The sequence below is a fragment of the Heteronotia binoei genome, chromosome 21 (genome assembly GCF_032191835.1).
Source record: "Heteronotia binoei isolate CCM8104 ecotype False Entrance Well chromosome 21, APGP_CSIRO_Hbin_v1, whole genome shotgun sequence".
Classification (NCBI taxonomy): domain Eukaryota; kingdom Metazoa; phylum Chordata; class Lepidosauria; order Squamata; family Gekkonidae; genus Heteronotia; species Heteronotia binoei.
In genome coordinates, this window is record NC_083243.1 from 298,753 (window position 1) to 520,667 (window position 221,915).

Below are 221,915 nucleotides of genomic sequence, written 5' to 3' on the forward strand. Positions count from 1 at the left end.
AGATTATTCTTGTTCTAGGTGGTGGGAGGGTCATCAAGAATAAAAAAGGTTAGTTACAAACCAAGTACAAGGCCAACAAATATGTATAACCTAAATAATATCAAAACTATATGTATTTATTGTTCAAGGGTTAAAAGCATCTAGAAGAAGAAGAATTGCAGATTTATACCCCATCCTTCTCCTGAATCAGAGACTCAGAGCGGCTTACAATGTCCTTTATCTTCTCCCCAACAACAGACACCCTGTGAGGTGGGTGGGGCTGAGAGGGCTCCCCCAGGAAGCTGTCCTTTCAAGGACAACTTCTGTGAGAGCTAAGGCTGACACAAGGCCATTCCAGCAGCTGCAAATGGAGGACCCGGCTGAAAATAGAGCGCCCTGGAGCTTCTGGATATCGCTTGGGAAAGGAGCAGGCTGTGGGTACCTGGGGAGCATCAGGAAAGCTTGTGCATCCCATCTGCAAGCTCCCGGGGTGCTCTCTAGGCGCTTTCCCAGCTTTCCAGATGGCCGCAAAGTGGGAGGGCTTCTAGTGTCCTGGCCCCACTGGTGAACCTCCTGATGGCATCTGGAGGTTTTTTTGGCCACTGTGTGACACAGAATGTTGGACTGGATGGGCCACTGGCCTGATCAAAATGGCTTCTCTTATGTCTGGGGCAGTGATGCTCTGTATTCTTGGTGCTGGGGGAGGGGCAACAGTGGGAGGGCTCTAGTGTCCGTGTCCCACTGGTGAACCTCCTGATGGCACCTGGGTTTTTTGCCACTGTGTGACACAGAGAGTTGGACTGGAGGGGCCACTGGCCTGATCCAGCATGGCTTCTCTTCTGTTCTTATGGCTATCCTTGGGCAGCAGCACCTGGCCTCGGTCAGCATGAGCCTCCCCTCCCTGCTGCTGGGGATGGACCAAAGGAGGGGCTCCCTGGCCACTGGCAACATAGCAGCAGAAGCAGCAGCAGAGAAGCACCCCTGGCTCCGCTCCCTCTGGCACCTCCTCCTCCTCTTCTCCTCTCTTCCTTTTCCTCCTTTTCCTCCTCTTCTTCTCCTTCTCCTCCTCTTCTTCTGCTTCTCCTCCTCCTCTTCTCCTCCTCCTCTTCTTCTCCTCCTTCTCCTCCTCTTCTGCTTCTCCTCCTCCTCTTCTTCTCCTCTTCCCCCACTTCTCCCTCCTCCTCCCCCTCTTCTTCTTCTGCTTCTCCTCCCCCTCCCCCCTTCTTCCCTCTTCCTTCTCCTTCTCCTCCTCTTCTTCTCCTCCTTCCCCTGTCCTCCTCCTCCTCTTCTTCTGCTTCTTCTCCTCCTCCCCCACTTTCTCCTCCTCCCTCTCCTTCTCCTCTTCCTATTCTTCTCCTCCTCATCATCCTTCTCTCCTCCTCTTCTCCTCCTTCTTCTTCTCCCCTTCCCTCCTCTTCTTCTTCTGCTTCTCCTCCTCTTCTTCTCCTCCTCCCCCTCTCCTCCTCTCCTCTTTTTCTTCTCCTTCTCCTCCTCTCCTTCTCCTTCTCTTTTTTCTCCTCCTCCTCCTCAGCAAACAAAGGAGGGGGGCAGGCGGGCTCCCCCTTGCAAGGCTTTCTCTCATCCACCCCAGGTGGCCCTGTGGTGGGACGGGATGGGAGGGGCTTTCTGACCAAGGGAGGGTGGCAACAGGCACACCTGCCGGAGGAGAATGGGAGAGGGTGCTCGTGTCTGCCGGCAGAGGCACTGGGCTCCACCAGCTTGGCCCAGGGAGAGTCGCCCAGCCCCCACTCCTCCTTTGCCCTGCTCCTTGGCCCCATCAAGCCCCTAGGCATGAGGGCACCAGCAGGTGACCCCAAAGAGCCCCTCAGGCAAAGGGCAGGAAGGCAGCCCTCCCTTGCCTCCCCCTTGAACCACCAACTCCCTGCCTGCCTGGGTGCTTCTCCACAGCTCTGCCAACCAGCCCTGCCCCAAAGGGGTCACATGACCGCCCCATCACCAAACACAGCCCCAGCACTAACATTACACGTACTTAGACACCTATTCATGCCCCCTTCCCCCCCCGCCCCCCCCCTTGTTCTTTTTGCCGGCTGCTGAGTGGTGGGTGTGAGCTGGGATGTTGCTTTGGATCCACAACTCTCATACATAAAAGGATTACTGAAGGAGGACAGGGAAATGGCTGAGAAGCTGAATGCATTTTTTGCCTCCGTCTTCACTGTGGAAGACAAGAAGTGTTTGCACATTGGGGACAAGAATCCCAGCTACAAATACAAGTTGATGGGGTGTGAACTGGCAGAGACTGGTTAGGCTAAATGCAAGGTTATGAATGGTTATTTGTTTTTAGATGCATTTAAATGGTCTATGTATATGTCCTTTTGTGGGTGTTGATGCGTTGGTATGTTTGTGGAAGAGCACCTCATTTCGTTGCTCTCATTTTCTTTTTTGAGAACAATGACAATAAATTTATCTATCTATCTATCTATCTATCTATCTATCTATCTATCTATCTATCTATCTATCTATCTATCTATCTATCTATCTATCTATCATCTATCTATCATCTATCTATCTATCATCTATCTATCATCTATCTATCTATCTGACCAAAAGAGAGATCTTGGGGTGGTGGCAGGTAACTCACTGAAAATATCAAGACAGTGTGCGATTGCAATAAAAAACTTGTGGGCATTCGATGAAATTGCTGAGCAGTCGGGTTAGAACGGATAAAAGGAAGTACTTCTTTACCCAAAGGGTGATTAACATGTGGAATTCACTGCCACAGGAAGTGGTGGTGGCTTCAAGCATAGACAGTTTCAAGAGGGGGATGGGTAAGCATATGGAGCAGAGATTCACCAGTGGCTATTAGCCACAGCTTATTGTTGGAACTCTCTGGGGCAGTGATGCTCTGTATTCTGGTGCTTGGGGGGGGGGCACAGTGGTAGGGCTTCTAGCCCCACTGGTGGACCTCTTGATGGCACTGGGGTTTGGGGGGTTTTTTTGGCCACTGTGTGACACAGAGTGTTGGACTGGATGGGCCATTGGCCTGATCCAACAGGGCTTCTCTTATGTTCTTATGTGACACAGAGTGTTGGACTGGAGGGGCCATTGGCCTGATCCAACATGGCTTCTCTTATGTTCTTATGTGACGCAGAGTGTTGGACTGGAGGGGCCACTGGCCTGATCCAACAGGGCTTCTCTTATGTTCTTATGTGACACAGAGTGTTGGACTGGATGGGCCATTGGCCTGATCCAACAGGGCTTCTCTTATGTGACACAGAGTGTTGGACTGGAGGGGCCATTGGCCTGATCCAACATGGCTTCTCTTATGTTCTTATGTGACGCAGAGTGTTGGACTGGATAGGCCATTGGCCTGATCCAACTTGGCTTCTCTTATGTTCTTATATTCTTACCTGCATTCAGGGTTCCCCATCAAGTGGCCTGGAAGGACCTCAAAGTAGCTGTTTGATTGCAAAGGAACTTTAGAAACAGACTGGAGTGGGAGGTTGGCTGAGTTACAAGTTATTACAATGGAACCTCCAGGGCTTAACAGAGACATTGGCTTCTTATCTCACTATATAAGCTAGCCTCATTCAGTTCTTGCATCTGTTTGTAAACTCTTTTATCATGCTGTGTGCTAATCTGCTGCATCTCGACTCTATTTAACCCTTCCTGTCAACACCCTCCTCACCTGCTCTCTCCATGTACTGGTGGGTGACTTTTGTCCCCAGGTGGCTGAGGAAGTGGGCTTCCACATGGAAGCTCATGCCCAGAAGAAAAGCTTGCTTGGGTGGTCTTACAGGAGCCACTGGGCTCTCCTTTGTTCTGCTGCTTCAGACCAGCACAGCTGCCCACCTGCATCCGTCTTGTAGGAGAGAAGCAGCAGTTGGGCTGAGCCCCTAAACGGCCGTGCGAGGGCAGAGAGCCAGATGCTCAGAGCGTCCAGCTGGAGATGCTCTTTGGCTTTCTCCAGTGGCAGCGATTCCTACCCTGTTCATTTGCCCCACCTGCCCTGGGGTGAGAGGAGGGGCAGCTGCCCTGGGCTGAGGCTTCAGATGTCTCCACCTTCCCACCAGTGTTCCCTCTGAGCTGAGCCAGTGTGAGCTAGCTCATGCTTTTTTAGCCTCCAGCTCACACATTTTTGTCTCAGCTCAGGAAGGAGAACCCCAGAGCACACTAATGGATGCAGGAGCTCACCACTTTCATGCCAGGAGCTCACAAAGCAGACTTTTTGCTCACAGGACACCTCAGCTTAGAGGGAGTCTTGCTTCCCACCATCCTTTGTGTTCTTCCCGCCCCCCAGTCCACTGGAAGGGGCTTTGCTTCCCACTGAACGAAAGGAAGCTGCCTGCCATGCCTGGCTCCCTTCCGGAGCAGTCAGGATTCCCATTGGTGGCAGAGCCATGTGGATGCTTCCATTTCCCATCCGTCTCCTTCCCACTCATAGGGCAAACGTCTGCTCCCTGCAGACACACTCGAAGGAGCAACAGCACGTCTCCTCCCCTGTGTGTGTACGTGTGGGGGCGGGGGGAGGGCGGCGTGTATCGTTCTGCACACCAGGCTTCCCAAACTACTCTTTGGCCAGAGTTTTCATCCCAGGCAGGAGCTGCTGCAACCAAGAAGTTTTCATGTGTGTGTGCCTGCAGAGCACCACAGCCCCCCCCCAGAAGAAGACCAAGAAAGGCAGCCCCCCCACTGCCCCACCCCCATTCCAAACCACCTCTGCACTGAGCAGGATCCGACCAACGGGAATCTCCTCTGCCTGCATGGCCTGTTTTTACGCTGGGCGAGGTGATCCTATTTATATGTTGGATTGAGCACGTTTTAATCAGCTCTTGCTCCAAGGAGGTGAGGACACAGCACCTCAGCCTCTCTTTTCACATCCTCCCCCCCAATAGGCCTGAGAGGAAGTGACGGTTCTCAGGGCACACGGTGTGTGTGTGGGGGGGGTCATGCCAGAGGGGGACTTGTGCCCTTCCTTGTTAGCTCAGGCAGGAGGGCCCCAGGGCTCAGCCATTTATGCAGTAGCCCAATTGCTCAAGCTCAGCTTTAATGCCAGGAGCTCACAAAGTAGACTAAGCTAAGAAAAAAATGTGTGAGCCTGTGGCTAAAAACCGGTGTGCTAGTTCACATTCACTCAGTGTAGAGGGAGCATTGCTGGGGAGTAGCCCCCCCCGCCCCCGGCAGAAAGTTTCCATCCCCTTCCCGTTCCCCACCCATTCATCGCAGCAAGAAAACACCAAGGAAGGTGTGAGAGGAGAGCATCTGGGCTTGTATAGAAGTCCACCCCCCCCCCCAGCCTGAACCGGCAGCTGCAGTGAAGAGAGTGGCACGAGACAGCTTGTTTGCCCAAAGTGAGCAGGAACAGAGGGAAAACACACAGCAAAGGTCACCCCAAACACTTGCGCAGGGGATGTGGAAGCGGCGTCTTGTGCCTCAGAAAACCCATCTTGTGTGGTGGTTTTAAAACGTCTGAACGCAGCCCTCTGCTGCAAGGAAGCTAAAATAGGATATCACTTCCAGTCTTGAATTCACACATGTGTTCGGCTCCCTCTCAGAATCTCACTTCTGCCTCCTGACCTTCCAAACCTAGCTTCTGCCTCACTTGAGCCCCCCTCCCATCGTAAGGAGGGGGGTGCATTTTCCCCCTCTCAGTGTTTTTGGGGTTGGGTCTATTGGATCTGAAAAAAATTTAGGAACGCCCCCCCCCCAGCCTGGATCCCAATACCACTGAAGTATTCAGATCTGGGTTTTCCCAGAAATCCCAATTTTTAAGGGATCCAAATAGATCCAAACTGGAAAAAAAGCTGCTAAAAATGGTTGTCAGGTGGGGCTCTTTGGGGTGGTCTCTTCCAACTGGACTGCCCTGCAGAGCCCCCCCCCCCCAGGAGCTGATCCTTCAGGGAGAACTCCCCCCCCCCCCAGGCTTCACTGGGGCTCTGCTGGGCAGCTTCCCTTGGCTGGCAAGGGCTTTGGGGGGATTTTTTTTCTTCTCCTGACATATGAACATATGAAGCTGCCTTATACTGAATCAGACCCTCTTTGGTCCCTAAAAGTCAGTCTTGTCTCCTCAGACTGGCAGCAGCTCTCCAGGGTCTCCAGCTGAGGTTTTTCACACCTACTTGCCTGGGCCCTTTTGAGTTGGAGATGCCAGGGATTGAACCTGGGACCTTCTGCTTCCCAAGCAGATGCTCTACCACTCAGCCACCATCCCTCCCCTGAGCATATGAACATATGAAGCTGCTTTCTACTGAATCAACCCCCCCTGGGTCCCTCAGAGTCAGTATTGTCTTCTCAGACTGGCAGCGGCTCTCCAGGGTCTCCAGCTGAGGTTTTTCATGCCTATTTGCCTGGACCCTTTTTAGTTGGAGATGCTGGGGATTGAACATGGGACCTTCTGCTTACCAAGCAGATGCTCTGCCACTGAGCCACTGTCCCTCACCCAAAACCCAGATATATTTGTGGAGCTGAAATATACCCGGAGACTACAGAGAAGGTGGAGTTTTGTGTGTGTGCATTTTTGCCAGCCCTTATTGGCTGATTCAGAGTCCTGCTCTGCTTGGCCCCTGTGTCTCTGGGACCATTTTTGTGCTCATCCAGGCTGCCACTGTGACCTTCCCAGTGAAGACCCTGTGGGTGGGTGGGCATATCTAATGGGGGGGATGTGATAAGAGCCAAGGCTCCCCCCCAGCCAGCAGCAGTACTGCCTGACCTCCCCCCCCCCCGCAACACACACACACCTGGTGGGCAAGAGGCTGGCCTCGGAGGGTGGCGGAGCAGCCAGGTGATGAGGCGATGCAGCAGCCCACCTGCCTTCAAAGATGCTGTTTCCATCCATTTCTCTGGGAAAGAAGTTAGTCTAATGGACCTTAACTTTTCTGGGTTGCTTTTTCAAAATGAGTGTTAGATGAGCTTCCTTTGAATCTACTGGGAGGGAGGGAGGGAGGGAGGGAGGGAAGGAAGGAGGCCAGCTTGACCCAACAGCTGAATGCTTCTGTTGGACAATTTCACTGGCGATCCCTTTGAGAACTCTCAGGGACTCAGCACCCTTCTAAGCTCTCAGGCAAAGAGAGATCTCGCCCAGATCCTGACGCTTGAGATGCTGTTGGCTGGAGGTGGGAGGGAATCGACTGGGGACCAGCTGCTGGGGAAGGGATTTCCTGGGCCTGCCTCCTGCCTGGCGTCTCTCCCTGGAATCCCTCCTCCTTCACATCTGCTTCCCGGGGCTTGTTGCCAGAGAGGGTGCGGGTGGAGGGCTCCTCTCCCCAGGAGGCAATCAAGAGCACAAGTCAAGTGCTGTTGCTGCCTCCATCAACTGAGAAGTGCCTGGAAACAATTATATCTCGGCAAAGCAGCATTTGAGGCCCTAGAAGTGTTCCACCCCTGCTTCCAGTTTAAAAAGGCTCGTTTGGAGTTTCCCTTGGGCAGTTTGGATCCATGCAATTGGATCCCCCTTGCTCACGCTCTCCCTTCCCATTCAGAAGCATCCCCCCCCCCCCCCCCGCATCTAGGGGTGAGTGAATTGGGAAGAGCTCCTTGTGGCTCAGATGCCCTCCTGGCTAACCCCCGAAGGTTCTTGAGGAGGTGCTCTCTCCTCTCACCCCTCTTCTAAGCCAAGACAGCAGCTGCTGGAGGCGATTCTCTGGCACAGGGAGGGAAAGGACGTGCTCCAACTCACAGCACAAGCCCCTTTCCTAATCAGTGTGGGACGCTAAAGTTTTCCTGCTTCAGTGGAAATGGAAGAGCTTGGCAATAATAAATCTTTAAAAAATATCGTCCCTGTTACAAGGCAAGCAGAGAGCAGCGTTCTAATGTAATTACTGCTGAGTCTCATTGGGGAGAGGAAACCTTCCACTGGAACAAAACAAAGTTTTCAGTGCTCAGGGCCTCCCTCCACATCTGACCAGCATTTCTATCACCACGGATGAGTAGTGGAGAAGGGGGGGGGGCGGGGAAGCTGAGGCCTCCTCACCTGCCTCCATGCTCCTCCACAGAGGTGTGCGGTTGAGGGGAAGCTTCATTGATAAGCAGAAAACAGAACAGATCTTGGAATTTAAATGTGGAATTTGCTACCAGAGGATGTGGTGATGGCCACAAGCATAAACAGCTTTAAAAAGGGATCAGACAGATTCATGGAGGAAAGTCTGTCAGTGGCTACGAGCCCTGGTGACTGAGGGGAAATTCCACACTAAACCTCTGAATGCTGGAGCCAGGATGCAAAATTATGGGAAGGCTTCGGCCTATCTGCTCTGTTGTTGGCCCTCCAGAGGAACTGGTATCACTGTGTGAGGCAGGAGGCTGGACTAGATGGGCCCTCCCTGGTCTGATCCAGCAGGGCTCTTCTGAGGTTCCTCTCAGGGGAAGGCCTCGGTCTCTCTGCCCTGTTGTTGGCCCTCCAGAGGAACTGGTATCACTGTGTGAGGCAGGAGGCTGGACTAGATGGACCCTCCCTGGTCTGATCCAGCAGGGCTCTTCTGAGGTTCCTCTCAGGGGAAGGCCTCGGTCTCTCTGCCCTGTTGTTGGCCCTCCAGAGGAACTAGTATCACTGTGTGAGGCAGGAGGTTGGACTAGATGGGCCCTCCCTGGTCTGATCCAGCAGGGCTCTTCTGAGGTTCCTCCCAGGGGAAGGCCTCAGCCTCTCTGCCCTGTTCTTGGCCCTCCAAAGGAGCTGGCTGGCTACTGTGTGAGACAGGAGGCTGGACTAGATGGACCCTCCCTGGTCTGACCCAGCAGGGCTCTTCTGTTGTTCTTCTCAGAGGAAGGCCTAGGCCTCTCTGCCCTGTTGTTGGCCCTCCAAAGGAACTGGCTGGCCACTGTGTACGGCAGGAGACTGGACTAGATGGACCCTCGCTGGACTAAAACAGCATGGCTCTTCTGATGTTCTTCTCAGGGGAAGGCCTTCGCTTCCATGCCCTGTTGTTGGCCTTCCAGAGGAGCTGGCTGGCCACTGTGTGAGACAGGAGGCTGGACTAGGTGGACCCTCCCTGGACTGACCCAGCAAGGCTCTTCTGATGTTCTTGTCAGGGGAAGGCCTCGGCCTCTCTGCCCTTTTGTTGGCCCTCCAGAGGAACTGGCTTGCCACTATGTGAGGCAGGATGCCGGACTAGATGGACCCTCACTGTTCTGACCCAGCAGGGCACTTCTGATGTTCTTCTCAGAGGAAGGCCTCAGTCTCTCTGCCCTGTTGTTGGCCCTCCAGAGGAACTGGTTGGCCACTGTGTGAGACAGGAGGCTGGACTAGATGGACCCTCCCTGGTCTGACCCAGCAGGGCTCTTCTGATGTTCTTGTGTCCCTAATTGTTTTCAGAAGTTTTGGATCAGGATTTAAGCCCATAACATCCAATGTAGCTGCACAGTCCTGTTTGGAAATGGTGGCATAGCTGCGTGATTGCAACTGTCGCTCCCAAATGATGCAAGTTTCTGCAGACAGGAGAACCCCACCTGAAAGCTCCAGTATGTTGGAAGGTTTCCTTGCTCCTGTGGAGCGAGCTGGGAGTGTTATCAGTGAGGTGTAGGTGGGGTAGTTCTGGGAGGCTCTGGTTCGAATCTGCCTTCTGCCCTAGAAGCCTTCAGGGGAAGCCTCACAGCCTCCTTGAGTTCACGGAGGAGAGGAGAGGAGAGGAGAGGAGAGGAGAGGAGAGGAGAGGAGAGGAGAGGGAGAGAAGCGGCTTTTTGACTCCTCCTTGGTGGCGGGGGGAGGGGGAGGGAGTCTCTGTGCAGACAGACAAGCCTGACAGCACTCGCTTGCTATGCGGCAATGAAGAGCTACCTGGTGAAAGCAGCATTCATTTTTTATTCCATCTTCAGTTTTAATGGGCTAGAACTGGCAGGAGGGCAATTTTCAAACTAGCTGCAGAGAAAATGGGACTCCCAAGAGGTGGCTCTGAGCTCTCCGTGGCCCCTGGCAGTCCTGGGATTGGGGCCCTGAGCACCGACTGGGTGTGCTGCTGTCAGCCATGAGGCCAAGGCCAGAGCGCTTCCCCTCCCTCTGCACTGCCTGCCACTTCCCTGCCTTACGAGGTGGCAAGAGGCCTTTCTGCTTAAAAGACAATACTTTACATGCTAAACTAGCCAGAAAAAGAAGTCCCGGATATCCTTGAGAAGCCACAACCACTCTGTATGCAAATGCTCCTGGCGTTCTGACTTTCACTCCCTTCTGCTGCCCAAAGCTGTGATCTACATTATAAACTAATAGTCTGTACAGTTTTATCTTCCAAATGAAAGGGTGTTTTGAGTTATGAAGGCATAAAAACACTGGAAAGCAGGGAAGAGGCTGCTCATCAGGGCCAGGCAGACAGCTGGAATGGGCTGGTGGAGGCTCTGCTCGCCTGAATTAGCACTCTCCTTTCAAGGCAGCTCTGCCCCCCTTCCTGCCCCCGCCCTTTTCTCCTGGTTTGGGAGGTGGCTGGCAAGAGAAAGCCTGCATGACAGAACACTGGAGCTCCATTCAGCTGCTCAGGGTGTGGATTCTGTTTCCAACAAGAGCAACATCTGCCAGAGAGTCCCCGGCTTCTTGCACCTTCTCTTGGAGCTGTCCGTCTCCAGGGTGCTGAAGATGTCTGTATGGGTTTTGCCCTTGCCACGGAAATGCGATTGGATGTCAACAGATGCACCCTACGGCTTCCCTTTTCTGCACTGGTACATTTGAAAGAACCAAGAAGTACAAATCAGCCTTTCAAAGCCTGCTTGCCTTGAACACATTCTCACTCCTCAGATGAGCTACCAGCTTCAGTTCAAGGCTCTGGTCATCGCCTACAAAGCCCGTCATGGCCTCTGACCCTCCTACCAGGAGAGCCAGCTCTCCTCCAGGGCCTGCCATGACAGTCGCTTCTCTGAACGGGGCCTTCAACTGATGAAGAAGACCTTGGAAATGGGCAAGGCCCACAAGTATCCTGGCAGGCACATTCTTGGCCCCCATCCAAGGGAACGGTCTGCTTAAGGAGGTCAGGAAGGCTCCCACACATCTGGGCATCACTCCCACCAAGAGGGCATCTCTGTAAAGGAACGGGTTGCTTTTTCACAGGATGCGTCAGCAAGACATTTCAGCAGACCTGTGGATTAGACTACTCATACATGTTGCTATATGTTTTTATCTTGCTGTCGCTGCTATTTCTTACACTGTTCAACGCATTATGTTTAATTCTTATGCCTTGTGTCAGATTTCTACAATCCTTGTCCTGTTACATTGTTTATTAGACATCTCTTCATCCTACTGACTCTGTTGGCTTCCATTGTGTCATCTGCCTTGGATCGCAGTAGGAAAGGTGCCCTCTGTACAACATAAATACATGAACGAATGAATGAATGAATGAATGAATACAAATTCCTCCAGATTACCCCCCCGCCCCCCGTTTACACCCCCATCTTGTTTCCATCCTCCTGCCTTTGAGAGCCAGTTTGGTGTAGTGGTGAAGTGCACGGACTCTTATCTGGGAGAACCAGATTTGATTCCCCACTCCTCCCCTTGCAGCAGCTGTAAGCTGTTGTAAGCCGCCCTGAGACACTTAGGTGAGAAGGGCGGGGTATAAATCTTAATATAAATAAATAAATAAATAAATAAATAAATAAATAAATAGCAGCTGAAATGGCCTTGAGTCAGTCAAAGCTCTCGCAAAGCTGTCCTTGAAAGGGCAGCTGCTGTGAGAGCCCTCTCAGGCCCACCCACCTCCCAGGATGTCTGTTGTGGGGGAGGAAGATAAAAGAGATTGTGAGCTGATCTGAGACTCTGATTCAGAGAGAAGGGCAGGGTATAAATCTGCAATTCTTCTTCTTCTTCTGCCTCCCCCAGCCCAGCGTTCGGTGATGCAGCCTGAAGATCTGTGTCCTGAGCACAGCCAGAGACGTCGCTGAGCAGACTGACACGAGCTCCCAGGGGCAGCTAATCTTGACTCTGATTCAGAGGCCTTGTGCATAATTGAAAATCTTTAATTAAAATCCACTTTTTAATTTTAGGCTTTTTTGGCAAGAAGCCATTAATTCAGCAGCCTTGAACTACTGCTGGGGAAGCCTCATCAAAGCACGAGGGGCTTCCCGTGGTGTTCAGCTCCAGCGCTCAGCTCTTCCAAATTCTGCCCTCCCCTCCCACCTGCCAACTGGTCCGGAGGAAAGGGCCACGAGGGATTCTTTCCAAGAGAAAAGGCTGCCATTTGTTCAGGCCACCAAAGCATTTATGGAGAAACCCAGCAGCCGGCTAAATGTCACCAAAGAGCGCTGCTCCTATTTGTGCAACTGTGTAAATATTCAGGAGGGCAGCCTGTGCTTTCTTCCTTGAGGTAGATACAAAGAAGGTCAGGCCGGTGTCCTCTGCTACTTTCCCAAAGAAACTCTGTTCCGCAGCATCCCTGAACCAATCTGAAGGTGGCAGGGAAGTGAATCCCTGCAAGTGAGCTCCACCCCCGCCCCCTGCAGGGAAGGCAGAAACAAACGCAACAGCAGCATAGAAAGGAAGCATTTTGGGATGGCGGCCATGGGCAGTTTGGTCTGCGATGAAACACACACACATGCAAGAGCTCTCGGAGGGGCGGGGCTGGCGTGTGGCTTGCTGGAGCCTGACTCCTGAGAAGCACGTCTAGTCTAAGAATGCTCAGAAGCAAAGGACTCATCTGTGGTGACAGGCCCAAAATCTAGGCTTGTGGGACCCCTGCAGCTCACTCCCCTCCACTGCCAGGTCATGTGAGATTAAGGAATATCTTAATTGATGCTGTGCCTCGTATTTGCCCTGCCTCCCCCCAGCCTCCCAAAATTCACTCTGCACCCTCGTATCCTGCAAAGAACTTAATAGTTGCCTTGCTGGGCAAGGAGATCTGTATGGAATCAGCTTCCTTCTGTAGCTTAGCACCTTATCTTGATATAATTGACCTCTGCTTGTCTTATTTAACAGATGGAATTATAGAATCAGAGTTGGAAGGGACCCCCCAGTGCCATCTAGTCCAACCCCATGCACGATGCAAGGATTCACAAGTACTTCCCCTAAGTTCACAGGATCCACATTGCTGTCAGAGGGCCATCTAGCCTCTGTTGAAAAACCTCCAAGGAAGGAGAGCCCACCACCTCCCATGAGGAAGCCTGTTCCACTGAAGAACCGCTCTAATAGTCAGGAAGTTCTTCCTAATGTTGAGCCGGAAACTCTTTTGAAATTAAATCAAAAGAGTTTCCAGCTCAACATTAGGAAGCACTTCCTGACCATCATCAGAGCGTCTGCTGGGATTTTAAAGCATAGCAATTAAGATGCTGGGAATTTAAAGGCTCAGAAGTCAAGTGATGCTGAAATACTTCAGATGGCTGAGCCGGGCATGAAGGAGCCAATGCAATGTTGGCCGGGAAGTAAGATTTCTTTTCTGCCTTCACCACCACTTCATAGGTCTTCTCATGAGTTCCATAGCAGTGCACGTTTTCTGCCAACAACTGCCAACCCTCCTCCTTCAGCTCCACAGTCAGCCAAAGCTAGCCTGAGCAATGTGTCATGGGCATGGATGCTGGCATCACCCACAGCAGTCACTCTGGGTGCCTCCAGCCACCACTGGGGCCAAAATGATCTCTGCCATTTCCTGTCCAGCAAGGGGCCAGGGGGCCTGGGAATGAGCAGAAAGCCCAATTTCTCTCTTGAGTCCACCATAAGAACCAATTTTTGGAGCCACCACAAGAACCAGACAATGAATGCCAGCTGTATCTTGAACGGGGAATCTGTGAAAGGAGAAGATCTCAAACAGGAAGGTCACTGCCCCTCCCCCAGCTTCCAGGGCAGGGTTGATTGTCAAAACCGCATACCCAGGCAGCATTAGCGAAGACGGAGACATCCCCCATCAGGTTCTTTGAAGCAGGTCTCCAGCATAAGGACATAAAAAGGGCCCTGCTGGGTCAGGACAGCGCTCCATCAAGCTGAGCATCCTCTTTTCCACAGGGGCCAACCGGTCGCCCTTGAGGACCAGCCATGCAGGACACAGAGGCTGAGGCTTCCCCTGCTGCCATTCCCCAGCACCAGGATCAGGAGATCTGCTGCCTCTGCAGATGGAGGCTCCCGTAAGTCTCCATGGCTAGTAGCCGCCGATGGGCCACTCCTTCATGAACATGTCTGAGCCCCTTCTTAAGCCATCTATGCCTGTGGCCATTGCTGCAGCCTCTAGCACCAAATTTCACATCTTAATAACTCACTGAATTAAGAAGTGTTTCCTTTTCACCATCATAAACCTCCTGCCCATCAGCCTTCTTTGGTGCCTCTGAGCTCTAGCATTTGGGGGGAGGGAGGGAGGGAGGGAGGGAAAGTTCTCTCTGTCCACTTAAGAACATAAGAGAAGCCATGTTGGATCAGGCCACTGGCCCATCCAGTCCAACACTCTGGGTCACACAGTGGCCAAGAAACCCAGGTGTCACCAGGAGGTCCATCAGTGGGGCCAGGACACTAGAAGCCCTCCCACTGTCCCCCCCCCCACCCCTGCCAAGCACCAAAAATACAGACATAAGAACATAAAAGAAGTCATGTTGGATCATACCAATGGCCCATCCAGTCCAACACTCTGCGTCACACAGTGGCCAAAAAAACCAGGTGCCATCAGGAGGTCCAGAATTCCAGAAGCCCTCCCACTGTTGCCCCCCAAGCACCAAGAAGACAGAGTATCACTGCCTCAGACATAAGAGAAGCCATGTTGGATCAGGATGATGGCCCATCCAGTCCAACACTCTGTGTCACACAGTGGCCAAAAAACCCAGGTACCATCAGGAGGTCCACCAGTGGGGCCAGGACACTAGAAGCCCTCCCACTGTGCCCCCCAAGCACCCAGAATACAGAACATTACTGCCTCAGACAGAGAGTTCCACCATTATGCTGTGGCTAATAGCCCATGATGGGCCTCTGCTCCATATGCTTATCTAGTCTCCTCTTGAAGCTGGCTATGCTTGCAGCTGCCACCACCTCCTGGGGCAGTGAATTCCACGTGTTAATCACCCTTTTGGTGAAGAAGGACTTCTGTTCTTCCACTCTTCTTCCACTCTCACCTCTTTGTGCAGCAGCAGCAGCATTAGAGTCCCTCCTCCCGGGAGCCCAGTTTCCACATCAGCCTCTCCCCATTCCCCCTTCCGCCCCCCGCTCTTCATCTGCTCCACACAGTGCCTCTGTCCACAGTGCTGCACACAACTGCCTGCCTGCCCTCAGCGCCTCTGTCGGGCCATACGAGGCTCCTTGCGATTCACTCCTCATTTGCCAGGTCACTGGATCCTCCTGCAAAGCATTCGACTCCACCGGGGGTGCCAAAGCTGGGGGGCGGGGTGGGAAGGGGATGCTGAGACAGGAGGGAGGATTGTGGAGTGGAAGCTCCAGTCCGGAATGCAGTGAGGAGGAGGCCTCCGACCGCAGGGCAGCATCTGCTCCTTCCCAGGAGAGAATATTCTGCATTTGGGATGGGAATGGATGGGGGAAGGGGGGGGAGGAATACTTTCTCTGGCAGGCAAGTGGGGTGGGGATGCCCTGGCAAGCAATCTGCTGGGGAGGCGGAAAGGCTTTCTTCCCCTGTATCAGCAGGGCCGAGGCCTCCTTGCGCTGGCGAGGCACTCTCTACAATCAGCAGTGGCTGCTCACACTGAGCTCATTAAAGGCCTGCCCCCCCCCCCCAACACACTCTCTAGATGATGGAACAAGTGTTGGTGGAGAGGAATTGATTTCCCATCCGCTGCTCCTGGTGTCGGGATGAGGCACTGCAGACGACACAACTCTCTTCACTGCGCCCAAGTCAAGGGCAACCTTTTCCCTGCAATGAGGCTCACTTTTTCATTCCCAGCCAGTTCTGCGAAAGGCTTGTGGGGGGGAGTCTTTGCTGCTGTCTGCAGTGTCCCTTCAGCTTCCTCCCTGCCCTGCAGCAGAGAGGGGGGGCCCAACCATGTGGGGGACCAGCACAGCTACTCAGGGCACCAGGTCTGGCAGGCTTAGTGGCAGAGCACCTGCTTGGTAAGCAGAAGGTCCCAGGTTCAATCCCCACTGGCATCTCCAACTAAAAAGGGTCCAGGCAAGAAGGTGTGAAAAACCTCAGCTTGAGACCCTGGAGAAAGAGCCGCTGCCAGTCTGAGTAGACAAGACTGACTTTGGTGTAGTGGTTAATTGTGCAGACTCTTATCTGGGAGAACCAGGTTTGATTCCCCACTCCTCCTCCACACACAGCTGACCTTGGGTCAGCCACAAGTTCTTGGAGAATTTTCTAAGTCCCACCTACCTCACAGTGTGTTGTCAAGTTCTGTGCAGCAGTCTTTAAGTCCACCTCTTTGATGCAAATCAAATTAGGTTTTATTCAAATGATCAGCATGTCAACAGCAAAGACAAGTCTTGCTACAACTGACCTGTGCTGAACAGGTCACACTTTTATAGATTACAAAAGACTGTTAATTACACAGGCCTCAGGCATCTAAATTCTGGTGGGCTTAATATTCAATGACAGACACCTTCAGTCTACCCCCCCCCACCCCCCCACACCCTGGCCTGAACAAATGGCAGCCTTTTCTCTTGAAAAGAATCCCTCATGGTCCTTTCCTCCGGACCAATTTGCAGGTGGGAGGGGAGGGGAGAGTGGAGGGCAGAATCCAAGCAAAGCATAAAAATACTCCAGACATGATAACATGGCAGAATCAGAGGAGAATTATATGAGTACAGAAGGGATGCAATCATGGCAAGACACAATTCTTGACATATGGAGAGGGGAAGGGAAAGAAGATTGTAAACCACTAGGAGACTCTGAGCAAAGGGTGGGGTATAAATCTAATCTCCTCCTCCTCCACCACCACCTCTTCCTGTTCTTCTTCTTCTTCTTCTTCCCATCTCCCATTTCACTCATACTAGCTAGCCCAGGGCTGATCAATGGCACATTCGCACTTCCAAGTGATTGCAGTCAAGGAATGAAAGATTCCACTGCTGCCCCTTCCCTTGACTATCCTTTTAGTAGCATGGCCAAATAGATGTGGGGCGTTTACAGAGCTCAAGCTTCAAGCATTCAAAATATAAGAAAATTTAATAAACAAAAATAAAATGAGGGCTTGTGGTCTGTACAAGGATTGGGCTGAGCAAGGATATAAAGAAAAAAGTGAAAATGTGCAATCCTCTAAACTGTATATTTATACTAAATGAAGTTTAATTCAGATAGGCTACTAATTCTTGAAGTTGCAGCATTTACAATTTCTTCGTTCCCTTCCTTCTGAGAGTTGGGACTTCTCCTTGTCTTGTTTTTTCCAGACATGGTCAAGATGGAGTCCCTTTGTTCATCACTATGGGCTGCCTGGCTAAGAGCCCCCCAAATTCTGATGTCCTGTGAATTTAAGAAACTTCCCTTTCAAGTCTGTCCCTCTCGGTTCTGATCTTGTCCTGAGAGGAAGGAAGGAATGACTCTCTAGCCCTTGGACTGCCCTAGCCTGTCCCCAGAGGCAGGACATTCCAAACAGGTGTGATATCATGTGACGTCTTTTGTTCTTCTGTTGGTCAGGGCCAGGTAATGGTGGCCCCTGAATGGAGTGTGGAGGCCCTCAGAGTTCAGCTGCCTTTTAGTTTTCTATTGGAGAAAGTAAGTCCCTTTGGGCATCCAGCTCTCCTCAGTGACCATGATCATAAATGGCTGTTTTTGAAACATATAGACTGTTTGACAGACCCTCTCATCTCTTGTTCTTCATCAGGCTCCAAGTGGTCAGGAAGGGGCTCCTGGAGCGTGTGGCCAAGGCAGGTGAACAGGGCACGCTAACGGGAGAGTCTGGCATCATGGAACTGGTGCAAGAAGTGAAGAGGAAGCCAGTGCGTTTGGGTCAGGCAGCAGCTCCCTCCGCATGCAAAGAAAAGGGCCTCCAGACAGGAGAGTTTCTTGTGAGAATTTAGGGGAAGTCTGAGGTAAAGCAAGACACAACTGTCAAAGAAGATGCAATTAAGCTCCTGTGTAAGTGCACTTTCATAGAATCATAAAGTTGGAAGGGACCTCCAGGGTCATCGAGTCCAACCCCCTGGCACAATGCAGGAAACTCACAAACACCTCCCCCTCAATTAACAGGATCTTCATTGCTGTCTCATTCTTCCCGACCATCATCTTCTGAGGTTCTTCTCACGGGAAGGCCTTGTCCTCTGCCCTGTTGTTGGCTCTCCAGTGGGACTGGTTGGCCACTGTGTGAGTCAGAAGGCTGGACTAGATGGACCCTCACTGGTCTGATCCAGCAGGGCTCTTGCGATGTTCTTCTCAGGGGAAGGCCTCAGCCTCTCTGCCCTGCTGCTGGCTCTACAGAGGACCTGTTTGGCCATGTGTGAGACAGGAGGCTGGACTAGATGGACCCTCACTGGCCTGATCCGGCAGGGCTCTTCTTGGAAGCATAACATTCCAGTTCCCCCAATAAGTGCCTCCTTTTGAGTGGGCAACCCCATGGAAGATGGGCTGACTTCTCTGTCCCCAGTGGGCATTGCCACTGACCAGCAATGCTGCAGCTCTGTCTTGATTCAGCTTCAGGGAGGAAGGATGTTGAGGAAGGTTTTTCTTCTGGCGTGGATTCTGCTCATGTGATCAGCACCACTTCCAAGGCATTGCCGGGGCTGAAAGGCTCTTCCCTGCATGTGAAGAACTGGAAGGCCACACAAGACAAGGCTCTTTCCTCCCTCCCTCGGCCCCAGGCTCCCAGATCGCTTGCCGTTCCAGATCTAACAGAGAATGGAGGGCCTTTCCCAAGGAGCAAGTGGCTGAGTTGTGCTTTGGGAGATTCTTCTTCTGGACTCAGCTGAGGCCCCTTGCCCCCCCCCTCGCCCGCCCTGGCCTTTGCCCAACATGGCCGACAATTAAGGCCCTGTCCTTGCAGCGGTCAGTCTATCACGCCTAACGAGAGAGGCAGCAACAGCCAGCCATTTATTATTCATAAAATCCAGGGCCTTGAAGTTGGAATAAAATTTAGCGTCTCCAGGATCAAATAATGTTGCTTTAATTACTCGTCAATTATGCATTGCTCACACTCGATGCCATGCTGGTGTCTCTCCAACGAGTTCTGTGACACGTGAGCCTGGAGGCTGGCAGGTCTTTGCTGGCTAGCAGTGGGGGCGGGGAGGGGAGCCTGGAGTTCAGGAGGGAGGGGGGGGGAAGCAGAGAAGTCAAGATGATGCTCCTGGAAAGAAGGGGAGGAGATAGGCTTGCAGCAACCCTCTCTGCCCCATGCCATTAGCTGTCTTTTGAAGGCCCTGTGTGCACACACACACACACACACAGACACACACACACAGAGAAGAACCCTCCACACATCCACTCCCATGCACTGAGGGTCAGGGCATGCCCTGGTGAGCATCTGGTACAGAGACAGGGCTGGGTGGGGCAAACATGTCCACCAGAGCCTTCTCCTGGCTCTGACTATGGAGGGAAGGGGTTAATAGCACCCTCGGTTTCCCTTCTGCCACAGGGAACAGCCAAGGGAAGACCCGTTTCCCCAGTGGGCAGATGGCAGCTTCAAGGGAGAGGGAATGGCCTGGAAGGAAAGGGTTACACTCCCCGCCCCCCCCCCGCCTCTGCCAGGGCTGCGAATTGCCAGTGGGAAGTGTCTTGGAGAGCCTACCGTGGCCCCCCCACCCGCTTGCTGGGTTTGGCCCCAATTCAGCAACACAATTCCAGCCATCAAAGCAGCCCATCATCGGGACAGCCCACACGGTGCCAACATCAGTTTGGCAACTCTTATTTCTGGATGATCAAAATTAGTTGTCAGAGTAATAACCTGAAACAATTATAACTATCAAAATTATTATAATCAGGATAATCGCTAAATGTGCCAACACTGTTATTTCTGGATATGAAAAGCTCCGTCACGGCGCTCAAAATAAGAATATCAACACAAGAATATCCACAGGAATATATATATATATCCAGAACCCTGGTGGAGAATATCAGCATCAGTTTGGCCATTTCCACTTGTAGATTATCCAAAAGAGCGTCAGAAAGAATGAGGAGGAAAATGTATTTCTGGGTGCAGGATATGGCCACGGCTGGGACACATTCAGAGGACAGGTGGAATGCCATGCAGAACCACCATAAGAACTAAGTAAGAATATAAGACGAGCCCTGCAGGATTTGACCAGTGGTTCATCTAGTCCAGCATTCTGTTTCACTAAGTTTGGTGTAGTGGTTAAGTGTCAGTCAGTCAGTCAGTTTATTGCGGCTCGACAGCAACAACACAACTCATCAATAACAGTACAACACAACACCAAGTTGAAATATAACATAACAATATAAAACTTGTACATCCATCAAAGTGGTAATAAAATTAGCTGACGTAGGCAACACTTAACTAAAAGCATCTTCTTTCAAATACAGACAGCATTAAATTTCTTCCTGTCAAGGTCGGTAACATATAGAAACTTAGCAAGATCCAAAGAAAGTTGATCACTCCCATCCCCTAAGAGGAAGTAAATGGTTTGGGCCTGATTTAAAGATTCAGCTAGCATTAGATGGTTCCGCAAAAGTCTGTACCTTGCCTCTGTATGGAAAAGACAGTTCAGAATAAGGTGGTTAAATGCACAGACTCTTATCTGGGAGAACCAGGTTTGATTCCCCACTCCTCCACTTGTAGCTGCTGGAATGGCCTTGGGTCACCCATAGCTCTCACAGAGCTGTCATAATAGGTGATTTGTGTCCTAATAGGTGATTTTAACTACCTGCAGATTGATTGTGTCAATATGTGTTCAGGTTGAGAGAAAGAGATTGAGTTTCTAGATGCCCTCAATGACTGTGCTACGGAGCAGTTTGTCACAGAACCTACCAGGGGTGGGGCGATCCTGGATTTGGTCTTAAGTAATGCCCAAGACCTGGTGAGAGATGTAACAAGTGATTCCACCACTTGGGAGCAGTGACCATAATGTTATTAATTTCACCATTTGTATAAATAGGGAGTTTCCCAAAAGTCAAGCACAGCCACATTTAACTTTAAAAGAGGCAAATTCTCTGAGATGAGGAGGCATATGAAGAGGAAAGTGAAAGGAAAGGTAAATGCAGTCAAAACCTTTGGGGAAGCTTGGAGGCTATTTAAAACTACAGTCCTAGAAGCTCAGATAAAATATATACCACAAGTTAGAAAAGGCACAAACAGGTATAAGAAAAGGCCTGCATGGTTAACAAACAAAGTAATGGAAGCTGTAAAAGGTAAGAAGGATTCCTTTAAGCAGTGGAAAGTTAGTCCAAGAGATTAATAAAAGGGAACACAGGCTGTGGCAAATCAAATGCAAGACTGTGATCAGGCAGGCAAAAAGGGACTATGAAGAGCATATTGAAAAAAACATAAAGACCAACAATAAAAATTTCTTCAAATATATTAGAAGTAGGAAACCAGCCAGGGAGGCAGTGGGGCCCTTGGATGACCAAGTGGTAAAAGGATTACTGAAGGAGGACAGGAAAATGGCTGAGAAGCTGAATACATTTTTTGCCTCTGTCTTCACTGTGGAAGATGAGAAGTGTTTGCCCGCTCCAGAACCACTAATTTTTGAAGGGGTGTTGAAAGACCTGAGTCAAATTGAGGTGACAAGAGAGGAGGTCCTACAACTGATTGTACCATCTTTCCATCATATTATAATCATCCTCCCCACATGTTCCCCAGAGAGTGCTGAGATCGGGGTCCCAAAACCTCCTTACAATCCCTGGGCCAAAGGAGGCCCGTCTGAAAGTGACCAGAGACAGGGCCTTCTCGATTGCAGCTCCCTGTTGGTGGAATCAGCTCCCGGAAGAGGTGAGGGCCCTGCGGAGCCTTGAACAGTTCCGCAGGGCCTGCAAAACAGTCCTCTTCCGGCTGGCATATAATTAATTGCTATCAGAATGCCTGAACACTCCAATCTATAACACCAGATTATTTAATACTGGAATATTGAAGAATTGATTTAAGGAAGGTTAGCATAGTACATATTGTAGTAAGTTTTATGTGATTTTATGTATTCTATATGTATTTTATATATTTTATTGTATAATTATAATTATTAATCTATCATGAATGTATTTAAATGGATTCTGTTGGTTTTTATGTTGTAAGCCGCCCTGAGCCCACCTCGGTGGGGTAGGGCGGGATATAAATTGAATAAAATAAATAAATAAATAAATAAATCCTCTGGTGTAGCTCTGGAGAGCCAGTTTGGTGTAGTGGTTAAGTGTGCAGACTCTTATCTGGGAGAACCGGGTTTGATTCCCCACTCCTCCACTTGCATCTGCTGGAATGGCCTTGGGCCAGTCATAGCTCTGGCAGAGGTTGTCCTTGAAAGGGCAGCTGCTGTGAGAGCCCTCTCCAGCCCCCCCCCCCACCTCACAGGGTGTCTGTTGTGGGGGAGGAAGGTAAAGGAGATTGTGAGAAGAAGAAGAAGATATTGGATTTATATCCCACCCTCCACTCTGAAGAGTCTCAGAGCGGCTCACAATCTCCTTTACCTTCCTCCCCCACAACAGATACCCTGTGAGGTGGGTGGGGCTGGAGAGGGCTCTCACAGCAGCTGCCCTTTCAAGGACAACCTCTGCCAGAGCTATGGCTGACCCAAGGCCATTCCAGCAGGTGCAAGTGGAGGAGTGGGGAATCAAACCCGGTTCTCCCAGATAAGAGTCCGCACACTTAACCACTACACCAAACTGGCTCTCACCAAACCGAGCCGCTCTGAGACTCTTCGGAGTGGGGGGCGGGATATAAATCCAATATCTTCTTCTTCTCTATCTTTTGATTTGGTGGGAGATAACAAAATCCCATAGTTAAATTTCTTTTTGGGCCCTCTATTTCGACCCAAAGCATTTCTAGAAGGGAATCTAATTCTTTGACCTCAGTCTTACTGGACTGTATACCCTCTCTGACACAGAGCCACCCCACCTCCAACCCTTCCTTCCCTATCCTTCCGATATAACTTATATCCAGGAATCACCGTATCCCACTGACTCTCCTCATTCCACCAAGTTTCTGAAATTCCCACAATGTCTATGTTTTCCCCCAACACTAAACATTCCAACTCACCAATTTTACTTTGAACACTTCTAGCATTTGTTTTAAAACATCTATAATTTCCCAGGCAAGTTAGACTCACAACCTTCCACCTGCTGCCTCGAGACTTTGGCAGACGCTCCATACTGTTTGTCACCATCTCAGTGGACAACTCTGATCCATTACCTGGTAGAAAAGTAATGGCTAACCCTTCATCTCTTTGAGATGAGTCCTCCCAAACCAGAGACATTTCATCTCCTGTCGGCTTTCCCCCAAGATTTAGTTTAAAAACTGCTCTGCCACCTTTTTGATTTTAAGCGCCAGCAGCTTGGTTCCATCTGGGGACAAGTGGAGACCGTCTCTTTTGTACAGCTCCCGCTTGTTCCAGAAAGCATCCCAGTGCCTAACAAACTTAAACCCTTCCTCCCTACACCATCGTTTCATCCACACATTGAGACTTCTAATTTATGCCTGTCTCTCCAGCCCTGCACGTGGAACAGGTAGCACTTCTGAGAAGGCTACCTTGGAGGTCCTGGCCTTAAGTGTCCTGCCTAGAAGCCTAAATTTTTCCTCCAGGACCTCATGACTGCATTTCCCCACATCGTTGGTGCCAACATGCACCACGACCACTGGCTCCTCCCCAGCACTGTCTATCAGCCTATCTACAACACGCGTAATGTCCGCTACCTTCGCACCAGGCAGGAAAGTCACCATACGGTCAGTACACGGTTTTGCCACCTACCTGCCTACTTGCCTAATGATTGAATCACCAATTACCAAGACTCTCCCTCTCCCCCTGCCCAGGGATGGTTCCTTGGTGCGAAAGGATTCCTGCTCATCAACTGAAGAAGAGGTTGCTTCTGAGGGTGCATTCCCCTTATCCCCAGAACGGTGCCCTGTTCCCTCTCGACCCTCATGCTCCCTGGCAGCAACAAGGCTGCCATGTTCAGAGTGGGACTCATCTAATATGTCCCCAGGAGTCTTCTCTGAGTGCCTAACTGACTGTCTCTGCTTCTCCAGGTCAGTCACCTTGGCCTCAAGAGTATGAACTTGTTCCCTGAGGACCAGGAGCTCCTTGCATCGAGCACACACCCAAGAGTTCTGTCCTTTGGGCAGATATTCATACATGTGACACTCAGTGCAAAACACTGGAAAGCCCCCATGCCCCTGCTGGCATTCTACCTTCATGATAGCTTTTTAAAACTATAAAGTCCCCTTTTAAATCCTGTTTGTTTATGTGGCTGTCTTTCTGGAGGGTCTACTTACCTTATTGGGAACACAAGGAAAATAGGGATCTGGGTTCCTGCTCCTTACACAGCCACCAGGCTAAGAGCCACAGGCCACGAGCCCTTCAGCTCTCACCCTTCAGCTCGTGCCAAAGGCTCACGCCTCTGGCAAGGCGCACCTTGATAATGCAAAGAGGGTGGGGCCTCATTCTGCTCCAGGAACACAGCCACTCCTAATCAATCAGCAACAATCACCTTCAGCCCACTCAAACCAAACAAACAGCCATTCCCCAGGTCCTATATTTGATTGACAAATTAAAAACTAATAAGTCACCAAGTCCAGATGGCATACATCCAAGAGTTCTGAAAGAACTCAAAGGTGAACTTCTGGATCTCCTGACAAAAATATTTAATCTTTCATTGAAATCTGCCTCCGTTCCTGAGGACTGGAAGGTAGCAAATGTCACCCCCATCTTTAAAAAGGGTTCCAGACGAGATCCGTGAAACTACAGGCCAGTCAGTCTGACTTCAATACTGGGAAAGTTGGTAGAAACCATTATCAAGGACAGAATGAGTAGGCACAGTGATGAACACGGGTTATTGAGGAAGACTCAGCATGGGTTCTGTAAGGGAAGATCTTGCCTCACTAAGCTGTTACAGTTCTTTGAGGGGGTTAACAAACATGTGGACATAGGGGACCCAATAGATGTTGTTTACCTTGACTTCCAGAAAGCTTTTGATAAAGTTCCCCATCAAGGCTCCTTAGTAAGCTCGAGAGTCATGGAGTAAAAGGACAGGTCCTCTTATGGATAAAAAATTGGCTAATTAATAGAAAGCAGAGAGTGAGTATAAATGGGCAGTCTTCGCAGTGGAGGATGGTAAGCAGTGGGGTGCCGCAGGGCTCAGTACTGGGTCCCAACCATTGAGCATTCTGGGTAAAACCAAAGTATAACCAAATGCTGCTAGCAAACTTCCTCCTAACCCCCTCCCTACCAGTAGAGAGTATTCCTGCTTTGAAATGGAAATGTGTGAAAAGTCTTATCTGGGCCTTCTCAGCTCAGGCTCAAAGAAGGGAGGAAGGAGCCTCGAATCATCAAGGTCATTTGGGCCTCTAATCAACATGAGAATGTATTTGTAACATCTATGTGTGAATGTTCCCTGCACAATCCCCCACCCCACCCAGGAATCCTTTTGAAGTATCCCTTATATGCAATGTATCTACTGTATGGTCTTTAGTCTTTTCAAGCCTTGGCTTAGGCCGCAAGTATCAGTATCAATAAAATAGTTTCTTTGTACCTACATCAACTCATCATTGAATCTGCAGACTTGACATGGATGGGCCATTGGCCTGATCCAACATGGCTTCTCTTATGTTCTTATGTGACACAGTGTTGGACTGGATGGGCCATTGGCCTGATCCAACATGGCTTCTCTTATGTTATTATGTGACACAGTGTTGGACTGGATGGGCCATTGGCCTGATCCAACATGGCTTCTCTTATGTTCTTATGTGACACAGTGTTGGACTGGATGGGCCATTGGCCTGATCCAACATGGCTTCTCTTATGTTCTTATTTCCTTTTGTCCATTCTGAGTCGATTGCCCATCAACTTCACCAGGTGCCCCTGAATTCTAGTATTATGGGAGGGGGGGGGGAGTTCACTTTGTCAACTATAATCCTATGCATAATTCCATAAGCCTCTATCTTGTTCCTCCCCTTAGTTGTCTCTTTTTTAAACTGAAAAGTCTCAGATTCTTCGTCTTTCCTCATGATGAAGGTGGTCCAGCTTCCTCATCATTTAGCTTGCCCTCCCTCCTCTGTAGTTATCCCAGCTTTGCAATGTCCTTTTCCAAGATATGGTGGCCAGAACTGTGCACACTTTTCCAAATGAGGCCACATGCTATTTGCTTCAAAGCACCATTTTCTCTAAAATACCATATGCTTTAGATGGGTTTAAATAATTCTGTATGGATTAGACTTCGAGGGCTCCTGTCGGGGGCCAATTATCAACACGGTGGGACTCATTCCACGAGGCTGTACCAGGCTCAGTTTTATTCACCCACATTATTTAATCTTTAAGAAAACCTTCGAGGGAGATAATTAGGGATGGGCATGCAACTGACTCACAAACTAAAGTTCATGATGAATTTGGGGTGGTTTGTGGTTCGTGTACGGAAGTTCACCACAAGTCAACCACAAACTTTCCATGAACTTTCAAGTGCTTAGTGGTGGTTTATGAACGGATACATTTCCAGACAGACTCTTTCCACTCTGCCAAACTTCAAAGCAAAGTTAAAAGAAACGGGAACGATTGTAGAGGAACAGGTGGCAGGGTGAGGTCCCCTGTGCACTTAGTATGGGTAGCTCACACTTTTGAACCTGTCCCCAAAAGCACTTTCCTAGGGGCATCTTCTTTGGGGGGGCATAACTTGGACCCCCAAGTCCAACCTGCACATAGCTTGGTGGGGATGTAGAGGAGCATCAGGAGGAGATCTGTTGTGAGTTTGTGAATTTGATGTCTCCAGCTTGCACAGGATCGTTCTATACACTCCTGAACTTCTTGAACCTGCACCTGTCATTTCCATGGGGCACCTTCTTCGGGGGCCCTGTAACTGGGACCCTGTAAATCTAATCCTCACCAAACTTGGAGGGCAGGTAGAGAAGAGTCATCTGGAGATCCTCGGTGAGTTTGGTGTCTCTGGAATGCTGGGAAATAATTATGTCACATCATGAACCTCATGAACAGAACCAGTTCCTTTGACTGTTTGTGGTTCATGAACCAGGCATGCCACAAACGATGAACTGGACCAAACCACATATTCCCAGTTCAAGCTCCTCCGTAGAGGGAATCTGTGTGCCATGACTTCCTCTTCAGCATTTGGCCATTTACAGCTAATCAGCATATATTTAAATGGATTAACTGTGAAGGGGGGGAGGATTTCTGTGCCCCCTGAATGTGATTCCCTGACCAGAGGCAGGACAGGGTGTTGCGTCATTGGATTAAAGAATCATCCCACTCTATACAGCAGGGAGTATCCAGAAAAGACCATGGAGTCATAGAATCCTAGAGTTGGAAGGGAACTCATCTAGCCCAACCCCTGCACAATGCAGAGAACTCACAAACGCCTCCCCCTAAATTAACAAGATCCTCATTGCTGTCCCATGGCCATCTAGCCTCTGTTGAAAAACCTCCAAGGAAGGAGAGCTCACCACCTTCCAAGGAGGAAGCCTGTTCCACTGAGGAACCGCTCTAACGATCAGGCAGTTCATAGAATCACAGAGTCGGAAGGGACCTCCAGGGACATTTAGTCCAACCCCCTGCACAATGCAGGAAACCCACAAACACCTCTCCCTAAATTAACAGGATCCTCATTGCTGTCCCATGGCTATCTAGCCTCTGTTGAAAAACCTCCAAGGAAGGAGAGCCCACCACCTCCCAAGGAGGAAGCCTGTTCCACTGAGGAATCGCTCTAATGGTCAGGAAGTTCTTCCTAATGTTGAGCCGGAAACTCTTTTGATTTAATTTCAACCCATTGGTTCTGGTCCTACCTTCCGGAGCCACAGAAAACAATTCCACACCATCCTCAATAGGACAGCCCTTCAAGTACTTGAAGATGGTGATCCTATCACCTCTCAACCGCCTCCTCTCCAGGCTGAATATCCCCAGCTCCTTTAACCTTTCCTCATAGGACTTGGTCTCCAGACCCCTCACTATCTTCATCACCCTCCTCTGGATCCGTTCTAGCTTGTCTATATCCTTCTTAAAATGTGGTGCCCAAAACTGAACACAATACTCCAGGTGAGGTCTTACCAGAGCAGAGTAAAGCGATACCATCACATCACGTGATCTGGACACTATACTTCTGTTGATACAGCCCAAAATGGCATTTGCCCTTTTAGCCACATACTACTACTAAGACAAGTCTCCCCCATCCTATAACGATGCATTGGATTTTTTCTACCTAAATGTAGAACTTGACATTTATCCCTGTTAAAATTCATTTTATTGGTTTTAGCCCAGTTTTCCAGCCTGTCAAGATCATTCTGTATCCTGTTTCTGTCTTCTTCTGTGTTTGCAACCCCTCCCAATTTAGTATCAACCCCTCCAAATTTAATAAGCATTCCCTCTATTCCTTCATCCAAATCATTGATAAAGATGTCGAACAAAACAGGTCCCAGGACAGATCCTTGAGGCACTCCACTTGTCACTCCTCTCCAAGAGGATGAGGAACCATTCACAAGCACTCTTTGGGTGTGATCCGGCAACCAGTTACAGATCCACCTAATGGTAACAGGATCCAAACCACATTTTACTAACTTGTCAACAAGGATAGTCTGTGGAACCTTCTCAAAAGCCTTACTGAAATCAAGTTAAACAACGTCTACAGCATTCCCCTGATCCAGCAGGGTAGTCACTTTCTCAAAAAAAGAGATCAGGTTAGTCTGACATGACTTATTCTTGAGAAACCCATGCTGGCGCTTAGTAATCACATCTATTCTTTCTAAATGTTCCAGGACTGACTGTTTGATGATTTGTTCTAAAACTTTTCCAGGTATAGATGTCAAGCTGACAGGTTGGTAGTTACCCAGAACATCTTTTTTCCTCTTCTTGAAGATGGGGACATTTGCCCGCCTCTAATCTTCCGTCACCTCTCCAAAACCAAAACAAGCAAAAGCAGTTATGCCTGGAATGAAACACAAAAAAGCACAGTGAAGTTAATGAGTGACGCACCGGAGCGGCCTTTGCCCCCAGAGAAGGCAGATAGTGACAGAGCCAAGCACGTCCCAAAGGAGAGAAGGGGGGGGGAGCTGGGGGGACAGGCACATCAGGTGAGGAGGAGGCTGGCCAGGAAAGGTTTCAGCACCAGGGGCTTGAGGCAACATGAACAGAGATTCCTTTGCATGGGCAGGGCGCACAGGCATCCCTGTGAAAGGGGAGTCTTGGAATCCCCCAAGCTCCCTGAGGCAGCCTGTGGCTATAACTCAAATGGCCCCAGAGGCAGTGTGGAAGCCCTATAAAGCAGAAATGGGGAGTAGAGAGGTGGGTAGACAAGAATCCTGGGAGACCTGGGCTCAAAGCCCCACTTCCGCCATGGAACCCCACCGGGTGACCTCCAGCCCATTGCAAACTCCCACTGTGTCCAGCCTCACAGGGCTGTTGTTCTGGGAACAGGGTGGAGGAGAGAAAGATGATGGGGGCGGGGCTGCTGCGGGACCCAGCAGGGGAGGAAAGCAGGCCGCAAAGCAATAAATGCAGGTGAGTCATTTGCATTCAGAAGCAGGACAGCTTTCAACTATCACCTTCCCTGGTGGCATTTAGGACTTCTGTAAATAGTCCCCATTCATTTCTTCCAAGGTAGACATCAAGAGTCCAAGGGCATCTTCTCAGTACACCTCTCCCAAATGCATACGGTGTTAGTTATGAGAACCTGATGGGTTTAAAATCCCCCCACTTGATGCAGTAGTTGGTGGGGCTGAGCCCCAAAGGCTTTCCCCCCAGAGCCCCCTGCTCCAGCTTCAACCCAGCTCCCATCCTGCCAAATGAAACCCTTCTGTCTGTTAACTCCACAGCCAAACTTCCAAACGAAAAAGAAACCCCTGGAAAGAATGACTGCTTCCCAAAAGGACTGGACTTATTGGATTTATATCCCACCCTGTACTCTGAATCTCAGAGCGGTCACAATTTCCCCCCGCCCCACAGACACCCTGTGAGGTGGGTGGGGCTGAGAGAGCTATTACAGCAGCTGCCCTTTCAAGGACAGAGTCTCAGAGTGGCCTACAATCTCCTTTCCCTTCCTCCCCCACAACAGACACCCTGTGAGGTGGGTGGGGCTGAGAGAGCTCTTACAGCAGTTGCCCTTTCAAGGACAGAGTCTCAGAGTGGCCTACAATCTCCTTTCCCTTCCTCCCCCACAACAGACACCCTGTGAGGTGGGTGGGGCTGAGAGAGCTCTTACAGCAGTTGCCCTTTCAAGGACAACCTCTGCCAGAGCGATGGCTGCCCCAAGGCCTTGGGTCAGCCACAGCTCTCTTATCTGGGAGAACCGGATTTGATTCCCCCCTCCTCCACTTGCAGCTGCTGGAATGGCCTTGGGTCAGCCAGACCTCTGTTATCTGGGAGAACTGGGTTTGATTCCCCACTCCTCCACTTGCACGGCTGGAAAGGCCTTGGGTCAGCCAGAGCTCTCTTATCTGGGAGAACCGGGTTTGATTCCCCACTCCTCCACTTGCACGGCTGGAAAGGCCTTGGGTCAGCCAGAGCTCTCTTATCTGGGAGAACCGGGTTTGATTCCCCACTCCTCCACTTGCAGCTGCTGGAATGGCCTTGGGTCAACCATAGCTCTGGTAGGAGTTGTCCTTGAAAGGGCAGTTTCTTTCACAGCCCTCTCAGCCCCGCGATAAAGGAGATTGTGACTACTCTGAGACTCTGATTCAGAGAGAAGGGTGGGATATAAATCTGGTCTTCTCCTCCTCTGTAATTTGCCCTGGTGGCTCTGAGAACACACAAAGTTATTCCACTTCTCCTGCTAGCATCTCCTAAAACTCTCAGTCTGGACTTCCAGGTAATCTCTATACACCATGAGAATTACCGCAGCTTTGTCTGACCTGTGAGACTGTCCTTGTCTCTCCCCAGGATCTTTGGCTGGCTGCCTTTCCAGACTCCCAGTCTTTTCTCCGCTGGGTAAAAGCTTCCTCGGAGGTGTGTGTGTGGCTCTTTGGACGCCAAGGAGCTTCCTGTTGGAGACTCCTTTTATTTGACTGCCGCTCCCCGCCCTGGTCTCTAGCAACAGTTTCCCCTCCAACTGGCTGCTTCTTTGCAGATATGCTTTGACCCACCCTCTCAACTCCCTCTCTCTCTGCTTCTCCACCCCCCTCCCAATTCCTCCGAATTCTCAGCAGTCCGATGTCCCAGCTCTTAGTCACGTGACTTAGCAGCTCTCTTGATTCCTGGTGCTTAGCTAAAAGCCTTGCTGTCCCTCACAAAAGCATTTAATGACACTTGTATCCCATGTCTCTGTCACTAATGGAAAACAACTTGAATGGCCATATTTCCATCACATTTTACTTTTATGGTTAGAAAACAGGCAACTTCTGAATTTGTCCTGAATTTGCAAGAACAGCAGAAGAAACATAACATTTTGAGGCAAACAGGAGTTGTCATGAAATTTGGTTGCACCCCTCGACATCTTCAACTTCGACCACCATTTTTCACACTCACCCCCAAGCCCTGAGCATCCCGCCCCCTTCTTCTTTGGAGAAAGGAGAGGAGTGGTTGGTTGAGGGGGCTTTATATATAGTCTGCCTTTCTTTCAGACACTCAGGGCTGGTTAAAAAATTTAGCAATGCAACAGGAACAGTGTTCAACTGGATGCCAAAGTTAGAAAGGTAAAAGCATCTTCCGGAAGAATTCCATTTTACTGCTGTTACCCAAATTGTTCTCCATGTCTGGCCTGATGTGTGAACAGTGTCCTCTTCAGGTGCAGGATTAGAACTCTCTTCCCACTCTGCTGTTCTGTGGCCACCGAAAGTGTCACTCCACAAACGTGGCCACCAGAAATGCCACTTGGCATTCAGGCTGCCTGGCCTTTGGAAAGCAATTCAGGAAACCTCTCCCTGCACTGAGAGACCCCTCCGGGACCTCCCGCTGGGGGGGATTCCATCTCTGCTTCTGTCTTCTTTTGCACCCCTCCAGCCACGGTGGGGTGGGCAGGGCAGCCGGGATGGGGGTGGGGACCCACTATCAACCATGTGCACGGGATGCCTCTCGCCCTGCTGGGTTGCCTCTGTGGGAGGGCGGCTGCAGCCTCTTGGGAGCCTTCCTTCGTGTCCCTCCAGGGCTGGTGGTCAGGGTGCCCGAGTTGCCTTGACCTCAGCCAGGGAGATAAGGTCTCTGTTTGGCCATCAGGAACAGTGGGCGTTGCTGGCCAGAGACATGAGGAACACACTGTCCAGCTGGACACAGAGGCTGGAGTGGCCGGAGACCATGCCTCCCCGCAAAGGCCTCATGTTCTGCCTTCTCCTCAGCCTCTCAGGGGCTTTGGAGCACCCAGCAAAGGCCAGGAGGCTCCTAAAGGAGAAGCAGGGGATCAGTGTTTCTAATGGAGGCCCTCGGGGGGTCTGGGGAAGGCCAGAGTTCTGCCCAGAAGGCACCTGTGCCAATGGTTTCAAGCTGCAGGTAGGTGTGGGGGGGCTCAGATGGCAGCAAAGAGGGGGGGCAAGGAGAAGAAGAAGATATTGGATTTATATCCCGCCCTCCACTCCAAAGAGTCTCAGAGTGGCTCACAATCTCCTTTCCCATCCTCCCCCACAACAGACACCCTGTGAGGTGGGTGGGATTGAGAGGGCTCTCACAGCAGCTGCCCTTTCAAGGACAACCTCTGCCAGACCCAAGGCCATTCCAGCAGGTGCAAGTGGAGGAGGGGGGAATCAAACCCGGTTCTCCCAGATAAGAGAGCTCTGGCTGACCCAAGGCCATTCCAGCAGGTGCAAGTGGAGGGGTGGGGAATCAAACCCGGCTCTCCCAGATAAGAGTCCGCACACTTCACCACTACACCAAACTGGCTCTCCGGAGTGGGGGGGCACCTCCTGACTCCTGGGCCATGTCCTGAAGGCTCAGCGGGGCTCCTTAGGGAAAGCCCCCTTCAGGCCAGCAGGGCTGACCTCTGACCCTGGGCTGCAACTTCAGGGTTCCTGGGAGGTGAAGAAGAGGCGCTGAGGGGAAAGAGGCCTGAGAAAAGAAGGGAGTGAAAACCGGCCTTTGCTTCATGAGGGGAGGGGGGGTGAGGAGAGGAGAAAAGGCAGCAGGGGCAGGCTAGTCTGCTGGACGGTAGAAAGAAGCTTTTAACAACTCAGTGGTGGGACTGGTTGGCCAGAGGTCTTGAAGGCTCTTCCTCCTCCCTTGGAGGTTGCTTTAGGTTGTGTGTGTGGCGGAGGGGGCTCGAACAGGATGGTCTCTAGACCCCTGCCAGCTTTCTTAATCCAGCTGCCCCTCTCCATGTCAGGACACAGAGCTGGGGATGGGGGAGGAGAAGGGGCGTGAAGAGTGGCACACAGAGCTTCCCACCAGGAAGGGAAGCCCACCCCTCACCTTGGTGGTCTTGGCAGAGCAGCACCACCTGCCCAGTGGCCTTCGGACCAGCGGCTGAAGTGGCCTTGCGATGGCCTGAGGGGCTTGTGCCGTCCGCACTCTGTCCACCTCCCCCCCACCTGGTCTCTCATTTCTCCCTTAAAGGTCCATTCACCAGCCAACGGCACAGACAAGACAGGAGTGAATGGGATCAAGCTGCGCTGCTCAGATATGTCCAGCATCACATCGACTGTTGGGCCGTGAGTAGCTCCTTCTTCCCTTTGCAGAGTCAGCGGGGCTCCTTCTCTCTCCAAGGGGGGCGACCCAGGCGATGTGCACAGAGGCAAGAGAGGGTGTCCCAGCGCTGGGCTCCGTCGCCTGCACTGATCTGCTCCGGCTTCTTCTGCAGCGTCAGTCACGGGGCTTCATTTCCTGCCTGATCATAGAATCACAGAATCCTAGAGTTGGAAGGGACCTCCAGGGTCATCTAGTCCAACCCCCTGCACAATGCAGGAAACTCACAAACACCTCCCCCTAAATTCACAGGATCCTCACTGCTGTCAGATGGCCATTTAGCCTCCTTTCAAAAACCTCCAAGGAAGGAGACTCCACCACCTCCCAAAGAATCAGAGTTGGCAGGGACCTCCAGGGTCATCTAGTCCAACCCCCTGCACAATGCAGGAAACTCACAAATACCTCTCCCTAAATTCACAGGATCTTCATCACTGTCAGATGGCCATCTAGCCTCTGTTGAAAAACCTCCAAGGAAGGAGAGTCCACCACCTTCCGAGGAGGAAGACTGTTCCACTGAGGAATCGCTCTAACAGTCATAGAATCATCAAATCCTAGAGTTGGAAGGGACCTCCTGGGTCATCTAGTCCAACCCCCTGCGCAATGCAGGAAACTCACAAACACCTCCCCCTAAACTCACAGGATCTTCATTGCTGTCAGATGGCCATCTAGCCTGTTTAAAGACCTCCAAGGAAGGAGAGCCCACCACCTCCCAAGGAAGCCTGTTCCACTGAGGAACCGCTCTAACAGTCATAGAATCCTAGAGTTGGAAGGGACCTCTAGGGACATCTAGTCCAACCCCCTGCACAATGCAGGAAACTCACAAACTCCTCCCCCTAAATTCACAGGATCTTCATTGCCATCAGATGGCCATCTAGCCTCTGTTTAAAGACCTCCAAGGAAGGAGAGCCCACCACCTCCCAAGGAAGCCTGTTCCACTGAGGAACCGCTCTAACAGTCATAGAATCCTAGAGTTGGAAGGGACCTCTAGGGACATCTAGTTCAACCCCCTGCACAACGCATGAAACCCACAAACACCTCCCCCTAAATTCACAGGATCTTCATTGCCATCAGATGGCCATCTAGCCTCTGTTTAGAAACCTCCAAGGAAGGAGAGCCCACCACCTCCTAAAGAATCCTAGAGTTGGAAGGGACCTCCAGGGTCATCTAATCCAACCCCCTGCACAATGCAGGAAACTCACAAACGCCTTCCCCTAAATTCACAGGATCCTCATTGCTGTCAGATGGCCATCTAGCCTCTGTTGAAAAACCTCCAAGGAAGGAGAGCCCACCACCTCCCGAGGAAGCCTGTTCCACTGAGAAACTGCTCTAACAGTCATAGAATCCTAGAATCCTAGAGTTGGAAGGGGCCTCTAGGGATATCTAGTCCAACCCCCTGCACACTGCAGGAAACTCACAAATGCCTGCCCCTAAATTAACAGGATCTTCTTTTGATTTAATTTCAACCCATTGGTTCTGGTCGTACCTTCCGGGGCCACAGAAAACAATTCCACCCCATCCTCTACATGACAGCCCTTCAAGGACTTGAAGATGGTGATCCTGTCACCTAATGTTGAGTCGGAAACTCTTTTGATTTAATTTCAACCCACTGGTTCTGGTCCGACCTTCAGGGGCCACAGAAAACAATCCCACACCATCCCCTGTATGACAGCCCTTCAAGGACTTGAAGATGGTGATCCTATCACCTCTCAGCCGCTTCCTCTCCAGGCTAAACCTCCCCAGCTCCTTCAGCCTTTCCTCATAGGACCTGGTGTCCAGACCCCTCCCCATCTGATGGAGAAGCAGGCGGTGGAGTGGAAGGAGGGAAACGTTCCTTTGCTGCGGGACCCTTTCTCTGCTGTGGTCAGGAAGCTGAGTGGGGGAACTCGACTTCAGTCTTTGACCCTTCTGAGTAGGACCCCTCCCAACCCCCAACATGGCAGCAGTGGGAGGAATGGCTGTTTCAAGATGGCTCAAAGGGCACGCGTCGCAGGCTCCATGCATGTCTGGAGCCATCTTGGAAGCGACAATAGCACACCTGCAGGCCTGGCACTAGCACCCCAGGCTGAAACCTGCACCTCTCTCCCCCTCCAAGTTTCTGCGTGCGGCCTGATGATGTCACCGGAAGTGACATCATCAGGCCCCATGTGCTTGGCCCAGCCCTGTGCTCGGCCCTCTCCCGCTTCAAAGGGAGCTGGAAAGACCTCTTCCCAGCCCCTCTGAAATAGGAGAGGGCTGGGCAGCCCCCACCCCAAGCCTCGGTCAGGGCGAAAAGACAGCGGGCAAGCTCAAAGGCGGCTCTGAGCACACACGCCGTCTTCCCAACTTCACCAAGGTCAGGAAGCGGCTATGGTGGGCGAGGGGGCGCCATCCCTGCACACAGGAAATAACGCACTTCCAATCCACTTTCAGTGCACTTTGCAACTGGATTTTCCTGTGTGAAACAGCAAAATCCACTTGCGAATGTTCCCTAAAGAGGACTGAAAGGAGAGTGTTATTCAGCACTTGTGAGAGCAGCACCCGGAGAGTCTCATTTTGGAAGGAATTCAAAAAGCTGCCAATGGTGGCAGGTGGCGTGTCGCTGGCAGATTCTGAGGGGAGCGCCTGGAATGTTTGCATTCAGCTTGTTTTGCTCCTTTCAACTTTAGATTCCTCCGTCTCATCATTAGATCAGGTGTTTCGAGCTGTTAATATATCTGCATGACATTTGCCCTGGTCTCAATGACAAACACGTTCCCAGATGTATTTTTGGTTTGTCTCCCAAGCAACCGGAATGAAATTGGCAGATGCTGTTGCCCAAACCCTCAGGGTCCCACCTTCCAAACTTCAGGCAACCAGGAGAAAGCCTCCCAGTCAACTGGAGAGTCCATTACAGGCACAACACAATTCGAGGACTAATTCCTTTCTCTCATCCAGCTAAGAGGAAACCTTCTGCAGGAACTGTCACCCTCACACGAGGAAACCTAGCTGGCTGCCAGGGGTGGAGAGGAAACACAGACCACGGGGGACCTCGCCTGGCCAAATGGTCTTGCAGAGTTTGAGCCGGCCACCTGTCTTCACAAGATCAGGCAAGGGCTGGAAGGGCCAGGGCTCTGCTCTGGAGCCTCTGCTTGGCATTAAGGTGGTGCCGGGTTCAGTCTCCAGCTATAAGGGCCAGGCAGGAGGGGATGAGGGAGACCCTTTTCTGTTTGAGCCCCTGCAGGGAGAGCTGCTGCCAGTCTGACTGGAAGGACCCCGGAAAGGTGTGAGTCAGTAGAAGGCAGCTTCATGAATTGAGGGGGAGGTGTTTGTGAGTTTCCTGCATTGTGCAGGAGGTTGGACTTGATGACCCTGGAGGTCCCTTCCCACTCTAGGATTCGACATGTATGGAAACTGCGGCCTCGCTCCTTCTCCTGTCCTGCCATTTCCCAGCCGGGTGTATGAGCTAAGCCCAGTCCACCATGCAAGAGCTTAGATGGCTCTAGAAAGGAGCTTCACCACTTACATTGGAAGAGTCCCTTCCCCCAACCCCGGGGAAAGGCTGTGTAAAAACACTGAGCTACTTTCTGCTGAGCCTTGCCTGGGCAGCCACACTCAGAGGGCTGTGGCCTCCAGGGTTTCCTTTCCCATGGACTGTCTGGCCCTTCTTTAACAGGGGCTGCTGCCGCCAGCCACTGGGCTGGGGTTCCGGCCCAACCTTCCTGTGCCCGGGGAATGCCAGCATTTTCTCACAAGCTCTCTGCCCTCTGGTGTCAGAACGGGTCGAAGAGGAAATGCTGCAAGCACTGCTGGGCTCAGGCACTGCAAGGGACCCGATTCAGAGAGATCTCCTGACTCTCAAGTGGTTTGGCCGAGGAATCAAATCTCTCTTTGCCCTCTGCCCCCTGCCCTGTTTCAGCTTCACCTGTCTTGCTGGGCTCTTTTCTAGCCCTTTCTAATCAGTCTGCTCTGCATGACAGTCAGTATTGTGTTCAGTTTTGGGCACCACATTTTAAGAAGAACATAGACAAGCTGGAACGGGTCCAGAGGAGGGCTACGAAGATGGTGAGGGGTCTGGAGACCAAGTCCTATGAGGAAAGGCTGAAGGAGCTGGGGATGTTTAGCCTGGAGAGGAGGCGGCTGAGAGGTGATAGGATCACCATCTTCAAGTCCTTGAAGGGCTGTCCTATAGCGGATGGGGTGGAATTGTCTTCTGTGGCCCCAGAAGGCAGGACCAGAACCAATGGGTTGAAATTAAATCAAAAAAGTTTCCGGCTCAACATTAGGAAGAACTTCCTGACCGTTAGAGCAGTTCCTCAGTGGAACAGGCTTCCTCCTTGGGAGGTGGTGGGCTCTCCTTCCTTGGAGGTTTATCAACAGAGCCACGATGGCCACCTGACAGCAATGAAGATCCTGTGACTTTAGGGGGAGGTGTTTGTGAGTTTCCTGCATTGTGCAGGGGCTTGGACTAGATGACCCTGGATGTCCCTTCCAACTCTAGGATTCTATGATTCTATGACCTCCCCCAGCACTGGCATAAAAGGCAAAGTCTGTGCTTGGGTTTATGGGGATGCCCCCCCCCCACCCCAGGCCCTTCTGCAGGCGGGTGGAGTCCTCCTCTGCCTTGGAGGGTCCCCTTCTTCCATCGCCTTCAGGGGCTTCATTCAAGAGCTGCCACTCAGGACAGGAGGCCATTCCTGAACCCCCCTCTTCCCCCCCTTCCTTTCCCCACGGCCTGGCCTCAAGGGTAGCAAGAGAGGCATTCCTGGCAACCAGGCTGCAAGTTCACCTCCTCCTGCTCTGCCTCCTTTCTGCTTGTCCTTCAGGTGGGGAGCCTGGACCACCACTCGCCTCTGCCCCACCGGCTACCTGGACTCCTTTGCCCTGCGGGCCCAGCAAGAAGCAGCCTCCCCTGACAAGATGGCCGTCACCAACGTCCTCTTCACCTGCTCCTCCTCTAGCCACCCCCTGGTGGGAGACGGGCTGGCCGAGGGCCTCCTCGGGGGCTGGAGCAACAAGTGCCTCCACGGCCACGTGATCTGCGGCATCCGCACCAAGGTGCAGAATCCTCAGGAGCAGGCCGATGAGACGGCCCTCAACGACGCCCTGTTCTACTGCTGCCCCTGCCACTCTCCTCCCAAGCCCACCCCACCGTAGTGCCCCCCCCCGGTTCCTATCAGCCCTCCTGGGGCCCCCCAGACAATAAACCTTCATGACGGCAGGAAGCCTGGAGCCTCTGAGTGTGTGTGTGTGTGTGGGGGGGGGGTTAACAGCTGCAGCAAGCAGAGGAGCGGGGGGGGGGGGTCATGTGGGGCACTGAGGAGCCCCCTAGGGTTGCCAATCCCCAGGTGGGGGCAGGGGATCCCCCGGTTTGGAGGCCCTCCCCCCGCTTCAGGGTCGTCAGAAAGCGGGGGGAGGGGAGGGAAATGCCTGCTGGGAACTCTGTTATTCCCTATGGAGATTTATTCCTATAGAAAATCATGGGGAATTGATCCACGCGTATCTGGGGCTCTGGGGGGGGGGCTGTTTTCTGAGGTAGAGGCACCAAATTTTCAGTACAGCATCTAGTGCCTCTCCTCAAAATATCCCCCAAGTTTCAAAACGATTGGACCAGGGGGTCCAATTCTATGTGCCCCAAAAGAAGGTGCCCCTATGCTTCATTATTTCCTATGGAAGGAAGGCATTGAAAAGGCGTGCCGTCCCTTTAAATGTGATGGCCAGAACTCTCTTTGGAGTTCAACGATGCTTGTCACAGCCTTGATCTTGGCTCCACCCCAATGTCTCCTGGCTCCACCCCCAAAGTCTCCTGTCTCCACCCCCAAAGTCCCCAGATATTTCTTAAATTGGACTTGGCAACCCTAGAGCCCCCCCTTGCTGCTAACGAGGCTCAGGGCAAAGAGCTCAGCTGCAGGGGGAGGGGCAGCCCAGCCCAGATTTCTGCCTCCCCCCCTCCCCCAACAGACCCGCCTGGGCAGGCCCTCTGCAGCCTTCTGCTGGGGCCTTCAGCCGCCTGTAGCCCAAGTGTGTGTGTGTGGGGTGTTCCTGGAGGGGAGGGTGGGGCTGGAGGGGCCTCTGAGGCCCAGGGGATGGAGTGGGGCTGGGCATATCCCTACCCCCCCTCCCTTCTGCCAGGACTGAGGCCTGTAAGGGGGTTCTTGCAGGGATGGGGGGCACGCAGGGACATCCGGAATCCATCTGTGGGGAGCCATGGGCCATGAGATGGGGGGAGACCAGGAGCAAAGGCAAGAGCAGCGGGGTGGGAAGGGGAGGGGAGTCCTGCCCTGCCAGTTGCTGGGGCTTGCCCCCTGCCCCTCTCATGTCCTTTAGTGCTGGCTCTGCTGGTCTCCTCTGTTGTCTGTGAGGGGGAAATTCTGCTTCATGGGAGCGACAGGAAAGCCATGGGGGAGGGGGGAAGCAGCCCCATCCTCAAGGAGCTCCCACTTTAGAGGACAGACACACAAACTGGGAGGGGGGATTCCTCAAACAGGCCGCCTGGGATTCAGTTTCCCTGCAGAAGAAGGAGCGGTTCATGCTTGCTGGGGAGGGGAGGAGTGTTCAAGGGCAGGACACCGGCTCAGCGTGGCACACGAACCCCATGGGTGCTGGGAGGGAGGGAGGGAGGGGGCAGCTCCCTCCCAGGCTGTGTAATGGAGAGCTCTGGCGTGGATCCGGCCCAGAAGCTGTCAGATGAGACATCCTCTTCCCAACAGGGGCCAGCCCCCTCCCCCCATCTCCCAGGAGGGAGTCCGAGGGGGGGGGGCTCTTGCTCTGCAGGCGAGCAGCTAGAGTGGAGACCAGGACGCCAAGGAAGCTCCCAAAGAGAGCTTGGGGGGGGGTACCCCTCCCTCCTGGACCACAGTGAATTCCATTCCCAGAACCTCTTCTCTGCCTCCAGGAATGAGTCCTCCCCCCTTCTGAAAGCCCCCCCTGAAGGCCAGTGGTGGGATGCCCCCCACCCTCTCAATTAACGGAGTAAATGAAGCAGGATGCCAGAAGGAGGTGGTTCAGCCCTCTCAGTCGTGGCAGTCTGACTACCTCACAGGAGAAAAGTGGGAGGGGGGAGGCTTCCTGTGTCCTCCTCCTCCTCATAGAATTATAGAGTTGGAAGGAACCTCTAGGGTCATTTAGTCCAACCCCCTGCACAATGCAGGAAACTCACAAACACCTCCCCCTCAATTCACAGGATTCTCATTGCTGTCGGAGGGCCATCCAGCCTCTGTTTCAAAACCCCCAAGGAAGGAGAGCCCACCACCTCCCAAGGAGGAAGCCTGTTCCACTGAGGAACCCTCTAACGGTCAGGAAGTTCTTCCTGATGTTGAGTCGGAAACTCTGTTGATCTAATTTCAACCCGTTGGTTCTGGTCCCACCTTCCAGGGCCACAGAAGACAATTCCACACCATCCACTATGTGAGAGCACTTCAAGTACTTGAAGATGGTGATCAGATCACCACTCAGCCGCCTCCTCTCCAGCTTGGTCTCCAGACCCCTCACCATCTGAGTCGCCCTCCTCTGGACCCGTTCCAGCTTGTCTATATCCTTCTTAAAATGTGGTGCCCAAAACTGAACACAATACTCCAGGTGAGGTCTTACCAGAGCAGAGTAAAGCGATACCATCACATCACGTGATCTGGACACTATACTTCTGTTGATACAGCCCCAAATTGCATTTGCCTTTTTAGCCACCGCATCACACTGTTGACTCATGTTCAGCGTATGATCCACTAAGACCCCTAGATCCTTTTCGCACATACTACTGCTTAGACAAGTGTCCCCCATCCTATAACCATGCATTGGTTATATGCAGAACTTTACATTTATCCCTGTTAAAAATTCATTTTATTGGTTTTAGCTCAGTTTCCAGCCTGTCAAGTTCATCCTGTATTTTGTTTCTGTCTTCTTCTGTGTTTGCAACCCCTCCCAATTTAGTATCATCTGCAAATTTAATAAACATTCCCTCTATTCCTTCATCCAAATAAATGATAAAGATGTTGAATAAAACAGGTCCCAGGACAGATCCTTGAGGCACTCCACTTGTCACTCCTCTCCAAGAGGATGAGGAACCATTCACAAACTCTTTGGATGCGATCTGTCAATCAGTTACATAAGAACATAAGAGAAGCCATGTTGGATCAGGCCAACGGCCCATCAAGTCCAACACTCTGTGTCACACAGTGGCAAAAAAATTTATATACACACATACACTGTGGCTAATAGCCACTGATGGACCTGTGCTCCATATTTTTATCTAAACCCTTCTTGAAGGTGGCTATACTTGTGGCCGCCACCACCTCCTGTGGCAGTGAATTCCACATGTTAATCACCCTTTGGGTGAAGAAGTACTTCCTTTTATCCGTTTTAACCTGTCTGCTCAGCAATTTCATCGAATGCCCACGAGTTCTTGTATTGTGAGAAAGGGAGAAAAGTACTTCTTTCTCTACTTTCTCCATCCCATGCATTATCTTGTAAACCTCTATCATGTCACCCCGCAGTCGACATTTCTCCAAGCTAAAGAGTCCCAAGCGTTTCAACCTTTCTTCATAGGGAAAGTGCTCCAGCCCTTTAATCATTCTAGTTGCCCTTCTCTGGACTTTCTCCAATGCTATAATATCCTTTTTGAGGTGCGGCGACCAGAACTGCACACAGTACTCCAAATGAGACCGCACCATCGATTTATACAGGGGCATTATGATACTGGCTGATTTGTTTTCAATTCCCTTCCTAGCATGGCGTTGGCTTTTTTATTGCAAACACAATAAAATTGCATAATTCCCAGCATGGCGTTGGCTTTTTTATTGCAAACGCACACTGTCTTGACATTTTCAGTGAGTTATCTACCACGACCCCAAGATCTCTCTCTTGGTCAGTCTCTGCCAGTTCACACCCCATCAACTTGTATTTGTAGCTGGGATTCTTGGCCTCAATGTGCATTACTTTGCACTTGGCCACACTGAACCGCATCTGCCACGTTGACGCCCACTCACCCAGCCTCAACAGATCCCTTTGGAGTTCCTCACAATCCTCTCTGGTTCTCACCACCCTGAACAATTTAGTGTCATCCGCAAACTTGGCCACTTCACTGCTCACTCCCAACTCTAAATTATTTATGAACAAGTTAAAGAGCATAGGACCCAGTACCGAGTCCTGCGGCACCCCACTGCTTACCGTCCTCCACTGCGAAGACTGCCCATTTATACTCACTCTCTGCTTCCTATTACTCAGCCAGTTTTTGATCCACAAGAGGACCTGTCCTTTAACTCCATGACTCTCAAGCTTTCTAAGGAGCCTTTGATGAGGAACTTTATCAAAAGCTTTCTGGAAATCAAGGTAAACAATATCTATTGGGTCTCGTTTGTCCACATGTTTGTTCACCCCCTCAAAGAAATGTAACAGGTTAGTGAGGCAAGATCTTCCCTTGCAGAACCCATGCTGAGTCTTCCTCAATAACCCGTGTTCATCAATGCGCCTACTCATTCTGTCCTTGATAATGGTTTCTACCAACTTTCCCGGTATTGAAGTCAGACTGACTGGCCTGTAATTTCCCGGGTCTCCTCTGGAACCTTTTTTAAAGATGGGAGTGACATTTGCTACCTTCCAGTCCTCAGGAACATATCCACCTAATGGTAACAGAATCCAAACCACATTTTACCAACTTGTCTACAAGGATAGTATGGGGAACCTTACCAAAAGCCTTACTGAAATCAAGATAAACGATGTCTACAGCATTTCCCTGATCCAGCAAGGTAGTTACTTTCTCAAAAAAAGAGATCAGGTTAGTCTGATATGACTTGTTCTTGAGAAAATGATGCTGACTCTTCGTAATCACCTCCATTCTTTCTAAATGTTCCAGGATCGACTGTTTGATGATTTGTTCTAAAACTTTTCCAGGTATAGATGTCAAGCTGATGGGTCGGTAGTTACCTGGATCATCTTTTTTCCCCTTCTTGAAGATGGGGACAACATTCGCCCACCTCCAATCTTCTGTCACTTCTCCTGTTCTCCAAGAATTCTCAAAAATAATAGCCAGAGGTTCAGAAATTACATCCACAAGCTCTTTTAGGACCCTTGGATACAATTCATCTGGCCCTGAGGACTTAGTTTCATTTAAAGAAACTAGGTGTTTATGTACTACCCCTATGCTGATCCTAGGTTGGAACTTCATACCCTCCTTATATGTTCTGTTTTTGCGATATTGAGCACTGTTTCCCTCAGAAGAGAAGACTGAGAAAAAGTAGGAATTGAGCAGTTCTGCCCTCTCTTCATTACCCGTTATAATTTCACTTTCTTGCCCTACCAGTGGGCCTACCATGTCCTTGCTCTTTTTCTTACTCTGAACATAAGAAAAGAACCCTTTTTTGTTGTTTTTAGCATCTTTGGCCAGCCTAAGCTCATACTGAGGTTCAGCTTTCCTAACTTTTTCTGTACAAACACTGGTGATTTGTTTATATTCATCCTTGGTTATAAGGCCCTCCTTCCAATTCCTAAAGAAGTCTTTTTTATTTCTCAAGTCTTTAGAGAGCTGTTTATGGAGCCACTTCAGCTTCTTTAGGCTTTTTCCATTTTTTCTTCTCATAGGAATCGTCTGTGATTGCACTTTCAGTTTTTCACTTTTAAGAAACTCCCACCCCTCCTGAACCCCCTTCCTCCTAAGTATTTCTGACCATGGGATTTTACCCAGCATAGTTCTAAGTTTATCAAAGTTTGCTGTTCTGAAGTTCAGCCTATACGTCTGACTATGTATAGCTTTCCCCTTTCCTAAGACTGTAAATTCCAAAATCACATGGTCACAACTGCCCAGGGTGCCCACTATTTCCACTTCTTCAATCAATTCTTCCTTGTTGGTGAGAATCAAATCCAAGATAGCATATCCCCTTGTTTCCTTCTTCACTTTCTGGAAAAGGAAGTTGTCAGCAAGACAAGTCAGGAATCTATTTGACTTTTCATTTTTAGCAGAGTTGGACTTCCAACAGATGTCTGGGTAATTGAACTCTCCCATGATCGCTGTATCCCTTCTCTTGGAGAACTTTGCAGTCTGCTGTAGACGTATCTCATCCAAGTCCTCTGCCTGACTTGGTGGTCTATAGCAGACCCCCACAATAATATCACTGTTATTTCTTACTCCTTTTATTTTTACCCAGAAACTCTCAGCTGAGCTGCCATGCTCCGATTCACATATTTCCTCACAAGTATATACCTCCTTCACATATACTGCTATGCCTCCGCCCTTTCTCATTTACCTGTCCCTTTAAAATAAGTTGTACCCCTGAATCCTAATATTCCAGTTGTGAGTGTCAGCCCACCAAGTTTCAGTAAGGCCTATTATGTCATATGAACATATGAAGCTGCCTTCTACTGAATCAGACCCACGATCCATCAAAGTCAGTATTGTCTTCTCAGACTGGCAGCGGCTCCCCAGGGTCTCAAGCTGAGGTTTTTCATGCCTACTTGCCTGGACCCTTTTTCGTTGGAGATGCCGGGGATTGAACCTGGGACCTTCTGCTTCCCAAGCAGATGCTCTACCACTGAGCCACCGTCCCTCCCCTTCATAGTCATAGTCTCCTTCTTTTATTTGGATTTCCAGTTCTTCTTGTTTGTTTCCCATACTCTGTGCATTAGTGTAGAGACATCGGAATCCACGTTTTATGCATCCCGAGGGTTTAGTTTCCGTACAAGTCTGCAAGTTAACATTACCTAGTATATGTGCCATTCTTTGGAAATCTTTAATGTCCTTACCCCCAGTTTCTGGCATCATACGAGGCTTTGAATTATTGTCTCATAAGAACATAAGAACATAAGAGAAGCCATGTTGGATCAGGCCAACGGCCCATCAAGTCCAACACTCTGTATCACACAGTGGCAAAAAATGTTATATACACACATACACTGTGGCTAATAGCCACTGATGGACCTGTGCTCCATACACTGTGGCTAATAGCCACTGATGGACCTGTGCTCCATACACTGTGGCTAATAGCCACTGATGGACCTGTGCTCCATATTTTTATCTAAACCCCTCTTGAAGGTGGCTATACTTGTGGCCGCCACCACCTCCTGTGGCAGTGAATTCCACATGTTAATCACCCTTTGGGTGAAGAAGTACTTCCTTTTATCCGTCTTAACCTGTCTGCTCAGCAATTTCATCGAATGCCCACGAGTTCTTGTATTGTGAGAAATTCCCCCATACAATTCATTCCCCCATACAATCTCATTCCCCCATACAATTTAGTTCAAAGCCCTCCTTATTAGGTTAGCAAGGCTGTTACCAAACACACTTTTCCCTACCACTGTAAGGTGCAAACCATCTCCCGAAAGAAGACCACCATCTCGAATGCGTAAGCCACGGTCCAAAAATCCGAATCTTTCCTGACGACACCATTGACGTAGCCAGTCGTTTATTTGAAGTATTCTTCTTTCTCATCCTAAGCCATGGCCTTCAACAGGAAGCACTGATGAGAACACAACCTGTGCAACCCGCTCCTTCACCTTCTGACCCAGAGCCACATAGTCTTGTCTAATACGTTCAGGGCTATGACGGGCAGTATCATTCGTTCCCACGTGGATCATCAAGAAAGGATAGTAATCCATGGGCTTAATAAGTCTTCCAGTCCTTTCTGTCACGTGCTGGATGTGTGCACCCGGCAGACAGCAGACCTCTTGGGATGATAATCCGATATGCACACTTTGGGCTCCACCCCTCTGAGGAAGGAGTCTCCAATCACCACCACCTTCCTCTTTCTATATTGGGGAACAGAAGCTCCAGGCTTCTTATCCACAGGATCCTGATAAACTTTCTTCAAGCTTCGTGGAGGTTGGGGAAGTAGGCCTTGTTCCAATGGTTCCGAATCAGTTACTGTGGGGAGATCCTGGAACCTATTGCTGAGCAGCAGGGGCACAGAACATCTCCTGATTTTCTTTCTCCTTCAGGTTGCATTTTTCCAGGAACCCTCCTCCTGTGTTGGATTCTTTTCTAATTGCTGAGATACCTTTTCCTCTCCCTCGTCTTGTCCTTTTAAGAGCATCTCATGCATTTTGTCATGAAAATCCTCACCTTCCTTTATACACTGCAGTGTGGACAATCGTGCCTCTAGTCCCTGTATCTTCTCCTCCAGCAGGGCCACTAACTTACACTTGCTGCAAGTGTAATTCGTGCTACTCTCAGGTAGAAATACAAACATCCCACAATCTTTACACATCACTGCCTCTGCTCCCTCACCAGCCATACTGCTGCAATCCATTTCAAAATTTTCTTTATCTTGACTTCTCTTTAAATCCCACTACCAACTGCCACTTGAAACTACTTGTGAGTAACTACTCACCTTTCTACAGAACCGCCATGCTGAGCCACAGGCCAAGTGAGCCTTGCAAATTAAAGGCTCAAGCCCCCACCCACCTCTGACTCAACAGCCAGAGCAACTGCAGAGGGTGGGGCCAGCAATTACCCCCAGGCAAACAAGGTCTCCTCACTCAGCAACAGCTACACAAAAGCAATCAGCAACCCCTCTCCAGCAGGCACCAAGCACTCCACAGTGACCTCCCACAGCAGCCCTAGGTAATGCTCCCCAGCCGTTTTAGAAAAGCAAAGCAAGGCTGATTCCACACTCACCTTTCTCCGGGGCAGGCTTCTGTTTCTGGGCAGAGCAAACTGGCGATTTTGCACCAGTTGCTCCGTGCTGGCATTTTGTGCGGGGCAAACCTGCGATTTGCCCCGCCGAAGTGCAAACCTGTTTTTTCAGGTTTACACTGCGGTGGGGCAAATCGCGGGTTTGCCCCGCGCAAGATGCCGGCACGGAGCAACTGATGCAAAATCGCCAGTTTGCTCTGCCCAGAAACGGAAGCCTGCCCCGGAGAAAGGTGAGTGCGGAATCAGCTCAAGTCTCACTCACCTTACCAGCAGCTCTGTTCTAGATCCAAACACCTTCTACTGCAGCTGATCCACTTCCTCCTCCTCCTTCTCCTTCTTCCCTCACCTGCAGCTGCCACCACAAAGCGTTGCTGGGCTTTCCCTGCAGAGTTTCCTCGGAGAAATGCCACAGGCGGTCCAGTTTGCATGGCCTGGCATTTGGACCCACTGGTTTGATCCCTCCCTGCCTGTTGACCGGCATCATCCAGAAGAGGACACCCTCCACACCTCTGAGGCTCTGGTGGAGCAGGAAGGCCTCTGGTGGCTTCTTGATGACCCCTGGAGGAGCTCTCAGGGTGGGGCGGGCTCCTCCCTCCCAGGACTTCCTTGTGAGCTGGGGGTGCTGGGTCAGGGAAGGGCCCGGAGTGTCCTTGAACAAGAGCCCCACTCAGAACACAGCAGCCCTGCCAGCGGTTCAAATCCCTCCCAGGAAGAGCAAGTGACAGCCAGAATTAGTTACATATTCAGTGAAGAGGGGAAAGGAGAGAGAAGAAGCAATCAGGAATGACAGAAGAGCCTCGTGCAAAGGTTAAAGAATGTATTAATAATGCAAATTCCAATTGCCTCTGAACAAATGATGTGATATTTAAAGGGAACTTCCCCCTCCCTGCCGTTTTGGAGCTCCCCACAGGGGTGGAGGTGGAGGAGGGAGAGACAGGCCCTTTGCTCCAGCAGGCTGCTGTGGGATGGATGGATGGACCTCCCCGCCCACCCCAGTGGGGCTTGGCTTCTTTCCTGACCCGGCTCTGGGGGAATGTGGACCTGGGGGGACTCTGACCTGACTTGATCCAGGTGCAATGCGGAGCCTTCCTGCAGGTGGCACCAACTTCTGGGCCCCCGTCTGTCCTCCCCCCCGCCCAAGCTGCCTGTATTCCCAGAGCCGGCTGTGACCTTTTGCTTTGCTGCTCTGTGCTGCCCAGGCCCCTAGACACCTCTCCCAAGGAGGCAGCCATGCCCCTTCTGCAGCTGGAGGAGGAAACCCAGCTCCAGACACTGCTGGGGTGGGCCTGGTGGTCATGGCTGGCACAGGCAGGTGATGGTAGTGCCCAAGTCGCTCCAGCTCAGGTCACATCCCCCCACTGGACATCCCCCCAGGGGTCGGGCAGGGGCAGGCCAAAGTCCCCACGGGTTGCAGCCCCGGCCTCTGTGCTGGGGGGAAGTGCCCAGTGTTGGTGGGGGGGGGGGAGAAAGGGAACTTCACTGACTGACAGCATTTCTGTGCTGCCTCACCTGATGGAGACAGCTGAATGATACAGGAAATCTTTCTCGTGCCTTCTGGACACAGCTGATTTCTGCTGCTTTTAAGCCTTTTCCAGGACTGCCCTGTTGCCCTTTCAGTGCCAAAACAACACCTGAGCATCAGTCGCCCCAACAGGAAGGAAGGAAGGAAGGAAGGAAGGAAGGAAGGAAGGAAGGAAGGAAGGAAGGAAGGAAGGAAGGAAGGAAGGAAGGAAGGAAGGCATATTTCTTGCTCAGCCTTTTCTCCGCATTGATTTGGGGCCCCCTCTGGTGCCATGTGATGCAGAGTGTTAAAGCTGCAGGGCTGCAGTCTGAGCTCTCACGACCTGAGTTCGATCCCTGGCGGAAGCCAGTTTTCAGGTAGCCGGCTCGAGGTTGACTAAGCCTTCCATCCTTCCAAGGTGGGTAAAATGAGTAATTTAATTTAAAAAAACCAAAATGTGACAGAAAGAAACTTAACTTTTAACCCATCCCCCCAAAAAAATGTTTTAATGATTGACACTGAGTAAAGTGATAATAATATTTGACAAGCTGTGATTTTAAGGAAATATTTCAGTACAGGCTAAACTACATTGATACTGATGTTTATATCTAATTTTCTATCTCCCTTTTTCCCTGCTCCCTTTACTTTTCTGGAAAACTTATAAAAATTTAAAACTAAAAAAAGCAGGAACAAATGGGGCAGTGAATTCCACATGTTAATCACCCTTTGGGTGAAGAAGTACTTCCTTTTATCCGTTTTAACTTGTCTGCTCAGCAATTTCATCGAATGCCCATGAGTTCTTGTATTGTGAGAAAGGGAGAAAAGGGCTTCTTTCTCTACTTTCTCCATCCCATGCATTATCTTGTAAACCTCTATCATGTCACCCCGCAGTTGACGTTTCTCCAAGCTAAAGAGGTATTGTGAGTTTCCTGCATTGTGCAGGGGGTTGGACTAGATGACCGGGGAGGTCCCTTCCAACTCTCTGATTCTATGATCCATCGATGTTCTGCTCTTGTTAACTGCAATGTTTCTTGGCCTGGGCCCTGCCTGGGAGCCCTTATGGAAGCTGCTAATTGCCCTCATAATTAAAGATCATCGATGCACACCGGGAACAGCAGAAGCACACCATTAATTGAGCCTGAAATCATACCCAGAAACTTCAATTAAACATGAAATCCGAGTGGGTTTTTTTAAAAATTGTCATTCATGGGATAAATGTTGTTAGTGAAAGAGAACACACATTTTTGGGTGGGGCAGGGTGGGCTGTTCGGCTTGTTTGTACAGGCATGCCACCCCCCCCCCATAAGATGTGCAGAGCTACAACAGCTGAGTAGCTGACAGAAACAGGAACCTGAGAGAGGTCAGGAAAAACAGTGTCCTTGTCTCAGGCGGGAGAGGGTGAGGGTGGCCTTCAAGGCGTGTGCTTCTTGGGGAAACAGCTGTTGTGGTGTGGGAGTCTATTGTCTAGTGGCTTCTGTGCATGGAGGAGTTGCAGGATGAGTGATAACAAGCTCTTTAACAGAAGTAGCATTTATGAGGCTACATTACAAGACTAAGAGCGGGGCCAATGGGGCCAGACCTCTATACCTCCCTGGGTTCCCACGCAAGCATGTTATTGGGTCATTCAAACTGGTGGGGGCTTGTGATTGGTTCAGGGCGGCAGAGATCTGGATCCCGCAGCTCTTTTTTCCCAAGTCCCGAAGGAAGCCCAGTCCGTATGGCTGAGCCAAGCAGGAACACCCAGAGTCTTCCCTTGAGTCCACCCACATAACAGAGTCCTTTGTTGGAGGCAAAGGAGAACACCAGGCAGGGCCAGCTGACTTCCAAGCTACAACAACCAGTTCCTCCAGGTAGCTCTCCCTCTCCACGTTCACCCCTCCACTGGCAGGCAGGACGTCAGGCTCCGCTCCCAGATCTTCATCTTCCTGCCAGTTGTTACCAGAATTGGGGGAAGGAAAGGAAAGGTCCCCTGTGCAAGCACCAGTCGGTTCCGTCTCTGGGGCTCTTAGAATTGGGGGGGGGGGTCCTAATATTGGAGGGGGGAATATTTGCTCTTAAAGGAGACTTTAAGCTTCGCAAGAGGCAGTAACAGGGGATCTTTACACCAGTTGTCTACCAGGATTGTTCCTTAGAGAACTCTCAGAATTAACCAGACTGTTGCTTAACCAAGGGAGGTTGTTTTATTAATAGGAAATAATAAGGTAATCTACACATACAGAAAATAGATTCACACTGGAAACAAGCGCCCAAACTTAAAGAAAATATGGGGGATTTGCTACGGCAGGGATTTGGGGGAAATATCATTACCATTCAGAGGTCCAGGAATCCATGGTGCAGACAGGGGTCGCTTGGTAGAAAAAGAGGTGGTGGAGCTCATCCAGGGATTGTTATGAAGCTGCACCTACTATTCAATGGACAAGGTGGGAAGGAGGAGGGGAACTCTCAGAAAGGTTCAGGAGCTGCGCTTTATAGTCTAAGGGAAGGGAAAAGCTATACGTAGCCAGACTTATAGGTTGGACTTCAGAAAGGCAAACTTTGATAAACTTAGAACTATGATTGGCCTCATCCCTCCAGCCTGCCTTTTGTGGTGGTGTGTGTGTGTGTCATCTGGACTTCAGCAAAACTCCAGAAGTGCTCTGAGGCCATGTGGTTTGGGATCCCCCTGGGAGTTTCATTTACTTATTTAAAGCTGGTTGTTCTTGCTGAAGACTGCAAAAATTAGAGACAAGGCAAAACTATCAAACCTGACATGTGCAAAAGAAAAAGGGAAAAAAGGACAACAGAATTGCAGCATTAGAGGGCAACTCAGTAGCAGCAAGATTCTAGTGTAATAATCCCAGTTGGAGAGCAGGATAAAAAGACAATAAGCCACAATGGTGCCTCCTTTATAAAAGCACCCTTCCTTCTGCTCTACTGCAGCCGTATTCAGTTTAGCCAAATGCCCCCCTGAGCAGTTCTATTTGGCACAATTTGCACAACGGCAGCAGTGCGAGAGGCTCCTGACCTCCTCAGAGGAGCCATCCCCCAGATGGAAAGACACAGCAGACGGCATGATCCAGGCGGGCAGCGGGACAAAGTCGCAGTTCAGCCGCACCTTGAGGACCAACAACGTGTTGTGGCTGGTTGTGCCTCCTGGGGCAGCTCTTTCTGGACAGCCATTTGGTGGGTGTGTCCGTGATGGACAGTCCATCCCACTGTGCCAGGATTCCCAAGGCGCCTGCAGTCTCCCAAAACGTCTGGGGACCTGCCCTGCTCTAGGATCTCAGGCTGAGGTCTTTCCAGTTTGGTGTAGTGCTTAAGTGAGTGGACTCCTATCTGGGAGAACCGGCTTGGATTCCCCACTCCTCCACTTGCACCTGCTGGAATGGCCTTGGGTCAGACATAGCTCTGGCAGAGGTTGTCCTTGAAAGGGGCAGCTTCTGCGAGAGCTCTCTCAGCCCCACCCACCTTACAGGGTGTCTGTTGTGGGGAAGAACAGGAAAGGAGATTGTAGGCTGCTCTGAGACTCTGTTCTTGAAAGGGCAGCTTCTGTCAGAGCTCTCTCAGCCCCACCCACCTCACAGGGTGTCTGTTGTGGGGAGGGGGAAGGTAAAGGAGATTGTAAGCTGCTCTAAGACTCTAATTCAGAGAGAAGGGTGGGGTATAAATCTGCAGTCTTCTTCTTCTTCTCCCCTCCCCAATGGATAAAAATAAATGTAATAAATTCTGCATCCCCTGCTGCTTATCTAGAGATGCTGTCTGGGATCAACCTGGGACTTTCTGTGTTCAAATCAGATGCAGTAGCAGGAAACCACAGCCCCTTCCCTCCATGAAGCTGCTTGCTGCTGAGCTGGCCTCTTGGTAGAAACTCCTGTAGCCCCCCCTCCCCCTCCCGCCTCTGAAGGGAAAAGGCCTGGGGGGGGGGCCTGCATGAGGTGGGACCTTCCCCCTCACCCTGCACTGCTGAGCCACGGATCCTCAGACCACCAAAGGAGGACTCCCTTGCTCAAGTTCTTGGGACACTTCTGCTCGTGGCAGCCCCGGTCTGGCTAGACTTTGACTCACAAACACTTCAGTCTAGCCGGGTGTGTGTGTGTGTGCAGAACATCTTTTGCATCACAAGCAGTGCTAAGGAAAGCAGGGCTGTGAGCCCCCTGGCTGTGACTCCTGATGCCCGTGTGGCTTCGGAAGCACTGAGAAGAGAAGAGCTACTGACTGGCTCCTGCGGGCACAGCTTGCCCACCACGGGCTTCTCAAATGTCGGGTTGCCAGCCTGATGCAGCCAACGTCTTGCCACAGCCTCCACCATGCTCCCCGGGTGCCTGAGCTGACTGGAGCTTTGGGGGCGGGAAGGGGTTGCAGAGGGCTCTGTGGGCCATGGGGAGAACAGCTCTGGGAAGGGGACAACAGAGGACCAGATTAGTTGAATGGCTGAAGACACAGATCTGACTCTTATATGACACATACTTGTAATTCCTCAGTTTTGATATGTTAGTGTTGATATTAGCAAATTATTATTTATAATCTAAAGATTGTAAATCTTTGTAGACTATGAGAAACGTTTGTAAACTAATGATGCAGAGTTTATGTCGAAATAACATTTCCCTTTCCCCTTTGTATTTCCTTATCCTGTTTCTTAAAATTCCAATAAAATTTATATAACCAGAGGACCAGATTAGTGACCCCTGCAGGCTCCGTGCCCAGAGAAAAGCAAAAAAACTTCTGGGATCCCAGGTCCAAGGAAGGAGAGCCCACCACCTCCCGAGAAAGCCTGTTCCACTGTGGAATCGCTGTAACGGTCAGGAAGTTCTTCCTAATGCTGAGCCAGAAACTCTTTTGATTTAATTTCAACCCATTGGTTCTGATCCTACCTTCTGGGGCCACAGAAAACAATTCCACCCCATCCTGTAGATCAGGGTTTCCCAAACTTTACCCCTCCGTGGCCCGGTTCCTTTCCTGTGTTTCAGGCGGTGGATGCTCAGGGAGCAATACAGAGACTGCACGTTGGCCAGGAGCTTTCCCCGCCCTCTCATGTTTCTGAACATCAGAGAGGGATGGGGGAGGGCTTCTGGCCAGCACACACTCACAGTATTGCTCCCTGATCATCCTCTGGGTGGAGGACGATCAGGGAGGGATACAGACACTGCATGCCGGCCAGGGGCTTTCCCCGCCCTCTCTGATGTTTCCGAACATCGGAGAGGGACAAGGGAGGGCTTCTGGCCAGTGTGCAGTGTCTGTAGTGCTCTCTGAGTGCTACAAGTGGGGGGCAGGGGCTGGAGCGCAGCACGGCATGCAGGACTGAAGATAGAGAGGGGAGCGGGGAGGGGGCTGCCAGGCTGCTCCTGGCAACCCAGTATTGAGGCTTCCATGGCCTGGTACCAGGTTGCGACCCTGCAAATGGGAAACACTGCTCTAAATGACAGCCCTTCAAGTACTTGAAGATGGGGATCATATCACCTCTCAGCCGCCTTTTGTGGGAGGTGTTTGTGAGTTTCCTGCATTGTTCAGGGGGTTGGACTAGATGACCCTGGAGGTCCCTTCCAACTCTAGGATTCTATGACTGTTAGAGTGATTCCTTAGTGGAACAGGCTTCCTCCTTGGAAGGTGGTGGGCTCTCCTTCTTTGGAGGTTTTTCAACAGAGGCTATATGGCCATCTGACAGCAATGAGGATCCTATGAATTTAGGGGGAGGTGTTTGTGAGTTTCCTGCATTGTTCAGAGGGTTGGACTAGATGACCCTGGAGGTTCCTTCCAACTCTAGGATTCTATGATTCCTCGCCAGGCTAAACATGTCCAGCTCCTTCAACCTTTCTTCATAGGTCTTGGTCTCCAGACCCCTCACCATCTCCGTTGCCCTCTTCTGAACCCGTTCCAGCTTGTCTATATCTTTCTTAAAATGTGGTGCCCAAAACTGAACACAAGACTCCAGGTGAGGTCTAACCAGAGCAGAGTAAAGTGATGCCATTGCTTCACATTACTTGGACACTAGACTTCTGTTGATGTAGCCCAAAATTGCATTAGCCTTTTTAGCTACCGCATCACACTGTTGACTCATGTTCCATGTATGGTCCAATAAGATCCCTAGGTCCTCTCCTTATGCACTACTGTCAAGACAAGCCTTTCCCATCCTAGAATTGTGCATCTGATTTTTCAGACATGAATGCAAAACTTGACATTTATCTCTGTTGAAATTCATTTTGTTCGTTTTAGCCCAGTTTTCCATCTTGTCAAGATCATCTTTTATCTTGATTCTGTCTTCCGCTGTACTTGGGACCCCTCCCAATTCCCTGTCATCTGCAGATTTAATGAGCATCCCCTCTATCCCTCCATCCAAATCATTTAAAGAGATACTGAACAACGTGGGGCCAGGACCAGCTCCTGAGGCCCTCCACTTGCCACGCCTCTCCAAGGAGACGAGGAAGCGTTCACAAAGCGCTCCTTGGGTGCCATCTGTCAACCGGTTAAAAATCCACTTAACAGTAATAAGATCCATACCACATTTTACCAACTTGTCAACAAGCATATTATGCAGAACCTTCTCAAAAGCCTTCCTGAAATCAAGATAAACGATGCCCACAGCATTCCTTTGATCCAGAAAGGCAGTAATTGATATTTCCCCCTCTTCTTTCCAATGCAATGGTTAGCTTATTGATCTCCTTGTGAGATTTAAAACTTGTGGTCTCACTCCAAACTGTTTTGAGAAGGATCTTATTTCCCAGTTTATCTTCACGTTTCTTGGGGGTGGGTATAAAGTTAGAATCCCCCCCGAACCCCAGATATTGTTCCAGCTGCAGGATCCCCTCTCCATTCTGGGCTTCAGCACGGGGCTCCGTGTGGGATGGAGCAGTGGGGTCCCTGGGGGGAATGCGTGTGGGGCTCAGCACAGGCCCAGCTTCCTGCTCAGCTCCTCCCCCCCAGCTTTCTCCTTCCTCTGGGGAGCTCCACAGGATTTCCCTCCCCAGGACAGGCTGGTATGTCATAGAATCCTAGAGCTGGAAGGGACCTCCAGGGTCATCTAGTCCAACCCCCTGCGCAATGCAGGAAACTCACAAACGCCTCCCCCTAAATTCACAGGATCTTCACTGCTCTCAGAGGGCCATCTAGCCTCTGTTGAAAAACCTCCAAGGAAGGGGAGCCCACCACCTCCCAAGGAAGAAGCCTGTTCCACTGAGGAATCGCTCTAACGGTCAGGAAGTTCTTCCAGATGTTGAGCCGGAAACTCTTTTGATTTAATTTCAGTCCATTGGTTCTGCTCCCACCTTCCGAGGCCACAGAAAACAATTCCACCCTATCCTCTATATGACAGCCCTTCAAGTCCTTGAAGATGGTGATCCTATCACCTCTCAGCTGCCTCCTCTCCAGGCTAAACATCCCCAGCTCCTTCAGCCTTTCCTCATAGGACTTGGTCTCCAGACCCCTCACCATCTTCGTCGCCCTCCTCTGGACCCCTTCCAGCTTGTCTATATCCTTCTTAAAATGTGGTGCCCAAAACTGAACACAAGACTCCAGGTGAGTTCTCACCAGAGCAGAGTAAAGCTCTGACAGATGGCACCCGAAGAGTGCTTCATTCTCCCTCCTCCTCCTCCTTCTCCCCCCCACCCCCACCCCATTCCTCTTTAATATCCTTCTAAACGAGGGCTGTTTGCTTTGGTGAGGATTTTGCGGTTTGCTTAGGTTTAGGGTTCTGTGGCAGTGTGTGGATGATGGGTCTGGGCACAACATTATATGAGGCATGGCATCAGATCAGCTGCCTAGGAAGGTGGGGAGCTCCCCTTCATTGGAGCAGGGGGTTGGACTAGATGATCTCTATGGCCCCTTCCAACTCTATGATTCTATAAATCCTTGGCGTACAGGAGGAGGACAGTCCTGAGTACATGCTCTCATTGCCGAAAAGAGCCAGAGTAACAAAATTTGTGCATCACTGTAGTCACTTCTTCACTATTTATTTTATTGATCATATGGCAGAATTGCTCACAGGAAACATAATAATATAAAATAGGGAACCAAGTTGATACAACAATTAGGCAGACAGCTTGAGCAATATCCCCCTAAATATGAATATCTAGATTTTCAACCTACTCAATTGCAGCTGGGAAGAGGGTTTTTTTTTTGTTTGAAATAATCTTTATTTTTAACATACACCAAACCGATATGACCTTACCTTCAAGCAAAGACAAAGACATATTTGCTACTGACAGGATACAAATAAGGAGTGACCTGTATTAGAACAATAGCAAGTCCAAATAATAAGCCTTATTTGGAACCACATTTTGCTAAGTTAAATATGATACTACTGGAAATCATACTGCTGTAAATTTATCTTGGTAATTTTGTAAGTTAGGCACGAGATGACAACTAGTAATTTTGCAATGGGCAAAAACATCCCCACACCTCATTTTAGCAGGATGGTAAAGAAGGTGGGCTTTTATCTCCCCACATTGAAGCAATTTCAATCTTAGCGATGGCTAGCAGAGTTGTCATCAAAATATTTCCACTTTCCCCCCCAAAGCCCACTGGTAGCAGAGATAACAAAAGGATTCCTGCAAGAGGTGAAAACTAGTTTGGCAGGCCATGCCCCAGTCACCTGCCGGCGCTGGTCTTTCACGCCACTTAAACAGCAGGCCAGTGCTGCCCACTGCTTTCTTCTTCTGCAGAGAGGAGCCCTTTGGCCCGAGTCTGCACCCCTCTGGGCCATTTGCACCACACTCCTGCCTTGGCAACTCCAAGCTGCAAACGGCTTCAGCAGGATCTCCACAAGGCACACAGGAAGGATATGGAAGGATAAGATGAGCTGGAAGGGGTCCAGAGGAGGGCGACAAAGGCGGTGAGGGGTCTGGAGAACAAGTCCTATGAGGAGAGTTGGGGATGTTTAGCCTGGAGAGGAGGCAGCTGAGAGGTGATAGGATCACCATCTTCAGGCACTGAAGGGCTGTCATCTAGAGCAGTGGTCCCCAACCTTTTTGGCACCAGGGCCGGTTTTGTGGAAGACAATTTTTCAGCAGACCGGGGCAATGATTTTGGGATGATCCAATTGTACACTTTATTTTGGTGTGGTGGTTAAGTGTGCAGACTCTTATCTGGGAGAACCGGGTTTGATTCCCCCCTCCTCCACTTGCAGCTGCTGGAATGGCCTTGGGTCAGCCATAGCTCTGGCAGAGGTTGTCCTTGAAAGGGCAGCTGCTGTGAGAGCCCTCTCCAGCCCCACCCACCTCACAGGGTGTCTGTTGTGGGGGAGGAAGGGAAAGGAGATTTTGAGCCGCTCTGAGACTCTGTCCTTGAAAGGGCAGCTGCTGTGAGAGCCCTCTCCAGCCCCACCCACCTCACAGGGTGTCTGTTGTGGGGGAGGAAGGGAAAGGAGATTTTGAGCCGCTCTGAGACTCTGTCCTTGAAAGGGCAGCTGCTGTGAGAGCCCTCTCCAGCCCCACCCACCTCACAGGGTGTCTGTTGTGGGGGAGGAGGATAAAGGAGATCATGAGTGACTCTGAGATTCGGAGTGGAGAGCAGGCTATAAATCCAATGTCTTCTTCTTCTTATTATTATTATTACTACTACTACATTGTAATATATAATAAAATAATTATACAACTCACAGCCCAGTTGCTAACAGGACATGGACCAGGAGTTGAAGACCCCTGATATAGAGGATGGTTCAGAATTGTTTTCTGTGGCCCAAGAAGGCAGGACCAGAACCAATGGGTTGAAATTAAATCAAGAGTTTCCAGCTCAACATTAGGAAGAACTTCCTGACTGTAGGGTTGCGAAGTCCAATTCAAGAAATATCTGGGGACTTTGGGGGTGGAGCCAAGAAACATTAGGGGTGGAGCCAGGACCAAAGGTGTGACAAGCATCAATGAGCTCCAAAGGGAGTTCTGGCAATCACATTTAAAGGAACCGCACACCTTTTCCTTGACCTCCCTGTATTGGAAATAATGAAGGATAGGGGCACCTTCTTTTGGGGCTCACAAAATTGGATCTCCTGGTCCAATATTTTTGAAACTTGGAGGGTGTTTTGAGGACAGGCATTGGATGTCATGCTGCAAATTTGGTGCCTCTACCCAAAAAACAGCCCTCCCAGAGCCCCAGATAACCACAGATCGATTCTCCATTATACTCTATGGGAATCTGCCTCCTTAGGGAATTATGGAGTGCCCAGCAGACATTCCCCTCTCCCACCCGCACTTTCCAATGACCTGAAGTGGGGGAAGGGCCTCCAATCTGGGGGATCCCCTGCCCCCACCTGGGGATTGGCAACCCTACGCTAGGGTTGCCAAGTCCAATTCAAGAAATATCTGGGGACTTTGGGGTGGAGCCAGGAGCAAGGTTGTGACAAGCACAATTGAACTCTGAAGGGAATTCTGGCCATCATATTTAAAGGGACTGCGCACCTTTGAAATGCCTTCCTTCCATAGGAAATCATGACGGATGGGGGCTCATAGAATTGGACCCCCTAGCCCAATCTTTTTGAAACTTGGAGGGTACTTTGGGGAGAGGCACTAGATGCTATACTGAAAATCTGGTGCCTCTACCTAAAAAAAAAGCCCCCCCCCAGAGCCTCAGATATCCGCGGATCAATTCTCCATTATTCTCTATGGGAATAAATCTCCATAGGGAATAATGAGGTTCCCAGCAGACATTTCCCTTCCCTTACCCCCCTCTTTCTGATGACCCTGAAGCGGGGGGAGGGCCTCCAAATCAGGGGATCCCCTGCCCCCACCTAGGGGTTGGCAACCCTACCCTACCCCCAAGCGACTCTGTGGTCAAGGCTGGCCCAGTCCTGGGGGGTGGTCCAGTATCCTAGGCAAGCTCTGGTCACTCCCCAGGAACTCCCAGGAAAATGAAGCCGCACAGCTGTATTGAAGATGTTCAGAAAGAGAGACGGCCTGAGTAACGCACCTACCTGGACGGCGGGTCTGGAAATAGCTACAGACTGTCTCTGCCTGGCAGGAGAAAGACCAGTGGGCAGCTGGAGGGCAGGGGGTGAAGGACTAGTGTTGGTGAGGGGAGAGAGCACCCACCCACCCAGCCACCCACCCCTTCTCCAGTAAGGGCATAATGGCTGTATCTCCCTTCCCCACTCTTCTCGTGCTGCTGCTAAGAGTTAACATTCTGGCCTCATACACTGTTGTTTACCTTAATGTTGATTTTGATTATTTGCTACTTTTTTCATGTGATGGCATAATTGCAGACGCTGAAATCAACAATTTCCATGCAGTCATTCAAGTGGAATTTATAGGAAATAGTAAATGTTTGCTTCTTGGCAAACAAAACTATCTCAATCTAAATTACAGGAAGAGGGTTTTATATGAGAAAGAGAGAGAGAGCATTAGAAGAGCCCTGTTGGACCAGACCAGGAAGGGTCCATCTAGCCCAGCCTCCTGTCTCACACAGTGGCCACCCAGTTCCTCTGGAGGGACAACAACAGGGCAGAAAGGCTGAGGCCTTCATAAGAACATAAGAAGAGCTCTGCTGGATCAGACCAAGGAGGGTCCATCTAGTCCAGCCTCCTGTCTCACATAGCAGCCACCCAGTTCCTCTGGAGGCCCAACAACAAGGCATAGAGGCCAAGGCCTTCCCCTGAGAAGAACATCAGAAGAGCCCTGCTGGGTCAGACCAGGGAGGGTCCATCAAGTCCAGCCTCCTGTCTCACACACTGGCCAACCAGTTCCTCTGGAGGGAAAACAACAGAGCAGAGAGGCTGAGGCCTTCCCCTGAGAAGAACATCAGAAGAGCCCTGCTGGGTCAGACCAGGGAGGGTCCATCTAGTCCAGCCTCCTGTCTCACACAGTGGCCAGCCAGTTCCTCTGGAGAGCCAACAGCAAGGCAGAGAGGCTGAGGCCTTCCCCTGAGAAGAACATCAGAAAAGTCCTGCTGGATCAGACCAGTGAGGGTTCATCTAGTCCATCCTCCTGTCTCACACAGTGGCCACCCAGTTCCTCTGGAGGGACAACAACAGAGCAGAGAGGCTGAGACCTTCCCCTGAGAAGAACATCAGAAGAACCCTGCTGGGTCAGACCAGTGAGGGTCCACCTAGTCCAGCCTCCTGTCTCACACAGTGGCCAGCCAGTTCCTCTGGAGAGCCAACAACAAGGCAGAGAGGCTGAGGCCTTCCCCTGAGAACAACATCAGAAAAGTCCTGCTGGATAAGACCAGTGAGGGTTCATCTAGTCCATCCTCCTGTCTCACACAGAGGCCACCCAGTTCCTCTGGAGGGACAACAACAGAGCAGAGAGGCTGAGGCCTTTCCCTGAGGAGAACATCAGAAGAACCCTGCTGGGTCAGACCAGTGAGGGTCCATCTAGTCCAGCCTTTTGTCTCACACAGCCTTTTGGCCACACAGCCTTTTGGCCACCCAGTTCCACAATTCACATTTAACATAATTTGACAGTAACAGTGATGTTCCTGGCGCTATTTCTGTCAGTTTATGTGATAGTGAAGATCCCTGAGGCAAAATCATTTTGGCGGATCCATTTGTTTAGCGATCATTAATCAGCAATCTGTAAAAGCCAGCCTAAAAAGGAAGGTCTTGCAGGCCCTGCGGAATTGGTCAAGACTCCGCAGGGCCCGCACCTCTTCTGGGAGCTGGTTCCACAGGCATGGAGCTGCAACGGAGAAGGCCCGTACGCGGGTGTTCTGCAGTTTGGCCTCTTTTGGCCCAGGGATAGTCAGTTTGTTCTTCCCTGCTGACCTCAGTGCTCTCTGGGGCTCGTATGGGGAAAGACGGTCCCTCAGGTAGGCAGGTCCTCAGCCATATAGGGCTTTAAAGGTCATAACCAGCACTTTGTAGTGAACCCGGTATGTAACTGGCAGCCAGTGCAGTTCGCGCAGCCCCGGCCATATATGCTCCCATTTCGGGAGTCCTAATAACAGCCTAGCCGCCGCATTCTGCACCCGCTGCAGCTTCCAGGTTCGACACAAAGGCAGCCCCATGTAGAGGGCATTACAGTAGTCCAGTCTTGAGGTGACCGTCGCGTGAATCACTGCTGCGAGGTCCCGACGCTCTAGGAAAGGGGCCAACTGCCTTGCCCGCTTCAGGTGAAAAAACGCTGACTTGGCAGTGGCTGCTATCTGGGCCATTAATAATGAAGGCTCCAGTAGAACTCCCAGGCTCTTGACTTGGGGTGCCACTTTCAGCGGTGCACCGTCGAAAACCGGGAGAGGTATTTCCCTCCCCAGAGCACCGTGGCCCACGCGAAGGACCTCTGTCTTCATCGGGTTCAGCTTCAGCCCACTCAGCCTAAGCCACGTTGCCACAGCCTGCAATGCCTGATCCAGATTCCCTGGGGCGCAGCCAGGCCGGACGTCCATTAGCAGATAGAGCTGGGTGTCATCTGCATATTGATGGCAACCCAGCCCAAACCTCTGGGCAATCTGGGCAAGGGGGCGCATATAGATGTTAAATAACATCGGGAAGAGAACTGCTCCCTGGGGCACCCCACAGTCTAGTGTGCGCCTCTGGGACCGCTCGCTCCCGATTGCCACCCTTTGTCCCCGACCCTTTAGGAAGGAGGAAAGCCATTGTAGGGCCAACCCCCTAACCCCTATGTCGGCGAGGCGGCGGGTCAGTAGCTGATCGTCAACTGTATCGAACGCCGCCGACAGATCTAACAGCATCACCACCGTGACGCCACCTCGATCCTGTTGCCGCTGGAGGTCATCTACCAAGGCGACCAGCACTGTCTCCGTCCCATGGCCCGGACGGAAGCCAGACTGGCACGGGTCTAGGATGGAAGCGTCATCCAGAAATCTCTGCAGCTGCGACGCCACTGCCCTCTCAATAATTTTACCTAAAACCGGTAAATTAGACACCGGTCGGTAGTTTGCCAATTCGGCCGGGTCTGCTGTACATTTTTTCAGGAGGGGGTGGACCAAAGCCTCTTTCAGAGGTGTTGGAAAGCGCCCCTCCAGGAGGGATCTATTTATGATGTCCCAAGTTATGCCAAGTTGAGCATCGTTTCCCTCAGAAGAGAAGACTGAGGAAAAGTAGGAACTGAGCAGTTCTGCCCTCTCTTCATCACCTGTCACAATTTCACTTTCCTGTCTCCACAAGGGGTCTATCATGTCCTTGCTCTTTTTCTTTCTTTCTATATAAGAACTCTTTTTGTTGTTCTTGCTAGCCTAAGGTCATACTGAGCTTTCCTAACTCTTTCTCAGCAAGCCCTGGTGATTTGTTTATGTTCGTCCTTGGCTTTAAGGCCCTCTTTCCATTTCCTAAATGAGTCTTCTGTATTTCTCAGGTCCTTAGAGAGCTGTTTATGGAGCCACCTTGGCTCTTTAGGCTCCTCCCAGTTTTCCTCCTCTTAGGAATGGTTTGTGATTGGGCCTTCAACATTTCGCTTTTAGGAAACTCCCACCCTTCCTGAATCCCCTTCTCCTTAAGTATTTCTGGCCATGGGATTATACCCAGTGTAACTTTAAGTCTGTCAAAATTTGCTTCCCTGAAGTCCAACTTATACATCTGACTACATACAGCTTTTCCCTTCCCCAAGACTGAAAGTCCCAGATTTACATCCTGAGGCTTCACTGCCCTCTGAAGGCTGGGGGGGGAAGGGAGGAATCAGAAGAGGCAACTTGCAGAGCCCCCACCCCTCCACCCTGAGCTGCTTCACTCAGCGGCTTCATAAACACTTCAGTCCTGGGGGGGGGGCGGGGGGGGAGGAAAGCCCATTTGTGTGAGAAGGGCGTAAACACAGGGCTTTGTCAAACTGTCTGCATTCGAAATGCAATCAAGAAATTGCTTCTGCCTGTGAAAACTGGCTCTGCTAATCTGCACCACGCAGGACCTGCTCCCCCCTCCCATTAATGGCACTGATCCAGCTGACCCCCAGCAAAGAAGTGATGCAGAATGCCCCAAACCCAAACTGAGGTCAGAGTTATGCTGTTGAACAAAGCAGGAGTCAAGTGCCACCTTTAAGACCAACCAAATTTTTATTTAGAACGTCAGCTTTCCGTGGGACTAACCGTGGACTAGCCAGTAGGACTAAATCATCTGGGGAGCCGCTGAGATGGGGACGTCCCTTCCAGCAGGATGTCCAGGCCTTTCCCACTGATCTGCGACTCCTGCTGCTGCCCTGGCTGGAAGGGTCAGCCTGCTGCCTGACTGGCACGGTGCTCGGATGGGAGAGCACCCAGGAAGTCCAGGCGTTCTCTGCAGAAGCCAGCAGGGGACACCCCTCTTCTGGCTGTGTCTTGCCTGGAAATCCATACGGGGGCGCAATACCTGAAACTTGAGCGCATTTTCCACCCCACCCGCCTCCCATAATGCCCTTTGCTAGTTCAGCTTGGTTAACCTGGTCTGCTGCTGCTGGGAATAGAGAGCCCTCTGGTGGAACCATCTGGCAAGGAACTCCAGGCGGAGAATGCCTCCTGTTTCACTCAAGGATATCATGGGCGCAAGTCTGACATCAGAAACCACAACATTCAGAAAACAATGGAGGGAGGGGAGACTTTTTAACCCGTCAGGACATTAAATCACTGACCTAAAAGCAACAGTTATCTTACAAAGGAATTTCAAAGGGAGACTAGAAAGAGAGACTGCTGAACTGCAGCTGATAACCAAGCTCAAGACAAGGCATCTTCCTGGACTGAATCGAGACCTAGGTTTCCTGTCTCATCACCAAGGCTGCTTTCTCCATGCCTGCTACCTCTCTGCATATCAGACCTGATCCAATCATACCTTCTATGGCCATTTGCCTGCTAATGTCATTTGGCATCTGAAACCACTCCACATTCCAAAATATAGGACAGATGGGCTCCCATTCTAGCTGGATCTGAAAAAGTGAGCCGTGATTCACGACAGCTCTCCCACCTGGACTCTTGCTCTTTCCCATTTCCCAGACACCTCTGCACACCTCTGCACACTTTATTTATTACAAATATTGTTGAGTTGTTCAAGAGTGGAATCAGCTCCAGAGGGAGGTGCGGAGCTCCCCTCCCTGGCAGTCTTGAAGCTGGAGCTGGACAAACCCTGGTCAGGGTGAGTGGCGGAATGGAGCCTCAGGGATGGAAGGAGTCCACCTCAGGATGTTCAGAGAGCCAGTTTGGGGTAGTGGTTAAGTGTGCGGACTCTTATCTGGGAGAAGCGGGTGTGATTCCCCACTCCTCCACTTGCAGCTGCTGGAATGGCCTTGGGTCCGCCATAGGTCTCTTATCTGGGAGAACCGGGTTTGATTCCCCACTTCCAGCTGCTGGAATGGCCTTGGGTCAGCCAGAGCTCTCTTGTCTGGGAGAACCGGGTTTGATTCCCCGCTCCTCCACTTGCAGCTGCTGGAATGGCCTTGGGTCAGCCAGAGCTCTCTTAACTGGGAGAACGGGGTTTGATTCCCCACTCCCCCACTTGCACCTGCTGGAATGGCCTTGGGTCAGCCAGAGCTCTCTTAACTGGGAGAACCGGGTTTGATTCCCCACTCCCCCACTTGCAGCTGCTGGAATGGCCTTGGGTCAGCCATAGCTCTCTTAACTGGGAGAACGGGGTTTGATTCCCCACTCCCCCACTTGCACCTGCTGGAAGGGCCTTGGGTCAGCCATAGCTCTCTTAACTGGGAGAACTGGGTTTGATTCCCCACTCCTCCACTTGCACCTGCTGGAAGAGCCTTGGGTCAGCCAGAGCTCTCTTAACTGGGAGAACCGGGTTGGATTCCCCACTCCCCCACTTGCAGCTGCTGGAATAGCCTTGGGTCAGCCAGAGCTCTCTTATCTGGGAGAACCGGGTTTGATTCCCCACTCCTCCACTTGCACCTGCTGGAAGAGCCTTGGGTCAGCCAGAGCTCTCTTATCTGGGAGAACCGGGTTTGATTCCCCACTCCTCCACTTGCAGCTGCTGGAATGGCCTTGGGTCAGCCAGAGCTCTGGCAGAGGTTGTCCTTGAAAGGGCAGCTGCTGTGAGAGCCCTCTCCAGCCTCACCTGCCTCACAGGGTGTCTGTTGTGGGGGAAGAAGATATGGGAGATTGTAAGCCGCTCTGAGACTCTGATTCAGAGAGAAGGGCGGGGTATAAATCTGCAGTCTTCTTCCTCCTCCACAGCAGGGGAGAGCTCCGCATTCTAGAAGTAACAGATTCTTCCCCTCACCCTGTGAGACAGACCAGGGGCCTGATCCGGCAGGGCTTTTCTGACGCTCTAGCCCAGCGATGGCCAAACTTGCTTCAACTAACAGCCACATAGAAGAAATGCCAGATGTCTGAAAGCTGCAAGACATGAACGTCAGGTGTCTGAGAGCCACAAGAAGGAGAAGAAGAGAGAGAGAAAGAGAAGGAAAGCAAATAGATGGGGAAAGTAGAGGTAGAAAGAAAGCATCTTTAACTTTAAATGCATTCTCCAAGCTGTCAGTTGGCTTGGCTTGGACAAATGTTTTCAAGAGCCAAATGCCTTCTCCAAGCTGGCCAACTGGGCAATGGGAGCTTCAAGAGCCACACAATTTGTATGAAAGAGCCCCGTGTGGCTCCCGAGCCACAGTTTGGCCACCCCACTTAGCCTCTTGTCTTCTTCCAAGGAAGACGGGGTTGTGGGTGGGATCTTTCCAGAGGTGATTTTGGGCCTGCCGGTCCACCTTTCAGCAGGGGCCGGCAGAAGAAGGACCCAGCCACGTTCTGCTTACAGAGACCGCGTGACGCCCATTCCCTTCTTCTTCCAAATCCATTCCTGGCGTTACGGGTAGCTGAGTGTACTGGTTGCTATATTCAGATTTCATTAATGAGAACGGCAAAAGGTAGGGGCTATTTCAAAATTAATTTGTTTTGAAAGACAGATTTAAACATAGTTGCACAGGGAATCATTCTGTCCGGGCAGCAGCGGCCTGGTGAAGCCGTAAGAAGTGACTGGAAGGCTGAGTGTGTCTCAGTGCTCTTGTGTAGCCCCCCCATGTGACCTCCCCTCGCCCTTGTATCTTGCCAGCCTCCTCCTGCCAGACAAGGCCCCATGCTGGCATGGTAGGGAGATCTCCGGCCTGCCCTGTCCCCAAGTCTTCCAGAGCCCTCAAGCAGCCAGTCAGCTGAGCACCCCTCGTGTGCTGCCCACCCCTACTGCCCTGGTGGCACACTTGCCCTTCAGAGGCGGTTGGCACTCCTTGCCGACTGGGCTCCTGGAGGGCAGAGAGCAGGAGGGGGAATGGAGCTGTCTGGTGGCCACCTGAAGGCACAACCGCTCCAGCAACACCTCTCCCCCGCTCCCGAAAAAGAACAGCCTGCTGGAGCTTCCTTACAGAGTTCCTGAGCCTGGATGTCGAGAGATGAGAAAGACCCTCTTCCCCATCAACACCCCCCCCCCCAGCCAGGCAGGTTATATGGAAAACCTTCCTAGAGAGCCTCTGTCCACCTGACCACACAAGACTGACCTTGAGAGGACCCTGTGTTTTGCAGCCCCAGATCCAAGGCCCTCTCAAGGCCGGTCTTTGCTGTGTGCCTGGTGGCCTGCTGCCTGCTTCCACCCCCCCCCCCCGCACTGGTCAGCTGTGGAGCTCGATGGAGAGGCTGCAGGCAGTCAAACAGGTGTCCTGACTCATCAGTGCCCAGCCCAGACCCCTAGACCCTTCTACTGCTACTCGGAAGGAGATAGGGTTGCCAACTTCAAGCTGGGAAGTTCTTGGGAGATTTGAAGAGTGGCACATGGTGAAGGTGGGACCTCAGACAGGTACAATGCCATAGACTCCACCCTCCAAACCAGCCACTTCCTCCTGGGGAGCCACTGCTGCCACTCCTCAGGTGAGGGCTGGGGATCACTCAGAATTACTGCTGCTCTCCAGGCCGGTTCCCTTGGAGAAAATGGCAGCTTTGGAGGCTGGACTCTGTGTCATTCTTCCCTCCTGCTTTGGTCTACACGGAGTTCAGGCCACTCACAGACTTCCAGCCTAACCCGCCTCACAGGCTGTTATGCAGACCGATAGGGGAAGTCAGCTCTCAACCACAATAGGCATTTTTCGTAACAGTTACTATGTCTCTTCCTTTGAGAACGCACGCATAGCTGGTCTTGAGGACAAAAGGAGATTGAGGAAGAATCGCACTGCTACAGCACCAACCCTAAATCAGACTTTTCCCTGCAGCCGCTGTGGCCGGACCTGCCTGTCCCACATTGGTCTTGTCAGCCACCAGCGAGCCTGCAGCAAACGTGGACTATTGCACCCTTCTTAAATCTTCGTTCGCGAAGCCAAGCCGAGAGAGAGAGAGAGAGAGAAAGAGAGAGAGAGAGACTATGGCATTTGAGTTTCTAAATCTTCCAAAACCATAACACTCTTTCTACCTAAAACAAAAAACTTTTTAAAAGGTAGTTAAATGCCGTAGCAAAACACAGGTTTCAGGCTAGTGTGTCTGTTTATATATATAGGTTCTCTCATCTGCAGAACCAGGCTTGCTTCCCTCTCCTCCTCCAGGGGGAGCCTTGGCCAGTCACCATTCTCTGAGAGCACTCTCAGCCCCACCCGCCTCACAAGGCACCTGTTGTGGGGAGAGGAAGGGGATTGAAAGCTACTTTGATACTCCTAAAGGCAGAGAAAAGTGAGGTAGAACAACTCTTCTTCACTGTCAGCCTGAGTAGACAAGACTGACCTTGGTAGACCAAAGGACGGATTCAGGATAAAGCAGTCTCAGATATACGTATGTCCCTGCAAACATGGCAGGCAGAAGGTCCCAGCTGCAGCCCCAGCGGCATCTCCATGAAAAAGGACCAGGCAGGAGGTGAAGGGAAACCCTGGAGAGCTGCTGCCAGGTTGAGTAGAGGACCCTGACCCCATCATGGACCACGTTTGGGGGTGGGGTGGGGGTCTGATTCCGTAGAAAGCAGCCTTGTCTCATAAGAACTGAGAAAAACCACAGAATACTCTGTCCATGTACAAAACTATTTCTCAGTGTAATATACAGTCTCAACAATTCATAACAATGTTACAATACAAATGTGCAGTTAGAAAACCACCCAATGCACAACGTAGCTACTGTCCATATATCATAATTCTTTTTAAATCCAGTCCGACGACAAACAGAACCGGCCCAATTTCATTTCAGATGTAGGCTATTCTTCTTCTAGGGACCGTCTTCCATATTCTTAGGTTCTGTAGACTAGTGGTGCTGCAATTCACATGGTCCAGAATTGATCAAGGTAAGGTTAAGGTCTATGTGCCAAGAGTTCTCTTGGGTTTAAAAAGAATTGTGATATATGGACAGTAGCTACATTGTGTGTTGGCTGGTTTCCTAACTGCATATTTGTATATAGATCCCAGCAGGCAGCCATGTGGGTCTGAAGCAGTAGAACAACACGGTAGAAATACGAGCACATGAAAGCTTGTATTCTAAATAAAACTTAGTTGGTCTTAAAGGTGCACTTGTCTACTGCATTGTTGTATTGCATATTGGTATAGAGAGCCAGTTTGGTGTAGTGGTTAAGTGTGCAGACTTTTATCTGGGAGAACTGGATTTGATTCCCCCTCCTCTACTTGCAGCTGCTAGAATGGCCTTGGGTCAGCCAGAGCTCTCTTATCTGGGAGAACCGGGTTGGATTCCCCACTCCTCTACTTGCACCTGCTGGAATGGCCTTGAGTCAGCCAGAGCTCTCTTATCCGGGAGAACCGGGTTGGATTCCCCACTCCTCCACCTGCAGCTGCTGGAATGGCCTTGGGTCAGCCATAGCTCTCTCAGAGGTTGTCCTTGAAAGGTTGGCTTCTGGGAGAGCTCTCTCAGCCCCACCCACCTCACAGGGCGTCTGTTGTGGGGGGAGAAGATAAAGGAGATTGTGAGCTGCTCTGAGTCTCTGATTCACAGAGAAGGACGGGGTATAAATCTGCAGTCTTCTTCTATTGTAATATTGTTATAAATTGTTGAGGCTATATATTACACTGAGAAATAGTTTTGTACATGGAGAGAGTATTTTGTGGTTTTTCTCAGTACCTCCGTGGGGGGGGGGGGGCTCCCTCTGGGTGTCCTGCCCCCCCGGAGAAAGTGCATGCGCAATACATCGCCTCTCCTTTCCCGGTGTAGTGAACGCTGCGTGGTCACTGTCTGGCTATGCCTGGCAGATGGTCACTGCAATGGCCTCTCCTACACTACTGCATCCGTGGCAACACCTTCTCGCTGGTCCCCCCCGTTTTCACAGAGTTTGCCACGTCATGGTGCGACTGAATGTCCGGCGGTATAACCGGATGGGCAGGTTGGGCTCACCAACCTCGCCAGCCAAGAGAAGGAAAACTCTAACATCAAGCCCGGGCAGACAGAGAGAGAGTACCTCCGTGGTCCCGCTGTTTGCTGACTGTCTCATAAGAAGGCTGCTGCTCGTGTGCCCACTTGTGGGTTTCTCTGGGCTACCTGAGCAGTCCCCACTGGAAACAGGGAACTGGGCTAGAGGCACCAGTGCTCTGACCCAGCACAGTTCGGCCTGTGATATGTTGAAGCTGGCCTTGTTGCAGTTTGGTGTAGTGGTTAAGTGCGCGGGCTCTTATCTGGGAAAACTGGGTTTGATTCCCCACTCCTCCACTTGCACCTGCTGGAATGGCCTTGGGTCAGCCAGAGCTCTAATAGAGAGCCAGTTGGGTGTAGTGGTTAAGTGCATGGACTCTTATCTGGGAGAACAGGGTTTGATTCCCCACTCCTCCACTTGCATCCGCTGGATTGGCCTTGGGTCAGTCAGCCATAGCTCTTGCAGAGTTGTCCTTAAAAGGGCAGCCGCTGCAAGAGCTCTCTCAGCCCCACCTACCTCACAGGGTGGGGGAGGAAGGGAAAGGAGATTGTGAGCCACTCTGATTCAGAGAGAAAGGTGGGGGTATAAATCTATGGTCTTCTTCTTCTCCACTTCCAGCTGTTGGAATGACCTTGGGTCAGCCATAGCTCTGGCAGAGGTTGTCCTTGAAAGGGCAGCTGCTGTGAGAGCCCTCTCAGTCCCACCCACCTCCCAGGGTGTCTGTTGTGGGGGAAGGAGATAAAGTAGATTGTGAGCCACTCTGAGTCTCTGATTCAGAGAGAAGGGCAGGGTATAAATCTGCAGTCTTCTTCCTTGCAGCTCAGCTAGGAGAGAAATCATCTTGGCTGCAGGACCGCAAGAACAAACACCATCGCCCAAGGGGGGTGGGAAACAGGAGGCTACAGCTCCAAACTGACCCCGGCTGTTTCCCCTTCCCGGGTATTCTGCGTCTCTTCCTGCAAAGTGCCCACAAGCCTCTTTCGGCAGCGCTGGGATCGCTCCCGATGGGCACAGGGGCTCTGGGAACCGGTGGGGAGGCCTGGCCTCTATATCTGACCCTGCCCAGGTTGGAAGAGTCAGGCTGTGGCCCCCGGTCCCATCAGACACCAGGCATCGACGCAGCTGCTAGAGCAACTGCTCTCTTTTGGAAGCGGGAGGTTAAACGATGACACTAACCCCTCCTTAATTATTCAAAATGTGGATAATTATGAGAGTCATTTACATGAAATTAACTGAGAAGATGTGTCACCAGTCCCATTAATTGCCAAATATCTCCGTTTCCCCTAATTAATGAGTGCTACTTCTCCAACATCATCACAACTTAATCCAGGCAAAGAGATCTCTGCTGAAAGATACATGCAAGGCTGGGCTGGGCGGCTCTTGTGGGGAGGCAGGAGGCCTTTTGGAACCAAGAAGAACTCGCCCCAAAGCAGAAAGACCCTGTGGAGAAAAGACCCCACGGCACTGCAGGGGGGGGGCGGGGCGGTATTCTCCTGTAATCCAAATCCACCCCTTGGCATGGGAGGGGTGTCGAGAACTGTGGGTGGCTCCGGTAGGACTCTGGTCATTCTGGATGGGGTTCCGCTCGTCTCCCGGAGTCAACCTTGAGCCAGCTACCTGAACCCAGCTTCTGCTGGGATCGAACTCAGGTTGTGAGCAGAGAGCTCAGACTGCAGTATTGAAGCTTTACTACTTGTGCCACGGGGCTGCTAGAGAATTTAGGGGGAGGTGTGAGTTTCCTTCATTGTACAGGGGCTTGGACTAGATGACTCTGGAGGTCCCTTCTAACTCCAGGATTCTAACTTCCTGACAGTTAGAGCGGTTCCTCAGTGGAAGAGGCTTCCTCCTCAGGAGGTGGTGGGCTCGCCTTCCTTGCGGGTTTTTAAACAAAAGCTAGATGGCCATCTGACAGCAATGAGGATCCTGTGAATTTAGGGGGGGGGGTGTTTGTGAGTTTCCTACTTTGTGCAGGGGATTGGACTAGATGACTCTGGAGGTCCCTTCTAACTCTAGGATTCTATGAATGTTAGAGCAGTTCCTCAGTGGAACAGGCTTCCTCCTCAGGAGGTGGTGGGCTCTCCTTCCTTGGAGGTTTTTAAGCAGAGACTAGATGGCCATCTGACAGCAATGAGGATTCTGTGAATTTAAGGGGAGGTGTTTGTGAGTTTCCTGCATTGTGCAGGGGGTTGGACTAAATGACTCTGGAGGTCCCTTCTAACTCTAGGATTCTAACTTCCTGACAGAGCAGTTCCTCAGTGGAAGAGGCTTCCTCCTCAGGAGGTGGTGGGCTCTCCTTCCTTGGAGGTTTTTAAGCAGAGACTAGATGGCCATCTGACAGCAATGAGGATCCTGTGAATTTAGGGGGAGGTGTTTGTGAGTTTCCTGCATTGTGCAGGGGGTTGGACTAGATGACCCTAGAGGTCCCTTCTAACTCTAGGATTCTATGACTGTTAGAGCGGTTCCTCAGTGGAACAGGCTTCCTCCTTGGGAGGTGGGAGGCTCTCCTTCCTTGAAGGTTTTTAAGCAGAGGCTGGGTGGCCATCTGACAGCGAGGAGGGGTTGGGCCACATCTGCCCAGTCACCTATCAGGTGTGTTGTATGTGGACTGACCCAAACGCTGACCCAGTGTTCAGAAAGTGCAAGTGGTCCAGGCCTTGATTCGGCAAAATTCCCCCATTGGGCCCATGCTGAAGCCTGTTCTGAGCACAGTTCAAAGTGGCCAGCCCTGGAAGGCGGTTCAGAGAAGCTAAGCAGAGCTGCCCCCCCCCCCATTACAACTTGGATGGGGGGAGGGTTGCTAGGCGAGCAAAGGACCCCTGGGGCCTACAACACCCGGCCTGGGGGGGGGGGGGTTGAGCACCACTTCCTAGGCCCACCACAGATCCCAGGGCAGCCTCAGCTGTAGGAAGCCCTAAATGCGACCGCCCCCTCCCCCCACCCAGCCAGGGGTGTTTGCAGCGCCACCTGCTGGGCCCCCAGGGGAATCTGTCCAGGAGGGGCCCTTGGAGCCAACAGGGGCGTTCCCCCCTCGCGGAAGAAGGCCGCAGAGGAGGGCGATGCCCAGGGTGGGGGCTGGGGAGTCCCCTCATTCCTTCCTGGAGGGGGGGCTTCTTTCATAAGAATATAAGAGAAGCCATGTTAGATTAGGCTGATGGCCCATCCAGTCCAACACTTTGTGTCACACAGTGGCCAAAATTTATATATATACACACACACACACACACTGTGGCTAATAGCCACTGATGGACCTGTGTTCCATATTTTTATCTAACCCCCTCTTGAAGGTGGCTATACTTGTGGCCGCCACCACCTTCTGTGGCAGTGAATTCCACATGTTAATCACCCTTTGGGTGAAGAAGTACTTCCTTTTATCCGTTTTAACCTGTCTGCTCAGCAATTTCATCGAATGCCCACGAGTTCTTGTATTGTGAGAAAGGGAGAAAAGTACTTCTTTCTCTACTTTCTCCATCCCATGCATTATCTTGTAAACCTCTATCATGTCACCCCGCAGTCGACGTTTCTCCAAGCTAAAGAGCCCCAAGCGTTTCAACCTTTCTTCATAGGGAAAGTGCTCCAGCCCTTTAATCATTCTTGTTGCCTTTTTCTGGACTTTTTCTAATGCTATAATATCCTTTTTGAGGTGCGGTGACCAGAATTGCACACAGTACTCCAAATGAGACCGCACCATCGATTTATACAGGGGCATTATGATACCGGCTGATTTGTTTTCAATTCCCTTCCTAATAATTCCCAGCATGGTGTTGGCCTTTTTTATTGCAATCGCACACTGTCTTGACATTTTCAGTGAGTTCTCTACCATGACTCCAAGATCTCTCTCTTGGTCAGTCTCGGCCAGTTCTCACCACAGTTCAGCACCAGCACTGGCGGAGGAGGCCGCGTGATTGCCCCTCCCCCCGGACTCAATGCCAGGCCCCTGCGGCTCTGCCCGAACTCTTTGCTGGGGTGGGGCCTGGAGCCCCTTCGGCGGCCGGGAGGGCGAGGGGCGGCGGCTCCTGCTGGGGAGAGGCTGCCACGCAGGCAGGGGGAGGCCGCGCGCGCGGAAAGAGCGAGCACGCCTGATCCCGGCCGGGGCCACTACGCGGAGGGCCCTGCCTGCCTGCCTCCCTCCCGCGGTTCGGCGCTCTGCCGCCCCCAAGTCTGCAGCCTCCCCAGCGGGGGGCCGCGGCCTTCCCCGCGCGGGTCTCTCCAAGTAGCTGCCTTCCGGGCGGGCTTCGCCCGGGGGAGCCGGGCTCTCTCTCTCGCCCGAGGGGAAGGCCCGCAGCCGTTGCCCAGGCCCTGCTCCTTCCCAGCAAGCCCGGCCGGGCGGAGAAGCGGCGGCGGCGGCAGCGGGCGGCCCGTGGCGCGGTGCAAGAGCTCCCCCAGCTTCCAGGCCGGAGAAGAAGTGGAGCTGCAAGCCGCCGCCGCCGCCGCCAAGATGGCAGGGGGGAGTTGCAGGAGATGGAGGAGGGGGCGGCGGCTGGAGCGCTGGGGGGGGGGGGAGGCCCCTGCGGTTTCTCCCTCCCGGGAGCCTGACCTCTGCCCCCTGGAGATGTGCCGTAATCCCAAGAGCTCTCCAGCCACCGCCTGGAGGCTGGCAGCCCCTTCTGGAGGGGGGGAGACCCAGGGGCAGCGCAGTGTCCCCTCTAGCCCAGTTAGCGTGAGCCTGCTCCCAGGTGTGGCCTCCCACGCCCACCGTTTTGTCTGAGCTCAGGAAGGAGGGCGCGCAGCACACCCCTGGATGCGGCAGGTACCAGGAGCCCACCAAGTCGGGGGTTCGGCCTCTGCAGCGGAGGAACACTGAAGGAGCCAAGCCGGTCCCGCCTGGGCAGTGGGGCCTCGCTCAAGAGGCGAGGTGGCGGGGAAGGCAGGAAACAACCTGCAGTCTCAGCACTGCCCCCCCCCCCCCCCCGCAGCAGTTTTCTGAACTTTCTCGGCCCCCTTCTTCAGGCCAGCTAGACCGGGAGGGCCTCAGGCACCCGCAAAGCATACTTCTGAGGCTGGGGGGGCGGCATTGGCGGGCATGCCCTTAGTCTTTGGAGCCCCCCCCCAGAGGCCTGTCGATTTTGGCTCCTCGGGAGGGCACTCAAAGGCCCAGCCCCCCCAGCTCCATGCCTAGTCTCTCTAACTCGACAGTACTCTTCACAATTAAGAAACCGAATAGCAGCCTCTTGCAATCAGGGACCCCGGCCAGTCTCCCTTGTGATGTTGCCCCCCCCCCTGAACCCTAGCAGGCAACTGCCCTCTTGCAAAGCTTATTCTTCTTTGAATCTGTCCACAACATCTTCCATATGCTAACTCACCACCCAGCTTCTAAATGTAAGGCTGTTGTTTCTGTTTCCATGGCATTCTGCGGAAATTCGGAGGAAGTGTGCTGGCACGAGAAAGGTCCCACTCCGGGTGAAACTTTGTTGGTCTCAAAGGGGCTGCTGGAGTCTGATTCTGTGGGGCTGCCTCCCCCCCCCCACATCAGGGAGACAAACCAGTTTCTTTCCTGAACACGTCGACATCATTGAGGCTTGGGTGGGGGTGGGAGTCACATGCCAGGCTGCCCAGCCGTGCCCCTCCTGCCCATGCCTCCCCCACTGGCAGCACCCCAGGGGGCCAGAGGAGTCTGCCTGAAGGGTGGCAAAAGGGGATGACCCCCCCCCCCCCCGCCTGCCCCAGCTGGCCCGAGAATGGCTTTCAGCGAGGAGCCCCCCATCTCCTGCGGCACCTCCAGAGCGGGGGGGGGGGGAGGGCTGGACCTCGAGGGCCAGGCAGACCAGCCGTTCTCGCCACTGGCGCCTCTCGCCCATCTTGGCTCCCATCCCGGCTCTGCGGGGCGGCCAGCGGGGCACCTCTGAGGCGACACTGCGGGCCCCGCCCTGGCGGGTTCTTGCCTCCTTCGAGCCCCCGGTCCTGAAGGGAAGCCTCACAGGGGCCGCTGCGGCCTCCCCCAACCGGAGGGGGGATTTGCCCCCAAGCAGCCTCCTCGGCTGGCACTCTGCCCACTGCACCCCACGGCCTCCGGAGCTGCTGCAGAACACAGGCCGGGGGGCTAGAGCGAAGAGCGAGGGGAACCCGCAGGCAGCCTTGAGCGCCTGGGGAGGCCCTTCCTGGCAAGCCACACTTCCCGGGGGGGGGGGCGTTCCTTCGTGGAGTTCAGCCTCCCCCCCCCCCCGCGCAGGGCAGAGACAGGAGGCTGCAGCTCCGGCTCCTCCACCTTCCGCACCGCGAAGTTGCCGCGAGACTCCCCCTCCCCGCTTTAGACAAGAGAGGTGGTTTCTTTTTTTTGGGGGGGGGGGTTCCATTGCCTGGCTCTGCAGTCCGTGGAGGTCGCCCAGGCCAAGGCGGGCCTTCCGGGCCAGGCCAGTGAAGAGCGCAAGAGCGGGGCCCCCACAGCGGGAGGAGCCTGGGCGAGAGAGGGCCAGAGCGGAGCCCCCTCTCCCTGCAGGCCGGGCCTGGCCCCGGGAGCTCGGGGGTTTCCCTTGACCGGCTCCCCCCGCGCAGGGCAGGCCCAGCAAAGGCGGCCCACGAGCCGCAGCGTCTCCCTCCCTCCCCCCGCCCCCCAGTCGTGTCCAAGCCGCGAAGACCCCCGACGGCGGCGCCAGCAGCAGCAGCAGCAGCAGCGTCTCTTCCGCGCGGCGTTCAGCGGGAGGCACCTTGGCACGCGGCAGCTGGTGGGGAGCTCCCCCTTCTTTCTGCTCGCCGGTTCCCCTCGGGGAAAAGAGCCGCCCCCCCCGCCGCTTCAAGCCCCTCACTGGGGGGGGGGGGGCTCCTTTATCCAGCGTCTCCCAACCGGACCCCCGTCCCCGGCTCCACCGTCTGCAGGCGCGGCAGGGAAGGCGGCCGGAAAGCGCGCCGGCGAGACGATGCTGTGTCCACGAGGACGGCCCTGCGAGGTAGGCCCCTCCCGGCTGGCGAGGCTGGCCGCAGGGCTCGCTCTTCTGCCCTCCCCCCGACCCCTCGTCGCAAGAGCGCCGTCGCCCCCGGGAGCTGGGAAAGCCGTCAGGGAGCTCGCTGGAGGGGGCGGGGGGGGCGCGCTGCAGCCGGGGCCGGGCCGCCCCCCCCCCCCCGTCGAGAGTCCGAAGGCGACGGAGCTGCAGCTCCCGCGTCGCTTCGCCGAGGGGAAGGAGGCGCCCGAAGGGTTGGGTTCCGACCGACGGCGCGCCCTGGGAGTCCCCGGCAGCCCCGCTAAGGCCGGCGCCCTGGAGCGGAGGGAGGGCTTCTGTCCGCCCATCCGTCCGTCTCTCCGTCGGCGGCGCTTGTGCTCCGGGCAGGCGGCGAGCCGAGAGGCCCGGGTGGGCGGCGGGGCGGGGTGGGGCGGGGCCTGGTCCTGCCGGCGCCCCGCCCCCCTCCCCTCCCCTCCCCTCGCCGGCGTGGCGCCGCTTCCAGGCTCTGCCGCTCGGGCGCGCTTGTGACTGCGGCGGAGACGGGCAGGCGGCGGCGGCAGGGCTGGCTGCGGCAGGCGAGGAACGGCGGCGGGCGCCGGCTCTTCTCGGGGCCGTCATGGGAGCGGCGGCGGCGGCGGCGGCGGGGGGCGGCGGGGCGCGGCTGGAGGCGGCCGGAGGAGCGGGAGCCCGGCGATGGGCAGGGAGCGCCGGCGCGGCGCCGCGGGGAAGCTGCTGCTGCTGCTGAAGCGGCGGCCGCGGAGAAGGAGGAGGCGGCGGCGGGGCGGCTGCGGCGTGTGAGCGGCCCGCGTGTGCCCGCCGGGCGGCCGGGGATGTGAGCCGAGGGCGGCCCGCCAAGGTCACCGCCGGGCGCTGCTGCTCTTTCGCCCCATGGGCCGAGCGTGGCGGCTCCTCCAGCGCCCCCAGCCGCCGCGCCCCCCCCCGGCCCCCGCCCGGCGCCTCTAGGATGCGGCCGCTCCTGAGCACGGCCCCGCACCGCCACCGCCACCGCCCGCCAGCCCCGGCCCCGCAGCGCCATTCCCCGGGAGGCACCAGGTAAGCCCCGCCCGCCGCGGGACCGAGGGACCGAGGGAGGGACGGGGGGGGGGAAGCTCGCGCGGCCGCCGGCTCGGAAAACGCCCCTCTCCCCCCCCCCCCCGCTTTCCCCGGGGCTCCTCCGGCGTCCTCGCCCGCCCGCCCTCCCTCCCGGTTGCTGCGGCGGCGGCGGCGTCTCGGGCGGCAGGTTGGGGGAGCTGCAGGGCCAGGTTTGGAGCAGGCAGGCGGCGGCGGCGGCGGGGGGGAGAGGAGAGGAGAGCCGCTGCCGCTTCTCCGGGGGCGGGGGGGCAGGGCTGGCAGTGGGAAGCTCCCCCCCCCCGTCTGGCCGCAGCTCTTTTGGCGCAGCAGGAGCGGGGGGGGGGCGGGGGGGGCTGCTCCCCCAGGGCAGAGGCGCCCGCGCTTCCTTTCCATGGATGCCGCCCCCCCCTTGTGTCTCTCCGCTGACTGGCCCACAGGCCCTGGGGGGTGGGGGGGGAGGGAGGCGGCCTGCAGGTGCCCGGAGCCCTGCCGGGGGCGGGGGGGGGCTGCATTCTGAGCCACTCGCCTCCCGGAAACGGCGGCCTCTCTCGCCCCCCCCCCCCGCCTCCGCCGCCCAGGGGAGAGGGAAGGCAGGACAGGTGGGGGGGGGCGGGCCTGGTCTAGGCCTTTGGCCTCCAGGGCCTCTGCTGGTCCCCCCTCCCGGCCTGCCCCACTTCTTCTGGGGCTTCTTTGCTGGGTGTGGGGGGGGCCCTTCAGGTTGGCTGGCCTGTCTGCCTGCGGGGGGGGGGGGAGGAAGTCCTGGTCACATCTGCCTGCAGGGATTGGGGCTGGGGGGCAGGCTCCTCTTCCTGGATCAGTGGGGGGTTCAGGAGAGGAGGGGCTGCAGAGCTCCTTATTTGGGCCAGGGGGGGCCCTGCTTGGGTTCACCCCCCCCCTCCAAGAGGTGCGCATGCAGTGCTGACCGTGGTGGCTGGGGGTCTGATTCCGTGGGTCAGGTGTGTTCAGGTGCTGGCAGGGAGTGTGGGGTTGCCTCCTCCCTGGCCCCAGGACTGTTAGGTTGCCTTGCTCACGACATCCACGGGGTGGGGTGGGGTGGGGGAGTCTGAGCTCTTCTGGAACAGAGAGGTTTTGTGGGCCTTGCAACTCTTTCTGGGGGATCAGCACATCTTCTGCTCAAAGGCTGGATAAGAGGCCGGAATGGGAGCCTTTCAGGGATCCTCTCTCTCTCTCTCTCTCTCTCTCTCTCTCTCTCTCTCTCTCGGAGCAATTGTGGAGGCCTGGCTTTAGCCAGGCGAAGGTGCCACCATCTGCCGAAGGAGTGCTGGGGGGGGAGGGGGGGTTGCAGGCTTGCCCTGTCACTCAGGCGGAACTGAGCGTGTGTTTGGCCAAATCCCTCAAGCCAGGAGAGGAGCCTCAGCCCAGGGAGTGTGGGAAACCTGCCTTTAGAAGCAGAGGCGGTGTGGAACCTGGTGGCCTCATGGGGAGGAAAGGACTCCCTGCTGCTGGTGTGGGGAAGGCATCGCCTGGCGGGGCTGGGTCTCTGGCCTGCCTTTCAGCCCTCTCCCCCAGGAAGAAGAGGGAGCTGGGAGGCCTCAGAAGGAGAGCTGGCTGGCTGGCTGGCTGGGAGGGAGGAAGGAAGGGAGCTCCCCCTCTCCTCTCCTCTCCAGTGCCCTTGAGCCCAAAATAGATGCTGCTGCTGCTTCAGAAGAGAGAGAAGAAGAAGAAGAAGGAGCTTTTGAGGGCCGCTGGCTGGCTGGCTGGCTGGGTGTCTGCAGGGGGAAGAGGAGACGGGCAGGTAGCAGGGAAGGGGGCTGGGGAGGGGGAGGAGCAGAGCTGAGCCTCCTCCCCTCAAAAACAACCCCAATTTGAGTCGCACCTGAGTGTGGCCGGCAGGAAGAGCATCGGAGGCCGGATTCTGGCCCCTGTTAGAAGCAGCTGGGGGGGGGGGCTGATCTGCCTTCCCTTGCTCCTTTGCTGATGGAGCCCCCCCTCCCCCAGGTGGTGGCCTGGAGGGGTCAGGTGCTCCTTCCCGGTTGGGGTCTGGGCTTCCTCCTCAGGGTGTGTGTGTGGGGTGTGTGTGTGTGTGTTCCAGTGCATTAAAGCTCCTGGGAGGTGGGTCAGGAGGAGATATCTGTGGTGCCCCCTTTTCTGCCCCGGAACTTTGGCTGCTTAAAAGAGGACTTCCGTAGCACCAGAGAGCAGGCGGCATTTATTCCAGCAGGATTCTTCCTGAGAGAGGGCTGACTGTTTCAGCCACATGGAAGTGTCGATCCTTTCGCAACAGAAAAGGGGTCGGCGGAGGGATGTCAAACCAGCCTCTCTTAGCAGGAGGCCATTGGCAAAAGGCAGCTGCTTCTGCTGGGGCAGACTGGGTTAGTCTTGAAGGCCCTCCTGGGGGAGGGGAGTTCTGCTTTTTCTGCTGGTGCCAAGCAACCCAATGCCCATCTGGAAGGCCCCTCCTAGGGCCTTCTGCCTGCCAGCTGCAGGACGGGTGTCTTGAGGGGCTCTTCACCCCCCCCCCCCAACACACCTGATGGCCACTTGTTGGAGGCTGCCCCAGGTGTCTGGAAGTGCGGCCCTTCTGGCCATTCCAGCTCCACATCAGGGCTGGTGGGGCCCCCAAAGCTTTCCTGGCCCCTCCTCCCATTTCTGCCGAGTGAGTTCTCCACTCCATGGACTTGCGGAGGCCGACCCACTGGCCTTGCTGCTGCTGCTGCTGGGGAGGCTGTCTGTTTTTGGGAGGGGGGGTCAGGGCGTGTACTCTTGCTCTTGGCTCCTGTGTGCAGATGTTGTGTGGCCAGGGGAGACTTCTGCTGGCCCCCAAGACCATTTGCCCGTTCAAAGCTCACATTGGCAGCCAACAGGCCTGCCATTCATTCATTCATTCATTCATTCATTCATTCATTCATTCATTCATTCATTCATTCATGACGCCCTTCCAGGAGGCTCAGGGCGGGTTTCAACAAAATGAAAACAATTTAAATGGATTAAAAATGCACATAAAACGGTTTCAGTTCATGATATAAACAGCATAATCCCTGTTTAAAACTGCCTCCACAGTCCCAGTCAAAGAGCTGCAGAGCCGGATCAGATCCTTTTCTTGCCTGGGAATGTGGCTCTCTCTCCCCCCCCCCCCCCCGAGGGCAGAGTCCAGAGACACCTTTAAGGCCCACAAAGGCCTGACGTGCAGGTGCCCACAAGAGCTGGAGTGAAACCGCATTGGGTCTTCAGGGTGCCTGGCTGGACTCAGACTTTGGGCTGCTGCTTCACACCAACGCGGTGACGCACATGAATCTCTCTGGGATGTTCTTTTCAAGTCAGGCTTATCATGATCCGAGATCCAAGTTCGAAATCAGAGACAACAGAAGCATTCACAAGAGGTTCTTTCTGTGCCTTGTTCCTGTGAAGACTTCCGGGTGCACAAAGCTGCGCTGCGGATGCTGATGACAACCATCCTTGGATTGGGACCATTTTTTAAAACGTGCATGCACATGTGTGAGCGCATGTATAAGTGTGTGTGTGCACCTGGAAGTCCTGGTGACCCCTACTGCTGGCCTGGAGGATATTCTGTGAGTGGCTGAGTAAAGCCTGCCCCTGCCTCCCAGCTCTGGTATTCCAAGGAGGTCTCTCCTCAAGTCCTTGCCAGAGCTGGGCCTGCTGAGCTTCCAAGGTCTGATGAGATCATGGGGTTTGCAGCTGGGCTATCCAGGTTGGGACTTTCCTCGGATTGGTTGAAGGGGCCAAATGGGCCAGCTGAGACTGGTTGTGTGATCTGGCTCCTCTTCCGGTTTGGTGCCAGTGTGGTGTAGTGGTGAAGTGCTCAGACTCTTACCTGGGAGCACCGGGTTTGATTCCCCACTCCTCCACTTGCAGCTGCTGGAATGGCCTCGGGTCAGCCAGAGCTCTCTTATCTGGGAGAACCGGGTTTGATCACCCACTCCTCCACTTGCAGCTGCTGGAATGGCCTTGGGTCAGCCAGAGCTCTTGTAGGAGTTGTCCTTGAAAGGGCAGCTTCTGGGAGAACCCTCTCAGCCCCACAGAGTTTCTGTTGAGGGGGAGGAAGGGAAAGGAGATTGTAGGCCGCTCTGAGTGGGAGGGATTATAAATCCAATGTTGTCTTCTTCTTCTTTTTCTTCTTCCTGGTGGTGCGTTCTGGTGGCTCCATGCCAGGCCTTCAGCTTCCAGAGCCCATCAGCTGGGTTGGGGAAGAGAGGCTCAGTCTCTGCTCCAGGAGTGGTCTCTTCTGGCCTCCACTGCCAGGGTAGGGGCTTCTCATAGCAAAGTGGGGGGCTTTTGTCCACCATCACCACCAAAGCAGGTCACCCAGAAATGGGAGTGGGCTTGAAGCCCCCATGGGTCTGGGGAGCATCTCAAACATTCGGAGAAATATTCCTTTGTAAGGGGATGGAAAGAAGAAGGCCTAATTGGGCCTGACCCCGTGGGGGGGGGGGCTGTGGGTGCTCCAGTAGGCAAGGGCAGCTGTGACTGGTGGGGAGGCAGAGGGCTCCCCGAGACCTGGGTGTGTGTGTCCCACCTGGTGAAGGAGCTCTGCTTGAGGTCTGGGAGGAAGGGAGGAGTGTTAGGTGAGGGGGTTGGATTCTCTCCCAGATACACATTTTGATTCCAGTTCAGGAAGGCAAATAAGCATCACATTTGTCCTCTTTTGGCTCCTTAGAAAGATGTCTGTTTGGGTGCCTCCTGCCCTTCTCCTCCTGAGAGTCTCCCTGGTGCAAGTGGGGTGCTGGAGAGAGCCCCCCCGTCTCTGTGCAGCCCCCCCTGCACCTTCCAAGGCTCCAGAATACTCCTCCAGGAGGGGTGTCAAGGAGGGGGGAGGGCAGGTGGACTGTTCTGAGAAGGAAGGTGGCAGGATTCTCTTCCCGGGGAGGGACTCCGGCTCAGTGGAAGAGCCTCTGCTTAGCTCACAGAAGGCTTCCGGTCCAACAGTCGCTGCCTGGCGTCTCCACTTAAAAGGGTGACGTGGGATAAGAGTGCTGTGGAATATCTCTGCCTGGGATGTCCCCATCCCTTTGAAAAGCATCCTAGGGCTGGGGAAGCTACAGAAATGAGCCTGCTGCTTTCTATCTGCTGGAAGTCCAGCTCAGCTAAAAATGAAAGGTCACAGAAATCCCTGACTTGACTTGCTGACAGCTTCATCTCCCGGAAGGTGGAGAGGGAAAGAAGGGAATCCTGGGCTTGATTCTCACCAGCAGGGAGGGACTGGTTGATGAGGTGGAAGGAGGGGGCATCCTGGGCGGGGGGGGGGGGGGCAGTTGATTTTGGAATTTTCAGTCTGGAGGAAGGGAAAAGCTGTATGCAGTTGGACGTATAGGTTGGACTTCAGGAGAGCTAATTTTGACAAACAACGAAGTTTATGATGGATAGAATCTGTGGTCAGAAATACTTAAGGAGAAGGGGATTCAGGAGGGGTGGGAGTTTCTTAAAAGCAAAATATTGAAGGCCCTATCACAAACCATTCCTAAGAGGAGGAAAACTAAAGAAGCCAAGGTGGCCCCATAAACAGCTCTCTAAAGACTTGAGAAATACATAAGGAATTGGAAGGAGGGCCTTAAAGCAAGGGTGAATATAGACAGATCACCAGGGCTTGTAGAGAAAGAGTTAGGAAAGCTAAAGCTCAGTATGAGCTTAGGCTGGCCAAAGATGCTAAAAACAACAAAAAAGGGTTCAGAGAAAGAAAAAGAGCAAGGACACGGTAGGCCCATTGCGAGGGCAGGAAAATGAAATTGTAACAGGTAATGAAGAGAGGGCGGAACTGCTCAGTTCCAACTTTTCCTCAGTCTTCTCTTCTGAGGAAAACAGTGCTCAACTTGGCATAAACAACATGTAATGAGGGTATGAAGTTCCAACCTAGGATCAGCATTGGGGTAGTACATAAACACCTAGGTTTTTTAAAAATGAAACTAAGTCCTCAGGGCCAGATGAACTGCGCCCAGAGTACTAAAAGAGCTTGCAGATGTAATTTCTGAGCCTCTGGCTATTATTTTTGGGAATTTTTGGAGAACAGGTGAGGTGCCGGAAGACTGGAGGTGGGCAAATGTTGTTCCCATCTTCAGGAAGGGGAAAAAGGAGGGTCCGGGTAACTACTGACCTGTCAGATGTTATGTCTATACCTGGAAAAGTTTTTGAATATATCATCGAACTGCCAGTCTGTGAGCATTTATAAAGGATGGCTGTGATTGCTAAGAACCAGCATGGGTTTCTCAAGGATAAGTCATGTCAGACTAACCTTATCTCTCTTTTTGGGGAAAGTTACTGCCTTGTTGGATCAGGGGAATGCTGTAGACATAGTTTATCTTGATTTCAGTAAGGCTTTTGAGAAGATTTGACATACAGTTCTTGTTGACAAGTTGTAGACAAAGTTGTTGACATGTTGTAGACAAAGACATGCTATTCTTGTTGACAGGTTGTAGAAGAAGAAGACTGAAGGTTTATACCCCCCCCTTCTCTCTGAATCAGAGTCTCAGAGCAGCTTACAATCTACTTTATCTTCTCTCGCAACAGAAACCCTGTGACATGGGTGAGGCTGAGAGAGCTCTCCCAGAAGCTGCCCTTTCAAGGACAGCTCTGCAAGAGCTATGGTTGACCCAAGGCCATTCCAGCAGCTGCAAGTGGAGGAGTGGAGAATCAAACCCACCCTTTAAGATCTCCCCGATAAGAGTCTTCACACTTAACCACTACAACAGACTGGCTCTCAGCTATTCTTGTTGACAACTATTCCTGCTGAGAAATGCTGTAGGCATCGTTTATTCTGATTTCAGTAAGGCTTTTGATAAAATTTAACATACTTTTCTTGTTGACAAGTTGGTAAAATGTGGTTTGGATCCTGTTACCGTTAGATGGATCTGTAACTGGTCGACAGATCACACCCAAAGAGTGCTTGTGAATGATTCCTCATCCTCTTGGAGAGGAGTGACAAGTGGAGTGCCTCGAGGATCTGTCCTGTGGCCTGTTTTGTTCAATATTTTTATCAATGATTTGGATGAAGGAATAGAGAGAATGCTTATTAAATTTGCAGATGATTCTAAATTAGGAGGGGTTGCAAATACAGTAGAGTAGAAGACAGAGTCAGGATACAGAATGATCTCGACAGGCTGGGAAACTGGGCTAAAAACAATAAAATGAATTTTAACAGGGCTAAATGTAAACTTCTGCATTTAGGTAGGTAAAATCCAATGCATCTAGTCTAGAATGGAGACTTGTCTTGACAGTAGTATGTGTGAAAAGGATCTTGGGGTCTTAGTGGACTGTACACTGAACATGAGTCAGCAGCGTGATGTGGTAGCTAAAAAGGCCAATGTGATTTTGGGCTATATGAACAGAATTATAGTGTCCAGGTCAAGCACTGTGGTCTGGTAAGACCTCACCTGGAATATTGTGTTCAGTTTTGGGGACCACCTTTTTAAAAAAAAATTTTTTTTTACTGATTTCTTAGAAAAAGTAAGGCAGGTAGAGGAGGTATGGGGGTAGGAAATGACACAGTTGTTCTTAAATAAGAATGAAAAAGAAACAATATTCCAGATTAACATTAACTCCAAATACATATCATAGTGTTCGGTATAGACCTTCTTCAAATGAATCTGATAAACCCAATTCTCCATAAAGTACTACCATATTGACTCTATTAATTTTTCCACCTTGTTTGTTTTATTATCTTGCAATTTTCAAGCCATAAATAAAAAGGTTGCCATGTTTCATGTATGTTGCATTTGCTTTCTTCCTTCAAAAGATCTGTTAAGATGTCCATTTTGGCTGTTTTGAAATTTTTTGAAATCAGATTTAGTTGGTAGTTCTGCCTTCTTCCAATATTTTGCAAATTGGATTCTTACTGCTGTTATCATATGAATACATATATGCACCACCATTTTAAAAGGATATAGACAAACTGGAACGGGTCTAGAGGAGGACAAGGATGATGTTTTGCAAATTGCAAACTATACAAATTGCAAAGTTCTCCAAGAGAAGGGATACAGTGATCATGGGAGAGTTCAATTACTCGGACATCTGTTGAAAGTCCAACTCTGCTAAAAATGAAAAGTCAAATAGATTCCTGACTTGTCTTGCTGACAGCTTCCTTTTCCAGAAAGTGAAGAAGGAAACAAGGGGATCTGTTATCTTGGATTTGATTCTCACCAACAAGGAAGAATTGATTGAAGAAGTGGAAATAGTGGGCACCCTGGGCTGTAGTGACCATGTGATTTTGGAATTTACAGTCTTAGGGAAGGGAAAAGCTATACGTAGTCAGACATAGGTTGGACTTCAGAAAGGCAAACTTTGATAAACTTAGAACTATGCTGGGTAAAATCCCATGGTCAGAAATACTTAGGAAGGGGTTCATAAGGGGTGGAAATTTCTTAAAAGCGAAATACTGAAAGTGCAATCACAGACAATTCCTATGAGAAGAAAAAATGGAAAAAGCCTAGAGAAGCCGAATTGGCTCCATAAACAGCTCTCTAAAGACTTGAGAAATAAAAAAGACTCCTTTAGGAATTGGAAGGAGGCCTTATAACCAAGGATGAATATAAACAAATCACCAGTGCTTGTAGAGAAAAAGTTAGGAAAGCTAAAGCTCAGTATGAGCTTAGGCTGGCCAAAGATGCTAAAAACAACAAAAAAGGGTTCTTTTCTTATGTTCAGAGTAAGAAAAAGAGCAAGGACGTGGTAGGCCCATTGTGAGGGCAAGAAAGTAAAATTGTAACAGGTAATGAAGATAGGGCGGAACTGCTCAATTCCTACATTTCCTCAGTCTTCTCTTCTGAGGGGAACGGTGCTCAACATGGCAAAAACAGAACATATAAGGAGGGTATGAAGTTCCAACCTAGGATCAGCATATGGGTAGTAGATAAATATCTTGTTTCTTTAAATGAAACTAAGTCCTCAGGGCCAAATGAATTGCATCCAAGGGTTCTAAAAGAGCTTGCGGATGTAATTTCTGAGCCTCTGGCTATTATTTTTGAGAATTTTTGGAGAACAGGAGAGGTGCCGGAAGATTGGAGACGGGCAAATGTTGTCCCCATCTTCAAGAAGGGGAAAAAAGATTATCCAGGTAACTACCGACCCATCAGCTTGATGTCTGTACCCAGAAAAGTTTTAGAACAAATCATCAAACAGTCAGTCCTGGAACATTTAGAAAGAATGGATGTGATTACTAAGAGCCAGCATGGTTTTCTCAAGAATAAATCATGTCAGACTAACCTGATCTCTTTTTTTTGAGAAAGTGACTACCTTGCTGGATCAGGGGAATGCTGTAGACTTCGTTTATCTTGATTTCAGTAAGGCTTTTGATAAGGTTCCACATACTATCCTTGTTGACAAGTTGGTAAAATGTGGTTTGGATCCTGTTACCATTAGGTGGATCTGTAACTGGTTACGGGATCGCACCCAAAAGAGTGCTTGTGAATGGTTCCTCATCCTCTTGGAGAGGAGTGACAAGTGGAGTGCCTCAAGGATCTGGGAACCGAACCTGGGACTTCCTGCCTAAAGAGCAGGTGCTTTTCTGCTGGGCCATGACCCTCCTCAAATAGGGTGATTAGACCACCGGTGGAGGCAGGGTCCCGTTGCCACGATGCCCCACTGCCATTCCGTCCATCTGCTGGCTGGTGAGGGAGGGACACAGAAAAAGAGGAGGCCTAGTCAGTGTTGTCTGTGATTTTGGGATGGCGCTCTGGCATTTGGGCAAATACTGTGTGCTAGAAGCCAAATTTTCCAGAGTTTTTTCCTGATGTCACTGCATGATGATATCTCTTCTTGGAAACATCAGAAGAAATATAGACCTTTCACTGTGATGTTTGCTAGGCCTGCCTCCTGCTCACAGGAAGTCCTGCCCCCATCCGGGAGAGACCTAGCAACCCTATGCTCTAGTGCTTGATGGGGTGGAGCATGTTCTGCAGGAGAGGAGGTCCTACAACTGATTGACGAATTAAAAACTAATAAATCACCAGATCTGGATGGCATATATCCAAGGGTTCTGAAAGAACTCAAAGTTGAACTTGTGGATCTCCTGACAAAAATACATAATCTTTCATTGAAATCTGCCTCCGTTCCTGAGAACTGGAAGGTAGCAAATGTCACCGCCATCTTTAAAAAGGGTTCCAGAGGAGATCCAGGTAACTACAGGCCAGTCAGTCTGACTTCAATACCGGGAAAGTTGGTAGAAACCATTATCAAGGACAGAATGAGTAGGCACATTGATGAACACGAGTTATTGAGGAAGACTCAGCATGGGTTCTGTAAGGGAAGATCTTGCCTCACTAACCTGTTACATTTCTTTGAGGGGGTGAACAAACATGTGGACAAAGGAGACCCGATAGATGTTGTTTACCTTGACTTCCAGAAAGCTTTTGATAAAGTTCCTCATCAAAGGCTCCTTAGAAAGCTTGAGAGTCATGGAGTAAAAGGACAGGTCCTCTTGCGGATCAAAAACTGGCTGAGTAATAGGAAGCAGAGAGTGAGTATAAATGGGCAGTCTTCGCAGTGGAGGACGGTAAGCAGTGGGGTGCCGCAGGGCTCGGTACTGGGTCCCATGCTCTTTAACTTGTTCATAAATGATTTAGAGTTGGGAGTGAGCAGTAAAGTGGCCAAGTTTGCGGATGACACTAAATTGTTCAGGGTGGTGAGAACCAGAGAGGATTGTGAGGAACTCCAAAGGGATCTGTTGAGGCTGGGTGAGTGGGCGTCAACGTGGCAGATGCGGTTCAATGTGGCCAAGTGCAAAGTAATGCACATTGGGGCCAAGAATCCCAGCTACAAATACAAGTTGATGGGGTGTGAACTGGCAGAGACTGACCAAGAGAGAGATCTTGGGGTCGTGGTAGATAACTCACTGAAAATGTCAAGACAGTGTGCATCTGCAATAAAAAAGGCCAACGCCATGCTGGGAATTATTAGGAGGGGGATTGAAAACAGATCAGCCAGTGTCATAGTGCCCCTGTATAAATCGATGGAGCGGTCTCATTTGGAGTACTGTGTGCAGTTCTGGTCGCCGCACCTCAAAAAGGATATTATAGCATTGGAGAAAGTCCAGAGAAGGGCAACTAGAATGATTAAAGGGCTGGAGCACTTTCCCTATGAAGAAAGGTTGAAACGCTTGGGACTCTTTAGCTTGGAGAAACGTCGACTGCGGGGTGACATGATAGAGGTTTACAAGATAATGCATGGGATGGAGAAAGTAGAGAAAGAAGTACTTTTCTCCCTTTCTCACAATAGAAGAACTCGTGGGCATTCGATGAAATTGCTGAGCAGAAAGGTTAAAACGGATAAAAGGAACTACTTCTTCACCCAAAGGGTGATTAACATGTGGAATTCACTGCCACAGGAGGTGGTGGCGGCCACAAGTATAGCCACCTTCAAGAGGGGTTTAGGTAAAAATATGGAGCACAGGTCCATCAGTGGCTATTAGCCACAGTGTATGTGTGTATATAAAATTTTTTGCCACTGTGTGACACAGAGTGTTGGACTTGATGGGCCGTTGGCCTGATCCAACATGGCTTCTCTTATGTTCTTATGTGACACAGAGTGTTGGACTGGAGGGGCCATTGGCCTGATCCAACAGGGCTTCTCTCATGTTCTTCTGTGACTCAGAGTGTTGGACTGGATGGGCCATTGGCCTGATCCAACAGGGCTTCTCTTATGTTCTTATGTGACACAGAGTGTTGGACTGGATGGGCCATTGGCCTGATCCAACATGGCTTCTCTTATGTTCTTATGTGACACAGAGTGTTGGACTGGAGGGGCCACTGGCCTGATCCAACAGGGCTTCTCTTATGTTCTTATGTGACACAGAGTGTTGGACTGGATGGGCCATTGGCCTGATCCAACATGGCTTCTCTTATGTTCTTATGTGACACAGAGTGTTGGACTGGAGGGGCCATATGGCCTGATCCACCATGGCTTCTCTTCTGTTCTTATGTGACACAGAGTGTTGGACTGGAGGGGCCATTGGCCTGATCCAACACGGCTTCTCTTATGTTCTTATGTGACACAGAGTGTTGGACTGGAGGGGCCACTGGCCTGATCCAACAGGGCTTCTCTTATGTTCTTATGTGACACAGAGTGTTGGACTGGAGGGGCCACTGGCCTGATCCAACAGGGCTTCTCTTATGTTCTTATGTGACACAGAGTGTGGGACTGTATGGGCCATTGGCCTGATCCAACATGGCTTCTCTTATGTTCTTATGTGACACGGAGTGTTGGACTGGATGGGCCATTGGCCTGATCCAACAGGGCTTCTCTTATGTTCTTATGTGACACAGAGTGTGGGACTGGATGGGCCATTGGCCTGATCCAACATGGCTTCTCTTATGTTCTTATGTGACACGGAGTGTTGGACTGGATGGGCCATTGGCCTGATCCAACATGGCTTCTCTTATGTTCTTATGTGACACGGAGTGTTGGACTGGATGGGCCACTGGCCTGATCCAACATGGCTTCTCTTATGTTCTTATGTGACACGGAGTGTTGGACTGGATGGGCCACTGGCCTGATCCAACATGGCTTCTCTTATGTTCTTATGTGACACGGAGTGTTGGACTGGAGGGGCCACTGGCCTGATCCAACATGGCTTCTCTTATGTTCTTATGTGACACAGAGTGTTGGACTGGATGGGCCACTGGCCTGATCCAACATGGCTTCTCTTATGTTCTTATGTGACACGGAGTGTTGGACTGGATGGGCCACTGGCCTGATCCAGCATGGCTTCTCTTATGTTCTTATGTGACACGGAGTGTTGGACTGGATGGGCCACTGGCCTGATCCAACATGGCTTCTCTTATGTTCTTATGTGACACGGAGTGTTGGACTGGAGGGGCCACTGGCCTGATCCAACATGGCTTCTCTTATGTTCTTATGTGACACAGAGTGTTGGACTGGATGGGCCACTGGCCTGATCCAACATGGCTTCTCTTATGTTCTTATGTGACACGGAGTGTTGGACTGGATGGGCCACTGGCCTGATCCAGCATGGCTTCTCTTATGTTCTTATGTGACACGGAGTGTTGGACTGGATGGGCCACTGGCCTGATCCAACATGGCTTCTCTTATGTTCTTATGTGACACGGAGTGTTGGACTGGAGGGGCCACTGGCCTGATCCAACATGGCTTCTCTTATGTTCTTATGTGACACGGAGTGTTGGACTGGATGGGCCACTGGCCTGATCCAACATGGCTTCTCTTATGTTCTTATGTGACACGGAGTGTTGGACTGGATGGGCCACTGGCCTGATCCAACATGGCTTCTCTTATGTTCTTATGTGACACGGAGTGTTGGACTGGATGGGCCACTGGCCTGATCCAACATGGCTTCTCTTATGTTCTTATGTGACACAGAGTGTTGGACTGGATGGGCCATGGGCCTGATCCAACAGGGCTTCTCTTATGTTCTTATGTGACACAGAGTGTTGGACTGGATTGTCAAGTCGGCTGATTCAATAACGAGACCTTCTTCATAAAAAGTTTCTAGTTTATTGATATCATTGTTCTCAACTGCTAAGAGATTGAAAGACTGAAGATCATACAGTAAAGTGTAATCATATAAGGTATACTTCAAAGGGATTCTTTAGGGAGGGGGTACTATGCAGGGCACATTCACACATTGATGTTACAAATTTGTTCTCAGGCCTGTTGGCCTTGGGCGAAAACCTCCCCCCCCCCCCCCCCCGGTGCCCAGCCTGAGAAGGCACCATAATCTCTTTCACATATTCCCATTTCAAAGCAAAGCTACATGACAAAGGAAGGGAGGGGGTAAAGGAGAGGTTGAGCTAGCAGCATTGGTATACAGTGTGGCTTTTACCCAGAATGCTTCCCCCTGAACCAAAGATAGAATACAGACTTGACCAGAGTTGAAGCAGACTTGACATGGATGGGCCATTGGCCTGATTCAACAGGGCTTCTCTTATGTTCTTATGTGACACAGAGTGGTGGACTGGATGGGCCATTGGCCGGATCCAACATGGCTTCTCTTATGTTCTTATGTGACACAGAGTATTGGACTGGATGGGCCATTGGCCTGATCCAACAGGGCTTCTCTCATGTTCTTATGTGACACAGAGTGTTGGACTGGAGGGGCCATTGGCCTGATCCAACAGGGCTTCTCTTATGTTCTTATGTGACACAGAGTGTTGGACTGGATGGGCTACTGGCCTGATCCAACAGGGCTTCTCTTATGTTCTTATGTGACACAGAGTGTTGGACTGGAGGGGCCATTGGCCTGAACCAACAGGGCTTCTCTTATGTTCTTATGTGACACAGAGTGTTGGACTGGATGGGCTACTGGCCTGATCCAACAGGGCTTCTCTTATGTTCTTATGTGACACAGAGTGTTGCACTGGATGGGCTACTGGCCTGATCCAACAGGGCTTCCCTTATGTTCTTATGTGACACAGAGTGTTGGACTGGATGGGCCATTGGCCTGAACCAACAGGGCTTCTCTTATGTTCTTATGTGACACAGAGTGTTGGACTGGATGGGCTACTGGCCTGATCCAACAGGGCTTCTCTTATGTTCTTATGTGACACAGAGTGTTGGACTGGATGGGCTACTGGCCTGATCCAACGGGCTTCTCTTATGTTCTTATTTGACAAAGAGTGTTGGACTGGATGGGCCATTGGCCTGAACCAACAGGGCTTCTCTTATGTTCTTATGTGACACAGAGTGTTGGACTGGATGGGCCAATGGCCTGATCCAGCAGGGCTTCTCTTATATTCTTATGTGACACAGAGTGTTGGACTGGAGGGGCCACTGGCCTGATCCAACGGGGCTTCTCTTATGTTCTTATGTGACACAGAGTGTTGGACTGGAGGGGCCACTGGCCTGATCCAACATGGCTTCTCTTATGTTCTTGTGTGACACAGAGTGTTGGACTGGAGGGGCCACTGGCCTGATCCAACAGGGCTTCTCTTATATTCTTATGCGACACAGAGTGTTGGACTGGATGGGCTACTGGCCTGATCCAACAGGGCTTCTCTTTTGTTCTTATGTGACACAGAGTGTTGGACTGGATGGGCCATTGGCCTGAACCAACAGGGCTTCTCTTATGTTCTTATGTGACACAGAGTGTTGGACTGGATGGGCCATTGGCCTGAACCAACAGGGCTTCTCTTATGTTCTTATGTGACACAGAGTGTTGGACTAGAGGGGCCAATGGCCTGATCCAGCAGGGCTTCTCTTATGTTCTTATGTGACACAGAGTGTTGGACTGGATGGGCTACTGGCCTGATCCAACAGGGCTTCTCTTATGTTCTTATGTGACACAGAGTGTTGGACTGGATGGGCCATTGGCCTGATCCAACATGGCTTCTCTTATGTTCTTATGTGACCCAGAGTGTTGGACTGGAGGGGCCACAGGCCTGATCCAACATGGCTTCTCTTATGTTCTTGTGTGACACAGAGTATTGGACTGGAGGGGCCACTGGCCTGATCCAACATGGCTTCTCTGATGTTCTTATCTGACACAGAGTGTTGGACTGGATGGACCATTGGCCTGATCCAACATGGCTTCTCTTATGTTCTTATGTGACACAGAGTGTTGGACTGGAGGGGCCACTGGCCTGATCCAACATGGCTTCTCTTATGTTCTTATGTGACACAGAGTGTTGGACTGGATGGGCCACTGGCCTGATCCAACAGGGCTTCTCTTATGTTCTTATGTGACACAGAGTGTTGGACTGGATGGGCCGTTGGCCTGATCCAACAGGGCTTCTCTTCTGTTCTTATGTGACACAGAGTGTTGGACTGGAGGGGCCACTGGCCTGATCCAACATGGCTTCTCTTATGTTCTTATGTGACACAGAGTGTTGGACTGGATGGGCCACTGGCCTGATCCAACAGGGCTTCTCTTATGTTCTTATGTGACACAGAGTGTTGGACTGGAGGGGCCACTGGCCTGATCCAACATGGCTTCTCTTATGTTCTTATGTGACACAGAGTGTTGGACTGGAGGGGCCACTGGCCTGATCCAACATGGCTTCTCTTATGTTCTTATGTGACACAGAGTGTTGGACTGGATGGGCCGTTGGCCTGATCCAACATGGCTTCTCTTATGTTCTTATGTGACACAGAGTGTTGGACTGGAGGGGCCACTGGCCTGATCCAACATGGCTTCTCTTATGTTCTTATGTGACACAGAGTGTTGGACTGGATGGGCCACTGGCCTGATCCAACAGGGCTTCTCTTATGTTCTTATGTGACACAGAGTGTTGGACCGGATGGACCATTGGCCTGATCCAACATGGCTTCTCTTATGTTCTTATGTGACACAGAGTGTTGGACTGGAGGGGCCACTGGCCTGATCCAACATGGCTTCTCTTATGTTCTTATGTGACACAGAGTGTTGGACTGGATGGGCCACTGGCCTGATCCAACAGGGCTTCTCTTATGTTCTTATGTGACACAGAGTGTTGGACTGGATGGGCCGTTGGCCTGATCCAACAGGGCTTCTCTTCTGTTCTTATGTGACACAGAGTGTTGGACTGGATGGGCCATTGGCCTGAAGCAACATGGCTTCTCTTATGTTCTTACGTTCTTATGATGACAAGCCACACCTCCTGCTGTGAAGGAAGAGAAATTCCTCCCTCCCTTCCTCTCTCTCCTTCAACACCAGCACTTGGGGATTTCCTGTGGACCCATTTGATAGGAGATGTATGTAGGCAAAAGGGACTGTTGCAGTTCTAAGGACTTTTATTTTCATTCAGTGTTGCGATTGAGGATGGCTTTGTGAAGAACTAGAGAAATTCATGGAGGATCTCCTTCTTTGGAGGTTTTTATAGAGAGGCTCGATGGCCACCTGACAGCCATGCTGATCCTGTGAACTTGGGCAGATCATGGGAAGGAGGGCAAGAAGGGCTGCATCAGTGCTGAGTTTTCGTGGCCCCTTCTTACACGACCTGCTTTGGGTGAGGAGTCATGGCTGGTTCCTGGAGCTGAGGCCTACGTTCAGAGCCTGGGTTGAAGGGCAAACCTTCTCTGGTTGAAGTGTGAACCCTCATCTCCTTCCAGTTCTGTTGGAAATGATACCTGCTCTTCTGAGGTGTCAGTGGCAAGTCTAGCGGCCTTCCTCAAATGGTCCATCCATGGCCATCATCAGACAGTCAATATTGCGTTCTTGGTTCCTGCTGGAGGTTGTCCCGTTCTTGCCAGCCGCTGCTGTGACATTAACTTTGTATGAAGTTCCTTGCAAACTTCTCATGCAGAGATGCCAGCTGGCCTTCCTCCCACAACCCACCCTGCTGTTTCCCAAGCAAGGGGTTCCGTGCAGGGGTGGGATTGCGCCACCAAGGGGCTGTCGCTTGTTGGATTTCCCCTGTGGTCTCGGTGTGGCCTCCAGCTCCTGCGTGCTGCAGGTCTTTGCTCCTTCTTGGCCTAGAAATGTAGCCAACATGCAGTCCACATGACACAGACAGAGGGAGGGAGGTGCTTGGCGATGCAGAGAAGTACACACACGGCAGGTTGGTACGTCTGTGCATTTCCACGTTACTTCTGTGCAGGAGAGGGTCTTGTTTTTCTCTCCGTTGTGGCACCAACCAGGGCTGGGAGTGCCCACTTGGGCCTGCTGGGGAGGAGTCTCCAGCCTTGGAAAGAGCCAGGGACCGTTTTGAGGCGGCCTTTCCTGTTCTGGGATGTTGAGTGAGATGCTGTTTGAAGGAGCCCTTGAGGCCCATGTCATGGCCAGTCAGGCTGTCAGAGGAAGCCAGGATGGTCTTCTGCGGAGGGACCTCTGAGGACTCAGGTTTGGAAAGGGCTTGCAAAAGATGCAGGATCCAGATACAGGCACCCCCGCATTGCAGGAGTGGGGGGCTGGCAGAGCATTCTGTGGTTAGAGACCTTGGTTCAAATCTTCGCTCAGCTGTGACTCTCCCTGGGCAGCCTTGAGCCTCTTGCTGCCGCTCCGCTGGAATTCCTGCACTGGGTTGCCATGAGGGGTGTTGTGTGTGGCTCTGAGCTGCTCCCTGGAAATGCCTGGGAGTGAGGAGAGATATCACGGATCCCTTGTCTGAGCCAAGGAGCTGCGGAATCCCTCGCATATATTTTCATTCCCCCCTCCCACAAAAGTAAAAATGGGTCTTTGGAACATCTGTGAGCACCCAGTTTCTTGGAAACATCTGTGTGTGCCAAGTTGCCATTTCTGGCCTCCTCCCTCCCTTCCAGGAGCAGAAAAGACATTTGATGGACTTCGGCAGAATGAAGGTTTCTGCTCAGGGACTCTGCTGGTGCAGCGGCAAGACCTGCCCCCTCTCCTGCTTGCCTGTCTTGGCCCACCCAGTGTGTGTGTGTGTGGGGGGGTCACCTTGGCATCAGCTGGCAGAGGGAGAGGAGCTGGGTTCCAGCTTGGGGAGAGCAGAGGTGTCGATCTCCTTTGTTACGAGGGCCAGATCTGACATAAATGAGACCTTGTTGGGCTGGGCCATGTTTGTACCTATTGGAGATTAGGTAGCAGAGACAGAAACTTTACAAAGGACACAGACAAACAAAATTATATATATATTTTTAAAAAAACCCTTAAAATAAAGCATTCTCAAAACATTAGCACTTGTTGGTCGTAAAGGTGCTTTCTTTATTTCTCCCCTGGGATCCAGGGAACTGGGCAAAGGAAGCTCTGGCTCTCTCCTTCCTTACCCAGGGGACCAGGAGGGGGAGGAGTCTCAGCCAGTAGAAGGAAGAGCGTTTTAGCTCATTAGTTCTGCTGTGCGATTGAGAGAGCCTGGCAAAGCAAGCTCTGCCTCCTTCCCTTCCTCCCCAAGGGAGGAGCCTCAGCCAATGGAGAAAACAGAGCTTTTGCTCTGTAGCTGCTGTGTGATCGGGCATGCCTTGCAAAACAAACTGTTATGCAGAAGGAAGCAAGAAAGAGGATGAAGGGAGCAGATGACATCCAGTTGCTCAGGGGCCTCCAGGGACCTGATTTGACCTCCAGGCTACATGTTTCATAGAATCCTAGAGTTGGAAGGGACCTCCAGGGTCATCTAGTCCAACCCCCTGCACATTGCAGGAAACCCACAAACACCTCCACCTAAATTCACAGGATCCTCATTGCTGTCAGAGGGCCATCTAGCCTCTGTTTAAAACTTCCAAGGACAGAGAGCCCACCACCTCCCAAGGAGGAAGCCTGTTCCACTGAGGAACTGCTCGAACGGTCAAGAAGTTCTTCCTAATGCTGAGCCGGAAACTCTTTTGATTTAATTTCAACCCATTGGTTCTGGTCCAACCTTCTGGGGCCACAGAAAACAATTCCACACAAAGTTTCACTCAGGGTGTGAGCTTTCACGTGCATGCACATTTTGTCTGATGAAGTGTGTATGCACACAGAAGCTCACACCCTGAATAAAAGGTTGTTGGTCTTTTAAGGTGCCCCGGGACTCTCACCTGGTCCATCGCAGTAAAAGGTGGGGCTGGCCGGCGATGCTTGGGGCAGGCAAGGGGGAAAGAAGCACTCCTGAGGAGTCGCAGTGAGGTGGTGTGTGGGCCCTGCGAACGGCTTGTGCTTCCGTGTGGCATCTTGTGCCGACTGCCGCCCCCTCGCCCCGCAGGAGGGGGGCTGCCTTCACCTGGGCACAGCAGAGCGCCTCTCCCGCGGAGGCAGCAGGCAGCTATCTGGGATTGCGGAGGCCTTGGAGCAGACCTGAGATGCCCCTCCTGGCTGTGTGTGTGTGGGGGGGGGGGGCGGGGATTAGCTTCCCTTCACCTTGACCTGCTCCGCCTTCCTGCTTGCATTTAGAGGCAGGCTTCAGCTCCCTGCTTGGGAGTGGCTGGCAGCGACACTAACCTGGATCAGACTGGCCGTTCTGCTGGCAGGATCCCACCCCCTCCCTCTGTTGGCGCAGAGGCCCAGTCCAGGAGGCCGGCAAGGGACTTGAAGCTGCCAATGCAAAGGGAGGAGGGAAGCTCCCAGGGCTTGTGGTTTTCCTGCCCAGTGGAGCTTCTCGGTGTTTTCTGAGAGCTCGTGGGTTGCTGGGCAGAGCACAGGTGAAGGCGCCTTCTACCATGTCTCTGCCCCCTCCCCCTTTTAGAGTTCTCCAGGCATATCTCCTCTCCTCTCCTCTGGTGGGGCGAGAAAGAAGGCCTTTCCCAGCAGCTGCAGTTGGAGGCTTCTCACTGGCAAGGCCAAGGAGGACTGAAGCCTGTGATTTCTGCGTTTCCGACCTCGTGGACATGGGATTCTGGCTGGGGGCGGGGGGACATTGGAGGAGTCCCAGGTGTGCAGTGGTGGCTCCCACCAAGGGCCAGTGAATCCAAGCAGGGCCCCTCCTGTGAAGGGTGGGCAGCCGGGTGGCTCCTCCAACAGGAGATGATGAAGGAATCGCCCCTTTCTGTCCTTGGCCTCCAGTAGCCGGGCCCAGCGGTACACGGTGGAAGGTGGAACGATAGAGGATCGGGTGGAACTGTTTTCTGTGGCCCCAGAAGGTCAGACCAGACCAACATTAGGAAGAACTTCCTGGCCGTTAGAGCGATTCCTCAATGGAACAGGCTTCCTCCTGGGGAGGTGGTGGGCTCTCCTTCCTTGGATGTTTTTCAACAGAGGCTAGATGGCCACCTGACAGCAATGAGGATCCTGTGAATTTAGGGGGAGGTGTTTGTGAGTTTCCTGCATTGTGCAGGGGGTTGGACTGGATGACCCTGGAAGTCCCTTCCAACTCGATGATTCTATGTCTATTTCCCCTTTTCCCTCCCCTACTCTGTATTTCCCTACCCTGTTTCTTAAAATTTCAACCAACTCTATGATTCTATGAGGTGGCCTGCAAAGCCCAGGTTTAGTATATGTAATGAAATAAACAGCCAATATCCCTTATTTTAATATGTCAGTACAAAAACATTATTCTGATACACTATTCTAAAAGAGAAATACATTGGAATACTGTGGATATATAGCTACGCTTGCTGAGAGTGGGTTTAGCATCTGTAATGAGATAAGAAACCAATATCCCTGTTCAGTCCTGGGGAGGTGTTTGTTCCAAGTTTCATAGCAGTTTGTAATTCAGCAACTTCCCTTTCCATTGTGATCTTTTGCAGTAAAACAGCTACTTTGCGGTCGTCCATTGAATGCTCTGAAAGGTTAAAGTGTTCTCCCACAAATTTCTCACTTTTGTAATTTCTGGTGTCAGATTTGTGTCCATTTCGCCTTTGGCGTAGGGTTTGCCCTATTTGCCCTATGTAGAGAACTGAAGGGCATTGTTGGCATTTAATGGCATATATAATGTTGGAAGATGAGCAAGTGAATGAGCCTGAGATGGTGTGGTTCATGCTGTGAGGCCCAGTGATGGTGTTGTCCCTGGAACCAGTGCTTTACTTCCTTCCTGCCTGGAGCAGAAGGTGGGGGTGGGAGGGGGAGCTGCTGTGTTGGGTGCCACCTGGACCACCCCTTGTGCCCAGTCTGCCTGCCATGCTTCATGCAGGATTGTTGCCCCATTCTGGAGACGTAGGGCAGAACCTAGAAGACCCCCCCCCCCCCGGTCCTCACTGTCACTTGCCCATGTGAGGGGGAGGGGGCAATGTTGGCTGTCTTAAGGGTTGGGTCTGTTCAGGGCTGTGGGCTCTGCCAGAATCCCAGAACCTGGGGGTGTCTGCACAGGCAGCTGGACCTGCCAGAGGAATTTGGGTGATGTCACATCACAATGTTTTCACGGCAGACTTCATCTCCGCTTCCCCCCCAGCAAGCTGGGGACTCATTTTACCAACCTCGGAAGGATGGAAGGCTGAGTCAACCTGGAGCCGGCTACCTGAACCAGCTTCTGCTGGGATTGAACTCAGGTTGTGAGCAGAGGGCTCCAACTGCAGCGCTGCAGCTTTACCGTGTAATGCAGAAATGTAACAGCATATTCCTTCCCCCTCCCTTTCCATTTCCCCTTTCCTCCCTGTCATTATTGAAGTAAGAACAGGGAACTGGAAGAGAAAAGCCTCTGCCCCAAGGAGCCTGCCAGGCTGGAAGGGACTCCCAGACGTCTTGCTGGGGTCTCTGCCGTTCCTCCAGTGCGCAGTAAGGGGAGGGGAGCAGGAGGAAGGCTTGCTGGTGGCTGCCCAGGGGCTTCCTGGGAGAGGGAATCAGGTGGATATTGAGGGCTGGTGCCTCTTTCCTTTCTCTTCTCCCTTTGACCTTGAACTCGGATCTCCTGGTTTGGATTCTCCTTCTTTGTGATTTCACAGGTTTGTGGGGGGGTGGTGGTGACAGGAGATGGGAAACTGGGTGCCCCTCAAGCAAAGCCCTGTGTGTGTGTGTGGGGGGGGGGGGGCGGGCAGCAGGCTCAGCCCCACTTCGGGCAGCTCCCCAGTGCCGGAGACCAGTCCAGGGGTGCCCTTTGAGTTCCGTCTCTTTGGCTGCTTCTCAGGGAGGACGGGGGGGGGGAGGGGGAGACGGGTGTGCTGCTGCCCAAGGGCCAGGAGGAGAGGGGGCGGAACCCTGGGGTGATTGGCACGGCCAGGTTTGCTGCCAATAGCAGCGGAGGGGGCATTTTTGGATGGGGAAAATGGCACAGGTAGGGGAGGTGGTTAGACACAAAGCTCCAAACCAGCTGACGCCCCCTTCTCCCCCCCCCCATACACCATGGTGGCTGCATTTCATTGTGAGGTCACAGAATCCTAGAGCTGGAAGGGACCTCCAGGGTCAGCCAGTCCAGCCCCCTGCACAAGGCAGGAAACCCACAAATCCCTCCCCCTACATTCACAGGGACCTCCTTGCTGTCAGATGGCCATCTAGCCTCTGATGAAAAACCTCCAAGGAAGGAGAGCCCACCACCTCCCGAAGAGGAAGCCTGTTCCACTGAGGAACTGCTCTAACAGTCATAGAATCCTAGAGTTAGAAGGGACTTCCAGGGTCATCTAGTCCAGCCCCCTGCACAATGCAGGAAACACACAAACACCTCCCCCTAAATTCACAGGATCAGCATTGCAGTCAGGTGGCCATCTAGCCTCTGTTTAAAAACCCCCAAGGAAGGAGAGCCCACCACCTCCCAAGGAAGCCTGTTCCACTGTGGAACCGCTCTAACAGTCAGGAAGTTCTTCCTAATGTTGAGCCGGAAACTCTCTTGATTTATCAAGGATTTCAGGTTTTCACGGCTGGTAACATCATTAGGGTTTGTAGAATCTTTCGGGATCAAGTGCCGTGTTCTACTGGAGAAAGTTTTCCTTCCAGACGTTTTGTTCTCAGCTGCGGAGAACATCCTCAGTGGCGTTGCAGCCGGAGCAGGCACTCAGACCTTCTTGGCTGCTGTGCATTGAATGGGGCCAGGTCTGCTGGAGAGCTGCTATTTCTAGGCTGGAGGGGGTGTGATGAAAGGGCAATTGGTTTGTGGATGTGCCCATTGTTTGGTGGGGCTTCCTGGAAGGGTAGTGATAAGGAAACTGGCTGTTGAACGTGACCATTGTTCTGTGTTAATTGCTGGGAGGGTTGGAAGGGGTTTGAAGATAAGGAAGATGGTTGTTGACTGTGCTGATTGTTCTGTGGAATTTGCTGGTTGTTCTGAGACTTTCTGCAGTTTATAGTCCATAGGGGTTTTTGCAGAGCTGGGTACCAAGATTGGTGGATGAAAAATGCCTTCTTCCTTTCTGTTAAAATTGTGCTGGTGTTTGTAAATCTCAATAGCTTCTCTGTTCAGGCGGGTATGATAATGTGAGACCGTAGAAAGGACTTCAGTTCTTTCAAAGTGGATGTCTTGAAGTCTCCTTCTTGAAGTGCATGTTCAGCTACAGCTGATTTTTCTGGCTGAAACAAGCGACAGTGTCTCTTGTGTTCGGTGAGACGGGTGTTGATACTGCGTTGGGTAGTGCCAATGTAGACTGCACCACAGGAGCAGGGTATTTTGTAGACTCCAGGGGTTGAAAGTGGATCTCTCATATCTTATAAGTGGATCTCTCATATCTCATTCCTTATCACTACCCTTCCAGGAAGCTGGAAGGTTTACTCAGGGCTTTGGCTGAGCTGAGTAGCTCTGTTAGTTCAGCAGCAGCAGCAGCAGGGAAGAGCCAGAGTTCAGAGCTCCTGAAAGAGAGACACAAAGGTGTGGCTGGGGTGGAGCTCCCCTGAGTCACTGCCGAATGCTGGGTGAACACAGAGGCCTGGAGACGAGGAGGAGGGAGTCTGTCAGGAGGCTCCCTGGCCATTCCGCCCCCCCCCCCCAGCTGGCTGGTAGGAAGAATCCCCCCACAGCAACATTGTGCGCCATGCCCGTGTCACCCAGGAATGAAGCAGGCATGCCGGGGGCAAAAGTCTATGGTTTGAGGGTGACTCTACCATAGAGTTTTGCCGCAGAACTTCCAAAGTGGCCATTTTCTCCAGGGGAGCTGATCTCTGTCACCTGGAGATCAATGGCAATAGTGGGAGATCTCCAGTCACCACCTGGAGGTTGGCAGCCCTGTGTCCTGACCTGCCCATTTTAGAGTTGAGGGATTTGATGGAGGCGCTTCCTGGTGCATTCCTGCTGGAGCCCAGAAACATTTCCCCTCCCAACCTTGTGGAAGGCTTCCTCCCTTCTGCTTCCCGGGTCTTGCCAGAAGCCCAACCCCCTCCGCCCCCCTCCCTCCCTCCTCCTTGATCAATCAATTGGGGGGGGGGGACTTTTATGTGCCAAAAGGATCAGAGGGGCTCCTGTCTCCAAGGCGCAGATGTGCAGAATGCTGAGCTTAAAGCTCTAGGACTTTCTAAAGGCCTGCAAAGGCTGCCCCCGAAAACTCTGTGCGAGAGAGGGTGCCCGTCGCTCCTTCCGGTTGTCTGAGGAGGGGGAACAGCAGGTCTCCTGGAACAGGGACACCTGGCTTGAAAATCGAGGGTTTCTGCCCCAGACAACTTCCCTTAGGGGTTTTTTGGTTTTTTTGCTGTGCCCCGTGGTGCAGAGTGGGAAAGCACCAGTACTGCAGTACTGTGATCTGAACTCTCTGCTCACGACCCGAGTTCGATTCTGGCAGAAGCTGGATTCAGGTAGCTGGCCCAAGGTTGACTCAGCCTTCCATCCTTCTGAGGTTGGTAAAATGAGTCCCCAGCTTCATGAGGGGAAAGCGTAGATGACTAGGGAAGGCAATGGCAAACCACCCCGTAAAATGTCTGCCGTGAAAACGTTATGAAAGCAACGTCACCCCAGAGTCGGAAACGACTGGTGCTTGCACAGGGGACCTTTCCTTTCCTTTGAAAGTTGGATTGTGTTGAAAGCCGTTTCACTTTCCAAATAACTAATTTGATCTACATGGGCAGCTGTGTTGGTTTGAAGCAGTAGAACAAAGTAGGAGTCAAGTTGTACCTTTAAGACCATCAAAGTTTTATTGGCTGTTTTTATAGGTTTCTCACGCTCATGTTACCCAGATCAAAGGTTTGCTCAATTTGTTAATTTTACTGTGCTGTTGATTTTACTATTCTTTCATTGGATCTTAAATGTGCACCATTTTGCATTCTAAACCACAGCCTACCAGCTGTATGTAGCTTTGCTCACTGTACCTGATTCACTCTACCTGATTCCTTGTCTGAAGAAATGTGCTTAAAGCACACGAAAGCTTACATTCTGAATAAAACTTTGTTGGTCTTAAAGGTGCACTTGATTCTACTTTGTTCTACTTTGATCTACCTCCTTGTCAAGGGAGATAAATCCCTGTAGTGGCCCAGGACTCATGCAGTGAACTCAATGCTGGGAGAGAATGAAGATGCTTGAAAACTGTAATTGAGTGTAGGCTTTGCGTTCTGCTTCCATCGTCCTGTTGGGGATTTCTTTGGCAGGGCCCAGTCTGTGCCGACCCCTCCTTTCGGCCTCTGCTCTGCTCTTTCTTCCTAAGGGGCCTCCAGGCTTCTGGGCTCCAAGGGAGGGGTGTCCCCACACCTGCACCACATCCTGACACTGTGCACTCCAGATGGACTTGACAGTTTACCCAGGGACATCAAACTCATCTCTTATGAGGGCCGGATCTGACATACACGAGACCTTGTTGGACTGAGCCATGTTGGGCCGGGCCATTTGTGTACCTATTTAAGATTAGGTAGCAGAGAACGAAGGCCAAGTGCAGAAGAATAGATGCCTTTGAGCTGTGGTGCTGGAGAAGACTCTTGAGAGCCCCTTGGACTGCAAGAAGATCCAATCAGTCAGTCTTAAGGGAAATCAACCCTGACTGTTCCCTGGAAGGTCAGATGCTGAAGCTGAAGCTCAAATACTTCAGCCATCCAATGAGAAGGGAGCACTCCCTGGAGAAGACTCTTGAGAGTCCCTTGGACTGCAAGGAGATCCAATCAGTCAGTCCTAAGGGAAATGAACCCTGACTGTTCCCTGGAAGGTCAGATGCTGAAGCTGAAATACTTTGGCCACCAAATGAGAAAGGAGCACTCCCTGGAGAAGACCCTGATGCTGGGAAAGACAGAAGGCCAAAGAAGAAGGGGAGGGCGAAAGAGGAGATGGCTGGACAGCGTTACTGATGTAACTAACAGGAATTTGAGCAGACTTCAGAGGATAGTGGAAGACAGGAGGGCCTGGCGAGACTTTGTTCAATGAGTCGGACTCGACTGCAACTGATCAACAACAAAGCAGAGATATAAACTTTATAAAGGACACAAACACAATTAAAGTTTTAGCACTCGTTGATCTTAAAGGTGCTTGCTTTGTATCTCTCCCATGGGATCAAGGGAACTGGGCAAAGGAGGCTCTGGCTCTTTCCTTACTTCTCCAGGAGAGGGAGGAGCCTCAGCCAATAGAAGGAAGAGAGGCTTGGCTCAGTATTTCTGCTGTGTGATTGAGAGAGCCTGGCAAAGCAAGCTCTCTCTCCCCCATTCCTCCCTAGGGGAGGAGCCTCAGCCAATGGAGAAAATAGAGGCTTTGCTTTGTAGCTCCTGTGTGATTGAGCAAGGCTGGCAAAGCAAGCTGTGATGCAGAAGGAAGCAAGAAAGTAGAAGGACAGCCAATTGCTCAGGGGCCTGATAGGAGCCCTCTGAGGGCCTGATTCAGCCCCCGGGCTGCATGTTTGACACCCCTGTGTAGACATTCAGTTGTATCGTATAGTACTAATGGATTAAATAGCGGGTGGACTTGCTCTTGATGGTGTCGTTCCTTTGAGTCCATTTGTGACGCCCACCCTCTGTCTCGTAGTGCAATTGCTGCCTGGGCTGTATGCTGTGGATCTTCCTGCCCAGGGTGGAGGAGGCATTGCCAGGTCTGTGGGACACCCCCCCCCCTTGGCTACCTCTTGGCTCCCTCCTAGAGCTCCTGCGAGAGCGAGAGGCCTCCAGCGGCCTTCTGCGGGAGGTGCTTGGGAGGCCTTCCGGGGGGGGGGGGGTTGGGGGGGCTGTGTTCTGCTGCCTGGTCTCCTCCACTGTGCAGACTTCATTGGCAAAGCAAAAGGTTCTCTCTGCTGGGCAGAAGAGAAAGCCACAGGTACAGATTTTAAATTGCCAGTAAGGTAAGCCAAAGGGGGATTTGTGGAGCAGATTGCTGAAGACCGTCCACATTTCCTCAGATGCAGCAGGGGCAGGAAATGGAGAGGGGGGCTCGTGGCCCATTGGAGGACTAAAGGAATGGAAGCCCTGCAGCAGGCAGGAAACGGGGAGATGGCAGAGAAACTGCAAGGAGTGCTCTGCAGCTGTTTTCACGGTGAAAATGTGAGCAGCCTACCCACACTGGAGCTGCAGGTTGCGGGGGTGGGGTGGGGTGGGGAGGGAGTGTCTGAAGAACCAAGACAAATGGGGCTGAGGTGTTCTGGGACCCCTCCGCAGCCTGGCCCAGATGACATGCCCCGAGGGCTCTTAAGGAACTCCAACGTGACATCGTTAATCTGCTAACTGGACATATGATGTGGTGCTAAAACCAGCATTCGTGCCAGAGGACTAGAAAGCAAAGGTCATGCCATTTTTTTTTTAAGAAAAGGGTCCGCGCAGGATCAAGGAGGTTACAGACTGGTCAGACGAACATCTGTTTCAGTTATGTTGGTAGAAACTGCTATTAAAGGCAGAGTGATTAAGAACACAAAGAGCAAATCAGCAGGCTTCTGCAGCGGGAAGTCCCGCCTTCCCAACCTTTTCATTTCATTTATTGGATTTATAACCCCCTGGCCCTGGTAAACCAGGCTCAGAGCAGGTAACATTTATGTTAAAAAAAACTTTAACCATTTAAAACATTAGCATTCTAATACATAATTGCAATAAATACAATAAAATACATAATTAATATGACCAACTATATAGCTAAAAGATGGTGTGAAATGTTGCGGGGGGAGAGTCCTGTATCTGTCAGATAGGAAGGGAGAGGGGAAAGGGGCAAATGGGAGAAAAGGAGAGGCCAGTTTGAGATGGAGCCTGCTGCCGCCCTCAGCCCTCAGCCTGGTGGAACAGCTCTGTCTTTGGAGTTCTTTGAGAAAGTGAACAAGTATATAGATAAGACTGATCCTGCAGCTCTTATATATTTGGACTTCAATTATATATTTTGCAACTTCAAGAATGATTAGCCTATCTTAATTAAATGTGGCCTGGGATAAGTATTGAATGCAGGTCTGTTTTCACCTTTTCTTGGTGTCTTTGCTCAGTATGCTACTTCAACTGGTCTTGTGGACTCTTTTTGTTTGTTTAACTTTCTTAGATCTTGGTTGCTCTCAGCCTAGAAATGCCCAGTGCCTCTTTGGTCTTGCTATCCAAGGAGTAGGGAAGGGGAGAGGCAGGTGCTCAACTGGCCCCTGGAGCACAGGAGGAGGTCAAAGCCAGTTTGGTGCAGTGGTTAAGTGTGTGGACTCTTATCTGGGAGACCCAGGTTTGATTCCTCCTTCCTCCACTTGCAGCTGCTGGAATGGCCTTGGTCAGCCAGAGCTCTCTTATCTGGGAGAACCGGGTTTGATTCCCCACTCTTCCACTTGCACCTGCTGCAATGGCCTTTGGTCAGCCATAGCTCTCTTATCTGGGAGAACCGGGTTTGATTCCTCCCTCCTCCACTTGCAGCTGCTGGAATGGCCTTGGGTCAGCCAGAGCTCTCTTATCTGGGAGACCTGGGTTTGATTCCCCACTCCTCTACTTGCACCTGCTAGAATGGCCTTGGGTCAGCCATAGCTTTCGCAGGAGTTGTCCTTGAAAAGGCAGCTGCTGTGAGAACTCTCTCAGCCCCACCCACCTCACAGGGTGTCTGTTGTAGAAGGGGGGGAGGTAAAGGAGATTGTGACCGCTCTGAGATTCAGCATATAGGGTGGGATATTAATCTAGTATCTTCTTCATCTTAAGGGGAGGGATGGTGGCTCAGTGGTAGAGCAGCTGCTTGGGAAGCAGAAGGTCCCAGGTTCAATCCCTGGCATCTCCAAGAAAGGGTCCAGGCAAATAGGTGTGAAAAGCCTCAGCTTGAGACCCTGGAGAGCCGCTGCCAGTCTGAGCAGACAATACTGACTTTGATGGACCGAGGGTCTGATTCAGTAGAAGGCAGCTTCATATGTTCATATATGTTCATGTTCTTCAATGTTTCCAGTGAAGGAGGAGGAGAGGCAGCAGCCAGGTAGAGCCTCTAAAAGGCAATGCAGAGCCCAGTGGGTGAGATGTTTCCAGATTTGTTGGTGGCGTTGTTACATCCCACCGCCCAGTATAAGGGAAAGGGTGGCATTGCTAAGTATCACTGGAACAACCATGTACCCTGCCTGCTGACTCCCCCCCCCCGCATGCCTCAGTGGACAGCGTGTGATGTTCACAACCTTTGCACTCAGTGGGTCAAAATTCCCCCCCCCATCCTGCTCTCTCTGTTCCTCCCCTGCTGTGCCCAAAGGCCCCTCAGCCCCAGAGGAGAGGAGAGCAGCCATTCAGGGAAGGGTTCCCCTCTGCAGAATCATGCTTCCCTCCCCCTCACCACTGGCTGATGCTCTTCTGCTTTGCCTCTCTGCACCTCCAAGAGACTGTTCTAGTAGCTCTCAAAGTGGGTCTCTCGAAGCAAGACCTCCATGATGTGTTGAGCACCCACTCAGCCCCCCCACCCCCGTAACCCAAAATGTACAGGCCAAGAGCCATTTAAACCTGAAACGCCTGAAGAAGCCGAGCGAAAGGCACAGACGTGACCTGCTCCAGTCCCACGCAGGAGTCCCACTAGCCCGGCTCCTCGTTGACCAGCCTCCTCCTGGAACTGTGTCTGGAGACAGGAGGGGCGGCAGGTGTGAGACGCACCTCCAGTGAATTTCCTAAAAGCATTTGCTTGATGGATTTCCACATCTTCAGGATAAATTGAACGCAGCCCCTCCCTCAATAAATTATAAGAAATGCACATTAATCATTTGGTGTTCTTGCCTCTGCCAAAGCAGTTTCCCTCGTGGCTCTTGTCCTTTCCACAAGTCGTCCCGGTGGCTCCATGTTCTGCCGCGAAAGTGCTTTCCAGAGATAAGAGCAGGCAGCCTTGAAAGAGGAGTCCAGTCATGGGGGGTTCCTTTAGGGTGGTTGGCTGGACCGCTCAGCTGCACCTGGCAGGGAGAGGGGGATTGGCCAAAGACAATGCAGTGAAGACAGGACGGCACCAAGAGTCGTGGTTGCAGTGAACTGCGCTGCCCTCCTGGGCTGTTTCGTTCTGCTCCAGTTCGACACAAACCCCCTCCTGAAGGGTTCTGTTTCTGCACCTCTGTGGATGGAATGAGAGTCGTGTGGGAGCTGTCCTGACCTTTCTACCTGCAAACGGAAGAGAGGCGGCTTACGTGCTTTATTTGTCCCACAAATATTTGAATATTTCTATAGGGATAGCCTTCATGTTTCTCTAAGACTCAAGGCAGTTTGCAGGCTAAAAAGTGATGCCCTCGTGCCTCAGTAAGCAGCAGGTGGGTGAGACCTCTGAACGAGCGGAGGGTGTGAACAGAGGAGGGAGGAGGCAGCCAAGGTGGTGGGGAGGGGAGGTCGGAGCACCTTCTCCAGGAAGAAAGGCTGAAGCGTCAGGGATGTTTCCACTCAGAAAAGAGACGGATGTGGGAGGCATGAGGGAGGTTTCTAAAGTTATGCACGTGGGGTGGAAAAAGTTGACCAAGAGAACTTTTTTTCTTTGGCACTTGAGGGCATTTGGTGAAACTGTTGGGCAGTAGGTTCAGGACAGAAAAAAGGAAATAGTACTTTATTTGATGTTCATCCTGCCCTCCCCCACAAGCGAGCTCACAACAGAGAGTGATGAAAATGTGGAACTGGCTACCACAAGACATCGTGACGGCCAGAGGAATAAACAGCTTTAAAGGGGAATTAGACAGATTAACAGAGTAGAAGTCTGTCTGTAGCTACTAGCCTCAGTGACTGAGGGCACTAAACCTTCGTATCCTAGAGCCAGGAGGCCACATCAGGGAAAGGCCCCGACCTCTGGGCCATGTTGTTGGCTGTCCAGAGGATATTTTTGGCCACTATGTAAGACAGGAGGCTGGACTAGATGAACTCGCCCTGCTCTGACCCAGCAGGGCTCTTCTGATGTTCTTCTCAGGGGAAGGCCTCAGCCCTGTGGTTGACTCTTCAGAGGAACTGGCTGGCCACTGTGAGGAAGGAGGCTGGACTAGATGGGCCCTCCCTGGTCTGACACAACAGGGCTCTTCTGATGTTCTTATGAAGGCCTCGGCCTCTCTGCCCTGTTTTTGTCCCTCCAGAGGACCTGGGTAGCAACTGGGTAAGATAGGATGCTGGACTAGATGGACCCTCACTGGTCTGATCCAGCAGGGCTCTTCTGATGTTCTTCTCAGGGGAAGGCCTTGGTCTCTGCCCTGTTCTTGGCGCTCCAGAGGAACTGGGTGGCCACTGTGTGAGGCAGGAGGCTGGACTAGATGGACCCTCCCTGGTCTGATCCAGTGGGACTCTTCTGGTGTTCTTCTCAGGGGAAGGCCTCAGCCTCTGCCCTGTTCTTGGCCCTCCAGAAGAACTGGTTGGCCACTGTGTGAGACATGAGGCTGGACTAGATAGACCCTCCCTGGTCTGATCCAGCAGGGCTCTTCTGATGTTCTTCTCAGGGGAAGGCCTTGGCCTCTCTGCCCTGTTCTTGGCCCTCCAGAGGAACTGGTTGGCCACTGTGTGAGACAGGAGGCTGGACTAGATGGACCCTCACTGGTCTGACCCAGCAGGGCTCTTCTTATGGTCTTATGAGTTACACTAGTGACTATGTTGTACTAAAAGCAGGATGAGACCTAGAATAATTACTGCAGTGGACTATAGTCTTTATCAGTTGTAGAGATGCCCTCCTGGACTGTTCCCTTCGGCTGGCGTTCTGTGAAAAGGCCCTCCTGAAGGTTTCAGTTTAGCACATTCTGGGGTCTCCGGAGCAATTCTGTTTTCCCTCTCCTGTGGAATGGCAGGTGTGTGGGAGCCTTCCTGGCCTCCTCCTGGTGGGGGCCACGGTGTGTGTGTGTGTGTGTGGGGGGGTGCGCACGCACAGGCTGCCGTCAGTTCTCCCCACTTGCAAACTGGCTCAGATGAAGCAGTGTGGGAGGAGAGGTGGTGTTGCAGACATGGGCAGTGGGGGGCACGGCCATGGAGGCATGTCCCTTGAATTGAGCCGGTGCCTGAATGGCAGCAGCCCATGGAGTGACTGCTGAGTGGGGCTTATGGGTCTGTTCCACGCAGCTGTGACCTTTTGTGCCAGCTGGAGTCTCCGAGTTGCCCTCAAGGGCTCCCCAAGCAGAAGCCCCACAAGAGTCTGGCCTTGATGCTGCTGTGGCCAGATGGAGCTGACTCCCGTCCCCCACAGGAAGGAGCCAGGCGCTGCCTTTGGCTTGAGCCCAGTGCTGGAAACAGCTTCAGGCAAGACAGTTTGAACCCCGCGGAGCTCCAGCAAATGGCGTGCACGCTCGCCTTCCTTCCTTTTTGCCTCCCCTGCGAGCTCAGCTGCTCCAGGGTGGTGGTTCTGCTGAAAGGTGCTGCTGAGCAATCCTTGTGGCCCGGAGGCCTTCTGCTGTCTCCTGCTAAACGACTGGGGGTGGGGTGGGGGGGATGTGAAGAAGAGTGTCCCGAGGGGGCCACATTTCAGGGGCCAGTCGAGCAGCGCAGGATGCCTGTGGCGTAATTCTCCTCCTTGAGTGGTTCCGAGTAGTCGCTGGAGGGATGTCTCTGGGGAATGCTGGGGGGGGGGGGGAGGGGGGCATGGCTGCTGGAAACTCCTCTGCACCTTGGTCTTTGCATGGTGTCTGTTTTCATGCACCCCCCTGCTGCAGGGCAAATGCGTGAGAGCTGCGTGTCCCGGATGGAAGGACTGGGGGGGGGGGGTGCGGGGTGGCTGCTCTCCTTGACGGCCTCCTGTGGTTAGCAGGCCAGCCCCCATGGTGGCTTTTGAGTAGCCAGCTGGAGCCCAGAGGCTTCTGCAGACCCACATTGCCTTTGGAACCCCCAGCATGAGGTGGGCTGTTTGGCACCCCTGTTTGGTTCTTCCTGAGTCCACAGAACTCCTCTGGGCTTCAGATGGAGCAGTAGTGACGGCAACACAGCGCTGGAGCCCTGGAGGCGTCGACATCAACCTTCTGAAGCCGCTTGGGCTGCAGCAGGTCTCTTTGCTGGCTGGTGGCACTTCTGCTCTTTGTGCAGCTCAGTCCTGGGACTGCTCAGGAGAATTATGGAAGAAGAATCACAGATTTATACTCTGCCCTTCCCTCTGAATCACAGAGTGGCTTTCTTTTCTTCCTCCACAACAAACACCCTGTGAGGTGGGTGGGGTTGAGAGGGCTCTCACTGCAGCTGCCCTTTCAAGGACAACTCCTCAATAGCTGTGACTAACCCAAGGCCATTCCAGCAGCTGCAAGCAGAGGAGTGGGGAATCAAACCCGGTTCTCCCAGATAAGAGAGCTATGGATGACCCAAGGCCATTCCAGTATCTGCAAGTAGAGGAGGGGGGAATCAAACCCAGTTCTCCCAGATAAGAGAGCTCTGGCTGACCCAAGGCCATTCGGGCAGCAGCAAGTGGAGGAGTGGGGAATCAAACCCGGTTCTCCCAGGTAAGAGAGCTCTGGCTGACCCAAGGCCATTCCAGCAGGTGCATGTGAAGGAGTGGGGAATCAAACCCGGTTCTCACAGACAAGAGAGCTCTGGCTGACCCAAGGCCATTCCAGCAGCTGCAAGTGGAGGAGTGGGGAATCAAACCCGGTTCTCCCAGACAAGAGAGCTCTGGCTGACCCAAGGCCATTCCGGCAGCTGCAAGTGGAGGAGTGGGGAATCAAACCCGGTTCTCCCAGACAAGAGAGCTCTGGCTGACCCAAGGCCATTCCGGCAGCTGCAAGTGGAGGAGTGGGGAATCAAACCCAGTTCTCCCAGACAAGAGAGCTCTGGCTGACCCAAGGCCATTCCGGCAGCTGCAAGTGGAGGAGTGGGGAATCAAACCCGGTTCTCACAGACAAGAGAGCTCTGGCTGACCCAAGACCATTCCGGCAGCTGCAAGTGGAGGAGTGGGGAATCAAACCCGGTTCTCCCAGACAAGAGAGCTCTGGCTGACCCAAGGCCATTCCAGCAGGTGCAAGTGGACGAAAGGGGGAATCCAACCCGGTTCTCCCAGATAAGAGAGCTCTGGCTGACCCAAGGCCATTCCAGCAGGTGCAAGTGGAGGAGATGGGAATCAAACCCGGTTCTCACAGACAAGAGTCCACACACTTCACCATGACACTCAGCTGGCTCTCTTGCTGGTAGGTGTCTGTGCACAAGATTGCAGCCTGACTTTGCATGGAGCTGGTTCAGTTGTTTGAATTGAAATGAGTACTGGGCACTGATTTTTTTTTTAAAGATGTCTGCTGATTTTAGTTTTATGCCCCTGCCCTTGAGCTTTTGGATTGAATTTGAGAGGTGCAGACCTGCTTGCTCCAGAGTGGAATGGTTACCGTCAAGCCGGTGTGTGTTGGTGTAACAGGCCTATGGAGTTGGGCCAGAAGCAGGGATTTCAGTAGCTGAGCTCCAAGCCTTTCAGGGGAAAGGTCGGTCTTTCCCTCTCTCTCTTGTGCAGCTCGGCAACTGCAGCGATCCGTCTTGGAAGCCCATGCGGAAGTGGAGGCCTCAATTTCTTCTGCGCATGGGGGGTGAGGGGGGAGGGTGTGTAGCGACGACTCCCATTTGCATAATGTTTCCATGAACCAGGCAGGTGCCAAACCGCAGTTGCTAATGGTGGCTGTTTTTCACTTGCTTTGCAGTGTTCTCATTCAGAGATTCTTCACACCCAAATGTGAAAATCTGTGTCATTCCTTGAAAAATGGTGATTACATGGCCTTTAAAAATGGCTAGATTTGCAAACCAATTTATTTCATATCTGTTCTTCTGCTTATGATGAGTTGCATCACATTTCCCAGAGCTGGAGTTGTGAAAAAAGGCAGCTGGGGGGTTCTCGGGGTTGAACAGATCCTGTTGCAGATTATGGGGGGACCACAAGAGGCCTCAAGGCTGGCCTTGAATGTTGGGCTGCAGTGAGCTCTTCTGGGTCCCTGAACCAGCTGTTCTGTGTGTGTGGGGGGGGCTCTCCCCCTCTCCCTCCCCCTCTCTCTCTCTGTTAGAAAGAAGAGGCCTGGTCAGGATTCTTCCTCCCTCCTCCGCCAGCCAGTGACTTTGTGAGCCTGAGTGTTCCATGGCCTTTCAAAGCTCTTCCTTGTATATTTCTTCACTCAGCTTCAAGTAGGGATTTCCTGCCATTCCCCCTGGGCAAACGGCTCTCGCTCCAGCTTCCAGTGGGGTTTCTGTCCCTCTAACTTCCGTGCTTGTGGCTCTTGCTTCTTCCAGGCATTGGACTCTGGGCAGCCTGGCTCACTTGGAGGCACTTCCACAATCCTCTGCAAAACCTTTGGAAGAAAATGACTCCGACAGTGTAGGGCTTAGGGCTTCTCTCTCCTGCCGCTTGGAAACCTCTTGAACGTGGCGGTGACTGTGGTGGTATCTTGAGAATTCCGCTGGAGGGACGCAATGCCCATTGGGGCAGCTTTCCTTTGCCATCATGTCCTCCGTGGTTGTGCCCCTCGGCTTCCCTGGTTCCTGCTGTGTTGCCAGCCTGCAGAAGAGCTCCTTTTGCCTCTTTCTGCCTCATTTATAACCCCCTGCAGACACAGCAGCAGAGGGGAGGGGGTGTTGTTGTGAGTGAAAGAGACACTTGCACTGCGCTCTCTTAATGTGCTCTGCTCTCATGCCCCCCCCCCCCCACCAGAGCAAAAGGGACTCTGGGCCTGGTAGTTCTTGAGAGGATAGACCCCGGAAGCCCAGCTGTTCAGAATACTGCTTGAGCGCTGCTCTAATCTGGGCAATGTATAGAAGCAAATTATCCTCTATAAATATTCTCAGACAGGATGTACGGTTTCTCCTCATGACGATGGGGATTTTGCAGCCTGGGCTGGGCCCTTCTGGACCTCCTGCCCCCCCCCCCAGTAAAGGGGGTCCTTCCTTCCCCTGTTGTTGTTGGTGGGGGGGCTAGGTATGCATTCTGCCTGGGCTTCAATTAATATAGTTTTAGTTTCGAGGCATCCAGGAGCCTCTTAAATTCTCCCTGAACAAAACAGGAGTCAAGTCGCACCTTTAAGACCAACCAAGTTTTATTCAGAACATAAGCTTTTGTGTGCTCTCCAAGCACACTTCCTCAGACAAGGGTTTCAGGCACCGTTCAGTAGTTGCTAAAAGCCTCTGCTATGAGATCAGCAAGTGAGAGTGCCGTGGAAAAGGAGGGAATGAATGAGCAGGCTCTGGAGAGGGAAGAGGCAAAAGGTGTCCTTAGGAAAGCTGCAGGAGAACCAAAGACCTGGATGGGAAGTGTCTCTTCCTGCCCAAGCGAAAGGACACAAACGCTGTCCTGTTCAGCCCCAGGCCTGGGAGGCCTTGATGGAGAGCCCCCCTCTGGCGCTTGTGAGATGAGATTGTGCCTCCCCCCAAAAAACCTTCTCGTGTCCCGGGCCCACTGATGGACTTCCTGATGGCACCTGGGTGTTTTTGGCCACTGTGTGACACAGAGTGTTGGACTGGAGGGGCCACTGGCCTGATCCAACATGGCTTCTCTTCTGTACTTATGTGACTCAGAGTGTTGGACTGGAGGGGCCACTGGCCTGATCCAACAGGGCTTCTCTTCTGTACTTATGTGACACAGTGTTGGGCTGGAGGGGCCACTGGCCTGATCCAACAGGGCTTCTCTTATGTTCTTCTGTCTGGGGCAGTGGTGCTCTGTATACTTGGTGCTTGCATTGGCACAGAGGGAGGGCTTCTGGTGTCTTGGCTTCACTGATGGACCTTCTGATAGTGCCTGGTTTTCTGGCCACTGTGTGGCACAGAGTGTTGGGCTGGATGGGCCATTGGCCTGATCCAACAGGGCTTCTCTTATGTTCTTATGTCTGGGGCAGTGATGCTCTGTATTCTGGGTGCGTGGGGGCACAGTGGGAGAGCTTCCAGTGTCCTGGCCCCACTGATGGACCTCCTGATGGCATCTGGGCGTTTTTGGCCACTGTGTGACACAGTGTTGGAATGGATGAGCCATTGGCCTGATCCAACATGGCTTCTCTTATGTTCTTATGTCTGGGGCAGTGATGCTCTGTATTCTTGGTGCTTGGGGGGGGCACAGTGGGAGGGCTTCTAGTGTCCTGGCTCCTCTGATGGACCTGGTGGCACCTGGTTTTTTGGGCCACTGTATGACACAGAGTGTTGGACTAGATGGGCCATTGGCCTGATCCAGCATGGCTTCTCTTATGTTATATCTGGGGCAAGCGATGCTCTGTCTTCTTGGTGTTTGAGGGAGGCTTACAGTGGGATGTCTTCCAGTGTCCTGGCCCCACTGATGGACCTCCTGATGGCACCTGGTTTTTTGACCACTGTGTGACACAGAGTGTTGAACTGGCTGGGCCATTGGCCTGATCCAACATGGCTTCTCTTAGGCTCTTAATTTCTTTTCTATACCAGATATAGGAATGTAGTCAGCTAATCAACAGCTGCAGTCTGCCTTTCTCTGCATCCTTGCTTGAGAACAAAACTTGGGGGGGGGGGGGGGCTTAATTACTTCCAAGTAAAAAGGCATCTGATTGGCCTGTTGAGTCCAAAAGTGGGGAGTGGGAGAATCCTTTCTGACCTGAAGCCCTGGGTAGTGTTACCAGTGTTTGGCCAATGTTAACAATGTTAGCTGCCCTGAGCCCATTAGGGGAGGGCGGGATATAAATTTGATATAATAAATAACTGAAAATAAACATTGAAGCCAGTTTTAGCGAGGGCTGTATTTATTTGGCAGTCCTGACTGGAGATAGTAAACTTTTTTGTGTTTTTATAATCATGTTATTTATATTGTAATCCACTTTGAGTTCTGAAAGGTCGCTAATAAGTGTTGCAAGTGAATGAATGAATGAATAAACGAGTGGACTCTTAGAGTGCAGCAGCGCTGCCCAGGAATAACCTATAATGACCCCTCCCCCTTTCACCATCCGGTCACAGCTGACCTTCGTGGGGTTTCCCTGGCCAGAGGGGCTTTGCCCTCGCAGGCCTCCGTGTGGCAACTCCAGACTTGGGGGGGGGGGGGGTCTCTCCTCCACAGATTAGCCAGGTCTGGCCGGGCTGAGCCTCCGAGACCTGCTGGAATCACAGTTGAGCCTGGCCTGTCAGGGGTCTCGGCCTTCTGGTGAGAGCCTCACCCAAGAAATTAGCTTTATTTAAAAAACAAAACAACTTTGCAGATGGTGCATTTCTGTGCACACTTTCTCTGCTTTTATATTAATTTTAAATCAGCTCAGACGTCATAAACTATTCTTGGCCCGGAGGTCTGACCTTGTTTGCGAGGCAGCCTGCTTGGTTTTTCCTCATAAATGAAACTTGATTCAAAATGTCAACATGCAATAAAGAAAGCCCAGTCAGTGTCCAGACACAGTTGCAGCTCCTATGATTCATATGCTGGATTGGAAACAGTAAAATAATTAGGGTTTAGCAGGATACAGATGAAGAGCCAAAGTTTCTAAGAAAAATCCAGCAAAAAGACAACAGGTCTCTCCTCTCCCATCCTGTGTTATTAAGGTGCCTACCTCTGGAGACCATGGAGACATGGGGGGGGGGGGGCAAGCAATGCTAGTGGAAGGACCTGCCCAATGACAAGGAGGAAACCCTGTCACATGGTCTACTGTTGCAGCTTCCAACTGATAGGCCCCTGTTCTTAAAGGGTCACTAAACATTTGTCCGCTGAGCACCACATAGGCAGATGATGATGAGCTATTTTCATTGCTGACGACAAATATTCAAGATACTTTTGCACTGTAAAGACAGATGAAAAGCTTAGGTCTCTGCCTACAAGGTGCTTACAATCTAAGCTTTGACAGTGGAAGAGGGAGTGGAGTACTAGAAGAACTTGCAGATGTAATTTCTGAGCCTCTGGCCATTGTTTTTGAGAATTCTTGGAGAACAGGCGAGCAGCTGGAAGATTAGAGATGGGCAAATGTTGTCCCCATCTTCAAGAAGGGGAAAAAGGAGGATCCGGGTAACTACCGACCCATCAGCTTGACATCTATACCTATTTATTTATTATTATTATCACGTTAAGCTTATATCCCACCCTCTCCGCAAGCGGACTCAGGGCGGCTCACAACACCTAGAAAAGTTTTAGAATAAATCATCAAACAGTCAGTTCTTGAACATTTAGAAAGAATGGATGTGATTACTAAGCGCCAGCATGGTTTTCTCAAGAATAAGTCATGGCAGACTAACCTGATCTCTTTTTTTGAGAAAGTGACTACCTTGCTGGATTGGGGGAATGCTGTAGACATCGTTTATCTTGATTTCAGTAAGGCTTTTTAGAAGGTTTTCCATACTATCCTTGTTGACGAGTTGGTAAAATGTGGTTTGAATCCTTTTACCATTAGGTGGATCTGTAACTGGTTTACGGATTGCACCCAAAGAGTGCTTGTGAATGGTTCCTCATCCTCTTGGAGAGGAGTGACAAGTGGAGTGCCTCAAGGATATGTCCTGGGACCTGTTTTGTTTAACATCTTTATCAATGATTTGGATGAAGGAATAGAGGGAATGCTTATTAAATTTGCAGATAATACTAAATTGGGAGGGGTTGCAAATACAATTGAATACAGAAACAGGATACAGGATGACCTTGAGAGACTGGAAGACTGCACAGTAGCAATACAACCAGTATCATAATGCAAAAGGTATTAATCTCAAATCTTTGCAGAGGTCCCTCTGGGAAGAAGTGAAATACGAAACAAGTTCTCAGTTGACTCCTTGTTTGGGGTACTTTTTAGAAGAGGGTCTTGGTACCCTAAGAAGCGAAGCCTGAACTTTACTAGACATTGGGATTTCTCCCCCTTTCGGTGGCATTCATGTTTATATTGATACAGACACTTTTGGGCTTATGAACATACTGCCTTTCTGGTGTAACTTTGTAACATATACTGTTTGCATATATAGAAAGTTTGAATAAACAGTACATTAAGATTAATATCAGTTATAAATTTTGCATTTTTTTAGTTGGGGCTCTGATGCTGCTTATGCTGCTCTTGCGCTCTCTGGGCCAAGCCTCTCCCTCGTGCTTCTACCTTTAGAGTGGAAAACTGGGCTAAAACCAATAAAATGAATTTTAACAGGGATTAATGTAAAGTTCTGCATTTAGGTAGGAAGAATCCAATGCATCATGATAGGATGAGGGAGACTTATCTTGGCAACAGTCTGTGCGAAAAGGATCTCGGGGTCTTGGGGACCATACGCTGAACATGAGTCAACAGTGTGATGCAGCAGCTAAAAAGGTCAATGCAATTTTGGGCCGTATCAGCAGAAGTCTAGTGTCCAGATCACGCGAAGTGATGGTATGGCTTTGCTCTGCTCTGGGAAGACCTCACCTGGAGTATTGTGCTCAGTTTTGGGCACCACATTTTAAGAAGGATCTAGACAAGCTGGAAGGGGCCCAGAGGAGGGTGACGAAGATGGTGAGGGGTCTGGAGACCAAGTCCTATGAGGAAAGGCTGAAGGAGCTGGGGATGTTCAGCCTGGAGAGGAGGCGGCTGAGAGGTGATAGGATCACCATCTTCAAGTACTTGAAGGGCTGTCATGTAGAGGATGGTGCGGAATTGTTTTCTGTGGCCTCAGAAGGTAGGACCAGAACCAGTGGGTTGAAATTAAATCAAAAGAGTTTCCGGCTCAACATTAGGAAGAACTTCCTGACTGTTAGAGCAGTTCCTCAGTGGAACAGGCTTCCTCGGGAGGTGGTGGGCTCTCCTTCCCTGGAAGTTTTAAAGAGAGGCTAGAGGGCCATCTGACAACAATGCTGAATCTATAATCTTAGGCAGATTGTGAGGAGGAGGACTGGGGGACGTGTTTGTGAGTTTCCTGCATTGTGCAGGGGGTTGATGACCCTCGAGGTCCCTTCCAACTCTATGATTCTATGTCCTAACAGGCTTCCTCCTTGGGAGGTGGTGGGCTCTCCTTCCTTGGGGTTTTTTAAACAGAGGCTGGATGGCCATCTGACAGCAATGAAGATCCTGTGAATTTAGGGGGAGGTGTTTGTGAGTTTCCTGCATTGTGCAGGGGGCTGGACAAGATGGCCCTGGAGGTCCCTTCCAACTCTATGAATCTATGACTGTTAGAGCAGTTCCTCAGTGGAACAGGCTTCCTCGGGAGGTGGTGGGCTCTCCTTCCTTGGGGGTTTTTAAACAGAGGCTGGATGGCCATCTGACAGCAATGAAGATCCTGTGAATTTAGGGGGAGGTGTTTGTGAGTTTCCTGCATTGTGCAGGGGGTTGGACTAGATGACCCTGGATGTACCTCCCGACTCCATGATTCTATGGGGGGGGGGGGGTAAAGGAATGAACCAGGTGGCTCTCAAAATCTTCACAACACTGTGATATTATGAATATTTAGGATTTTAGGTTAGGTGGCTTTTCATTTTCTTTTTTTAAACAATGAAGGATTTATTACAGATTCATATTCCATTCTCCTGTATTGCATAACACAGTGCTTCTCACTGTCATATTTACATCTCATTAATTTACAAAATAATCTTACAAAGCAGAAAATGAAAATGAGAATTCAGTCGCACTCAACTAAAAGCAAAGCCTCTCTCAGAACTGCGGCTTATAAAGGAAACCCTTCTTGATAGCACTAACGTGTGTGTGTGTCAGAGCTCCATCCTCATCTATATTGTAGCATTTCTTCCGTGTCCTGCTCTTTGGCTTTAGGGTTTGAGGAATGGAAGCCAAGTCACAGCAAACAGGGTCTATTTTCCCCTCACGGATCTTTCTGTCGCCTGCAATTTAATCCATCAGGACCCCCCTCCATATCTTAGGAAGCAGGAGCCGGCATTGTTGCTTCAGGCCTGTGCTGACAATTGTCTAGCGGCAACCAGGAGGTTTTAAAAGTCAGGCTTCCGTCCCCTTGAAAGTGCCACGTGGAAGATCAGTGAGCCTGCGATTTTACAAGTCAAGATGCTGTTTATCTCGTTTGTGCTGCCCCCACAATCTGGAGCTTCCAGGCAAGCCAGCCAAACATGAAATAAAGTCCCTACTAACATATTTCATCTCCATAATTTAGAAGCCCTGCCAACGTTTCCGCAGACCTCTCAGGTGCAAGGGTCCATCTGTACAGGAGTTGGAAGATATTTCCCCACATCCCTGTATTTAATGAGACCTTAACCACAGCCTCATGTCATTCATTCTTGAAACTTGGTCTCCTTTTCCTGGGCTTTTTGGGCTCCAAATTAACTGTGGCCAAATTTTATATTGTAATAAAGGGTGAAAGACCCTCCTCCCCCCCCCCCCCCGACATATCGGAGGCCATAAAAAAGAGAGTTCAGATTTCAGGATGTGCATGAAAGAAAATTAAAATGCTGGATATTGTCACCTGCAAGCTTGCAAGCTCTTCAGAAATCTTTGCCAGGGTGGATATTAAAAAAGCAAAAGGTGGGGGTGGGGGGAGCCTCTCTGGCCCTGATCCGCAGCGGGCTTTGCTGTCGGGACCTGGGGAGGGGACAGGGGGGGGAAGGCCACGTTGATGTTTGCCTTCCTGGCCAGAGGGAAGCGGGTGGCTCTCCTGCCCTGCTGGGAGCAAGAACTCTTTCAAAGGGCTTGAAATGTAAAATCTGATAAGTGATTTAAGTGTCTTATTTTCCATCAGACAAGTCACTTTTGAGAGGACTTTGTTCTCTCCTTGTTTGGTGGTTTTCATTCCTGTAGCCCCCCTTGTAGCCCGCCCTTCCTCCCATGAGCTGCGCGTGGCGGATCTTGTCCTCCCTTCCCCCATGATGTCCTGAGGAGGGCTCTGCCCAGGAGGTCAGGCTGGGGGGGGGGGCAGGAGAAGATCTCCCCAACTCTCCTCCCTTCCCAGTCAGGATGTTGAGCGTTCCTTTTCTCTCTCCCTCCCCCACTCAATGCCTCCATGCTCCACTCCGCTGTTGTCTCCCCCCAGCGTCCCCTGCCTTGAACCAGGCGGGAAGGTGGGGTGTGGAGGTGTGAAGAAGTGAATAACACACACCCCCTGGTGCTCTCTCTGCTTCCCCACTGCCTTCTGCCCTTTTCTGCAGGGCCTGGGGCGCCTGTGGGGAATCTGGCCTTTGCAGCCTGGCCTCCAGTCCAGACCTCTGGAGTGGGGGGAGGGAAGAAGAAGACTGCAGATTTATACCCTGCCCTTCTCTCTCAAACTCCTAGATCTTCTCCCCTCCACAACAGACACCCTGTGAGGTGGGTGGGGCTGAGAGGGCTCTCCCAGAAGCTGCCCTTTCAAGGACAGAGGCTCAGAGCGGCCTACAATCTCCTTTCACTTCCTCCCCCGCAACAGACACCCTGTGAGGCGGGTGGGGCTGAGAGGGCTCTCACAGCAGCTGCCCTTTCAAGGACAGAGGCTCAGAGCGGCCTACAATCTCCTTTCACTTCCTCCCCCGCAACAGACACCCTGTGAGGCGGGTGGGGCTGAGAGGGCTCTCACAGCAGCTGCCCTTTCAAGGACAGAGGCTCAGAGTGGCCTACAATCTCCTTTCCCTTCCTCCCCCGCAACAGACACCGTGGGAGGTAGGTGGGGCTGAGAGGGCTCTCACAGCAGCTGCCCTTTCAAGGACAGAGGCTCAGAGTGGCTCACAATCTCCTTTCCCTTCCTCCCCCACAACAGACACCCTGTGAGGCGGGTGGGGCTGAGAGGGCTCTCACAGCAGCTGCCCTTTCAAGGACAACCTCTGCAGAGCTGTGGCTGACCCGAGGCCATTCCAGCAGCTGCAAGTGGAGGAGTGGGGGATCAAACCGCCTGCTCCATGCAGGGTCAGCCTGAGGATCCTGTTGATTTCGGTGGTGTCCCGTCCCATCCCCCCTCTCAGAAAATGGCGGCATAACAGAATCGGCAAAGAGAGTCACCCTCTCAATCCTGCAGTTGAGTTTCTCGGCCTTATAAAAATCAGAGATAAAGAGCTCTCCAGTCTGAACAGGCTGAGACAGGCTTCACTGCTGCTTTGTCATCTGTACATTTGTTTTATGATTTGGTGTGTAGATCATCTGTTATATATCACATGGATAGATGACAGGTATTTCTGATCACAGACTTGTAGAGAGCCAGCTTGGTGTGGTGATTAAGTGTGCAGACTCTTATCTGGGAGAACCAGGCTTGACTCCCCACTCCTCCACTTGTAGTTGCCGGAATGGCCTTGGGTCAGCCATAGCTCTTGCAGAGTTGTCCTTGAAAGGGAAGCTTCTGGGAGAGCTCTCTCAGCCGCACCCAACTCACAGGGTGTCTGTTGTGGGGGAGGAAGGGAAAGGAGATTGTGAGCCACTCTGAGATTCGAAGTGGAGGGCGGGATATAAATCCAATATCATCTTCTGTCTTCTTGAATCTGGAGAAAGGGGGGGGGGGAATCTGAAACGTCTCTGTGGGTGGGTGGGTGTGATCGGAAGGAATGGCTGTTACTCAGGATGGGGTCAGTTATTAGAAAGCAGCTTGAAGGAGTCACAGAGAACTGCTGTTTTAAAAACCATCTAGCATCTGTATTATAAACACCTGTGCCTTCGCCAATATTAGCCCACCGATTTTTATATGGGAAGGAAGGTCACAGATCTGCTGCTGAGGATCCAGCATGAAACCTGGTTGCAGACAAAATTCAGCCTGAAGCCATCTCTATGTGAAAGCAGTCTTTGAATTTTGTGTTTTGTCTACAACCAGGTTTCATGCTGGATCCTCGGTGGCAGATTCTAGGTGACTGAGGAGGCGCTCTCTTCTGGGAGTCTGATTGACGCCAGCCCCCCTGCTCATTTCCACTGTTCTTGTCTGCAGCCCCCACCCAGAGAGGTGGCGGGGAGGGCCGCATTGTTGGCATCTTATGGGGGAAAGGCTAGTCCCTGGCTTCAGAGCTCTTTCTTTCTTTCTTTCTTTCTTTCTTTCTTTCTTTCTTTCTTTCTTTCTTTCTTTCTTTCTTTCTTTCTTTCTTTCTTTCTTTCTTTCTTTCTTTCTTTCTTTCTTTCTTTCTTTCATTGAGGGATGCCAGCAGCCTCCAGGTGGAACCTGGGGATCTCCTGGAATTACAGCTAGTCTCCAGCCTACAGAGATATGGACTTATATTCTTCTGAGATTCCCTCCCTTATTGAAATCCCCCCCAAATCTGCAGGCCCCTTCTACTCTGGAGCTGGCAGCCCTACCTGGGGTGGGTGCGTGGGGACGGGGGTTGCCTCTGGGCTGGAGGAAGGAGGCGAAGCTGGGCTGGCCAGCAGGGGCCCCTGTGGTGGGCAGGGCTGTGTCTTCCAGCCCCTTGCCTCGAGGCCTTTGGACAAGCCCTCCCCCTCCCCCTCACCTGGGGGGTTTCCCTTGGGGGGCTGGCTGAATGCTCCTGACCAGCTGACTCTCTCCCCGGCAGGCTCCGGAGCTCCACTTTTCTCCCCAGAGACCCGAGGAGGCCTCCTCAGCAGAGGTTTAGGTGTGCTCAGCCCGAGGCTTAGCAGAGGCTTATGGCAGCATGAGGCTCACCCACCTGGCCTGGCTGGGAAGGCTCCTGTGGCAGAAGGTGCCAGTCTGCCCCCAGCCCGGCTGCCAGGGACCTGGGGGGGACACACTTGGGGCTGCTCTGGCAGGGAGGGGCTGGATCCTGGAGTGCTGCTGGATGCCACCCCCCCCCCCCCCCGTGCTGCTGCTGCTTCCCCCTCCAGCTTTTCTTCCCTGGCACCCCCTCCCCATGGTGGTGCTCTGCTGGAGCAGAGCTGCGGCTTCCCCTCTTCCACAGCAGCTGGTGGAAAGGGGAGGGGAGGGGAAGGGAAGGGAGGTGGGAGAGCATCTGCTTGGCGTGCAGAAGGCGGCCTGTTGGGTCCCTGGCAGCAGCTCCAGCTCGAGGGCTTTCGGGCGCCCAGCAGCAGAGAGCGAAGCATGCTGGGAATTCCCCAACAAATCTGTTTGGCAGTTGAACTTCACCCCGTTCAGTGTTCGCAGTCAAGTCATAAGCTGATCAGGGAGCTGTTTGCATTGCACCAAACAACTTGAGCAGCTGGAGAACATGTTTGCAGCTGCCCCTTGGCCAAAAGCGGCCCCACAACTAATCATGGGTCAGCTGGGGGGGGGGGCTCTCATTCCCCCCTCCGCAGGACAGCTGCACAAGGAAGTTGCAGAAGGAAGAGGAGGAAAAAATGAGCCCCACCCCCTGGAAACGTCCCCTCCCCTCCCTGCATGCTGGGGATTGAAGAACTGTGGAACTGGGGGGGGGGGCTCCTTTGTCCAAGCTGGGTGGAGGCAGAAGCCATGACAGGAAGGCAAAGAGCTCATTTCCTTTCCCTTCCAGCTGGGCATGAACCTTCCAGGCTCTCCCCTTGCAAAAGGAGCCCACCTCCTTGGCTCTGCAATCCAAGGAGCGACGGCTTCTGATTCCACCCCCCCCCCCAAAATAAAATAAATAAAGCATTGCAAAATTTCCCTGTCAGGAGATGTTAATTCGACTTCCAGCTGATCCTCCCTCCCCCCACAATGGGAGTTGGCTGCAGATGCCTGCAGGGCTTCAGCCAGAAACAGGCTGCAGGTGTCTGAACAGCCCCCCCCCTCCCCGCCGGTTGAATGGCTGCCTGGCCATCCCTGGGAAGTGAGCCCAATGGGCAGGTGTTGAGCAGCCCCTCGAAGAACAGTTGGGGCAGAGAGCAGGAGCCCTGCCAGCCTGTGCGGGACTCCTTGAGCTGTGCGGTTTGTGCGAGAGCGTCCCAAGGCCAGGTGTGTGCCAGATGTGTGCATGCGCTGCTGGGTTGCAGGCTGCCTCCGTGGGATCACCCCAGTTCTAGTCTCCTCCCACCTTCTCAGGGAAATCCACAAAAGGGTCACTTGAAAGTCTTGAACAGAGTTCTTGAGAGAGACAGGGATGCAGGAGTACCTTGGGGCCTGCCACACCGGCAGGAGGAGGAAGAGGAGGAGGAGAAGGAGAAGTTGAATTTATATCCTGCCCTTTACTCTGAATCTCAGAGCGGCCACAATCTCCTTTTACCTTACCCCCCCCCCCCCAACAGACACCCTGTGAGGTGGGTGGGGCTGAGAGAGCTCTTGCAGCAGCTGCCCTTTCAAGGACAACTCTTGTGATAGCTCTGGCTAACCCAAGGCCATTCCAGCAGCTGCAAGTGGAGGAGGGGGGAATCTAACCCAGTTCTCCCAGATAAGAGAGCTCTGGCTAACCCAAGGCCATTCCAGCAGCTGCAAGTGGAGGAGTGGGTGATCAAACCCTGTTCTCCCAGATAAGAGAGCTCTGGCTAACCCAAGGCCATTCCAGCAGCTGCAAGTGGAGGAGTGGGGAATCAAACCTGGTTCTCACAGATAAGAGAGCTCTGGCTGACCCAAGGCCATTCCAGCAGCTGCAAGTGGAGGAGTGGGGAATCAAACCCGGTTCTCCCAGATAAGAGAGCTCTGGCTGACCCAAGGCCATTCCAGCAGGTGCAAGTGGAGGAGGGGGGAATCAAACCCAGTTCTCCCAGAGAAGAGTCCGTCCACTTAACCACTACCTAGAGCCCCCGCATCTGACCCCTGCACCTTCCTTCCTGGCAAATACCTTTTTATCTGTGACCAAAGAGGTGTGCAGACCCAGGCAGTAGAACAACAAAAGGCTTTTTGTACGTGCTTCAGATTGAACAAATTCTTAGTGCAACTGTGAAAGGTAGAAACAGTCAAGGTGAAACAGGCAGGCTTGCTTTAGCATTTCGAAATGCATTGGTTCAGCTGTTGCTGGATTTTTTGTAAAGAACTTGGAAGGGGGGGGCGAGGCTGCTGCAGGAATGGAGAGAAGGAGTGCAGGAGGGACCCCAAAATTCCCCCCTCTCCATCCACACGGTGTCCAGAGACTCACAGATTGCAGATTTTGGAGGATGTTTGAAGCACAGTGGAAGAAGACACAGAAACAGCCCATAGTCTTTGGTCTGGTGTTAGCTGCTCCTTTTAAAGAAATTCTCTTAATGGCCGACTGCCGCCGCGAGCTGATGGCTTTAAGGCCCATTGTGTGTGATTTTTCAATGTCTCTTGTTGCACCCTTCTTGGGAGATGCTTATCATATAAGTGGCGTATAAGTGGGGCTTGGATCAGATACATACCAAGTGGCGATAAGTGTTCTAGAGACATGGAAATGAAGCCAAAGACAGCAGTCATCAGCATTTCATTCTTTTCCACGTGTCAAAGGAAATTGAAGGTCCCTTCAGCACTGCTGTCTGTTGGCTGGTTGCCAGCCGGCTGGAGGCCCTTTGGAACCAGACGCGATGCTCCCAGGAGGCGTCCAGCAAAAAGGGACCTGCCTGGACTTGCAGTCCTGCTTGCCGAACAGGGGTGGGGGGGAATGTTTAAGGACCTTGGATGGATGATTTGAGCAAATGATTAAATCTTGATTTCTGGATTTAAGCCAGTGGAGCCAAGCATGGCTGCTTTTCTCTCTCAACCAAATCCCCAGTGCTCCAACAAGCATGAAGCAGGCGCTATCAAGGGTGTGTGTGCGAAGGGCAGTTTCCTGGGTTCCCAGCCTCCGCAGGTGGGGCAAGGCTGGTTGGCTGGAAGGCTGGCTGGCTGAGGAAGGGAGGAGCCAGGAGAGGGGTGTACATGTAGTGTATCGCCACAACCATTTCGTTATAACGCAACCATTTCGTTATAACGAAATAGCGTAAGTCCGCGCAGCCAGCAGAGGCGACTGGGGACACCCAGGCGACTTCGCGGAGCGCACTGAGCACCCGCCAATCACCATCAGTGGCGGGAAAGTTGACTGGCCAGGATTGGGCTGGCCAGTCTTGGGGGATGTTCCGGGCGATGTATATATGTGGGACCCGGCCCGCATGTTCTCTCTCTCACGTGTAATGTACCTGCAATAAAGTATGTTGCCCGACCGACGTCTCCAGTCCTGGTACTTTACAGTACAGGAGGGAGAATCGATGGGATGGTGCTGAGGAGCGACTCAGGGAGGGAGAAAAACCCGGAGAAATGTAGATGGAGCCCAGCAGGCAGCCATGTTGGTCTGAAGCAACAGAACAAAGCAGTAGACAAGTGCACCTTTTAAGACCAAGTTTTATTCCCAATGTCAGCTTTCGTATGCTCTTAAGCAGACTTCATCAGACAAAATGGGAATGGCAAGCAGCGATTCTTAATATAAGTGGGCAGTGAGTTGGTACGTAGAATCATGGGAATGTTTTTAGCAGATTAAAAGAATCACAAATAGGGATCTGTGTTTGTTAGTGTTGGACAAAGCAGGGCTGAAACAACACTGGAGAGTGATAAAAAGCAGACTGCCGTTGTAGGTGTGACGTGCCGTAAATCTAGGTAACATTCTGGCTTTGTTAGTTTAAATAGAGGGCCTGGTTTCTCAAGAAACATCCATTATAGTTTGAAAAAAAGGAAGACATGAAAATACAGTGGAGGATGGGTTAGTATGTGCAAGAAGACAAACAGGCAATATCCCCCGTTTGAGTATGTCAGTACAAAAAAACAAACCCCCCACTGTTCTAAAAGAGAAATGCATAAAAGTTAGCCCTTAGAAAAACAGGGTGCATTAAAGTATAGTGGAAGGTGGGTTAGTATAGTATAATGAGACAAACAGCCCACCTCCCTCATTTGAGCATGGCAAAATGTAATGAGCAATGTAAAAAGTGTGAGGAGTTCCAGTGCAGCCAGCATCAGAAGTGGTGGAAGACTGCTCCAGAGCCGAACCTCGTTTAGAACAGGGGGCTTGCATTGGCCTTCTTATGTCCCTGGGGTGGCCTTGGTGTGAACAGGGGAAGAACTGCTCATCGTGATCCTAGGGAAGCCTGTGTCAGAGTAGCTGCAGGGCCTGCATTTCCCAGGACCCCTTCTGTCCTTCAGAGTGGGTGGACAGCAGTTTTGGATGGGAAAACTGGTCCAAAGGGGTGGGACTTGGAAGGAAGGGGGCAGGGAAGGCCCAGCTTGAGAGGAAGGGTTGTCCTCTCTGGAAAGGCTGAGCTGGGGAGAGGCTGCAGTCCAAAGAGCTCCCTCATCCAGGGAAGGGAGAATGAGTTGAAGGCAGAAGAAGGGAACGTGTAGCAAGCCATGTCAGGGCATTTATTTCTTTGCACCACCTTTACTGTTGTTGTTTTCATAGTCTCTATTGCACTGAAAAGTGTTACAAACCACTTACTGTTTTTGAGCACTTATAATAAACCTGTTATTGTTATGCTGGCTGGTTCTTCACATCTCTTCAATCACAGAAAGAAGGGGTTTTGTAAAGAAGGAAGACGCAGAGGTCAGGGGTGTGTGTGTGCTATGGGCCCTCCCAGACAGACCTTTACCAGAGTCGGTAGTCAACCCTCCTTGGTCCACTGTTTGTGGTACTGCTATTGTCTGAGAGTGGTGCAAACCTGGGATTCACAGTGGGATCCACAGTGAAGTGTCAGACTCTGGCTGTCCGTTGGTGAAGTTTGGGTTCCTCTGTGATTTGGGTTGGAAATCCAAGACTGCATGGGTGAAGGGGGTGTCTTGATCTGAGCAACTGTGTAGGGGAGTTCAAGCTTTTTAAAATTGTGAAGTGGTACCTGAGAAGAGCACATTGGTGATGTCCTGGAGAAAGGAGAGGCATCAGGTGGCAGTTAACAGAATTGACTTTGGCGGCAGGCATGGTGTGGTCCTCTTGGGAAACAGCTACGAAAAGAACTCCTGACCATAGGAAGGGGGTCTCTTTCCCTGGGATGCTGAGACCATGAGGGCGTGCAGACCTCTCCTTGGGGAAGGCAGCCATTTTTGATCCTGTGCTGACCTCAGGAGCTGGAGGCCGCTTCAAGGTAATGGTCACTTTATAGGGATTTGTAACTATCAAAGGTGGAGGGGCCTTTCTTTCTTTCTTTCTTTCTTTCTTTCTTTCTTTCTTTCTTTCTTTCTTTCTTTCTTTCTTTCTTTCTTTCTTTCTTTCTTTCTTTCTTTCTTTCTTTCTTTCTTTCTTTCTTTCTTTCTTTCTTTCTTCCTTTCCTTCCTTTCCTTCCTTTCTTTCCTTTCTTTCTTTGATTTGATTTCTATCCCACCCTCCCGCCAAGGCAGGCTCAGGGCAGCTCACAAATTAGAGGTCGCACAGTTAGATTGTATGACCAAATAAAATAAAACCACAGACTGCGATGTGAGTGGTGGCGAGCCATTCAAAGAGCTCCTAGGATCGCGATAGCATGGAGAGGTAGAGCATCGGTGATGTTTCTATGGGCCAATCCCGCTGCTGCAGATGTTGTCATTATGAAAATGCCTGGTGGGAGAGTGCCGCTTTGCAGGCCCTGCGGAACTGTGGAAGCTCTTGCAGGGCCCTAACCGCTTCTTGCAGCTCATTCTACCAGCTAGGGGCCGCAGTGGAGAAGGCCCTGGCTCTCGTTGATTTGAGCCTCACTTCTGTCAACAGGTTTTGAGACCCGGACCAAAGTGCTTGCTGGGGCATATGCAGGAAAAGGCGGTCTCTTGAGGTGTTCAGGAGCCTGGCCGTATTTAGCATTGATAGGGCATGTCTGGAGAGAGGGATGGAGGATTTTGCCTATTTCTTTTGGATCCCTTGCTCAGGCTGCTGCTGTCCTAAAAGTCGCCTTGTAAACATTTTCTTTTCAATGACTCCTTCATAACTTTGGATGCTGGCCGTTGTTCTCTGTGCCACACAGACCTCCATCTTGGTTTTGCTATTTTAAAAGGCCCACCAATGCTCCCTCTAAGCTGTGGAGTTTTCGAAGCCTCTGGCATTAAAGTTGTGAGCGATCCATTTGGCTCCTGCATCCCTTTGACGGGGGACAGGCCTTCCTGAGCGAAGACAACAATGTGTGAGTCGGAGGCTAGCTCACACTCACTCAGCTTAGGGAGAGCACTGGTGAGGGGGAAGGCGGGCAGTGGGCAAGTGCTCACTCTTCCAGGAGCACACAAGGCAGTGAACTGTCCCTGGGGTGATCAGGCACTGGGCAGTGAGAGACACGGAGGCAAGTAAGGTCTCAGATCTTGGAAGGGAAGCTGGGAGATCTGACCCTCTGAGTGGGCAGTTCCGTACAATGGTCAGGTTGGTGGCGGCAGGTCACTGGGGTGGGGGGAGAGAGAGAGGCTGTTCTTCAGGAGAGCAGGGTGGAAGCTCAGCCTGCAGGCCAGAGCGGGTGCAGTCGGCCACATAGCGGCTAGAGATTCAGGTTAGGATCTGAGAGACCCAGGTTTGAATCTCCACTCAGCTGTAGGATTTCACGGCATGACCGTGGTCCAGGTTCTCAGTCCCTCACAGAGTTGTTCAGGGGATAAATGGTTGGGAGGAGACTGATGTGAGGCCAATTTGATGTAGTGGTTAAGTGTGCCGACTCTTATCTGGGAGAACCGGGTTTGATTCCCGACTCCTCCACTTGCACCTGCTGGAATGGCCTTAGGTCAGCCAGAGCTCTCTTATCTGGGAGAACCGGGTTGGATTTCCCACTCCTCCACTTGCAGCAGCTGGAATGGCCTTGGGTCAGCCATAGCTCTCTTATCTGGGAGAACCGGGTTTGATTCCCCACTCCTCCACTTGCAGCTGCTGGAATGGCCTTGGGTCAGCCATAGCTCTTTTATCTGGGAGAACCGGGTTTGATTCCCCACTCCTCCACTTGCAGCTGCTGGAAGGGCCTTGGGTCAGCCAGAGCTCTCTTATCTGGGAGAACCGGGTTTGATTCCCCACTCCTCCACTTGCAGCTGCTGGAAGGGCCTTGGGTCAGCCAGAGCTCTTTTATCTGGGAGAACCGGGTTTGATTCCCCCCTCCTCCACTTGCAGCTGCTGGAAGGGCCTTGGGTCAGCCAGAGCTCTCTTATCTGAGAGAACTGGGTTTGATTCCCCACTCCTCCACTTGCAGCTGCTGGAATGGCCTTGGGTCAGCCAGAGCTCTGTTATCTGGGAGAACCGGGTTTGATTCCCCACTCCTCCACTTGCACCTGCTGGAATGGCCTTGGGTCAGCCAGAGCTCTCTGATCAGGGAGAACCGGGTTGGATTCCCCACTCCTCCAGTTGCACCTGCTGGAATGGCCTTGGGTCAGGCAGAGCTCTCGTAGGAGTTGTCCTTGAAAGGGCAGCTGTTGTGAGAGCCCTCTCAGCCCCACCCACCTCCCAGGGTGTCTGTTGTGGGGGAGGAAGGGAAAGGAGATTGTGAGCCACTCTGGGCAGGGTATAAATCTGCAGTCTTTTTCTTGTGGAAAGGACAGAGCAAACCAGAACTGTGGGAGGCTTAAGGGATGGGAGAAGACATGAACATGTCATGTTCCTTGAAAGGTTTCACCATCTTGCCAGTGGCACAAGTTTTCCCCTCCTGCCTGCTCCCCTCCCCCATGGCCTTTCCACTCCAAGACGGTTGCTGCAGCCTCCTTCTCAGCTCCTTGATGCTCTGGGCCTTCAGCTGCCCTTCCGCTGTTTTCAGCCAGATGCTCTTCTGTGCCTCAGAGAAACCCAAGATGTCTTTGCGATTCCCTTCTGTGCAGCTCTCTTCTCGGGCAGAAGCAGAAGGCAGAAAGGGAGAGGGGAGAAAAGGTCTCCCAGGCTTCCCCAATTTGCCCCAGGTAAGGTACAGGAGTTTCTTTTGAAAGTTGAAATCAGGTATGCTACGGATTTTTGCTCAGAACCCTCTCAGATCTTTAGTCCAGCCAGTCCAGCATTATCTGTGCCGAAGAGGGTCTCATCCAGAGATCGCTCCCTGCCCTGCTAACAGGAATCCTTTTTCCTGTAGATGCCAGAATCTGGGAATCCGTTGCATGCAAAGATGACTCTTGGCCACTGAACAGTTGCCTTCTCCTTTTTTCCTGGAAATGTTCTTTTGCATTAAATTATTTTGGACAGGAATTGAAATACTATTTGGCCCTTTTCACCAGGGATACCCAAACTCCAGTGGGTTTGGAACACATCATAACCACCAGTCACAAAGACACCATGAATCCGTGGATGGACTAATTGGTGGGTTCACTGGCAGCTGCACAACTAGCGGGGCTGCAGGCTCACATGCACCCCCCCCCCACACACTGGTTCTTATGCATCCACCATGATGAATGGGTGCCTGGTTCAGCCAAAGAAATTGGATTCCCCCCCCCCCAATTACTTCATCCCTTTATTTTGTCCCTCCCCCACTTGTACCCTTTCACGCACACATGCCTCTGGTGTGCCATGGCAGAACTGGGGGATTTTGATAAAAGTAAAAAAAAATGCATAAATGTAGGATCAGTTTCTAACCCTTCTACTGAATCAGACCCCCCTCAGTCCATCAAAGTCAGTCTTCTCAGACTGGCAGCGGCTCTCCAGGGTCTCCAGCTGAGGTTTTTCACACCTATTTGCCTGGACCCTTTTTTGGAGATTCCGGGGATTGAACCTGGGACCTTCTGCTCACCAAGCAGATGCTCTATCTCTGAGCCACCATCCCTCCCAAAAGGACATGTGAACATATGAAGCTGCCTTCTACTGAATCAGACCCTCCTCGGTCCCTCAAAGTCAGTCTTGTCTACTCAGACTGGCAGCAGCTCTCCAGGGTCTCAAGCTGAGGTTTGTCATGCCTACTTGCCTGGACCCTTTTGAGTTGGAGATGCTGGATTGAACCTGGGACCTTCTGCTTACCAAGCAGATGCTCTACCACTCAGCCACCGCCCCTCCCTATGAAGCTGCCTTCTACTGAATCAGACCCTGGGTCCATCAAAGCCAGTCTTGTCTACTCAGACTGGCAGCCTTGTCTACTTGCCTGGACCCTTTTCAGTTGGAGATGTCGGGGATTGAGCCTGGGACCTTCTGCTTCCCAAGCAGAGGCTCCGCCACTGAGCCACCATCCCTCCCCAATGGAGTGGCTTTTCACTCCAGGCTCACTTCTGCTCCTTCTCCAGTGTTGGGAGAACCGTGGAGGGGGAGAGGAGGACTGGAGCAGGGCCAGCAGGCCACAGCAAGCCCTGTCCCCCCCCCCCCCATCCCCTGCATGTGGGGTTCCATGTCCAGGATGCCTTTCCTCTCGCTGTTGTAGGCCTCACACCCTTTCTTACACCAGGGTGGTGGTTTGTCTCCCTGTTGGGGGGATGGTTCATGGTGGGGTTTTTGCACATATGTGGGGGCAGGAGGACCGGGCTGAAGAGGGGCCGTGGGGGCTGCAGGGTGGAACGATGCACAGCTGGAGAAGGGTCAGGGGAGCAGTCCTGGGGGAAGGGGCCACAGGGCTTCAGAAAGCAGCTCCCCAGCCATGAATCCTAGCGCTGGGAGGGGCCTTCAGAGGGTCATGTAGTCCAACCCCCTGCACAATGCAGGGCATTCACAAGTACCTCCCCCCCCCCCGTGACCCCTGCTGCAGGCCCAGAAGATGGGGGGAAACCTCTCCAAATTGGCCTGGAGAAGGAGTGCTGACCCTTTCGCCCCTTTGAAGAAACCTGGTGGGGAAGCTGTGGGGCAGAAAGAACCCCGGGAACTCAGAATATGAAGGCCTGCAGGTCAAAAGCTATAAAAGGAATCACAGTTTAAAAATGAAAATCATTCCCTGTGTTAATTTATGTACGACTGAACATAGCAAGCGGATTTTTAAGCATAAATAATTGTTCCTTTTTTTATTAACCCGGTTAGCATAAGGACTAATTAGTCAAGGAATTATTTTTTATTATCAGAAGTGATAGTGGAAGGCAGGAGTGGGAAATGGAAGTTGGCAATGAAGCCCTGCAGCAACAAAGATGGGGAGGGGTCTGGAGACCAAGTCCTGTGAGGAAAGGTTGAAGGAGCTGGGGATGTTTAGCCTGGAGAGGAGGCGGCTGAAAGGTGCTGGATCACCATCTTCAAGGACTTGAAGGGCTGTGTGGCGGACTGCCACCAAGTGTGGCGGAACCGGCCCGATTCTGCCTTCAGGCCCGGTCCCGTCAGCTCCCTATTGAGTCGCCAACTCCTGGAGGGAGCTATTTCTCCTCCTGCCCCTTGGGCTCGCTGCCACCACCGGCTCAGTCCCGGGGAAGGGGGAAGGCATGCAGTTGGATACGGTGCCAATCCTCCAGGGGTGCCCCAAAGAAGCGCTGAGGTCTCTGTGAAACCCAAGTGCAGGGTGGCAGAGGACCTGGAGGCCCAGCCTCATAGCTGGAGAGGGGGATTGGGAGTCCTGTTCCTCTCAATCTGAACCCCGGGACTGAGCAGGTGGTGGCAGCGAGCCCAAGGGGCAGGAGGAGAAATAGCTCCCTCCAGGAGTTGGCGACTCAATAGGGAGCTGACGGGACCGGGCCTGAAGGCAGAATCGGGCCGGTTCCGCCACAGGCTGTCAAAGAGAGGATGGTGTGGAATTGATTTCTGTGGCCCCAGAAGGTAGGACCAGAACCAGTGGGTGGAGTTTCCGGCTCAACATTAGGAAGAACCTCCTGACTGTTAGAAGAAGAAGAAGATATTGGATTTATATCTTGCACTCCACTCCGAAGAGTCTCAGAGCGGCTCACAATCTCTTTTACCTTTTTCCCCCACAACAGGCACCCTGTGAGGTGGGTGGGGCTGGAGAGGGCTCTCACAGCAGCTGCCCTTTCAAGGACAACCTCTGCCAGAGCTCTGGCTGACCCAAGGCCATGCTAGCGGGTGCAAGTGGAGGAGGGGGGAATCAAACCCGGTTCTCCCAGATAAGAGTCTGCACACTTAACCACTACACCAGACTGGCTCTCCTCGGGAGCGATTCCTCAGTGGAAGAGGCTTCCTCCTCGGGAGGTGGTGGGCTCTCCTTCCTTGGAGGTTTTCCAGCAGAGGCTAGACGGCCACCTGACAGCAATGCGGATCCTGTGAACTTGGGCGGATCCTGAGAAGGAGGGCAGGAAGGGCTGCAGCAGGGCTTAGTTCTTGTGGCCCCTTCTTATACGCCCAGGGAAGTGCTGATCACCACTCTGGGGTCAGTCAGCAGTTTTTCTCCAGGCCAGTTTGGCCAGGGGTCCTGGAGGGGTTTTTTTTGGGGGGGGGTCATCTGGGCATGCAGCGGGCGTCACCTGGGGTTGTGTGGAAGAGGAGATTTGTGCAGGGGGTTAGACTAGATGTCCCCAGAGGTCGCTTCCAACTCTTTGATTCAGTGTGTTCTCTGCTGTCTTTCGTTAGGCTTGTAGCTCACAACTAGGAATAAGTAGATTCTCTGGTTGTTGTGTCATTCTCTTCTGGCAGTCTAAAGAGGGTTACAGGAAACTCTAGGAATGGAACAAAGTTTGTTCTTTAATAGATGTGTTAGCTTCTTCTGTTTTCCCAGAAGCACAAGGGAACAATGCAGGAGATAAACCATCCGATGTGCAGCATTCCTTCCTCTCCCTCTTTCGCTCTACATGAAGGGCTAGTCTTGAAAGGGGTTCTGGGTTTTTTTTTTTTGGTCCTCTGTTTATATTGCAAAATAAGAGCCCCATGGCGCAGAGGGTTAAAGCTGCAGCACTGCAGTCCTAAGCTCTGCTCACGACCTGAGTTCGATCCCTGGCGGAAGCCAGTTTTTAGGTAGCCAGCTCGAGGCTGACTAAGCCTTCCATCCTTCCGAGGTGGGTAAAAGGAGTCCCCAGCTTGCTGGGGGGGAAAGTGGAGATGACTGGGGAAGGCAATGGCAAACCACCCCGTAAAAAGTCTGCCATGGAAATGTTGTGAAAGCAACGTCACCCCAGAGTCGGAAACGACTGGTGCTTGCACAGGGGACCTTTCCTTTCCTTATATTGCAAAAGAACTCAGCTGCATTCTTCAGCAATATTGATTCTTTTTCCTAATAATCCCCAACAAACATGTACACACACATGGGATTATTAGGAAAGGGATTAAAGATAACACAGCTGCTATTGTAACGTCCCTGTGTAGATGCGTGTTGCGGACTCAGTTGGACTCCTGTGCACACTTGTGTTCCCCCCTGGCTCAGAAAGGATGTCATGCAGAGGAGGGGAACCCAAGGTGATGAGGGGGTGGGAACACTTTCCCTAGGAGGAAGGGGTGAAGGATCTGGGACTTCTTCCATTTAAGAAGGAGACATCTAAGGGGGAACATGATAGAGCTTTATAAAATGATGCATGAGGTGCAGAGAGGTGACAAAGAGAACTTTGCCTCTCCCCAAATATTGGAACCCGAGGGCATGCAACGAAACTGATGGGCAGGAGGTTCTGGAGGGACAAAAGGAAATGTGCTTTTCTTTTTCTTTTTCTTATAAAGAGAGTGGTTAAAATGTGGACTTTGCTGCCAGAGGTTGCAGTGATGGCCAGACAAAGACAACCTTGAAAGGGAATTAGATAGCTCCATGGCGGGTAAGACAAAGTGGCCAATAGCCATAGTGACTGAGGGACTTCTGTGTTCAAAGGCACTAAAACTCAGAAGCCCAACGTCAGGACTGGAGGCAACATTTTATTTTATTTATTTATTTATTTATTTTTTATTTGATTTGATTTATATCCCGCCCTACCCCACCAAAGCGGGCATCGGGGAGATGGCGACAGTCTCTGTGCCCTGCTCTTGGCCCTCCAGAGAGGGAGGTATTTCTGAGTTTCCTGCATTGTGCGGGGGGTTGAACTAGATGACCCTAGAGTTCCCTTCCAGCTCTATGATTCTGTGACCCTCCCTGGTCTCCCAGCGCTTTTCTGATGTTTTTCTCAAGGGAAGGTCTCAGCCTCTCTGCCCTGTTGTTGGCCCTCCAGAGGAACTGGTTGGCCACTGTGAGAGACAGGATGCTGGACTAGATGGACCTTCCCTGGTCTGATCCAGCAGCGCTCTTGTGATGTTTTTCTCAAGGGAAGGTCTCAGCCTCTCTGCCCTGTTGTTGGCCCTCCAGAGGAACTGATTGGCCACTGTGTGAGGCAGGAGGCTGGACTAGATGGACCTTCTCTGGTCTGATCCAGCAGAGCTCTTCCGATGTTCTTCTCAAGGGAAGGTCTCGGCCTCTCTGCCCTGTTGTTGGCCCTCCAGAGGAACTGGTTGGCAACTGTGTGAGACAGGATGCTGGACTAGATGGACCTTCCCTGGTCTGATCCAACAGGGCTCTTCTGATGTTCTTCTCAGGGGAAGGCCTCGGCCTCTCTGCCCTGTTGTTGGCCCTCCAGAAGAACTGGCTGGCCACTGTGTGAGGCAGGATGCTGGACTAGATGGACCTTCCCTGGTCTTACCCAGCAGGACTCTTCTGATATTCTTCTCAGGGGAAGGTCTTAGCCTCTCTGCCTGTTGTTGTTCTTCCAGAGGGACTGGTCAGCCACTGTGTGGGACAGGATGCTGGACTAGATGGACCTTCCCTGGTCTTACCCAGTAGGGCTCTTCTGAGGTTCTCCTCAGGGGAAGGCCTCAGTTTATCTACCCTGTTGTTGGCCCTCCAGAGGAACTAGTTGGCCACTGTGTGAGACATGAGGCTGGACTAGATGGACCTTCCCTGGTCTGACCCAGTAGGGCTCTTCTGAGGTTCTCCTCAGGGGAAGGCCTCAGCCTCTCTATCCTGTTGTTGGCCCTCCAGAAGAACTGGGGGGCCGCTGTGTGAGACAGAAGGCTGGACTAGATGGACCCTCCCTGGTCTGATCCAGAACGGCCCTTCTAATGTTCTTATGAAAGCCTCAGCCTCTGTGCCCTGTTGTTGGCCCTCCAGAGGAACTGACTGGCCACTGTGTGAGACAGGAGGCTGGACTAGATGGACCCTCCCTGGTCTGATCCAGCAGGGCTCTTCTGATGTTCTTCTCAGGGGAAGGCCTCAGTTTCTCTACCCTGTTGTTGGCCCTCCAGAGGAACTAGTTGGCCACTGTGTGATACAGGAGGCTGGACTAGATGGACCTTCCCTGGTCTTACCCAGTAGGGCTCTTCTGAGGTTCTCCTCAGCGGAAGGCCTCAGTTTCTCTACCCTGTTGTTGGCCCTCCAGAGGAACTAGTTGGCCACTGTGTGATACAGGAGGCTGGACTAGATGGACCCTCCCTGGTCTGACCCAGCAGGGCTCTTCTGAGGTTCTCCTCAGGGGAAGGCCTCAGCCTCTCTATCCTGTTGTTGGCCCTCCAGAAGAACTGGGGGGCCAGTGTGTGAGACAGAAGGCTGGACTAGATGGACCCTCACTGGTCTGATCCAGCAGGGCTCTTCTGATGTTCTTATGAAGGCCTCGGCCTCTCTGCCCTGTTGTTGGCCCTCCAGAGGAACTGGTATCACTGTGTGAGGCAGGAGGCTGGACTAGATGGACCCTCCCTGGTCTGACCCAGCAGGGCTCTTCTGATGTTCTGTGTAGGGTCACTGCTCCTTATTTTCCAGGTGTTCCTTTCCTGGGAAAAGCAGCCCAGAGAGTCCTTGCAGCACAGGAGGCAGGAAACAGCCAGCTGTGAGGGGGTTCTGCCAGCACAGCCACTCTTGGGCCCAAATCGGCACCTGGGAGACCCTTTCCCAGAAGCCCCAAACAGGCGCATGGTTAGGGCTGCATTGGAGTGGCTGTGCTTGGGTGTCTTTATCATCACGGCTGGGAAAGTGGTGTGCTTCAGGAAGGGTGGAGGGGTGCAGCGCCAGCCCTTGGGAATGTCCGCTCTCTGAAGCCGTCTCCTTGGCGGAGGGGCTGCCTGGAGCACTTCTTTGGAACTGAGACTGCCTCTCAAGAGGCAGCAGGTAGGGAGAGGAGGGGGAGACTGGCGGCCCCAGGCAGGAGGGAGGCAGAGAGGGAGGGAGAGGCGTTGAGTCATCGCAAAACTCAGTCATTTTGACTCCCAGTTTTGGCCTGGCTATTCCTCCCTTGGCTAATTAAACCCACAAGGCTTTATCTGAACATCGTTTTCTGTCTTCTTGCAGCATTCTCTCCCCCCCCCCCCCTCATTTGAACTGGCACATTTCCAACTTAATGTTTTATTCGTTTGACAGAGCAATATAAAGATGCTGTAAAAACAGGAGTGCAAAACCCACTGCTCCAGGGGCTGGGGGGTTGTCTCTGGTAGACAACATCTGCCTGGTGGGATTTCTTGGTGTTGGGGGGGGGAAGCCCTCCTGTTTGGTTCAGCTCTGCGGAGTGGTCCTTCCTGCCCAGGAGCCCCTGGAGGTTCTGGGGCAGACCAGACTAGCTATTCTTCAGCCCCCATGGCACACCACTGAGGGCCTGGGGTGAAGACTGGGAGCACAAATTCCTCCTCTGAGAGGCACTGCTCTCTCTCAGCAGAGGCTGTCTTGCAGGAGTGAAGGCGACCCATGGATGTGGGACAAAGAGAGGACGGAGGGGGGGGGGCAGAGGAGCTGTAGAGGACCTGGGCCATGGCAGATGCAAGGGAGGGCACCCAGAAGAGTGTGGTGGGGGGAGATTCTCCAGCTTCACCTGCCCTGGAGAGTCTTCTTTGCACCTCAAAGAGCAGAAGTGATTAAAGCTGTGCTTGTGCTTGAGAGAGCATAAAAGCTGAACATTTCCCTGTCTTATGCTTTTTGAACAATTAGTAAACAAATAATAGCCCTTGAATCTAACAATATCACAATCTTCAGTGTAACTGTCATAATAGTTCCTAATTATATTACGTTAAATGAGAAGTAAACTTGGAGTCAGTGGCCTATTATGGGCAACTGTTTTTCCTCACTTTCACTGTTTGTCTCTGTCGGGGTTTCCTTGCCATTCTGCATTGATTTCCCTCCCTTTAGTGCTCAGTTTGCTTTCTGGTTGCTGTTTCTTTGGGATTTCTGAGAGTGTTTTTGTGCTGATTTTTCTGTTGTTTTCCTTCCAAGCCGAAGGTCATTCAAAAGCTTATGGATTCCCTCAGATTCTCCCCCGGCCCTTTTGCTGTGCCAGAAGGTCACTCCCACCCACATCAAAGTCCCTCTACGCACTCTTCACCTTCCACCCCCCCCCCCCCATCAGTGTACAAGCTCCATTTTCCACTCCATTTATTTATTTTACAAGTGGCATGAGTTCAGCAATCCAAGGCTATTGCTAGTCTTGGATTGTTGAATTTAAAAAAAAATAAATAAATAAAAATGACGAAGGAAGAAGTTTAAAAGGAGCTACGTGCAAGGTTTAGTTCCCTGCTAGTGTTGACTTGAATAGGAGATCAGAGAGGGGGAAAATGTCAGTGTCCTCAATGCAAAAAGAAAAAGAAAGAAAAGAAAAGAGAAAAGAAAAGAAAAGAAAAGAAAAGAAAAGAAAAGAAAAGAAAAGAAAAGAAAAGAAGATTTCAGTGCTGCATGCAAACAAAATAAAGGAGGGTATTGTCACCCTGGAATGAAATTGACATGAGACCAGGGTGGGGGGTGGGGGGAAGGGACTGGGATGGAAAGCCTAAAGCTTTGAAAAACATTTCCCCTTTTATACTGAAATGAACAGAGTTTGGTGGTGGGGAACCACTTTTACAGTCTCTGGAAGCCTCTCATTAACACGATGGCTGAGCCACGTGGACCTTCTGTGAACTGCTGAATTTAAGAATAATTTGAGATCGATACGTTTGGAGGGAGACAGCAATCTGCACAGGAGAGGGTTTAAGGAACCGCCAAGGTCGCAACCAGTGTGCAGTATCAAATTAGAGAATCACAAAGAGAAAAGCACACAAATTTGCAAGGAAAGGCAGAAAATTAGCATTACTATGCAGCTGCGATAGGGCATCCGTGAAAATGTCCCCCTCAAATTCCTTTTCAATTTAGTAGCAGAAGACTAAAAAAGCTCTCCAGAGTTTCTGCCAGAGGATGCCTCCCCCACACAAACTGTGCAAAGCGTGGTGGAATTGCAGCTGACTTTGAACATGTGCGTGCACGCACACACACAAACACACACACATTGCCAACAATCACAGCTTGCAGTGCCAGTGGGTTCTGCTGCACACTCAACATATTTCCTCATATTATGAGATCGCGTGACTCTTTTCCATTTTTCACAGTGGCTGATAACACAGTAGAGAATCTCCTAGTGATCAGGGAGGAATATCACTGCTGCTTGTCAGTTTCAGAAAGTCTGGTCAGTTTCAACAGCACATTTTCTCCACCTTTGCCTGTTCTTTTCTGTCACCTTTCATTCACAAAACCTGACGGTTTAAATGGAACATGCTTGCTGGATCCTATTCCACAGCTGCAGTAGGGTAATTACACACACACACACACACACACACAGCTTTGGGTGCCACACCCCAAATGTCATAAGTGATGTTCCACCCTGATTTAGAAAACTGTGTTTTTAAAACTGTAGCTGCAGAATAAATACACCGGAGGGAAAAAAAGGTTGGTGCGTAAGGCAGGTACAGAACCCAAAGTCAAGATTCAAAGCTTACTGCCCTGAAAGTTTGCAGAAAGATGTGGGTGCTTAAAGGGCCTAAATATATAATAGAATTTCAGTCTGCTCATCTTTCTCTGTAAATGGCCGCTTTCCCCCCTAACTGTTTCCCTGCTTGTCTGAAAAATGTAACGCCGGGCTACAGGGCTCATTATAATCAACAGCCTTACTAATTCTGTCAGTCAATCAGCACCTTTATTGGCATCGAGAGTCTTACTAATGATTTCACGTATTTCACAACAAGACAGTTCCACGAAATATGTACAAAATAGTCTTCCACTTGAAAACATTGCTAACACTGGACCACCCCATCTCTAGAAAGGTTCCTTATAATCTAGATCTACTCACAGCACGTTTGATGTTGTAAAATGAGCTATGGTTTCCTTAACCATATTTAAGTTTCTAAACTGTCAGGTTGGGCATATTTAGCTTGCATTTAGCTCTTTAGAGAGCCGGCTGTGGTGTAATGGTTAAGAATGGCTGACTCTAATCTGGAAAGCTGGCTTAATTCCCCACTCCTCCTCCACTTAAAGCCAGCTGAGTGACCATGAGTCTGTCACAGTTCTCTCAGAGTTCTCTCAACACCACCTGCCTCACAGGGTGTCTGTCGTGGGGAGAGGAAAGGGTAGGAGACTGTAAGCTGCTTTGAGACTCCTTTGGGTAGTGAAGAGTAAGACATAAAACCTCCTCCCTCTTTGAATGGGTAGATGCACCCGCCATGGCCAAAGTCTAGCCCTGTGCAGCCAAGGAGGAGAGGAACCAAGCCAGACCCCCAGTGGGTGTGTGCTGGGGAGACCAGGAGATCTGTTGTTGTTCAGGTCTTGGTACAGAGCTGGGCTCTCCCCCATGGAAGCACAGCAGGGACCCAGCCTGGCCTTGACATAGCCGCCACGCTAAGGAGGAGTGGGAGATTCCATTCATGAGATCCGGGGATGGGGGTGTCGCCCCTGCCCATCAACTTGCTTCAAGAACAAGAAAGATGAAAAGCTTGACTTGGCCTCCCCTCTACTGGCCAGGCAAACCTCAAGAGGTGGCTGGACTCCTCCTACAAGGAAGCTTGAAAAGGACACTTGCTTCAGACACCCTTCCATCACCCTCTAGATTTTGACCCTGCAGGGAACAGCAAAGTCTCCAGTCCCTCAGCAAAGGAAGGGACAGACATAAAAAACTGGTCTCAGAATTCTGCCGAAGATTCTTTCCGATGCAGCAAACACACAAGCCTGGACAGGTTTTAGAGACATTTATTTGCGTTAGATTTATAGTCTCTCTCCACACTGAGTTTCAAGATGGATCACACAGAGCAAGTCAACACAGTCAACAGGATGAGAGGACACACCAGTAAACAAAGCGGTCAGGCTTGGATGGCAGGAGTCGGGGAAACAAGCAGAAATCTAAAAATGAAGCTGAAATGAAGCACAAGCAGTATCATGACATGTTAAGCAGTGCAGAAATGAGGCAGCTGCCTCACGGAGACAGACAGTGTGTGCCGTAGACAGTCAAGCAGAGGTGCCCCTCCCTTTCCCAAAGCATCCTCCTGAACCGCTCTGTTGCAGTTCAGCCCCAGTGTCCTGGGTGCCACCAGCAGAGGGGCATGTCCAGAGGCTGCACAGCAGGGGGGAGGGGGTCCTGCCCTGGAAACCCCCACCTGCCTGGACCTAAGGCTGAAAACTGCTAAATGTCCCCCCCCCACACACACACATACACCTTTCCTACCAAGGTAGCTTTCAAACCTGAGACAATTTGGTGGAAGATTTGATAAGTGAACAATAATAATAAGAGTACCTGCCATGAGACCTGTTCGAATCCCGCCTTTCCAGCTTCTACGGGGCTTTAAAAGCTGCTCCAGAGGTTTCCCATCACTGTGGAAATGGGGGATTCTGTGGCAGAATGGCAGTGGATTCTCTAGCAGGATGGAAACGGGGGATTCTCTAGCAGGATGGAAACGGGGGATTCTCTAGCAGGATGGAAACGGGGGATTCTCTAGCAGGATGGAAACGGGGGATTTTCTAGCAGGATGGAAATGGGGGATTCTCTAGCAGGATGGAAATGGGGGATTCTCTAGTGGGATGAAATGGGGGATTCTCTAGCAGGATGGAAATGGGGGATTTTCCAGCAGGATGAAAATGGGGGATTCTCCAGCAGGATGGATGGAAAGCCCTGCTTTGAATGTCCTTCCAGAGAGCTGCAGGGCTTTGGGCAACCCAAGAAGAGCATGGCGGTAGCCCCCTCCCAAAGGCTAGGGGCTGGGTGGGGGAGGGGGGCTGGCCAGCAAGGGCAGGGAAGAGGGCAGCAGGCCTGCATTCCCCACCTGGGCATGTAAGAAAGGGCCAAGAGGAGCTCGTTCCTGAGGCTTCTGGCCCTGGCTGCCCAGAGCAGTGCTCAGCCTTCCTTTTATCAGTTCTAACAGGACTGCTCAGCAATTCACTGAGTGCCCACGAGTTCTCGTATTGTGGGAAAGTGAGAAAATGACTTCTTTCTCTCTCTATCCCATGCATACTCTTAAAAACCTCTATCATGTCACCCCTCAGTTGACGTCTCTCCAAGCTAAAGAGCCGCAAGTGCTTTAACCTTTCTTCCTAGGGAAAGTGTTCCAACCCTTGAATCATTCTAGCGGCCCTTTTCTGGACTTTATCCAACGATATAATATCTTTTTTGAGGTGCAGTGACCAGAATTGTACACAGTATTCCAAATGTGGGCACACCATGAATCTATACAGGGGCATTACGATACCTGCTGATTTGTTTTCATTTGCCTTCCTAATAGTCCCCAGCGTAACAGGTGTCTTGCTGATGCCAGCAGTGGGCCGGCCTGCCGGGTTGCTTTCCCTCCTGCCTTTCACCTCGAAGGAGCAAGCCAAGTGCTGCTGCTCTTCCTCCGTGCTGGGCTGGCTTTCTGGCAGGCGATCCCTGCTTGTAAAGGAACATGCTGCTCGGCTGGGATGGAGGTGGGGAGGGGACGGGAGGGCATGTGCTGGGCTTCCCTGGCTGGTCTCAGCATGCTCAGGGTGCCTTCTTTGTGTCTGGCGGCATCAGTGATTCCCCGGGGGCTGCTGTGGCTCCAGCAAGGCTCACTCCCTGTCCATTAAAGGGAGAGGAGGAGGAGGAGCCCTGGAGTGAGATGGGCACCCGTCGCCGGTGGGGCTGCCTCTGGCCTCCTGTGCTTGGCAGCTGCCTGTCTGCTGCAGTGCGCTCCTCCCTGTCCTCCTCCTGCTGCTGGGAAGGAGGCCATCCCTCCCTGCATGGGGCCTGCTGTGAGAGACAGGAGTGCTGGCTGCCCACAGAAGCTGGCTGCTGACCAAGGCCCTCTGGCCTGACATGGCAGGTCGCTGAGTGCAGTCAGGTGGAGAGCCTCGGGGGCCAAGTGGGGTGTGCAGCCTCAGCCCCTGTGATGGCTTATCCTACACTGAGCAGGGGACAGGACTAGATGGCCTCTTTGGCCCCTTCCAGCTCTTGGGATTCTGGGAGTCTATGAAGCTTCCTGGCTGGCCACAGTGAGGAACAGATCCGGCAGAGGCTGCCCGGCTCTCTTGACCTCTATGGAATGCTGGGAAGCTGGGCTGGAATCCTTGGCTCAAGGGCTGGCTACTGAGGAGACTTAGCAGGGTATGTGCGAAAAGGATCTCAGGGTCTTAGCGGACCATACGCTGAACATGAGTCAACAGTGTGATGTGGTGGCTAAAAAGGCAAATGCCATTTTGGGCTGTATCAACAGAAGTATAGTGTCCAGATCATGTGATGTGATGGTATCACTTTATTCTGCTCTGGTAAGACCTCACCTGGAGTATTGTGTCCAGTTTTGGGCACCACATTTTAAGAAGAATGTAGACAAGCTGGGTCCAGAGGAGGGCGACGAAGATGGTGAGGGGTCTGGAGACCAAGTCCTATGAGGAAAGGTTAAAGGAGCTGGGGATCTTTAGCTTGGAGAGGAGGCGGCTGAGAGGTGATAAGATCACCATCTTCAAGTCCTTGAAGGGCTGTCCTATAGAGGATGGTGTGGAATTGTTTTCTGTGGCTCTGTAAGGTAGGGCCAGAACCAATGGGTTGAAATTAAATCAAAAGAGTTTCCAGCTCAACATTAGGAAGAACCTCCTGACCGTTAGAGCAATTCCTCAGTGGAACAGGCTTCCTCCTCGGGAGGTGGTGGGCTCTCCTTCCTTGGGGGGTTTTCAACAGAGGCTAGATGGCCATCTGACAGCGATGAAGATCCTGTGAATTTAGGGGGAGGCATTTTTGAGTTTCCTGCATTGTGCAGAGGGTTGGACTAGATGACCCTGGAGGTCCCTTCCAACTCTAGGATTCTTCAGGAGGTGGTGGGCTCTCCTTCCTTGGAGGTTTTTCAACAGAGGCTAGATGGCCATCTGACAGCAATGAGGATCCTGTGAATTTAGGGGGAGGTGTTTGTGAGTTTCCTGCATTGTGCAGAGGGTTGGACTAGATGACCCTGGATGTCCCTTCCAACTCTATGATTCTATGTGGGCCCTTCCCCCTCCCAAGGACTACCACATACATACACACAAACACACCGTGTCCTGGGGACACTCATGGAGAGAGAGTTGCATGCGGCCTAGAAGAAGGATGGTGCAGAATTGTTTTCTGTGGCCTCAGAAGGCAGGACCAGAGCAATTGGCTAAAATTGAATCAAAAGAGTTTCTGGTTCAACATTAGAAAGAACTTCCTGACCGTTAGAGGGTTCCTCAGTGGAACAGGCTTCCTCCTGGGGAGGTGGTGGGCTCTCCTTCCTTGGAGGTTTTAAAGTAGAAGTTAGATGGCCGTAGGACAGTAGTGCTGATTGTGTGACTCATTTCTGAGTTTGGGCAGAAGGTGAGAGACAGGCCAGGAAGGGTTGCATCAGGGCTTCGTTCTCATGGCCCCTTCTGACCCGCCCCCCCCCCAGGGAAATGCTGATTGCCACTCTGGGGTCAGGAAGCGGTTTTTCTCCAGGCCAGTTTGGCCAGGAGCCCAAAAGAACCAGAGCTCAAAAGCTGAGTAGGGTCTGCCTGGTTAGTACTTGCATGTAAGACCACCAAGAAAGACCTTGGTTGCTATGTGACAAACCAGGTCTGCTTCACACTTGACTTGGAAACATTGTGAGAGGTTGCAGCTTGATGGCACATCACCACCACCACGAATATTTGACTGGCAGATGATGTTCTGCAATTTGAGACCTAGCCAAGTTCTTCGGAATTGCGGAGATTATCTTTGCAGGATTCATAGAATCATAGAGTTGGAAGGGACCTCTAGGGACATCTAGTCCAAGGGAGCAATTCTGTACCCAGCAAGTCTTCTGGAGCTGCTGCTGTTATTTGCTCAATGCCCAGAATGTCCAGGTGTTTCTTGAGACTTCCAGGCACTGCTCCAAAGGCTCCAGTGGCAACTGGCATGATGGTCACCCTCTTCCCTCTCTAACTCTATTTGTAACTCCTGGTATTTTGCGATCTTCTCCTGTTCTTTCTTTTCTGGGATTGCAATGCCAGTGATTCATACTCTATTTCTGTTTTTCTTCCCCTGCAATTGTGATATCAGAGGTGTTATGCTGCAGCTCCAGGTGTTTATCTGTTTGTAACTGGAAGTCCCAAAGAATCTTTGTTTCTGCCTTCTCCGTGGTCTCGCCTGCTTTTTGCTCCCATGAATATCTGGCCACTGGTTAAGCCAAACTTCTTGCAAAGATTCCAGTGCAACAAGCCATAACTCTATTGTGACGTTCTTTGTAGTCAGTTTGAGCAATTTTATGGCAGGAACTGACCATGTGGTCGACTGCTTCATCCTTTGTCTTGCAAAGATGACATTGGCATTTATCACCTGCCTTCTACATCTTGGCTTTCATAGCTTTCATTTTGAGTGCCTGCTCTTCTTGTTGTTATTATCATGCAAAACTAGCTTTTTGTAAATCCTCGAGATGAGAGTCTCTTTATGAGGGACAGCAACAAATGCAACTGTAATATCGTGCTTTATTATAGACTATGGCTATGGAAAGTGAAATTGTAGCCCTTGACAAAGAAAGGGGAGAACTGCTCAATTCCTACTTTTCCTCAGTCTTCTCTTCTGAGGGGAACGGTGCTCAACATGATAGACATGATAGAAGTTTACAAGATAATGCATGGGATGGAGAAAGTAGAGAAAGAAGTACTTTTCTCCCTTTCTCACAATACAAGAACTCGTGGGCATTCGATGAAATTGCTGAGCAGACAGGTTAAAACGGATAAAAGGAAGTACTTCTTCACCCAAAGGGTGATTAACATGTGGAATTCACTGCCACAGGAGGTGGTGGCGTCCACAAGCATAGCCACCTTCAAGAAGGGGTTAGATAAAAATATGGAGCAGAGGTCCATCAGTGGCTATTAGCCACAGTGTGTGTGTGTGTGTGTGTGTGTGTGTGTGTATATATATATATATATATTTGGCCGCTGTGTGACACAGAATGTTGGACTGGATGGGCCATTGGCCTGATCTAACATGGCTTCTCTTATGTTCTTAACATGGCAAAAACAGAACATCTAAGGACGGTATGAAGTTCCAACCTAGGATCAGCATGGGGGTAGTACATAAACACCTCATTTCTTTAGATGAAACGAAGTCCTCAGGGCCAGATGAACTACATCCAAGGGTTCTAAAAGAGCTTGCGGATGTAATTTCTGAGACTCTGGCTATTATTTCTGAGACTCTGGGAAGCTTGGAGACTATTTAAAACTATAATCCTAGAAGCTCAGATAAAATACATACCACAAGTTAGGAAAGGCACAAACAGGTATAAGAAGAGGCCAGCATGGTTAACAAACAAAGTAATGGAAGCTGTAAAAGGTAAGAAGGACTCCTTTAAGCGGTGGAAAACCAGTCCAAGTGAGATTAATAAAAGGGAACACAGGCAGTGGCAAATCAAATGCAAGACTGTGATCAGGCAGGCAAAAAGGGACTATGAGGAGCATATTGCAAAAAACATAAAGACCAACAATAAAAATTTCTTCAAATATATTAGAAGTAGGAAACCAGCCAGGGAAGCAGTGGGGCCCTTGGATGTCCATGGGGTAAAAGGATTACTGAAGGAGGATGGGGAAATGGCTGAGAAGCTGAACGCATTTTTTGCCTCCGTCTTCACCGTGGAAGATGAGAAGTGTTTGCCCGCCCCAGAACCACTAATATTGGAAGGGGTGTTGAAAGACCTGAGTCAGATTGAGGTGACAAAAGAGGAGGTCCTACAACTGATAGACAAATTAAAAACTAATAAGTCACCGGGTCCGGATGGCATACATCCGAGAGTTCTGAAAGAACTCAAAGTTGAACTTGTGGATCTTCTAACAAAAATCTGTAATCTTTCATTGAAATCTGCCTCCGTTCCTGAGGACTGGAAGGTAGCAAATGTCACCCCCATCTTTAAAAAGGGTTCCAGAGGAGATACGGGAAATTACAGGCCAGTCAGTCTGACTTCAATACCGGGAAAGTTGGTAGAAACCATTATCAAGGACAGAATGAGTAGGCACATTGATGAACACGGGTTATTGAGGAAGACTCAGCATGGGTTCTGCAAGGGAAGATCTTGCCTCACTAACCTGTTACATTTCTTTGAGGGGGTGAACAAACATGTGGACAAAGGAGACCCGATAGATGTTGTTTACCTTGACTTCCAGAAAGCTTTTGATAAAGTTCCTCATCAAAGGCTCCTTAGAAAGCTTGAGAGTCATGGAGTAAAAGGACAGGTCCTCTTGTGGATCAAAAACTGGCTGAGTAATAGGAAGCAGAGAGTGAGTATAAATGGGCAGTCTTCGCAGTGGAGGACGGTAAGCAGTGGGGTGCCGCAGGGCTCGGTACTGGGTCCCATCCTCTTTAACTTGTTCATAAATGATTTAGAGTTGGGAGTGAGCAGTGAAGTGGCCAAATTTGCGGATGACACTAAATTGTTCAGGGTGGTGAGAACCAGAGAGGATTGTGAGGAACTCCAAAGGGATCTGTTGAGGCTGGGTGAGTGGGCGTCAACGTGGCAGATGCGGTTCAATGTGGCCAAGTGCAAAGTAATGCACATTGGGGCCAAGAATCCCAGCTACAAATACAAGTTGATGGGGTGTGAACTGGCAGAGACAGACCAAGAGAGAGATCTTGGGGTCATGGTAGATAATTCACTGAAAATGTCAAGACAGTGTGCGTTTGCAATAAAAAAGGCCAACGCCATGCTGGGAATTATTAGGAAGGGAATTGAAAACAAATCAGCCAGTATCATAATGCCTCTGTATAAATCGATGGTGCGGTCTCATTTGGAGTACTGTGTGCAGTTCTGGTCGCCGCACCTCAAAAAGGATATTATAGCATTGGAGAAAGTTCAGAAAAGGGCAACTAAAATGATTAAAGGGCTGGAACACCTTCCCTATGAAGAAAGGTTGAAACGCTTAGGGCTCTTTAGCTTGGAGAAACGTCGACTGAGGGGTGACATGATAGAAGTTTACAAGATAATGCATGGGATGGAGAAAGTAGAGAAAGAAGTACTTTTCTCCCTTTCTCACAATACAAGAACTCGTGGGCATTCGATGAAATTGCTGAGCAGACAGGTTAAAACGGATAAAAGGAAGTACTTCTTCACCCAAAGGGTGATTAACATGTGGAATTCACTGCCACAGGAGGTGGTGGCGCCCAAAAGCATAGCCACCTTCAAGAAGGGGTTAGATAAAAATATGGAGCAGAGGTCCATCAGTGGCTATTAGCCACAGTGTGTGTGTGTGTGTGTGTGTGTGTGTGTGTGTGTATATATATATATATATATATATATATATATATATTTGGCCGCTGTGTGACACAGAATGTTGGACTGGATGGGCCATTGGCCTGATCTAACATGGCTTCTCTTATGTTCTTATGTTATTTTTGAGAATTCTTAGACAACAGGTAAGGTGCTAGAAAATTGGAGGTGGGCAAATGCTGTCCCCATCTTCAAGAAGGCGTGGGGGGTGGGGAGGATCTGGGGAACTACTGACCCATCAGCTTGATGTCTATACTTGGGAAAGTTTTAGAACAAATCATCAGTCAGTTCTGGAACATTTAGAAAGGATGGCTGTGATTACTAAGAGCCAGCATGGGTTTCTCAAGAACAAGTCATGTCAGACTAATCTGATCCCCCTTTTTGAGAGAGTGACTACCTTGCTGGATCAGGGGAATGCTGTAAACATCGTTTATCTTGATTTCAGTAAGGCTTTTGATAAAGGTCCACATAGTATTCTTGCTGACAAGTTGGCAAAATATGGTTTGGATCCTGTTACTGTTAGGTGGATCTGTTGATGCACAACTATGTGCCCCTGGACTATTACACAGCAATGTCCACCTGAACTGGGATGGTCTCTTTTCTATAGAAGAGGGGCAAATCAGTCCAACCTCTAGGCCCCTAGGCAGGCCGACATGACACGGAGTTTGGTTCACAGGCTTAGTGAACATTTTGGTTATGCTGAAAGGCTAAAGAGGCATCCATTTTCTGATCTTGGGGATGAAGAAGCTCAGGCCCAGAGAAGGAAATGTGGTGGACAAAGCTGTAAAAATCCCTTCACCCTTTTTTGTAACTTTTCATGTCCTGTTCTTAGACCAGGGGTGGGGAACCATTTTTCTGCCAAAGGCCATTTGGATATTTATAACATCATTTGTGGGCCATACAAAATTATCAACTTTTAAAAAGTGTTCCGCCGAGGGAGAATGATTCAGGGTGGCAAAATTAATGTACATAATTGTTTTTGTATTTGAAGTCCGCTGGGGAGAGCCTAATTTGGAACACACACACAGCGACCTGCTGCCCTAGGCAAATTCCTAGGTCCAGGGCTTTTTTGTAGAAAAATCCCGGCAGGAACTCATTAGCATATTAGACAACATTGCCTAATATTAGCATATTAGGTCACACTCTCATTCAAATATTAGGCAATACCATCTGGGATAATCAGCTGCAAATTGAACTTGTGGTAGCTCCCACCAGCCGGGCCGTGGGGAAGCTGCTGCACAGCGTGACTGGGTCTCACGAGCCTCGCCAGCCAACCAGGCCCCGTGGGAGAAAAGTACCTCTTTCTCTACTTTCTCCATCCCATGCATTATCTTGTAAACCTCTATCATGTCACCCTGCAGGCGTTTCTCCAAGCTAAAGAGCCCCAAGCGTTTCAACCTTTCTTCATAGGGAAAGTGTTCCAACCCTTTAATCATTCTAGTTGCCCTTTTCTACACTTTCTCCAATCCTATAATATCCTTTTTGAGGTGCGACAACCAGAACTGCACACAGTACTCCAAATGAGACCGCACCATCCATTTATATAGGGGCATTATGATACTGGCTGATTTGTTATCAGTTCCCTTCCTAATAATTCCCAGCATGGCGTTGGCCTTTTTTTTATTGCAATCGAACACTGTTTTGACATTTTCAGTGAGTTATCTACCACAACCCCAAGATCTCTCTCTTGGTCAGTCTCTGCCAGTTCACACCCCATCAACTTGTATTTGTAGCTGGGATTCTTGGCCCCAATGTGCATTACTTTGCACTTGGCCACAATGAACCTCATCTGCCACGTTGACGTCCACTCACCCAGCCTCAACAGATCCCTTTGGAGTGCCTCACAATCCTCTCTGGTTCTCACCACCCTGAACAATTTAGTGTCATCTGCAAAATTGGCTACTTCACTGCTCACTCCCAACTCCAAATCATTTAGGAACAAGTTAAAGAGCATGGGACCCAGTACTGAGCCCTGCGGCACCCCACTGCTTACCGTCCTCCACTGCGAAGACTGCCCATTTATACTCACTCTCTGCTTCCTATTACTCAGCGAGTTTTTGTTCCACAAGAGAACCTGTCCTTTTACTCCATGACTCTCGAGCTAAGGAGCCTTTGATGAGGAATTTTATCAAAAGCTTTCTGGAAGTCAAGGTAAACAACATCTGTTTGGTCTCCTTTGTCCACATGTTTGTTCACCCCCTCAAAGAAATGTAACAGGTTAGTGAGGCAAGATCTTCCTTTACAGAACCCATGCTGAGTCTTCCTCAATAACCTGTGTTCATCAATGTGCCTACTCATTCTGTCCTTGATAATGGTTTCTACCAACTTTCCCGGTATTGAAGTCAGACTGACTGGCCTGTAATTTCCCGGTTCTCCTCTGGAACCCTTTTTAAAGATAGGGATGACATTTGCTACCTTCCAGTCCTCAGGAACGGAGGCAGATTTCAATGAAAGATTACATATTTTTTGTCAGAAGATCCACAAGTTCAACTTAGAGTTCTTTCAAAACTCTTGGATGTATGCCATCCGGACCTGGTGACTTATTAGTTTTTAATTCGTCTATCAGTTGTAGGACCTCCTCTCTTGTCACCTCAATCTGACTCAGGTCTTTCAACACCGCTTCCAATATAAGTGGTTCTGGAGCAGGCAAACACTTCTCATCTTCCACAGTGAAGAAGGAGGCAAAAAATGCATTCAGTTTCTCAGCCATTTCCCTATCCTCCTTCAGTAATCCTTTGACCCCTTGGTCATCCAACGGCCCCACTGCCTCCCTGACTGGTTTCCTGCTTCTAATATATTTAAAGAAATTTTTATTGTTGGTCTTTATGTTTTTTGCTATATGCTCCTCATAGTCCCTTTTTGCCTGCCTGATCACAGTCTTGCATTTGATTTGCCACAGCCTGTGTTCCCTTTTATTAATCTCACTTGGACTGGTTTTCCACCGCTTAAAGGAGTCCTTCTTACCTTTTACAGCTTCCATTACATTGTTTGTTAACCATGCAGGCCTTTTCTTATACCTGTTTGTTCCTTTCCTAACTTGTGGTATATATTTTATTTGAGCTTCTAGGATTGTAGTTTTCAATAGCCTCCAAGCTTCCCCAAGGGTTTTGACCCTATTTACCTTTCCTTTCAGTTTCCTCTTCACATGCCTCCTCATCTCTTTTAAAGTTTCAGTTTCCTCTTCACATGCCTCCTTACCCCTTTTAAAGTTAAACGTGGTTGTGCCGGTCTTTTGGGGCAACTCCCTATTTATACAAATGGTGAAATCAATAACGTTATGGTCACTAGGGTTTGTAGAATCTTTCGGGCTCAAGTGCCGTGTTCTACTGGAGAAAGTTTTCCTTCCAGACGTTTCGTTCTCAGCTGCGGAGAACATCCTCAGTGGCGTTGCAGCCGGAGCAGGCGCTCAGACCTTCTTGGCTGCTGTACATTGAGTGGGGCCAGGGCTGCTGGAGAGCTGCTATTTCTAGGCTGGAGGGGGTGTGATGAAAGGGCAATTGGTTTGTGGATGTGCCCATTGTTTGGTGGGGCTTCCTGGAAGGGTAGTGATAAGGAAACTGGCTGTTGAATGTGACCATTGTTCTGTGTTAATTGCTGGGAGGGTTGGAAGGGGTGTGAAGATAAGGAAGATGGTTGTTGACTGTGCTGATCTGTGGAATGTTATGGTCACTGCTCCCAAGTGGTGCCATCACTTTTACATATTCATCTTGACGCATAGAGAGAGATTCATCACCTCTCATGAAGCGTCAAGGGAAAGTAGAGAAAGAGGTACTTTTCTCCCTCTCTCACAATACGAGAATTCGTGGGCATTCAATGAAATTGCTGAGCAGTCGGGTTAAAACGGATAAAAGGAAGTCCTTCTTCACCCAAAGGGTGATTAACATGTGGAATTCACTGCCGTAGGAGGTGGCGGCAGCTACAAGCATAGCCAGCTTCAAGAGGGGATTGGAGAAAAATATGGAGCAGAGGTCCATCAGTGGCTAGTAGCCACTGTGTGTGTGTGTGTGTGTGTGTATTGGCCACTGTGTGATACAGAGTGTTGGACTGGATGGGCCATTGGCCTGATCCAACATGGCTTCTCTTATGTTCTTAATAAAAGAGCCATAAAGCCATTTGCCCAAAGTATTTAAAATTCCTCTTTTGTGGTTTGCGTGTATATGACATCCTGCTTTCTCATTGGATACTTGGAACCTCTTGATGTGATGTAATTTACCTTAGAAAACAGGCCGTCTTACCTGTTAGGAGAGGGGTCTCTTGCAGCCTGCCTTCCCCTCCATAACTTCTTGAGAGAGAGTCCCCCTCTCCTTCTGACTGAGCCTACACCGCAAGAACTAGGTGATTGTATCACCCCCCTCCCCTTCCTACATATCAGCTAACCTCTGTAATTCCTCTTGTATGCCTGAAAATTCTTTGATTGGGATGTAGCAATTTGAAAATCATGTCCTATAATAAAAATCTATTAACCAAAGGATTTCAGCGGTCTTTCTCCGTAAACCCTGACAGAGATCCTGCGTACCTCCCCTCTTGTAGCCTTGCCATTTTGAGCTACGAAAAATTAATATTCCCCAATAAAAATCTGGTTGAGGTAACAGATTTATGGTGGAGAATGCGGGCGTCTGTCCTGTACTTTTGGGAACTGTGAGCCAAGCCTCAGCACCCAGATTTACAGATAAGACCCTGAAAAATCCTTGCTGAGTGTGTGCGAATGCGAGACTCTGTGTGCTTGGAAACTCTGTCTTTTTCATCTCTACGGTTGGTAGTCATTCAGCTGCACCAATTGGGCCACGAGATTCTGTGCAAATGGCCATGAGCCAAGGGGGCGACACCCGGTTAGGTCCTTGGGAATCAGTGTCCATCGCGAGCCTCTCTGTTTGTTATTTTGCCCAAGGCTATCTGGTTGGGTTCTCATAGGCTAGGGAAAGGTCTCACTTATGTGCAAACATTCCCTTTTCTGGCAGGATGCTGTCTCTTTAAGGAGCAGCTCAAGAGAGAGAGAGAGAGCAGTTTGCCCTTAAAAAAACAGTTCTGATAAGCCAACAGAGGCATCATGTCAGAAACCCAAAGAGAAATGAGGCACACTTCAGAAGTGGCTTATCAAATGAGGTGAGAACCCATGAAAGGGAGGTAGACCCACGCACCACCCTGAAAAATGCCTTCCAAGATTCCTGTGAAAGTTTTAAGCCCTGTACACCCACTAAAGACACGTGTGCAGCATGGGGTTTGTGGTCAGCTTTGGGAGATTGTCCAGAATATGCGCAGGAGATCACACCCGAGGAGTGCTTGTGAATGCGTCCTCATCCTCTTGGAGAGGAGTGACAAGTGGAGTGCCTCAAGGATCTGTCCTGGGACCTGTTTTGTTCAACATCTTTATAAATGATTTGGATGAAGGAATCGAGGGAATGCTTATTAAATTTACAGATAAGACTGAATTGGGAGCGGCTGCAAACACAGTAGAAGGAAGAGACAGGATACAGGATGATTGATAGGCTGGAAAACTGGGCTAAAACAAATAAAATTAATGCAACGGGGATAAATGTAAAGTTCTGCATTTAGGTAGGAAAAATCAAACACATCATTATAGGATACAGCAGCCTTGTCTTGGCAGTATTACGTGCAAAAAGGATCTAGGGGTTTTAGTGGACTGTACACTGAACGTGAGTCAGCAGTGTGATGCAGTAGCTAAAAAGGCCAATGCGATTTTGGGCTGTATGGGTAGACGTCTAGTGTCCAGATCACGTGAAGTGATGGTATCACTTTACTTTACTCTGGCAAGTCCTCACCTGGAGTATGGTGTTTAGTTTTGCGGCCTTATTTTAAGAAGGATATAGTCAAGCTGGGATGGGTCCAGAGGAGGGACTTCTTCTGATGTTCTTCACAGGGGAAGGCCTTGGCCTCTCTGCCCTGTTGTTGGCCCTCCAGAGGAACTGGCTGGCCACTGTGTGAGACAGGAGGCTGGACTAGATGGACCCTCCCTGGTCTGATCCAGCAGGGCTCTTCTGATGTTCTTCTCAGGGGAAGGCCTTGGCCTCTCTGCCCTGTTGTTGGCTCTCCAGAAGAACTGGTTGGCCACTGTGTGAGACAGGAGGCTGGACTAGATGGACCCTCACTGGTCTGATGCAGCAAGGCTCTTCTGATGTTCTTCTCAGGGGAAGGCCTTGGCCTCTTTGTCCTGTGGTTTGCCCTCCAGAGGAACTGGCTGGCCACTGTGTGAGACAGGATGCTGGACTAGATGGACCTTCCCTGGTCTGATCCAGCAGGGCTCTTCTGATGTTCTTCTCAGGGGAAGGCCTTGGCCTCTCTGCCCTGTTGTTGGCTCTCCAGAGAAACTGGTTGGCCACTGTGTGAGACAGGAGGCTGGGCTAGATGAACCCTCACTGGTCTGATCCAGCAGGGCACTTCTGATGTTCTTCTCAGGGGAAGGCCTCGGCTTCTCTGCCCTGTTGTTGGCCCTCCACAGGAACTGGCTGGCCACTGTGTGAGACAGGATGCTGGACTAGATGGACCTTCCCTGGTCTGACCTAGCAGGGCTCTTCTGATGTTCTTCTCAAGGGAAGGCCTTGGCCTCTCTGCCCTGTTGTTGGCCCCCCAGAGGAATTGGTTGGCCACTGTGTGAGGCAGGAGGCTGGACTAGATGGACCCTCCCTGGTCTGACCTAGCAGGGTTCTTCTGATGTTCTTCTCAAGGGAAGGCCTTGGCCTCTCTGCCCTGTTGTTTGCCCTCCAGAGGAACTGGCTGGCCACTGTGTTAGGCAGGAGGTTGGACTAGATGGACTTTCACTGGTCTGATCCAGCATGGCTCTTCTGATGTTCTTATGTCCTATTTTTTTCCTATGTGAATCTCTTTTCCCAGAGAGATTGGCAGATGCTTCTTGGGGACAGTTCCCCCAGTCAGACACTGTGAATCTCAGATGAGGAGAGCAGCAGCAGTCGTATCCCTTGGAGGTCCACCAGTGAAAGGGACATTTCTGTGCTCTCTGGGGATCATCACATAGACAGAAGGGGGTAGGGTGCTGGTGTGAAGCAGACCAGAATTTGGGGGCAGGTGTCGGTGGGGCCCTCAGTGCTACGGCACTCTCTGCCCTCCAAGAGCGGAACGTCCTGCTGGGAACGGAGAGAGGCAACAGCCAATGAAGGGTTTGTTTTGGCAAGCGGGGGAGTGGAGCACAGTCGAGCGATGGGAGGGGGGAGCTGAGCCTGCGGGGGCACTTTTTTCCGTTGCTTGCTGGATCTCTGAATGGAGGCTTCACCAGGGAGAAAAACCAGTTTGCAGCATCAGCCCACGATGAGGGGGAGGTCCTCAGAGGGAGCCTATGGGGGGGGGGTGTTCAGGCTTTGGTGTGGGGGGGCAGGCTTGGTCAGGCAGCAGCATAGAGAGGGAACTGGGGGGAGGGTGATTTACGGGTCTGCCTGACCCCTCGCACCCAGAAGCCTCACCAACCACACTGCCTATCAGGGAGCGGAAAGCGAAGACCCCGAGGGAGCCCAGTAGAAGCAGCAGGGCAAGAAGGGCTGCAGTGCAGTGAAGCTAACCTCCCCCTGGGGTTGATGAGCATTTTGGGGCCAGCAGGGGTGGAATTCTCACAGGAGCTCCTTTGCATATTAGGCCACGCCCCCTGATGTAGCCAGTCCTCCAGGAGCTTCCAGTAGGCCCTGTAAGAAGAGCCCTGTAAGCTCTTGGAGGATTGGCTGCATAACAGGGGTGTGGCCTAATATCAGGGGTGGGATTCTAGCAGGAGCGCCTTTGCATATTAGGCCACACACCCCTGATATAGCCAATCCTGGAAGAAGAGCCCTGTAAGCTCTTGGAAGATTGGCTGCATAACAGGGGTGTGGCCTAATATCAGGGGTGGAATTCTCCCAGGAGCTCCTTTGCATATTAGGCCACACACCCCTGATGTAGTCAATCCTCCAAGAGCTTCCAGTAGGCCCTGTAAGAAGAGCCTTGTAAGCTCTTGGAGGACTGGCTGCATCAGGGGTGGGGGGGTGGCCTAATATGCAAAGTTGCTCCTGCTAGAATCCCACCCCGGGTGCCAGGCTAAAACGTTTGTGTTCTACCAGGCAGACTCAGAGGTGGGTCGGGAAGATGGCAGTGGTGGCAGGGGGGGAGGGGGAGGGAGCCTTCTATCTGCTGTGAGGACGCTCTGTCCCCTCCCCCTCAGGCATCAGATAGCAGAGAGGCTCCCAGACCTGTCAGATGGGCTCTGTGGCCTGTCATTGGCTGCCAAGTGATGTGCTGTGCCATTGGCTGCTTTTGGACAGTCAGTAGGAGCAGCCCAGTTTGAGAGCGCTTCTCAGTCCTCTTTGCTCCAGCAATTTGTGGTTACACGGCAATTGCTCTTGTCAACGAATGGATTCAGGTGGGTGGCCGTGTTGGTCTGAAGCAATGGAACAAAGTTTTTGTCCAGTCAGGCACCTTGAAGACCAGTAATTCTGGGCATCAGCTTTCATGTGCAGGACACACAGCCTCCCTCCCTCCCTCCCCTGTTGTGGAAGCTGAGCAGGTGAGCCGGTCAGAGAGGGAAGGTGTGTGTGGAGGGAGCTTGGGACCCATCTGGGCGGGGCGGTCGCATTGAGGACAGAGGAGAAGACAGATCAAGGTGGGATTTGCAGAAATGCTCCTGGCCCACCTGGGTTTGAAAGGGAGCTCAGAGAGTGTTCTCAGCACTGTGAATTGGCTCTCTCTGCTGAGCAGGATCTCCAGAGTGGGAAAATCCGCTCTGGATGTAGAAAGTTGACTTCTTCAATATATTGAATTCTTTTCCATGGTGAACCAGTTCCTGTGCCAGAAGCAATGTGTTATGCTTGTGTAGCTTATGAGTTTCTGTGATAAGAACATAAGAGAAGCCATGTTGGATCAGGTCAATGGCCCATCCAGTCCAACACTCTGTGTCACACAGTGGCCAAAAAAAGGGAGGTTCACAAGTGGGGCTAGAAGCCCTTCCAGTTTGCCCCCCTCAAGCACCAAGAATACAGAGCATCACTTGCCCCAGACAGAGAGTTCCAACAATACACTGTGGCTAAGAGCCACTGATGGACCTCTGCTCCATATGTTGATCCAGTCCCCTCTTGAAGCTGTCTATGCTTCTAGCTGCCACCACCTCCTGTGGCAGTGAATTCCACATGTTCATCACCCTTTGGGTGAAGAAGGACTTCCTTTTGTCCGTTCTAACCCTACTGCTCAGCAATTTCATGGAATGCCCATGAGTTCTTGTATTGTGAGAAAGGAGAAAATGACTTCTTTTTCAACCTTCTCTATCCCATGCATAATCTTGTAAACCTCTCTCATGTCACCCCGCAGTCGACGTTTCTCCAAGCTAAAGAGCCCTAAGCGTTTTAACCTTTCTTCATAGGGAAAGTGTCCCAACCCTTTAATCATTCTAGTTGCCCTTTTCTGCAGTTTTTCCAAAGCTATAATAACTTTTTTTGATCCAAGAGGATTGTTCCCACATGCGGATTTCTTGATCCAAATATGGTTCCCAGCAAGTGGGCGCTTATGTATGGGAGGATGTAGATATGTGACTGAGTGATGATGCAACATCTCATAGAATGATAGGGACCATAGAGGCCATCTAGTCCAAACCCTTGACCATCCTCATTGCTCTCTTCTGCGCCTGCTTCATTCTGTCCACATCCTTCTTGAAGTGAGACCTCCAGAACTGCACACAAGACTCCAGGTGTGGCCTGACCAACACAATGTGCAGTGGGACTGTGACATCTTGCGATCTGGATGTGATGCCTCCATTGATACACCCCAAGATGGCTTTCTCCTCATTCAGTCCTATGGTGGCCCCCATCTGTCTACCTGTCGTAGGCCAGCTTTGGCTCCTGAGAGCCCCTGAGGCAGAAGGGCCACACAGACCATAAAAACATAAGAGAAGCCCTGTTGGATCAGGCCAATGGCCCATCCAGTCCAACACTCTGTCACACAGTGGTCAAAAAAACCCAAGTGCCCTCAGGAGGTCCACCAGTGGGGCCAGGACACTAGAAGCCCTACCACTGTGCCCCCCAAGCACCCAGAATACAGAGCATCGCTGCCCCAGACAGAAGAACATAAGAGAAGCCATGTTGAATCAGGCCAATGGCTCATCCAGTCCAACACTCTGTGTCACATAAGAACATAAGAGAAGCCATGTTGGATCAGGCCAATGGCCCATCCAGTCCAACACTCTGTGTCACATAAGAACATCAGAGAAGCCCTGTTGGATCAGGCCAATGGCCCCTCCAGTCCAACACTCTGTGTCACATAAGAACATAAGAGAAGCCATGTTGGATCAGACCAGTGGCCCCTCCAGTCCAACACTCTGTGTCACATAAGAACATAAGATAAGCCATGTTGGATCAGGCCAATGGCCCATCCAGTCCAACACTCTGTGTCACATAAGAACATAAGAGAAGCCCTGTTGGATCAGGCCAGTGGCCCATCCAGTCCAACACTCTGTGTCACTTAAGAACATAAGAGAAGCCATGTTGGATCAGGCCAATGGCCCCTCCAGTCCAGCACTCTGTGTCACATAAGAACATAAGAGAAGCCCTGTTGGATCAGGCCAGTGGCCCATCCAGTCCAACACTCTGTGTCACAGAAGAACATAAGATAAGCCATGTTGGATCAGGCCAGTGGCCCCTCCAGTCCAACACCCTGTGTCACATAAGAACATAAGATAAGCCATGTTGGATCAGGCCAATGGCCCCTCCAGTCCAACACTCTGTGTCACACAGTGGCCAAAAAACCTAGGTGCCCTCAGGAGGTCCATCAGTGGGGCTAGAAGCCCTCCCACTGTGCCCCCTCCCAAGCATGCATTGGGCAGGGGGGCTGTTGGCCTGGCTGGAGACTGAGGAGGGATCTGGTGGGCGGCCTGTCCAACTGGAGGCTCTTCCCTTCCTTGCCATCACTCCCCCCCCCTCTTTTCTAGTAATGAAGTGCATTCTTAAAATTGGCCCCGCTTCCCTCCTGCAAATGGCTCGTGACTCAGAAATTGCAGCCTGGCTGCTTTGGCAAAGAAAGCCTCCGCTTTCCAATTGGAGCCCCCCCCCCCCGCAGCAGTGGGAAGCCGCCGTGTTTTTGGGTCTGCGCAGACAGCTCTGTTACCCATCCTGGGCGGGTGCCCTTTCTCTTCTCCAGAGGCTTCTGCTTCAGGCATTCCAGGAGCCGTTTGGAAAGCAGCCCTCCCTGCCTGTGGTTACTATAGCAATCCTGTCGGAAAGACCGAGCGAGAGGGAAGCGCTTTGCTCCCACTTCGTGGCCAAGAAATGATGCCATTTGCCATGTTCCGGCTGCAGAAGGTGGATTTCAGCGCTGACTGTAGCCTTGTTGCTGATCTGACTCATCCAAACACAGATCTGATGCAATACGGAAGGCAGCCAGGGAACGCACCCAAGCCTCGCTCTAAGACGCCCCCTTGCCTCTCCCTAGTAGCGCTTCTCCATCAGGAGCCTTGTGATACGACTGGTGGAGTTCTCGAAGGGCATCAAGCAACGCTTGACTTTTCCAACATGCTGGTCTGTAGATGGAAGTGGCTCCCCCCCCCCGCAAAAAAAAAATCTATGGAAAGGTCTTAGATGCCCCTCCCCCACATATATGCAGTCTTCTAAGGAGGACCATGAAACCGTTGGCAGCCCTGAGGAAACCACCCAGCCCCACCCATGCAGAGTTGCTGTCACTGGAGGGGCATGGAGGGGGAGCTCTGGGAAGGGCTGCAAGTGGGACAGAAGTTTGAGAGCTGCAGTTTGTGTGGGCCATAAAAATATATATATATGAGAGAGGTGATCTTAGGGACCGCCTCTCCCCACATGTTCCCCAGAGAGTACTGAGATCGGGTTCGCAAAACCTGCTTGTAATCCCCAGGCCAAAGGAGGCCCGTTTGAAATCTACCAGGGATTGGGCCTTCTCGGTAATGGCGCCTTACTGGTGGAACCAGCTGGCGGAAGAGGTGAGGGCCCTGCGGGACCTTGGGCAGTTCCGCAGGGCCTGCAAGACAGTCCTCTTCCGGCTGGCTTACAACTAACCGACACTGAGAATTTTGGATGGGGGTAGTGTGCATTCTGACAGACAGCTGGGTTTTTTTTTTATGTTTTATGTTTTTATTAACCTACTGTTTAAACTGCTGCTAATTGATGTTTTAAAGCCAAACCTGTTAGTTTTTATATGCTGTAAGCCGCCCTGAGCCACTCGGGTGGGGAGGGCGGGATACAAATCAAAATATAAATAAATAAATAAATCTTCAAGTACTTGAAGGGCTGTTCTATAGAGGATGGTGTGGAATTGTTTTCTGTGGCCCCAGAAGGTAGGACCAGAACCAATGGGTTGAAATTAAATCAAAAGAGTTTCCGGCTCAACATTAGGAAGAACTTCCTGACTGTTAGAGCAGTTCCTCAGTGGAACTGGCTTCCTTGGGAGGTGGTGGGCTTCCCTTCCTTGGAGGTTTTTAAGCAGAGGCTAGATGGCCATTTGACAGTATGAGGATCCTGTGAATTTAGGGGGAGGTGTTTGTGAGTTTCCTGCATTGTGTAAGGGGTTGGACTAGATGACCCTGGAGGTCCCTTCCCACTCTAGAATTCTATGACTGTTAGAGTGGTTCCTCAGTGGAACAGGCTTCCTCAGGAGGTGGTGGGCTCTCCTTCCTTGGAGGTTTTGAAACAGAGGCTAGATGGCCATCTGAGAGCAATGAAGATCCTGTGAATTTAAGGGGAGGTGTTTGTGAGTTTCCTGCATTGTGTGGGGGTTGGACTAGATGACCTTGGAGGTCCCTTCCAACTCTAGGATTCTATTATTTTAGTTACAGGCAGAGAGGAAACACCACAAGAGGTGGGGGGAACCAAGAGAAGCATCCAGTGAGCTCCAAAGGGTAGAAAGTATGCACTGCTGCTCCCCCTAGAGTTCAAGTGGACTAAAATCACATTGCTGCAACTGTACCCATGCCATTTCCCTCCAGTGTTTGTCCTCAACATGCCTTAGTTATTCCACCGGGTTCATTTGCATGCACATTTCCCCACGCAGGAGCAATCTGATGAATGTCTGAGTTTTTCTGAAGTTCTGCTCTGTGTGGTTACACGGCAATTGCTCTTGTCAAAAAATGGATTCAGGTGGGAGGCCATGTGGGTCTGAAGCAATGGAACAAAGTTTTTGTGCAGTCAGGCACCTTGAAGACCAGTAATTCTGGGCATCAGCTTTCATGTGCAGGCACACTTCTTTAGAGATCTGCTGTGCCACTTGTCTCAACCTTATCTGTCCAAGAGTCTTCATTCTTTGCACTGACCACTGTATCCTTCTGTGGTTCTGTTCTCCAGTTTGGAGGGTCCCCCCCCCCTTTGATGACAGCCTCTTTTGTAGACCTGTTGCTGTCGCAATCTCCTCACCACAATAGCTGTGTGACAATCACACTTTATGGGGAGGGGCTGTGGCTTAGTGGAAGAGCCTCTGCTTGGCATGTAGAAGGTCTCAAGTTCAATCCCTGGCAGCGTTTCCAGTTAAAAGGTCCAGGCAGGAAGTGATGGGGAAGGCCTCTGTCTGTCCTTGTATTAAGGCAGTTTCTTGTGTGGGATCCGGCCATCACAACTAGGGGGGAGTTGTTTCTGCAGCTCCGTTCTGCTCAGTTGTCTGCTACTCAGTGACCTGTGGTTTTAGGTATTCTTGACTATATTCTCCTCCATTTTGTTTCTGGCTGCTCTTGAAGTTTCCCATGCATTTCATTTTTCTGCTTCCTGAGATAAATGACGGTGTCCCTGGAACAGGCATCAATAAAAGCCAGTAGGAAGCTGTTCTCATTTGGTTTGTGAGTCCTCCTCGGTCCACAAATGTCACTGTGAATAATCTGCAAGGGACATGTAGAGTTGCTGTGACTGCTTTTGGGGAGTTGGCTGTGCGTTGCTTTTGCTTTTATGCAACACAGACGTTTTGTATATGTTCTCTTCACATCCTGGGTTAAACCCCCCTTTCAAGCTCTCTTGTAGTTCCTGGCTGTCGGTGTCCTAGCCATCTAGGCTTTGGGTGGATGCATTTGTCATGGTGAACGTGAGCAGGCGTTCCAGCATGCTCAGTCTGTTGGGTGGACTTGCACAGGACCTCAGTCACAGTTCTCCCAGCTATAACCTTCATCCTCTTTTTAAACTCACATTGGATTAAGAACATAAGAGAAGCCATGTTGGATCAGGCTAGTGGCCCATCCAGTCCAACACTCTGTGTCACAGCAGAACATAAGAGAAGCCCTGTTGGATCAGGTCAATGGCCCATCCAGTCCAACACTCTGTGTCACGTAAGAACATAAGAGAAGCCCTGTTGGATCAGGCCAATGGCCCATCCAGTCCAACAATCTGTGTCACATAAGAACATAAGAGAAGCCCTGTTGGATCAGGCCAATGGCCCATCCAGTCCAACACTCTGTGTCACGTAAGAACATAAGAGAAGCCCTGTTGGATCAGGCCAATGGCCCATCCAGTCCAACACTCTGTGTCACATAAGAACATAAGAGAAGCCCTGTTGGATCAGGCCAATGGCCCATCCAGTCCAACACTCTGTGGTACATAAGAACATAAGAGAAGCCCTGTTGGATCAGGCTAGTGGCCCATCCAGTCCAACACTCTGTGGCACATAAGAGAAGCCCTGTTGGATCAGGCCAATGGCCCATCCAGTCCAACACTCTGTGTCACGTAAGAACATAAGAGAAGCCCTGTTGGATCAGGCCAGTGGCCCATCCAGTCCAACACTCTGTGTCACATAAGAACATAAGAGAAGCCATGTTGGATCAGTCCAATGACCCATCCAGTCCAACACTCTGTGTCACATAAGAACATAAGAGAAGCCATGTTGGATCAGGCCAATGGCCCCTCCAGTCCAACACTCTGTGGTACATAAGAACATAAGAGAAGCCATGTTGGATCAGTCCAATGACCCATCCAGTCCAACACTTTGTGTCACATAAGAACATAAGAGAAGCCCTGTTGGATCAGGCCAGTGGCCCATCCAGTCCAACACTCTGGGTCACACAGTGGCCAACCCCCCCCCCCAAGTGCCATCCGGAGGCTCTTAAGTGGGGCTAGAAGCCCTTCCACTGTGCGCCCCCCCCCCCCGCCCAAGCACCAAGAATACAGAGCATCACTGCCCCAGACAGTTCCAACAATATGCTGTGGCTAATAGCCACTGATGGACCTCTGCTCCATATTTTTATCCAATCCCTTTTTTTTTATTATTCCTCAAAATTGCACTGTGGAGCCATTCCTGATGAGGTACTTCACTGACAGAAGGGAACGCAGAGGAGTATAGGAGCCCCCTTCCTTTGATGGCAGACTTCCTCTTTGAATCCATAGCAGATTCCTTCTGCAGGATCCATCAACAGGTGCAGCAGGTTGTCGTTAGTGTGGTGATGACAGCCTAGCCCAAATCTCTGGACCAGTTTTGCGAGGGCATGCATGCGGGTGTTAAATAACACAGGGAAGAGGACTGGCCCCTGCAGGACAGTGCACGCCAAAGGGCTGTATGGTGAAACCCTCTCCCTGGTCGCCACCCTCTGCCCCATCTGTCGAGAAAGGAGGTGCGTCACCACACAGTGACCCCTCGTATCTCCAGCTTGGTAAGGTCATACTTGATTGTGTCAAATGCTGTTGTTAGATCTAATAATATGAGTAGTGCTGCCCCCCTTTGGTCAATATGCCTCTGGAGGTCATCTGTGGGGGTGACCAGAGCCATCTCCAACCCATGGCCAGGGCGGGTCCCAGATGGATGGAGGAGTCATTCAGGAAATCCTGGAGAGCTTCCACTACCACTCTCTCAGCCCCTTTACCCAGGAACTGATGGTTCGACACTGGGCGGAAGTTGGCCAGATCTGAAGATGGCTTTTTCAAGAGTGGTCTCACCACTGGCCTCTTTTAAAGCCCTTGAGAAGACAACTTCTTTCTCCACAGACAGGGCAGAGGGTGGTGATTAGGGAGAGGGTTTCACCACAGAGACAACTTGAAAATATCTCCTGGAGAGGGGCTGTATTCAGTCACCACCAGCCTTCACCAGCCATGATGGACACGGGTGAAGGTGGCAAATCCAAGATCCTGTCTACCTTTTCCCAGGCAGGATAACTGAAATGTTCCAAAATAGGGCCAGAAGATGGTCAAGAGGCCCCCAGTTCACTCACTCACTATATCAATTGTGGCTGGTCGGTTCTGGCAAAGTGACAAGATTTTATCTTCAAAGTAGTTTGCAGATGCCTCACAGCTAATAGCCAATTTACTATCTTTTTGATTCCCCTGAGAGAGGGAAGTGAGTAACCTAATTATTTGAAGCAGCTGAGCCGGGCATGAGCTTGGGGATACAATGGGAGAGGCATAGAATTCTTTCTGAGCAGCTTTCACTGCCATTTCATAGGTCTTTATAAACATCCTATAATATGCTCTTGCAGTCCATCCCAAGTACAATGCCACAGTCACCCAGCTCCTGTTTCGTCCCCCTTAGCTCCATGGCATACCAGGGGGCTAGTTTGGAACGGAGGTGAAAGGGGTGTCAGGGGGCAATTTCATTGGTGGCTTCAGAGAGGTGGCTCTGCCAATTCTCTATCAGCTTATCCAATGAACTGCCAGGGGGCATCAGATCCCACAAAGCTTCCTGTAAACCAATTGGGTCCATTAGTCTCCGCAGGCAAGCATAAATCCACTCACCACCTAAACAAAGATGGGTTGGGATACCAAGTTGAGCCTTCAAGGCAAAATGATATGAGCAGGGCTTCCAGATCCACATGCATCCCCATCTCACAAATAAGATCCAGCACGTGACCTGCATGGGAGCCGATACAAACTGAGGGAGTCCCAGAGCTGCCCTGGAGGACACCAGGTCCGTAGCCTGTGAGGAGGAGATGCCATCTGCGTGGACGGTGAAGTCCCGTAGGACTAGAAGCCTAGTGATCTCCAAGGACTAGCTTGACTCTGCCTCCAACAAGCCTGACAGAGCTTCTGCTGGTGTGTTCGGTGGTTGGTACACCAGCCAGATAGCCAAACTCTCCTCTGCATCCCATGCCAGGCCTACACAATCAGTGCCGGCAATTTTTGGTGCAGGGAGTTGCCTGAAGGAGAAAGCCTCATGAATAAATACCAGCACTCCTTTCCCACCCTGTAACTTGAGATTGATGGAAGACTGAGAACCCAGAGGGTGGGGGGAGAAGCTGTTGCAAGGCAGCCGTCTCCCCATCCTGCACCCAGGTCTCAGTAATACAAGCCAAGTCCACCTTTTGGGCAGCTAGGTAACCTTGCAAGACCATGGTCTTCTTATTGATGGACCTGGCCTTGTGTTGCTGCAGGGCAGGGCACCACATCCTATCCCCACAGCCAACATGTCTCAGGACGGGGCAAAAGTTGGAAGGGGGCTGAGCATAACCACATATTTGCCACCTTCCCATAAGTGCCCAGGTCCACTGCCATCCTCTCCACATCTCTGGATCATGAAGTAGGCTGCTGGGTGTCCTTTCTCCACCTGAGGGTTGGAGCACAGGTGTTGCCGTTCTGCCAGTGGCAGCCTGTCTTCCATTCTTCTCCTTGGATGCTGTGATGACTGAAAGGATCTTCCACATTCAGAGGCAATCGAGAGGTTCAGCTCCACATCCAAGTAGAGAATCTGGACTAAATTTCAGAAGGTTCTGCCTATGCCAACCATTTAGCAGCAGAGCTCTCCAGGATTTATCTATTAAAGGATGATTATTGGCCTTTGAATCTGATAATACAAATAATAAATCGGGGGTGAATTTGGTTCATTGCACTATAATCAGCAAACCAGACTGAAAACCTGTAGAGGCTTATCTTTTATTGAAACCATTTTCTGTGTTATGCAAGACAATAGGAAATATAGGCTTGTGAAAATTAGCCCTGAGGTTACTGCGAAAATAAATGCTAAATGTTCCTAGCTTAATCATGTTATAGCAAGTAATAATAGTTTAAAAAGCAAACTGAGTTTCAGGTTTTTGTCTGTCTGCTTTTAGGGATTATTTAAAAGCCCAGGAATCTCACCTAGTTTTCTTCTGGGACTTCCATCCAGAGAAATCTGAACTGCTTATCATGGTCGTTCATATTTATCAAAAAATCTTTCTCTGAACCTGTTCTATCATAATCATGTGATTATTATCTAGATAAGCGATTGGTTCATTACTAAATGTGAGATAATCAACACAAGTACAAATGAGCCAATCAGCTCATGCATATGAGTTCCATCTAATCAGAAGGGCCATCCTTAACTCTTAACCTCTATTAAAAAGCAATTAGTCTAACTTTTCTGTAACTGTTACAATTAGTTGTCAAAGATTAGAGTAAGTTTAAGGAAACAGAGTTCACTGACAGTTGAGTGCTTGAACGCTCCGTGACCACTGCAAAAGTTTGTGATATGATATGTACCGCTACACTGTGGGCTCTGGGGCCTGGCTTTTGGGCCTGGGGCCGGGAATCACATCTCCAGCAGTTCCCCTGGAGAAAAATAGATTATATTTGGTGTTAAGGACTGGGTTCAACACAGAGGAGTTCAACCAAATACATGCCGCATTGTTACTACACACTTAAGGCAACATGGTGTGGCTGGGACCCCGCTTATCTGCATGCACCCCAGAAAACGCCCCCCCCCCCCGAGTCCATACCAAACCACTGTGGGCGTGTTTCGTGCCCCAACTCCTCATTGGTTCATTTATAGAGTCCAATCTGTCCAGATGACCCATGGTTTCCCGTGGTTCAGTGTAAGTGTGCAAAGCTGTGCAAATCAATAAATTCAGTACATAACACTTTGCTGATGTCCCTCCCCTCCCCAAACCCTGCCCCCCCAAATCTCCAGGAATTTTCTTACCTGGAGCTGGCAACCCTAGTTGGCCTTCCTGGGTAACTGATTGGCCACTACGGGAAAGAGATTGCTGGACAAGATGGACCACGAGTGACTCAGCAGGGCTGTGCTTGTTCCACTACATTGGAGGTGGGCTCTGAAAGCCCCTGGAGGGCAGGGGGCAGGGCAGGGCAGGGCATGACTCAGTCGGAGTGCTTCAGCTGGTCTGCGGACAGGTCTGTGCTCTGCATAAGGCGGATTGGGGCCCTCCAGGCTGCTTCTTCAGATTGCACTGGTGGCCTGGAACTCCCTTGAGCAGGGAGGACAGAAAGAGAGACAGAGAGAGCGCGCTCTCAGGAGCCATTCATGTCCGGAATGTTTCCAGATTGGGTGTAAGAACATAAGAACCTAAGAGAAGCCATGTTGAATCAGGCCAATGGCCCCTCCAGTCCAACACTCTGTGTCACATAAGAACAGAAGAGAAGCCATGTGGGATCAGGCCGATGGCCCATAAGAACATAAGAACATAAGAGAAGCCATGTTGGATCAGGCCAACGGCCCATCAAGTCCAACACTCTGTGTCACACAGTGGCAAAAAATGTTATATACACACATACACTGTGGCTAATAGCCACTGATGGACCTGTGCTCCATACACTGTGGCTAATAGCCACTGATGGACCTGTGCTCCATACACTGTGGCTAATAGCCACTGATGGACCTGTGCTCCATATTTTTATCTAAACCCCTCTTGAAGGTGGCTATACTTGTGGCCGCCACCACCTCCTGTGGCAGTGAATTCCACATGTTAATCACCCTTTGGGTGAAGAAGTACTTCCTTTTATCCGTCTTAACCTGTCTGCTCAGCAATTTCATCGAATGCCCACGAGTTCTTGTATTGTGAGAAAGGGAGAAAAGTACTTCTTTCTCTACTTTCTCCATTCCATGCATTATCTTGTAAACCTCTATCATGTCACCCCGCAGTCGACGTTTCTCCAAGCTAAAGAGTCCCAAGCGTTTCAACCTTTCTTCATAGGGAAAGTGCTCCAGCCCTTTAATCATTCTAGTTGCCCTTCTCTGCACCTTCTCTAAAGCTATAATATCCTTTTTGAGGTGCGGCGACCAGAACTGCACACAGTACTCCAAATGAGACCGCACCATCGATTTATACAGGGGCATTATGATACTGGCTGATTTGTTTTCAATTCCCTTCCTAATAATTCCCAGCATGGCATTGGCCTTTTTTATTGCAAACGCACACTGTCTTGACACTTTCAGTGAGTTATCTATCATGACCCCAAGATCTCTCTCTTGATCAGTCTCTGCCAGTTCACACCCCATCAACTTGTATTTGTAGCTGGGATTCTTAGCTCCAATGTGCATTACTTTGCACTTGGCCACATTGAACCGCATCTGCCACGTTGACGCCCACTCACCCAGCCTCAACAGATCCCTTTGGAGTTCCTCACAATCCTCTCTGGTTCTCACCACCCTGAACAATTTAGTGTCATCCGCAAACTTGGCCACTTCACTGCTCACTCCGAACTCTAAATCATTTATGAACAAGTTAAAAAGCATGGGACCCAGTACCGAGCCCTGCGGCACCCCACTGCTTACCGTCCTCCACTGCGAAGACTGCCCATTTATACTCACTCTCTGCTTCCTATTACTCAGCCAGTTTTTGATCCACAAGAGGACCTGTCCTTTTACTCCATGATTCTCAAGCTTTCTAAGGAGCCTTTGATGAGGAACTTTATCAAAAGCTTTCTGGAAGTCAAGGTAAACAACATCTATCGGGTCTCCTTTGTCCACATGTTTGTTCACCCCCTCAAAGAAATGCAACAGGTTAGTGAGGCAAGATCTTCCCTTGCAGAACCCATGCTGAGTCTTCCTCAATAACCCGTGTTCATCAATGTGCCTACTCATTCTGTCCTTGATAATGGTTTCTACCAACTTTCCCGGTATTGAAGTCAGACTGACTGGCCTGTAGTTTCCCGGATCTCCTCTGGAACCTTTTTTAAAGATGGGGGTGACATTTGCTACCTTCCAGTCCTCAGGAATGGAGGCAGATTTCAATGAAAGATTACAGATTTTTGTTAGAAGATCCACAAGTTCAACTTTGAGTTCCTTCAGAACTCTCGGATGTATGCCATCCGGACCCGGTGACTTATTAGTTTTTAATTTGTCTATCAGTTGTAGGACCTCCTCATTTGTCACCTCAATCTGACTCAGGTCTTTCAACACCCCTTCCAAAATTAGTGGTTCTGGGGCGGGCAAAAAGTTCTCGTCTTCTACAGTGAAGACGGAGGCAAAAAATTCATTTAGCTTTTCAGCCATTTCCCTATCCTCCTTCAGTAATCCTTTTACCCCATGGTCATCCAAGGGCCCCACTGCCTCCCTGGCTGGTTTCCTACTTCTAATATATTTGAAGAAAGTTTTATTGTTGGTCTTTATGTTTTTTGCAATATGCTCCTCATAGTCCCTTTTTGCCTGCCTGATCACAGTCTTGCATTTGATTTGCCACAGCCTGTGTTCCCTTTTACTAATCTCACTTGGACTGGTTTTCCACCGCTTAAAGGAGTCCTTCTTACCTTTTACAGCTTCCATTACTTTATTTGTTAACCACGCAGGCCTTTTCTTATGCCTGTTTGTGCCTTTCCTAACTTGTGGTATGTATTTTATCTGAGCTTCTAGGATTATAGTTTTAAATAGCGTCCAAGCTTTCTCAAGGGTTTTGACCGTATGTACCTTTCCTTTCAGTTTCTTCCTCACATGCCTCCTCATCTCAGTGTATTTACCCCTTTTAAAGTTAAACGTGGTTGTGGTGGTCTTTTTGGACAACTCCCTATTTATACAAACGGTGAAATCAATAACATTATGGTCACTGCTCCCAAGCGGCGCAATCACTTTTACATCTCTCACCAAGTCTTGGGCATTACTTAGGACCAAATCCAGGATCGCCCCACCCCTGGTAGGTTCTGAGACCATCTGCTCCATAGCACAGTCATTGAGAGCATCAAGAAACTCAATCTCTTTCTCTCGACCAGAACACATATTGACCCAATCAATCTGCGGGTAGTTAAAATCACCTATTACAACACAGTTTTTACGTTTAGCCGCTATCTTTAAGCCTTCCATCATATTATAATCGTCCTCTCTCTTTTGATTTGGTGGGCGATAACAAACTCCCATAGTTAAATTTCCTTTTGGGCCCTCTATTTCAACCCAAAGCATTTCTAAAAGTGAATCTAATTCTCTGATCTCAGCCTTACTGGACCGTATATCCTCTCTGACATACAGAGCCACCCCACCTCCAACCCTTCCCTCCCTATCCTTCCGATATAGCTTATATCCAGGAATCACCGTGTCCCACTGATTCTCCTCATTCCACCAAGTTTCTGAAATTCCCACAATGTCTATGTTTTCTCCCAGCACTAAACATTCCAATTCACCAATTTTACTTTGAACACTTCTAGCATTTGCATACAAACATCTATAATTTCCCAGGCGAGCTAGGCCCGCCACCTTCCTCCTGCCGCCTCGAGACACTGGCAGACAGTCCATATTGTTTGTCACCTTCACAGTGGACAACTCCGGTCCGTTACCCGGTAGAAAAATAGCAGCTAACCCTTCATCTCTTTGAGACGAGTCCTCCCGAACCAGAGACATTTCATCTCCTGTCGGCTTTCCCCCAAGATTTAGTTTAAAAACTGCTCTGCCACCTTTTTGATTTTAAGCGCCAGCAGCCTGGTTCCATCCGGGGACAAGTGGAGACCGTCTCTTTTGTACAGCTCCCGCTTGTTCCAGAAAGCATCCCAGTGCCTAACAAACTTAAACCCTTCCTCCTTACACCATCGTCTCATCCACACATTGAGACTTCTAATTTGTGCCTGTCTCTCCTGCCCTGCACGTGGAACAGGTAGCACTTCCGAGAAGGCTACCTTGGAGGTCCTGGCCTTAAGTCTCCCGCCTAGCAGCCTAAATTTTTCCTCCAGGACCTCACGACTGCATTTCCCCACATCGTTGGTGCCAACATGCACCACGACCACAGGCTCCTCCCCAGCACTGTCTATCAGTCTATCTACTACACGCGTAATGTCCGCTACCTTCGCACCAGGCAGGCAAGTCACCATACGGTCAGTACGCCCATCCAGTCCAACACTCTGTGTCACATAAGAATATAAGAGAAGCCCTGTTGGATCAGGCCAGTGGCCCATCCAGTCCAACACTCTGTGTCACATAAGAATATAAGAGAAGCCCTGTTGGATCAGGCCAGTGGCCCATCCAGTCCAACACTCTGTGTCACATAAGAATATAAGAGAAGCCCTGTTGGATCAGGCCAGTGGCCCATCCAGTCCAACACTCTGTGTCACATAAGAACATAAGAGAAGCCCTGTTGAATCAGGCCAGTGGCCCTTCCATTCCAACACTCTGTGTCACATAAGAACAGAAGAGAAGCCATGTTGGACCAGGCCAGTGGCCCCTCCAGTCAAACACTCTGAGTCACATAAGAACATAAGAGAAGCCATGTTGGATCAGGCCAATGGCCCCTCCAGTCCGACACTCTGTGTCACATAAGAACATAAGAGAAGCCCTGTTGGATCAGGCCAATGGCCCCTCCAGTCCAACACTCTGTGTCACATAAGAACATAAGAGAAGCCCTGTTGGATCAGGCCAATGGCCCCTCCAGTCCAACACTCTGTGTCACATAAGAACATAAGAGAAGCCCTGTTGGATCAGGCCAATGGCGCCTCCAGTCCAACACTCTGTGTCACGTAAGAACATAAGAGAAGCCATGTTGGATCAGGCCAATGGCCCCTCCAGTCCAACACTCTGTGTCACATAAGAACATAAGAGAAGCCCTGTTGGATCAGGCCAATGGCGCCTCCAGTCCAACACTCTGTGTCACGTAAGAACATAAGAGAAGCCATGTTGGATCAGGCCAATGGCCCCTCCAGTCCAACACTCTGTGTCACATAAGAGAAGCCCTGTTGGGTCAGGCCAATGGCCCTTCCAGTCCAACCCTCTGTGTCACACAGTGGCCAATATGTTTGTGTGTGTGTATACACACACACACAAATATACATACATACGTATACACACACACACACGCACACACACACATATATATATACTGTGGCTAATAGCCAATGATGGACCTCTGCTGCATATTTTTATCCAATCCCGAGAGGAGAGGGGGGTCCAGATGCATCTAGGCTGAGGCAGAGTGGGGGACTTGCCCCAGGCCACTCGTGACCCACTGGCAGATTTGGGATGTGGCTTAAGGAGTGGCTGGATCACACCCAGCCTGTCCTCTGGGCTGCCTCCGTCCTTGCTGTGTCTTGGAATGTGCTCCATGTGGAGGAAAGGAGAATGTTAGCTGCTCTGAGACCCTGTGATTCAGAGTGTAGGGCGGGGTATAAATCTATCATCATCAATCATCATCATATTATTATTATTATGTTAGATTTATATCCCACCCATTCTACAAAGACGTCTTCTTCTTCTGTTTCCGGGGCCCCAATTCCAAGTGCCGGACTTGACCTTGAGCACTTGGGGTCAGCGAGGGGCCGGTGGCCAGGCTCTCTTCATGGCCCTCCCCTCCCCTCAATATCTGCCCAGCCTCTCAGACCCTCTTTGGGGCCTGTCCTCATGACAAAAGGCCCTGTGAGTTGGCATAAGGCAGTAGGCCTTACCGGGATGGCTTCAACAGCTGTGGAGAAATCCGTTGTCTTTCCTTTTGGCAGTCAGTAGGAGCAGCCCAGTTTGAGAGCGCTTCTCAGTCCTCTTTGGCCTCCAGCTGCTGTGAATGTGTCTCCTCCACTCAGTTGAACGTCCCTGACCTTTGGTTGCTGCAGCGCCTTTTCTCCTTCAGGGGGGAGGCAGCCATGATGTCGGCCTGCAGGAGAAGGGCTCAGTTCCAGCCCAGAAGCCCCTTCGCTATTTGTGAGTTGACCCGGACAGCTGACATTTGAGATTCTTTTAAAGGATGTTGTCAGCCACGTTAAAGCTTTTAAGTCAATCTGGGCCCCTGGCTGGGGAGAGGCAGTGCTGAGTCTTGGGGAATCGGCCATCTGTGGAGAGGGGAGTCCTGAGCCTGGGACTTCCAGCCCCCTTCCCCCGCTCACACGGCTCCATCCTAAGCAGAGTTATGCCTTCCTGAGTCCTTTGACGGCGCTGGGACTACGAGGGCAGAGCTCTGTGAAGGACAGCCTTGTTAGTCACCGTCCCATGGAGAATCAGTGGCTGCCTTGATGTGGAACAGCCGCCCACCTCAGCAAACCTTGTGCTGCATTTCTCTTGCAAGTTCTGAGTTGGCGCCAGCAGAAGACACACCGCTGTGCTTCTGGCCTGACTGCGGGCATGCGGAGGGCAGAGGGGGGTCCAGGCTGAGGCAGAGGGGGGGACTTGCCCCGGGCCACTCGTGACCCACTGGCAGATTTGGGATGTGGCTTAAGGAGTGGCTGGATCACACCCAGCCTGTCCTCTGGGCTGCCTCCGTCCTTGCGAGCTGCTCCGGCTGCTCCTGGGAACTGCTCCAAGGGCAGAGGAGGAGGAGGAGGGGCACAACCGGAGCAAGGCTTGCAGGAAGACTGTCCCCAGCAAAAAGAGGGCAGGAAGCTGGAAGGAGGAGCAGAACAGCAGGGCTGGTAGCAGAAGCCAGGGGGGCTTTCCGTGGTGCCCACTGGCCTGGCTCAGAAAAGGTTCACAACCTTTATGCTGCGCTGGGAGTGCTCGGGGGGCCGCTCTTGCCCAGGGGCCATTTTGTAGAGAAAGGGGGGTGGCAGCTCATTAGCACAACTCAGTATGCAGAACTCATTTGCATATGCCGTAGCCGCCCTGAGCCCGATAGGGGAGGGCGGGAGAGAAACGAAATAAATGCCCCCCTGGCATCACCTGAAGGTGTACTGAACAGGGCTGCCCCTGGACTCTCCGGCCCCCTGGGCAAGGCTCACTTCTGCTGCCCCCCCCCCCCCCGCACTGGTAACGTCACCCAGTCACACGGGAGGCATCCAATCCAGCGCCCCCAGGAGGCAGGACCCGCCCTGGTTCTAAATGACATCAGCTCAGCCTCTACCTTGAAATGCTTCTTGAATTATAATTGTCATCATCAAACCTTACTCTCATCATACTTTTCCCGTGACTTTCTCCTCTGTGGCAGGATGAAGATTTCCCTCTGTCTGCTTAATATGTTTTGGTTACCCCCCCCCCCCTTTTTGTGGGGAAAATACTAGAAAGTTTGTCAAATCTTAGAATTCAGGAAAATTCTCTCGGGGGGAGGATTAAAAAATGGAGCCCAGAAGAAAGTATTTTTTTTGGGGGGGGGGGGAGGGAAAGAAAGCACAATAACATTTAGAGCTGCGGTCCCCAACCTTTTTGGCACCAGGGACCGGTTTTGTGGAAGACAAATTTTCCACGGACCGGGGAGGGGGAGCGTTGATGGTTTCAGGATGATACAATTGTGCACTTTATTTTGTTGTGGCAGTGAAGTGTGCAGACTCTTATCTGGGAGAACTGGGTTTGATTCCCCTCTCCTCCACTTGCAGCTGCTGGAATGGCCTTGGGTCAGCCAGAGCTCTCTTATCTGGGAGAACCAGGTTTGATTCCTCACTCCTCCACTTGCACCTGCTAGAATGGCCTTGGGTTAGCCAGAGCTCTCTTATCTGGGAGAACCGGGTTGGATTCCCCTCTCCTCCACTTGCAGCTGCTCAAATGGCCTTGGGTCAGCCAGAGCTCTCTTATCTGAGAGAACCGGGTTTGATTCCCCACTCCTCTGCTTGCACCTGCTGGAATGGCCTTGGGTCAGCCAGAGCTCTCTTATCTGGAAGAACCGGGTTTGATTCCCCACTCCTCCACTTGCACCTGCTGGAATGGCCTTGGGTCAGCCAGAGCTCTCTTATCTGGGAGAACCGGGTTGGATTCCCCACTCCTCCACTTGCAGCTGCTGGAATGGCCTTGGGTCAGCCAGAGCTCTCTTATCTGGGAGAACCGGGTTGGATTCCCCACTCCTCCACTTGCAGCTGCTGGAATGGCCTTGGGTTAGCCAGAGCTCTCTTATCTGGGAGAACCGGGTTTGATTCCCCACTCCTCCACTTGCAGCTGCTGGAATGGCCTTCGGTCAGCCAGAGCTCTCTTATCTGGGAGAACCGGGTTGGATTCCCCTCTCCTCCACTTGCAGCTGCTCAAATGGCCTTGGGTCAGCCAGAGCTCTCTTATCTGAGAGAACCGGGTTTGATTCCCCACTCCTCTGCTTGCACCTGCTGGAATGGCCTTGGGTCAGCCAGAGCTCTCTTATCTGGAAGAACCGGGTTTGATTCCCCACTCCTCCACTTGCACCTGCTGGAATGGCCTTGGGTCAGCCAGAGCTCTCTTATCTGGGAGAACCGGGTTGGATTCCCCACTCCTCCACTTGCAGCTGCTGGAATGGCCTTGGGTCAGCCAGAGCTCTCTTATCTGGGAGAACCGGGTTGGATTCCCCTCTCCTCCACTTGCAGCTGCTCAAATGGCCTTGGGTCAGCCAGAGCTCTTGCAGGGTTGTCCTTCAAAGGGCAGCTGTTGTAAGAGCCCTCTCAGCCCCACCTACTCACAGGGTGTCTGTTGTGGGGGAGGAGGATAAAAGAGGTTGTGAGCCACTCTAAGAGTCAGAGTGGAGGGCAGGAAATAAATCCAATGTCGTTATCGTCTTCTTCTTCTTATTATTATCATCATCATCATTACTACTACTACTACTACTACTACATTGTAATATATAATGAAATAATTATATAACTCATGGCCCAGTTGCTAACAGACCGCAGACTGGGACCGGTCCACAGACCAGGGGATGGGGAGGGACCCCTGATTTAGAGTTTCTGGAGCTGCACTCCTGGGAGCTCCTGCCCCAAATGAGGCCACCTTTTGTCAAAAGAGAAAGCAGGCTCTGCACGCATCTGCAGCCCCACTTGCTTCTAGAGCACTGACCAGATGCTAGATGCTCTTCCGAAAGAAGCGCAAGTGAGTCTGCGGGTTGTGTGTGTGTGTGTGAAGCACTCTGCAGCAGCCCCAGGATCTCCCAGGATCTGGGAGGTTTGCAGCCTGCCGTTTGCTGTGCCCGAGGCCTGCGGCTTGAGAGGAGCCCTGCTGCGCTTCCCTCAGGATGGATGCCAGGATCGGAGTCTTGACGGCCAAACCCTCAGCCATGCACTTAAAGATCACCCTTGAAGTTTGCTTACTGCCAGAATTAATGCCCCAATTACTCTCTGTGGAGCAGGACCGATGGCTTTATTCTAAATTCTGACAATTTCTTCCAGGAACCAGCTCTGCCTCCTCCCCAGAGTTCAGGGCCAGCAGAAAAAGGAACACGTTTAATTGGTACATTTATAGTCCGGGGCTGTCTGGCTCTCTGTGCAGAGGAGGGCAGCGGCTTTCTAGCGTAGACATTGGAGGGATCTTGCCCTCTCGGCTGCCCGTAAAGAGGAATTTGCTGTCATTAGCTTCCCCCCTTCCGTCCAGCAAAAGCCGCTTTCCATGAGCATATCTGATGGTGCTGCCAGTCACCTGCTGGGCCCCACCTTTGCTCCTGGGGGCAAAGGGGGCAGTGCACTCTTCACCCCACAGCACTCTTGGGAGCAAAGAGGGCCCTGGGAGAGCCATTTTAGTGTAGTGGTGAAGTGTGTGGACTCTTATCTGGGAGAACCGGGTTTAATTCCCCACTCCTCCACTTGCACCTGCTGGGATGGCCTTGGGTCAGCCAGAGCTTTTGTAGGAGTTGTCCTTGAAAGGGCAGCTTCTGGGAGAGCTCTCTCAGCCCCACCCACCTCACAGGGTGTCTGTTGTGGGGGAGGAAGATAAAGGAGACTGTGAGCCGCTCTGAGCCTCTGATTCAGAGAGAAGGGCGGGGTATAAACCTGCAGTTCTCCGTGTTGTGCAGGGAGCTCGTAAATGTTTGTGAGAGAGAGAGTTCCTTTTGTCAAACAGGAACCGTCTTGCAGTGCTTGCATTCAGGTCTGCAACCGGAAGCCTCCTTTCCGAGGGAGCCGTGCCTGCCCCTGGTGAATGCACTGGATGGATCTCTTCCTGATGCAGCCCCTCAGCCTGGAGGCCAGTAGAAGGGCAGCGTTTCTGTCGAGACACCAGGCCTTTGGGCTCTTCCGGTGTGGGATCTCCTGCCTGGGCTCTTTGGCAAAGGGGGGCCAAGGCGGAGAGACCAGAGGTTTGTCCTGTGCCGCTCAATGGGGCTGGATCTAGGGGCCAACGAAGAGTGCAGTCACAAGTGGCGCCACGTCCCCGGGAAGAAGACTCAGCTGCGTTGTTGCCTCCTCCAGTGGAGACCAGCTCTGGCCACAAATGCCTGGCAGAAGAGGGGGGACCTTGCTGCTTTTGCTCTGGGGGGGGTGTTGAGCAGGGGTGCAAGGAAGGAAGGAGCCCTCCCGGGGGTTGCTGTGGAACTTGCAGGAGTCCGTGGCCTGGGCTAAGTGCCCGCTGTCTCCAAAGGCATTTCCAAACTTCCCCCTCATCGGTGAAATCCTGATGCAAGTGGTGTCAGCCTGCCCAGCGTATTTTCAGCCTCCCTCCCCACGAGCTAAGGCAGGGGGCAGAGATCTGTCGACGCGAGAACCACGATGCAGAAAGGAGCAAGGTTTCCGCCAGCAGTTGTGAGCCCAGTGCCCCAAAGGGTGTGGGTGTGCAGGGCTGAGAGGGAGAGGACCTGGCGTGGGGGGAGAGCATCTCTCTTGGATGCAGAAGGCCCCAGGCTCTGGAGCCCATGGTGGGGATGGGGGCGGGGAAGATCTCCATCTGAGACCCCCGAGATCTGCTGCCAGCCAGAGCGGACAAAACTGACCTTGACAGGCCAATGAGCTGAGTCAGCAGAAGGCAGCCTGATGAGTTCGGGTGTGGCAGATAATCCACACATGCCCAGAACACGGGAGAGGGCGAGGAGGAAGTGAGCAGAGAGCCTCTTGGAAGGACTGCCCAGAGCACGGGTGCCAGTCACAGAGGGACTGTTTGGTGTCCTGGTTAAGTGTGCAGACTCTTATCTGGGAGAACTGACTTTGATTCCCCCCTCCTCCTCTACTTGCACCTGCTGGAATGGCCTTTGGTCAGCCGTAGCTCTCACAGAGCTGTCCTTGAAAGGGCAGCTTCTGGGAGAGCTCTCTTAGCCCCACCTTCCTCACAGGGCATCTGTTGTGGGGGAGGAAGATAAAGGAGGTTGTAGGCCACTCTGGGAGAGCTCTTTCAGTCCCACCTGCCTCACAGGGTGTCTGTTGTGGGGGAGGAAGGGAAAGGAGAGTATAGGCCGCTCTGAGACTCTGTCCTTGAGAGGGGCAGCTTCTGGGAGAGCTCTCTCAGCCCCACCCACCTCACAGGGTGTCTCTTGTGGAGGAGGAAGATAAAAGAGATTGTAGGCCGCTCTGAGACTCTGTCCTTGAAAGGGGAGCTTCTGGGAGAGCTCTCAGTTCCACCTGCCTCACAAGATGTCTGTTGTGGGGGAGGAAGGGAAAGGAGAGTATAGGCCACTCTGAGACTCTGTCCTTGAGAGGGGCAGCTTCTGGGAGAGCTCTCTCAGCTCCACCCACCTCACAGGATGTCTGTTGTGGGGGAGGAAGGGAAAGGAGAGTATAGGCCACTCTGAGACTCTGTCCTTGAGAGGGGCAGCTTCTGGGAGAGCCCTCTCAGCCCCACCCACCTCACAGGATGTCTGTTGTGGGGGAGGAAGGGAAAGGAGAGTATAGGCCACTCTGAGACTCTGTCCTTGAGAGGGGCAGCTTCTGGGAGAGCTCTCTCAGCTCCACCCACCTCACAGGATGTCTGTTGTGGGGGAGGAAGGGAAAGGAGAGTATAGGCCACTCTGAGACTCTGTCCTTGAGAGGGGCAGCTTCTGGGAGAGCTCTCTCAGCTCCACCCACCTCACAGGATGTCTGTTGTGGGGGAGGAAGGGAAAGGAGAGTATAGGCCACTCTGAGACTCTGTCCTTGAGAGGGGCAGCTTCTGGGAGAGCCCTCTCAGCCCCACCCAACTCACAGGGAAAGGAGAATGTAGGCCGCTCTGAGACTCTGTCCTTCAAAGGGCAGCTTCTGGGAGAGCTGTCTCAGCTCCACCCGCCTCACAGGATGTCTGTTGTGGGGGAGGAAGAGAAAGGAGATTGTAGGCTGCTCTGAGACTGTCCTTGAAAGGGCAGCTTCTGGGAGAGCTCTCTCAGCTCTACCCGCCTCACAGGGAAAGGAGAATGTAGGCTGCTCTGAGACTCTGTCCTTCAAAGGGCAGCTTCTGGGAGAGCTCTCTCAGCTCCACCCAGCTCACAGGATGTCTGTTGTGGGGGAGGAAGGGAAAGGAGAGTATAGGCCACTCTGAGACTCTGTCCTTGAGAGGGGCAGCTTCTGGGAGAGCTCTCTCAGCTCCACCCACCTCACAGGATGTCTGTTGTGGGGGAGGAAGGGAAAGGAGAGTATAGGCCACTCTGAGACTCTGTCCTTGAGAGGGGCAGCTTCTGGGAGAGCCCTCTCAGCCCCACCCAACTCACAGGGAAAGGAGAATGTAGGCCGCTCTGAGACTCTGTCCTTCAAAGGGCAGCTTCTGGGAGAGCTGTCTCAGCTCCACCCGCCTCACAGGATGTCTGTTGTGGGGGAGGAAGAGAAAGGAGATTGTAGGCTGCTCTGAGACTGTCCTTGAAAGGGCAGCTTCTGGGAGAGCTCTCTCAGCTCTACCCGCCTCACAGGGAAAGGAGAATGTAGGCTGCTCTGAGACTCTGTCCTTCAAAGGGCAGCTTCTGGGAGAGCTCTCTCAGCTCCACCCACCTCACAGGATGTCTGTTGTGGGGGAGGAAGGGAAAGGAGAGTATAGGCCACTCTGAGACTCTGTCCTTGAGAGGGGCAGCTTCTGGGAGAGCTCTCTCAGCTCCACCCACCTCACAGGATGTCTGTTGTGGAGAAGGAAGAGAAAGGAGATTGTAGGTTGCTCTGAGACTCTGTCCTTGAAAGGGTAGCTTCTGGGAGAGCCCTCTCAGCCCCACCCAACTCACAGGGAAAGGAGAATGTAGGCCGCTCTGAGACTCTGTCCTTCAAAGGGCAGCTTCTGGGAGAGCTGTCTCAGCTCCACCCGCCTCACAGGATGTCTGTTGTGGGGGAGGAAGAGAAAGGAGATTGTAGGCTGCTCTGAGACTGTCCTTGAAAGGGCAGCTTCTGGGAGAGCTCTCTCAGCTCTACCCGCCTCACAGGGAAAGGAGAATGTAGGCTGCTCTGAGACTCTGTCCTTCAAAGGGCAGCTTCTGGGAGAGCTGTCTCAGCTCCACCCGCCTCACAGGGTGTCTGTTGTGGGGGAGAAAGAGAAAGGAGATTGTAGGCCACTCTGAGACTCTGTCCTTCAAAGGGCAGCTTCTGGGAGAGCTCTCTCAGCTCCACCCGCCTCACAGGGAAAGGAGAATGTAGGCCGCTCTGAGACTCTGTCCTTCAAAGGGCAGCTTCTGGGAGAGCTCTCTCAGCTCCACCCGCCTCACAGGGAAAGGAGAATGTAGGCTGCTCTGAGACTCTGTCCTTCAAAGGGCAGCTTCTGGGAGAGCTCTCTCAGCCCCACCCGCCTCACAGGGTGTCTGTTGTGGGGGAGAAAGAGAAAGGAGATTGTAGGCCGCTCTGAGACTCTGTCCTTCAAAGGGCAGCTTCTGGGAGAGCTCTCTCAGCTCCACCCGCCTCACAGGGAAAGGAGAGTGTAGGCCGCTCTGTGACTCTGATTCAGAGACAAGAGTGGGGAAAAATCTGGGGTCTTCTTTTCTTCTTCTAAAGGTGGAAGTGGAAGGAGGGGTCCCACTTGGGCCTGTGTGGTTCTGAATCTGGCTGCGTTTCTGAAGGTTGCTTCTAGCCCCGGGGGGTTGGGGAGGGGCCAGGTGCGCAGGCCGAGATCCCCAGAGGCTCTCCAGAAGCGAGGCGGCACCTCCTGGGGCCCAGGGACCCCCCACCCAGGCAGCTGTGCTGGCAGAGGGACTGGAGGGTGCTGGTTGTCGTGGGGCCATCTCAGGCGGGCAGCGCAAGAGGCAGCCACGGAGACGAAGCATCGCTGGAGCAGGCCCCCGAGTGCAGCTCCTGGGGGGGTCCAGTGCTGGGGCTGGCCGAGGGTGGGGAGCCGGAGTGGCAGAAGGGGGCTCCAGGCAAGGGGGGGGGGAGAGGAAGGTCTGGGGAGGGGCGAGTGGGAGCTTCAGCCTGAGTCAGGGAGGGGGCAGTCCAAAGCCAACACTGCTGGAGGGTCATGAAGGGACACCTGAAAGGAAGTCTGAGGGAGGTCGGGAGGGGGGGGGCAGTGCTCAAGGTCTGGGTGCCGGAAGGCCAGTTTTGTTCCGCATCTTTATCAATGATTTGCATGAAGGAATAGAGGGAACACTTATTACATTTGCAGATGATACTAAATTGGGAGGGGTTGCAAACACAGAAGAAGACAGAAACAAGATACAAGGATGATGAAGAAGAATTGTAGATTTATACCCCGCCCTTCTCTCTGAATCAGAGACTCAGACCGGCTCACAATCTCCTATATCTTCTCCCCCCACAATAGACACCCTGCAAGGTGGGTGGGGCTGAGAGGGCTCTCACAGCAGCTGCCCTTTCAAGGACAACTCCTATGAGAGCTATGGCTGACCCAAAGCCATTCCAGTAGCTGCAAGTGGAGGGGGGAATCAAACCCGGTTCTCCCAGATAAGAGTCTGCACATTTGACCACTACAACAAACTGCCTGTCGAGGATGACCTTGACAGGCTGGGAAACTGGGCTATGACATGAATTTTAACAGGGATAAATGTAAAGTTCTGCATTTTGGTAGGAAAAATCCAATGCATGGTTATAGGATGAGGGAGACTTGTCTTAGCAGTAGTCTGTGCGAAAAGGATCTAGGGGTCTTAGTGGATCATACGCTGAAGACGAGTCAACAGTGTGATGTGGTGGCTAAAAAGGCACATGCCATTTTGAGCTGTATCAACAGAAGTATAGTGTCCAGATCATGTGAAGAGATGGTATTGCTTTACTCTGCTCTGGTAAGACCTCACCTGGAGTATTGTGTTCAGTTTTGGGCAGCACATTTTAAGAAGGATATAAACAAGCTGGAACGGGTCCAGAGGAGGGCGACAAAGATGGTGAGGGTTCTGGAGACCAAGTCCTATGAGGAAAGGTTGAAGGAGCTGGGGATGTTTAGCCTGGAGAAGAGGCGACCGAGAGGTGATAGGATCACCATCTTCAAGTATTTGAAGGGCTGTCAGATAAAGGATGGGGTGGAATTGTTTTCTGTGGCACCAGAAGGCAGGACCAGAGCCAATGGGTTGAAATTAAATCAAAAGAGTTTCTGGCTCAACATTAGGAAGAACTTCCTGACCGTTAGAGCGATTCCTCAGTGGAACAGGCTTCCTCCTCGGGAGGTGGTGGCCTCTCCTTCCTTGGAGGTTTTGAAGCAGAGGCTAGATGGCCATTTGACAGCAATGAGGATCCTGTGAATTTAGGGGGAGGTGTTTGTGAGTTTCCTGCACTGTGCCGGGGGTTTGACTAGATGACCCTGGAGGTCCCTTCCAACTCTAGGACATTATGATTCTAAGTCAATTCCACTGGTTTCAAACTACTCTCCAAGTAAACAGGCTAACATCGGAGCCTGCATTCTTTGGTGCAGTTAACATGTTTCTTATGATATGGAGCAGAGGTCCATCAGTGGCTATTAGCCATAGTATATTATTGGAACTGTCTGGGGCAGTGATGCTCTGTATTCTTGGTGCTCTGGGGGGGGGGGGCAAAGTGGAAGGGCTTCTAGACCCACTTGTGAACCTCCTGATGGCACTTGGTGTTTTTTGTTTGTTTTTTGGCCACTGTGTGACACAGAGTGTTGGATTGGATGGGCCATTGGCCTGATCCAACATGGCTTCTCTTATGTTCTTATGATGCTCTGTATTCTGGGTGTACAGTGGGAGGACGTCTAGAGACCTGGCCCCACTGATGGACCTTCTGATGGTGTGACACAGAGTGTTGGATTGGATGGGCCATTGGCCTGATTCAACATGGCTTCTCTTATGTTCTTATGTGACACAGAATGTTGGGCTGGATGGGCCATTGGCCTGATCCAACATGGCTTCTCTTACGTTCTTATGTGACACAGAGTGTTGGACTGGATGGGCCATTGGCCTGATCCAACATGGCTTCTCTTATGTTCTTATGTGACGCAGAGTGTTGGACTGGAGGGGCCACTGGCCTGATCCAACATGGCTTCTCTTATGTTCTTATGTGACACAGAGTGCTGGACTGGATTGGCCATTGGCCTGATCCAACATGGCTTCTCTTATGTTCTTATGTGACACAGAGTGTTGGACTGGAGGGGCCACTGGCCTGATCCAACAGGGCTTCTCTTATGTTCTTACGTGACACAGAATGTTGGACTGGAGGGGCCACTGGCCTGATCCAACAGGGCTTCTCTTATGTTCTTATGTGACACAGAGTGTTGGACTGGAGGGGCCACTGGCCTGATCCAACAGGGCTTCTCTTCTGTTCTTCTGTGACACAGAGTGTTGGACTGGATGGGCCATTGGCCTGATCCAACATGGCTTCTCTTATGTTCTTATGTGACACAGAGTGTTGGACTGGATGGGCCATTGGCCTGATCCAACATGGCTTCTCTTATGTTCTTATGTGACACAGAGTGTTGGACTGGAGGGGCCATTGGCCTGATCCAACATGGCTTCTCTTATGTTCTTATGTGACACAGAGTGTTGGACTGGATGGGCCATTGGCCTGATCCAACATGGCTTCTCTTATGTTCTTATGTGACACAGAGTGTTGGACTGGAGGGGCCATTGGCCTGATCCAACATGGCTTCTCTTATGTTTCTATATCCGGTGCAGTGATGCTCTGTATTCTTGGTGCTTGGGAGGGGAGGGCAACAGTGGGAGGGCTTCTAGTGTCCTGGCCCCACTGGTGGACCTCCTGATGGCACCTGGTTTTTTTTTTTTTTGGTCCCTGTGTGACAGAGTGCTGGACTGGGTGGACCACTGGCCTGATCCAACATGGCTTCTCTTATGTTCTTATGTGACACAGAGTGCTGGACTGGGTGGACCACTGGCCTGATCCAACATGGCTTCTCTTATGTTCTTATGATTATGTATATTTGGAACATAGTTTTTGAGAGCCAGTTTGGTGTAGTGCTTAAGTGTGCAGACTCTTATCTGGGAGAACCGGGTTTGATTCCCCACTCCTCCTCCACATGCAGCTGCCCAAGTGTGGGAGTCACTCACAAGTTCTCTCAGAGTTGTTCTTCTCAAGAGGAGTTTCTGTCAGAGCTCTCTCAGCCTCACCCGCCTCACAGGGTATCTGTTGTGGGGAGGGGAAGGGAAAGGAGCCGCCTCGGTGGGGAAGGCGGGATATAAATCGAATAAAATGAAATGAAAAATGAAAGAAACTACTCTGAGACTCCTTCAGGTAATGAAGGGTGGGATATAAATCCAATCTCTTCTCTTCTTCATCTTGATTTTCAAAAATAACCCAAACAAAGGCAGATTTGTAGTCACGAGTCATTGGTAGGGAAATAAGCCGTTGATTTTTTGTGTTGATGCCTGCTGAAGTAGAGGAATGGTGGTTTGGTGGTAGAGCATCTGCTGGGTAAGCAGAAGGTCTCAGGTTCAATCCCCGACATCTCCAACTCAAAAGGGTCCAGGCAAGGAGGCATGAAAAACCTCAGCTGGAGAGCCGCTGCCAGTCTGAGTAGACAAGACTGACTTTGATGGACCCAGGAGGGTCTAATTCAGTAGAAGGCAGCTTCATATGTTCAAGTATCCTTAAACATCCCTGTATATCGTGTAGTTCACTGAATTTCATACTTGGTCCTGGATATATCCTCCTTTCATTCTGTGATGAGCAGGCCTCAGATTCCGCAGGAGCTCACAAGAACGCAGCTCCTGAACCTTTCTGAGGGTTCCTTCTCCTCCTCCCCACCTACCTTGTCCATTGAATAGGAGGTGCAGCTGCAAAACAATCCCTGTGGGGGGGCGGCTCAGGAGAGCCCCAGGTGAGTGAGGCCTGCTTGGGCTGGCTGGATTTTTAGCCAGCCCAAGCAGGCCTCATTTGCCCGGGGTTCTCCTTTCTTGCATTGGGTTGCTTTTGGCTGGTTGTGGGGGGGCATATGCTAATGAGTTATTCTAATGAGCTCCACCACCTATTTTTCTGCAAAACAGCCCCTGGTGATGGGAGATGTCTGAAATCCCACTGCTGGGCAGCAGTGAAGCCCCCCCTCTCCCTTCCGCCTGTGCTTTCGAGTCCGCCGTCCTTCATGCAGCTTTTCCCTAATGCTCCCCTTTGCTCTCTTCCAGGATCCAGACCCCGCTCTACAATGGAAAAACTGCTTTTGTGTCTGCTGTTCACTGGCTTAGTGGTGAAGGCCCAGATCTGCCCCAAGCGTTGCGTGTGCCAGATCCTGTCTCCAAACCTTGCCACACTTTGTGCCAAGAAAGGCCTCCTCTTTGTCCCCCCCAACATTGACAGAAGGACTGTGGAGCTGCGGCTGGCGGACAACTTTGTGACCAACATCAAGCGGAAAGACTTTGCCAACATGACCAGCTTGGTGGACCTGACGCTCTCGAGGAATACCATCAGCTTCATCACCCCTCATGCCTTTGCAGACCTGCGCAACCTGCGGGCCCTGCACCTCAACAGCAACCGCCTGGCCAGGATCACCCACGACGTGCTCAGCGGCCTCTCCAACCTGCACCACTTGATCTTGAACAACAACCAGCTCACCACCATCTCCTCCACGGCCTTCGACGACGTCTTGGCTCTTGAGGAGCTGGACCTGTCCTACAACAACCTGGAGACCATCCCGTGGGACGCGGTGGAGAAGATGGTCAGCCTGCACACCCTCAGCCTGGACCACAACATGATCGACAGCATCCCCAAAGGGACCTTCTCCCACCTCCACAAGATGACCCGGCTGGATGTCACCTCCAACAAGCTGCAGAAGCTGCCGCCGGACCCGCTCTTCCAGCGGGCCCAAGTCTTGGCCACCTCAGGGATCATCAGCCCCTCCACCTTTGCCCTGAGCTTTGGGGGGAACCCGCTGCACTGCAACTGCGAGCTGCTGTGGCTGAGGCGGCTGTCCCGGGAGGACGACCTGGAGACCTGTGCTTCTCCCCCGCTCTTGTCGGGTCGCTATTTTTGGTCGGTCCCTGAGGAGGAGTTCCTGTGCGAGCCCCCCCTCATCACGAGGCACACCCACGAGCTCCGGGTGCTGGAGGGCCAGAGAGCGATCCTGAGGTGCAAAGCCCGTGGCGACCCAGAGCCTGCCATCCACTGGATCTCCCCGGAAGGCAAGCTCATCTCCAACGCCACGCGCTCCTTGGTGTATGACAATGGGACGCTGGATATCCACATCACCACCATGAAGGACACGGGGGCTTTCACGTGCATCGCTTCCAACCCGGCGGGGGAAGCCACGCAGTCTGTGGACCTCCACATCATAAAACTGCCTCACATACTGAACAGCACGAACCATATCCACGAGCCAGACCCTGGCTCTTCGGACATCTCCACTTCCACCAAGTCTGGCTCCAATGCCAGCAGTAGCAATGGGGAAACTAAAATTAGCCAGGACAAGAAAGTGGTGGTGGCAGAAGCCACGTCATCCACTGCACTGCTTAAGTTCAATTTCCAAAGGAATATACCTGGAATACGAATGTTCCAAATTCAGTACAATGGGACTTATGATGACTCCCTTGTTTACAGGTAAGAGGTTCCCCAAAAGCCCCTCTACTTCTCACTTGCCTCGAAGGCCCTGGGCTGGGCTCACCAGAAGGCGGGTCGGAGTTGACGGCACGTGTGAGTGCAAGAGACTCCATGAGGTGGCCACACCAGGCTGGGAAAGTCCTGGAGACTTCTTGGGGGTAGACACGGTTTGGGAAGGGGGGGACTTCAGCAAGGTAGAAGGCCATGGAGTCTATGCTCCGAAACAGCCATTTTCTCCTGCGGGGGGGGGGGGGGGGGATGAAGAAAGGTTAAAACGCTTGGGGCTCTTTAGCTTGGTGAAACATCAACTGAGAGGTGACATGATAGAGGTTGACAAGATTATGCATGGGATGGAGAAAGTAGAGAAAGAAGTACTTTTCTCCCTTTCTCACAATACAAGAACTCGTGGGCATTCGATGAAATTGCTGAGCAGACAGGTTAAAACGGATAAAAGGAAGTACTTCTTCACCCAAAGGGTGATTAACATGTGGAATTCACTGCCACAGGAGGTGATGGTGGCTGCAAGCATAGACAGCTTCAAGAGGGGATTGGCTAAACATCTGGAGAAGTCCATCAGTGGCTATTAGCCACAGTGTATTGTTGGAACTCTCTGGGGCAGTGATGCTCTGTATTCTTGGTGCTTGGGGGGGCACAGTAGAAGGGCTTCTGGTGTCCTGGCCTCACTGATGGACGTCCTGGTGGAACCTGGGTTTTTTTGGCCATTGTGCAACACAGAGTGTTGGACTGGAGGGGCCACTGGCCTGATCCAACAGGGCTTCTCTTATGTTCTTATGTCTGGGGCAGTGATGCTCTGTATTCTTGGTGCTTGAGAGGAGGGGCAACAGTGGGAGAGCTTCTAGTGTCCTGGCACCACTGATGGACCTTCTGATAGCACTTGGGGGTTTTGGCCACTGCGTGACCCAGAGTGTTGGACTGGATGGGCCATTGGCCGAATCCAACATGGCTCCTCTTATGTTCTTCTGTCTGGGGCAGTGATGCTCTGTATTCTTGGTGCTTGGGGGCACACAGTGGGAAGGTTTCTGGTGTCCTGGCCTCACTGATGGACCTCCTGATGGCACCTGGTTTTTTTGGCCACTGTGTGACCAGAGTGTTGGACTGGATGTGCCATTGGTCTGATCCAACGGCTTCTCTTATGCTCTTATGAAGATCTCTGCCACCCAGTTGTAATTCCAAAGGTTTCCTGGAGGTTCCTAAGCCAGGGGGGTGGTTTGTGATGGCGGCTGCTTCCTTGGCCCACTGTTGACTTCAGGGAGCTGCTTGGCTGGCTAGGTTGAGTGGGGTCAGACTGGGCCCGCCCCAGAGATATGGCGGGGGGGGGGGGGGGCGGTCCTCACTCAGGAAGCAGGTGGGCTGCAGAGGCATCTGAGAGAGACTCCCTGTCCATGGCTGGGATTGAATTGGAGAATAACTGGAATCTCTGCTGATGTGTGGGGAGGGGCTGGGTTTGCGGCAAGCAGGGCTGCATCCTATGAGGAGGCTGAATATTTGTGCCAGTCAGATTTTGAGACGGGCAGTGTGTGTGTGGTGCCTTGGATGCAGTCTGGAGTCGGGCCGGGGAGACTCGCCTGTCTAGCCCTCAGCCCTTGGAGGCGACTGGCTACCATGAGCCAAGGGGGCCTTTTGCTCCAGAGGCAGGACGTGCCAAGAGGCAAGGGCACAGGAGAGCCATGTCCTCCGCATCCCGCTTGCTTAGCTGCTGCATGGCGGAGGCTGCTGGGCAAGGTGGGCTTTCGCTGGTCTGATTCAGCAGGGCTCTTCTGCAGGGAGTGTGTCCAGTGCTTCGCTTTGGGCCTGTGTTGTCCTGGTTGTGGATCGAAGGGAACTTGTGCCCGGGCACATTGCAGAGGACAAATGGAAGGGACAAGAGAAGCATGACTCATGGAGGGAAGGGCTGGGCAGGCAGGGAAGGTGTTTGGGCTGTCCTGGGGAGGTGCACGTCCAGCCTGAGTGGAAGTTGCCTGAAGTGCTGTTGAAGCATCCAGCTGGCTCCTCGGGCCCAGGCCTTCTGACTGAGGCCAAGCGGAGAGACGTCTTTCTCCTCCCTGGGCCACAATTTCGCTCTAGTTCAGTTCTCCCTCCTTGGACTGAGGACATTTCAACACATTGTCGGTAGCCACGAAAGAGAGAAGGAAATGGTGTTTGACTCTGGCAGCAGGCCAGTCTCTGAGACCGTGAGGAGCTGGAAAAGCCGAGGTGTGTCTTGCTGGATGTTCTGTCTGAGGCCAAGGTGCGGTTCCCTCCCAGGTCGAAACGCCTCAAGAACTGAACGTGGGGACACGGGTCAGTTGCCTTCCTCTGCCCATCTGGTAGCATTTCCAGGCCCTTGTCCGGGGGGGGGGGGGCTCCCCTGCCTTCCTGCTGCCACTCAGAGTGATAACAGATGATAAAGAAAGGGTGGGGCTGTTCAGACTATGATGTGACTTCTTTTCAGAGTTTTCCCCAGAAATGACCTTGCACCTCTCTAGGAATAGCTGGAAACTCTGTGGTAAAACTACAGTTTACAGGTATTCCCAGAAAGGCATGACAACATGTCACGGGTTTCCTGGAAGTGACATCATACTTTCACTGGTGGCACTTCCCTATGCCCCACCACCTCCCCCTTGTTGCCAGGCCAGGGATGGCACCTGTAACAGCAGGGGTAGCAGAGTTGCGTTCACCCGGGGCGAAGAATTCGGAAGGAACCCGAATTTAATTGTGATGCAGAAGCCCAGGGGGGCGGGGGGCTTGGGGCTATTGTTAGGGAGGAAATGTGCACTGTATCCATGCATTTGGTGAAGTCACACCCTGTCACATCACTCCACTGAGACCCAAGGATGACTGACACAAATAACCACATGTCACCACTTAGGGGCCTAGCAGGGCCTTCTGCCGGCTGCCCCCACTCTGGTAGAGTCTGCATGGAGGGCCCAGAGCACCCTCCTATCTTCCTTATTAGTAAATACCTCTTAATTGGGACCAAGGAGATGTGAGGACCAAGCAGTATAACAACAACAGTTCATTTACAGTGCTCAAATAATAAGTGGGTAAAAGCAGTGAAGTATATATACAGTAAAGGTGGGTGTAAATAAGCAGAGGCCCTGACGTGTTTAGCTAGACATTCCCTGCTTGGTGTAGTGGTTAAGTGTGCGGACTGTTATCTGGGAGAACCAGGTTTGATTCCCACTCCTCCACTTGCAGCAGCTCAAATGGCCTTGGGTCAGCCATAGCTCTGGCAGAGTTGTCCTTGAAAGGGCAGCTTCTGGGAGAGCTCTCTCAGCCCCACCCACCTCACAGGGTGTCTGTTGTAGGGGGAGGAGATAAAGGAGATTGTGAGCCGCTCTGAGTCTCTGATTCAGAGAGAAGGGCGGGGTATAAATCTGCAGTTCTTCTTCTAATACCAGAACTCACCTCCTTGGGGAAGGGCTCTCTCCTGCATCCTTTCCCAGAGAGAACCCCCTTCCCTGTCTTTGCCTGGCCCTTTTATCTTCTCCTCCCAGGCCCCACCCCTCTCTGGGCCTGTATTCCCTCCAAAACCTAGCCACCCAATCAGAGGGACAGAGGGGATTCTGGGTAATGTAGGCTTTCTGTAATAACTCCTAGGCAGGCTTCTCTGGAGCTTGTAGGCCTCACTAGGCCCAGGATAATTTCTTTTCCAGCCTAATGTGCAACGCAGCATAGTCTTGCAGGAGGCTTTGTGCTTGACGCTTATGAAAAGGGGGAAGATTCTGCTGAAAAAGCACTCTTTCCCTTCTGGGCTCTCCTCTTGCATCTGGACTCTCTTAGGGTTGCCAAGTCCAGTTCAAGAAATATCTGGGGACTTTGGGGGTGGAGCTAGGAGACCTTGGGGTGGAGCCAGGAGACTTTGGGGGTGGAGCCAGGAGCAAGGGTGTGACAAGCATCATTGAGTTCCAAAAGGAGTTCTGGCTATCACATTTAAGGGGACGGTACACTTTTTCAATGCTTTCCTTCCATAGGAAATAATGAAGGATAGGGGCACCTTCTTTTGGGCTCATAGAATTGGACCCCCTGGTCCAATTGTTTTGAAACTTTGGGGATATTTTGGGGAGCAACACTGGATGCTATACTGGAAATTTGGTGCCTCTACCTCAAACACCAGCCCCACCCCCTGAGCCCCAGATCAATTCTCCATTATTTCCTATGGGAATAAGTCTGCATAGGGAATAATGGAGTTCCCAGCAGACATTTCCCTCCCCTCCCCCCGCTTTCTGACGACCCTGAAGCGGGGGGGGGGGGCTCCAAACCGGGGGATCCCCTGCCCCCACCTGGGGATTGGCAACCCTACCTCTCATCCTCTTGCGTCCTTCCATCACTGGCTGAGTTCCCTGCTGGAACCAGTTTCCCTTTCCCCTTGAAGCAGGCTGTGTTGGGAGGCCTTGGAGGAGCAGTGTGGGGGTGGAGAGGCTCCAGCTGGGGCCCTCAGGGGCTCTCCAGTAGGCCACGTGGTGCTCTTCCGAGCCCCGTTCCCCTGTGGGGCACCTGCCCCCTCTTTCAGAGAAGTAGGCCAGGCTGGCTCTGTCTTTCAACCTGTGCAGCCAGAAGAATGAGTAAGCTGTGAGCCTTTCCCCTCGGCCACATGCCAAAATGGGTGGAGCAACATAGCACAACATAACATTTCTGCTTCTACCTGGAAATGACATCACAACGCTCTAGGAATTTCCTAATCTCTCTGGTAAAAACCAGCAGTGAACACTGTGTGACATCACTTCCTACCACACTCTTGGACTCTCACTGGAGTGAAGGGGGGGGGGCAGAAGGTGGGAGTTGGGGAAGTCCCCCCCCCCCCCAGGTGCAGATCCTGCAGCGTTGCTAGAACATATGAAGCTGCCTTATACTGAATCAGACACTTGGTCCATCAAAGTCAGTCTTGTCTTCTCAGACTGGCAGCGGCTCTCCAGGGTCTCAAGCTCATGTTTTTCACACCTATTTGCCTGGACCCTTTTTTGGAGATGCCAGGGATTGAACCTGGGACCTTCTGCTTCCCAAGCAGATGCTCTACCACTGAGCCACCGTCCCTCCCCAAGAAAGAAAGGTAATTGTGTTGGTTGTTGCTAAGAGGTGCTGGAGACCCAAATGCAGGTCCTGGGGGGGCGGGGCCACATTCTTTGCACCTGTGGTGAAGGCAAAAGAAAGAGAAACGGGGCTTTTTCTGTAGCAGGTGCTCCTTTGCATATCAGGCCACACACCCCTGGTGTAGCCAATCCTCCAAGAGCTGACAGGGCTCTTCGTACAAAGCCTACTGTCAGCTCAAGGACGATTGGCTACAGCAGGGGTGTGTGTGGCCTAATATGCAAAGGAGCTCCTGCTACAAAAAAAGCCCTGGAGAGAAGTGCCGAGTTTTCAAGGGAAGTGATGGAGCACAGGTCTCATGCTATTGGCCTTCCTCTACAAAGTCTTCCTTGGTGGTCTCCCATCCAAGTATTGACCCTGCTTGTCTTCTGAGATGTCTGATGAGACTTGAGCTATGCTCTACCATCCTGCCTCCCAGAGTGATCTACAGACTGCTGGGTGGTCTTCCTTCAAGGAAGCTCTCTCTCTCTCTCCGAAACGTGTCCCCTGCAGCCCTCTTTCAGCTCCCAGAGCAGGCATGATGCCCCCCCTGCCCTGGTGGGTGTGCCCTGACCACCAGGGGCAGCAGATGGCAGCAGGGAAAGGGGGTTGTGGGTCGTGTGCCCCCGGGAGGAGCCCTCGGAGCTCAGCTGTCGCAAGCCCTGTTCTGATTAGAAGGCATCCGGGTGGGGGTGGGGGTGGGACTGGCCCTTCAGCCCCCTCCCCACTAACCCTCCTCTCTGTGTCCCCCGCCAGAATGATCCCTCCCACGAGCAAAGCCTTCCTGGTCAACAACCTGGCCGCGGGGACCACGTACGACTTGTGCGTCTTGGCGATCTACGACGACGGCATCACCTCGCTGACGGCCACGCGGGTGGTGGGCTGCATCCAGTTCACGACGGAGCAGGATTACGTGCGCTGCCACTTCATGCAGTCCCAGTTCCTGGGGGGCACCATGATCATCATCATCGGGGGCATCATCGTGGCCTCCGTGCTGGTCTTCATCATCATCCTCATGATCCGCTACAAGGTGTGCAACAGCGGCGGGCACCCCAAGGTCACCAAGGTCAGCAACGTCTACTCCCAGACCAACGGGGCCCAAGGCCAGGGGTGCAGCGGAGCCGCCGTGCCCCTCTCTGGCTCCAAGCAGGCCGTGGGGCACGAGGAGAGCCTGCAGTGCTGCAAGGTCAGCAGCGAGGGGGCGATGCAGCCGTCGGACGCCTCGGCCACCCAAGACTCTTGCACCGCTACCTCCACTCTGCCTCAGGCGTGGACTCCCGGTCCTTCTGCTTCCCAGAAGCTGAAGAGGAAACCCATGCCCAAACCGCTGGGCAGCGAGCCCCCTAGCGAAGGTGCCGCCTCCAGCCTGGAGGCCCAGAACACTAACCGCAACAACTCCACGGCCCTGCAGGTGGCCGTCCGGCCCTCGGACTGGCCCAAGGGCGCCCCCGTGTACAAAAGAGCACAAGCCAAGCCAAGTAAGTTCCTCACCCTGCCAGCCAACCCCTCCCGGGCCAAGCGCAGGTACTCCCTGCATGGAGAAGTGATGGAATACCACTGTCCCCTGAGCTCCCCGGTCCCCGGGGGGTTCTGGTGCAAGCGGAGCTTGTCTATGAATGGGATGCTGGAGGGCTCCGGTGTGGATGGTGGCAAAGCAAATTCTCCCAGTTCTGAGTGGATATTGGAGAGCACCGTGTGAGCCGCTCCTCGGGCCTTCTGGTTTTTTAATCTCAAAAAGTACAACGAAGCCCACCTACCAAACGCTGTCTAAGAACTCGCGTAGCCTCCTGGGCAGCGGGCACCTCCGGCTGCTCTCGTGTCCGTGCCGAGCGGTGCCAGGGAGCCCGACCGGCACCTCCCCCGTTTCTGTTGGGGTTTTGTTTTGTGCCATGCAGCAACGGAAGGCTGAGCATTTGAAAAAGCTCCTTTTTTAAAAAGAAAAAAAGAAATAAATATATATGTTTAGAGGGGAACAGCATGAAATAACACCCATGCCTTCTCCTCCTCTAGGACTGGCATCCTGATTCCACAGTAGCAGAACGCGGCCCCCAGCACGGGGCAGGAAAAGAGCCTTTTTAGATAAAGGGGATTGCTCTGCCCTCCACTCCAACCAACGGCCACTTAATGGATCAATCAGTATTATACAGTTTTCTAAGTGACCCGACTCTCTCTGTCTCTCTCTCTCTCTCTGTCTCTCCCTCCCTCCCTCTCCCCCCCCCCATTTCCTTTCCAGTGACAATGGCCAGGCCTTTGTTTTCAGGCAACTGCTGTACAGAACCAACACCTCTGTGTTGTTATGTTGTGTAAAATAAAATATTCCATAAACACAATCCGCCAGTGTTCCCACCAGCCCCCCGGGCATCGCCCTTGACACAGCTGCTTGGAGAACTCGCAGGGCGGAGGGGTGCTCAGTTTGGTCCTCTCTGCTGCATGGGGAGAGGCAAGGCCAAGCCTGCAGAGGGTGAATGTGGGGGGCCCTGGAAGAAGGAGGAGGAGAGATGGGCTGTACCCCGCCCTTCGCAACCCGAAGGAGTCTCAGAGCGGCTCACAATCTCCTTTCGCCTCCCCCTCCCCACAACAGATACCCTGCGAGGTAGGTGGGGCTGAGAGAGCGCTGACAAACTGCTCTTGAGAAGAACAGCTCTGAGAGAACTTGTGACTGGCCCAAGGTCACACCAGAGGCTGCATGTGTAGGGGTGGGGAAACAAACCTGGTTCTCCCAGTCTGCGCACTTCACCTCTACAGCTGGGCGGGGCTTGGGGGTGGGCAGCCCAATTCCTTAGGTTCCTGGAGGTGCTGGGGGGGGGGGGTTCACTGGGTAGAGCCAGCTGCAGCCGTGGTGTCGCCTGTGCTCTTGCATTTCTTTTAAAAGCTGTGAGTCACCTTTCCAAAGTCAACACCCCCCAGCATCAGTCCAATAAAACAGTATTAATACAGAAGCAGAACTGCCTCTCTGAGGACCCCCTGCCCCACACACACACAAGGTGGGGGTGTATCAAATTCTCTTTATCCACGTTCCTCCCCAGATTTGGAGGTTCTTTGTCCCGGCATGGAGGCCCTGGCCCTCTGTGCCTTGGAGCAGCCTCTCTCCCATGGCTGTGGGGGGCTGGGCCTTGTAGGCAGCGGGGGGGGGGGGGTGTTGTTGGCACACATGCACTTCCTGCTCCATTGTGGGGCAAACAGAAACGTTGTGCAAGGTGGTTTTTGGCACTGGGATTTACACCCTTCCCCCCTCCCCAGAATACTGTCTGCAAGTCCAGTTATATAACTTTAAGAATAAGAAATTCATGTCAGCTTGACAAGAGGAAGTGACCATGGCAACAGGAAATGAAAGCGAAGGCACCGGGAAACGCTGTCCCTCTACATGACCTGCTCAAGGGCGCCCACAATCAAGGGGGCAACACGCCTTGCAAATCCCCCCCCAACCCCTCTCTTGATGGCACTCAGGCAGTTTAGAGCATGAAAATGGTGCTGAGAGGGAAGGGCCCCCCAGGGTCTCCCAGTAGTCCCAGTCCACACCAGACTCCAGGGCTGCATTCCCAGTGGGGAACTCACGGAAGACCAGCCTGAAGGTCTTGGGGGGGGAGAGGGGTGGCCTTCAGGCAACCATGATGTCCTTGGAGTCTGCGACCCCCCACGGCGGACTTCAAACCAATGTTGCTAAATGATTTGCATCTCTCATTAAATCATTTATACTACGTTTGCTGCCTTTTTGAACTGTGTTTTAAAGTGTGAGCCTATTCCCTGGCACACCGGGTTCAGTTATAAGGGGAGGGGGAAAGGGTGACCCACTAAACAATGTAGCCAAGTGTGCCCCCGTCTTTCTGAAGTTCATCCTAGAAATGATCGAGGTAAATCAAGTGGGCAGCAGAGAGGCGTGTGAGGTGCAGAGAGCCCTGGGTGCAGGAATGGCAAGGCAGGGGCTTTGGAATGGGCAGCTCTTTGCACCCCACCCCTCCCTCCAAGCGTGACTGGAGACTCCACTCCCCGGACAGCCAGGCCTGGTCTCCTTCTGGTCAGCAGTGGCCCCTCAAGCCGAACCAGCATCCGCCCACTTCAGGCAGCTCTTATTTCTGTCCCAGCAGAGATCTGCTCTTCTCGCTGCATCTCCGGAGCCTGTCTGTCTGGCAGCCCTAGAGAGGACACCAGAGGGTGGATCCCGAAACTGCATCTGAAAAGAAAGAGCCTCCTTTGCCTCCTGAGGAGCTGGGAGTGGGGGGGACTCTCAGGAAGGGTTCCAAAGAAGGCCCTGCCCCCTCTCACCTCTTGGGGGCACCCTGCCCGGTCCCCACAAATGAAGGTACATAACCCACCGTGAAAACCAGCTGCTATTATTGAATTATACAAAGTCAACAAAGATAAACATACTCCTATAAATTCCACCATCATAAATTACAAAACAACCATAATTTATGATGGTGGAATGTATAGGAGTATGTTTATCTTTGTTTATTTATTTATTATTTATTTATTACTTTACATTTATATCCCGCCCTCTCCGCAAGCGGACTCAGGGCGGCTTACAGTATCATAAAAACAGTCAATTCCATAAAACATATAAAACCATAAAACATTTATCAAGTTAAAAACTAGTACGCTATCTCAGTCTAGTCTGGCGGTATTGGGGTCTGACTATGACCGCCAGCTTCTGTAGGATGTCCGGTGGCAGCCCATTTTCAGTCAACCAGAAAAGCCTGCCTAAACAGTTCGGTCTTACAGGCCCTGCGGAACGCCGACAAATCCCGCAGGGCCCTTATAGCTTCTGGGAGGGTGTTCCAGAGTTCTGGTGCTGCCACCGAGAAGGCCCTAGATCTTGTTGCGGATAGCCTGGCTTCTTTTGACTTTGTATAATTCAGTAATAGAAGCTGGTTTTCACGGTGGGTTGTGTACCTTTATTTTTCTGTCCTTTTGCCGTGTTACTCTCTCTGTGTTGTAGGTCCCCTCAAATGGCTGGCTACATCCTGGCATTCCCCCAAGGGTGGTGTTTACAGCACCTCTTCCCTGCCTGAGCAGAAGGGGTTGGCTCTGGCCCCTGGAGAGACCGTGTCCCTTTGGGGAAAGGGCCTTGCAGGCGAGTCCAGCCTCGACAGAGTGGCCATCCTCCCGATCGCTCCATTTGAACCTGTGAAGCTGCCTGCTGCTGAATCAGACCCTCTTTGGTCCCTCAAAGTCAGTTTTGTCTCCTCAGACTGGCAGCGGCTCTCCAGGGTCTCCAGCTGAGGTTTTTCACACCTCTTTGCCTAGACGCCTTTTTTAGTTGGAGATGCTGGGGAATGAACCTGGGACCTTCTGCTTCCCATGTAGCCACCGTGCCTCCAGCATCTCCTGCAATGGCTGATTCAGCCCTGTCTGGTTTTTGGCTTCCTGGAAATGTTGGGCTGTTGTGGTTAGAAGCCCGTCTCTATGTGCGGTTGCTACTGCTGCATAGTCATGCAATCTGGCTGCCTTGTGGCTGCAACATCCACCACCAAGTGCCTCAGCTTCGTGCAGAGTCATAATCTGGGGTGTTTCATATCCTCTGAGCAGCATCAACCGGATCTGTGGATGGGCACTGACATAGTCCTCTGGGGGGCTCCGAGTTCCAATCTGTCTTCTTAAGATTTTGTTGAGTATTTGGGAGACTTTCTTTCTGCCCTCCAAGTCTCTCCGCTGCAAGTTGGCCATGAGGCTGGCCAGGAGGCCACCGTGGTACAATTCTTGTGCTACCTCCATGCGGAGCTCCTTGCCAAGGCTCCTGCACAGAATCTTCTTTTCAGTGGGGTCAGCAGCAGTGTTCCCTCTAAGCTGAGTCTATGTGAGCTAGCTCTCAGTTCTTTAGCCTCCAGCTCACACATTTGTGTCTCAGCTCAGGAGAAATGGCCCCAGAGAACATAAGCCATGTTGGATTAGGCCAATGGCCCATCCAGTCCAACACTGTGTCACTTAAGAGGAGCCATGTTGGATCAGGTCAGTGGCTCCTCCAGTCCACACTCTGTGTCACATAAGAACATAAGAGAAGCCCTGTTGGATCAGGCCAGTGGCCCCTCCAGTCCCACACTCTGTGTCACACATAAGAACATAAGAGAAGCCCTGTTGGATCAGGCCAATGGCCCCTCCAGTCCAACACTCTGTGTCACATAAGAACATAAGAGAAGCCATGTTGGATCAGGCCAGTGGCCCCTCCAGTCCAACACTCTGTGTCACACATAAGAACATAAGAGAAGCCATGTTGGATCAGGCCAGTGGCCCCTCCAGTCCAACACTCTGTGTCACACATAAGAACATAAGAGAAGCCATGTTGGATCAGGCCAGTGGCCCCTCCAGTCCAACACTCTGTGTCACACATAAGAACATAAGAGAAGCCCTGTTGGATCAGGCCAGTGGCCCCTCCAGTCCAACACTCTGTGTCACACATAAGAACATAAGAGAAGCCATGTTGGATCAGGCCAGTGGCCCCTCCAGTCCAACACTCTGTGTAACATAAGAATATAAGAGAAGCCCTGTTGGATCAGGCCAAAGGCCCATCCAGTCCAACACTCTGTGTCACATAAGAACATAAGAGAAGCCCTGTTGGATCAGGCCAGTGGCCCCTCCAGTCCAACACTCTGTGTCACATAAGAACATAAGAGAAGCCCTGTTGGATCAGGTCAATGGACCATCCAGTCCAACACTCTGTGCCACATAAGAACATAAGAGAAGCCCTGTTGGATCAGGCCAATGGCCCATCCAGTCCAACACTCTGTGCCACATAAGAACATAAGAGAAGCCCTGTTGGATCAGGTCAATGGACCATCCAGTCCAACACTCTTTGTCACATAAGAACATAAGAGAAGCCATGTTGGATCAGGCCAATGGCCCCTCCAGTCCAACACTCTGTGTCACGTAAGAACATAAGAGAAGCCATGTTGGATCAGGCCAATGGCCCCTCCAGTCCAACACTCTGTGTCACGTAAGAACATAAGAGAAGCCATGTTGGATCAGGCCAATGGGCTATCCAGTCCAACACACTGTATCACATAAGAACATAAGAGAAGCCCTGTTGGATCAGGCCAATGGCCCATCCAGTCCAACACTCTGTGCCACATAAGAACATAAGAGAAGCCCTGTTGGATCAGGTCAATGGACCATCCAGTCCAACACTCTTTGTCACATAAGAACATAAGAGAAGCCATGTTGGATCAGGCCAATGGCCCCTCCAGTCCAACACTCTGTGTCACGTAAGAACATAAGAGAAGCCATGTTGGATCAGGCCAATGGCCCCTCCAGTCCAACACTCTGTGTCACGTAAGAACATAAGAGAAGCCATGTTGGATCAGGCCAATGGCCCCTCCAGTCCAACACTCTGTGTCACGTAAGAACATAAGAGAAGCCATGTTGGATCATGTCAATGGGCCATCCAGTCCAACACTCTGTGTCACATAAGAACATCAGAGAAGCCATGTCGGATCAGGTCAATGGCCCCTCCAGTCCAACACTCTGTGTCACATAAGAACATAAGAGAAGCCATGTTGGATCAGGCCAATGGCCCCTCCAGTCCAACATTCTGTGTCACATAAGAACATAAGAGAAGCCCGGTTGGATCAGGCCAGTGGCCCATCCAGGCCAACACTCTGTGTCACATAAGAGAAGTCCTGTTGGATCAGGCCAATAGCCCATCCAGTCCAACACTCTGTGTCACATAAGAGAAGCCCTGTTGGATCAGGCCAGTAGCCCATCCAGTCCAACACTCTGTGTCACATAAGAGAAGCCCTGTTGGATCAGGCCAATAGCCCATCCAGTCCAACACTCTGTGTTGCATAAGAACATAAGAGAAGCCCTGTCCAACACTCTGTCACATAAGAGGAGCCCTGTTAGATCAGGTCAGTGGCCCATCCAGTCCAACATTCTGTGTCACATAAGAACATACGAGAAGCCCTGTTGGATCAGGCCATATATGGAACAGAGATTAGATGGCCATCTGACAGCAATGAGGATCCTGTGAATTTAGGGGGAGGTGTTTGTGAGTTTCCTGCATTGTGCAGGGGGTTGGACTAGATGACCCTGGAGGTCCCTTCCAACTCTTCTATGATTCTATGAGCTCTACCACTCAGCCGCAGCCTTCCCCCTCCTGCTGTCTCTGGAGCCAATTGTTTCCTCCCTTTGTAATTTTATTTATTTATTTTATTATATTTCTATTCCACCCATTCCCCGTAGGGCTCCGGGCAGAGTACAGCATATGATAAAACAATAAAATACAATAAAAATTTTTTATCAACAGACAACTCAAGAGCACTCAGAAAACTTCACCATCATGACATCTTGCCCAGCTTGGCCGTCTCACATCATGAGATCTCCTAGAGATGAGAGATATTAGTCCACTTTGTAGCACAGGTGACAGTGCTGATAGAGGAGGCCCAGCAGATCAATAATACTGCGGGGTGACATGAGAGAGGGTGTGACGGAACCGGCCCGATTCTGCCTTCAGACCCGGTCCCGTCAGCTCCCTGGTGAGTCGCCAACTCCTGGAGGGAGCTATTTCTCCTCCTGCCCCTTGGGCTCGCTGCCACCACCTGCTCAGTCCCGGGGTTCAGATTGAGAGGAACAGGACTCCCAATCCCCCTCTCCAGCTGTGAGGCTAGGCCTCCAGGTCCTCTAGTGTGACGGAACCGGCCCGATTCTGCCTTCAGACCCGGTCCCGTCAGCTCCCTGGTGAGTCGCCAACTCCTGGAGGGAGCTATTTCTCCTCCTGCCCCTTGGGCTCGCTGCCACCACCTGCTCAGTCCCGGGGTTCAGATTGAGAGGAACAGGACTCCCAATCCCCCTCTCCAGCTGTGAGGCTAGGCCTCCAGGTCCTCTGCCACCCTGCCCTTGGGTTTCACAGAGACCTCAGCGCTTCTTTGGGGCACCCCTGGAGGATTGGCACCTTATCCAACTGCATGCCTTCCCCCTTCCCCGGGGCCCCCTTCTCAAAAACAGCGTGGTCTAAAGCGGTATGGGGATCTAGGTGGTACAGAGATTGACTGCCAGCATTTAAAAAGTAAAAATATATTTATTTAAAAAGAGAAAAAGATAGGAAAACAAAAACAGTTGCATCTACCAAATTAGCACAGCACAGCCCAGCACAGCAAACAGCATAACAAAATACAGGTGGTTTTTAAACGCATCGTATTGTCCCTGGTCTATACTTGATCTGCCTAAGAAAATGACTTACTTTGTCTGCCTGCCTGGGGGCCCCCAGGCAGGAGCCTCCATTGCTCACCACATGCTTGCTCGAGCGCTGGCTCAAATCTCCCCTCTCTTCCTGCCTAACACATGGCAAGAACAACAGCCCTTCCTGCCTCTCTAGGAGACTTTCCCCCTAGCGTTGTTGGTTTGGCTCTGGAAGGGAGGGGGGGAGTGAGGGGAAGGCTACAAAGCCGGCTGAATGGTTTTACTGATCCCTGCCTTTTTGGATGAAGCACCAACACTCTCAGATGGCGTTTCTCCACACGTCCCCCTCCTTAAATTCTGAGCCGGAGGGGTTGCCTCCTACAGAGGTGACCCCGTAGCAGAATCCAAACAAACAAGGAGAAACCCATTAACCAAAATATTACACAAACATTACACAAACATTCAGGTATTTCTCCAATAATACACAAAGTCCAGCACCCTAGGTGCTCATGTCCTTTCTGGACAAAACGTTGCATGCTGCATTCAGAAGGAATGTCCAGTCTTTAAGATGTACTCTTCCGTCTCCCAGGACCACCTCTGGAGTTTGGTGCTCTCCCTCCGTTGCTGCTGTTGCTGGAATGAGTGGTCCATCAAAGGAGGAAATTCCTGGCCCCACATATGAGTTTGGAAACTGCCCAGTTCCCACAAAGTTGCTTCTTTATCCCTCATTGGTGGAATGTTCCCTCTGTCCACTCTGTCCTCCCAGAAAACCACCTCTGGGGCTCCAAACAATTGCTGTCCCAGCTTCTTTTTGTCTCCTTCCTTCCTACCTCTATGCAACACCATGGACCTCGCAGAGACTGGCTGTGGTACATTCACCTGCACCACTTGAACTGCCTTTCCCATTTTCTCCATAGCCCCCACACAGGTAGCATCGTCTAGGTCATCCACAATCACATGGGGTCCCTCCCATTCCACTTTCCGTTCACCAGTATGAAGGGGCAGGAAAACCATCACCCTATCCCCTGTCTCAGCTTCTGAGAACTCCACTTTCTGGTCCCTTGCCACCTCACCCAGTGGTTCCAGCCTAGGGTCACTTTGAACCTCAGACAGGAACATTTCTGGCTCCCCCAGACTTCCTATCATCTGTTCCTTCAAGCCACCCCTAGTCCCACTGTTTCCAGAACACTTAGCCAAAGTTGGATCTGGGTTCTCCGCCCCCTCAGTTGGTTTTTCAGTGTCAGCCAACTGAGCTCCTTCCTGCCTGGAACGCTCCACAGCATCCTGCTGCCCTTGTGGAAATTGGCACCCCTCTTCCCATTGGGCACACCCTCCTGCAGGGTTTGAAACAGGCTGGTCCTCCCCCTCCCTGGTTGGTGGTGAGGTGGCTTCCCTAAAGTTGCCCTCCTCCCCCCACCTGCCCCTGAGGGTTTGGCTTGGGTTCTCAGTCCCCTCGGTTGGTTTTTCAGCACTACCAAACTGACCCCCCTCTTGCCTGGAAGGTCCCACAGCTTCCCAGGACTCCTGTCTGCCCTGCTTCAAGACGACCTGTTTTGAGAGCGTCTCGGACGATCCCACGTCCTGATCCACAGCTACTTGGTGAACCGGTTCCAACCTAAGGCCACTCCGGACCCCCTCCTGGAACCGCTCCCGTTCCCCCAAGCCTTCAGCTATGTGCTCCTCTGAGCCCACATTAGCCTTGCTGCTCTCAGAACCTCCTGTGAAATCTCCACTCTCCACCTCGGTCTCTTCAGCTTGCACATCCTTTACGCTAGACAGGTTCCCTTCCTCGCTAGGAACATCCACAGCCTCTTGCTGCACTTGGGGAAAGCTACACCCCTCTTCCCCTTGGGAACACCCTACTCCAGGGCTTGAGATAGGCTGGCCCTCCCCCTCCTGGGTGACTGCCCTCTCTTCGTCCTCAATAACCTGGGCTATTTCCCCCTCCCTGGTTGGTGGTGAGGTGGCTTCCTTAAAGTTGCCTTCCTCCTCCCACTTCCCCCTGAGGGTTTGGCTGTGGGTTACAGCATTGATAGAGTACTGGCCCACCAACAAATCCCGACCCAATAGCACTGGAACTGTCTGTTCCTTCATTACCCCACATTCAGAATAGGATTTACCTTCTTGTGGAGCCAAACCCCTGAACTGCCTTCGGGAGTGGTCTGGCCCCAGTTTAAACCTTTTAAACACAGTGGCTTTATAGGCCGCAAAAGTTATCCCCCCATCTTCCATAGGCATGCTGTAATAGATGGCTGAAAGCTCTCCAGTCAGGTTGCTACAGAGGTAAGACATATAGTCCTCCTCTGCAATCCCCCACTGTTTGGCTGCCCTCTCAAAGTTGGAGAGGTACATGGAGGGGTCTTCTCCCTCTTTGTACACTGCAAAGTCCTTGGGGGTGACTTGGATCTCTTTGCTTAGTTCAGCTTCCAGACGTAGCACCTCAAGCTCATGGCGACGTTGCTCTTCCTGCTCCCGTCTGCGGATATCAGCTTTCTCTCTTTCTTCCTGCCGGCGGATCTCTGCTTCTTCCTGTCTGCGGATCGCATCCCTCTCTGCTTGTCGTTCCTCTCTCTCTCTTTCCTCCCGTCTGCGGACTGCATCCCTCTCTGCTTGTCGTTCCTCTCTCTCTCGTTCCTCCTGTCTGCGGACTTCAGCTTCCTCCCGTCTGCGGTCTCGGTCCGCCTCGATACGCATTCTCTCCAGTTCCATCTGTAGCCGCAAGGTTGCTTCTGACTGGGTGGGGGCCACTTTTGCAGGTGCCCCTGCATGCTCAAGATGCTCCAACAGGAGGACTTGCATATCTACTACAGTCAGGTTGTCACACTCCAGCTCTTGCTTTGCGCACTCTTCCTGGAGCTGTGGCTTTGTCATCTTCAGGATTTCCAGTTTCTTAGCACGCTCCATCCTAACTAGCTAAACTTTCCCTACTCCAGTTGACCCGAAAAGAAAACAAAACCGCTGTTGCTTCCTCTGGGTGCTTGCACGTATCAAAAAGCAAAAATGCCTGGCCAATCAAGTTCTCTGTTTGTTCTCATCCCACCGCTGCCGCCAAGTGTGACGGAACCGGCCCGATTCTGACTTCAGACCCGGTCCCGTCAGCTCCCTATTGAGTCGTCAACTGGCTAGGCCTCCAGGTCCTCTAGTGTGACGGAACCGGCCCGATTCTGCCTTCAGACCCGGTCCCGTCAGCTCCCTGGTGAGTCGCCAACTCCTGGAGGGAGCTATTTCTCCTCCTGCCCCTTGGGCTCGCTGCCACCACCTGCTCAGTCCCGGGGTTCAGATTGAGAGGAACAGGACTCCCAATCCCCCTCTCCAGCTGTGAGGCTAGGCCTCCAGGTCCTCTGCCACCCTGCCCTTGGGTTTCACAGAGACCTCAGCGCTTCTTTGGGGCACCCCTGGAGGATTGGCACCTTATCCAACTGCATGCCTTCCCCCTTCCCCGGGGCCCCCTTCTCAAAAACAGCGTGGTCTAAAGCGGTATGGGGATCTAGGTGGTACAGAGATTGACTGCCAGCATTTAAAAAGTAAAAATATATTTATTTAAAAAGAGAAAAAGATAGGAAAACAAAAACAGTTGCATCTACCAAATTAGCACAGCACAGCCCAGCACAGCAAACAGCATAACAAAATACAGGTGGTTTTTAAACGCATCGTATTGTCCCTGGTCTATACTTGATCTGCCTAAGAAAATGACTTACTTTGTCTGCCTGCCTGGGGGCCCCCAGGCAGGAGCCTCCATTGCTCACCACATGCTTGCTCGAGCGCTGGCTCAAATCTCCCCTCTCTTCCTGCCTAACACATGGCAAGAACAACAGCCCTTCCTGCCTCTCTCTGAGACTTTCCCCCTAGCGTTGTTGGTTTGGCTCTGGAAGGGAGGGGGGGAGTGAGGGGAAGGCTACAAAGCCGGCTGAATGGTTTTACTGATCCCTGCCTTTTTGGATGAAGCACCAACACTCTCAGATGGCGTTTCTCCACAGAGGGTGACAAGATGATGCATGGGATGGAGAAAGTAGGGAAAGAAGTCCTTTTCTCCCCCTCTCACAATACAAGAACTCGTGGGCATTCAATGAAATTGCTGAGCAGTCGGGTTAGAACGGATAAAAGGAAGTCCTTCTTCACCCAAAGGGTGATTAACATGTGGAATTCACTGCCACAGGAGGTGGTGGCGGCCACAAGCATAGCCACCTTCAAGAGGGGTTTAGATAAAAATATGGAGCACAGGTCCATCAGTGGCTATTAGCCACAGTGTGTGTATATATATAATTTTTTTTGCCACTGTGTGACACAGAGTGTTGGACTGGATGGGCCATTATTGGCCTGATCCAACATGGCTTCACTTATGTTCTTAACAAACAGGGGGAAGAAAGTCCCTGTACTTGCTGGCCCCTCGTCCCTCCTTTCTAGTTGCTCAGCAAGGCTCAGGCCAATGACCATCACAGGCTCCTTCATGGATGCTGCAGCCTGGCATTCACAGCCAGAACTGTCCCTTCCACTGCTTCATCATGTGCTTGAGGATGGATTCTAATGGCCCACCAAGAGACCTATCACTGTGTGATGGCCCCACCACTCCGGGCCTTTCTCCCCCCAGGAGGACAGAGAAGAAGAAGAAGATATTGCATTTATATCCCGCCCTCCACTCCAAAGAGTCTCAGAGCGGCTCACAATCTCCTTTCCCTTCCTCCCCCACAACAGAAACCCTGTGAGGTGGGTGGGGCTGGAGAGGGCTCTCACAGCAGCTGCCCTTTCAAGGACATCTGCCAGAGCTATGGCTGACCCAAGGCCATTCCAGCAGCTGCAATGGAGGAGTGGGGAATCAAACCCGGTTCTCCCAGATAAGTGAGCTCTGACTGACCCAAGGCCATTCCAGCAGCTGCAAGTGGAGGAGGAGGGAATCAAACCCAGTTCTCCCAGGTAAGAGAGCTATGGCTGACCCAAGGCCATTCCAGTAGGTGCAAGTGGAGGAGCGAGGAATCAAACCCGGTTCTCCCAGATAAGAGAGCTCTGGCTGACCCAAGCCCATTCCAGCAGGTGCAAGTGGAGGAGCGGGGAATCAAACCCGGTTCTCCCAGAGAAGAGAGCTCTGGCTGACCCAAGGCCATTCCAGCAGGTGCAAGTGGAGGAGGGGGGAATCAAACCCGGTTCTCCCAGAGAAGAGAGCTCTGGCTGACCCAAGGCCATTCTGGCAGGTGCAAGTGGAGGAGGGGGGAATGAAACTCGGTTTTCCCAGAGAAGAGAGCTCTGGCTGACCCAAGGCCATTCCAGCAGGTGCAAGTGGAGGAGTGGGGAATCAAACCCGGTTCTCCCAGATAAGAGAGCTCTGGCTGACCCAAGGCCATTCCGGCAGGTGCAAGTGGAGGAGGGGGGAATCAAACCCGGTTCTCCCAGAGAAGAGAGCTCTAGCTGACCCAAGGCCATTCTGGCAAGTGCAAGTGGAGGAGGGGGGATCAAACCCGGTTCGCCCAGAGAAGAGAGCTCTGGCTGACCCAAGGCCATTCCAGCAGCTGCAAGTGGAGCAGTGGGGAATCAAACCCGGTTCTCCTAGAGTAGAGAGCTATGACTGAACCAAGGCCATTCCAGCAGCTGCAAGTGGAGGAGTGGGGAATCAAACCCGGTTCTCCCAGATAAGAGAGCTCTGGCTGACCCAAGGCCATTCCAGCAGCTGCAAGTGGAGGAGTGGGGAATCAAACCCGGTTCTCCCAGATAAGAGAGCTCTGGCTGACCCAAGGCCATTCCAGAAGCTGCAAGTGGAGGAGTGGGGAATCAAACCCAGTTCTCCCAGGTAAGAGAGCTCTGGCTGACCCAAGGCCATTCCAGCAGGTGCAAGTGGGGGAGTGGGGAATCAAACCTGGTTCTCCCAGATAAGAGAGCTCTTGCTGACCCAAGGCCATTCCAGCAGGTGCAAGTGGAGGAGGGGGGAATCAAACCCGGTTCTCCCAGATAAGAGAGCTCTGGCTGACCCAAGGCCATTCCAGGAGGTGCAAGCGGAGGAGTGGGGAATCAAACCCGGTTCTCCCAGATAAGTGAGCTCTGACTGACCCAAGGCCATTCCAGCAGCTGCAAGTGGAGGAGCGGGGAATCAAACCCGGTTCTCCCAGAGAAGAGAGCTCTGGCTGACCCAAGGCCATTCCAGCAGGTGCAAGTGGAGGAGGGGGGAATCAAACCCGGTTCTCCCAGAGAAGAGAGCTCTGGCTGACCCAAGGCCATTCTGGCAGGTGCAAGTGGAGGAGGGGGGAATGAAACTCGGTTTTCCCAGAGAAGAGAGCTCTGGCTGACCCAAGGCCATTCCAGCAGGTGCAAGTGGAGGAGTGGGGAATCAAACCCGGTTCTCCCAGATAAGAGAGCTCTGGCTGACCCAAGGCCATTCCGGCAGGTGCAAGTGGAGGAGGGGGGAATCAAACCCGGTTCTCCCAGAGAAGAGAGCTCTAGCTGACCCAAGGCCATTCTGGCAAGTGCAAGTGGAGGAGGGGGGATCAAACCCGGTTCGCCCAGAGAAGAGAGCTCTGGCTGACCCAAGGCCATTCCAGCAGCTGCAAGTGGAGCAGTGGGGAATCAAACCCGGTTCTCCTAGAGTAGAGAGCTATGACTGAACCAAGGCCATTCCAGCAGCTGCAAGTGGAGGAGTGGGGAATCAAACCCGGTTCTCCCAGATAAGAGAGCTCTGGCTGACCCAAGGCCATTCCAGCAGCTGCAAGTGGAGGAGTGGGGAATCAAACCCGGTTCTCCCAGATAAGAGAGCTCTGGCTGACCCAAGGCCATTCCAGAAGCTGCAAGTGGAGGAGTGGGGAATCAAACCCAGTTCTCCCAGGTAAGAGAGCTCTGGCTGACCCAAGGCCATTCCAGCAGGTGCAAGTGGGGGAGTGGGGAATCAAACCTGGTTCTCCCAGATAAGAGAGCTCTTGCTGACCCAAGGCCATTCCAGCAGGTGCAAGTGGAGGAGGGGGGAATCAAACCCGGTTCTCCCAGATAAGAGAGCTCTGGCTGACCCAAGGCCATTCCAGGAGGTGCAAGCGGAGGAGTGGGGAATCCAACCCGCTTCTCCCAGATAAGAGTCCGTTCACTTAACCACTACACCAACACTGGCTCTCCCAACCTCCACAGAGGCCCCAAACCTCCACAGTTGAGCTTTCCCCCCAGACGGTTCAGCCTGCCATGAAAAGGAAGCCCCACACTCATTTGGTCCCTGGAGCCCACCTGGCCAGATCCAAATCTGCTCCTGTGTGGCTTCCTCAAATGGAACAGGAAGGGTCGCACTGCCCGAGGTTTGGGACAAGCCACACCCGTGTTCTGGTGCAGTAAATCCCACCCCCCATGCAGTGGGGCTGCCCCACGCAGCCCTGCCAAGCGAAATCTGGAAGGGGGCCCAGAGGTGCTTCCTGCAGATGGCTTTGATGGGAACTTCTGGCCTCTTCGGCAGTGCTGAATTATTAACGATTAGCGTGGTGCATATTAATGAGACGGCTGCCTTTTGCTGCAGTAGCCAGTAAAGAGCAGAAAGCTGAGGCTGCCTCTTGTTGCTGCCAGGAGGAAGTGAGCAGTGGGCGGGAAGGAAACATCTTCACCAGGCTGGGCCCTGCCTGCCGCTGACTGACTGACACGCTGGGGCTGGCTTCTCTGCTGGCTTTTCAGCAGTTCCTTCTGCCTGACTCTCCAGGCGCAATACCTCCCCTGGAGCCTTGTGCTCAGTTTTGGGCACCACATTCTAAGAAGGATCTAGACAAGCTGGAAGGGGCCCAGAGGAGGGCGACGAAGATGGTGAGGGGTCTGGAGACCGAGTCCTATGAGGAAAGGCTGAAGGAGCGGGCATGTTTAGCCTGGAGAGGAGACAGCTGGGACCTCACCTGGAGCCTTGTGCTCAGTTTTGGGCACCACATTCTAAGAAGGATCTAGACAAGCTGGAACGGGTCCAGAGGAGGGCGACGAAGATGGTGAGGGGTCTGGAGACCAAGTCCTGTGAGGAAAGGCTGAAGGAGCTGGGCATGTTTAGCCTGGAGAGGAGACAGCTGGGACCTCCCCTGGAGTATTGTGTTCAGTTTTGGGCACCACATTTTAAAAAGGATATAGACAAGCTGGAAGGGGCCCAGAGGAGGGTGACGAAGATGGTGAGGGGTCTGGAGACCAAGTCCTATGAGGAAAGGTTGAAGGAGCTGGGGATGTTTAGCTTGGAGAGGAGGCAGCTGAGAGATGATATGATCACCATCTTCAAGTACTTGGAGGGCTGTCCTCTAGAGGATGGTGTGGAATTGTTTTCTGTGACCCCAGAAGGAAGGACCAGAACCAATGGGTTGAAATTAACTGAAAAGAGTTTCTGGCTCAACGTTAGGAAGAACTTCCTGACCATTGGAGTGATTCCTCAGTGGAACAGGCTTCCTTGGGAGGTGGTGGGCTCTCCTTCCTTGGAGGTTTTTCAACAGAGGCTAGATGGCCACCTGACATCAATAAAGATCCTGTGAATTTAGGGGGAGGTGTTTGTGAGCTTCCTGCATTGTGCAGGGGGTTGGACTAGATGACCCTCCAACTCTAGGATTCTATGATTCTAGGTCTCAGATCTGAGTTCAGGTCTGAGCTGACTGTGTCACTGTCTCAAGAAAGGCAGGCCATCAAGTTTCCTCCAGCCCTGGTGACCCAGGGAGTAGAAAAGGGTCTGCTTCGGTGGGGAGGGTGGGATATAAATCTAATAAATCGAATCAAAAGAGCCATAGTCCGGCAGCCCCTCCCAGAGTAACACCACCTGTGGCCTTAGGGGAGGAGCTTCCGGGAGTCACTTCTTCAGATTCAGAGGTGACCCTACGAGTTAGAGACCTCCCAAGCGGCCTCTCACGCACAGCCTCACTCGGGTCTTTCTTGCAGACGGACGGAGGCCTCTCCCTCTTGGCTTCCTTGACGGAGTCCGTCCATCCATCTCCTGTTGGACCTTCCTCTTTTCCTCCCACTAGGCCTAGCCGGACAGTCTTTCCCCGGGGTGCCTGTCTTCTCATGATGTGACCAAAACACGATGGCATCTGTTGGGTTATTTGAGTTTCTAGGGGGAGTTTGGGCTTGATTGGATTGAGCACCCACTGATTTGTCTTTTGGGCAAGGGTAATTGCGTAGAAAAAGAGATGCCGGAGCTCACTAGCACAGCGCATTTGCATATGCCACACACCCCCCGACATCATCCCAAAGGTGGACTAAATGATATCAGCTCAGCATCTGCCTTAACATGCTTCTTGAATGATAGTTGTCATAATAAAACCTGGCTCCCCTCATGCTTTTGAAATGACTTTCTCATATGTGGCCACAATAGCAGGATGAAGATTTCCATCTGTCTGCTTTGTATCTTTTGGTTCTTTCGCCAGTTTTTGTAGGGGAAAATATTAGAAAGTTTGTCAAATCTTAGAGTTTAGCAAAATTCTCACAGGGGGTTTGAACCATGGAGCCCAGAAGCAAGTGTGTGGGTGTTTTTTTTTGGGGGGGGGAGGGGGGGTAAGAAAAAAGAGCACAATAAAACCAAGAGGTTCTGGAGCTCTGTCCTGTGAGCTCCTGCCCAAAATGAGGTCTGTTTTTTGGTGGTCCACTGAATGCATAAAACTGTCCTCCAACACCACATTTCAAAGGAACCCGCTCTCTTCCTGCCAGCTTTCTTCATGGTCCAGCTTTTGCACTCATCTGTAGTAACAGGGAATAATACTATGGTATGGATTAACTTGTTCTTGGTCACCGGAGAAACAGCGTTGCACTTACAGAGCTCTTCCAGCTCCTTCGTGGTTGCCCTTCTCAGTCGCCATCTGATTTCTTGGTTTGATTTCCCTTTGGGTTGTTGGTGGAGCCGAGGAGTCGAAGATCTTGGAGCAATTGCAATTCCATCATGGCAGCCTTAAAGAAGTGCCATTCTACAGCAGACATCCCTTGTCTTCTTGAGGCTCAGCTGGAATCCTGCTTTGGCACTCGTTCTTTTAACCTACCATCAGCAGTCTTTTCAAGTCCTCACTGTTTCCTGCCAGTGATGTGATGTCGCCTGCTTATCTCAGATTGGCAATGATTCTTCTGCCAATTTCCACTCCGCCTTCACTCAGATCTCCTCCAGCTTTCCTTATGATACATTTCACATGTTGATGGAGGAGCCGGGGAGATGAAATCCATCCTGATCGGACCCCTTTGCCAGCTGGGAAGAACCCCCGCCTGCTTCCCCATCTTCTCTCCTCACACAATAGCCTTCTACCCAGAGGACAGGTTGAGCATCAAAACAATTAGATGTCGTGGCACACCCATTTCTTTCTAAACCAACTGTAGCTTTTCTTGACCCAAACAGCCAAAAGCTTTGCTGTAATCCATGATCCAAAAGCTTTGCTGTAATTTCCTGGCCACTTTAGCAATTTGGGAGGTAAAAAGTCTTTGGGAGGGTTTCCCATTTGCAGTGTCGTGACCCGGTACTGGGCCACAGAAGCCTCACTATCGGGTCACAAGAAAAGTCAAAGCTAGCATCGCCCCCAGCAAAGCTAGCCCTGCCCTGTCTCTGTGTTGTGCAGAGAGGAGCTGGGCTGCCTCTCCTTCCTTCTCCTCCACTCCCAGTGTTTGAAAGAAAAGCTGGCATCCATTGGCACTTTGGACCCATGACGTGTTTTTTAAGGTATCTTTCATGTGCCTTGCAGTATGTTCTTTTGGGGAGATTTCCCCAGGAGGCTTGGGCGGCAAAGAAGGGTGTGTGTGTGTTTTTTTCAGCACCAGGTTGCTTTTAAAGGCATGGGAAACACAGCCAGTAAAAAGCTGCAGGTCCCTCATAAATATCCTTTTTGGGATAACAGCAGAAAAGCTTGTCTGAACTTCATATAACTTGAAATTAATTCATTAATTGCAGTACAATTCTCTGCTACCTTTCACAGCAATTTCCCAGTGTTTCAACCAAAGAAAAGTATGAAAAATAGCTGTTGAAAGATTTTCTTGAAACCAAGCAAGCTTGGTTGTAGCTTGAGGCAGGGTTCCAGTAGTAGCAGCTGAAGGAAGGGCCTACTAAATGTGTTGGCATATTTGAGGTAGAGCAGCTGCCAGGGTCCAGTGTGGGTGGTACACAGTGCTGGCATTCTTGATGGCAATGGCAACAGCACTCCCAACTGCATGCACTGGCCAGTGCTGTTGAGGAAGGGGTGTGTAGGTGGTGCAGGAAATTGAACATGGGCATTAGGAGTGCTTGCAAGCTGGAGAAGAATACTCAAACAGATAGGTGCATGCAGGTGTGGGGGTGAAAAGAGAGGACCGCCCACTTTCCACCCCCATTTTGGCTCAGCATGAGTTTCAGAGAGATTTTTCTGAAATGAAGTTACTTCAGAAGAAGAGGCAGGTTTGGGGTAGTGCCCTGGAAGTGTACATCACAGGAAAAGGTGGAGTTTTGGTTCAGTGTGCCCTGGAAGTGACATCACTTGGTCCTTGACACCGCAGGAAATGACATAATTCCTGTCTCCCGGCTCCACCCCAAAGTCTCCTGGCTCCACCCCCAAATTTTAGCGGGTCACGAAGGAGAAGTGTAAAAATAACCGGGCCACGGGAAAGAAAAGTTTGGGAAATCCTGCTCTATGGTACCTATTGTACCATAAAGTTTTCCCTCCCAAATTGCTAGAGCATCCGGGAAAACCATAGTTTTTCCTGGAAACGCCTAGAGCAGCCTTGCTGGTGCGATGACGTTACTCGTGGGTGATGTCATTGCACCAGCGATGTCGAGGAAGGTTCCCCCTGCCGGCCCAGTGTGGGCCGGCGGGTTGGGAACCTCCCAGGTGGGAGAACCCCTGCCTGGAGGCGAAGGTGCTGCAGGTTACAAAATGTCCCTGATCTGAGCTGAAGGATGCAGCAGCAGGAGGAAGGAAGGAAGGGCCAACGGGTCAAGCCTCTGCAGCCAAGAGGTGGGGGGGGGCAGACTCGCCTCTTCCTCTCCCCGGCCAAAGTGGGTGCTGATCCCCAGGGGCAGCCTCCCCCAAAGAACCCAGCACGGCAGCCCCACTCAGCCAGCTCTGCTTTGGGGGATCCCTGGGGGTTTGGGGGTGGCCTGAGGAGCAGAGGGACCTCAACAGACTCCACCCACGGAGCAGCCATTTTCTCCAGAGTACCTCTTTGTCATCTGGAGATGGGTTGTCAGTCCAGGAGATCTCCATGCCATACTTGGAGGCTGGCAGCCCTTCAGGCCATGCCCCCAGGCTCAGTGGCAGGGCCTCTGGGGTGACCCTCTGCTGGGATTCATGGCTGGTCTCTCCCTCCCTCCCTCCCTGCTTGTGACCCCCCCTGAAGAGAAGCTGGCTCCCCCCCACCTCTCCCTCCCCTTCCTTGGAGCCATTCGGGCACAGCCTGCAGCAGACAAGGATGGAATTCCCTGACTCTTCAGCAAGAAAAGCTCTTTCTTGAGGGGGGGGGGGCAGCTCATTTGCATCCACTTGATGCTCTCCATCACAGCCCACTCAATATGTTGACGGCCCCTCCCTCAGGGAGCCTTTGAGGGCAGGCAGAAGGCGGATTTGCATTCCTCGGCCAAAGGTCATCCAGAGAGGCAGGCCATGTCTCCTCTGCTCTAATGGCTGCTCATCAAGCCCAGAGACAAGCAGCAGGAAGCACCTGCCAGATGGAGGTCACCTGGGCAGTGGGCGGGCAGATGCTGGTGGGACTCTTTCCTGGGTCTTAGAGCCTGCCACAGCCAGCCACCTGCTCCCCTTGATGAGAGTGCAATTTGGATCACCAAGGCTTGTTCACTTTGCATCTGGCACAAGCATCTGGGGAGGGGCATTTTGTACTGGAGAAATGATAGAATCCTAGAGTTGGAAGGGACCTCCAGGGTCATCTAGTCCAACCCCCTGTACAATGCAGGAAACTCACAAACACCTCCCCCTAAATTCACAGGATCCCCATTGCTGTCAGATGGTCTCTGTTGAAAAACCTCTAAGGAAGGAGAGCCCACCACCTCCCAAGGAGGAAGCCTGTTCCACTGAGGAACCGCTCTAACAGTCATAGAATCCTAGAGTTGGAAGGGACCTCCAGGGTCATCTAGTCCAACCCCCTGCACAATGCAGGAAACTCACATACACCTCCCCCTAAATTTACAGGATCTTCATTGCTGTCAGATGGCCATCTAGCCTCTGCTGAAAAACCTCCAAGGAAGGAGAGCCCACCACCTCCCAAGGAGGAAGCCTGTTCCACTGAGGAATTGCTCTAACAGTCATAGAATCATAGAGTAGGAAGGGACCTCCAGGGTCATCTAGTCCAACCCCCTGCACAATGCAGGAAACTCACAAACACCTCCCCCTAAATACACAGGATCTTCATTGCTGTCAGATGGCTTCTGTTGAAAAACCTCCAAGGAAGGAGAGCCCACCACCTCCCAAGGAGGAAGCCTGTTCCACTGAGGAACCGCTCTAACAGTCATAGAATCCTAGAGTTGGAAGGGACCTCCAGGGTCATCTAGTCCAACCCCCGCACAATGCAGGAAACTCACAAACACCTCCCCCTAAATTCACAGGATCCTCATTGCTGCCAGATGATGGGGAGTCTGAACCATCCCCCCACCCCTGGCTTGTCTCGGGGTCGCTTTCAGCAGCTGCTTACCCTCTTTTCAGGACACCAGAAAAGAATTCAGCTCCAAAATACAAGTCTGGAATGCTACAGGCCAGGAGGCTTAGGGTTGCCAGGTCCAATGCAAGAAATATCTGGGGACCAGTGTTCCCGCTAAGCTGAGTTAGTGTGAGCTAGCTCACAGTTTTTTAGCTTGCAGTTCACAAATCTTTGTCTTCGCTCAGGAAAAATGGCCCCGGAGCAAACTAATTGATGCAGCAGCTCACAACTTTAATGCCAGTAGCTCATGAAGTAGAGTTTCTGCTCACAAGACTCCGCAGCTTAGAGGGAGCATTGCTGGGGACTTTGGGGGTGGAGCCAGGAAACACTGGGGGTGGAGCCAAGAGGCACTGGGGGTGGAGCCAGGAGCAAGGTTGGGACAAGCACAATTGAACTCCAAAGGGAGTTCTGGCCATCACATTTAAAGGGACCGCACACCTTTTAAGCAGACTTTGGAGGATGGTGGAAGACCGGAGGGCCTGGTGTGACTTTGTCCATGGAGTCACAAAGACTGAACAACAACAACACACCTTTTCAATGCCTTCCCTCCATTGAAAATAATGTAGGATAGGGGCACCTTCTTCCGGGGCTCATAGAATTGGACCCCCTGGTCCATTCTTTTTGAAACTTGGCAGGTCTTTTGAGAAGAGGCTCCAGATGCTATGCTGCAAATTTGGTGTCTCTACCCCAACAAATAGCACCCCCAGAGCCCCAGATACCCGCAGATCAATTCTCCATTATATCCTATGGGAATCAGTCTCCCTAGGGATTACTGGAGTGCCCAGCGGACATTTCCCTCCCCCCCCCCACTTTCTGATGACCTTAAAGTGGGGGGAGGGCCTCCAAATTCCCCCCTTTCCTAAGCAGGCAGAATTCATTTTGTGGCTGGCTAAAGGGGGGGAATTGCAGATGACTGGGGAAGGCAATGGCAAACCACCCCATAAAAATCTGCCATGGAAACGTCAAGATGCAGGAAACTCGCAAATGCCTCCCCCCACACACCCTCAGTGACACCTGCTCCACGCCCAGAAGGTGCCAAAAAAAATCCCTGTGAATTGCTGCCTGACGGGGCTCTTTTTGTAGAACAAGCCCATCAGGAACTCATTTGCCTAGTAGGCCACACCCCTTGATGTCACCATTGTTTCACACAGGGCTATATTGTGGGAAAAACCCAGCAGGAATTCATTTGCATGTTAGGCCACACCCCCAGCACCAAGCCAGCCGGAACTGTGTTCCTGTCAGTCAGCATTTCCCTGGGTGTGTCAGAAAGAGCCACGGTGCAACTGAGCCCTCCTTCTCCTGGTCTGTCCAAGGCTGGAAGGACACATGTTGTTAGCCTTGGGGAGGGACGGTGGCTCAGTGGTAGAGCATCTGCTTGGGAAGCAGAAGGTCCCAGGTTCAATCCCCGGCATCTCCAAAAAAGGGTCCAGGCAAATAGGTGTGAAAAACCTCAGCTGGAGACCCTGGAGAGCCGCTGCCAGTCTGAGAAGACAATACTGACTTTGATGGACCAAAGGTCTGATTCAGTATAAGGCAGCTTCAGATGTTCATATGTTCAAGCAATGAACAGCAGAGGAATAAGAAGATGCTCACCTGGCGAAGGTGGCGTGAAAGTCTTCCAGAATGAGCCACTTTGCAGCAAGCATATTTTCTCCACCCGAGGAGAGTCCAGCCCGCAGAGACGGCTGCCAAGAGAACATTAGTTTATTGCATAGAAAAAGTTCTCGAGCCCAGAAGATGTTAATTACCCAGCGATTAAGAGCAGATTGAAAAGATTGCAGAAGAGGAGCGAGAAATGTCAGCTGCAAAGGACTCCTGATTTCCTGTTTACTCATCGTACACCTGGCCTATTATTCTAAATGTTCCTCCATCATTAATTAGGATGAAACCTTTGCAGGCAGAGCAGAAGCTGTTCAGGCTTCCCAAAAGGAGTGTTTTGAAAATATTTAACTTCCCAGCATCCGGCAGCATTGTGTCGGGCAGCAGTGCTCCAGGTGGCCCCGTTGTTGTGGCCGTTCCCTGCATCCTGTGTGCGAGAGACGCTTTGGATTCCAGAAAAGAGAAAAGAACACGAGAGGATGATGAGTGGATCAGACGGAGTTCCAGAGATCCCCTTCCAGCCCCACCTGCAGCTGCCACAGCATCGCTTGCCCCCGGCTCTCCTCTGTAGGGTTGCCACTTCTGGGTTGGGAAAGACCTGGAGGTTTTTTTGGGGGGTGGGATCCTGAGGAGGGCAGGGGGTGGGAGATAATGCCACAGGAATCCAACTTCCACAGCATCCATGTTCTCCTGGCAGGTGGTCCTCTGTCGCCTGGAGGTCAGTTGTAATAGCAGGGGACCTCCAGCCCCACCTGGGATCACAGTTCATATTGCAGGAAATGCAAACAGACAAACACTGTGATATGCTGGCCATTCCAGCAGGTGCAAGTGGAGGAGTGGAGAATCAAACCCGGTTCTCCCAGATAAGAGAGCTATGGCTGACCCAAGGCCATTCCAGCAGCTGCAAGTGGAGGAGTGGGGAATCAAACCCGGTTCTCCCAGATAAGAGAGCTCTGGCTGACCCAAGGCCATTCCAGCAGGTGCAAGTGGAGGAGTGGAGAATCAAACCCGGTTCTCCCAGATAAGAGAGCTATGGCTGACCCAAGGCCATTCCAGCAGCTGCAAGTGGAGGAGTGGAGAATCAAACCCGGTTCTCCCAGATAAGAGAGCTATGGCTGACCCAAGGACATTCCAGCAGGTGCAAGTGGAGGAGTGGGGAATCAAACCCGGTTCTCCCAGATAAGAGAGCTCTGGCTGACCCAAGGCCATTCCAGCAGCTGCAAGTGGAGGAGTGGAGAATCAAACCCGGTTCTCCCAGATAAGAGAGCTATGGCTGACCCAAGGACATTCCAGCAGGTGCAAGTGGAGGAGTGGGGAATCAAACCCGGTTCTCCCAGATAAGAGAGCTCTGGCTGACCCAAGGCCATTCCAGCAGGTGCAAGTGGAGGAGTGGAGAATCAAACCCGGTTCTCCCAGATAAGAGAGCTATGGCTGACTCAAGGCCATTCCAGCAGCTGCAAGTGGAGGAGTGGAGAATCAAACCCGGTTCTCCCAGATAAGAGAGCTCTGGCTGACCCAAGGCCATTCCAGCAGCTGCAAGTGGAGGAGTGGAGAATCAAACCCGGTTCTCCCAGATAAGAGAGCTATGGCTGACCCAAGGACATTCCAGCAGGTGCAAGTGGAGGAGTGGGGAATCAAACCCGGTTCTCCCAGATAAGAGAGCTCTGGCTGACCCAAGGACATTCCAGCAGGTGCAAATGGAGGAGTGGGGAATCAAACCCGGTTCTCCCAGATAAGAGAGCTCTGGCTGACTCAAGGCCATTCCAGCAGCTGCAAGTGGAGGAGTGGGGAATCAAACCCGGTTCTCCCAGATAAGAGTCCACGCACTTCACCACTGCACCAAACTGGCTCTCCCTTTGGTAATCTTCAGCAGCAATGGTGCTTCAGGAGAGAAAGTGGGGTGTGGCCCTTGGGGACCCCGCTCTCTTTCTGCTCCTTCTCCCCTAGTCATTGTTGGGGGCCAGATGTGCCCCAGCCATCTCTGGCACCTGCCAGTCGCTCGGACCCCAAAGTCTTCTGAAGCCCCACGCTGCCACGGGGGTCTGCTGGGCGATCTGGGGCCAGGCACGCAGCCCCTGAGCCCTGTGGACCTCCGAGGGTGGCTGGGAGGGGAAAACGGTGATAGGAGAATGAGGGGAGTGGCTTGGATGAGGAGAAAGGGGAGGGGCAAAAGAGGGAAGGGCATCTCTTAATGCGGCTCTCTCCTTGCCTCTGTGACGGAAGGCAGATATCCCGCCCCTCCACCCAGAGCAGCTCTTGTGTCTCCCAGACTTTGTTAATTAAAGACAACCACGCAGGCCATTTGCTGTCATGAGGATTGCCTGGCCCAGCTTAGCTGTGTGTGTGTGTGTGTGGTAGGGTGGCTGGCTGCAGCTGTATGATGTCACATGTGGGGAAACCCTGAAAGAGGCAGTATGCCCACCTGCATCTCTATGTAAAACCAGAGAGGCTTTTTGGTGACTCCTAGATAGGCGGCATGGCATCCTTTCTGCCCTTTCCCCCCCGGAAGTGACATCATGCCAGGATTCATTTTTAATGTTGTTTCCCCCCTGCTGTCACGCAGGCAGTATCAGGAAACAGGAAGGGGGGTATGCCCACCCCCACCAGGGGACTTGTAGCACTAGATCTCTCTCCTGGGGTCCTCTCAGTGTTGGCCCCTTGGGAGGCTGGGTGTGCCCCACTCTGCTCAGGCTCAGAGGGTACCCCAAGAGAGAGGGTGCTTACTAAAAGACGGCAGGTGCTAGGTGGTGCCACTCGAAGCAAGACGGAGCCCTTCAGCCCACAAGCGGGGGTGTGTGTGTGTGTGTGTGCGTGCGTGCGTGCACCGATAATCGCCTGTTCCTTTCACCGTTAATATAGATATGTCCTTTGTTCCTCTTTAGTCAAGAAGAGGCAGGGGGTGAGGAAAAGAGGCCCTCTGGCCTTTCTGCGGAGAAGAGGCACAGACGAATGTCTCACTAGCAACACACCATGATTCCCCTCAAGTGTCCTCTGGCTCTTCCCCTCTGAGCCCTGGGAGAAATGCTGCTGCCCCTGTGGGAATCCCTTGGCCTCCCCTCAGAAATGCTCAGCTGTTTGACGAAGGAATCTCCACATTTACTTCATTTTGTTCTTTAAATAAACTTCACCCAGGGCCAGCCTCAGGGTGCACAGAACCCTCTAGACCAGGAGTGGCCAACGGTAGCTCTCCAGGTGCTTTTTTGCCTTACAACTCCCATCAGCCCCAGCCGTTGGCCATGCTGGCTGGGCTGATGGGAGTTGTTGGCAAAAAAACCATCTGGAGGGCTACCGTTGGCCACCCCTGCTCTAGAGGGTATGCCCAGGGCTTTTTTTTGAGCAGGAACACACAGGAACACAGTTCCGGCTGGCTTGGGGTCAGGGGGTTTGGCCTAATATGCAAATAAGTTCCTGCTGTTTTTTTTTTTAACAAAAAACCCTGTGTGAAACAATGGTGATGTCAGGGGTGCGGCCTATTAGGCAAATGAGTTCCTGCTGGTTTTTTCTCTCACAGAACCACCTCAGGTTTACCATGAAACGGCTCTGATCTGTGATCCCCCCAATCCACACCGAATTCCGCACCAGGAGCCATTTCCGTGGCGGGTTCTGAAGGACCGACTTCTGTATCATTTCAGCTTCCTCCCCAGCCGCTCGTTCCTCCTCACGGTTTGTAACAGATTCTCCAGGAACGGCTCTGATGGGATTTTGGCATTACAGGCGGAGTTAAAATGAGGGATGCGATCATGACGCCTTCTGGCGAGGGGAGGCTGCGGTCGAGCACAAGCTGTCCCCAACAAGCTCAGAGGAGGTGCTCGCCGGTTGGAAGCAGACCTGGGCCTTTCCTCTCCACTTCAGATAACGTCTCTTTCATGGTCGGAGTGAAGAAAGGAGGGAATCAATTCTCACCAGGGTGTGGTGAGATGAGGGTAGGTGAGTGGAGTGAGAAGTCTCTGTCTCTCTCTCTGTCTCTGCCTCCCTCCCCCACCCGGGAGTGGAGAGTTTGATGGCTTGGCCCCTCACCTCCGCCCTGCCCTGCCCCGTCCCCTCCCCCAATGAAGCTGGGTCTCGCTTGCCTGAGATGGGGGTGGGGCGATGCTCCTTGGAGGGCTGCCATGTGCCAAAGAGCATGTTTCCTGGTATGCTCTGGCCATGCGGCTTCAGCAAAGGGGACTTTCCCACTCCAGCTGAACTCTTTCCCAGAAGGAGCTCCTTCCTCCTCCCGCCCTCCTCTGTCCTTCTGCACTGCCAGTTTTGACTCAGCCGCTGCACCCAGCCTGCCAATTTGGGGGCTATTTTGCCTCAAACAAATATCACATCTAATTTCCCACTGTAATCCATTTAATTGCTGGAAGAATGAGAACAGCTGGCTGGGAAGCCGCTGAAATGCAAAGCACCCTCCCCTCCCTCTCCACGACAGCAGCGGAATCATTGGAGCCACTGAGGGGACTGGAGACAGCGATGTGGCCCTTGG

The 221,915-nt window shown here is 51.8% G+C and overlaps 2 protein-coding genes across 3 annotated transcripts; both read left to right on the forward strand.

The window, feature by feature from the left end:
• The first annotated feature begins 13,864 nt into the window (after positions 1-13,864).
• On the forward strand, positions 13,865-38,551 carry LOC132588899 (uncharacterized). Its single transcript, XM_060261360.1, has 7 exons — positions 13,865-13,953; positions 17,578-17,702; positions 28,694-28,908; positions 30,713-30,778; positions 31,985-32,254; positions 33,311-33,405; positions 38,221-38,551. Exons 1-7 carry the CDS (start codon positions 13,865-13,867, stop codon positions 38,549-38,551), a joined length of 1,191 nt encoding a protein of 396 aa, XP_060117343.1.
• A 39,004-nt stretch (positions 38,552-77,555) lies between these two features.
• LRFN5 (leucine rich repeat and fibronectin type III domain containing 5) lies at positions 77,556-195,505 on the forward strand. 2 transcript variants are annotated; one of them, XM_060262319.1, is made up of 4 exons: positions 77,556-77,568; positions 186,703-188,110; positions 193,934-194,655; positions 195,188-195,505. In XM_060262319.1, the coding sequence occupies exons 2-4, from the start codon at positions 186,723-186,725 to the stop codon at positions 195,199-195,201; spliced, it is 2,124 nt and encodes a 707-aa protein (XP_060118302.1). In that variant the 5' UTR covers positions 77,556-77,568; positions 186,703-186,722; the 3' UTR covers positions 195,202-195,505. The 2 variants fall into 2 exon arrangements, with proteins under 2 accessions (XP_060118302.1, XP_060118301.1); XM_060262318.1 differs by lacking the exon at positions 195,188-195,505 and having other exon boundaries at positions 193,934-194,876.
• Positions 195,506-221,915: the final 26,410 nt, after the last annotated feature.

Excerpts from the sequence above, each read along its gene's own strand:
- LRFN5 (XM_060262318.1), top strand. The coding sequence starts at position 186,723 with ATGGAAAAACTGCTTTTGTGTCTGCTGTTCACTGGCTTAGTGGTGAAG. Across the intron at positions 188,111-193,933 it reads GATGACTCCCTTGTTTACAG|AATGATCCCTCCCACGAGCA; the intron begins GTAAGAGGTTCC and ends GTCCCCCGCCAG.
- LOC132588899 (XM_060261360.1), top strand. The coding sequence starts at position 13,865 with ATGCAGGACACAGAGGCTGAGGCTTCCCCTGCTGCCATTCCCCAGCAC. Across the intron at positions 28,909-30,712 it reads TGGGGGGACAGGCACATCAG|GATCTTTGGCTGGCTGCCTT; the intron begins GTGAGGAGGAGG and ends GTCTCTCCCCAG. Across the intron at positions 30,779-31,984 it reads GGGTAAAAGCTTCCTCGGAG|GAACAGTGGGCGTTGCTGGC; the intron begins GTGTGTGTGTGG and ends TTTGGCCATCAG.